Source organism: Thermobia domestica, chromosome 1 (assembly GCF_964235325.1).
Source record: "Thermobia domestica chromosome 1, izTheDome1.hap1.1, whole genome shotgun sequence".
Taxonomy (NCBI): domain Eukaryota; kingdom Metazoa; phylum Arthropoda; class Insecta; order Zygentoma; family Lepismatidae; genus Thermobia; species Thermobia domestica.
The window spans coordinates 362,076,852-362,365,209 of NC_137454.1; the positions used below are offsets into that span (position 1 = coordinate 362,076,852).

Here is a 288,358-nt window from a genome sequence, read left to right on the forward strand (position 1 = left end):
CATCAAAAACTATCTGAGAAAGTGATGGGATTTTTCGCGTCACTCTTACTGTTCCCGAGATATTGGACCAAAAAAGTTCGGATTTCGGGAGATTTAAGGAGCCATATGTCGGGAACTGTTAAGTCATAGAGAGATGATATTTTGTGAATTTTCAATTTTGAGTCCTCCATTCGATAGAGCATCAAAAACTATCTGAGAAAGTGATGGGATTTTTCGCGTCACTCTTACTGTTCCCGAGATATTGGACCAAAAAAGTTCGGATTTCGGGAGATTTAAGGAGCCATATGTCGGGAACTGTTAAGTCATAGAGAGATGATATTTTGTGAATTTTCAATTTTGAGTCCTCCATTTGATAGAGCATCAAAAACTATTTGAGAAAGTGATGGAATTTTTCGCGTCACTCTTACTGTTCCCGAGATATTGGACCAAAAAAGTTCGGATTTCGGGAGATTTAAGGAGCCATATGTCGGGAACTGTTAAGTCATAGAGAGATGATATTTTGTGAATTTTCAATTTTGAGTCCTCCATTCGATAGAGCATCAAAACTATCTGAGAAAGTGATGGGATTTTTCGCGTCACTCTTACTGTTCCCGAGATATTGGACCAAAAAAGTTCGGATTTCGGGAGATTTAAGGAGCCATATGTCGGGAACTGTTAAGTCATAGAGAGATGATATTTTGTGAATTTTCAATTTTGAGTCCTCCATTTGATAGAGCATCAAAAACTATTTGAGAAAGTGATGGAATTTTTCGCGTCACTCTTACTGTTCCCGAGATATTGGACCAAAAAAGTTCGGATTTCGGGAGATTTAAGGAGCCATATGTCGGGAACTGTTAAGTCATAGAGAGATGATATTTTGTGAATTTTCAATTTTGAGTCCTCCATTCGATAGAGCATCAAAAACTATCTGAGAAAGTGATGGGATTTTTCGCGTCACTCTTACTGTTCCCGAGATATTGGACCAAAAAAGTTCGGATTTCGGGAGATTTAAGGAGCCATATGTCGGGAACTGTTAAGTCATAGAGAGATGATATTTTGTGAATTTTCAATTTGAGTCCTCCATTTGATAGAGCATCAAAAACTATTTGAGAAAGTGATGGAATTTTTCGCGTCACTCTTACTGTTCCCGAGATATTGGACCAAAAAAGTTCGGATTTCGGGAGATTTAAGGAGCCATATGTCGGGAACTGTTAAGTCATAGAGAGATGATATTTTGTGAATTTTCAATTTTGAGTCCTCCATTCGATAGAGCATCAAAAACTATCTGAGAAAGTGATGGGATTTTTCGCGTCACTCTTACTGTTCCCGAGATATTGGACCAAAAAAGTTCGGATTTCGGGAGATTTAAGGAGCCATATGTCGGGAACTGTTAAGTCATAGAGAGATGATATTTTGTGAATTTTCAATTTTGAGTCCTCCATTTGATAGAGCATCAAAAACTATCTGAGAAAGTGATGGAATTTTTCGCGTCACTCTTACTGTTCCCGAGATATTGGACCAAAAAAGTTCGGATTTCGGGAGATTTAAGGAGCCATATGTCGGGAACTGTTAAGTCATAGAGAGATGATATTTTGTGAATTTTCAATTTTGAGTCCTCCATTCGATAGAGCATCAAAAACTATCTGAGAAAGTGATGGGATTTTTCGCGTCACTCTTACTGTTCCCGAGATATTGGACCAAAAAAGTTCGGATTTCGGGAGATTTAAGGAGCCATATGTCGGGAACTGTTAAGTCATAGAGAGATGATATTTTGTGAATTTTCAATTTTGAGTCCTCCATTCGATAGAGCATCAAAAACTATCTGAGAAAGTGATGGAATTTTTCGCGTCACTCTTACTGTTCCCGAGATATTGGACCAAAAAAGTTCGGATTTCGGGAGATTTAAGGAGCCATATGTCGGGAACTGTTAAGTCATAGAGAGATGATATTTTGTGAATTTTCAATTTTGAGTCCTCCATTTGATAGAGCATCAAAAACTATTTGAGAAAGTGATGGAATTTTTCGCGTCACTCTTACTGTTCCCGAGATATTGGACCAAAAAATTTCGGATTTCGGGAGATTTAAGGAGCCATATGTCGGGAACTGTTAAGTCATAGAGAGATGATATTTTGTGAATTTTCAATTTTGAGTCCTCCATTCGATAGAGCATCAAAAACTATCTGAGAAAGTGATGGAATTTTCGCGTCACTCTTACTGTTCCCGAGATATTGGACCAAAAAAGTTCGGATTTCGGGAGATTTAAGGAGCCATATGTCGGGAACTGTTAAGTCATAGAGAGATGATATTTTGTGAATTTTCAATTTTGAGTCCTCCATTCGATAGAGCATCAAAAACTATCTGAGAAAGTGATGGGATTTTTCGCGTCACTCTTACTGTTCCCGAGATATTGGACCAAAAAAGTTCGGATTTCGGGAGATTTAAGGAGCCATATGTCGGGAACTGTTAAGTCATAGAGAGATGATATTTTGTGAATTTTCAATTTTGAGTCCTCCATTGATAGAGCATCAAAAACTATTTGAGAAAGTGATGGAATTTTTCGCGTCACTCTTACTGTTCCCGAGATATTGGACCAAAAAAGTTCGGATTTCGGGAGATTTAAGGAGCCATATGTCGGGAACTGTTAAGTCATAGAGAGATGATATTTTGTGAATTTTCAATTTTGAGTCCTCCATTTGATAGAGCATCAAAAACTATTTGAGAAAGTGATGGAATTTTTCGCGTCACTCTTACTGTTCCCGAGATATTGGACCAAAAAAGTTCGGATTTCGGGAGATTTAAGGAGCCATATGTCGGGAACTGTTAAGTCATAGAGAGATGATATTTTGTGAATTTTCAATTTTGAGTCCTCCATTCGATAGAGCATCAAAAACTATCTGAGAAAGTGATGGGATTTTTCGCGTCACTCTTACTGTTCCCGAGATATTGGACCAAAAAAGTTCGGATTTCGGGAGATTTAAGGAGCCATATGTCGGGAACTGTTAAGTCATAGAGAGATGATATTTTGTGAATTTTCAATTTTGAGTCCTCCATTCGATAGAGCATCAAAAACTATCTGAGAAAGTGATGGGATTTTTCGCGTCACTCTTACTGTTCCCGAGATATTGGACCAAAAAAGTTCGGATTTCGGGAGATTTAAGGAGCCATATGTCGGGAACTGTTAAGTCATAGAGAGATGATATTTTGTGAATTTTCAATTTTGAGTCCTCCATTTGATAGAGCATCAAAAACTATTTGAGAAAGTGATGGAATTTTTCGCGTCACTCTTACTGTTCCCGAGATATTGGACCAAAAAAGTTCGGATTTCGGGAGATTTAAGGAGCCATATGTCGGGAACTGTTAAGTCATAGAGAGATGATATTTTGTGAATTTTCAATTTTGAGTCCTCCATTCGATAGAGCATCAAAAACTATCTGAGAAAGTGATGGGATTTTTCGCGTCACTCTTACTGTTCCCGAGATATTGGACCAAAAAAGTTCGGATTTCGGGAGATTTAAGGAGCCATATGTCGGGAACTGTTAAGTCATAGAGAGATGATATTTTGTGAATTTTCAATTTTGAGTCCTCCATTCGATAGAGCATCAAAAACTATTTGAGAAAGTGATGGAATTTTTCGCGTCACTCTTACTGTTCCCGAGATATTGGACCAAAAAAGTTCGGATTTCGGGAGATTTAAGGAGCCATATGTCGGGAACTGTTAAGTCATAGAGAGATGATATTTTGTGAATTTTCAATTTTGAGTCCTCCATTCGATAGAGCATCAAAAACTATCTGAGAAAGTGATGGGATTTTTCGCGTCACTCTTACTGTTCCCGAGATATTGGACCAAAAAAGTTCGGATTTCGGGAGATTTAAGGAGCCATATGTCGGGAACTGTTAAGTCATAGAGAGATGATATTTTGTGAATTTTCAATTTTGAGTCCTCCATTTGATAGAGCATCAAAAACTATTTGAGAAAGTGATGGAATTTTTCGCGTCACTCTTACTGTTCCCGAGATATTGGACCAAAAAAGTTCGGATTTCGGGAGATTTAAGGAGCCATATGTCGGGAACTGTTAAGTCATAGAGAGATGATATTTTGTGAATTTTCAATTTTGAGTCCTCCATTCGATAGAGCATCAAAAACTATCTGAGAAAGTGATGGGATTTTTCGCGTCACTCTTACTGTTCCCGAGATATTGGACCAAAAAAGTTCGGATTTCGGGAGATTTAAGGAGCCATATGTCGGGAACTGTTAAGTCATAGAGAGATGATATTTTGTGAATTTTCAATTTTGAGTCCTCCATTCGATAGAGCATAAAACTATCTGAGAAAGTGATGGGATTTTTCGCGTCACTCTTACTGTTCCCGAGATATTGGACCAAAAAAGTTCGGATTTCGGGAGATTTAAGGAGCCATATGTCGGGAACTGTTAAGTCATAGAGAGATGATATTTTGTGAATTTTCAATTTTGAGTCCTCCATTTGATAGAGCATCAAAAACTATTTGAGAAAGTGATGGAATTTTTCGCGTCACTCTTACTGTTCCCGAGATATTGGACCAAAAAAGTTCGGATTTCGGGAGATTTAAGGAGCCATATGTCGGGAACTGTTAAGTCATAGAGAGATGATATTTTGTGAATTTTCAATTTTGAGTCCTCCATTCGATAGAGCATCAAAAACTATCTGAGAAAGTGATGGGATTTTTCGCGTCACTCTTACTGTTCCCGAGATATTGGACCAAAAAAGTTCGGATTTCGGGAGATTTAAGGAGCCATATGTCGGGAACTGTTAAGTCATAGAGAGATGATATTTTGTGAATTTTCAATTTTGAGTCCTCTATTTGATAGAGCATCAAAAACTATTTGAGAAAGTGATGGAATTTTTCGCGTCACTCTTACTGTTCCCGAGATATTGGACCAAAAAAGTTCGGATTTCGGGAGATTTAAGGAGCCATATGTCGGGAACTGTTAAGTCATAGAGAGATGATATTTTGTGAATTTTCAATTTTGAGTCCTCCATTCGATAGAGCATCAAAAACTATCTGAGAAAGTGATTGGATTTTTCGCGTCACTCTTACTGTTCCCGAGATATTGGACCAAAAAAGTTCGGATTTCGGGAGATTTAAGGAGCCATATGTCGGGAACTGTTAAGTCATAGAGAGATGATATTTTGTGAATTTTCAATTTTGAGTCCTCCATTTGATAGAGCATCAAAAACTATTTGAGAAAGTGATGGAATTTTTCGCGTCACTCTTACTGTTCCCGAGATATTGGACCAAAAAAGTTCGGATTTCGGGAGATTTAAGGAGCCATATGTCGGGAACTGTTAAGTCATAGAGAGATGATATTTTGTGAATTTTCAATTTTGAGTCCTCCATTTGATAGAGCATCAAAAACTATTTGAGAAAGTGATGGAATTTTTCGCGTCACTCTTACTGTTCCCGAGATATTGGACCAAAAAAGTTCGGATTTCGGGAGATTTAAAAAGCCATATGTCGGGAACTGTTAAGTCATAGAGAGATGATATTTTGTGAATTTTCAATTTTGAGTCCTCCATTCGATAGAGCATCAAAAACTATCTGAGAAAGTGATGGGATTTTTCGCGTCACTCTTACTGTTCCCGAGATATTGGACCAAAAAAGTTCGGATTTCGGGAGATTTAAGGAGCCATATGTCGGGAACTGTTAAGTCATAGAGAGATGATATTTTGTGAATTTTCAATTTTGAGTCCTCCATTCGATAGAGCATCAAAAACTATCTGAGAAAGTGATGGGATTTTTCGCGTCACTCTTATTGTTCCCGAGATATTGGACCAAAAAAGTTCGGATTTCGGGAGATTTAAGGAGCCATATGTCGGGAACTGTTAAGTCATAGAGAGATGATATTTTGTGAATTTTCAATTTTGAGTCCTCCATTTGATAGAGCATCAAAAACTATTTGAGAAAGTGATGGAATTTTTCGCGTCACTCTTACTGTTCCCGAGATATTGGACCAAAAAAGTTCGGATTTCGGGAGATTTAAGGAGCCATATGTCGGGAACTGTTAAGTCATAGAGAGATGATATTTTGTGAATTTTCAATTTTGAGTCCTCCATTCGATAGAGCATCAAAAACTATCTGAGAAAGTGATGGGATTTTTCGCGTCACTCTTACTGTTCCCGAGATATTGGACCAAAAAAGTTCGGATTTCGGGAGATTTAAGGAGCCATATGTCGGGAACTGTTAAGTCATAGAGAGATGATATTTTGTGAATTTTCAATTTTGAGTCCTCCATTCGATAGAGCATCAAAAACTATCTGAGAAAGTGATGGGATTTTTCGCGTCACTCTTACTGTTCCCGAGATATTGGACCAAAAAAGTTCGGATTTCGGGAGATTTAAGGAGCCATATGTCGGGAACTGTTAAGTCATAGAGAGATGATATTTTGTGAATTTTCAATTTTGAGTCCTCCATTTGATAGAGCATCAAAAACTATTTGAGAAAGTGATGGAATTTTTCGCGTCACTCTTACTGTTCCCGAGATATTGGACCAAAAAATTTCGGATTTCGGGAGATTTAAGGAGCCATATGTCGGGAACTGTTAAGTCATAGAGAGATGATATTTTGTGAATTTTCAATTTTGAGTCCTCCATTCGATAGAGCATCAAAAACTATCTGAGAAAGTGATGGAATTTTTCGCGTCACTCTTACTGTTCCCGAGATATTGGACCAAAAAAGTTCGGATTTCGGGAGATTTAAGGAGCCATATGTCGGGAACTGTTAAGTCATAGAGAGATGATATTTTGTGAATTTTCAATTTTGAGTCCTCCATTCGATAGAGCATCAAAAACTATCTGAGAAAGTGATGGGATTTTTCGCGTCACTCTTACTGTTCCCGAGATATTGGACCAAAAAAGTTCGGATTTCGGGAGATTTAAGGAGCCATATGTCGGGAACTGTTAAGTCATAGAGAGATGATATTTTGTGAATTTTCAATTTTGAGTCCTCCATTTGATAGAGCATCAAAAACTATTTGAGAAAGTGATGGAATTTTTCGCGTCACTCTTACTGTTCCCGAGATATTGGACCAAAAAAGTTCGGATTTCGGGAGATTTAAGGAGCCATATGTCGGGAACTGTTAAGTCATAGAGAGATGATATTTTGTGAATTTTCAATTTTGAGTCCTCCATTTGATAGAGCATCAAAAACTATTTGAGAAAGTGATGGAATTTTTCGCGTCACTCTTACTGTTCCCGAGATATTGGACCAAAAAAGTTCGGATTTCGGGAGATTTAAGGAGCCATATGTCGGGAACTGTTAAGTCATAGAGAGATGATATTTTGTGAATTTTCAATTTTGAGTCCTCCATTCGATAGAGCATCAAAAACTATCTGAGAAAGTGATGGGATTTTTCGCGTCACTCTTACTGTTCCCGAGATATTGGACCAAAAAAGTTCGGATTTCGGGAGATTTAAGGAGCCATATGTCGGGAACTGTTAAGTCATAGAGAGATGATATTTTGTGAATTTTCAATTTTGAGTCCTCCATTCGATAGAGCATCAAAAACTATCTGAGAAAGTGATGGGATTTTTCGCGTCACTCTTACTGTTCCCGAGATATTGGACCAAAAAAGTTCGGATTTCGGGAGATTTAAGGAGCCATATGTCGGGAACTGTTAAGTCATAGAGAGATGATATTTTGTGAATTTTCAATTTTGAGTCCTCCATTTGATAGAGCATCAAAAACTATTTGAGAAAGTGATGGAATTTTTCGCGTCACTCTTACTGTTCCCGAGATATTGGACCAAAAAAGTTCGGATTTCGGGAGATTTAAGGAGCCATATGTCGGGAACTGTTAAGTCATAGAGAGATGATATTTTGTGAATTTTCAATTTTGAGTCCTCCATTCGATAGAGCATCAAAAACTATCTGAGAAAGTGATGGGATTTTTCGCGTCACTCTTACTGTTCCCGAGATATTGGACCAAAAAAGTTCGGATTTCGGGAGATTTAAGGAGCCATATGTCGGGAACTGTTAAGTCATAGAGAGATGATATTTTGTGAATTTTCAATTTTGAGTCCTCCATTCGATAGAGCATCAAAAACTATTTGAGAAAGTGATGGAATTTTTCGCGTCACTCTTACTGTTCCCGAGATATTGGACCAAAAAAGTTCGGATTTCGGGAGATTTAAGGAGCCATATGTCGGGAACTGTTAAGTCATAGAGAGATGATATTTTGTGAATTTTCAATTTTGAGTCCTCCATTCGATAGAGCATCAAAAACTATCTGAGAAAGTGATGGGATTTTTCGCGTCACTCTTACTGTTCCCGAGATATTGGACCAAAAAAGTTCGGATTTCGGGAGATTTAAGGAGCCATATGTCGGGAACTGTTAAGTCATAGAGAGATGATATTTTGTGAATTTTCAATTTTGAGTCCTCCATTTGATAGAGCATCAAAAACTATTTGAGAAAGTGATGGAATTTTTCGCGTCACTCTTACTGTTCCCGAGATATTGGACCAAAAAAGTTCGGATTTCGGGAGATTTAAGGAGCCATATGTCGGGAACTGTTAAGTCATAGAGAGATGATATTTTGTGAATTTTCAATTTTGAGTCCTCCATTCGATAGAGCATCAAAAACTATCTGAGAAAGTGATGGGATTTTTCGCGTCACTCTTACTGTTCCCGAGATATTGGACCAAAAAAGTTCGGATTTCGGGAGATTTAAGGAGCCATATGTCGGGAACTGTTAAGTCATAGAGAGATGATATTTTGTGAATTTTCAATTTTGAGTCCTCCATTCGATAGAGCATAAAAAACTATCTGAGAAAGTGATGGGATTTTTCGCGTCACTCTTACTGTTCCCGAGATATTGGACCAAAAAAGTTCGGATTTCGGGAGATTTAAGGAGCCATATGTCGGGAACTGTTAAGTCATAGAGAGATGATATTTTGTGAATTTTCAATTTTGAGTCCTCCATTTGATAGAGCATCAAAAACTATTTGAGAAAGTGATGGAATTTTTCGCGTCACTCTTACTGTTCCCGAGATATTGGACCAAAAAAGTTCGGATTTCGGGAGATTTAAGGAGCCATATGTCGGGAACTGTTAAGTCATAGAGAGATGATATTTTGTGAATTTTCAATTTTGAGTCCTCCATTCGATAGAGCATCAAAAACTATCTGAGAAAGTGATGGGATTTTTCGCGTCACTCTTACTGTTCCCGAGATATTGGACCAAAAAAGTTCGGATTTCGGGAGATTTAAGGAGCCATATGTCGGGAACTGTTAAGTCATAGAGAGATGATATTTTGTGAATTTTCAATTTTGAGTCCTCTATTTGATAGAGCATCAAAAACTATTTGAGAAAGTGATGGAATTTTTCGCGTCACTCTTACTGTTCCCGAGATATTGGACCAAAAAAGTTCGGATTTCGGGAGATTTAAGGAGCCATATGTCGGGAACTGTTAAGTCATAGAGAGATGATATTTTGTGAATTTTCAATTTTGAGTCCTCCATTCGATAGAGCATCAAAAACTATCTGAGAAAGTGATGGGATTTTTCGCGTCACTCTTACTGTTCCCGAGATATTGGACCAAAAAAGTTCGGATTTCGGGAGATTTAAGGAGCCATATGTCGGGAACTGTTAAGTCATAGAGAGATGATATTTTGTGAATTTTCAATTTTGAGTCCTCCATTTGATAGAGCATCAAAAACTATTTGAGAAAGTGATGGAATTTTTCGCGTCACTCTTACTGTTCCCGAGATATTGGACCAAAAAAGTTCGGATTTCGGGAGATTTAAGGAGCCATATGTCGGGAACTGTTAAGTCATAGAGAGATGATATTTTGTGAATTTTCAATTTTGAGTCCTCCATTTGATAGAGCATCAAAAACTATTTGAGAAAGTGATGGAATTTTTCGCGTCACTCTTACTGTTCCCGAGATATTGGACCAAAAAAGTTCGGATTTCGGGAGATTTAAGGAGCCATATGTCGGGAACTGTTAAGTCATAGAGAGATGATATTTTGTGAATTTTCAATTTTGAGTCCTCCATTCGATAGAGCATCAAAAACTATCTGAGAAAGTGATGGGATTTTTCGCGTCACTCTTACTGTTCCCGAGATATTGGACCAAAAAAGTTCGGATTTCGGGAGATTTAAGGAGCCATATGTCGGGAACTGTTAAGTCATAGAGAGATGATATTTTGTGAATTTTCAATTTTGAGTCCTCCATTCGATAGAGCATCAAAAACTATCTGAGAAAGTGATGGGATTTTTCGCGTCACTCTTATTGTTCCCGAGATATTGGACCAAAAAAGTTCGGATTTCGGGAGATTTAAGGAGCCATATGTCGGGAACTGTTAAGTCATAGAGAGATGATATTTTGTGAATTTTCAATTTTGAGTCCTCCATTTGATAGAGCATCAAAAACTATTTGAGAAAGTGATGGAATTTTTCGCGTCACTCTTACTGTTCCCGAGATATTGGACCAAAAAAGTTCGGATTTCGGGAGATTTAAGGAGCCATATGTCGGGAACTGTTAAGTCATAGAGAGATGATATTTTGTGAATTTTCAATTTTGAGTCCTCCATTCGATAGAGCATCAAAAACTATCTGAGAAAGTGATGGGATTTTTCGCGTCACTCTTACTGTTCCCGAGATATTGGACCAAAAAAGTTCGGATTTCGGGAGATTTAAGGAGCCATATGTCGGGAACTGTTAAGTCATAGAGAGATGATATTTTGTGAATTTTCAATTTTGAGTCCTCCATTTGATAGAGCATCAAAAACTATTTGAGAAAGTGATGGAATTTTTCGCGTCACTCTTACTGTTCCCGAGATATTGGACCAAAAAAGTTCGGATTTCGGGAGATTTAAGGAGCCATATGTCGGGAACTGTTAAGTCATAGAGAGATGATATTTTGTGAATTTTCAATTTTGAGTCCTCCATTCGATAGAGCATCAAAAACTATCTGAGAAAGTGATGGGATTTTTCGCGTCACTCTTACTGTTCCCGAGATATTGGACCAAAAAAGTTCGGATTTCGGGAGATTTAAGGAGCCATATGTCGGGAACTGTTAAGTCATAGAGAGATGATATTTTGTGAATTTTCAATTTTGAGTCCTCCATTTGATAGAGCATCAAAAACTATTTGAGAAAGTGATGGAATTTTTCGCGTCACTCTTACTGTTCCCGAGATATTGGACCAAAAAAGTTCGGATTTCGGGAGATTTAAGGAGCCATATGTCGGGAACTGTTAAGTCATAGAGAGATGATATTTTGTGAATTTTCAATTTTGAGTCCTCCATTCGATAGAGCATCAAAAACTATCTGAGAAAGTGATGGGATTTTTCGCGTCACTCTTACTGTTCCCGAGATATTGGACCAAAAAAGTTCGGATTTCGGGAGATTTAAGGAGCCATATGTCGGGAACTGTTAAGTCATAGAGAGATGATATTTTGTGAATTTTCAATTTTGAGTCCTCCATTTGATAGAGCATCAAAAACTATTTGAGAAAGTGATGGAATTTTTCGCGTCACTCTTACTGTTCCCGAGATATTGGACCAAAAAGTTCGGATTTCGGGAGATTTAAGGAGCCATATGTCGGGAACTGTTAAGTCATAGAGAGATGATATTTTGTGAATTTTCAATTTTGAGTCCTCCATTCGATAGAGCATCAAAAACTATCTGAGAAAGTGATGGGATTTTTCGCGTCACTCTTACTGTTCCCGAGATATTGGACCAAAAAAGTTCGGATTTCGGGAGATTTAAGGAGCCATATGTCGGGAACTGTTAAGTCATAGAGAGATGATATTTTGTGAATTTTCAATTTTGAGTCCTCCATTTGATAGAGCATCAAAAACTATTTGAGAAAGTGATGGAATTTTTCGCGTCACTTACTGTTCCCGAGATATTGGACCAAAAAAGTTCGGATTTCGGGAGATTTAAGGAGCCATATGTCGGGAACTGTTAAGTCATAGAGAGATGATATTTTGTGAATTTTCAATTTTGAGTCCTCCATTCGATAGAGCATCAAAAACTATCTGAGAAAGTGATGGGATTTTTCGCGTCACTCTTACTGTTCCCGAGATATTGGACCAAAAAGTTCGGATTTCGGGAGATTTAAGGAGCCATATGTCGGGAACTGTTAAGTCATAGAGAGATGATATTTTGTGAATTTTCAATTTTGAGTCCTCCATTTGATAGAGCATCAAAAACTATTTGAGAAAGTGATGGAATTTTTCGCGTCACTCTTACTGTTCCCGAGATATTGGACCAAAAAAGTTCGGATTTCGGGAGATTTAAGGAGCCATATGTAGGGAACTGTTAAGTCATAGAGAGATGATATTTTGTGAATTTTCAATTTTGAGTCCTCCATTTGATAGAGCATCAAAAACTATTTGAGAAAGTGATGGAATTTTTCGCGTCACTCTTACTGTTCCCGAGATATTGGACCAAAAAAGTTCGGATTTCGGGAGATTTAAGGAGCCATATGTCGGGAACTGTTAAGTCATAGAGAGATGATATTTTGTGAATTTTCAATTTTGAGTCCTCCATTCGATAGAGCATCAAAAACTATCTGAGAAAGTGATGGGATTTTTCGCGTCACTCTTACTGTTCCCGAGATATTGGACCAAAAAAGTTCGGATTTCGGGAGATTTAAGGAGCCATATGTCGGGAACTGTTAAGTCATAGAGAGATGATATTTTGTGAATTTTCAATTTTGAGTCCTCCATTTGATAGAGCATCAAAAACTATTTGAGAAAGTGATGGAATTTTTCGCGTCACTTACTGTTCCCGAGATATTGGACCAAAAAAGTTCGGATTTCGGGAGATTTAAGGAGCCATATGTCGGGAACTGTTAAGTCATAGAGAGATGATATTTTGTGAATTTTCAATTTTGAGTCCTCCATTCGATAGAGCATCAAAAACTATCTGAGAAAGTGATGGGATTTTTCGCGTCACTCTTACTGTTCCCGAGATATTGGACCAAAAAAGTTCGGATTTCGGGAGATTTAAGGAGCCATATGTCGGGAACTGTTAAGTCATAGAGAGATGATATTTTGTGAATTTTCAATTTTGAGTCCTCCATTCGATAGAGCATCAAAAACTATCTGAGAAAGTGATGGGATTTTTCGCGTCACTCTTACTGTTCCCGAGATATTGGACCAAAAAAGTTCGGATTTCGGGAGATTTAAGGAGCCATATGTCGGGAACTGTTAAGTCATAGAGAGATGATATTTTGTGAATTTTCAATTTTGAGTCCTCCATTTGATAGAGCATCAAAAACTATTTGAGAAAGTGATGGAATTTTTCGCGTCACTCTTACTGTTCCCGAGATATTGGACCAAAAAAGTTCGGATTTCGGGAGATTTAAGGAGCCATATGTCGGGAACTGTTAAGTCATAGAGAGATGATATTTTGTGAATTTTCAATTTTGAGTCCTCCATTCGATAGAGCATCAAAAACTATCTGAGAAAGTGATGGGATTTTTCGCGTCACTCTTACTGTTCCCGAGATATTGGACCAAAAAAGTTCGGATTTCGGGAGATTTAAGGAGCCATATGTCGGGAACTGTTAAGTCATAGAGAGATGATATTTTGTGAATTTTCAATTTTGAGTCCTCCATTTGATAGAGCATCAAAAACTATTTGAGAAAGTGATGGAATTTTTCGCGTCACTCTTACTGTTCCCGAGATATTGGACCAAAAAAGTTCGGATTTCGGGAGATTTAAGGAGCCATATGTCGGGAACTGTTAAGTCATAGAGAGATGATATTTTGTGAATTTTCAATTTTGAGTCCTCCATTCGATAGAGCATCAAAAACTATCTGAGAAAGTGATGGGATTTTTCGCGTCACTCTTACTGTTCCCGAGATATTGGACCAAAAAAGTTCGGATTTCGGGAGATTTAAGGAGCCATATGTCGGGAACTGTTAAGTCATAGAGAGATGATATTTTGTGAATTTTCAATTTTGAGTCCTCCATTTGATAGAGCATCAAAAACTATTTGAGAAAGTGATGGAATTTTTCGCGTCACTCTTACTGTTCCCGAGATATTGGACCAAAAAAATTCGGATTTCGGGAGATTTAAGGAGCCATATGTCGGGAACTGTTAAGTCATAGAGAGATGATATTTTGTGAATTTTCAATTTTGAGTCCTCCATTCGATAGAGCATCAAAAACTATCTGAGAAAGTGATGGGATTTTTCGCGTCACTCTTACTGTTCCCGAGATATTGGACCAAAAAAGTTCGGATTTCGGGAGATTTAAGGAGCCATATGTCGGGAACTGTTAAGTCATAGAGAGATGATATTTTGTGAATTTTCAATTTTGAGTCCTCCATTTGATAGAGCATCAAAAACTATTTGAGAAAGTGATGGAATTTTTCGCGTCACTTACTGTTCCCGAGATATTGGACCAAAAAAGTTCGGATTTCGGGAGATTTAAGGAGCCATATGTCGGGAACTGTTAAGTCATAGAGAGATGATATTTTGTGAATTTTCAATTTTGAGTCCTCCATTCGATAGAGCATCAAAAACTATCTGAGAAAGTGATGGGATTTTTCGCGTCACTCTTACTGTTCCCGAGATATTGGACCAAAAAAGTTCGGATTTCGGGAGATTTAAGGAGCCATATGTCGGGAACTGTTAAGTCATAGAGAGATGATATTTTGTGAATTTTCAATTTTGAGTCCTCCATTCGATAGAGCATCAAAAACTATTTGAGAAAGTGATGGAATTTTTCGCGTCACTCTTACTGTTCCCGAGATATTGGACCAAAAAAGTTCGGATTTCGGGAGATTTAAGGAGCCATATGTCGGGAACTGTTAAGTCATAGAGAGATGATATTTTGTGAATTTTCAATTTTGAGTCCTCCATTCGATAGAGCATCAAAAACTATCTGAGAAAGTGATGGGATTTTTCGCGTCACTCTTACTGTTCCCGAGATATTGGACCAAAAAAGTTCGGATTTCGGGAGATTTAAGGAGCCATATGTCGGGAACTGTTAAGTCATAGAGAGATGATATTTTGTGAATTTTCAATTTTGAGTCCTCCATTTGATAGAGCATCAAAAACTATTTGAGAAAGTGATGGAATTTTTCGCGTCACTCTTACTGTTCCCGAGATATTGGCCAAGAAAATTCCAATTTCGGGAGATTTAAAAGGCCAGATCTCAGGAACCATAAGTGATATAGAGATGACATTGGTATTGATTGATACCTAAGAGAATGGTAAACATTTTGGTACCAAATAGTAACCGGTGGCCACTGGCCAACTTGCCTCTGTTCCCCAGATATTGGCCAAAAAGGAATTTCCGGAAGTAGCCTATAAGGAGCCATATCTCGGGAACTGTAAGTCATAGAGAGATGATATTTTGCGAATTTCTCAATTTTGAGCATGTGTCTTCATAAAACGACATATTGTAGAATGTTTTAACAGAACCTTAAAACGAAACAAGTGGAAAAAATTGAGTACAGAAGGGAATTATAAATTGATAGATATATGTTCCGTAACTCAGTGAAATATAAAAACAAGCGAGCATGGCTAAACGTAATTGGCTCCTCTACTTTTTGTCATAATATTCGCTTAAAACATTAGGTTGTCTCACGAGTCTTGGAATAGAATATATAACACGTCTAATACTGAAAGTAACTTTAAATACTTCTTTGAAACTTCCTTATAGTACCTAGGTATTTCAATACACCTTTTCCAAACGTTACTCGAAAGACCGGATGTCACTTACTAAACCATGGTTAACTAAAGGTATTAACATTTCTAAAAGCAATCTCTATAGCTATAGCCTAATAAATTACTCAAAATAAATGCATAATTTCTTGACAGGGTTCGCTATTATACTTTCAGTACAAGAAAACATTCAGAAGAGTAACCCTTTCCGGATCCCGGCTTTTTGGGCTATTTTTTAGATTTCAGTCAAGCAGCTACTGCATCGTCACTATTTATCCTAGGATCATGGTTCAAACCTCATTCTCTTCAGAATAGAGCTGGCTTTCAAATGGTACCCCTTGCATGCTCATACCATATACCAGAAGCGGGGAAAATGATGTCAAATGGAAAATTTCGGAGGGAAAAATTTTTTCTCGCACTTTGGCCCCCCATGGACCCTTCTTGTGTGAACGTAGCCATCTAAAAAAATCTGAGAAATAGTACTTGGTATACTGAATGTGTGTGCCAAATTTCAAGTTTCTATCTTGAATACAAAGAGCGGGAGAAATTTTATCAGGAATTCCCACCATGCCCCAAATTACCACAACACACTATGACCTCAGGAAAAAAAAAATCTTGAGACATCCCTAATTACCCTAGGGCCATGTGTCGCCCATATTTTCTTCTGAATAGAACTGCCTTTCAGGCGGTACCATTCACATGTCTCCATCATGTATCTAAGGCGGGAAATATTTCCCTTTTTGGTCTAAATTTCCCTTTTTTCAACTTTTAGCCCCTCTGGACCCCCCTGTTTTAACGCAAAAATCTGAAAAAAATCTGTTAAATACTACTCGGTGGACTGAATGTTTGTGCCAAAAAAATTCAGATTTTCCCCCATATTACCCTATACAGAAGTACATTTTGGAAAAAATTCACTGAGACGTCCCTAATTGCCCTAGAATAATAATTCTACCGTCATTCTCTTCAGAATGGAACTGGCTTTCAGACGGTATGACTGTGAAAATCGTGAAAAACAGAATTTTTTTGGTCTAAAAATCCCTTTTATCAACCTTTTCCCCCCTCTAGACCCCTCCTGTTTTAATGCAGAGATCTGAAAAAAATCTGATAAATACTACTAGGCAAGCTGAATATTTTTGCACAATTTCAATCTTCTAGGTGCAAAAGTAAGCCCGGCAAAAAATATATATATATATATACCGATTATGTCCCATTTTCCCTATATAGAAGTATATTTTTTAAAAATTCCCTGAGACGTCCCTAATTACCCTAGGATAATGGTTCAACCCTCATTCTCTTCAGAATGGAACTGCCTTTTAGACGGTATGACTCACGTGTCCCCATCATGTATGTGAGGCGGGAAAATCCTGAAAAACGGGATTTTTGGGGTAAAAATATCCCTTTTTCAACCCTTTGCCCCTCTGGTTGCCCCCCTTGTTTCAATTTACAAATCTGAAAGAAAAATCTGGTAAATACTACTCGGTGGACTGAATGTTTGTGCAAAATTTCAATCTTCTACGTGCAAAAATAAGCCCGCCAAAAAATATTGAATATAGGCTTAGTAAATGAAAAAATAAATTTTTGACTTATGACGTCATCACCTCCTATGTCTGGATGCAGACGGTCTGAAACCATACGTAATGTCTTCTACAATGTCTCTGGACTTGAAAAACAAAAAAAAAAAAAAGAACCCGGACGAAAAAGCTCAAATAGAAGAGAAATAACGCAATGTACTATGAAAAACGCGTATGGTACAAAATGTACCATAGGATCCCCAAAGGGGTAACTAAAACAGCTAAATCGTTATCTAATAGTTTCACAATATTTAAATATACTAATAAAGCTAAAACTAAGCGGAAAATCTTAAATGGTGGAACAATTAAGAAAAAGAGCAATTTTGATAATGTTAATGCTAGGAACGAAATTATTAAAAACCCTAAATGGATTGCAGATGTTTTCAACAATTATTTCCTGTGCAGCGTCCAACACCACACAAGCGAGTCATGATGGCTCGATGGAACTCTCAATACGTTCATATATATACTTTCCTTTAAATCCCTGCGACAGTAGAGGAGTTATGGAAAATGCTGAGTAGGATGTCTAATTCGGAATCTTAAAGTTCTGATGAAGTTTAGTATTAAATATGGCAAAAGTAATTCCTGCCCAGTTTCAAATCTCTCCACGTTTTCAAAAATATTTGAAGTCACGACTCAGCAACATTTTGAAGTCGTGTAATTTTCTACCACTATCACAACATGGCTTCCAAAATAAGAAAAGTATTGAAACAGACTTGTTTGATTTTACGTCTAATGTGGTTCTTGAATTGAAAAAAAAAAAAAAAAACAATATGTATGTTGTTGGCATATTCATCGACCTATCCAAAGCTTTTGATACAATTGATCATGCTATTCTTTTGAGCAAATTGAATGTTTATGGTATTAGAGGTGTAGTTATAGTTGGTTTCTCTCTCTTATTTATCCAGCAGACAACAAGCGGTACAAATATCAAAATTAGATGCAGATGGAGTTCAAACAACTTGTTCATCTTTATCAAGTGTAATCAGAAGTATTCCCCAAGGTTTCATTTTGGGCCCTATTCTCTTCTTGATATATAGAAATGACTTGTTAGAATACATGCATCCAGAAAATGTGCTCTACACACTGATAATAACAGTATGATTATACAGTAAAACCTGTTTTTAGCGGAATCGAACGGAACTTGCAAAAATTTCCGTTAAAGATAGGTTTCCGGTCAATGAAGGTAAACGTATGCAAAAAAAAAAGAAAAAGAAAAAGAAAAAGAAAGAAAGAAAGAAAGAAAAGAAAAGAAAAAGAAAAAAGTCCAGGCATAAACTGAACATACTGAGGTCAAGTAAGCTGCTTTACCTATCTTAGTAAAGTTACAGTATTTGTTTCTACTACGAATTAATACACGCAATACTTACAATGAAGAAAAAAAAAGTATACACGCGTTAACTTCATTTTTCCAATAGTTAAGGTATGTGTTCTGTATACTTTGCTGTTTGTCTGCTCAAGGGGGATGTACACAGACTTTAGCCTGAGAAACTACAGTAAGCATATCAGTGTCATTTCGACGTAAGACAAATGTTGCTGCAGTTCATTTAAACTTTTGATAGAATCTTGATAAATCTTTAGCCTACACTCTTCTTCCAACTCAATGCCTTATTTCCACTAGTGCAAATCCCGGGGGGGGGACATGAAATGGTCATGTCCCCCTCCAATCTTGAAACTGGGGAAATGTCCCCTCTCAATAATCCGATTTGAAATGTTTTTTTTTGGGGGGGGGAATGTGATGATTTGTGTCCAATTGCCACAAAGGAAAGTGAGATGAAATTGATGTCCGTCCAGAATAAGCCTCCAATCTGCCTCACAATGTTGAAGACAACTCTGCTCCTCGGATCCTCCACAGGATTGTTTTTCAACTTCACAATTATTAACAAAATAATAATAATAATAATAATAATAATAATAATAATAATAATAATAATAATAATAATAAATAAAGGAAACGGTTTTACTTGTCACCCCCAATGTTGAAGACAGATTTCCGCCACTGTTCTTATTCCTCTATCTCTTCTTCTTCTTCTTTCAGACTTCCCGTATAATTCTCAAAGCATGTATATTCGTGGTATGCAAATCACTGTTTGTTTTGCTAAAAACATAGGATGTGTAAAAACTTTCTAAATGCTACAATCTCACACTTGAAATTTTCGTTAAAAAACTTATTTTGATTTCCGTTGTTCGCGTAATACACTTGTCGCTTAATGAAGGATTATCGCCAGTAAATTCATGGGATCGGGAAATATTTCCGTTCAACACAAGTTTCCGTTTAATAAAGGGTATGCTGAAGACAGCTTTTTTTTTTTTTTTTTTTTTTTTTTACTATATCATGAAAATCAGTAGAAGAAGTTGAGAGGAAATCTGACATTTTTACCCAAAAATTGGTAAAGTGGTTAACAGCAAACAGATTAATTATAAAGTATGATAAATCGACTATCATTTTCATTTACCAGAGAAAATCGCGGATATCGACTAGAGTAAGAATACCTTTTCTTCAGCACCGTAACTTATATTTTTTTCTGGGGAGCAAGCATTAATACTCGTATTCGGGCCCCCTAGAAAAGTTGTTTTTCTAATTCTTGTACCCCCTCTTTCCATCTTAATATTTATGGGCCCCCCGGAGCCTGTGGGCCCTTCCACACGGCAAGATCTGCGAGGCCGTTAGTTACGCGCCTGTGCCCGTTCCATACATGACAAATTAATTAAGGGGACAATATTGATAAACCTCAAAGCCATACGAATGAATATTATTTCTAGGGCCCCTAACAGTAGATATTTTTTTTTACTGAAATGGGCCAACGACTCATTTTTGTTTTATTTACTTTTTGTGTGCTGTTTTGTTTATGTAAGTAGTGAACCAGTGTGATGATTCATTTATAATTTCATGTTCGTATCGTATATGGAATAAAAAAAATGCCTTAAAATGGGTCCCCTCGAACGGTGGGCAGCTTCCCTGGGGGAGGGGCAGTTGCCCCCTTCTCCCCACAAGTTATGGTCCTGCTCCTCCTTCTCTCCAATATTCTTGCGCGATAAAGCATTTAGGTAATTTTTCATGGTTTGCTCACATCTCCACTTTAAACAAGAAGGTAAGTAGTGTATGTTTTGCCCCATACAAACTTCAGAGTACTGTGTCGAGAGAAGCACTTCTTAGCTTTTACTACGCCAAATATAATTGATTAATTTGCTTAGGAATAATACACTGGGGAATCGCTGAAAAATAGTTTAAGCAAAATCTGATTGCAAAAGAAAGCGATTAGATTAATTTTCGGATCGAAATCTTTGTTTTCAGTTTAACCTCCCAAGATAGCAGTGACGTAACTAAAGGCTTGGGGGCCTCCCCGCAACAGCGTGAAGTAGGGCCCCTTCACTACGTCCCAGATCACGATTTGGGGGGGCCCCTGATGGCTTGAGGCCGCTCGCAGTGCGGGGTCTGCGAGGTCCTTATTTACGCCCCTGTAAGATAGGCCCTTGAGGTTAAGAGAGACGATGATTAATGCAAGTGAATGATGATGAAGGAATTAGTAGAATGTGAATGTGCGAGGAAATGGGCGTACCCCGATAAAAAAAAACCACGGAAATAATGTTGTCTGGGCTTTTACAAACTTAATTGGTCGGAGACTGAACCAGGGACTCCACACATCAGAGGTAAGCGCGCTACAACTGAGGCATCGTGCCCCCCCCCCCCCCACAAAATCGACATGTAAAAAGGTGTTCATAGAAGCAAAAAATGTAACACTTCCAGCTTATAGGCCTACATTTATAAATTTATTCTTTTTACAGTGAAAAAGATACATTTTTTTAAAAACTTTAACTAAATTATTCAGAAACACAATATAAAATAAAGTAGACATATTTGTGATGCATCAAAAAATGCTAATATAAACATATGAATTGAGTTTGTTTGTATGATAAACTTCATATTTACATAAAGAATATGAATAATGTTACCGTTTTCCGTGATTAATTACTATCTTATTTTATGGTTCTGTATTTAACTAGAAAGATGTATAGGTACAATATTTTGTATGACTTCCTATTACATGATAATATTGTATGTATTTCATTGACAACCATAATGCTTACATGAGAATTTCACGCACTTTGTAAACTAATGAAACAGGCATATAAATGATGCTGCTTTTATTATTATTATTATTATTTAATTTAAACCTTTGCTTTAACGCTTAAAGATGGTTACATGTTTAGCTTACGGTCTTATGTTAGATTTATTTTGCCTTATGCAGTCATTCTGACGCGTGATTAATGCCATACTAAATAGTTCGACTAACATGTTTCCTGCAGTAGTAAAGTCTTTAGTATTACGCTAATTATACGTCAAAACGACTACACATGACTATTATCTTTAGTCGGGATCGAGCTCACCCTCCATAAATTCACCCACAAACGTTCGGAAACATGTATAGTCACTCTGAATTACATGCGTGTTTCAGCTCACTACCACCAATAGAGCTCAGTTTCAATAGTTTACTAAATTTTTCCAAGCTTTTAGGAGAGGCTCCACCAAAAGTGTATGGGCCTTATGGAGGTTCGTTTTGACGAATGATTAGTGTAATACTAATCGCTTGACTAGTGCAAGAAACATGTTAGTAGAATCCCTTATAAGGAACACTAACCACTTGAGCCCCTATAACTTCTATTCTTAACTCTTACTTTTGTGAAATCTATAAAGAATTCACATACAAAAACTATTTTCTGAACATCATTGACCTCATTTGGGTCCACACGTGCGCCGCGACCAGCGTTCTAAATATGCACAATATTTCATAGAAACTTACTCTGAGATATTAAGTAATTTTAAATCTGGCGCTAAGAAGTAACAAGTTAGCGTAAAAGTTACGAATAAACTTAAAAGAATGAGTAACATTTACTAACTGAGTAGCATTTGGGATACTTACCTCTCAAGAAAGTTTAAAAAAGTTGGAGTTCCCTAACAATGCAAGTGTGCTGCCATCTATTTTGCTGCTAAGAAGTATTTCCGGAGTCTCAAAGCAAGACATTTCTTGGCTTTTGAATTGTTTTATTCTGTAGTTCTGGGAAGAAGGGAAACAAATCCATACACACAACTTGCTGATCAACAGTGGCGGCGAAAGGCAAATTGGGGCCTGGAGCCAGCGAAGTAGATCGGGGCCCCTTCTCGAACAATCGTGATTTATACACTGCTATTTTTGACATTCATTTGCATAATTATTCTTCCTGTTTACTCCTCCTTCCTCTTTTCCCATTGGCGTGTGTAAACCATCTTAATTTGAGATATATTAAGTAAATGGGGGTGAAATTCAGCATTCCTGTATATTTTTATAATGTTCAGAATCGCCTTTAGGCTGGTATCTAAAAATAAAACCGGACCTAATTTTTAAACAAAGGACACGATAGAAAAAAAGATTAGAGATACAATTGTAACAGAAGCTACAACCCACGCCAGAAATAACATAATCTTAAGAACAAACAAAACGCAACAACAAAGAATCCCAGTTTAAACGTGTAATGTAACTAGATGGAATAGTGGAAGTAATCTCCTAATAGCCTAATACATTTAGAGACAAATTTACGCATAAAATTAACAATGAGCTGATATTATATATATATATATATATATATATATATATATATATATATATATATATATATACAGTGGCGTATTTACGATTTTGTTTCGGGAGGGGCTTTGCTAACTTTCGGGGGGGGCTTTGCCTGGAAATGTGAAAATTCTGCAAGATATTTCATTTACTTTACTATACTAAGCAAGATTTCGGGGGGGGCTTAAGCCCGGAAGCCACCCCCCTAAATACGCCACTGTATATATATATATATATATATATATATATATATATATATATATATATATATCGATGCGATTTCTAAATGAAAGCTTTAAGTTTTCTAGAATTTTCTGCTTCGGTTCTCGCCTGTGGTGTTTTTCCTGTTTAATTTCTCATATGGTTAAGTTTTATTCATGGTTTCTCATCTGTCTGAGTTTACGCCAAATGGGTTTTATTTGATTCGATTTTTCTCCCACAATTAGCCCCATTCACTTTAATATTCGGTTTATCTCCAGTGATCATACACGATACTTGAACACTTTTTTTCTTTTTTTTTTTTACCGAACTATTAGTAAATAGTGGTTAGAATACATTTCTCTCTTGCGTGTCTTTTTCATTTATCTTTTACTAGGTTTCTCTGCAGTGATAATATACGATCTATTTAGTCCCACTGCTTTAGCGGAAATATCAATAAACAGTTAAGCACTAGAATGTTCCTCTCCAGCTTGTCTTTTTGAATCAAAAGATTCGATATATTTCAACCAAAAATTTCCTTGTAAGCCTTATATCTGGCAAACTACATATAGTGTATCCTAACCCAAACTGTTACTTAAACTCAGTATGGTGTGCATGTTCCGTAATTAAAAAAAAAAAAAAAAAAAAAAAAAAAAAAAAAAACGAAAACCCAATTTAGATGCCGTTCAAAAATTTTGTGGCCCCTGATCTAAAACTAATTATTGTCCAAGATCTCAAATCTTTTGATGCATTGTTTGGATCATTCCTAAAATTCTTGTTTACTATTGTTTCCAGATTTCAACACTTGATTTATGATTACATTACTTTGTATTTAATAATTCAATCATATTTATATTCTGTCACTTACAACTGTTTCCATTACTACTTACTAACACACTTAGTATTAGAAAATATTATAACAAGAAAACATGAATATATTGAATAATTGTGGATATATCATAGATTAAATATGAGAGCTCAGAATTCTACTATGGGTAGAATCTACTACGTACTTTTCATTACCACCCATCAGCAGTCAGTTGACAGATTTTGACGGCTTTTTATTATTCTTTTGTCACTTTTGTAATTTTATTGTCTTAAGTTGAAACATGAAACTACTTTCGACGATAGTTCCACTATCTTATTAGCCTATTCCACCAGCATTCAGAATACTATCTTTCATACTTTGGTAGCTAATCCCAAGTAGATGCTATTTCATTTTCGATAGAAAGAATGGCCAGATTCGTGAGTCTTTCTTGATTCATTGTATCAGCTTCATTTTGCTGGAAGACCTTTCACGTGATGCGACAGATACGGGCAGTGTGATCAAAATCTGAAGAGCGGTTGCCAAACTTTTGTAAGCTTCAAGCCCCATTGAAGGCATATTTCAGTATGCCTTATGGGGAAAAAGTTAAGTTGTTCTTCAGCTTTCTGAGCACCTCTTAGTGAACGGATTATATCCTTACAATGCTGAAATAATTATACAGCATCCAGGTCATTTGGGTAGAACAAAGCCAAATAAGAACAACATGCTTTTAGCCTTTCCTCGCTCTCATCATCTAGCTGCTGCACCAAGTTGGCAAAGTAAAAGAATAATTCTATTTTATTTTCATCTAAATATAGAAGGAAGTAGTATAACATATAATTCACATAAATTATTTTTTCTTTTGAATATTTGAACATTTGTTTTCTTATTGAACACTTTCTTCACTTTAAATTTGTGGGCTGAAGTGTAAATTCATACGAAAAAAAAAAAAGCAAAGAAGGAGAAACCAGCTAAGGAAAAGGATTTCGCTCGCTGAAAATTAGACTTGTGAAGGACAAAAGAAACAAGACAGAAGTAAAACAAGTGAATCAGGACTATAGCGTCACCCTAATAAAGCATTCTGTACATTGATCACTTTTTTGTGTCCTTCCCTTGAACTAATAAACTAGGAATGCAATGGATGTACCCGATTGCAATGAAATGAGCTGAGCGAGCTTAAACTACGTAATCATTCCTGGCCATTATGCAATAATAAATGCCATTTTTAATTATTGACAAAAAAATCGCGTGAAAACTTTTTCCCCATGTTAAGTCTATGCAAGCGTTTTTCGGTGATTATTCCTCGATGGTACATCGGATTTTTGATTTCGACCTATGTTGTCACTCAACACGACATACTCTATCAGCGTGCTAAGTTTTCTTGAGATCGGCCAAACGGTCTAGGAGGAAGCGTTTTTCGGTCATTATTCCTCGATGGTACATCGGTTTTTTGATTTCGACCTATGTTGTCACTCAGCACGACATACTCTATCAGCGTGCTAAGTTTTCTTGAGATGGGCCAAACGGTCTAGGAGGAAGCGTTTTTCGGTGATTATTCCTCGATGGTACATCGGATTTTTGATTTCGACCTATGTTGTCACTCAACACGACATACTCTATCAGCGTGCTAAGTTTTCTTGAGATCGGCCAAACGGTCTAGGAGGAAGCGTTTTTCGGTCATTATTCCTCGATGGTACATCGGATTTTTGATTTCGACCTATGTTGTCACTCAGCACGACATACTCTATCAGCGTGCTAAGTTTGGTTGAGATCGGCCAAACGGTCTAGGAGGAGTTCGCGGACAACCAAACGGCTAACCCGAGTATAAGAGCTTCGCTTCGCTCAGCTCAATAAATAAATATATAAAAAGTGATATTTTACAAGCAGGCTAGCAAACGGGGCCCGTTACTTGTATCATAAGACCTTAGAATGAAAATAGCACAATATACATAGATTTTTCTTTTATTATATTTTAATCTATGCTCAGCTTTTTCCTTTAAATTTCTCTGAGGTTGTTGAACAGAGTGAAACTTTTACGTGTTTTCCTTTAAATTTCTTTGCGGCCCCAAGAGAGTAAAACTTTTATTTAATTTATTTTTCACCTACATTCAGGTTTTTTCTTTAATTTTTAGGGACCCCAAGAAAGTGAAACGTTATTATTTTTTCATCTACATTCAGCCTTTTCCTTTAAATTTCTTTGGGGCCTCCAAGATAATAAAATTTTTATTTTATTTATTTTAAATCTACATTCAGTTTTTTTTTAAATTTCTTTGCGGGTCCCCAAGAAAGTGAATCCTTAAGCTATAGCTTGTTTAGTTTATACGGAAATCCGGCACTGATTAGTTTTATTCGGCAGATACTTCTGTTATTTCATCTGTTATTTGGTGTAATATTGATTGACAATTAATTGCGTTTACTTTTAGGAAATATGTGGATTATAAACCTTGATGGCTCATGTAAGGCTCATGCTAACAAATTTCTTTAGTAATTATTTTTTTTACCTACCGTCCGGGGCCCCCACAAAGTGGGGCCCGGGGCGGTGGCACCGCTCGCCCCGTCCTTACGCCGCCACTGACCTCTGATACTGGGTTTGATTATTGAGCCTAGAATATCATAGGTAATGTTTTAATACTTTGATGTCTCATTAAGCGAATGTAGTGGCGGATCTTGAGGGGAGTCATATCCGTAAAAGAGTAGAACTTTATTGTTAGAGGCTAAGGAAACAAAACATCATACAGTTCCTGAAAACTGTATATAACCATTAGTAATCTGTCTTCCCTTAGTTGGTTTCACCACTGTGACCTTCTTCAAGGGTCACCACTACTCACGTAGATAATGTCGTGAACAATAAAATGGGATAGATAATATGATGAGGGAATAATAAATAGTGTTGTTATTTGAAAATTTAGTGCGTACAGTAAGTAAAGTTCAGAAAATAAATCTATAGTGAAACAAAGCTTTGGAAACTTTAATTTGAACCTGTCAGTGATAAAGCAGTCATGAATATCGCTACTTGTGACACGGAAGATCCTTAGGTAGTCGGGTATTGTGACCGGCACAGATCAACGACCCGGTCTGACACAAGTATTACGAAACTTCTTGTATACTAGAATTAGAATATTTTTGAAGTTTCTTTCTTTTAGTTTGTAGCGAACAAAATAAATAAATTTCACACTACTTTCCTTAAGTGACACAATTGATTTTAAATAGCACAATTTTCTCTTTTCGTTCTTTCTCACATTACAGCATTACACTGAAAGAAAACTCCAAGGTTATCAGTGTATAAGCCCATTCGAATCACACGAAAGTAAAAACTTCAGATTTTTTTTCATTGATGGGCATTCAAATCGAAGCGATCGAGCTTCTCGAACTGCCAGGAATATTTTAATAAAATGTTCCGTACACTGAAAAAAATTGTAATTAAATTGCCAAACATCAATGTAAAATCATTTACCGTTCATTTTGTAAGTTGATATACATTTCCTTATATTACATTACGAAATTTGCTGTTTCTTTTACAAATTTACAGGAAATTTATAAGGAAATATGATGTTTTTATTGATAAAAATGTAATTTTACAGCATTTCATATTAGTAATTTTACTTTATAGGTGTAAATCAATTTACACCTATAAAGTAAAATTACTAATATGAAATGCTGTAAAATTACATTATACAATCAATCAATTTATATAGAGGAGTGGTTAACAGATCGCCACCTCTTTTTGCAAATTTACCTATGAAATTTTTTACAATGTAGAATATCAGGGATGCCGCTGAGCCCAAACAAAATTTTGCTAAATTCTTATCTAGTATTAGATCAAAACCATTGAATTATTCCCACGTATGGAAAGATAAATGAACATAAAGCATAATTCAAGACATAATATCTTGACTAAGAAATAATGTCATATCCGGAAATGAACATGTGAATATTTGAGCTCGAGCAGTGAACAACTTATAATTCACTGCTGTAAAGTTCTATAATGAAAATTTGAACTCGAGTAGTCGGCATCATTAATTCACTGTAAAGTTCTGCAATGAATATTTGAGCTCGACTAGTGAACATTATTAATTCACTGTAAAGTTCTATAATGAATACTTGAGCTCGAGCAGTGAACATCAATAATTCACTGTAAAGTTTTATAATGAAAATTTGAGCTCGAGCAATGAACATAATTGATTCACTGTAAAGTTCTGCAATGAACATTTAAACACGAGCAATATGCATCATTAATTCACTGTAAAGCTCTATAATGAATACTTGAGCTCGAACAGTGAACATCATTAATTCACTGTAATGTTCTGCAATGAACATTTGAGCTCAAGCAGTGGGCATCATTAATTCACTGTAAAGTTCTGCAATGAAAATTTGAACTCGACTAGTGAACATTATTAATTCACTGTAAAGTTCTATAATGAACACTTGAGCTCGAGCAGTGAACATCAATAATTCACTGTAAAGTTTTATAATGAAAATTTGAGCTCGAGCAATGAACGTAATTGATTCACTGTAAAGTTCTGCAATGAACATTTAAACACGAGCAATAGGCATCATTAATTCACTGTAAAGCTCTATAATGAATACTTGAGCTCGAGCAGTGAACATCATTAATTCACTGTAAAGTTCTGCAATGAAAATTTGGGCTCGAACAGTGGGCATCATTAATTCACTGTAAAGTTCTGCAATGAATATTTGAGCTCGACTAGTGAACATTATTAATTCACTGTAAAGTTCTATAATGAATACTTGAGCTCGAGCAGTGAACATCAATAATTCACTGTAAAGTTTTATAATGAAAATTTGAGCTCGAGCAATGAACGTAATTGATTCACTGTAAAGTTCTGCAATGAACATTTAAACACGAGCAATAGGCATCATTAATTCACTGTAAAGCTCTATAATGAATACTTGAGCTCGAGCAGTGAACATCATTAATTCACTGTAAAGTTCTGCAATGAAAATTTGGGCTCGAACAGTGGGCATCATTAATTCACTGTAAAGTTCTGCAATGAATATTTGAGCTCGACTAGTGAACATTATTAATTCACTGTAAAGTTCTATAATGAATACTTGAGCTCGAGCAGTGAACATCAATAATTCACTGTAAAGTTCTGCAATGAATATTTGAGCTCGAGCAGTGTAAATCACAACTCACTGTAAATTTGTGCAATGAATATTTGAGCTCGAGTAGTGGAAATCATTAATTCACTGTAAAGTTCTGCAATGAATATTTGAGCTCTACTAGTGGACATTATTAATTCACTGTAAAGTTATACAATACTGTTGTGAAGCTAAATGATTTCGACTGGTTTTGAGTTGTGATGAAATTAGAAACCGTTTTTCAGTTTTCAGAGAAACCGATACTGGTTCGGTTTTATATCAAAAACTGGTTTTGTTTCTAAAACTCATTTGGTTTCTGTCAAAACTGATTATGGTTCAAAAACCAGTTCACTTTTATACTACAAAAAACGGCTTACGTTTTCTATCAAACAAACCGGATTGGAAGAAGACAGAAATGTTCGATTTTTAGATTTTGCTTCAAACCGGTATCTAGGTTTTATGTGTGAAGAAATATTTCTGTCCATCAATAGTTTTGAGTAATCAGTTCTGAGAAGCAAAACTCAAACAGTTTCCTTGGAGTAAAAAATGTATTCCAAGCTTTCAGTTCCTTCAAATATACTGGTTGACCAGTGCCGTAACTTGTGGGGGGAGCAGGGAGGCAACTGCCCCCCCCCAGAGAAGCTCCCCGCCGTTCGAGGGGGGTCCATTTTAAAACAAAATTTTCTTACTCCATATACGATGCGAATATGAAATTATAAGTGAAGCATCGATCAGGTTCATTATATTACATAAACAAGACAGCACACAAAAGGTAAATAAAATAAAAATGAGTCGTGGGCCCATTTCAGTAAAAAATGCCTACTGTTAGGTGCCCTAGAAATAATATTTATTGGTATGGCTTTGAGATTTGTCAATATCGTCCCCTTAATTTGTCATGTATGGAAGGAACGGGCCAGGTGTGTAACTAACGGCCCCGCAGCCCTTGTCATGCGAGAGGGCCGACAAGGTCCGGGAGGTACAAACACAGTAATAGAAAGATGGAAAGAGGGGGGCCCAAGAATTAAAAAGCAACTTTTTCTAGAGGGCCCAAATACGCGTATTAGTGCTTGCTCCCAGAAAAAAATCTAAGTTAAGGCGCTGTGGTTGATTTCTGTTCGTTTACTGATTTAGTACAGCAACATACTTCGCTGATGCTGTATCATGGATAACAAAAATAGATCCTGGGACACTTAAAATACATATATATGCAGAGAACAACTGCAGATTAAAATTAATCAATGGGTTTTAGCCTTTAAACGTCCATTGACGCAACTGCTGCGTCGGGGCTTTAAACCTCAATAACTCAGCCCCTAACTAAGCTAGGAAGATGACTTTGGAACCAATGGGCTTTATGCATAGTCGTTTTGACGTATAATTAGCGTCATACTAAAGGCCTGACTATTGCAGGAGACATACGCTAGTCGAACTCTTCAGTATGGCATTAATCACGCGTCACAATAACTCTGCATAAGGCTCAATATATTTTCTGAATGATGCGGCTTTCCGCTGTTGTGCATTTTATATAATGGGGGTACCTGGCGGTGAGAGAAGGGTAAAGGTCGTGTTTTTTTTCAACAGGTTTTTTGGGGAGCCATTTTCCCCTTGAAACTGTACTCTTAAAAATTGATATGTGAAGCAATGAAACAGGCCACTACACGGTAATATCCTGTATTTCTACTTCTTGCTTATATGGGGGAGTAGGAAGGGGGCCAAATTGGCCAATTTTTGGAGTTTCAGTTTTTTGACGTAAATTACATTTATTTTTACGACAAACGTCGAATAGCTTGGCCTCTAATTAAACTAGAAAGATCATTTAGTACCAATACAATTCTCAGCGATGAAAGTTTCCGCCAGTATGTATTTTATGTATGTGGTGGAGGTACCACTGTCGAGGGGGAGGGTGAAGTTTTATTTTTTCATCAGGTTTTGGGGAGCATTCCCCCCGGTTTGTGCTACATTCATAAAAAAATGGTATGTGAAGCAATGAAGTAGTTCCCTACATGATAATAACCTATATGTATACTTGTTCTCAGCGTAGGGTGACTACAAGGGTTGCCAGGGCCTTACAAAGTCATTTTTAAATATTTTTATTGATTTTTGTGTTTCTTCTTCCTCCTTCTCCTCCGCTTCTTCTTTTCCTACGAATTTGGTGGGAATTGCACGAATTTTACCTCGTTGGAATCCGTGCTCCATAAGCTTTCACCCAATGTTGTATTAATCATTACTCTGTGATAATTAGGGGGCATCAGAGCCCCCGATGTGAAAGTAGGGATTTTGTTAAAATCCGTGGCAGGCGTCTAAACGTTAAATCAGGTAATAATGATGCCTATTTCACAAAGAGATTTCTTCCAATTTGTCATTTCCGAAATACATCATCCAACAAACGGTGTACCATATATTGTAATTAAAAAAAAAGTAAATATCACAATTGATTTCAGAGTTTCTATAGGTTATTCAAAATATAAAAGTTTTTGAAAAATATCGTATTTCGTATAGTTGGAAATCCTTTTATTTGGGAACATTTTTTTTTTTTACCTTTTTGAACTTCTTTCTCCCGTTCCGTTGCTCGTTTCATTCCTTTTCGCCCCGTCCTTCTGGAACCGTTTATACAGTGTTTTGCCCTCAGGTTTTACGGAATTGAATAAGTTTCAAGTAGTTTAGATTTAATTTCAAAAAAAGAGATCAGGCAAGGCAAAGTAGTATATATATATATATATATATATATATATATATATATATATATATATATATATATATATATATATATATATATACATATATATACAAACTGCTGGGGGAGAAGTTGAAAGAAAAGTACAGCTGAAGATGGGAGAGAAAGCTACTGACTATCTGGCTGACTGACTGACGCGGTGATTGCTAAATTGAGCCTGGCATACAGTGGGGATGGCATTTCCCAGACACGCATGAATATAAGAGGGCAAAGGAATATATATATATACAACAAAAATATAGAAAGGGAAATGGGTGCAGAAACCTCGACCAAAACAGACGGAAAGAGGCATTCTATACTCTGCTTATAGTAGGAGTGAGATATGAAGAACTTCGCTATATTTTTTTATCACCCTCCGGCTTGAATCAGGAAAATGAGAACTTTTTTTTTTTTTTTTAAGCGTATTTTCATGAGTGAGGGGTAGGCGTGGGTGGTTGGTGGTAACTGCTCCTCCTCCTCCTACATGCTTGTCTGTAATAGACTACTTGCATGATTATTTAGTGCAAATGCAAGGAGGGGAAAATAGACAGCAAGCATTCCGAATACACTGGTATGTTTTGATGTTGTCAATTTCAATAACTGGAAGCGAGGGTAAAAGGAAAATCGTTGAACATATCCCAGTACAGCACTGCCTTTCCACTGCCTTTCCCTCTTCAGAAACCACAAAACTCAAACTTTTCCCTTGCTTTCTTAATTTTTTCCACCCTTTCTTCTTCTCAAATTTGTACAAATTCCCTTTCCTGTAGTACCACAAACACCATCCCTTATCTAACAACGTCTTTAGTTCACCAGTATTCGGTCCAGCCCCATTTTATATTAGCATAACACAATACACAGCAAATGAACGAAACTACAGGAAAATAGTACCTCAGGCACATGTTAAGACTCCGTTCCGTTCTTGCCTTCTTCCTCCGAGCCGCACCCCCACGGGGAAAATACAACAAAATGGTGGTGAGGGGAAAATTCTTGCATCAAAATGGCTGTGTAATTGGCGGAAAATTATGCTATTATGAAATTCATTCAAAGAAACTTGATGCGTGTAAAAAAAGTGGTTGCCTTGAATTAGTAACATTTGGGTTGTTTTTCCTGTAATCAGTTTTCTTACCCCCTCCTTTCTCGTACTCCCTTGGTTTCTTTTACTCCCTCAGGAACATCCGTGGGAAACTACAAAGAAAAGAATAGTCATGAGATTTATTAATTAGCTATTGTTTATCCTCCCTTCTTCTTTTTTTCCTTTCGTCTATTCGAAATAAATTAATCTCCCTCAGACAAAATCTATTTTCTCATCTGTCATAAACAGAAACTGCAAACTCTGTATAAATTACGAGCAATGTGTGTGTGTGTTACCATTAGGAGTATTATGTCACTGTTAGGAGTATTATGTCACCGTTAGGAGTATTATGTTACTGTTAGAATTATTATGTCACTGTTAGAACTATTACGTCACTGTTAGGAGTATTAGGTCAGTGTTAGGAGTATTATGTCAATGTTAGGAGTATTATGTCACTGTTAGGAGTATTATGTCACTGTTAGAAGTATTATGTCACTATTAGGAGTATCATGTCACTATTGGGAATATCATGTCACAGTTAGGGGTTTATGTCAGTGGTAGGAGTATGTGATTGTCTAACCTATGTCATTGTTAGAATGTCAGTGTTAGGAGTATTATGCCACTGTTAGGAATATTATGTCAGTGTTAGGAGTATTATGTCAGTGTCAAGAGTATTATGTTACTGTTAGGGGCATTGTGTCACCATTAGGGATGTTGTGTTACTGTTAGAAGTATTATGTCACTGTTAGGAGTATTATGTCACTATTGGGAATATCATGTCACAGTTAGGAGTGTTATGTCAGTGGTAGGAGTATGTGATTGTCTAACCTATGTCATTGTTAGAATGTTAGTGTTAGGAGTATTATGCCACTGTTAGGAATATTATGTCAGTGTTAGGAGTATTATGTCAGTGTCAAGAGTATTATGTTACTGTTAGGGGTATTGTGTCACCATTAGGGATGTTGTGTTACTGTTAGAAGTATTATGTCACAGTTAGGAGTATTGTGTCACAGTCAGTAGAAGAAAAGAATAATATGTATAATCTCCTATAATTTGTTATTGGAACTATTATTGGATTGGAAACATTTTGTAACATCATAAGATTACCTTTTTCTGTATTTTCTCAAAACTACGCATGAAAATTTACCTTTTAGCATCTCTTTTTGTTCAGCTTCTTGTGGTTAGTGGTGGAACAATAAAAAACGTTTTTTAAACCGTCAAGAGAAACCAGTTTTTCAAAGCCGGTTCGGTTTTCTGTTAAAAATCCCGGTTTTCAATTTTTTAAAACTGGTTTCAGTTTTCTATCAAACCGGTTTCGGTGGAAAACTGAAACACTTTCGGTGATAGACCGATGCAGTTTTGTGGAATCCGGTATTTTTCACCTGTAACTCTGATTTATCGATTAATGTTTGTCTTGTTTACGGACAGCATGATAGTGGAACTAACATTAAAATTCAAAAGTTAATGTTAATATTTCGGGCTTTATCTCATTAACCATACTATGTACTGTTGTCTTCCTAGTGATGTAACGAAAAGCATGGCATCAGTTTTATTTTTATAGGTGGGATCGTTTTCGTGTCGCCCATATCAACTTGATCAGCACATCAGGGGGCTACGGTAGCTCAGTGGAAGAGCGTGTACCCCTGATGTGTCGGGTCCATGGTTGGATCCCCGGTCAAGTAAATTTGTGGTGGACAACATCCTGTCCGTGGGATTTCTCGGAGCACTTCCGTATCCTTCCACATGCTCATTCCCTAAATTCTTCCATCATCATTCCAATCATCATCAATTCTTTCAATTTCACTTGCCTTAATCACCGTATCCTATTGATAATACTTTACAATGTTATTATTAACAAAATATGTCACGTAAATACTTCGCGATGCCATGTACGTTGACTAAGGTGTATCGTCAATCAGAGAAGGTTGGAAACCACTGCTTTAGTAGATAGTATGAATAATCTCTTTCTTTGTTTCAAAAAGAAATGTTTGACCCTACCATTCGAAGAAAAAAATCTTTATACATTTTTTCTTTACCCACACTAATATTTTTCCTCTCAAGAAGAAAAGAATGCTCCCAAAAACTGTTGATTCATATAAGTAGACAGTAAGGGAGAAGATTGTTCTTACATGAGCATGGTCGCACATATAAAAACTATTTTCTATTGCAGTACTGTTTATACATTGGTATAGTATTGCCTCAGTATTTATTAAAGTTTCCTTAATCCAAATTTAAGCTTGACTTTTTGGTAAAAGTATGATAAACTAAACACACATTTCTTTATTTTGCAATTTTGCATTTCACAATGTGTGCATTCAATTATTTTATTTTCTAGAATTTGTATGTTCACTTTCCAGAAATGTGTAAGTAAGCAAATAGTAGCTCTGTTTGAATTTGTGATCTCTGATTGTTCTTTAAATTTTATGTAATTGATCTTTTTGATAATTTTTGTATGGCACATTCCGTTAACGATTTGCCCTAACGCAACGCAAAATTTGCGATTTAGTTTACTTTAATTGGCATAGGAGTTATAATGACGTTTTGAAATTTTTTGCATTGCGTTCTTCTATGCTGAATTTTTTGAGGACAGTTCTCTTTTCATCTGTTTTTGTTCTGCTGAAACTTCGAGTAGTAAAACCTAGTGCTACTTCTACTTTCAATGTTAATTTCTATATCTATACTAAGATAGACCAAAAGAATATTTAAAGAAAACTGTAGGCGCGCATCTAGCAATTGTTGTTCGGTGAGGTTCATGCTTTGCGAAGAGGACCCAGTACTACAAGTACCTATGTCTATGTAGCAGAGATGACATGGGTCAGTGAAAACTTGTCCCGTGACCCACTGACCTAGCACACACTGTGATTCACGACTCGCTGGACCTACAACCCACCATGACCCACTCGGACTCACCATGCATGACCCACCACCCATCAAAACCCTTCATCAACTCTCACCCATGATCTACGTCCTCCTCTCCACTGACTAAAAACTTTACACCTGTAATAAAACAACGCTGTGAAATTACCACTAATTGGAGTTTGAATTTCTACGATCATTCACTTAACAGATTGATCGCCATGTATATCACAGGTGATACACACACCGTGTTCCACCTACGCCTCGTGTATCATTTCTGATACACAACGAACGTCCTTTTCACCGCCACGTGTATACGATCTGATACACAGGCTGGTATATTTAGCACATCTTACCTGTAGTCAGGGCGCTGGAAAATCATATTGGAGCAGTAATTCTGGCGCAGTTGAATACTTTTCTTTAAGTAGGTATCCCGCCTACACTTCGTGTATCATTTCTGATACACATCAACTTGGCGCTGACTGTAAAATTTACAAAAAATACTCTGGCGATCAATGTGTTAAGCACTGCTCTGTTATAATGTCGATAGATCTAACCTTCACAATATAAAATGGTAAAGTGATTGTCATGGGCCATGTTACGACGAATTTAATTATCACATATAATTATTTCTTTGTTGAATTACAGATACTTTTCAGTGAAAAAATGGGATGAAATTTGAAAAGTCTCAAATCAAGGTAAAGTAAGCCAACGTAAAGAAAAAAGTAAATTCGACTGCGTCTTGAAACCCAAGTAGTAAGTCCTATTGCTATTATTACAATTACAAATATCAATATCCAAAAGTGCTTGAGATATATTCATATCAGGTAAATATATAGAAACAAATTAAAAAGGAAGAGAAATGGACGCCTTCAAAGTCAAAGGTAGTCAAATTCACCAGTGTTCAGAAGATGCTCTCTACGATGCACTGAGTAGAGTGGGTCGTAGCAGGTTAATAGTCAGAGTGGGTCACTGTGGCTGGTGGGTCACGTCCTGTTGAAGCACAACACACTAACCCATTCACAAATATTGACCCACTATATTTTGAGAAAAAAATGATAGAAGTAGATTGTTTTTACGAGAGTAAACGTACAGATGAAGTGAAAGAATAAATTTTCACACTACATCATTCTTTTCCATATTAAACAAGTGTAGTGTCATTAAGAAAGGTACAAATGCATGTTGATTTAGGAAGTTTTTTTGGGGAGGTCCGGATCCGGTGGCCCCCCCTGTAGTTGCGCCCTGGTATGGACTTAGGGTCCAAAGAATAGGTTCCATCTACGATCATTACTTTCTATTGCAACCGGAAACTATAGATCTACTACTTCCGGAGTTTAGAAATCTACCGTATAGTTTCATGTATCTTTCTACCGTGCTATTTTTTTTTCACTCTTTTGCAAACCGGGGCCGATGACGTGGTCATGCTTCCTAGCTCTCTTGCAGGTGAAATAGTGTGATGTGGAATAGTGTGCATTGAAACCGTTGATCTGATACGATGCATCCTCAAAAAAGTACAGTAGTCAAGTCGCGGTCATGGTTGAAAAATCCACCTTAAACGGACGACCAACTATAAACAATTTTTCTTCGGACATGATTCGGAGTCCGCCTTAATAGTAGATATTGTTCTTCGTAACCTTGGTATTACACAAGAAAGCAAAATACTAAAACTCACCTGACTTCCCTTAGCAGTAAAAGTGCGCACCTCTGGTGCACGAAACAGTGTTCCTAGTTTGATTAAAATTTCTCTAACGTAGGGAAATTTCGCAGATAAATTTAGCAAAAAAGGGAAAAGGGAAATTTCTTCATAAAAACGTAAAAGTTCAGTGAAATTCTCTTGTTGACTAATTGACCATTATAAATGCTTAAACTTTTCTTTGTTCTTCAGAAATAAAAGAATACAAGAGCAATAATTTGTGTGTACAAAGTAGCATAATTTTCACCCATTGTTGACCGTGACCAGATGCATTTGTGTGTATTTTTTTGTAAAGGAAAAAAAGTAAAGTATGAAACTAAACGCAAACGAATAAAACAAATGTAGTTTGTACTTCCTTTGACATGGCTAAATTTATCTTATAATTTCGGTCATAGAAATTGGATACTTAACAAACAAGGGAAAATTTAATGAGAAAAGGAAAACAAATTATATGTCCTGGGAAATTTTTTGAAGGAAACTTACGAACCCTGGCATACAGCCCTAGAGTTAGATTCTCGAAGGGACAGTCTTGAAAAATTTAAGGATTTTTTTAACAGTGGTTTGGATTCTACTTTCAACTGTACAACCAGACTCATACATCCTTGGTGTTGGAAAAGGACACTAGATTTCAACAAAAGATAACAATCAAAACTCATATTCATCTCAAACTTTGGTCATTGAGGTACAGTGGCTCAGTACAGGGTGGTAGCCAGCCCAAAAATGTAGGGTGGGCCCTGCTGAAGTTAGGGGGGGGGGGCGCGGATAGTTCATCACCATATTATATTTCATTTGCAAGCCTACCGTAAAAATTTTAGGGGGGCAGCAAAAATTTAGGGGGCAGCCTCCCTAAAGCCCCCTGAATACGGGCCTGGCTCAAAAGTAGGGCGCTCAAATCTGGTTCGATCACAGGTCATGTAAGTTTACGGTGAACAACTTCTTGTTCGTGGTTTGTCCCGTTTTCTCCCGCATTATTTTCCCTCATTCCACTTATTCCTTCACAATCATAAGGAGAGCAGTCAGGGTCGGATCCAGGATTTTCTGAGGGGGATGCACCAATAACTACCAATCACACGAAACTCTTCAAAGTGACATGTGACAATATTCTTTACCCCAGACAACAGTGGTACATAGGACGGGGAGGGGGTATTTTAAAGAGGGTCACAAAGATATGCAGGAAAAAAATATGTTCACTCCTCCTGGCTTCTGTTTCTTCTATACTTGATAAATGTTATATTGATTTGCTTGGTAAATCCGTTTCCTTCATCCAGGGGCATGGCTTGGGGGGGGGCGAGCGGGGTGACGGCCCCGGGCGCCGAAGTAAGGGGGGCGAAAAATTCGGGAGAAAAAAGGAAAAAAGATAGGAAAAATTGCTTGGAATATATGTATGGAAGCGCCGTCGTATACTCTCACCCCTGGCGCTGATTTTCCACGCACGGCCCTGCCTTCATCCTTCAGAAAATCGTCTTAAATTATTGCTTTTGCAAAGCTCTGCTATTTTTTAAGCCCCAAACGAAACATCATGGCAGAAAGTTTCGGAAAGTCTTGCTATTTTCACTGCTAGCTTCTCATTTTAGATAGTGTATATTTACAAGGAAGGGGGATGCACGCGCACCCCCCTAAATCCGGCCCTGGCAGCAGTGGCTCAATGGTAGAGCGCAGGGGGTGGATCCAGGATGGACTTCTTGGGGGGCGGTAGGTTGTAGCTAATAGTGCTACTTAAGCTACTTTTAAGAGCTCCAAAATCTGGGATGGGCTTATATATATAAAATAAGAATATTTCCTCTTCTGGGGGGTCGATCGCCCCTCCCCCTGGTAGAGCGTTCACTTCTGGTGAGCACGGTCCTTCGTTCGATCCCAGCTCGTTCCAAATGGTGGACAAACGCCGGTGTCCGTTTTGTGGTGGACAAACGCCGTGTACGTGGGTTTCTTGTCGTTCTCCCGTTTCCTTCCACTTTATTCATTCCACCATTTCATTCATTTCTCATCACCGTCTCCTTTAGCCTACATATCATAACCGTGGGACGTGAAACTTAATGATTGATTTTCATTTTCTTTTAGCCTACAGGGCAATAACCTAGGACGTTAAACTAAAGAAAGGGTTGCACCGTGGCTCAGTGGTAGAGCACTTGCGTCTGGTTTCTGGTTTGACCTCCGCCCAAGTAACTTTTGTGGTAGATATCGTGCCCATGGATTTTCCCGTTTCCTCCCGTATTTTCATCCCACCAATTCTTCATCATTCGTCTCCATTAATTTTATTGCATAATTGTGGAACGTTAAACTGCAAGATTTCATCTCTCATTAATAATAATAATAATAATAATAATAATAATAATAATAATAATAATAATAATAATAATAATAATAATAATAATAATAATAATAATAAATTTAAACTAGTCACGATTACAAAGTTGTTTGTATTGTTGTGCAAGTTTTAAATAGAACGGTTAAATTACACTATATTTCATTGTAATTAAAAAAAACTGATCATATTGTTAGGATTAGCATATATCTTTTATTTCTGACAATTTACATATTTCTTAAACCATGTCCTGAATGAATTGGTTTTAAGTTTATTTTCCTCTTTCAAAAGATTAATTTCTGTTAACAGTACACTGATATATTGTTGTAACAATCCAGCTTTCATACACATTGTTTCATAATATGGTTTATAACTATTTAATACAAATATATGTGTACATCGTTAAAAGAAAAAAAAATGCTACAAATTTAGTTGTGCTCAAAAACTAAAATATAAAAATGTGCCAAAAAAGGTTATATAATAATTAGCATCACTCTTGGATTCAAAATTCCTATAAAATATTAAAATACGATTGATACATTTATTGAATATTCTACTATAATCTTTCAAAAGTTCTTTGTACGCCAAGCGTGATAAGCTGTCAACTTAGGAACGTGGCTTTTTTTCTATCGTACAGTACATACAGAATATAGTCCTCCATAAGATAGCGGGAATCGAACTCAAATAGTTTTTTTAGACCAAGGTATGAATATTATTATCTTATTGTTGTATTTTGAGTTGCTGGGGGGGGGTCATAGTGAAGACCGATTATTGTCCAAAGAATGCTATGAGGTACTGTAACTGTTAACTATTGACGACGACTGTACTTAAAATCTTGAAAGTATTGCCATCTTGTTTCAGTGATTAAAAATACGTCAATACACTTACAGTAAAACTTTTGAGTTACAATAAAGCATGATTAGTGAAGTTCTTTTTTTTTTAAAAAAATTATAAAGTGAACTAAACTTATTTTTTATCGAAGTTTAGAATTTTTTACATGGTGCTCCTAGTAATTTCTTTTTGGGACAGTGCTTCGGTGTGTGGGCGTAATCACCAGTTGATCTGCAGATGGGGCACACGAAGGCACGTAGAACAGGGCACTGGATACGACCCTCCGTATCTCGCAACAAATGAGGCTGTTTTGCCATCTCGTCACTGGAAGCAATATACTGACAGAAGACACAGCCTCTTTGGAGTAGTGAAGCCTTGGTCCCTGCTCCTTTTGGTTCTTGGATGTTGCTCCGGTCGACATTCTTAGCTGAAGAACTTGTTACTATCTCTTCTATCTGCCACTCAGCTTGGTTGAGAATGATCTTCCCACTGTTGGCCGCAATCAGAAGCTTTTTCTCAGCAGAAGTTTGAGTATCGACGTGTGTCCAGCTTGATTGGAACGAAGCGTACGATTGCCAGATAGGATAAGTAGAATTTGGACCCTTCTCCAATGCTAGAATCTCTTTGAACGTGATTGGTGATGAATGGAAGCCAGGACTCGATAGTTCGAAAAAATAGTCATCAAAATCACTATAGTCAGGTGGAATGTATTCACATTCGTTTGTGCCGTTCATTGTGAAATCCTTCCATACCTCGTCAAGATAAGGATTGTTCGATAGCAGAGGATTATTAAGGGGATATCGAACTAGTTGTAACGGGTTGTAATATTCTGGGAAAAACAACCTTACTATCTCTTCTTGCATGCCTGGGCTCAACGGATACAAATTCAACGCGATATCCATTCTGTCATCAACCTGACGCACAACTGTGATGTAAGCTCAACAAGAACTGATTCAAACTGCCACCAACTTGTCATTCCAAGTACTGTACTGTTTCAATACGGAATTTTTAACGTTAAGCTTTAAATAAATTCTTGATTTAACAGTACTTGCAGAAATCACTCCAGCACAGAGGCTAATATTAAAACTAATTGTCTTTGACAACAAATCTAGACTTTTGGTTTGCAGCTGAAGCAAAGTGTAAACTTTTGAGGAATATTCGTTTCGCCTGACATCTAATGTGAATTGATTTATAACGCTATTTTTACATGTATATTTTAAACTTAATGGTCTAATGATAATAATCCGATTATCTTGTCTCTGTCTGTTTAGATATCTTGCGGCTAGTTTGGATAGTGTTCAAACAAGAAGTTCATGTACGAAAAAGCCATGTAAATTCATATAAGATCACATTTAGAGCCGTAGTGTACTTTCTTCGCGATAGAGACGAACACAGGGGCTAAGTCCTGATGGGTCTGGAGCAAGGGCGCCGATTTCTTTTTAAATTTGGGGGGAGGGCATTCAGATGCAGAAGGCATAAATATGAGGATTTTAAGAAAAATTGCATTCAAATTATGCCAAATAATGTATATTCATAAATACAATGCGGAAGCCCACATGAGCTTTGGGGTGGCCCTCGGCCCCCCAGGATCGCCGCCCTTGATCTGGAGCCCTGTAAATTTAGTCTAATTCTAGAGATGATTTGACAAATTTTTATATAATTTATCCTCATATTGAATTTTGACCCCCCAAAAAAATATTTGGACCTATTTCGAAATCAATTACTGCGTACGTGCCTGCCTCGAGACAACATAGAGGATAGACTTATGTAAATGTAAATTCGTTATCGACATTTGTTTGGTATATTTACTTGAATATCCTGATTATTTTTTTAAGGGTTAACTTTACAATGCTCGCTCCAGTTGGTATCCTTACACACAGACTAGAAATTACACTACAATAATTTTAATAAAATTGGTCTAAACTTCCCTAAACCTAACCCTAAGCTAACTCTACCTCACTCTACTTTATCATGGACTCCTTCGTGGCTAAGCGGTTAGCGTATAAAACTGGAAAAAGGGGGGGCCGTTGCCACAGCAACCACTGTCGCCATAACAACGAATCCTGTCACTGCTTGTCAATCTAAAACTGTTTGAAGAAAAGAATAAGTCGTAAGTGGGAACCCTTCACCCCTGGTGGGGATGTTCATGAAGCTATCAGCTTATGTCTAATTACGTTGGAATATATTAGCCGTTTCTTAATTTTGAACATACTAGATTCGATCGAAACGAGAAAACTTTTTATCGGACTTCTAAAGAAAATAAAATCAAATAAATACATGACCGTGTTTATTACATATAGAATTCCCAGTCACGACCCCCCTTTCAGTTTTATTAAAAATAGAAGAAGAAGATGAAGAAAGGAAGAGGAAGATAGAAGAGGAAATAGGTAAAGTAAGAAGGTGATAAAGAGGAAACTGTTACTGGATATTTTGAGGAATATGGTAAAGGAAAGTGAATAATTATCTAATGGTGATCATTTCCAATAGCTATTGGGTAAATGTCTGGTATCAGGGTGATCAAAGGTAGACACATGTTAACCCATACATCCCCGATCTAGATCCATTTGACCCCAACTACCGAATTATCTCAATCTAGCTCGGAGATAGATGAGAAAGTTTAGTTTTACCGTTTATTTAATATTTCCAGAAGTTTTAGACTAATATTCAATATTTGAAAAATGAACGACGCAGTTGATGGCATGTTAGAAACGACCACAGTAAGAAAAAAAAAAATCAGAGTATCACATATGTGTCGAAAATTTTGACTTTCACAGTTCTCTCATGATGATCATTCGTTCAGGCTACTTCAGTCCTTTTTTACTTCCTTCATAGAGCCAACTTAAGTTAGTATTAACATTCAATGAGTTCAATTGATAACTACCAATAATTATAATAAATTACACATGTATGACAAGATAATTGGTGCACTTAATACTAAACCTACATTTCACTCACACACACATTCATACAGGACAATGTATACTTCGGGTTGTATTTGGTTGAATTAAACTAACCTAACTACATTGCTATAGACATTTATTACATTTCAATAGAAGAAGATTTAGTTTAACATAACAAAAAATTTAATACATGAAAAGAATGTTTCATAAACATGCACAGAAATTCGCTACTTGCAACAAGATCAAATAACACATTTCCCTTTTTATATATATATTAAAAGTTGAATTACATGAAAAAGAATTAAACCAAAGACGAAACAAGAAAAAAGAAGAAAAAAAGAAACTTCAAGGGTCAAGATATATTTAAAATTCAGTGCAATGAATACATATCGTTGCAGGCAGAAGAGAAAAAATAATTGGTTAATCATTCAAAAAAAAAAAACTTTAGTAATATTTTATTGAGTCTTTGTCTCAATAGGAGACATATCGACAGTTTTATGAGTCTTTGTTTTTACGTCGATAATAGCTCCTTTTTTTTTTTTCTTAACTCTCTTTACGCACTGTGGTTTGTGTCCATGAGAGTATTCAATTGGTTTTGTTTTAACTATAGACAACTAATTGCTTCATATCACATATATGTTTATATTTTTCATTTTGTCACTCGACACACTTGATCTAAAATTTCAAAGTTTGTTAATATTAGAGAAAAAATTATCAAATCCAGTCACAGATATTGGGAACATATTTCCATATTCCGGTATTCATATTAACTTATTAAACAGATTTCAGTTCGTTGAATTTAAGATCACTAATTTTTTTCCTAATATAGATCTTATAGTCAAAAGATTCTAAATATTGAATAGTTTGGTTTCCGATCGTAGGGGAAGGATTTGTTTCATGGTTCACTAATGGAAAGATTCGTTGGAGGGGCGCACTGTTTCGTAGGTTGCTAATTTCACTCGCAAAGTAAATTTGGGTAAGGATTAGGGTTATTCTTATTTATCTTACGACCCGCTACTTGTTTTATTCACATGCAGTAGTTAACATTATATTCCACTTTAATAGTTACAAAAATTAATAACAACTCAACAAAAAGTAATTTATGACAATTTACGCGGGAATACTATATATCACAAATAGTTAGTTAATACCGGGTGTCTAAAATCTATGGCAACCTAACAAGACCAGGGTAAATATCGAGCCCATTACATACATACTCGTATATATATATATGTATTCATATTAATCAATACAATAAATTTCACTTTAATATCTATCTTAATATTTCATCGACGTTTAAATTCTACATCACCGTTCATATTCGACAAGTATTCATATTTTATAAATATTTATATTTATTTGGCTCAAAGACAAAACAAAAACCCTGACTATCAACATTCACCTTTTTCCTTCATAAGGTTGCAACATTGTATTTCATATGAATAAACCCGATAATCAATAATCATTTTCAGTTTACTAAAGATCCGCGTATATATACAAAAAACAAAATAGCTGGTGTTATTTAATGAGTTGACATAAGAGGTGGAAAATGCAACAAATAGAGCAGGCACGTAACTTTTAACACTATGTAAATACATATATAGATGTATATACAGGAAAAAAAATCAATGTTATTCGAAACTAGTGGGCCCAAACTATTAATACATACACACTATATGACCAATCAATAGAAATAAAAACCAGAAATCAGTAATCAATTGATATAAGTTGTATGATCAATGAATAACGAAGGTTTCTAGGAATCCGAAAGCATAGTGTACCTTCTCGTCAATTTCTCCAGTGGTGGATTGAATATCGCGAAAATGGTCCTGAGTTGTGCTGCAATACCTCCACGAATTGCATCCCTCGATGTCTCAGTTAGTACATACGATCGAAATAAGTGAAATGAATATTGTATGTTTTATGAGTTTCAGAAACCGGGGGGGGGGGGAAGGTTGAAATTTAAAAAAAAAAAAATCTCGAAGTAATGAAGACAGAGAGAGATAGAGAAGAAGGAAGACGAAGAATAGTGGCGCCAAAGACTTAAGTGGGAAATAACTAACGCTACAAAGACAAAAGTCGAATTTCTATCTCAACAAATCCATAGCCAAAATATTCTTAACATGCCAAAAGGGTGGTCTACTCAAATACGTAGACTCAAGGAACGCCCTGCTGCCAAGGATGCAAGTTCTGTGTCCATCAGATCCCAATCCCACAAGAATTTGGTTGTAAGATTGAAATCCGATCCCCGTATCCGGCCCAAACCAGCAGGTTCCCGGAAATCGTCCGGAAGGTTAGAGAAGGCGCTAATTTAGAATTTCAAGAAAAAAAAAAAATCATCCGACCTCTTGGAAACTAGAAGATTCCAGAATAGGGATGAAATTAGAGTAATAGCTAAGGTATCCCTAATTAGTGATTTGCCAAAATTAAAAAAAAATTAAATAAATAAACTGAATTTTGGATCGGTGATTTCAATTACCGAAACATCACCGATGGCTACCCAGCGCAGACATGCCACCGTCTGGGACGTCGTTAATTTCCCTCATCTAATTAAACTAAGAAAAGACATGAAAAATACTTAAGGGGACTAGGGGTCGACGTCCGGGTACGCTATCTCATAAATATTAATTTAGTAGCAGTTGATTTAATCGGATAGTCCGAACTGAGTTATATGAACACTGCACAATAACTAAATAAGGTAAGCAAAAAAAAAAATCTCGGAGAGGCAATGAATGCTAAAGGTACAAATGACCGAAACCTGTACTTTTCGATGATCACAGGATATAGCAGTTGGTTTTCTTAATTATCATTTCTGTCAACCTTTAGAAGTAATTCCCACATGATGCTACTCTATCTATTGAAAGGCTTAAGATCTGGGGCTGTTGTTAGGAGGTACATAAATGCAAAGTAACACACAATTCCCAACTATAATTTACTATCCAAGTAGCAAACTCGGTTGGATGAATGCACTGGTGTGGAAGTCAAAACGCGAGAGATTTTTTTTTTCTTTCTTTCTTCGTAAACATATTCATATTTTCACTATATAAAATTCACTAGGCCTATCCATTTAAATATAGGGGTCATCATCTCATTCGTATTATATATCATATTATTAACATATCATTACATTCATTCATTATCTACTAATTTTCGCACGAAGTAATATTTTATAAACACCCTATTTCGTACATTTTACACGCAGGCCATACACATATTTACGTTACGCAGTAATAAATATATATATATATAACTATCACAATCTATCACGCTCAAACCACCACACGATCACATTCATCGAACCACGTACTCTTTATTTCGAAGCACCCAAATTGTATTTACCTTGCAGGTTTAAAAAAAAAAAAAATCATACATGTATTTACGGAAAGTTAAATTGTCAACGATTAATCTATTTCTGATTTGTTGATAAAACTGAAGCAACAATGGAATTTTCTACAGCTAAGGGAAAAGAGAATTTAATACTACATTTTCAAACAAACAGTAACAGCATATGGGTTTTACTTCTATTAAGAAAATAGGTGTTCTTTATTTCAACGGATTATTCATTAACTACTGGACCTAGCAAGCTGAAATTTTCAGTACAGTAAGATCTCATGCTATTTTATACGAAGGTATACTCATCCGAACCGAAAACCATGTCCACGGGAAGTAATTTGAGAATAACTGTCCAAAATCAAACAATCTAAATCACTAAGTTATGCGATGTCGTACTGTCAACAAACAATTGACTACCGAAAACTGACGCTATAGCGCTGTAGTGGAGGCATAATTTACCGTGTACTGAAATGTATACTTGTACTCATTAATCAGAAATTTAATATTTACTCTGGTTTATTTATGTTAGAAAAATGGGACTAAATTAAAGCATATTTATACACTGTCCAAATCGAAAATTCACACACTCACACAAAACTACTAACTACATACACCACTGTTAGTATTATACATAAAGACAACTAACTAAACTAAACATGCACCATTTAGTTACATGCATGTTGACGAAAATAACCTAACACATTAAATTTAAAATACATTACTCCCTCGTCGATATATACAGTCGGCTCTATTTAATTTAAAGGGGGTCAAAAATGAGAAAGGTAACACTAGGTCTAATTGACCTGACCAATTGTTTACATAATGATTGCCAAAAATTGATGCCCTGGGGGCACCTTAACGAGGTTTATGGAGGGACCCTTCCCCTGAAAGGGGAAAAGGCCCTAAAACGAACAATAACTAACCCATTCCCCCGCTAAAACTGGTTCAATTCAGAAAAGGGGATAGGAGCCCTTTTAAGCTAACTTAAGCTGCCATTATTATTATTCACTTTACAACCATCAAACCTACGTACATGCAATTACTGAATAAATAATAGAAAGTCACATTTACTTAATACACGAACAACATGCACCAAACAGGTCGTAATTTCCCTAATCCCTACTTGAGTTTGAAAAGATAAAAAAAAAATCACTTTCCTATACTGTCTATCCTATCTGGGCAGCAAACATGGCTTCCTGCAAACCGAAATCCTGAATCAGATATTTTCCCCTGATTTTACAGTTCTTTCAACAAAAATATGGATTTCCTGGCTTCTGATTGATCACACGACATTTATCTATGCAAATAAGTTAATGTTACCTGGATTTTCCTTAACATGTCAGCTTCTTCCCATCAAAATGTGTCAATCAACGTCACAAGCTACGCCTCTCATAGCGTCTTCGATTATTCTGATAATATTGCGCCGAAAAAGCCAGAGGTAGGAGAATTCCTCCAATCAGAACGAAAACGTTAGCCGCGGAAATTACAAAGCAAATAGAAATTTGGCAAATCCAGATATAACCGGATCTGAAAGCTACTATGGACTAGTGAGAGGGGGTGAGGGAAAGATTAGGTACCTGGCCAAAATCTACATTGGTCTGAAATTAAGGAAATTTATATCCAATAACGGAACTATGTTTCGGTATGACGTCAGAATGGTAAACCTTGTAACTATTCAAGTTATATATCCGAAAATGGGATTTACACTTAATCAAAATATAAATAAATATATTATACAGTGGGAATATGGTTACTAACGAAACCTTTGGGTTCATTATATTTAATTCGAAGTAGAGAGAGTAAATAAATTGTGTAACTAAACCGAAATTGAATAAAAAAAAAATTACTAGGTACAGGGTGCGTAAAAAAAATTGCCATTACTTTCAACTGTAATGGTATATTACAGTTTTCCCCGGCCCATTAACAAAATTTTGTTAGAATAACAAAATTTTGCTAATTGGGAATACTAACTAATGATGCTTGTTAAATTAACACACTCATTCATCCCATTCACACGTTACCAGTCACTCTAGGACAGTGTATTATATCTACTTGGGGTATTGCGCAAGTAATTCACTACGTTTATCTTCTGTACAATTGAAAATCTTTAAATTTCGAAAATTGTGAGTTCCGATACTTTTTTTTTTTTTTTTTTTCAGTAGTGTTCATATAGCAATAGAACGGACAGAAGTTCTAACTGAGAAATCGATAGAAACAATTCGTAAGGCTTCAGCCGTCGACTAGTATATCTGATGACATTAGGCCGCAGTTTCCCGTCTATCACTGCCATTCAATATTGTTCTAGGCTCACCGTTACCACGCACTTGCGAAGGGACTGAATTCTGGGGTCGATTTACATTATTGTTACTATTATTGCTATTATTATTGCCCTGACTATTACCGTTCTCCCTTCTTCCGTACGTCCTGTTAAAATTCCTCCTGGTGTTATCGCCCCTATCCGGGTTCGATGCCATGTTGGTACGGTCATAGGGACGATAACTCCGGCGATTGTTGAACATGGGCCGATTCCTAAACAGTCGCCGGCCATTATTGTTGTTTTCTGAGCCATACCCACTAGGATAACGAGATCCAGCTTGGGTATAACTCAGGAAATCTGTCTGGCAACTTGCCGTTACCTTCGTCTTCGTCGGTTTTAGAATCTTTGCCTGTCGGGCGAAGTATCGTTTTGGTGGACCACCAACTTCCTTACCGCACAAGGCAGCTAAACGTGAGGTGACTTCTCGCACCGTTTGGCACAAGTGGGACGCTATGGCCCGGGACTCATCGGGTGGAAGAGCGTTAACTATAATATCTACCAGTTCGGCCTGAGAGGGATGTTCAGCTATCTGATAATATAGTTCGATAATTTTCCAAGCATAGTCCAAGAGGGATCCATACTTGGAGCGATCATACCGGAGTGATTGTAAGTTTCTCTTTTGGAGCCGTTCGATGTGCTCATTACAATATTCTTCTTTAAAAAGAATCAAAAAATCACTAAACGTCCGGATTTGGTATTTAACTGAAGCAAACCATGCGCCCGAAGCGGCGATCAAACATTTTTCAACTATCTGTAGGCGTTCCCCATCTGTAAGTTTGTACATGTCTAAATATTGCTGCAGTCTCCGCAGGAAAACTCGAGGTAACCCGTTAGTAATGTTCCCATCGAAAGTGGGAAAACGTTCAATATCCCGGAGGGAAACTTTAGAGCTCATACTATGCGGGGCAGGAAAAGAATCCAGTGGAATCAACGCGTTATCCTGAGCAGTTGGGGTTGTCACCGGATTTGCCACCGACGGAGTGGTCACTGAACTGAACGCTCCCATATGACCAAGAGAGGTTTTATAATTAGTATTGACCATGTAAGGTTCGAATTTAGGACCCACCACTGCAGTAACTGACGGTCCGGCACATCTCCTTTCCCCTCCTGGCAGCACACTGTAAGATTGTACCATTCCAAAGGTAGAGTGAGCATTTACGCTAGTGACTGTTGTAGTCACAACACTCGACTGCATCGGTACATCGAAATTACTCAACCATGATTTCGAGGTTGGCTGATGCGGGGAGCAATACATTGCTGTGTCCCGTGCATCAGGCAACACTTGACTCTTACCCGGGAGGACATTACTTGTTTCTGGGAAAATTTTCCCTGGAGAATCGCCATCAGGAAAAGGATAGGAGATATCAGACTTGGCGATTTGCAATTTAGTAATATTCCCCTTAATACTGTCTACTTCGGTTTGAATTCGACTAATTCTTTGATCAACCGACTCTAGTTTAGTTTCTATTGATAGGTCGGATATTACAACATTCAATCTACTTATTTCAGTCTGCTGCTGTTCAACTTTTTGTTCGATGTCACCAAATCTTTTGTTCGTACTCTCAAACCTTACATCTATTTCGTTGAATTTCTCATTTGTTTCGTCTCTGAGCTGCTCGGTAGACTGTTGGGCCCGGTATCTAACCTGCTCCAATTCAGTAGACGTTTGCTCTTTCAGATTACTAATCGAAGAGGCAAAGTCTAAACAAATCTGGTCGAATTTATTGTTTAATACCTCGAATCGAGCGTCGGTCTCTCGTTTCGAGGTATCAAACTTCTCATTTATCTCACGCCTTAAGTTTTCACTATTCTGATCTATTTTCTGATTTATCTCACGCCTTAAGTTTTCACTATTCTGATCTATTTTCTGATTTATCTCATTTATCTCACGCCTCATATCTGCACTATTTTGTTCCATGTTAGAAAATTTTTCATGCATCATTTCCATCATCTGGCGAATTAATGCAGACGTGTCAGACCCTCCAGATGACATTCCTTCCTTCGGGTTTGCCGTCTGATCCCGAGAATCACTGTGATTTTCATTTTTTTCTTCATCGTCGAGGTCAGATATCTCCGCTGGAGATATTTGGCCTCGGTCCTTTTCACAGTCCTCACAATATTTTTCTATTTCGCCGGTTTGCACCTTTTCTGCATTTTCAGCAGTGTCATCTAAATTGGAACAAGCAAAGTGGATCCATTTTTGTCCACAACCGGTGCATCTAATTAATCTTCGCGGGGCGCGAGATCTTTTCTCTTTTTCATTTAATGTGCATTGAGTGCACGTGATTTCACACTCGCCCTGTGACACCACAACCTTTTTTGTTGCCATAGTTTCGAGACACTTTACACTTTACAAAAGACAAGATATATATAGCAAAAATACACATATACTATAAAATACTTATTTGCTATCCAGACAAGTATTATTCATGACTTAAAGGACTCCCATTCTCTTTCCTTCCTTGAAACCCTTCTAGCGTTTAATTCTAATTTTAGAAAAATTTGGACACTCCTTCTCTTTTTCCCCCTTAGAAAAGGAAACAAAAATGACAAAGTAGCCAACGACTTTACTTATTTCATTTGACTATAAAATTTCTCTTATTAATTTCAATGTTGTAATCAATTCAACATGCCTTCAACCTCACTCTTTGACATTCTTAAAAAAAATTTCAAATCTATCGGTCGCCATTTAAACTGAGATCCGTTGCCATGGAAACAAACGTTGCCATGACAACCATTCTTATCGCGATTCACCAATTCAAACTGATTGGCATGATAACTGGTATTATTCAATAAGCATTTTCAGATCCGTTACCACAGTAAACATGCGTTACCATGGCAACAGTCCTGTCACGTGTCGCCACTCTAAAACTGGCATAAAGAAAAGAATAAGTCGTAAGTGGGAACCCTTCACCCCTGGTGGGGATGTTCATGAAGCTATCAGCTTATGTCTAATTACGTTGGAATATATTAGCCGTTTCTTAATTTTGAACATACTAGATTCGATCGAAACGAGAAAACTTTTTATCGGACTTCTAAAGAAAATAAAATCAAATAAATACATGACCGTGTTTATTACATATAGAATTCCCAGTCACGACCCCCCTTTCAGTTTTATTAAAAATAGAAGAAGAAGATGAAGAAAGGAAGAGGAAGATAGAAGAGGAAATAGGTAAAGTAAGAAGGTGATAAAGAGGAAACTGTTACTGGATATTTTGAGGAATATGGTAAAGGAAAGTGAATAATTATCTAATGGTGATCATTTCCAATAGCTATTGGGTAAATGTCTGGTATCAGGGTGATCAAAGGTAGACACATGTTAACCCATACATCCCCGATCTAGATCCATTTGACCCCAACTACCGAATTATCTCAATCTAGCTCGGAGATAGATGAGAAAGTTTAGTTTTACCGTTTATTTAATATTTCCAGAAGTTTTAGACTAATATTCAATATTTGAAAAATGAACGACGCAGTTGATGGCATGTTAGAAACGACCACAGTAAGAAAAAAAAAAATCAGAGTATCACATATGTGTCGAAAATTTTGACTTTCACAGTTCTCTCATGATGATCATTCGTTCAGGCTACTTCAGTCCTTTTTTACTTCCTTCATAGAGCCAACTTAAGTTAGTATTAACATTCAATGAGTTCAATTGATAACTACCAATAATTATAATAAATTACACATGTATGACAAGATAATTGGTGCACTTAATACTAAACCTACATTTCACTCACACACACATTCATACAGGACAATGTATACTTCGGGTTGTATTTGGTTGAATTAAACTAACCTAACTACATTGCTATAGACATTTATTACATTTCAATAGAAGAAGATTTAGTTTAACATAACAAAAAATTTAATACATGAAAAGAATGTTTCATAAACATGCACAGAAATTCGCTACTTGCAACAAGATCAAATAACACATTTCCCTTTTTATATATATATTAAAAGTTGAATTACATGAAAAAGAATTAAACCAAAGACGAAACAAGAAAAAAGAAGAAAAAAAGAAACTTCAAGGGTCAAGATATATTTAAAATTCAGTGCAATGAATACATATCGTTGCAGGCAGAAGAGAAAAAATAATTGGTTAATCATTCAAAAAAAAAAAACTTTAGTAATATTTTATTGAGTCTTTGTCTCAATAGGAGACATATCGACAGTTTTATGAGTCTTTGTTTTTACGTCGATAATAGCTCCTTTTTTTTTTTTCTTAACTCTCTTTACGCACTGTGGTTTGTGTCCATGAGAGTATTCAATTGGTTTTGTTTTAACTATAGACAACTAATTGCTTCATATCACATATATGTTTATATTTTTCATTTTGTCACTCGACACACTTGATCTAAAATTTCAAAGTTTGTTAATATTAGAGAAAAAATTATCAAATCCAGTCACAGATATTGGGAACATATTTCCATATTCCGGTATTCATATTAACTTATTAAACAGATTTCAGTTCGTTGAATTTAAGATCACTAATTTTTTTCCTAATATAGATCTTATAGTCAAAAGATTCTAAATATTGAATAGTTTGGTTTCCGATCGTAGGGGAAGGATTTGTTTCATGGTTCACTAATGGAAAGATTCGTTGGAGGGGCGCACTGTTTCGTAGGTTGCTAATTTCACTCGCAAAGTAAATTTGGGTAAGGATTAGGGTTATTCTTATTTATCTTACGACCCGCTACTTGTTTTATTCACATGCAGTAGTTAACATTATATTCCACTTTAATAGTTACAAAAATTAATAACAACTCAACAAAAAGTAATTTATGACAATTTACGCGGGAATACTATATATCACAAATAGTTAGTTAATACCGGGTGTCTAAAATCTATGGCAACCTAACAAGACCAGGGTAAATATCGAGCCCATTACATACATACTCGTATATATATATATGTATTCATATTAATCAATACAATAAATTTCACTTTAATATCTATCTTAATATTTCATCGACGTTTAAATTCTACATCACCGTTCATATTCGACAAGTATTCATATTTTATAAATATTTATATTTATTTGGCTCAAAGACAAAACAAAAACCCTGACTATCAACATTCACCTTTTTCCTTCATAAGGTTGCAACATTGTATTTCATATGAATAAACCCGATAATCAATAATCATTTTCAGTTTACTAAAGATCCGCGTATATATACAAAAAACAAAATAGCTGGTGTTATTTAATGAGTTGACATAAGAGGTGGAAAATGCAACAAATAGAGCAGGCACGTAACTTTTAACACTATGTAAATACATATATAGATGTATATACAGGAAAAAAAATCAATGTTATTCGAAACTAGTGGGCCCAAACTATTAATACATACACACTATATGACCAATCAATAGAAATAAAAACCAGAAATCAGTAATCAATTGATATAAGTTGTATGATCAATGAATAACGAAGGTTTCTAGGAATCCGAAAGCATAGTGTACCTTCTCGTCAATTTCTCCAGTGGTGGATTGAATATCGCGAAAATGGTCCTGAGTTGTGCTGCAATACCTCCACGAATTGCATCCCTCGATGTCTCAGTTAGTACATACGATCGAAATAAGTGAAATGAATATTGTATGTTTTATGAGTTTCAGAAACCGGGGGGGGGGGGAAGGTTGAAATTTAAAAAAAAAAAAATCTCGAAGTAATGAAGACAGAGAGAGATAGAGAAGAAGGAAGACGAAGAATAGTGGCGCCAAAGACTTAAGTGGGAAATAACTAACGCTACAAAGACAAAAGTCGAATTTCTATCTCAACAAATCCATAGCCAAAATATTCTTAACATGCCAAAAGGGTGGTCTACTCAAATACGTAGACTCAAGGAACGCCCTGCTGCCAAGGATGCAAGTTCTGTGTCCATCAGATCCCAATCCCACAAGAATTTGGTTGTAAGATTGAAATCCGATCCCCGTATCCGGCCCAAACCAGCAGGTTCCCGGAAATCGTCCGGAAGGTTAGAGAAGGCGCTAATTTAGAATTTCAAGAAAAAAAAAAAATCATCCGACCTCTTGGAAACTAGAAGATTCCAGAATAGGGATGAAATTAGAGTAATAGCTAAGGTATCCCTAATTAGTGATTTGCCAAAATTAAAAAAAAATTAAATAAATAAACTGAATTTTGGATCGGTGATTTCAATTACCGAAACATCACCGATGGCTACCCAGCGCAGACATGCCACCGTCTGGGACGTCGTTAATTTCCCTCATCTAATTAAACTAAGAAAAGACATGAAAAATACTTAAGGGGACTAGGGGTCGACGTCCGGGTACGCTATCTCATAAATATTAATTTAGTAGCAGTTGATTTAATCGGATAGTCCGAACTGAGTTATATGAACACTGCACAATAACTAAATAAGGTAAGCAAAAAAAAAAAATCTCGGAGAGGCAATGAATGCTAAAGGTACAAATGACCGAAACCTGTACTTTTCGATGATCACAGGATATAGCAGTTGGTTTTCTTAATTATCATTTCTGTCAACCTTTAGAAGTAATTCCCACATGATGCTACTCTATCTATTGAAAGGCTTAAGATCTGGGGCTGTTGTTAGGAGGTACATAAATGCAAAGTAACACACAATTCCCAACTATAATTTACTATCCAAGTAGCAAACTCGGTTGGATGAATGCACTGGTGTGGAAGTCAAAACGCGAGAGATTTTTTTTTTCTTTCTTTCTTCGTAAACATATTCATATTTTCACTATATAAAATTCACTAGGCCTATCCATTTAAATATAGGGGTCATCATCTCATTCGTATTATATATCATATTATTAACATATCATTACATTCATTCATTATCTACTAATTTTCGCACGAAGTAATATTTTATAAACACCCTATTTCGTACATTTTACACGCAGGCCATACACATATTTACGTTACGCAGTAATAAATATATATATATATAACTATCACAATCTATCACGCTCAAACCACCACACGATCACATTCATCGAACCACGTACTCTTTATTTCGAAGCACCCAAATTGTATTTACCTTGCAGGTTTAAAAAAAAAAAAAAATCATACATGTATTTACGGAAAGTTAAATTGTCAACGATTAATCTATTTCTGATTTGTTGATAAAACTGAAGCAACAATGGAATTTTCTACAGCTAAGGGAAAAGAGAATTTAATACTACATTTTCAAACAAACAGTAACAGCATATGGGTTTTACTTCTATTAAGAAAATAGGTGTTCTTTATTTCAACGGATTATTCATTAACTACTGGACCTAGCAAGCTGAAATTTTCAGTACAGTAAGATCTCATGCTATTTTATACGAAGGTATACTCATCCGAACCGAAAACCATGTCCACGGGAAGTAATTTGAGAATAACTGTCCAAAATCAAACAATCTAAATCACTAAGTTATGCGATGTCGTACTGTCAACAAACAATTGACTACCGAAAACTGACGCTATAGCGCTGTAGTGGAGGCATAATTTACCGTGTACTGAAATGTATACTTGTACTCATTAATCAGAAATTTAATATTTACTCTGGTTTATTTATGTTAGAAAAATGGGACTAAATTAAAGCATATTTATACACTGTCCAAATCGAAAATTCACACACTCACACAAAACTACTAACTACATACACCACTGTTAGTATTATACATAAAGACAACTAACTAAACTAAACATGCACCATTTAGTTACATGCATGTTGACGAAAATAACCTAACACATTAAATTTAAAATACATTACTCCCTCGTCGATATATACAGTCGGCTCTATTTAATTTAAAGGGGGTCAAAAATGAGAAAGGTAACACTAGGTCTAATTGACCTGACCAATTGTTTACATAATGATTGCCAAAAATTGATGCCCTGGGGGCACCTTAACGAGGTTTATGGAGGGACCCTTCCCCTGAAAGGGGAAAAGGCCCTAAAACGAACAATAACTAACCCATTCCCCCGCTAAAACTGGTTCAATTCAGAAAAGGGGATAGGAGCCCTTTTAAGCTAACTTAAGCTGCCATTATTATTATTCACTTTACAACCATCAAACCTACGTACATGCAATTACTGAATAAATAATAGAAAGTCACATTTACTTAATACACGAACAACATGCACCAAACAGGTCGTAATTTCCCTAATCCCTACTTGAGTTTGAAAAGATAAAAAAAAAATCACTTTCCTATACTGTCTATCCTATCTGGGCAGCAAACATGGCTTCCTGCAAACCGAAATCCTGAATCAGATATTTTCCCCTGATTTTACAGTTCTTTCAACAAAAATATGGATTTCCTGGCTTCTGATTGATCACACGACATTTATCTATGCAAATAAGTTAATGTTACCTGGATTTTCCTTAACATGTCAGCTTCTTCCCATCAAAATGTGTCAATCAACGTCACAAGCTACGCCTCTCATAGCGTCTTCGATTATTCTGATAATATTGCGCCGAAAAAGCCAGAGGTAGGAGAATTCCTCCAATCAGAACGAAAACGTTAGCCGCGGAAATTACAAAGCAAATAGAAATTTGGCAAATCCAGATATAACCGGATCTGAAAGCTACTATGGACTAGTGAGAGGGGGTGAGGGAAAGATTAGGTACCTGGCCAAAATCTACATTGGTCTGAAATTAAGGAAATTTATATCCAATAACGGAACTATGTTTCGGTATGACGTCAGAATGGTAAACCTTGTAACTATTCAAGTTATATATCCGAAAATGGGATTTACACTTAATCAAAATATAAATAAATATATTATACAGTGGGAATATGGTTACTAACGAAACCTTTGGGTTCATTATATTTAATTCGAAGTAGAGAGAGTAAATAAATTGTGTAACTAAACCGAAATTGAATAAAAAAAAAATTACTAGGTACAGGGTGCGTAAAAAAAATTGCCATTACTTTCAACTGTAATGGTATATTACACGTATGCGCCTTTGATGTGGGAGACCCGCCTTCAATTCTCGGCTTGAGCTCATGTAGTTCGGTTTCCACTTTAATCAGTAGGTCAATGTCTCATATAGCCTCGCTGCTGAAAGGAACGTTGAACTCAATTCTAACATATCGTACCCTACTTTACTATATCCTTTTAAAGCGGTCTTACTTATCGATGCGCAGCTGAAGCGTGAATTGTAAAATTTACTCTTAAAAAGAAAAAAAAAAAACATTAAATTCAAACGGATTTGTTTTTTTTTTAGTCAATCGCTTTAGTGTACGAGGGAGGGTCAATAAGTTTTCGGCCTAGAGTAGAGAGAAAAGAGATACAGTCTTCATTATTTCTCTATTTCTCAACGTAGTCTCCCTGGACCTGAAAACACTTGACCAATCGATGTTCCAACATTTGCATACCCTTAAAAAAATCATCGAGATTATCAAAATACTCGTCTACTGCACACATGACATTGTTATCACTGTCAAATCTCTTTTCCAGCAGTTGCTCATTCAAATTCAGAAATAGGTAAAAAAAGAAACACTTGGGGCAAAATCTGGTGAATAGGATGGATACTCGATCAATTCGAAGCTAGCATCACGAATGGCTGCCATCGCTGCTGTTGACTTGAGGACCACAGCATTGTTGTGATGGAAAAACACTTTGCCTGACTACTTTCCTCTTCGCTCGGATTAAGTTGGTGTAATAGTCACTTGTGATAGTCTGTCCAAGTGAGAAATAGTCAATAAATAAAATTCCTTTAGCATCCCAGAAGACTGAAGCCACTATCTTTCCGGCGCGGAATTTACGGGTGCATATGGGGAACCATAGTGTTTCCACTCCATAGATTGCCGTTTTGTCTCCGGATCGAAATGATGGATCGAAGTTAGTACGAGGAGTCCTCGTATATTACCTTACATTTTCCACATCGATGACTAAGTCCAACTGCATAAAAGTCGGTGGAGTTTGTGCAAACTAGGCTTCTAACACACAAATAACCTTATCCTTAAAACGCTTACTCCGGAAATATTTCTTCATATTTGGCAAAAGGAAGTAATCACCTGGAACCAGATAGGATAAACATGATGGGTAGGACAAAGGTTTGTAGCCACAATGGCACACCAAAGTGAGTCTTTCTGCTGCAACTTGGTGTGCCGGCGCGTTCTTCGCTAGTAGTAAACACACTTTCGAGAGCAAATCCGATCACTTGCTTTGATAGCATAGCACTCTGTAACTTTTGCAGAGGTTCCTGTCGTATGTTCTTGTGATTGTAATTAATCAGTCAAAATTTCAATTTTATGATCCCAAAACACAAGCAGGATGATCCTGCTGGACTAATTTGCGATTTTGGGGTGGGGGACGAGATATGTTCCCATATTGAACTCTTTTCTTTAGTAGTTGGAAGGCCAATTAGATATCCTGGAGTTCTTCTATCACTCTTATCCTTGTCACGTATGTCTTAAATGATCTGTCAACATTTTGCACAGTAGCTATTTTTGAAAACGTGCCACAATCGGAGAAACCATCTTCTGCAATTTTGCTTATATACAGGGTTATTATAAATGATTGGAGCGATTTCACAGCTCTATAATAACTGAATATATTGCGGTAATTTTTTCACACCCATAGAAAAGCTCAAAAATTTTTTATTAACAATTACAAATGTTCAATATGTGCCCCCTTAGTAATTCGACAAACATCAAGCCAATAATCAAGTTCTTTCCACATTCGTCGCAGCATTTCCCTATAAAATGAGTTCAAAAGCATTGTTGATGCGGGCTCGCAGTTCGGGCAGGTTTGCTGGTAGAGGAGGTGTGAACACTGAATCTTTCTCATAAGCCCCCCCCCTCCACACAAAAGGTATACGCATGAGGTTAGGCCAGGAGAGCGTGGAGGCCATGACATGAACTGCTTTCTCAGCGCCTGTCGCCACCTTGCCTCACTGCTCACTGCTGCGCTCTCGTGAAAGGAATCTGAAGTATACCTGCAATAAACAAAACTTTTTTGAGTTTTTCTACGTTACTGTTGAGTTTTGTTACAATATCTCAATTACTAGAGCTACAGTGAATTTATGAAATCCTTTCAACTATTTATAATAACACTAATGTCATGTAATATGGTGTGAACAGACCCCGTACAAAGATTCTCCTTCCGAACTAAAGAATTAATAGTCACATGTCTATCTTCGAGCACAAGGTACTACACTTTCGCCACCACACTTAGATCCGTAGCCGCCGAGGGGACAAACTTCTCTTGGTTCGATCTTTCTTTCGCTGTCATAAGATTGGTGTTCCTCATTATATACAGAACTGCCATCCTTTCGTGTATATTTTTCTACCGATTTTCGTTGAAAGTGGAAAAAACTAACTAATTACAACTCGGTATTCGAATGCAGAAGAAACATTTAGAGAGCTTCGGTGTTGGAAGAAGATGGAGAAGATAAAAAGGACAGAAAGAGGGTAAATAAACGAAGATGCATGTTTTTAAACAGATAAGAGAGAAGAGGATGCTTTTTATCAATATCCTTCATAGAAAGGCCAATTGGATTGGACACATCTTGCGAAGAAATTGTCTTCTTCATATCGCCATAGGAGGAAAGATGGAAGGAAAGCAAGGAAGAGGAAGAAGAAGAACTCAACTGATCGATGATTTGAAAAATAGAAGAAAATATTGGGAGCTAAAAAAGGGAGCTGAAGATTGGTAAACGGGGAAGAAACATTTCCAGGTCCAAAACTAAAAAAAAAACTATTAATCCCAGGAGCTGCCAAAAGGCAGAATAGTAAATAATAATAATAATAATAATAATAATAATAATAATAATTTATTTATTTATTTATTTATTTATTTATTTATTTATTTATTTATTTATTGTAGATGATAAAGACCACAGCCGAGGCCAAAATGGCCATATATACAATAATATACAATAAAATATTACGGGAAAAATACAAAGAAAACAAGAAGAAATTAAAAATGCATCAAGTCATCAAAAAAAGTAAATAAAAATTTTACACTTAAGTTTGATACAAACTAAATTATAAAATAAAATTACAACATAACCTCGATTCAATAACTATTAAATTAAACAGGATGTATTATTAAAAACTTAAATATATTGAACGTAATTAGAAAAAGATTTATAATAATACACATGGACAAATATAAAAGAAAAACAATAAAAATTCAATAGACAATATACCAAACCATGGTGAATTTTGTATATTTATTAAATAAAACATTCCAAATATTGTTTTTTGAGTATTGTAAAATTTGGATCAAGGAAATCAATTTTAAGAGATTTTTTATTTATGTTGTCAACACTAGTAAATAGTGGAGAACCAACCAATTGATTATTACATAATATGGAATGGTAAACCCTAGACTTATACAGGGGAACTTTGATATATAAATATTCAATTAAATTCACTCTAGCATGTATTATATCTTATATATAAAAGAGAACGCACAAATCCTTTGTTCCCTCATCACGCTAATACGGCTGAACCAATTTCTTTCATTTTTGGGGGGTTATTAGGATTTGGACCCTAGATGGTTTTTATCATATCACTTTAATTTTCAATTACCAGTGTCTTGAGATAATTGACCATTCAAGTGTCCATAACGTACAAATCCTTTGTTAGTTCATCATAGGTAAAAATAAACGTATTTATATGCAACCCGCATGACCGTGTCACTCGGCGGGTTAACATAAATGACAGGCGATATAATGTTAACATTTACTGCAATCTACTATGGTTTTTATCATATCACTTGAAAGCTAAAAAGTAAAAATTATCTAAGTAACAAAGTTTATTGCGTTCCGGGGTGACCCCAGCGAAGCGGGGTGAACGCTGCTAGTCATGAATAAATTTGATTTGCCTTAAATTTCGCCGAACTTCAAGAACTAGTAAATCCAGTTTAGCAAGAATCTCCCTATTAGTCATATTGTATAATTTAAATTTATATTTTAACCAAGCCAAGAAAGAAATCTGGACTGACTCCAGAACTTGAGTGATACTAGTAAGATTGCGATTCCGGATTAAACTAGCAAATTCCAAATGGGATCGAACATATGCACAATATAAGATTTTGCATGTTGCAATGTCTTTAAAAATCTCTAGCAACCCATTTGATGAGTCCCAGATTCCTTCTAGCCTTGGAAACCATGGTAGAAACATGATGATCAAATAGTAACTTCGAATCCATCACCCAAGTGTTACACCCAAGTCTTTGTTGATTGAAACAGGTTGAGAATTGTATGCTGATTTATTGAGTATGAAAAATACGATATATTCGTTTTCCTAGAGAACGATATAATTTTTAATTTGTTTATGTTCAAGGGAAGTAAATTTTGTACGGACCATTGATAAACTGAGTTAATATCGGCTTGTAAAAATAATAATAATAATAATAATAATAATAATAATAATAATAATAATAATAATAATAATAATAATAATAATAATAATAATAATAATAATAATATTATTATTATTATTATTATTATTATTATTATTATTATTATTATTATTATTATTATTATTATTCGTCCAACCTGCTACCAACGCCTGGCTTTCTGGTTGTAAGATCAAATTTAACAGGGCCTGTAAAGACACAAATTAGCACTCATATTTGTTTGATGCCAAATTATGATTGTGGATTTCTTTTATATTACTAGCTCATTTTTATCATGGTGAGGGTAAGAACTTTCTGGTTCCTCCTATATTAATAATGCATTATGAGGTTATCATGGTTTTGGAGAAATCAGACCCTAAAAGTTATTTTTCTCTTAGATTTAAAATCAAAACTGTTCTATGTGAACGAAATTACTATGCTATTCAGAAGTGTATTTACAGATGACCCAACATGACTTAGGGCCAGGGCTAATTTTAGGAGCCGGCAAATTTTCTCGGTCCATTTTTTTCTCGTACTCTAATTTTGGACATTTCAGCAATTTATTATGCACACTCATTTAGATGTGTCCACGCACGCATCCAGATTTTTTTTTGGCGGGGGCAGAAGTTCAAGATTTGGGGGTTGGGGCGGGGGGAGGGGATCAATACTAGAAGCCACTACGTTTAAGTACTATTGATCTGCACCTGAAAAGACAATAAGTACAGTAGAGCGTCGATTATCCGACTTAATTGGGGGACATTGGTGCTCGGAAAACTGGTTTGTTCGGATAATTGAACTGTACATGTTTATTTGCCATGTGAGGAGCGGCACGCCTCAACTCTAAGCTGGCGCAGCTGTTGCTGTGAACAGCTTTGATACTGCCGCTACTTCTACAGCCAGTGCCAAACCGACAGAAGTGTGCTGATTGTTGAAACACAGCGACTGGCGGCTTGGCCGGTCAGCAGCGCCTTATGAAGGCCCCATTAGAAGCAATGTTCCGCCAGCGGTGGCTCAGTGCGGCGACTACTGTGGGAAACTTGGTTTGGGAGTGAGGGGGATGATGGACGGTAGGGTGGGAGAGTAACAGGTGCGAGCGAGTACACAGTTCGGTTAAGCGGTCGTTCGGTTGACCGACGTTCGGATAATCGACGCTCTACTGTAATTGCAAAATACTTGCTCCTATATTTTCAGAGAAAATGGTAGAACTAAATTGTTTTTATAAGAGAAAGACTACAGATGAAGTGTAAGATGAAATTTTCATGCTACATCAATCATTTTCCTGTTAAACAAATATAGTTTTATTGAGAAAAAGTTCAAATGTATGTTGAATTAGGAAATTTAGGGGGTCCAGATCTAGTTTAGTCCCCATGGGTGCGACCCTGTATGGAAATGTTACAATCGTCACTGCGCCTCGAAGAACCGCTATGTGTTAAAACTAGGGATGGGCAAAATCGGTTTTTATAAAAACCGAAAACCGGTTTCTATAAAAACCGAAACCCGAAAAACCGACATTTCGGTTTTCTCCAAAACCGGTTCGGTTTTTCACCGAAACCAGTTTCAGCGAAAACTTTTCGAAAACACATAAAACTATTTCTGTGGAAATGGATTCGGTTTCCGGAGAACAATGAAACACCATTCTGGTCAGAAATAGAACAAATTTAAAAAAAAACGGAATCGGTTTTGAAGAAAACCGAAACCGGATCAGGTGAAAAACCGAACAGGTTTTTCTCAAAAACCGAAAAACCTGTTTTTGTGCCCACCACTAGTTAAAACCACAACTTTTCAGGAGAAGCAAAAAACATTCCGAACTTTTAAAATGTTGCCACATATACACGGGAACACTGAAAAATATAATAAAATTGTTTCTGCGTATATTATGAACTAGACATTGTTGTAGCTTGATTCAACAATTTTATATTGTTATTTTTGTGTTTCCTTCAGTTGAGTTGATTTTAATTTAGCGTCCCTTTCAGCAGATTTTAATTTAGCGTCCCTTTCAGCAGCCAGGCTATATGAGACGTGGACCTACTGATTAACGTGGAATCCGAACCATTTAAGCTCCCGCCGGGAATGGAACCCGGGTCTCCCACGCCAAAGGCGCGTACGCTAACCGATAAGCCACGAGGGAGCTTATGTTTACGTAGCACCTTTTTGCTCCTTTCTATGCACATAGAGGATTTGTATACATTAATCAATTAGTATAACATGAGAACCTGACGCCTTTAATTTCAATCTATTATTTTTTCATTATTGTGGCGAAACAATTGAATATTAACTTATGACATTATAAGGGACGATGCCTGACAGCTTTTTGATTTATTTGCACTATATAACACATTTTCGACAAAAATGTCACATAGCGGTTCTTCGAGGCGCAGCGACGGTTTGTGTATATCCAATGAACAAAAATCTGGTTGGAACGAGGCGATTAATATTTGAGTTATGAATTAATATTCTTTATTCCTCTTCTTCTATTGTTGACTTATTATTTTATTATAAATTTTCAAAATCTTTGCATTGTTCATTAAGTTTTCAACCCAGTCGACAGCGCAAGAAATATAATAAGTTGTTTCATTGTTGTGATTAACTTCTATTATCTTTGAGCTTGGTAGTTTTAATATTTTAGTTCTTTAGTTGTTAGCTAAAAGAAGAAATATGCGATTGATAATTATCTCTTTATAAATAGTGCCGAAGATTATATTTATTGATATTGATCGGTTGCAAGAGCACCGATTCAGAGGGTGATGAGGGAACCATCCCCTTTCATAGCCTTCTGGATCTCCCTATATTTGTACTAAAATTCTTATTGATTTCTTGTAGACAATAGCTGACAATAAAACACATTTACCTGATAGGGTTCCCTAAAATTATATAGAAATTGGAGTCTTTGAGGGAAGTGTTTCTTATAATGGCCTGGGACGGAAAAATGTCAATGGCTGTATTTTAATGTCATTTTTTTTGAATATCTATCTATCTATCTATCTATCTATCTATCTATCTATCTATCTATCTATCTATCTATATATATATATATATATATATATATATATATATATATATATATATATATATATATGGTCAATGTTCCGTTAAGGGGGTCCAGTGTAGTTTTGGAACCCCTTAACGGAACATGGACCATATATATATATATATATATATATATATATATATATATATATATTAGAGACCTGTAGGGGCCGGGCTTGGGCGGGCCGACACTGATTTCTCTTCAGGTCGGGCCGGGATAGGGCCGATTAATTGCAATTCTTTAATAATTATTGACTTCCGTTAAACGATATAGAATAAAGGCAAACTTGAAGAAGTGTGCCCGTAAAAAATGTTACAAAATGAAACTTTTAAAATTTATCGGGCCCCGGGCCTGGCTCTGGCCAAGAATTTTAAAAAACTTATCGGGCCGGGTCGAAAATCTCCAAAACTTTACATTCGGGCAGGACCGAAAAATTCGGCAAGTGCAGTTCTCTAATATATATATATATCTTATCTTTGCTGCATGGAGTCCTTGGTTTGATCCCGGGCCGAGTAAGTTTGTGGTAGACAACACCGTGTCTGTGTTCTTTCTCGGGGTAATCCCGTTTCGTCCCACATTATCATTCTACCAAAGCTTCCATCATCATTCACTTGCGTTAAGCTTTCTACGCACCCCAGGAATTTGAATGAAATTGTATAGACTTTCACGTTTGGGGTCCTTGTAACCCCTCTAATCATTATGTGATGGAGTGAGTCATGATCGATACATTGCTGGAAAGCTTTGGAACACAGATTCGAACGAGGTAACATTTGTTTAATTCCTACCCTATCCGTAGAAGAAGAAGAAGAGACAAAAAAGTCCTACCCACCCAACCAGGTACATTCTAGGAACGTGCCATTTAAGTTCCATATGTACCGTTTACGTACCTGGTACTTGAAAAATGTACATTTCATATGCATAGCACGTGTCGCTAGGTACGTGCCTTTCGAGGAATTTCTGACACTTGAAAGGTACTTTTACATGCTTCACTGGAATGTGAGGAATGTGAATGGCACATACCCCATGTACCATGGCATGGTTGTGCGTAAGTTGCTTCGTATTGCGACTAGGGTTGCCAATTTAGCCACTTTGTGACGAGATCTGGCCATTTTGAGAACGTCGTTAGTCACATAATTTCCAAAGAGCCAATAGTGGCTTTTTAGCCATATGCTTTTCACTTCTATAGCCACTTTCTGAGTTTAGCCACATTGTAATATATTGTGTGTGTCATTTTGCAATTTTCTGACGTTTGATGCGTTCTCTAGGTTGTAACATTCTAAACCCCACTGTCAGAATTGTCCTCATAAAATTAGCATTGATGGTTATATTGTGACGTTACACAGCAGAGAATTAGTTCAAAACCTGTACGTTAAAACTAGACGTTAAATAAAATTTTCGGGAAGACGTAAGTTTTAGTATAAACTAACTCCTTAACGAAAGTCAGCCTGATAATATAGACATCCTTCAGGAAATGTCGCTTTTCAGTGGCAATAAGCTTGAAACCGGTGAAACATCTTTTACTGATTTAGCCTTTCTTTTCCATTATTATTTGGCTATGAAACAAATGCCGGAGACATATACAACCGCTATATACAACAGTGTGGTGTTGGAATGTGTAATGATTAGGATGTGATGTTTTATTTTATTTTTTTGAAAGTTCAACACTTCCAATGTACCCGTAAAAATGTACTAAAGAAACAGTGCCCATGTTTTTTAAATATTCAATTAGAACTGGACAATCTACATGAAATTTGCAATCGATCAGTAAAAACATCATCTTTCTAGAGCCTGTAGTTTCTGAGATCTCATTGTCGAGAAACATATATGTGTATTTTAAAAGAGCTCCAAAGATGGCAGCACAATTCATTTGCATGTATTTCGGAGAAGGATTACTAAAGGCAAAGGCCTTTGAACAATAATTTAAAAGGATAAACTTTGTGAAAAATATTTATTTCAGTAATTTATTTAAACTACACTCTTTTCAAAATATTTGTCTTTGTTATAAACGTGAAATCACAAATAACCGCAAATCAAAGATTTGAATGCTAAGATTATAGGTTAGAGCTCGGTCGCTCGTAAAAGAACTAAAACTAGAAGGTCATAATGTTATTAAATGCCTCAGGATCAAAAACGACCATGGTTTGACATACATGGTGCGGGTACTAACTAACTCTCAACAGACTATCGATGACTTACTAACTCGTGGCGCATACATATACAAACAACGTCATCGCGTTGAACCATCACGCACCTCTGCTCCTTTACCTCTTCGCTGCGAGCGGTGTCAGGTTTATGGCCAGCACTCTACTTCACAGTGCAAAAACCCGTTTAAATGCGGTTACTGCTCAGGACCACATCCTACACGCAGCTGTACAAATCTCAAACTACCTCCGACCTGCTCCACATGTCAAGATCACTCTCACCCAACATACAGTTATAAATGTCGTTCCAAGCCAGCTCCAGAGCCATCGAAACCGGAGACTGTGGCACCATTACGCATACCAGAACAAATCCAACCACCGACCAATCCTGCTTTACAACAACCTGTCACTGTTCATCAGTTACTGACGTTTCTAACTCTCTCGCTACAAAACATCCACCCCTTTCTACGAGATCACATCGCTCAACAAATTCAATCCGCGGCCAAGGCAATTTTCCATGCCAACATCTGTCCAACATATTCAGGCAATAGTGTATATTATCATTCAAATGTCCTTGAAACTGAAGTCTAATCGCTATCCAGTCACAATCAGTATTATTCTGCATTGCATTATGGCGCTCTCTTTCTTATTTCTAAACATCCGCTCTTTACCACAGCATAAGCCGCTTTTTGAAGCGCTTTTACTAGAAGAACACATAAATACCTTCATCCTTAATGAGACTCATCTCACCCATAGACTGCCCTGCCACATATCTCGCTTCCAATTGTTACGCCAAGATAGCACGCTGCCAGCTAGACGAGCCAATGGGGGAGTAGCGATTGGGTTTTCGCCCTCTATTCCATTTCGAAGCCATTCTCCAGTTCTTCCAAATCTTCCTGAATACCTTATTACATCTCTATATTATCAAGCACTGTACGTAACTGTGGCAACCATTTACGTTCGTCCGGGTCATGATATTCCATTCAGCTTCTTTCAATATATTTCCAACAACTTCCGTACTTACATAATCATGGCAGATGTAAATTTACATAGCCGGACAGTTACGCAGCGGGATTGTTTCCTCAATTACATTATCAGTCATACCACCGGAGTGATTTTGCCACTACCCAAACCGACTCGCCCCACGAGTCAGACTACTCCTGATATAGTCATTGTTTCGAGCAACCTATCACAACGTAGTTCTGTTAATGTTCTTGACCTCATTGGTAGTGATCATGCTCCAATCAAATTAGTTATTCAGACTCATAGCAATACCACTTCTCAAACGCCGCCGCCCCGTATTACCTACCGCTATGATAAAGCAGATTGGAATGCCTACCGATCATACCTTGAGAATCATCTTAATGATCTTTCTTCACCGACCACTGAATCCGACCTATCTCATGCTCTGGACTCTATCGTCACTGTTATGCAAAACGCCACAGAAAAATACATCCCCAAATCAACAGTTTCAAATTTTCGACCCTCATTACCTCCTCAATACTTACCGCTGATAAAACGATCCCGACAGTTTTATAGAGATTATGCTGCAACTGGCAATCTTGACTCTCTTCAGCATCACAGACAATTGCAACGAACAGTTCACAACTATCTTAAAGCTTACAAGTTGCGATGCTGGGTCAAAACATGCAATAATCTCGGCTCTCTTTCACATCCTACTCAGTATTGGAAACGTTTCCGGCAACTTACTGGTCTCAATACTCATACAACATATCCTCTCATCGACAACAATACTCCGCTTCATACTGATATAGATAAAGCCAATGCTTTCGCCAGGTATCTCCAGGACATCTTTACACCTCTCGCACCTGAATATCCCCATCGATCTCATCCAGTCGACAACCTCAATCTGGATTCGCCTCATCTGCAGGCTAATGTTCATCACACTTTACCCGAAAACAATCCTCTTACTGCACCGATCTCGATTTCTGAAATAACCTCAGTGGTAGCTCATAGACGTAACACAGCCCCTGGCATGGACTCTATTACATATCGACACATTAAAGAAAGTCCGTACGTAGTTTTATATCTTCTTTGTCTCATCTATACCTTTATTCTTAGAACTGGCTTTATACCTGCTGATTGGAAAACTTCAAAAACTCTAATGTTCCTAAAACCACATAAACCTGTTGCCTCTGTTAGCTCGTACCGCCCTATTCAACTAACGTCAACCTTTAGTAAAATACTGGAACGCATCATTGTTAAACGTCTTCATCCGTACCTGGCACTACACAACGTCATTCCACTCGAACAAGCTGGTTTCAGACCTTCTTTCAGCATAAATGATCAGCTGCTTCGCCTTTCCAATTCCATCTATAATCACTTTAACACAGGCAATCCATCATGTTTGGTCCTGTTTGACCTCGAAAAGGCATTCGACAAGGTCTGGCATCCCGCTCTCATTTATAAACTCAAACAGCTCCGATTGCCTATTGCTTACATCAGATTCATTTTTAATTTTCTCTCTTGTCGACTGGCATACGTCTGTATCAACTCCAGTTTTTCATTTCCCATTTTTCTCCATTCCGGAGTTCCCCAAGGATCGGCTTTGTCGCCGTTATTATATATTCTCTTTGTTTCCGACTTTCCACCTGTTCCAGCTACAGTTAAACTCTTCCAGTATGCCGATGACACTGCTTTCTTTGCGACAGGGAAAACCATTCACCAACTCAATCTCGCTCTACAGGATTCTATCAATGCCTTTGTTGATTGGTGCTCTCACTGGAGACTAAAAATAAACGCTGGAAAAACTCAAGCAATTCTCTTTCTTGCTCCGAAGCATCGTTCCCGTGTCCACAGAAATCCAAGACTTCTGCACCTCACAGTGCAAGATGTATTGCTCAACCCTACTCGCAGTGTCAAATATCTTGGAGTCACTTTCGATCAGCATCTAACCTGGACAGCACACCTAAAAGATATCTCCAAGAAGGCTTACTCTCGCCTCAATCTCCTGAAACGTCTTGCTGGAACTACTTGGGGACTCAATGCTCATACAATTCTCAACACATACAAGGTCTTTCTCCGTCCTATTCTCACGTACGGATTTACGGCTTGGATATCTGCTCCGATTCTCTACTATGAGAAATTACGCATCCTGGAACGTCATGCTTTGCGAATCGCTTTCCGTATCAAATTACCAAGTCCCACTCAAGATCTTTATGACAGACTTACGTTTCCACACATCTTGTATCATTTAGAAACACTCCGGACCAAATACATCACCCAGCGCCTGCACAGCAATCATCCACTTCTCCAGAAAACGTTTGAAGACCACGCCCGAAGCATCTCCCCTACCGCTGCTCTTTTCCCGCCGCTCTCATTACTGTTTACTCTATACCGTTACACTCTACCTCCAGACCACCCTGACACCGCTTATTACGAACCATACTCTACAGACGCTCATCTACCTCACATATGGCCATCATATGCACAGTAATACCTTCTGTACTAACAGGGCTCCTCTGTCTTCATTGATGCCTAGCGCCGCCCCTAGGCGAGAAGATAACCTGCATTTGTTCAACTAACAGAACCTATGTGTTGTAGTGAGTTTCGCACTTCATTTCATCTTCTCATCTCATATCATATTACAGTTATGCTTTTCCTTCACTGAAGCTTATGTATTTCCTTTACCTCATGATTATGGTTAAAGGCCATAATGACCATCACAATTGTACAATAAAGTTTATGTATCAACCCATATCCCAACCACGGCTTCCTGAACAGCACAATCTATTTTAAAAATCTCTTCCCCTACAGAGGGCGTAACCCTCTTCGGGTAGTAGCTAGCGTCGGCTAGCTGGCAAAAAAAAAAAAAAAAAACGCTCGTAAATGTTACTGTAGTATTTTAATAGATAGTTAAATTTCCACACAGATGCCGGAGGAGGGCATATATTTTCAGAGTTAGTTGCTTGGCTTTTTTTCAAAGTACAAGCTTCTAAATTCGAACGTAAAAATGAAGCGTTAAGGTTTTAGTATTTAAGTACTCGCACCCCCAGTTGCATAGCACTGCCCTAAGGAACATTACTGACATGCCTAGTACATTCCTGGCACATGCCAATGCCAAGTAAATGTGTCAAGTACATACACGGTACGTGATATACACATAATAGATACATTCCTCGGTATGTGTCATGCACGTACTTTTGGGCGGAAGTAACCTTATTCCTTACATGTGTATTTCACATGATTGCTCTATTCACGTACCTATCATGTACATTCCAATGTACCTCGAGGAACATTCTTTACACATGATCAGTATGTACTTGTGTTGGGTGGGTAATTAAGCTTGTAGACAAGAATGTAGGGGTGAAAATGATGTTAGTTACTCTTTTCCCCCTGCAAGAAATTATTGTGAGTGTGTGCGTGTCAAAGGAAATAGAATTATTGTTTCTTACTAAAAAGAATTCGTTTTATGTAGCAAATATTCTGAAAAAAAAAAATGTTATGCGTAGAAGAAAAATTCATTGAATTTGACACTCTCCCCGATCCCCCCTCCCCATGGTACCACGTTATATGCACATCAGTTTTGCTGCACAGATTATGTACAGCATCGAGAATTATGCTTTTAGACCAATTTATTGAAAATATATCTTGTCTTACATGGAACCTACCTAAAAATAAATGTAATTAACGTAAAAAGAGACAACACGCCCCATATTCTCCCCGACATAAGCAACAAGTACTCATACAGGGTATTGCCATGTAGTGGACTACTTCATTGCATCATATACCAATTTTTATTACTGTCACCCAAGGTTAGAATGCCTCCCCCCCCAAAAAAAAAAACTGATGCAAAAGGAAAGAAACAGGAACTCGCCGTGGTACCCCCCACATACATTAAATACAAATTTGCGAAAAGCTTCATTCTTCAGGAATATATTGATACCAAAATTATCTTCTGAGCTTAATTAGGGGCTGAGCTATTGTGGTTAATAGCCTTGACGCAGCAGTTGCGTCAATGGGATTTAAAGGTCCCTCATCCGTGTCCCTTAGCCTAACGGGCATAAACGTGGAACGTTAAACTAAAAGATTTAATTTAATTTCCCTCCCTATAGCAAAGAAGAGTACTATTTAGATTTTTTTTAGAAATATTGAAAGATTCAAAGAACTATCATTGTCCCATAATGTTCTCATTATCGGTGATCTCAATCTTGGGCTCTTAACAGAATATATGAATGGTAATTATTTCGTAACTTTGTCTAATTTAGAAACTAATGTTTTACACAAATTGAGCTTTTTGAATTTTTCGCAATTAAATACTGTTAGAAACGTAAACAATAGAATTTTAGATATAGTATTACCTAACATTCCTAATATTTAAGTGGCCAAATCAGACGTTTACTTTGTCCAAGAAGATAGACATCACCCGAGTTTGAGTATTAGTATTCAGTTTCTAAAACACTGTAAAACCTAAAACGAACTTGGTGACGCAGTTTATAGTTTTAACAAATGTGATTTTCTAAAGCTGTATTAGCTTCTTAAAGAAAAAATTGGGATTCCTTGTACGTAATCAATGATGTAGATGAAGGTGTTAATTATTTTTATTCTGAATTGTACAAGGTACTTGATGAGTGCGCACCGAAAAGGTTAAGAGTAAACGTTCCTACCCGCCTTGGTTCACTGTTGAAATAATAAAAAAAAATTAAAGAAAAAAGATCGCATTAGACGTAAATTTAAAACATCTAAGCGTTACTCTGATTACATGCACTATGTAGATATTAGGAAACAAATTAAGTGTAGTATTGAATTAGCTTTTCATAATTATAATTATCAGGTAGAAGCGAATATTGCTAATGAACCAAAGGAATTTGGGAATTACATAAATAATAGAAGATGCTCAAAAGTTAATATGAATCAATCTGTCCTTGAATATAACGATGAAAAAATTATTGATACTAAGTTAAAATGTAAAGCTTTTGCTACACACTTTCAATCTGTTTATAGTTGTGAACCATCTAATATAGATCTACATGAAATATGTTCTATTGAAATTCCTTCAACTGCAGATATAATGGTTTTAGACAAGATCCGCGAAGCTGAAGTTGGAGAAGCAATAGACAATGAAAAGTAAAAGATCGTTTGGCCATGATAGTATACCGTCCTATATTTTTAAGGGTTGTAAAGAATATTTTATTAAACCATTTACTTATTTTTTTTAACTTGTCTTTGACTCAATGTAAATTTCCGCGAAATTTAAAATATCAGCGGTTTGCCCGGTTCCTAAGGTTAATCCGGTAAGATTAATACAAGATCACAGACCAATAAATCTAATATCATCTCCTGCTAAAATATTCGAAGCAATCATTTATAAACATATGTTTAATCATGTATCTACGAATTTGTCGGATTCTCAATATGGCTTCAGACGCAATAGATCAACTATTTCAAATTTGCTGACTATAAATCAAGTAATTAATGATTCTTTTAATAAAAGGTCTCAAGTAGATGTAGTATATACAGATTTTAAACGTGCTTTTCATTTGGTTAATCATGGGGTACTTCTTAGTAAACTGAGAACGTTTGGTATATCGCAAGAACTGGTCAAATTGTTTCATTCATAATTAATGAATGTTATTTTTAATAATATTAAATCTAAGAAATTCACAGTGCATTCTGGGGTACCTCAAGGATCAAATTTGGGTCCTTTACTCTTCCTTATTATGATAAATGATCTACCCAAAATGTTTCAATATAGTTCATGCTTAATATTTGCAGATGATACCAAATTATACAAAGAAATCCGCACGGAAAGTGATTGTATTAAATTACAAACAGATGCTAATAGACTTAATGAGTGGTGTAGGAGAAATAAATTCCAGTTGAATATTTCAAAATGTTATGTAATTACTTTTACTCTTAATAAAGCACGCACAATATTTGAATATACTATTGGAAATCAGTCGTTAGGTGTTTGGTTTGATATTAATTTGAAATTTAAACATCATATAAATATAATAACTAACCAAGCTTTTAAAATGCTGGGTTTTAGTAAGAGGACAAGTCGTTATTTTGAAAAATCCAGGGACTATTTTATCGTTGTATAATGCATTTGTTCGATCGAAACTAGAATATGCATCTATTGTTTGGGATCCATTTTATCAGTGTAGGAAACAGCAAATAGAGAAAGTTCAAATAAGTTATTGAGATATACTGCGTATAAAATATATGGTATTCAAACTCGTTATATTCCTTATGGTGAACTTTTAAAAAAATTCAAATTATTGTCACTTGAAAATAGGAGATTTATACAGCGAGTACTATATCTTAAAAAATTAATCGGTAACAAGGAAGATAACGCGTTCCTATTAAGTAGATTACCTTTTTATTGTCCTCGGCAAAATCTGAGAGGTAGACAGGTTTTTTTATATGCCTGAAAACAGAATAAATGTGAACAGGAATTCACCACTGTGTAAATTATGTGATGCAGGTAACAAAATTGAGTCTATGGGATTGGATTTATTTCAGTACGAATTTAAGACTTTTAAGCGAAAGTGTTTTCAGTTACTAACTAATAAATTGTAGAATATTTTTGTACAGCATATGTAAAGAGAAAAAAAGATTTATAGTACTATTTTGTGTTACCAATGTTAGTTCCATATTTGGAGTTGGGTTGCATATCCCTCGATAATGATGTATAAACTTTGTACTTTGTAATTGCCTTTGAGTGTAAAGTACAAATAAGTTATTATTATTATTATTATTATTATTATTATTATTATTATTATTATTATTATTATTATTATTATTATTAACATCTTCACGGCTAACGGTGACTTTAAAGATTGCTATCCATATCCTATTAATTCATAAATGTACAGTCAGGGACAAAAGTTCTTTCCGTTTGGTAAAATTTATTTTGGTTGATAATGGTGGTATGGCTGCAACGTAAAGAAAATTACATTCTTTTGTAATTTACTGAAAACTGTATTCAAATTATCCTTCCATTCTGAAGTTATTTACGAAACTGATCGCATCAAACGTAATGAACTTTTGTTGCTGACCGTACATTTGCCGTGATCCTATTTACTGTCTTTAACAGAATATATTTTCATTAACAATTGAAAAAAGAAAGAACACTTTCTTCTGTTGTAACTTCTCTAGCACAAAATTTTGAAAATTTAGCTTTATCAAAACAATGAAAAGATAAATATCTCAAGTTGGCAGTCCTTGAAAAAAAAACTCTCTTTTTCGTTTGCACTTTTGCTCCTCGTATCGACTCCCATTTTTCTCGCTGTGTACGCTATAAGCTACTTCGTTTCCTAGCTGTTATGTATCTCGCTAACATGGTTGATGCCAGATATGTACTTGCAGAGAAAAACCCCCAACCCCTTTAACAGAAGCAGTTTTTCAGCCGTATTTTTTCTTTCAGAAGGGAAAAAGATTTAAAAAAAAAGTTGCTACATGGTATTTCCTCTTTTCTACCCTGAAGGTATACTCACACATACAGATCTATCACACATGCTCTCCCTCTCTCTCTCTCTTTCTCTCTCTCTTTTGCAAACATTTACTCCATACACGCACCAAACTTACATGTGAGTATAGCTACGTTACACCCTGAGGTCGTGCAAACTTTTTTTTTTTTTTTTGATCAAATAACTTTCCTGGTTTTCAGAGGGAGAAATGGTTAGAAAATAAACAAAAAAAAAAATAAATAAATAAATAAAAAAAACTTGCATGTAGTTTGTGTACATCCAACCATGCATCCATCCCTCATAGGATCAATTTTCTCCCGTTACTCATCTCAGCATCTCTTCTAGTTTGTGGTAAAAACGTTTGTATTTCAGGGCCACGGAAAATTGCTTGCTCTTTTGCCTCGCATTTAGGCAGAAACAAAAGCTCGAGTTTACCTTCGAAATATGGTAGTGGCTAAAAGTAACAGCGAGGGTCATATGACTGGCTGGTCAGAGAATATAAAGCATTTTATATAGTCAAGTGTAATCTTGTGTGAAAGAGCTAAGTTTTTGAAACTACGAGAAGATGCTTCAGTATATGTATTAGATTAATATTGATTGATTTATGTGAGTGCATATCTGAGAAATAAACTTGTGATTAGTCAGTGCTTATTTACAAGGATATCACTAATTGTAATTACTTATGTATTTCTTTCATCTAATCTTCAATAAATTAGGTCAGGAAAATATAGGATGTTAATGAACTATTCTGACTAACTTTAAGAAATGATTCCTCGCATCAAAATAAATAAAAAAAAAAGGAATTCAGTGAACATGTGGAGAAAACGCATAGTTTCGGTGCTAGGGCCGTCTTAAGCGTGAAAAAAAAAATACTTCGCAGCATGCGTTATTCTGAACATGTAAAATCACGGATGTAGTACTCCTTAACACATTCGATTTCCTCCCGATGCATTGCGTGTTCACTTCTGTCAAAACTTAGTTTTTTTTTCACCTACTTTGGATTCACCTTTAAATTCGTGCATATCTGGGAATTCTGTTGGACGAATGTCTGGGGATTATGCCCTATCAGGAATCCCTTGCACACCCATTGTACGTTCTGAAATGGATGGTGTATGTGTGACTTCTTTTATATCGATATGAATCGCCTTTCGCTTCCAAAATGTTTATTCACTTTGATTAGAAATACTCATAGGCTTGGAAACTACTATTAACATAATATTTTATATGGAGAAAATAAAATCACTCATAAAGACTTTAGTCATTTTCTGATACTTTCACTTTAATTACGTTATCTATTGTAGTAAACCATCATTTTCATTAATATGGGGGGAGGCACGGTGGTTCAGAGGTATAGTGTTCACTTCTGGTGTGTGGGGTCCCTGGTTCGTCACTTTCAGTGGCGAGACCGAATTATATAAGCTCCCGACGGGAATCGAACCCGCGTCTCCTAAGCCAAAGGCGCCTACGCTACTCCCTTAGCTACGAAGGAGCTGCTTCTTAGAATTAAACCCGGGACCACATACACAGGAACCGCACGCGTTAGGAGTACCATATATTGGTCAAAGGACAGCCAAGCTGAGGTAGAGGGTGGTAGGAGAGGGTGCGGAGAGAGAGAGAGACTTGAGTTCATTGGCCATGTGTGTAAATCACAACGTTGGAAATGCCTTTGGCTAGCACGTGATGGAGTGCATATGCGATATGAAGTCTTGTTGCAATGCTCACAGCTCGGGTCAGCTGTATTGTTCTCTGGTCAATAGCCGGTTAACCTTAGATGTTCCTTTGGAAGATCAACTAGCCGTATCTCAGTTTCCTGAGTACCTAAATTATATTACTAAAGGATTTTATCCGTATTTAATTGGACAGGAAGATGAACAACTACACATCGAGGATTGTTAAAACATCCATACCCTTTAGTTAGATTCAAACCGATAGTAAGTTTCGTCGTACAATCATTAACCACATGCTTCAGACCGCCTTTAAAAAAAATTTCTGGCTTCTATTGTCTTTTTTTATCCACTGCTCAGGCACCGGACTTGACAGAGATACGAACACAGGAACATTGAGGACAGTTGAAAGTCCACTCATACTACCCATGCACGGAGAGACTCGAACCCCAAGCTGGTTTCGGCTCACTATCGTCAGCCTAACAACTCATACGGGAAGATCTTACAAGTTGTCTCTAAAATTTGATTGCCACATAGCATATCTGATAGAGCATCATGAGAAATGAAAATTAGAATACAACAGTACAACAATGAAAAGTACAACAAAAACATATCCGAGGCGGAATTGGAACGGGCAATCCCTAATATGACGGTTGTTCAGCCTTCTAGACCACATGGGTATCAGGAACGACTAGAAACGAAATGAGGTAGTAATAAAATAATTATGGTAATATTACAATGTACAAAACATTCGTATGCTATGTAGAAGAGGAAGTAAAAGAATATGCCACTTAACACGGAAGACAAAAACCAAGAAAGTACTCTTACAAATGTTGATAAAATAATCTGGAGAACCAGTTTACAGAATTAGAAACACGTGTTTGTTTCCTCGAGTGTTTCATTTTGTTTTGTCGAGTTGTCTGCTTATTTGCAGGGCCTACAGAAGTAAAATGCAAAACCTCTAATACATTCCTCTATTACCCTTTGTTGCCACGTATCAGACGTCTCCATTGTACATTTTCAGCACACGTAGCTCCAACAGTGTGCAAAACTGTACCACTACACTTCACTGTTATGTTTAGTGATAATAGTGCATTTTAAATCTGTGCACACTTTATATGGTGCTTTTTCAAACAAAATATTTTTATGCTGAGTTGGCAACACTGCTTCTCCTATGGCAACGTTGTTTGTGGTTTTCGATAGGGCATTTTGTTCTCATTATATTGTGCAACTTTTGTTTTGATTCTTTTAACGGTTTTCAAGATATTTTCATACTTTAAACGTACATAATTCCATGATATAATTTTTTGGGTATTCAAATTTTGAAGCCCCGTAGCTCCTATTCTTCTGGACCATAGCACCTTATTTTTTTCTGATTTTCATTTCTCATGATGCTTTATCAGCTGTGCTATGTGGAAGTCAGATTTTAGCGACAACTTGTAGGACCTTCCTATGTCAGACCGCTCCGGTATACCACTCCGTCATCACTCGTCCACAAGTGGCCGCAGAAAATGATAAGAAATTTTAAGAAACCGTACAAGGATAGTGATATCAAGGATAATGATAACAAGAAATTCTAAGAAATCGTACAAGGATAGTGATAACAGGAATAATGATAACAAGAAATGTTTAAAAAACCGTACAAGGAAAGTGATAACAAAAATTTTTAAAAAGTACAAGGATAGTGATAACAGAAATATTGATAACAAGAAAATGATACAAGAAATTTTAAGAAACCATACAAGAATAATTAAAACAACGATAATGATAACAAGAAGTTCTAAGAAATCGTACAAGGATAGTGATAACAAGGATAATGATAACAAGAAAATTATAACAAGAAATGTTAAGAGACCGTACTAGAATAGTGATAACAAGAAATTTTAAAACCGTACAAGGATAGTGATAAAAAAGATAGTGATAACAAGAAAATGATACAAGAAAGTTTAAGAAACGATACATGGATAATTATAACAAGGATAATGATAACAAGAAGTTCTAAGAAATCGTACAAGGATAGTGATAACAAGGATAATGATAACAAGAAAATTATAACAAGAAATGTTAAGAAACCGTACTAGAATAGTGATAACAAGAAATTTTAAAAACCGTACAAGGATACTGATAACAATAATAATGGTAACAAGAAATTTTATAGTCTAGGCTCTGTCCATAAGAGCTGTAGAAAAATCGGGGATGACAGCAGATCTCTTCAGAACCTGTTAGAGGGTGATCAATTAATGAAAAAAATCGAAGGTAACACTTCCGCAACCGGGGCCTTCATTGTGAAATTTAATATTCAAAATGGCGCCCGCGCGCAAGTACCAAATTATATTTGAACTGATATATCTTCTCACAGAAACAAGTTAGAAACTTCGTTTTTGTACCAAATTAAAGATAATTGATAGTAGAAGTAGGAAAGCTAAGTATATTGTTTACATGTTGCCGCCATATTTGAAAATAACGGTCATTTGGGCCAAAAATTAGTTTTTCTCGTTTCTCTTTTTCCATTTCATGACAAATAACTATGAAGTTATTAAAAATATGAAAACGCAGCCCAAACTAATTAAAGGAGCATAATCTTGGCTTTCTATCGTTACCAATATCTTTAGTAGATTTTAAAAAAGGACGGAGCTATTTAAATTTAAGTGGCGCAGGGTGTAGCGTTTTTTGGACTGTTTAATCGGAAAAACACTCACTACGCGGGGGCTATTACTTTTTAACAAATTAAAATAGTCCATTCATTTTATCGATAAATTAAAGGTAATAGGTTGTTGTGTCGTAGGAAGTGAAATAATAATCTTATTGCATTTGTCAAATATTATTATTAACATGTTTGTTCATATAATATGTAGCTAATGTTGCAGACTCTAATGTGGACAGTGGAATAACTAAAATCCATAGTTGGCACCAATATCCTAGACAATGACTATAGAAAACCTGTTTGGCATCTTCCTATCCCGAGACACCTCTTTCTCTGCATCCGTATTATACGTAAATGCCTACATCATTTGCCAGAATCGTGACGTATCTTCAGGTAAAACAATGTCGTCTTTCCGAGGGAGAGAAGATGTTATACCTGCGGCTGAAATTCGCAAGGATGGTGTTCTGAAAAGACTTAAAGATTTTCAGCGAGGTGTAGAATTTGTATATCATTGTAATGAGGCATTCTATATGCTATATTCAAATAAGAATATGTTGTTACGGAAGAAAAAGAAAAGAGTCGTAGTGAAACTGAGGAGCTGGATTAACGTTCAATAATTCTCAATCTGAGTCAATGGCAAAGAAAATGAGAGTAGATATTCCAGTTCGACAATCACCATCTTCAAACAAGAAAGCAAGAAATGTTTTATGTGTAGTATGTGGGAAAGAGAAACACAACGGAATTAAACAAAAGTACAGAATATGTGAATCAAATCGTGCAACTACATTTTCATCCGCAACTATGTTCTTTAAAGATGACGGATTTACGAGAACTTGTGACTTGGAGAATGAATTACCTGTTTTCGGTGCAGATCTCTATTATCATAAGGCCTGTCTTGAGCACTATCTTCTGAAGTTCAATAAATATTCTCAGAAATCAGTTAGCACAACTACCGAGTCGAAGAAAACTAATAAAAATGGAGTGCTTAATACAGTGGCGCCAATTATCGAGAAACTATTGGATGAGAGTGTGGATTGACATTGTCGTAAATTCGAGACTTCATTAATGGAAACGGTAAACTGATTTTCAATAACAACGAAGTTAAACTTTGGAGAAAAAGTAAGGTTTTCGAAGCCTTCGAAAATAAATAAACCGATTCTAGGTTTGAACTCATTATTTAATGCCGAAGAAGTAGCTGACAAACTAAGATCGATTAACATACTTACGAGTGCAGCGAAAGAAGTACGAACAGCTCTTCTTCAGGTTTCGGTATTGAAGGAGAATTTGGGGATAGTCAACAACTTCATAAGTCCTGGCCAACAACTAGAATTCCTCAACCTCTTTTGGATTTCCTAGCAGAAGTGCTACAAGTGGTCAAGCTGAACATCATATCTGGGACGCAAGCGAAGATCTACATATCACTGACGAAGACAGTGAAAACGATCTTGTAGAATTTTCCGACCAACAAAATCTAAATTTTCAGAATCTATTGAAGTCAATCTTCCAGACTTTATTCTATAATATATATCGTAGTAGAAAAGCAACTCCCATGCATTTGATGGTGGCACATTCAATTCATGAGAAATGCAAAATCAGACAATTGATCTCAACTATGAATAAATTAGGTGTGTCAGTTGGCTATAAAGATATCATGCAAGCACGAAGCAACCTTGCACAATATACACTAAAGACTTGTTTCTCCATCTTGTCTTTTTCAAGCCACTTTCAGGAGAATAGTTTCACGGTAGGAGCTGTGGGCAATTTCGACCGTGAAGAAGCCACTCTGTCAGGAATCCGTGATAGCCAAGATACAATCATGGTGCTTTTCCGGGAAGGGCCAACAAAAGTCCCATCGAAACCGAAATTGTCGAAGTCAGTATTAGCAAGACCTGTAGCCATCTTCGATCCTTCCTTCCATCTCAGCAACTGAAGAAATAAGAAAGGAAGGTACAACCTATATCGATTCAAAACACGCTGACAATTTTCCCGAACTGTATGATTTGGACATCGATAATCTGCGTCAGAAGGAGTTTACTCAAGACATAATGCATGCTGCATACGAGCTAGAAACTAAAGAATCCACTCTAACGCGGGGTACTGTGAATGCGATAATAACGGATTCAGATGTTTCCAAGAAACAAGTTGGCTTTCTTCCAGTACTGCCGTATCCAGTAACGGAATATAATAGTGTATACACAGCAATGAAAAAAAAAACTTCCAGAGCCTCCTTATACACTTAAACCAATCTTCAATGCCTGTAGTACGTGACGAAGAGGTGTATCACATTGCTGCCGAAATTCAACTTAGGAGCAATGAATTTTCAAACACTGTCCTCATGCTAGGATCATTCCACATGACCTTCTTGTCTGCACAGGAAAGTACATTCTGCTAGTGGGTTGGAGTCTCTTTTCATAGAAAATTTTTGGGTCCAAAGTAACCGAGAGTATTCTAAAGGGAACTATCTACGTTAGGGCAGTGAGAGGGCAGGGCAGGTGAATATTATACGTCTGTCATCCAGCAGTTCGTTGACACTATGACTATTATGAAAGAAAGTCAAGCTTAACATTCTCTTGTCAGTTCATAGAGTTGGGCATTAATTCAGATGAAATATCCAAGCTTTGCAGAACTTTTCAGAGAAACTCAGCTCAATCTCAGGGCAGTGCCGCTGCCTTGAACAGTTTTTACATATTTTATTTCTGTTAAAAAGCCTTATAAGAGCTGACCGAGAAGGATACTGGCCGCTGCATCTGTGTATAGTACAGCAGTTGCTTCCGGTATTCATGACATTCAATCGAATCAATTTCCTGTGGTGCGCGTCCCTCTATCTTGAACAAATTAGAAATTTGGAGACTCAACACCCGGAAATAGATGCCCAGTTCATGAATGGTCATTTCGTAGTCAGAAGAGCGAACAATGTATTTAGCGCAGTTGGTGCTGATATGATACTTGAACAGACTATAAATAGATCTAAGAAATCATCGGAAGAAATTATGGGTCAGACGCAACTATGAATTATATTACGGAGTGGGAACTGTCGTAGCACGGAGTTCATTTGACATGCCGAATCTTCAGTCAGATTCTTGGTATATCCCAAACAGACCATGAGTTCCTTGGTAATGCACTTGAAGTTCGTAACTCTGTTAAGAGAATGGTAGAATTTTATGGAGTGCAGGGAAAACCCGTACAAAGTTCACAGTCCTGTGAAGTTGTACCATTTCATGCCGCATGAAGTTGTACCAGATTCTAATGCAGAAGAAATCCTGAATTATCTGACACGTAGCCATGAAGCTTATGTGGCATTCCGAAACGAGCGATTTTTGTACAAAACAACTCCATTGTCGAAGACCATTCACAGACGAAACTTCCACTCTTTCGTCAAGCAAATAAAGTAATCTACTTTGTCTACTTTGCAAAAGTTGTTGGGACCGTCTGAGTACGTCTTCAAAGGAAATTCATCAATGAATACGGCAACTATTGCTGATGTTATGAACCAACTTTGTAAAACTCGAGTGAAAGGTTTACAAGCATTTGCTGATCTGTTTGATGTATTCTTCAGGAGGTGCAGCAATGTTTAAACACGCACCCGCAGGGATTTTATGTGTCTAATCACCTCGGTCAAAAATGTGCAAAGACAGAAAAGGGTAACCGCCTCACCTATATTACTAACTAATCTGTTATGTACACATTCCTACCGGTGCAAATGGAGAGATATTTGGCTTTCTCGGAAAACAAAATTGAAATCCAAGATGTCTTAAAAGACTACTTCTGCACAAAAGCAAAGTTTATAGTCTTTGAAATGTATCTGAGTGAATTACTGCTTGAAAATGGTGCAACTCCTGCTATATCTGTCACTACCTCTTAAATTGTTCCAAAAATTACATGAGTGTTTCATGCTGAGTGTCAGTAATTTTATATTATGCTCTGAAAAGAAATATGTAAATATTCTCTAAAGCACAGCTAAAGTCATGTATTCGTAAGAATTTTGAAACTGTAGAAAACCTTAGTTAAAAATTACTAGCTCTCACAAGCACACATGATATTACCATCAAATTAAGTAAATTCTCATGACATCATAGTCTTCAAAATTAAAAATTATAATAATTACATTAGCTACATATTATATGAACAAACATGTTAATAATAATATTTGACAAATGCAATAAGATTATTATTTCACTTCCTACGACACAACAACCTATTACCTTTAATTTATCGATAAAATGAATGGACTATTTTAATTTGTTAAAAAGTAATAGCCCCCGCGTAGTGAGTGTTTTTCCGATTAAACAGTCCAAAGAACGCTACACCCTGCGCCACTTAAATTTAAATAGTTTCGTCATTTTTTAAGATCTACTAAAGATACTGATAACGATAGATAGCCAAGATTATGCTCCTTTAATTAGTTTGGGCTGCGTTTTCATATTTTTAATAACTTCATAGTTATTTGTCATGAAATGAAAAAAGAGAAACGAGAAAAACTAATTTTTGGCTCAAATGACCGTTATTTTTAAATATGGCGGCAACATGTAAACAATATACTTAGCTTTCCTACTTCTACTATCAATTATCTTTAATTTGGTACAAAAACGAAGTTTCTAACTTGTTTCTGTGAGAAGATATATCAGTTCAAATATAATTTGGTACTTGCGCGCGGGCGCCATTTTGAATATTAAATTTCACAATGAAGGCCCCGGCTGCGGAAGTGTTACCTTCGATTTTTTTCATTAATTGATCACCCTCTAACAGGTCCTGAAGAGATCTGCTGTCATCCCCGATTTTTCTACAGCTCTTATGGACAGAGCCTGGATTATTAAGAAACATACAAGGATAGCGATAATCGCATCAAATGAAAAATAAAGCAGAAAATGCTAAAAATTGAATTCAAAGTCACTGACGTGATACAAATACAAGGAAAGAGGAATCAATAACAAAAAGATAGTAAGGGATGATGTGATGGGGGAAAACCAGGACAAAATCCATTTTTCCTGGAATGTGATGTGATCTAGGGAAAAGGGACAGAGACAAACGGTTTGAGTAAGGGGTGCTTTGTTACACCATTTATTCTCTCGTCACTTTTCTGGGATTCTTACCCCATCTAGTTCGAAGCAACAAAGGAAAACAGTATCAAACTAGGACGTCCTGGTGTGTCTTACAAATAAAATAAACCAGAAGTGCTTTGTTATTAGTTTATTAAATGAAAAATAAAGTAATACTTTTTTAATGTATTTAGGACGACAAGACTTTTTATTTTCCAATAAATATATCTTCATTTAATTGTAATATTTCAATAGTAAATTACAAACTTCTCACTTTCATTCTCACTTTTACTTTCAAGCACATTCCAAGGTTGGAAGCCTCGACATAAAACGCCCTCACTGTTCCTGGAAATCGAGGAACTTTCAAAGTTCAAGGAATGATTATGTATACCAGTTATTTTGACTAGCTAATGTTGGACAACTTCTTCTCTTACTAAGAATGTAAAGCAGACATTCCTAAGTGGATGATTTGTGATATCACAGTTTGGTGTATACCAGTTATTTTGACTGGCTAATGTTGGACCACTTCTTCTTTCACTAAGAATGTAAGACAGGCATTCATAACTGGATGATCTGTAATATCACATTCTGTTGTACATTATTTACTTCGAGTGGCTAATGTTGGACCATTCCTTCTCTCACTAAGAATGTAAAGCAGACATTCCTAAGTGGATGATTTGTGATATCACAGTTTGGTGTATACCAGTTACTTTGACTGGTTAATGTTGGACCACTCCTTCTCTCATTAAGAATGTAAGACAGACATTCATAACTGGATGATCTGTGATATCACAGTTTGTTGTATATTACTTACTTTGAGTGGCTAATGTTGGACCACTCCTTCTCTCACTAAGAATGTAAAGCAGACATTCCTAAGTGGATGATTTGTGATATCACAGTTTGGTGTATAACATTATTTCGACTGGATAATGTTAGATCACTCCTTCTCATACGAAGAATGTGACAGATATTACTAACTGGATGATCTGTGATGTCACAGTTTGTTAATCTCATTTTCAATAAACTAGACGGAGAGGAAAACGAGTAGACAGGTACTTAGCGTTGACAAAAGACAGAAGTAACAGGCAGCAAATTGTAAAGTTGCTAGTTTTGAAGATACAGTACTTGGATATTCATGACTAATCAAACGTTGCCAACACTTAATGTATTCTATTTTCATTACGTCGTCGGTTCCTATTCGTCGCTGAACCAGTTCTATCTTTTCATAAAAGCACACTTCTACGTCATACATCGAGCAGCTTTTAATGGCGAAGTATACCTACAAAAAGAAATCAATTCCATTATCAATGATTTTATTTTTCCACTGCCAACACTGATTCTACAATTTCAAATGGTTGTTGCGGATTTTGCATGTCTGTCTTCCGTGCTACTAATAGTAGTACGTACGAGACGAGCAGTATATTTTCAAATACGAGACGAGACATTCTCATCTTGCTTTCAAGACGAGACGAGACGAAAAATTTCATGAGCCCCGTGAACAACAACACTAGTTCACCCAAGTCTTAGAACTCAAGCACGGTTTTATTGTTACAAGATTCATAGTATTACCACGAGCAAAAGTCCATCCACGCGTCCAAGTTTTCACATCCTGAACTGTTAGACAACCAACAATATCGTTAAGGTTGGTTAGTTGAGAACTTAAGTAAGGCGTTCGACAAGTGCTTTGTTTTGTTGAAAGATGTCAGTGTAGCAAATGTCAAGAGATTGAAAAATATCCATACCTCTGCAACGAATAAAAAATTGGGTAGAAGACATCATTTAGTATCTACGATTAGGTAGAAAACACCATTTAAAGCGATTGATATCACGAGAATATCACAAAGAAATCTTATTTAACCCTTTTAGGATTTCCATTTTTTGAGGTAAATTTTAGGCTTTCATTCAGTTACTTTTTCCTTATTATTTATCGTAGGATCACGACTTATACATCGTTTTCTTCAGGATAAAGCATACTTTCCAACCGCATAATTGTCCGTATTATACACCAGAAACAGGAAAATTAAAAAACTGGGAGATTTTTCGAAAAAAATTCGACAGTTTGCTCCCTCTGGCCCGGACCTGGTATCACATAGGGATCTGACTTTTTTTTTTTTTTTAAAAATACCTTGTTGTGTACATAATAAGTGTGCAAAATTTCAATCTTGTATTTGGGAACTAAAGTCGGGAGAAATTTTTGAAAGTCTGAAGGTGACCCTCTTTTTCATATACAAGATGTTAATGAACTATACCGACAAACTCTAAGAGATGATTCCTTACATCAAAACAAGGGAAAAGTTCATGTGGACCTGTGGGGAAAGTGCATAGTTTCAGAGCTAGGGCTGTCCAAAGTTGTAAAAAAGCCAAATTTCAAGTGGCCCTATTTCGAATTCAAGAGTCTGGGGATGGTGGTCCTTATCAGCTTAAAGGAAGTCATGCATACGCAATCCAAAAATGCATATTTCATTAATGTTCAATTGGTCCATATGAACTTTTTCTCTTATTTTGATGTTAGGAATCACCTCTCACAGTTTTTCGGCATAGTTCATTAACACCCTATATATATACTTCAAAATGTACTACGTCATTATCTCCAACGATACCAATCACATGTCCGTATCATGCACCTGAACCGGAAAATTCAGAAAAATCCCGGAATTGTTTTTTTTTTTTTTTTTTTTTTGAAATTCCGCTAAAACACTTTGCCCCTATGGCCCGGGCCTGGGTTCACGTAGGAATCTGATCCTTTTTATAAGGATATGTTGTTACGTATATAATACGTGTGCAAAATTTCAATCTTGTATTTTCAAAACAAAGGGCGGACTGAATTTAGGCAATATATAGACATATACGGTATACACATACACTATAAAAAATTACTGCGTCATTACTATTTAGCATACAGTCATGGATCAAACACCATTATCTTTAGTATAACAACCTCTTTCTATCGGTATTACTCACATGTCCGTATCGTACATATAAACTGAAAAACTCGGAAAAAATCGGAAATTTTTCTGAAAATTACCCCTTCGGAACACTTGCGCCTCTCGGGTCCGGTCCCGGTTTCACGTAGGGATCTCAAAAAAATGGGAAATACTCAAAGGTACACACATACTGAAAACTAAAGGTGTAAAAGTTTTTGAAATGTTCCTTATGAAAGAAGAAAAAAGTCACACCCTTACGCCCCCACTTGACCCCGTCAAGTTAACCATCCGGTTCCAAAACACATCTGGAGTGTTCTTTGGTCCATCCTTGACTTGACCAATAAAAAACCGACTTAAATACCTGTTATATAATCTAAATAAGCGGTCAAGGACGATACTACGTCATGGTATAAAAATATACCATAAATTCTAAAAGGGTTAACCTTAGACGTACCAAGAAAAAATCAATTTTGGTCAAAAAAATTAATATTATTTCGCAGGTTGTAGTATTTTGTAAAATCTCTGAATGTTTTACACTATTCATTTCAACGTTACCTTCACTTTTCTTAGTTTTCAGTTTTAATATATCTACTGAAACTTTATGAAAGACATATCATGACGTGCGGGATGATTTCTCTCATGAAACCATCATAGTTTCCATTAAAAAAAAAAGTATTTTATAATGTGACATTTACATATTAAAGCCAACCAATATATGTTCCGTTGTTCGTTTCCAGTGTGTTTGGAAAACGCAATCGAAAAAAGGACAATCCCCTTTTAAAAAGTTGAGGTATCACTAGCCACCGTGCCTCTCAATAGTTGGAAGTAACTCTTGATCATTTATTGATTTTACCATAACTTAAATTCATTGTTAGCAGCGTTTCAAAAGACTCAAAGTACTATACAGCTCACAGATAACGAGAAGAACCCTAAAACAGGGGTAGCAGGGAAAGGTCAACGACACGGTCAAGTCCATTTTCGGTTTTTGAGGTGTGGTCTATACTTAGATGTCGTCTGTTACTCCGGGTAGTTATCTGTGTGCTATTCCGTGGTGCCATTTGAAACCCCCGTGCGAAAAGTGGGCGAGCCCATACCTACGTCACACTGCTTCTGCTAGGGTTCTTCTCGTGATCTGTGAGCTGTAGTTAGTCGAGTGTTTTTGTTCCGAAAATTAAACCCGGAATTTCGTGTGTCAAAGGCACTCGCTTCACTAGATCAGCGAAGATACCTCGAAGTGACTCTTGTGTACAAACTGTTACTTAAAGCTACTTCTACTTACTAATTCCAATAGTTATGAAATTAAGTTTTGATAAATAATTTATTTATTGCTCTCAAATCTCTTTCTATTTTTAATAACCGGCATCGTGCGCAAAGAAAAGAGGCCTATGGAGCTGATATAGAAGTACTGGACGTAACATCAGAGTGTAAAGCCATTCAGATATAGGTTATACTAATGGTTTTCGGTCTTTTTTCCGTTTTATTATATTAGCATTGATATTTGTCCTTTTCAATAGTATTATTAAATATTTCTCCCAATTTTATTACCACAACACAGTCTACTTTGGTTGAGTGCACCCGCAACGCACTAACGCATGTGTTAAAAACACTGCGGCAAATTCTCGTTCATGACTAGTGTCCATTCTTGGATATCTCCGGCATATAAATATTTATAAGTCTTTACAGTATTTCTTTAGCGCCGAAGGAACTTTTCCTAACTAAACAGCATTAGGGAGCTTGAACAGTTAGAACATCATTAGTTCATCTGTTAAAGCGTTACTCAAAATAATGAAATTAGTGGAGTGTAGCTGGTGGAGTGTAGCTGGGTATGTGGAGTGTAGCTGGGTATGTAGCTCTTTTGGAAGCAAAATAATGTGATGGAAAACGGGAAAACGGCTTGTACTATGATTGTTGATCTTACATGACGGTCTGTGGACCCGGCAAGTGCACTGGGTTCAAGCCCCGGTTGTTGTTCGCAACCCATTGAACAGTAGGTCGACAACACCCCAGATTCGTATACGGGTCACGGTAGCTCAGTGGTAGATACCTTATCTCTGGTACGTGGAATCTCTGGTTCGATTCCAGGCCAAGTAAGTTTATTGTGGACAACATCGTATTCGTGGGTTTTCTCGGGGTACTCCCGTTTCCTTCCACTTTCTCATTCCACCAACTATTCCATCGTCATTCACTTACTTTAATCATCGTTTCTCTTAGTCTAACGGCCATAATCGTCGATCGTTAAACTAAAAGACTTCACATTCATGCGATGGAATTGTTAAGACTGTAGTTGGATAACGTCAAGGGCGCCGATCCTGGGGGGCCCGGGCCACTCCACAGCTCATGTGGGCCCTCCTAATGTATTTATGAATATACAATATTTGGCATAATTTGAATGCAATTTGTTGTAACATCCTCATATATATATATATATATATATATATATATATATATATATATATATATATATATATATATATATATCTTTTGCATCTCAGTATCCCCCCCCCCAAATTACGGAGAAATCGGCGCCCTTAGATAAAGTATCGCTAAGGCAGAAAGATGAAGTTCAACATTACACAAAGTGGAGATAATGATTTTTTGATTGTGATCAAAGATTTTGATTGTGCTCAAAGATAAACGATGTTTCTATGGTTGTAAACAATGCGATATTTACTAAACATCTAAGGACCATAGACAAGTTGTACAACACGTGGCTCCACGTAGCGTAGTCGCCAACGCCCTCGCCTTTGGTTCGATTCCCGGTGGAGTCATTCGGTCGAAAAAGTGTGAAAAGCTTTCTCAGGTCAGCCACCCTGAATGAGGTTTTCCTGGGTTTTCCTCATTCACATCAAGCAAATGCCAGGGTGGCACCTAACTTATAGGTCCCAGACCGCTTCCTTCCTTCCCCAATCCTTTCTTCCTTCTCTTTCCTCGGAACATCATCTCTCATACATGACTTGCTAAATTGCCATAGATGTCGAAAGCCCAGAAATCTAAAATCCTAAAAAAAAAAAAAAGTCCTAAGTTATACAACGCCCAATAAATTCTCTAATAAAATCATGTTCACAGAAGGTGCACTAAGAAAACTCTGTTATCCGGGCAGCGGTATATTGTACAAATATACGGAAAATCTTATGTTTACTGAAGAAATGTGTACACAGCATACGCTATCCATATGCTACAGAAATACTGCACTTTTCCCGCTTAAATGTTACATCATGCTGCAGCAGGATGTCTGACATCTAACAGTCTTCCGTATATTACTTACGTATACGTATGTTACACACGTCAGGTATAGGTTGTATACGTCCATCTGTATGTGAGATTATAACCGCCTATATACAGTTCTTTCTTCCGTTTGGAAAGTACGTTTATTCGGAAAACTTATACGGAAAGTAAATATAAAACATGCGTTTTCATTTATACATTTCCTGTAAGATGTTACAGAGGATGTTAAATCAAAAACTGCAGGATTTACGCATGTAACCTACGTTTTTACGTGCGCCACTTACGTATTTTTTTCTCAGTGTGCTGTTTCAATTCCAAGGATCACAAGAAACTCATTAACTGGAAAACATCAACGAATTTTCAGTGCAACAAACTCTTACACTAGTAAAATAGCTTATCAATGTTACTAAACTCTAATATGAAAACACTGTGTGTGTCACTAAATATTGATAACTGATAGACAAAAAATAAATAAACAACAAGTGTTTACCTTTCTGGCAAAGTGGATAACACGCTTGCATTCTGTGTGAATGATCCGGTTTGGCAGCTTTACTCAAATTCAAAGCCCTGCTATAAGAATAGCAGGATCGGTTTATCACCTAATTTTAGGCTGAACCCTAGGGTGGTATGCATTTTAGGGGCAGCATATTTGGTTCCTTATTCCAGACCTTTTATATTACAGAATAAATTAATTTATTGTGTTAGCAACATAATATACGGGCATTGATGTATTATGTATTGTAATATGCTTTTCTCTTTTAAGGTTACCTTACCATATGAACGTGTATTGAACAAGAGACTTAGTGTAGCCACTATTTTACACTAAACCAGGCGTTCACCCATAAATTCTTGGGAGGTGTCCGAAGTTTGGGGGGTTCCAATACAACAAGACACTACGTAGTGTTATTCGAAAGTACTACTACATCTGAAAGTGTACTGTCACCTGTATTCTCAGAAAAAATGAAAGAACTAGATTGTTTTTATAAGAAAGAGTATAGGTTAAGTCTAAGATCAAATCTTTATGTTAAATCAATTAATTCTCTGTTGAAGATGTATAGTTTTATTAAGAAAGCATACAAAAGTATTTCAAGTTATCAAGTGTTTTTAAGGGGGTGGGGTTCGGTCGGACCCCGTGGATCCCCACGTGGGTGTGTCCCTTCTCTGGAAATGCATGGAGGGACGAAAGTATAGCCTAGGACTTTAGAGGGCGAAATTTCAGGCCTGAGAAATAGGCCAATTGTCATATAGGTATACTGTTGATGCTTAAGATATACGCTAACTCAAAACGAAATTCAATATATCTTATAAAGAAGGTAGGACTGTGCTATAATGCTTATCTCACAATATTGATAATAATGTGGGAAATTTTAAAAAATAGTGAAAATGATATAATTGTGAAATCTTTCTTTTTCTCCATATCCAAATAATTCAAATTTCTCTACTATGAAGTTTTAGGAAAACAAGAGCACAAAAACACTTTAATTGAATTTAAATTCTTGTTTCCTGTGTTGCAATGATGCATTTTTGATTGGGTAACATAGGCAGAATATATTAAATATCACCGCCATCTCAATAGCATATTATTAATATCAAAGGTTCAAATCAAAAGTAAAGGGATAATATAGTTCTTAAACTCCATAGGCTGAGCTAGTGGAGGGCCAGATCCTCAAGAGCAATCCTGGGCAAACCCAGAATTTTTTACTAAATGAAAATAATGTAAGTTTAGGCTAATTTACTCAAAACCCTTTTAGAGGTATTTCCAATCGACATATTCCATAGTTACTCTACCAGTGGCGGAGCTAGCCTGGAGCCGAGGGGACCTAAGCCCCCAGTTTTTTTAATAACAAAAATAATTGAAGTTAGTATTTATATATTTTTAGAAGTTTATAGTAAACTCATGATATACCTATCATAATCAGTTTTTACCTTCTAAATCCGACCCTGGACTCTATTCTGTCCACCTAACGATTTTTGATTTCTTAAAATATGGACTTGGTGCCTGGATGTATTAAAAGTCGCTAAAACCACTATGATAGGTTTAATACAGCGGTCTCTCAGCTCGTGCTACATAACGTTCTTCAATTGAACAACTTCATTAATACACACTATTTTTTTATTGTTTCAATTATTTAACATTTTGACGAAATATTATTTATATACAGGGTGTTTCAAAACAACACCGGCAACAATTGTGCTCGCTTCGATAATAGTTGCATTTAGTTTGAAATAAACATAGTAATTTTAACATAAGTTACTAAAACTAAATAGTAATGAGAGACAGACAGAAAGAGCTTGAAAATACATTTTTATAGCTCCTGTGTATTTTAAATAGCTAAGGAGTAATAATAATGAATAGTGATATTTACATATTACATGTAACATGCGGAATTTTTCTTTGTTCCCAATTGTGAATTGGTAATATTATAAAAACGATGCTCAGGATTTATTTACGAAACTTACGGGAAGAAGTCAGATTTACTTGAAATAAATGTTGAATTGGAGTTTAGCATCGCTTTCAGCAACGAAGCTGTATGAGACATGGATCTACAGGTTAATGTGGGATCCACGTAACCTACTCCTGAGCTTACACTGTGAATCGAACCCACGATCCCTGCTCGAAAGACGTCAAATGAATGTTGTTTCGACGGACTTGTATCGGAGAGCTCACTCAAACTGAATACAAAGCCAACATTGGTGACCACTCTTCGGTACTTTTTTTTGTACCTTTAATGAGATTTTGGTCCCAAGGATGCTATAAAATAGTGGATCTGCCCATACGTGTCTTCATCCTATGAACTCAATGAAGCCAAGAAACAACCGAACATCGTCTAAGCTGACACGTCTGATTGGCTACTCTCCTTTCCGCCATGGTAGTTGGCTCGAAACATTGCGATCTTAGTGGTGCGAAGCGGGCACAGTGAGAGTGGCAAAACTCTGACGTATGGCTTCACGATTTTCTAATATGGGCAGATCCTCTATTTTATAACATCCTTGGTTTGTCCAGTGTACCGCCATTAATTATGTCTAAAAGTACTACTCGGAGGTTCAATTTAGCAAAGACGCTGTTGCAGATTCTTATGCTAAAATTGTTGCTTTAATTTCGGTGTATGTACACTTAACAAGAAAGACTAGAAAGAACTCGGTATTTCGGAAAAGTAGGAGAAAGTGAAAAGTTTATAATAAATCCTGATGATTCAAGTAGAGAAATTTTTGCAGTAAATGACTTCTGAGCCCAAATCAAGCCCATGAAGAATCAGTTTTTAAAGTAATAATGAAACAATTTACTAAAAATATGTCTATTACCAGCAGGGGCGGATCCAGGACGGGCTTCTGGGGGGAGGGCGGAGGGTTGTAATACTGCTACTTAGGGCTACTTTTAAGAGCTCCAAACTCTGGGATGAGTTTTATTTATATATAAAATTTTTAAAAAAATATCTCCTGGTGGGCATTGCCCCGATCGCCCCTCTGGATCCGCCACTGACTAGCAGAGACTGTATGAGGTTCAGAACTTTCGGGAAAAAGTTCTCAAAAGTTTACTCAGAGGCCCATAAAATCCAAAATGTTCTTTAAAAAACGAGAGTTAAGCTAGTACGATAGCCACTTAGTAATGCAATTGCCACAAGCGACTTAAGAATATTACGTTTGTATTTGGAAGAATAAGTTTGGAGTTTTACTGAACAATCTGGATTTTAGATTTCGGAAACCACCCTCGCTTAATGCAATTAATTTAGAGAGTTGTTGTTTCTAACTTAATCAAATCTTAAATGACTTTTACATAAATTTATAAAGTAAAAAAAAAAAAAAAATGAATATTTCCATTTTGTCAGAGTCTTAATATTTTAGCATCATTATTGGAAATATTGTGTATTAGGCAGTGTTCGAAGTGGGAAAAAAGCAGAGGTGGCATGTTTTATTACGATTTTAATTGGACATACCGGCTATCTAAGTGTTGAAATACAGTGAGGGTATGTTGCTCAAAAGATTGCGTTTCTATTTACATAATGACTAAGATCAACTGGAGAGATTCTCTTTAGTTACTGGGGGCGGGGCATGGAGAGACATTGATCGTTCGACAACAACTTTCTAAAAAAAAGTATTATAGAGAATTATACACGAAAATGCTCAAAATCCGAGTTTTTATATTAACAATTTCCTGCGAGAAAGCTCGACTGGGGTATTCAAAGCCCCCGGAAGAATTGCCCCCACAGGAAACAATCCTTAAATAAGGCTTATGCTCAAAACGCGACACTTATATGAATTAAAACAAGAAGACACTCAGGTACATAAGAAAGAAACAATTCAATATGGTACATCAAGGTATAAACTAGATGAACTTCTTTGAAGACACCGCATTTTAGAAACAAAAAGGTAGGAAAAGGACAACAACAAGAATTTTAGGAATGATCCAAAAAATGGATCAAACGATTGCGATCTTGACCAATAATTAGTTATTTTGATCAGGGACCAAAAAATGTTTGACCGGTCCATAAATCGAGTTTTCGTATTTTCTACGGAATAACCACATTATATACTGAGTTAAGTGACAGTTTGGGTTTGACTGTACTGTATGTAGTTCTCCAGATATAAGGCGTACAAGAAACTTTTTGATTGGATCTTTTGATCCAAAAATGTCGCTGTTGTCAATTCAGAAATAATTTCTACCTAAGAAATGAAGTCTTTTTACGTGCAAAGGTATTCGTCAATTACTGTGAATAAAAATGGATTTATTAAAGGTATTGAGCATCTGCAGACCCGTGACGGTATGTCTTGATCACTAAAAAACCAGAGGTGGTATGCCTTCATCAATGAAAAACCAGAGGCGGTATGCCTTCATCAATGAAAAACCAGAGGTGGTATGCCTTCATCAATGAAAAACCAGAGGTGGTATGCCTTCATCAATGAAAAGCCAGAGGTGGTATGCCTTCATCAATGAAAAGCCAGAGGTGGTATGCCTTCATCAATGAAAAACCAGAGGCGGTATGCCTTCATCAATGAAAAACCAGAGGTGGTATGCCTTCATCAATGAAAAACCAGAGGTGGTATGCCTTCATCAATGAAAAACCAGAGGCGGTATGCCTTCATCAATGAAAAACCAGAGGCGGTATGCCTTCATCAATGAAAAACCAGAGGCGGTATGCCTTCATCAATGAAAAACCAGAGGTGGTATGCCTTCATAAACCAGAGGCGGTATGGCATACCACTGCATACCGTCTCACTTCGACCACTGTGTATAGGTCTATTACTTTTTAGTTTTGGAAGATTCTTGAAGTTTTTGTTTTGGTATTTCAGTTTCATAAAATCACAGTCTGTGAATGTTGTTAAATGTTGTAAGTTGTGTGAAAGCATTTTGTAATTGTACATGTTTTGATGTTAACAAAAACACATTGCATTGGACAGCGTAATATAAGTTATGTAGAATTCTAAGTGTTGACATGATGTTGAATCTGTAAGAAGTATTGGTTAACAAAGATCTCTTTAAGAAATCTCATACGTACGTGTAATGATTTGGTTCCGAAGTTTGGGAGCCAGAAGCTGCAGTGTAAGCACATTTTGCTGTATCAATGCTTCAATTTATTTCATCAGAGTGACGTCAGAATCGGAGTGAGGATTATTGCTGTTTTAGTAGTTGTTGAAGAGACATTGTGCTAATATCGCAGAGTTAAATTTTCAAATCGAAAATCAAGTATTCAACAATGTTATCTAACATTTGGTATAATAAAGGCAGCTGCACTCACTCGTGGACTTCCTGATTTTGGTCAACATCATCAACTACGTCAGGTATGATCCAGTTAACCTCTTCTCTTTTTGTCTGAGAATTTTCAAACTCATTTGAGTAACATAACAGACATTTCGCAACACGAAGAGTCATTTTACACATTAAGAATAAGACGAAATATGTTAAACATTACTTTAAATTGTGTTTCCCATTTACACATACACACACACACACACAGGTTCTGTTTTGTCGACTCAAAATAGTGGTGGAAATACCCGAAGTACCTCTTGGCACAATATAGGTACATTCATTCAACATTAGTAATATAGGTAATGTAGGATGTACCTTGAGCTAATGCTTCCAATCTGGGTGTACTCGAAGAGCTCCGTTCTAAAGAATTTTCCATTCCAAAGTAAATTTTAAAGGAGTAATAACCTAGTTGACAATATTGATATAGTTTCGAGATTGTAGTTTTGGCACACTACAATATGAATTATTTTTGCAATCTTCTTAGAATAAGAGCCAGCGAGCAACTTGGCTAGTTGTCACCACGGGCAAGAACTCGCCTTGGCGCCTTCCCCCCCGTCGCCAAACCAAAACGCTCCCCAACAACACCTGATATTGGAATCACACAGTAATTCTCCCATTCCATTTTTTTCTTCAAGTGGTAAAGCTTCATTTCAAAATTCCAGTACATAATTTAATTTTTAAGGTGGATCACTAGGTGTTGTCGGTGCTATGCTAAACACTGCTTGAATAGTGCGGCGTTGTAAGCTAGTGTCGAGTGTTTACTGATGCCAGATTATAAAAGAAGTAATCATGGAATTCTGCTTGGATACTTACTGGAGAAATTGGTTTTCGACCCTTACCGCAATTCACAGCTAAGTTCCGCTTCTGGAACTGCACGCTAGAATCCAGATATTAAACGTACAAATTTGGCAACAGCGCATTATGGCATTCTGCGCAAGTTTCTTCTCAAAATCTATCTCCTTAAATGTAAATTAATATTTAAATAAAATGTGAAACATTAACACGAAAAACGGTCAAACGATATACCTTTTTTGTAATAAGATAGTTACTTTAAAGTACTTTATACATTCAAATAAACATTTCATGAAATTGTGCACTTCTAGTAAGATCTAACAGCAAGTGCCATCTTGTGTGTTCATTGCAAAACGAAACTAATATTTTCTTTTATTTGTTACCTATTCGATATCAGAAGACACAACCAAATGAAGCAGCGTCTTGTGTTGTAGCTGAAACATAACTTTATCATATAGTACAATATTTATAATATGTAACGTTTCATTGCGCAATAGTAAGGAAATGAGCTAAAATATGTACCGACTTCCGGGTGGTGATCCACCTTAATACAAGATAAACCACAAAACGAATTTGTATTTGATTGCCAAATAATCTGAGAGTAACATGCTTGACATATTCTTATAGTCTCATCGTAATAACTGCAATTAACAATATATTTTTTTTTTTTTGTAATTATATCGAGATGTGCATATGTGTAGAATGAATCAACAGTCTGTTGCTTTAGAATAGAATATGCAATTATGACAAACAGTTAAGCTGTTGTCTCTAGTGTTATAATAAGACATTTTACAAATCTCTTAAATCGATGTAAGTTAAATGAAAACACAAACCACTGGAACTAAAATTTAACTTTGCAGGCTCTTTTGGCTTCAAAGGTTTTTACAAAGTCATCAAAAGATAGCTTTGATTCTAACTTATGCTCTATGAATGTGATCCTATGTTTAGTGAGCCGTTGTTCTCCTGTTAAGGTTCTGAGGTAATTTTTATTATCTTTAGTTTGCTAAAACTCCTTTCCCTTGTCTTGTAATGAAAATAAATGTTTACTCAGTTTTGCGCCCCCCAATCCGGCGCCCGTTTGTCCCCCCTAGTTGCGTTACTGATAGGGGCATATCTTGCTTTAGAAATAGAAATACTTCCGTACAAATCATATTGTACGTATTTTTGTACCTGACTATACTTAGAGAAAGAAGCAGATGTACTTTATCAATATATTCACACACATTCATCTTCACAACGACCAGATATTCCCATTCTCGTCCCGTAGTATTTATGGTATGTCAGAATAGTGACAAGGAAGAGGAGGGGGAGAAGAAGGAAAGAGCCTGAAGAACGGTTATTCTTGTTATGTAGATGTGTGTCTCTGTCGGTGTGCGTGCCCACGTGATTTAAATATGAATAGATTTCCATTTGATTTTTTTTATTCCTTTCCCTTTTCGTGTAGAACACTAGAAACGTATCCATCGACATCTCGATGCGTACGAACAACGAAAAAAAGCATTTCCACCTGTCTTTTGTCCTCTTCCTTTATCTCTCTCTCTTCTAGAATATAACACATATATTCGTATAGTGTGTTCCAAAATGTATGTTATAATGCTTCAGAAGTGATATTATTCATAAAAACAAGCTAAATAAAACTGAACTTATTCCATTCCATTAAAAAAAATCGTCATCCTGCTGATATTACTGAAACATTTACAAATTTCGGGCAAATACCCAGAAATTTTTCTTCGGAGGGGTTGGGAAATAGGTATAATACTTTCGACAAAGTGGATAGTTTCCAAATATCTAAGATCAATATTAATAGACCAAAATCACGAAATTCTGTCGAGGAATTTGAATCTTAAAATATATAATAATATGGTACTTGTACCGATTATGGCCCGGGTCCCTAATATGGCCCACCCACCATATCTCTGCAGATTTACGTGCTACTAAATGACAATATAAACGATGTCCTCTGGGCCGCGCAAATATGTTTACACTTATCATGATGACATAGTTTATATTGTCATCTAGTAGTAGACTACCAACGTAAATCTGCAGAGATATGGTGGGTGGGCCATATTAGGGATCCTAGCCATAATAGGTACAAGTACCATATTAAAATGGATCACGTAGAACTACATATGAGTATAAAGTAGAAACTGGATGCAGTTGACTAAGAATATAAGTCAATTGCAGAGCTTTTGTGAATGCGGCATTTAACCTCGAGGTTCACTAGACCATAGAGTTAATTAGTCGTGGCCCAAAAGTAGGTATACAGTACCATACTGATCAGCTCATTGCATTTTATATCATTTCTTATTGTTATCCATAGTTTCTTTATTATTTGTTCTTAATATCCATTTACTTATATCTTAAGCTCGGAACAGCCGAAGCAGTAAACCATAAAGCAGAATGTTATACCTGATGAATGCAGGGGTGTATACCTACTTTTGGGCCACCCTATATGAGAATCAAAATATTTTGAATAGACAATTAATTAGTTTAGCATTTTCAGCATAATAGCCGATGTTGCTGTGTTAATGATTTTTATACAAACTTACTAAACATTGCTTAAATACTATAACATGGATGTAAGGCAGAAAGTATGTTTTAATAATTATGTACCGCATGTTTCATTTCACTTACGGAATTAAAATACTAATACATTTTCGAGGTACACTTGTAACAAAATAAGGCAAAATGATACTTAATTTATATAGTATGAGTAGCAGAATACCTGTTCTTCGCACGGGTAGAATATTTTCTTTGGACATAAAGGATTGAATTTGGATTCAAACTCCATCGGAAATGTCACAGTTCATCTCAGCGACTCCCAAAACTATGGATTCGACACTAATATCGGTAATTTTAAATCATATCTCCTCCTCCCTCTCCCCTAAGTTATACTGTCAAAAGAAACCATTTCAGGCCTAAACCTCATCTATGTTGAAAATATGACCGAGATCGTTCGAGTGATTCAAGAAGTAGAGGTCACAAGCATAGTGACTTCCATTTTTATATAATATATAATAATATGTTATATGAATATAATTTTTTATATATTAGGTATAAATATAAATATCAAATTTAAATTTGTATATATTATGTAGATTAAAAACACACTCAGAGTGTTTTAAAAAGCTCTGTCTCTCTCTCTCTTTTCTCGGTGGCGCGGTGGCTCAGTGGTAGAGCGTTCACCTCCGATGCTTGGGGTCGCTGGTTCGATACCAGCTCGCGCTATATGGAGTTTGTGTTGAACAAACATTGTGCTCGTGGGTTTTCTCGGAATTCTCCCGTTTCCTCCCACTTTCTTCATTTCATTCATTTCTCATCATCACTGTCTCCTTTAGCCTAATTGTGGGACGTAATACTCAAAGACTTCATTTCATTTTTTTTCTCTCTTTTCTCGTGAAGGTGACTTGAATTTAGGTGTATGCACTACCATCGCAATCATATTTATTTATTTCTGTAAAGTTGTTTGTCAATTATTCATTCTTACTTTTCCCCCCACTTTCTATCAGTCCCCGCAAAGAATTTAGAAGTTGAGTCAGACGCCCGAAACCAGTAGCAGTCTCGAAACCAGCCACAGAGTTTTTTTAAGGGGGAGGGGGCATGAATATGTTAGGGGAGCCAAGTCATCAAAAATTCTCTTACAAATATCTAAATTGTGTTTTTCTGTTGAGGTCTGGAGGGGCCACGAAAAGTTTGGGGGCGCCAGGCATCCCCCTCTAGTTACAGGCCTGCTAAGTAGAGAAATTCCTAATTATTATGGAAGTACACTGTTGGTGGTTATCAAGTGACTGGACTTACTTGTGGACAAGACGAGAAGATAGGAGCGATACCGATATAAAATGTGCTTCTCCAAGTTCGGAAATGGAAATCTGTACCATATGTTCAATGTTACTGGGTGGGGTTGCAGCATTCATGCAACCTCAAACGTTAACCACTATTTTCCTTCCACCTTTTAAAAATGCAAATTTTTGAGAAATGTATCAATATTGTCTTGTGCCGAACAACAAAATTTTATTTTTAAACTGAAATACCATTCTAACAGTTCAAAAACATTCCTTCAGGCAAGGGCGCCCATGTTGTGGTTTCCAAGGGGGGCAAGTATAAGCGACGTTTCAAAACTAGTTTCAAATTTAGCTGTAACTAATGTAAAAATTCTATTAGATTTTCTATATTCTAAAGTACAATTTTCTCTAGGGGGCGAGGGCCCCACCTTGCCCATCCTGATGGGCGCCCTTGCCTTCAGGTTAAAAAGGAATACCCAGCCACACAACTACCTTGCAGCAGCGCCTCATAGACACTTTAACAAAAGAAAAGTATAATGCGATTAGTGCTAAATTAATTAGATTTATACACCACACTACAATCTAGCACAATACAAGTTTCATGAACATGTACAAATAGAAGTGGTTACAAAAGTTTCTTAAACATAGCCGAAGAAGCAAGACCTATTACTGTAAAAAGTCTTTCAGATCTTTGTCAGTGCACATGACAAAGGGTGCCATGCGTTTCAAATTTGTCACAAAGCACGTAGGAGGAACTGTTTTCGAACTCACACCTTCACAGACGTTGAACCTCAGTGACATTTTGAAGCTTGAAGTACCATTTTGAAATGAACTTACGATCCTCAAATGAAGAACTTGTTTCCAAATGGTACTATATCTATTTTTTTTTTTCAAAATTTGAAATTTTATTGGGAACAGAAAGGTTATGGTATTGTTACATAAATATGATGATGATTTGTGCCAGAACGCTCTGAAACCATGATAAAAGAGGAAATGTAGAAACACATTTGTTCCAATATGTACTACGTCCAGCAATTATTTGTTTCGAAACATACTATGTCCTTTCTTCATTCCATAATGTACTAGCCTATATCCAGTATTGCTTTAATACATATGTCTTCCTTTTCATAGCAAAATGTACTATATCTAACTAAAACAGCCAACCAGTTCTTTTAGGCTCCTTTCTAAGTATTCTGAGTGGGAAATATGATATTTTTTTTTTTCATTTGTATGTCACTGCCTGCACCTGCCATTTTGTTTCACTATTACACGTCATAGATGTTACGTGTTACAGTAATGATCGCACCGACACCTGATGAGAAAACATCATACTACACATTATAACGACAATTAAATTGAAAAAAAATAGTCATATACAATTTATTAATTTAAGTATAAATTATTTGACAGACTTTTTACAGCAGAATAATAATGAAAAAATATAGTGTGGTCAGAGCAATGAAAAACAAATTAGGAAAAAAGAAGAGCGGCGCCAAGCAGATATGAAGTTATTCATGCATCATATGAAGGTCCTTTTCTCAAAGACAAAGGAATGTCCCGAGTCAAGATAAAAAAAGGAAATATTAAATTGAAAGTAAAGATCGCATTAGACAGGGTAGCTTGGGTTTTTATTGCTTTTACATTCATTTCATTTCCCATCCTTTTTCTTCCATTTTCGGTCTTTGTAGAACAGAAAGGGAAAGGAGGGAGAAAATCTTGCGTGGAGATGACATGTTTTCATCACAGCATCGCTTCCTTTCTTCTCGTCAAAAAAAAAAAAAAAAATCTTAATCCATTCTTACCTCGCTTTGTTCCTTATCCGAAGGCTATTCCATAATTATTTTTCCGTTTTAATTTTTTTTTAAATCTTATTTAACAAGTTTGTTTCTTTGACAACGTAATTTTTTGTATGATATTTATGAGAATTTTGAGAGAAATCTTTGAAGAAAATAATACAAATGTCAATTACAACATTAATTATAATGAAGTTGTTGTATTTAAGATTAGTCATCGTGTCGGGAGCATCTAATATTTAGAAAAGTTACCAATCATTCAAGCATTGCTTAAGCATAATAATAAGAACGCAGTAACTATTGGTTTTCTAAAGGGAAAAGGAAATAGCTTGACATCTGCACTAAGCAAATACTAATTGATTACGTAAAATTCTTTGAACACTTAGGAATAAGAATCTGGTTAACAAGATTTGAAAACTTCACCGACAAAATGTATTAATCAAAATTTAAGAACCGTACTATTGTGGTGACTTGTTAAATTATCAATCAGATTTATTATTTCTTGATCTCACAATTGGACTGCTTAGATGCCAAGTGGCCTAACTACAAACAACGAAAAACTGGACTAATGCTTTCATTCGCTTTTATAAATGGGTACCTTTCCTAAAATATTTTTGTAAATAGTAAATTATAAAACTACAAACTCCAAAGTTATGGCCAGCCCACATAACAGAAATATTAATTGGTCTTGATATGTTGAACTTCATACTTCACTTCTGGAAAATTTGTGCTTTGGATGTGTGCCGCTTGGCATCCAAGCGGCCCTATTGTTGTAAAAACATTTCATCTCATTTCGATTTAGGAAGGTAGACATATATCTTATTGCCTGAGAATATAACATGTAAGTTGTACGATTTCCGTATATGTAAAGTGTGTTGCATTATGATTAAGTGCTAACAAATCCAATTCTTACGTAATGAGCCCAGTTTCGTAAATATTGAGTGGATACATTTTTTCGCTCTTCACAAAATTGTCGTAAATGAAAATTGTTGAAAATTTGAGGTCGTACTTGTGGCTTATGTCAATTTCTGAGTTCACTGCTCGACAAATTCAACAAAATCTCGAAGTATAAAAATTACATCAGCTCCCAAAATGGGGTTTATAGTAACTTCTTTCTTAAGGTCAGTTATGGTCAGTCAGGCATGATCAGTTATTTCAAAGCTCAGTATTTAGTTGATCAGTACTAATTACTTGGTCATAATGTCTTGACTAGTTAGTCAGAAGTCATGAGATGTAGACCCCGTCGGTTAAAGTTGTTCATTATCAATAATATGTACGTATGAACTAGCACGTTAAAGCAGCGAAATTCGTTCTAGTTCTATCAACATGGAACTTTAGAGAATAATAATGTTGAATCTCTAAGCCATCGTTATTTAAACTTGATATAATATAGCCTACATTAAGAGTCTTCATCCCGGCAAAATTAAAATACCGCTAATTGTACAGTAATTATGTGATATCTTCAAATAGATACAAGATAATTGAAATGTGGAACAAGAGCGCCCTAGACAATATCATTTTGCGTGAGGTACCGTTATCACAAGTCACCTAGTGGCTTTATGTTTTCAGCTGTTTAGAAACGCGAAAATAAATGCCGATTTTCAAAATGGCTCGAAATCGAAAGCAGATAAGTGAGTCGTGATAACGGTTTCTCATGTGAAATGATATTGTCTAGGGCGCTCTTGTTCCACATTTTGATTATCTTTTATCTATTTGAAGATATCACATAATTACTGTAAAATTAGCGGTATTTTAATTTCGCCGGGACGAAGAGTCTTAAATTAACGAAAACATAGTTTCGAGTCGACCTCGTACTAGAGGAGAATAGTAATATGTCGAACCAGGGACTTACAGATGAGTCGTAACCAGTTAGCCTTGAGGACATTTTCTACAAATGTGAACCAAGTTAGTGATGAAAGTATAATAAACGTCAGAGATGGTTATTTTTTTCTAATCCTCGCTCATACTTACCCTTAATTAATTCCTTCACACTCACACTCACTCGTCCTCACACTCAAATATTATTCGTCCCCTCGTCCTCACTCACAGTAACCTCAATCGACTCCCTCACATTCACTCTCACTCGCCCTTATACTCATCTACCAAAACGAAGGTGAGGAAGGGTGAGGGCGGCCCTCTTGAGGACAGAAATCAGTGAGGGTATCCCTGTCTGGTCCACATAACTGTGTACGTACACATAAACAAACATATATTACTTTGTAATCATTAAAACTACACTGTAATAAGCTTGTATTTCATTTTCGTTTCTCTGTTGAATCTAAGATGAATAAGATCAACACCTGGTTGTCAGATTCATTTCTTTCGCTGTTATAACTTCACGTATACCAAGAGTTACATCCAAAACAAACTATTACTAAGAAGGTGGACGACATAATTTATGCAGACACTATATCTCTAACTAAAATAAGGAAGTAGAAATTCAATTAAAGCTTTACTACAATGCAATAGTCGGTAACACATACTTTTATACTCAGCATACACATCCTTATATCTAGAGATGAAACTTTTTCGTTAATGAGATATGTGCGCAACGTTAAAAAAAAATGCGTATATGTTTCAGAAAACCTCAAAATGTTCATTTCAGAGCCAGAAATCATGTTTATATTATCGCGAATTTTTGCGAAATTCGGCATTACTTGCGATAAATGCGACTGAAAATAGAAAAGTGGAATTCTTGTTAATTATTGCTAATAATAACTAAAAACGCATTTCCCATATTATTTTAACTTAAAAAAAACGTTGTATTTACGGAAAAGCTCTGCGAGTTATTTGATCCAGAAACTGTTTCACTTCATAAAGATGTAGGCATCAACAATACTGAACTGTTGTTTAAATCCTTGACTGTGTTTTGTCGTGAAAATGTTCATGATCTGTTGGTTGCTTACAGTGAGTGTAACAGTAAGGTCACTGAAGCTCTCAGCAATGAGGATAAGGAAGTTGACATTGTATCATTGTTAAACAGTTTAAAAGTCAACCACAAGTCATTTGCTGTGAACTCGTTATGTTCAATATGGTTGCCAGTCTCGAGTGTTAATGCCGAGAGATTTTTTTTTTCAAGTATAATATAATTGATACTGGCAGGATAACAAACATAAGAATAAGTAATGTCTTGCTGCATGCTATCCTTTAACTAAGGATGATGTTACAGAAAGTGTTTATTTTTCTTCATTTATTTCTATATTTTAGTGAATACATTAGCTAAAATGTGCACTTAATCAAGGTATATCCTAATTTTTGTATTAGATATACACCTTACTACCAAAGATATACTGTTTACAAGTACCATATTAAAAATACCTTGTGCTACATTTAAAAAAAATGCGAGATAAATGCGAAAAAAATGTGATAATTAATGCTACAAAATATCAAAATTGTTGCGAGAAAGGTTCGTCTCTACTTATATCATATGTAGAATTCGTCAAAGTATTTTACACTACAGTATAATAGGCTAAGTTTTGATCCAATGTTCCTGAGTTCCAATGTCCAAGCTCAAGTAAAACGCGCCCCTGCGTTTGTGATTTCCTAATTTTCTCAGTTATTCGCCTGCTTAGCTGCATCTCTCACACTAAACTCTTTCCAGCCTTAGAACAAAGTAGACATAAACAAAGCGAAATGTATTACTCCGCGGCTCACACGTGCTTCGGCAGCCAGAGACGTGAACAGCTTACTGTCGTCGCATAATTTCCACAATGTTAAAGCTATAGTTGGTTGGTAAATAATTAACGTAATAACACTATATTGGAAATATGTATTTTCTTTAATCCTTATATAAACGAGCTTACCGCTGTTCCTGTGTCCTCTTTTGTGTTTTATAACACGAGACGAAAATGGATTATTCACATATCGTCACCACGAAACTCTGCATTCTGCTATAAGTTTAAATGAGTGGGGTAGGCGCGCATACGCATACGCATGCGCAATAAATACTATATGTCCAAATACGCGTGAGGTTGAAATAAAGCTACATCTCTTGTTATATATTATATATATAGCGTTTATTATCACAAAATACAGGATAAATTCAGATATCTTTATTTGAAATTATTATTTTAGTAGGGATTATATTGTGGTAGGATACTAGTGCAGTGTGTCCAACAACCAATCACTGGTCATCGTCCCACTGGTAGTCAGGTGGGTTTGTTTACATCTACTTTTTTCTAAGGCTGGAAAGAGTATACAGTGTGTCCGGATGGAAATATACCAATAAGAAATTTGAATGACTTAAGAACCAGCAGTAACAGAATCCTCCAGTTTTGTTTTCCGGAAAGAGGAAAGAATAGAATTTTATACCGAGCAGACAATGGAATGTAGCAGGATTTCAGACATGCGTGAGCAAAATGGCGTCCTTTCTGTTCGTTAAAAAGTGGAGTGCTGCTTTTGGTTTGCAGAATTCAAGACCCTTGTAATAATATAGAGAAGATTTAGACAATAATAGGACAGTCATTAAAAAGTGGAGTGCTGCTTTTGGTTTGTAGAATTCAAGACTCCTGTAACCATATGAGAAGGTTTAGACAACAATAAGATAAGAACCCAAACCGTCATTGCATTGGTAGATGATGGAAACAATTGCTGGAAACTGACTCATTATTGAAGAAGAAAATCAGTGGGGAAAAGAGAACGAGAGTGGAGAAGCGGAGACAATAGACTTCTTTCTTTGAGGGTACATGAGGACTTTTATATACCAGATCCGAGATCAAGATTTGGATGATCGATGACAAATGACACCTCAAATGTTACGCAGTACCTGGAGGGAGGTTAAGTACGCCTTGATGTTCGCCGAGCAATAGAAAGGGCACACGTAGAGTTGTATTTTCTATGTTTCTGAAATAAAATCGGACGAATATATCACTATTGGTTCTCGAGTTATTCAAATTTCTTATTAAAATATTTTGGTACGGACACACTCTACTAGTGGAACAATTACTGTCTTGCAAGCGTATCTAGCAAAAGTGGAAAGTCACCAATCCTTGTTCTATCATTTTGTATGCCGATAGGATTATGCGGAACTCAATACTGTTTTTCTTCATTTATCTACTTTTTGTTCTTACTTTTTCTTTATTTTTCGTTAACTGTTGTGATAACTTCAATTCCTTTCTCCGCTTAAATTATTTAAATTTCAATGTTACATACATTCATCTATTTTATCCATTTGGAAAACCCAAAATTATGTTGAAAATTAATAAGGTTATGATACTTTAAATCAATTTTTTTTCACGTTCGTGTTCACTACATCCGAACTGGTGAAACGGCACTTTTCAAATGACTGTCTGACCGCAAGGAGTAACAAAAGGACGAATGTTTTAACGAAATTGAATATTTCACATATTCTACTATACGACCCAAGACCTATAAGTTCTTAAATAGAAAATTTGGTTTTTGACTTTTGACGCGTTTCGCGATATCAGCCCATTGTGAGACGGGATTAAGCTTTGGGAACACCTTCTAAAATGAGACAGGACCAAATTTTGTCTTTTAGCCAATACCAATCGAGGCCTATTACTAAGAACGGATTCCAAAACACGACAATAGCTTGAATCTCACGCAATTGAGCGTTTTATAGCATACTATTTGCCTTCAAGACACCTTAGGTACAAATCCATGTGTATTAGAAATTAGGATTAGGTAAGGGCGCACTCATGCGCATATATTTTTTACGCGCTACCCTAGCCAACTATTTTAAGGTTGGTGTAAAGGGACAAGCTTTGCTGGTAGAAGTCACTATAGTCTTCGTATCTCTCTCATGTATTTTTTACCTTTCACGAAATTCACGATTTCTCTTACAAATTTCAACCTAGAGACTTCAAATTTTTCGAGAAGAAACTCCATAACCTATCGAAGACAACAATCCGTGCCGATTTTTTATTTAGAATTTTCTTCATATTTGAAACAGTTATATTGTTAAGGATTTGGATATCCATTTCAACAATGAAGCCATTTAAACAATTAAGAAAATTTTAAATACAAAATCGAGACAAATTGTTACCTTCGATAGGTTATGAAGTTCCTTCTCTAAAAATTTGAAGTCTCTAGGTTGAAATTTGTAAGAGATATCTGAATTTTCGTGAAAGGTAAAAAATACATGAGAGAGATGCGAACAGTGTAGTGACATCTATCGGCAAAACTTGTCCCTTTAAACCGACCTTAAAGTTGGTCACAAGAAGCGAATATGAGGGTAGATTTACATCGAATTTGCACCACCCGAGTGTAACGTAATAGTCATGTATTACAATGGGGCAAAGGTGTAATAAAACGAGTCTTGCAGGGCTTCTAATCCTCTTCGCTCGCTCAGCTATGTTTCGTAACGCAAGTACATAACTTTGTTTTTATTAACGACATCCTAAGGAAGGTAAGAAAGCATATGCCTACCTTTCCCCCTCCTTGTGACTTCGGCACCTTCTTCCCCTCTAACTCCCCACTACCATCTTCAATCCCTTGGTTCTCGAGGGCCTCCTCACTTCTTACTCTACTGTCGGTTTATAACGTCATTGTTTATAAGTTCTATCAAAAATCTCTAGACAAATGGTAGAAAAAGCACAATTTATACATTATATATATTACGTACAAGGGCAAGTGGGGGTTATTATTTTCATCTTATTTTAATAATAAAGGTGTTATGAATATCACGCCGTAAAGCGATTTTCAGTGCTTCCTAGCTCTCTAGCATGCTCGGCTACGAGGACTGACACCAACTACCGGTGCCCAAACTTCGTAATTCGGTATACATTTATATACTTTCTTTAACAAAATGTATTTGTTTGGCAGAGAAAAGACTGACGTAGCCTAAAGACTTTATCTCTTACTTTATTTTTACCCTTGGGGGCCGCGGTGACTCAGTGGTAGAGCGTTCGTCTCTGGTGCTTGGGGTCTCGGGTTCGATCCCAGTCCCCGCCATGTGAACTTTGTGGTGGTGGACAAACACCATGTGCGAGGGTTTCCTTGCGGTTCTCCGGTTTCCTCCCACTTTCTTCATTCCACCATTTCATTCATTACTCATCATCACCGTCTCCTTTAGCCTAACCGGCATAAGTGTGGGACGTAAAACTCAAAGATTTCATTTTATTTATTTATTTTTAATCTTTACCCTTCCTTTCCTTACAAAAGCATTCTAGTTATATTATATGAGAGTACAAATGACAGTAATTAACAATTACTGATCGTCTTTTCAGATAATTAACACTGGTTCAATGCTACATAGACATAGTGACTTATAGTATTGAACTCTTCAAACCTTGTACCCCCCCAACAAATTTTTGGGTGTGCACCTGGGCAAGGGCGCTGATTCTGGGACCCCGGTCCCCCTAAGGTTGCCATATTTTAAAATTAGTAAAGCGGGGAATTCTAAACCGTATGTACTGATGTAGACCTACAAATACTGACCTGGGATTCTTCGGCTACTTTTTTCTTTCTTTTTAGTGATTTCTTTTTTAACTCACACTTCCAATGTACTTTTCGAACGAAACGAAAGTAAAGTAAATTTCGTTTTTACCTTTAATGTTTTATTAAGTTCAACAAGTGTGAGACTCGAATTGTAAAGTAAGTATTACGGTAAGATACCTGGAATGTAAGGAAATCCGTAAGGGAAATTAAAAAAAAAAAGCCATATATGACAGATATTGTTCATACGGTTTTCTCTCTAAGAGACACAAAATAATTTCCAAACTTTATCATAAGAAACGTAAAACATATTTAGTAGTCTTGGTCCATCTCATAAAATTTCTAATCATTTTTAAAGATTGCTACTTGAAATCATACTAACATACAAAATTACCACGGTTTCACAATATATGAAATAGAGCATAAAAGCTTTTTGAAGGAAAAAAATATTAATAATGAATCTAATCTAAAGAAAATGCTAAGGTTACCGTAATTCTCAATCGCGATTGAAATTGACATAAAGATGTAGTGGTTTACGTTGAATATAACAACACTTTATAAACAAAGTCGTCTTAGATTTTTTCTCCAAACCAAAAAAAAGCGGATGGGTTTTCGTGATTAAGAGATGATTAAGCGGGCGAAGAATATTGGACCTAAAAATCGGGTGGTACACGCTAAAATCGGTTAATATGGCATCCCTAGGTATCGGGTAACATGGCATCCCATTTATGAATATACAATATTTGGCGTAATTTGTATGCAATTTGTCTTAAAGTTCTCACATACACCTTCTACACCTGAATGTCCCCCTCCTAAATTTACAGAGAAATCGGCGCAGTGGCACCTGGGATTAGGAATCTCACTAAGTAACTATGGCTTCATTATACTGTATAGATACTTAGTTGTACAGTCATCCACATAAGTACCTGCACCCCTGACTGTTATAATTCCATTACTTGGGCTTCAGATACCTATGTGGTTGACTGTACATGCTAATTATTACTTTTCTTTCATACGAAAATAATTTAATTATGAAATACAGTCGAAATCGGTTATAACGACTCCGAAAGGACCGCAAATTTACGATCGTTCTAGCCGATAGTCGTAAAAACTGGGTTTTGCTTTTCTTGGTCAAAATTTCGTACCTAAGTTTTAGATTGTATATTTACATGATTAATGAACAGAATAAAGATAAAACTTAAAAAAAGAACTGAAACAGAACGTACAATACAATGTTTGTGGAGGAGACTCAGGAGGATTTTTTCTTCTAATGTTTAGAAAAAATATACAGTATGTACAGCGATGCTGACATTTGTGTCTCCTTTTCTAATCGCCATATTATTCATGACTTTACTTCAATGTTAAACATTTTCCTTTTCTGTTGTGACATCTTGAGTGAAGGTTGCCTTGACTATTTAACAGACATACTGATTTGATATCTTTAACCCTTTCCGTCCGAACCCGCACAGTAGCTTTTCTGTATTACACAAGCGAGAATTTTTTCATTTTTCACGTTCACTACGGATTCAAAACACTCACAATTATGCGGGTTCACTTTCTCAGGACCTACGATGGACCCACGCATAATTTTAATAAAAATGTTCTATACATGTTTCATGTAGTATGGAAAAACCGGTTTCATGAAAATAATCTAAGAATTTCTACTCCCGTGCGGGAAGGGATAATACGTACACTGAAAACAAGAGTTTGAAAATAAACCTTACATTGTTGTCAGCAATCTTCAAATACGTAACAAACAAAAAAAATCAACATTGAACATTAGAGCCGATACATTTTTCCGATAATGTGATAAGAAAAAAGTTGTTTTATACGATGTGTCGTGATAAGCGATTTTTAAAATACAAAAATGAAAATGAAATGAAATATTTAGTTTTACGTCCCACATTTATGCCGGTTAGGCTAAAGGAGACGGTGATTATGAGAAATGAATGAAGTGGTGGAATGAAGAAAGTAGGAGAAAACGGGAGAACCCAGAAAAAATCCACGAGCACGGTGTTTGTCCACCACAAAGTCCACACGACGCGAGCTGGGATCACCAGCACCGGAGGTGAACGCTGTACCACTGAGCCACCGCGCCCCCTTTTAAAATACAGTTTTATATAGTGTTTAGAGCGGACTGTTAGATTTCGCCGTTATACCCAATACGTCGTTAAAGGTGATGTTGTTATGACCGGTCTCTACTGTGCTAATTATTAAAGTGTTTAATTAAATCAAGAGAAATTAATCACAAACGTTAGAAAATATGAATGGGAAGAAAGTTACAGAATATTTGAGAAAAGCTTTTTTCGTTATCTTCAGCTAAACATAGTTATTTTCTTTCTGTACGGAAAGAAAAGTTACAGAAAAAAAAGTATATATAAATGAGTGAAGATGGCAGCACTTAAGATTATTGAGTTGATTCTCTTTAGGGGGTTCCCCAATCAACAAATATTACTTCTGTTTGACGCAATCAAAGGAACACAGTTGTTCATTTTCCACTGATGGAACGTGAGTTTTGAAAGAAAACACTAACCCGCACGCACACACAAAACTCCCTGCGCAATAACATATAAAAGAGATGCTCGCCCAAAAAGCTCAGGTTATATTGCGGGAATGAATGAAACTAAAGAAAAAAAAGAATGAAATAAAAGGCAGAGTCAGAACTGGGATCCAGCGGGGGGGGGGGGGGTTGGAAGTAGAAAGTGGAAAGAGAGACTGGGGTCTGAGGAGAATGGGATGAGTTGAACAAGATTGAGTGTATCGAATTGACAGATCCATTTCAACGTGAAATTTCTTTCTCCCACACTGGGCATGTGCATGCGTGGGTTTGATGGGAAGAAACAAGAACTCCTCCCCTACCTAGAACTCTTAATGTGTTTGTATAAGGAAAACTGCATAGATGGCTGTAGTTACAAACCAAACTTTAACACGATTTGAAACAAAGCAAATTACATATTTTCGCATCTTTGTTCAAAAAATATAAACTATATTGGAATCAGACATTTCAACCGTATAGCTTACAAAGACTTGACTTACTGTTTGTAAATATTAAATTTGTTAACATTCTTATTATATTGTAATGTAGAAAATTCTACACACATCTGTACTCCGTCGTGCACTCACCTTTGAGCTTAAGCACATTATTTAAATGTTTTAAGTTCGTTAGTGTGCAATAATAATCAGAATTCTACCATGTAACACCGATTACTCCATTAGATCAACCTGGTAAGATCACGTGTAGATTTATAATACTCTGTCAAATTAAAAAAAAATTCTTCAATTTTCTTGCTTGAAATGAATCCCAAACACATTCTATACTGGCATTTTCTTGGCGCATAATCACATTTTACAACTGCTTGTAATATGTGTAAAAATTAGCATGCATGAAAGGAATTGTTCATGAAAAATACCCAAAAACATATACTACGGTTTCAGTTCTTTAGGCTTTAAATGATTCTCTAAGACTTTCCAAACAATTATTTTCTTGGTATCTGCGCAAATACTCGCATACAATTTAGTCTATATGTGCAAACTAATGTGTCATGAAATCATTATTCATGCAAAAAAAAAAAAAAAAAAAAAAAAACGCACGTACGCAATGCTACATTACTAGACCGGATTTTAGCATATTTACATGTTTTTATCCTGATGTGATATTGTTGTGCTCTTTAAATAGAAATTTGTCTCAGCTGTTTCGGAGTAAAATAGCAGAGTTTTGTAGTGCATATATATGTATATTTTGGAGGTAAGTGCATGCTTATGTCATTAGTGCATATAAATGCATATTTCATGGGATGATCAAAATTAATAATTTTTAACGTCCAACAACTTTCCTATAACTGGAATTTCAAGTTTCTAATAGACTCAAGACCTTGAAATGGTTTATTGTTGTCAGTTTAGAATGTTCTGAGGTCATGTGAAGGGAGAATAAGAAAGGCGTGAATGATTCATCCTCCCTGCAATGATGCATGACTGTTATCTGTTTGGAAGAAGACATAAATAATGGTGTCAAATCATCTACAACAATATTTCCACGTCACCGATATCTGAAGTTGCTTCAGTTTTGTGTGTGTGGATTTGAAATTGTGTGGTCCTGTAGCAGTACAACAATGCTGAAAGAAAAATCTTCTAGAAGTTATCTTCTGGAACCAATGGATTGAGGACATTGATACGTTAACAATTCAAAGAGAAAAAATATTTTACAAAGTGTGTGCTAAACAAGTAAATAATATTTTCAAAGTAAGTACGCTTATTTTCAGAAGAGGATATTTCCATTTTCTTCGACAGAAAAATTCAAACTTCAGCAGCGCCCTGTTTTCTGGCCTTCCTATATTTCCATAGCAGCTTCAAGTCTGGTATGGAGTTTATATAACTACAAAACAATCTAGCGTTTTTGGGATACTCTGACAGAGTTCATCCCAAAGAAAAAGTTGAAAAATATATTTCAGGAAGAAATGAACAACGCTTTTGAAAATAAGCTCTTCAGTCAATCAATATTTGCTTTACAAAATCTACATCCTAAACATTGTTCTAAATTGAATCAGTCACTGCGAAAAGGCCATATGTCCATCCCCACTACATTTTCATTTTAGTGCAAAGTCGAGAGGTACACGAAGAAATGTGCATCCCCTGTGAAAAGACTAATTGTCTGGTCACAGTATGTTACATATCCTACACTATTGTCTCAATATCATCGATGCCATTGCACACGTCGAGTTTGCAATCCAAAGTTTTTTCTTTCTCCTCAACAATTTACTCTGGTGGATATATGGCCTTTTCGAAGTGATTGATTCAATTACAATATATATATATATATATAATAGATAGATGTGTTTAAATTTCAAATACTGACTGTTTGAACCACGAAGAATCAAAATGTATTGAAGAAGCTCTGGACGCTTGCGGAGCTGAAAACATTAAAGGCGAACTTGCATTTATCAATGCTCATTCCAGTTCAATTCCAAATATCATAACGAGGTTAGAAGAGCGGGGATTAGGACTTTCTAGTACATTCTAACTGGTTCCAGATTTATTGGCATTTAACGCTGCTTCTTTGAAATACTGCCCCTTAATAATCTTTAACATGGAAGGAACATTTTCGATGTTCAGAAATGTTTTTACTCACAAAAGCAGAAGGTTTTCGCCAGAAAATACCGAAAACTACATAGTTGTGTATTGTAACATGAATACATTATAGTTATACAGCAAGTATTTGTAGTTCAAGTAACACAACATTTTTTTTGCCCTTAAGATATAATAAAATTTCCTATGTAACTTAGCTTTTGATTGGTGCGTATTTTCCCTTTTTAATGCATAATAGCATATTCTTACTGCATGTTTTCGTGATTTTAGTGCATATTTACATGCTTATTATGCTGTTTTTAGTGCATATCGATCCGAAGTCTATACATTACATTAGAGTGCAATAAAATAGAGTAAGATAGAGTGGGTTAGGGGTAATTTAATTTAGCTTAATAGGGTAGGTTAGGCTAGTAGAGTAGCTTCACTTATTACGTTAGGTTAGTGGGTATGTTTAGCTAAAGAATAGATTAGATCACTAGATTAAGTTAATTTAGGTTAGTAGGTTCTTTTTTGTTTTAGTTAGGATAGGTTAGTTGGGCCGGTTAGAGCTTACTTGTTGCATTTAGAAGTATCTAACGTAGGTTTTGCGGTAATAGAGTTCTTGTAGCAATTGTATTTATTTCACAGTAGTAATGCTATACTTTTAAACATAAAATACAGCTTTGTACAGTCACCAGAAAAAGCAATTTACCCGTGAGTGTTATAACTCTATTAAGATGGGTACAACACTATTGTTTACTCTCACAATGAATAGAAAAATGCGACCCTACTTACACCTATTATTTCAAAAAGCCGACGACAGTTGGAAAACCTGTAGAGCGCTGAAGCGGGCTTTTGGTTTGCAATCTATACACGAAAAATTTCTCCATTTTGAGATTAAGCTCTATTGTCTGGAGCGTGTTGTCCAATGAGTGCCATATATCAACGACATTATAACTCGCTGTGTGTGTGTAGCGAGGCACGGTGGCTCAGTGGCAGAATGTTCACCTCTGGTGCATAGGGTCCTTGGTTCGATCTTAGAGCTCGCGTCAAGTGAGTTTTGCGGTAGACAGACACCGTGTGTGTGGGTTCTCCCGTTTCCTCCCATTTTCTTGATTTCGCCATTTCATTCATTTCTAATCACCACCGTCTTCTTTAGCCTAGCTGGCATAATCGTGGGACGTAGAACTTAAAGATTTCATTTTTCGTTTTGTGTATGATGTATTATTTCGCTACCTAGTGTATGCGAAAAGAAAGAAAGAAAAACGTGATCATACATGAGTTAAAAGGTGCTTGAACGTAGCTGAAAATATCAAATTTGGCTCAATTCAAGAAGTAAATTTTAAAATCTTTCTCTATATTCATGGTCCTACTTCAATTCACTTCCTCTCTCGTCATTTAAACATGTATTTCGACACAAAAAATGGTGAAGTAACAATTTATATACGGAGATCACTTAACTTACTTGATCTTCCACAAAAACTGTTAGGTAATTGAAACCCTTTCAAGTAACACTAGTCCAGATATTGAAGCCTGTTTGAAGAAACTATCATTAGTTGAGTTAGACCCTACTCATCATTTCGTTCGTCAAATCAGAAGTAGGTCAATGCGGAAAATATCTTTTCTATTGACGGAAACGAAATAGGTAATTCGATGTGATTCGGAGGAGAATCAAAATATAGTTTGATTTCATCATCTGCAAACATCGTTAGCTCAAAATCATTAAATACTGCAACTGATCTTGGGCAACTATGAAAACTCGAGGCATTGTTATACAATCTGTCTGTAAATTCGCTTCCACTTCAATATTAGTTTCGATTCCAAAGCCGGAACCGATTCTTTTACAGAATAAATTTTAGTTTTCGGGCCGGTACTTGTTTATCAGAGATTCTTTTCCGTGCTCGGAATCTTTTCCCTTCCTTTTGGGAAAATCAGTTTGATTCATGGAACCGAAACCCATTGGAACTCATTTGCGCCTTTCGATTCTGATACCGTTACTAATCCTGGTAGGAAGTTCCAATAACATAGTGTTCCTAAAAATGAAGTGTAGTGTCTCACCCTCTCATTCAAAAATTTTATATTTACAGACAGAAATGATTTTTTTTTCTCTTTGTTGCCTTGCACTTTCTGCAACCAAATTAACACTTGTGTTGTTTGGGTTGCCTATGGACGAGACATTCGTCAGACACCGCGCGTTTCAAGAATCGCTATTTCTTCTATTGGAATAATTTTGTTCTTGTAGTCAAAATGATGATCCAATGTCTTTCGTACGCGTGGTCTCGGGTTCGGTTCGAGATGGATGCACGTAATATTTTGTGTAAGTCTGCAGTTGGGGGACATTCTATAATTACAAATTAGCTAATCCTTTGTGGAAAGTCGGAAGAAAACGCGATGGAAGAATGAAATCACTCAAAGAGAAAGTCTGAAAGGCAAAAACCTCTCGGGAGAATGTAACACAAGGGAGTTCGTTATGATTATATATATGTGAGTATATGTAGGTACAAATCCAAAATCTGGTAACGATTGTCTATACACATCTATATTTACTTTGTCCATTCCAAACTATGGTTAACTTTCATAAGGAACCGTGCACATATTACGTAACGCTATTTCTGTCCAATGTTTACCCCCTGCCTCCCTTTATCACAGTTTGTAATGCGAAGCCGAACCCATCCTCCTTAGTCACGTAACCTTTTTGATTTTTGTTTTTTCACCAATTTTGCTTATTTTGGGGTTATTACAATAAAAAAACTCATTTCAGTGGCAGAACTTTTTTATCACAAAAAAACTTGTATTCTGAATAAATTTGTAGTACCTTTTGCCAACAAGTGACTATGGTATTAGAAAATGATTATACCATAATAATATTTTAACCCCATCAAGTTCTTTAATTAAATAGTCTTGATTCTTCGATATTATATATTGTCGATTTCCCAAGGAGATCGCACCCATTCTTTTAGGTCACCGATGATTTGCAGAGGAAATACTTCTGGAAGATGCAGGTGAAACAGGATGTAAAGAACTGATATTGAGCTTTTCTTTCGGAATCCATAATGCTTCCTGTATTTGAAGTTCGCCAGTGCTGACAATGTAAAGCAGTTATCTTCTTCGTCTGCCATAGATTCAAAGTGCCTGCACACGTGAAGGAGCAAGGGTATCTCGTTTATGAACAAGCTTTCGAGCATCTCCTTTCAACTTTGGACTTCAGTTCATTTCTTTTCAAATTCTAAATCAGTATCAGAATGCGAATAAAATCAATTTCTCCAGGAAAATTCAAATCTAAAGGACAAAAAATCCAGCATTAAATGAATAAATGATAAATTCGGTTGAGTATTTGACAAAATGAAGCATTTCTGGTTTTAACGCTGATTGGTGCAGAGTGAAAATGGTAGCAGATAGCAAGAAACGAGTTTTTATCAATTATTCGCCCCAAAAATATATTCCGTTTCAGTAGTAATTGAGAAAATATTACGTCTTATAAACCAAACTTTTTCACTTAGTGTACACTTGACAAAACTACTAGTTATCAGTTATAATTGTGAACATCGACAAGTAGCTATAGGCCCTTGGATCCACCTTTGTTTTATGTGTATGTATTATTTGTGAATTTATTTCTAAACGTTGAACATAAACAACTTAAGTAAGTTAAGAATTTGCGTTCAATAGACTTATCATAAACTAAGGAGTGAAACGAATAAATGACGTCATCTAAATTCAACATAGCGAACACTAAGCCTCATTTTATTAAAATCCAAAAACCAAAGCAAGGTTTGGAACATCTGCAAGATATAGGCCTACACGCAAGGCCGTGCCGTGGAATATCAGCGCCCGGGGCGAGAGTATACGACGGCGCTTCCATACATATACTCCAAGCAATTTTTCCAATCTTTTTTTCCTTTTTTCTCCCGAATTTTTCGCCCCACTTACTTCGGGTCACTCCATATCTGACTTATTTGCTTCACTGCACTGTAGCCATCCTGGTTTCCAAGACACAAACACACGTTTGTAAAACTTTCGAGGTTAATCATTACGCTACGTTTCCGCACAAGTAATATGATTGTTGTTATTTCGAAACTGTTTCAAGGGGCATAGTGGTTCAGTGATAGAGTGCTTAACTCTGGTGCGTGAAGTCCCTGGTTCGATCCCCGGCCATGTGTTTGTGGTGGACAATATCGTATCTGTGGATTTTCTCAGGGTACTTCCGTTTCCTCCCACATTATCATCAGTTTTCCATCATTAGTCACTTGCATTAATCATTGGCTCCCTTAGCATAAAGGGCATGGTCATAGGACCATAAAACTGAAAGATTAAATTTCGTTTTCATTTCATAAATTTTTGCAAGTAAACTTTTCTCTTTTCCTTTTATGTGTAAATATTGACTTTTATAATAAACTATAAAAGATATTGAACCATAACACGAAATAATTTAATACTATCTAAATAAAGAACAAATTAGGATTTAGGATTTAGATTTCTGGGCTTTCGGCACCTAAGGCCATTTAGCCCTTCACGTTTTGAGGGATGACATCCCTCGGCGAGCACACAATCCGGGGAAAGGGAAGGAAGAAAGGATGGGGCAAGGAAGGAAGCGGTCTGGGACCTATAAGTTAGGCATCACCCCGGCATTTGCCTGGTGTGAGTGAGGAAAACTCAGGAAAACCTCATTCAGGGTGGCTGGACTGAAAAAGCGTTTTACACTTTTTCGACCGAGTGACCCCACCGGGAAAAGAACAAATTAATAACGGTCAATCAGTAAAAGGGAATAATGAATTCAAAAATCAAATTAGAGAGTGAAATTAAACGAGTGGTAATTGTAATCTCTTATTGTCATAAATGACAATATTTTATTAATAAACGAATTGGCTTACAGCGGTAGTATAGTAACAATCTAATTATTCATCTGTGAACATTCAAGAGTATTGAGTTCAAAACCAGATATAGTATGTTAGCTTAACTGTATAACAGATAAATTTTTAGATTCACTCAATTCTAGGCCAACTATTAACAGAAATAAGCTGAATATTTATATATTCAAATTTTTGCCTGTTACTTTCAGAGACCTAATATAAGTGTCACATGCAAATAGGCAGTTAAAGTTCTCTGGAGTCATACTTTACCTTATTGCCGATCCTGCTTAGGTTTGACCATACAGTGGTCTCTTTCTATATTTGTGATTTATTAAAGAATTTTCCATTTCGATGCTTGATGCAGGATCCAGAATGCAGAATCCAGAATGATCTTTTAGTTGCAAACTTTGTCATTTTATACGGACTAATGTCCTTGTTTGCCTTAATTATTTTTTTTCTTTTTACTTTGCCGAAATCCAATATAAAAATTTACAAAATCTTAGGAAAGTCCTAATTACATTTTCTGAAAAATATTGTTGTTGTCTAATGATGTAAAAATAAGTATTTTTGAACTTTAATTTACCCCGAGGTTTGCTTTCATCTTTTTTGTGATGTTATCCGAATTGTTAACTACTACTGAAAAACATTGTTATTTAAGTACAGGTGATTCTTGACTATTTTGCTTCTGCCTCTAATGATTTCTTGATTGGAAATACTGTTTTTGCGGCTTTTAAAAATAATATTATGCACGTATCCAAAAGTTAAGATATAACAACAAACTTTGTTCCATTTTCATCTACCGAATTGCGATTATAATTTTTATGAATAAAAATAATGATTTTTTAAAAATTCTTAGTTCGTGGTTTTATTAAAATATACATGTTTTCACTGCGTTTACAATTAGTTTTATTACGACGCCCTAATCTTTTTTCCTTCCCAAAAAGAGTTAAAGAAAAAACATTTGTAGATCTAAGACAAAATATTAACACAAGCTGCATATCTTTTTAAAAAGAACAAAACTTTAAAATAACAAGTAACAGAGTCACGTGTACACCACGTCAAGGAGTTTGGTTTGTTTCACGTCACAACTAATTACAAAAACCGGAAGTAAAATAATTTCTACTATTTCCCTTTTAGTAGAACGATTAAAGCGGGGATAGAATGTATTCGTAAGATGCTTGGTTGCAAGAAACCATTTCTACTACTGTTCCTACTCTATAGCGATTAATGTTAAAACCGGAAGTGGTTGTTTCCAGCCATTTGTGGTTTGAATAGAAGGGTAACAGAGAAGATGGCATTTATTCTTAGAATACTAAATCGATTCAAAACAAATCGCTTCTTGCTATTTTTTAAAAATCATTTTTGCTCTCTACATAGATCTGTAATGAAACCGGAATTTGTAGTGGATTTCAATCACTTCCGGTTTCAGTTTGACACTCAGGAATAGAAGTGAAATGTACTCCTGAGAGATTAAAAGAAACCGCTTCTCGCTGTTTATTACCGTTTTCACTCTACTGTGATCAGTATCAAAATGTGAAATAGCTGATTTAAGTCAACTTCCGGAGAAAGAATCACTTCCGTCATCGAACTCAATTCCAAGCTTTTGAACCTGTACACTCTGGTCAAAAAAATGGTGATCCATCCACTAGATCTTGAGTAATATTTTGTTTATCTACCAGATGGACACATGGACAGACAGAGTAAATAAATAAACTAGTTTTGATAAAGTAACATCCTTAAAATCAATTTAAACGAATTTTTCTGACCATTTTTTTTAAAAAAATGCAAAAAATCATGGTATTTTGAAGTCCTCCCGGAAACTGATTATATATACACTATATATACCGGGTGCGTCATTTATAATGTCAAACCTTGATGACGGAGAAACCAAAAGAGAGAGAGAAGCGAAACTTTGCACGAAGCAACTATACAAAGGGGCACATTGGTAGACATATTATTTGACATCACCGGATGAACAGTGTTGCCAACCCAATATAAAGTTATGATTTTTTAAATGCAACGATCTAAATTGTATTTCATAATTGAATTCAACATTAAAAAGGAAGACGAAAGATATGCCACCCGCAGGTCAGTGTTGCAAACTTCTCGAGAAATAACGTTAAATATGTGTCACATTTAAACGCCTTTTGCACACACAGGGAGTGAGGTACACACTAGTTTTGCACAATAATTTAAATATTGGCCAGAACGGTTTAAATTGACACCAAGTTTAGATGGGTCCGTTAAACAGTGTTGACATAACAGAAAAGACAAAAGTCGAGTTTGGATATTGTGCAATAACTCGAAAAAGGCCATAAGTACATTACGGTTTAAAATTTATAGAACAATTTGTTATGTCATAATAAGCATTATCACGTTTATTTGAAGTCGATAAGTCAAGTACTTACCGAGATATTCGGAATTTTGTGAAAGCTGAGAATTTTGCGCTGTAGAAGTTGGTAACGCTGTCTCAAATTCCCACTTTTTCCCTCAACGTTGAGGAATTCGTAAAGAAGTGATCGAAATAAAGTATAAACATTAATAAACACACACACGATGAAAATGAAACTTTTTCAGTACTTGAAATGACTAATTAAGCGTAATTTACTGGATATGAAAAAAAACGTAAGGAATTTATAGGACTTTATATGACAAGATAATGGGTGATTCTGAAATTAAGGGGAATTTTCAGTCCTTCTGATTTTTCAGTCTCTAGATATGCAATATTAAAGTAACAAAGTTATTATTAAATCAAAAATAATTAGTACTTTGTTTTCCCAGATTTTATTTTAACATTTATTTTATTTTTCTGCTTTTAAAAAAGCGAAAAATATGTGAAATGTAACCTCCGTGGAGTGTCCCCACCAGCATTTTTCAACATTAACAGAAGAGAAACCTATGTTTACACTAGAAAAGTCATGAAAAATCCGCATAAGTTACTACTGTAAGACAAATAATGAAACTACTTAGCAAGAAATTAAATTTTAAGGTCATTTTCATGGCCTATTTAATGCGAAAATATTGTCCCTGGGTTGTGAGGTAACCTCCATGGAGTACTTTTAAAATTACCAGAAACTCTACTAGGAAGCAACACTGTCCAGTCTCTAGATCTGAAAGTGAAGTTCAGAGCAGCTATTTTGTGAGTGATATGTTGATAAGTGTGTGTGCAGTATTGTGTTCGTGAAAAATCTTCATATCTTGTGGAAAATAGGTGCGTACTCTTTGATCTTGTAACCTCCATGTCTTTGCTAGTTTTATTATTAAAAATGTTGAAAATCTTTTTTCAATTGATTATTGTTAAAATAGCAGTTTTCCTACTAAAACTGAAGCCATTGCATATATAGTCTTCTAGCTTTGAGTATCAGGCTGTCTGAAGTGCACTTTTGTAACCTCCATGGAAGTAACCTCCATGGCTTCTATCTGCCATGGAGGTTACACATGATCCATGGAGGCTACCATAATGAGCATTTCATGACATTATTATAAAAAATAGTTATATATTTGAGTTGCTATGAGCTTCTTATTGAAATGGTACCTATTGGAGCTACCCGGAGGAAAAAATCCAAAAATTCCATCATATGTTTGCTAAACATGCTACTATAATATAAATTACATGTTGTTTTCAATAATATATGATTTGGTTGATGAATATTGAATTAAAATTTAATTAAATATTATACATGAGTAAAATTTCGAAATAGAATATCTGTACCATTGTTGCTTATCTCTTTGAAAAAAAGCACTAAATGTTTGAAGTTAGGTGTTAGGATGTGTACTTTGTAGAGTCCAAGCTAATAAAAACAGGGTTTGTTGCTGATTAAACCGGGATTATTAAAATTATTGATTTACTTTTTTATTTTATAGAGAGAATGGCACCAAGAAAAAAGGAATGGTAGTGAAAAGGTAACGATGGAATCAAATAAAAGCGTTAATTGTGGAGAGAAAAAGCCAAGTAAGGTATCATAAATAGAAAAATGAAGAGAATCAGAAAGACGAAGAGAAAGGATAAAAGCAGATCCTGTATTATACGAAGAATTCAAAATAAAAGAGAGAGATGGATACAAAGCCAGAACTACAAGCGGAATTATTTTTAAAAATAGCAGACATGAGTAAACGAGAGAAAAGAGCCCAAAGAAAAAAATACGTGAAAAAGTTAGAAGGCTTAAAGAAAAGAAGAAACGAAGAAAAGAATGAAGCAGTAAATAAAATGCTGGAAGAGGCAACTCCTCATGACAGCGATAATGGTGGTAACAATCGAAATGGTCGTAAGGAATGATATTGCTGGACCTAATTTTGAACGGGTAGAAACCAACCGAAAGAAAAGTGGTAAGAAAATTGCAAAACGAAATAAAACTAACAAGGAGAAAGCAGACTTTGGTAAATGAGCTTCGGGGTCATTTTTCGCGAAGTGTTAGTGCATATTTAAAGTGTTAATATTACAAACTGGGAGAGCGCAACAGCCAAAAATAACGGAGAAAAAGCGTCTTGAAGTTTCCGACTGGCCGCATATATCGTACGACGCATGAAGTTATCAAGTGACGGCGTGTCAGATTGAGGAATATCTACGACTCACGTGCAAAGGGTGTGGGATTCGGTTTCCGCCCGAGTCAACTTTACTTTTTTTGCTTCAACCAATAAAGTAGCCATTTGTAGCTACAAGTAAACTATTAATTCTCCATATGCTTATAATGAATAAAACAATAGATATGTTGAAAACAGTTGTAAAATCCTTCAATGTTCCATGTTAACTATCAACAAAATGTAATCTATTCCGTAAATATATTGGTATCACGAGTTATATTATGGTTGCCGCAGTCATTGTGTAAAAAATGTTCTTCACGCATCGTGTTTACATCTGTTGACAGTGTGCGAATTATAACTGAAATGAGGGGGGCAATCTCCTTTGGTTATAGCTACCAAAGGGGATTGAAGTGCCGTCAAGTGACATAGGGAAGAAACACATTGGCATTAAATATGCGCGGACTAAGCTGCTTTCAATGTAATCCTGACACTAAATGCAGTCATTTTATGAGGGACAATACAACTCTGTACCTGCTGCACAGAGAAAAATCCGTTCTCCGGACAGCGGTAACAAATATACGGTATCCTCTTGCTTACTATAGAAATCAGTACGGAGCATACGTTATCCGCATGCTACATAGGCACTGCCCTTAGATTTTACATCATGCCGTTGCAGGATGTCTGACATCTAACAGTTTTCCGTATATAGCATGCATATACTTCTGTTACCTTTGTCAGCTATATGTTATATACGTCCATTTGTATGTGAGATCCTGACCGCCAACATTGTTTCATACGGAAAGTACGTATAGATGGAACACTTACACAGAAAGTATTATAAAACACGCGTTTTCAGTTACACGTCTGCAGTACGTTAAGTCCAAAAACTACAGGAATTACGCATGTAACCTATCTTTTTAAGTACGCCACCTACAATTTTTTTCTCAGTGTGTTTCAACCATACAGTGTATTCTTTTATTTAGCAGCATTTATGAACTGCTACAACTTGTTTTCAGCTCTTCGTACTCTTACTCTAACCTAACGATGTTTAGAAGTTTCATTATAGTTACGTGTTAAAAGTTCCGTATTTTTACTTAACTAGTGCACCCAGTACCAAATAAATCTGAACAAACGTTGTGTTATCAAGATGTGTAATCCGCCAGTGACAACGAAAACGATGCCAATTTTTGGGGGATATCAACAGAATTTACACAGCAAACTCTTTTGTTATGTTGAAATTATGTATTCCAGAAACACCATCAGACATTACGTGGCCTTAAAATGCCTATTAACATCTCCGAATAAAGTCGAGTTTTTTACAGAATAGAGGCAGAACTCATAATTGTGTTTCCCTCAAAAGCAAATAGAGCCACTGTGGATGCTAAAGACATTGTTGCGAGATTGGAACAGCTTTTCTTGGAAAATAGAACATTCCGGTTTACGTTTACTGCAATTTTAGCTGTGTGCACAAATCTATATTAAGCATTCAATTCAAAATATTACATTGTCTTACATTTTACCAGTGAATAAAACTTAAATATATCTTCACTGAGTATGTTTTGTAACCTCCGTGGATATTAATGTAACCACCGTGTTTGTCAAAATAATAAATTACCATTTTTTTAAAAAAATATATTTTCTTGACCTCATCCACTGTAATGATTGTATTTGTTTAGCCCTTAGGTGTGTAAAAAATAAATTATACATTATTTCTCCGATTTTTAATTTTAAGATTTTTCCAATGCGAAAATTCCCCTTAATTTCAGAATCATCCTAATACAAAGACGTAGAAGACATGTAGGTACCTAGTATCTACTTTCGCACGATGAAAATATTTATCCTCTTATAAGTTTGGGACACCAAAATCAAAACAATCCAATACTCGCACCCTAAACGATACGACAGGTCAAGCTGCTTTACTATGACAAATCTGGAATTGAGCTACGAAGGTATGTATCATATGTTTGAAAGATTTGCACATACTGATATGTAGGGTTACCAGACGTGTTCTTTTATGAGTACATGTACTGTTTTTCAAGGTATTCACTTTTCTACCCTCTCATTTTGAAGTAGAATATTCTTTTGTACTTTTTTTTTTTTTTTAATAATGTGTGACTCCTGACATGCTGAATACTTTTTCCATGTATCTGTTAACAGGAATTGGTAACATGCTGGTAATGTACACAGTGAGTATTGGATTGTTTTGATATTGGTGTCCCAAACTTATAAGAGGATAAATATTTTCATCGTGCGAAAGTAGCTACTAGGTACCTACATGTCTTCTACGTCTTTGTATTATCTTGTCATATGAAGTCCTATTACTTCCTTACGTTTTTTTTCATATCCAGTAAATTACGCTTAATTAGTCATTTCAAGTACTGAAAAAGTTCCTTTTTCATCGTATGTGTGTTTATCAATGTTTATATTTTCTTTCAACCACTTCTTTACGAATTCCTCAACGTTGAGGGAAAAGTGGGAATTTGAGACAGCGTTACCAACTTCTACAGCGCAAAATTCTCAGCTTTTACAAAATTCCGAATATCTCGGTAAGTACTTGACTTATCGACTTCAAATAAACGTGAGAATGCTTATTATGACATAACAAATTGTCCTATAAATTTTAAACCGTAATGTACTTATGGCCTTTTTCGAGTTATTGCACAATATCCAAACTCGACTTTTGTCTTTTCTGTTATGTCAACACTGTTTAACGAACTCATCTAAACTTGGTGTCAATTTAAACCGTTCTGGCCAATATTTAAATTATTGTGCAAAACTAGTGTGTACCTCACTCCCTGTGTGTGCAAAAGGCGTTTAAATGTGACACATATTTAACGTTATTTCTCGAGAAGTTTGCAACACTGACCTGCGGGTGGCATATCTTTCGTCTTCCTTTTTAATGTTGAATTCAATTATGAAATACAATTTAGATCGTTGCATTTAAAAAATCATAACTTTATATTGGGTTGGCAACACTGTTCATCCGGTGATGTCAAATAATATGTCTACCAATGTGCCCCTTTGTATAGTTGCTTCGTGCAAAGTTTCGCTTCTCTCTCTCTTTTGGTTTCTCTGTCATCAAGGTTTGACATTATAAATGACGCACCCGGTATATATAGTGTATATATTTATATATATACACAGTGGAATCTAACTAATCCGAACTAATTGGGACCAAACTCTGTTCGGATTACGTGATTGTCTGGATTAGCTGGAATAACAGTAAAATTGCGGTTTGAAACGGGTGAACGAATCTACTGTGTTGTAATACAGCGTATAGTATTTCAAAACCCGTTTTCTGACTACAGCATATGTACTGTACTGGAAAAATGTTTAAAATGTTGGTAATGGCTTTATTCTATTTCAAACTTTGTGTGTTGTAATATGGTTTAATGCCTAACTACAGGCATTAAAGAAAAAAAAAACTGTATTTAAGGAAAGTTTGCTATGTTTTCTGCGAAAACATGCACCAATTTTTATCCTTTTAGTAATTAATTTTCTAAAACTGCGTATTTTTGCCACAAAAATTCCTCCCAGACCTGTTCGGATTTCCGGGACTCCACTATATATATATATATATATATATATATATATATATATATATATATATATAATGACCAAACATGACCGACAGTTGTGCCGAATCCGAAAAACAATGACACTTCCAATGCAGTTTAAATCCAAATCCAGTCCTGCAAGTTATGTGAGGAGGAGGGGGAAATATTTAAATATGATAGAAAAATACCGATATTAGTGTCGAATTCATACTTTTAGAGATCATTGAGATAAATAGTAACACTTCTGGTGCCGTTTAAATCCAAATTCAATCCTTTATGAATAAAATGAAACGTATTCTTCACGTGCGAAGAACAGGTATTTCTGTTTGTTACTATATATTACAGGTATAAAAGTGCAAATTACGATATTACGTTCATTTTGTTTTCTTAAAAAGGTAGAGGCGTGATTTAAGATTTGAAGAAAGAAACACAAATACACAAATAACAGGCACATTTTCTTTCCGTAATTCCGCAGAGAACAAACACATCAACATACACATTTTCAGCAAATGACACATTCTGCAGGGTTAATAAATATATAACATTTGCTTTCGGAATTTAAAGCAAGAGGGCTTTACAGCATGCGTTGGAAAGTAATGCTTGGAACGCGCTGGATGTTAAAAATTCGGTGCGTTAACACTTGCAGGCGGGGGTGTAGAAAACGACCCAGGCGCCACCGTGTGTCACATGTCGAAACATAGAGGCTATTATTGATACCTGCGTGTGTTGTGGGGGGGGGGAGTGAAGACAGCTGAAGAAATCAACCGGAAAGGGGGAACAAACAAAGAATTCGAAATAAGGTCTTTACCCGCGAAATCTCATTTCAATATCGTTCCTAACCCCCGTCGTGGATTCTTCTATCTCTTGCTTTTAAAAAAAATGTGTGGGGTGACCCCACGCATTTTTCTTCTAACTCTCACCATCCTATGCAATGCGTCTTCCTTATTTGAAAACAGCGCGTGAGGGGAATAGCGTCACTGGAAAAGCTACGGTGTGAACGCATCTTATTGCCCAATTTATTAACTTATGTCCCACAAGGCGTACACACACACACACGCACGTGCGTCTGTAATAATGGCTCGTTCTGTTCCTTACCTTCTTTTACCCTTTCTCCTAATAAATTATTCAATTGATTTACCACTCTGAAGGAGAACATTCCAAAGGACCTCGATTATAGGATGTACCTATAGCCACCTCAATGCTACAGTATTTAATATTAACCACGTATCTCAATTAGAAAACATTTACCACTAATTAATAGATCTTAGCATGAACTAGCGTTAATTACCCGTTCCGCTGGGTTAAAAATGAAAGTTTTAATTTTTACGTCCCACGGTTATGCCGATTAGGCTGAAGGAGACGGTGATGATGAGAGATGAGTTAAATGGTGGAATGAAGAAAGTGGGAGGAAACGGGAGAACCGCGAGAAAACTCGCGAGCACGGTGTTTGTCCACCACGAAGTCCACACGGTGCGAGCTGGGATCGAACCAGGAACCCCCAAGCACCCACTGAGCCCCCGCGCCCCCCGCCCGGTGGGTTAAAATAAGAAACAAATATAGTAATATGTTCCGTTAGTCCGTTACTTTTTACTATTACTAAAGAACTCCCTGATATTTATATATATATCTTCCCTTACCACAAGTTGCGGGGCTGAATTTGAATTTTAATGGCATCGGAAGTGTCACTATTCATCTCAGCAACCCCGAAAACTATGGATTCGACACTAATATCGATCATTTTCGATCATTTTTATTTAACTCACCCTCCTCCTGCTCCCCTAAGTTTCCCCGTCAAAGTGAAATGATTAAAAAAAAACATCCCAAGCCTAAGCTTAATCTATATTTAAAATTTCATTGACATTGGTCGGGTTGTTCAAGAGGCATAATGTCAAAAACATAATCACTTTGATATTTATATAGTAGAGAAATACATAGAAGTTAAGAAAATTTTGAAATTACGAAAAAATAAAATAGAATAAATTCGAAGTTTTACTAGATTTAAACCCACAATGACGTGTTCATACCAAACCGTTATTTGTGAATACTCACACTTTTGTTCACTGTCTCGTCTCTATCTACAGATGCAGTAACGTGGACAGAATTTCATCAAAGGGGGGAGTAGGAATTCAAGGTTCCAACTTCATATCATTTTAATGTGATTTTTGTACACACATCTTACTATAATAATTGTTCATTTTATTCGCACTTGTTCAATGGGAGCTTTAAGTTTTGGAAATTCTATTTTATATACCGCACTGTACAAGATAGACGCTACTTTTTTTTTTTTTTTTAAAAAAAAAGCGCAGTTCCATTCCCATCAAGAGATGAGCGGGTCACAGGAGGTAACACCTTCACTTGGGCCAGTGACATCAATTTAAATGGGTACGAAGGTATTAGGCGTGGGTATCAGGATTTTTTTTATTTATTGATTTATTGTCATTAAAAATAACAATGCGGTGAAAGATAAGGTGGAGTGCTATTCACGTAATATGAGGTCACATGATATTAGCTGAGACGAAGGTGTTAATCTTCTGCTCTGGGGCTACTCAGGGTAGGTTGAGACAGTGGGAGCCCTGTTAGTGAGAACAAAGGAGTGGAAATATGCACCATAGGTGTACGGATGGTGATGGTAAATGGGCTACATTTAGTGAGCCTAGAACAAATATTAAAGCTTGTGGGTGATTTCCAGTGGAGTTTTACCAAAAATCACAGTGGTTTACCAATAGTTACAAATAACTGAATAAATTATGCTTATTAATATAAGATAACACGAACACGACACATATAGCATTCCACTACCAAGTTGGCTTTGCATGCGAGGGTAAAAGTGAGGGGGTAACGTTGGGAACGCCGACCCCACTTCTAGAAAATATGTAGCGTTCCCCACTTTCTAAAAAAAAATTACAATGGGCAAAGTTAGGCACGGGAACAGCGTGACGTCATGCGTTCTCACTACCTTTTCAGATCCACTTTTACCACTGCTTCCATGTACCACTTTATAGAGGGCACCTGCGTGGTTTACGTAGTTGCAATTTATGTTCCCGGCGAAATTAAATACCGCTAATTTTACAGTAATTATGTGATATCTTCAAATAGATAAAAGATAATCGAAATATGGAACAAGAGCGCCCTAGACAATATTATTTTGCGTGACGTACCGTTATCACAAGTCATCTAGTGGCTTTCCGTTTTCTGCTGTTTAGAAACGCAAAAATAAATGCCGATTTTCAAAATGGCTCGAAATCGAAAGCAGATAAGTGAGTCGTGATAACGGTTTCTTATGTAAAATAATATTGTCTAGAGCGCTCTTGTTCCACATTTCGATTATCTTTTATCTATTTGAAGATATCACATAATTACTGTAAAATTAGCGGTATTTTAATTTCGCCGAGATGAAGACTCTTAAGTTAGAAATGACGTGACATCAACATAATAACATTGTATGTCATAGTGTCTCGAGGTTTCGAAATAAAAGCCTATCTCCGGGATATAAGTATATAAGGATTTATGCATTTTCGACTTGCGTTGCTTTGCGTAGTTATATTGTAGATTTAGCACTTTGTGTACAAAATACGATTTCAACAACCATGAAAACAAAATAGTTTCTGGTGGACAGCAACGTATCCATGAGTTTTCTCGGAATGTTCGCGTTTCCTCCCACTTTCTCATTCCAGTAATTCGTCAATCATTATTCACGTGCATTAATCAACGTTTTCCTTAGCCTAAAGGACATAATTGCAGGCCGTTAAACAAATATTTATTTTATTTCTATTATTAAGTATTTTAAGTTAATAATAAATATTGAAAAGAACACAGCAACGATCGTAAAACTCTTCGCAAATTCTTCCCCTGTAGGAAATTACATTTTGAATCAAATAACATTTTGTGATATTGTACATATGGTGTCTTCCTGTTCTGCCTAATTCCTGTTGTGCCTAATGACCCTCCAGCACTTTGTAACGCATTTTTTTATGTAATCTTATCTTTAGGCAGAACAGGAATTCCTGTTGTTCCTAATTCCTGTTCTGCCTAATTTACGGAAACAAGGGATATTTAGATTTAAGGGAAATTTAATACTAACTATTTTCCCGATAATTCCAGTTGCTTTCAGGACGTCTTGATTTTCTTAGATTGTTTCAGCTTCTCTGAAATTAAATCAGCAATCATAGACAACCATTATTTTACTACGAGTATATCTACGCGATATCTGTTGGACGTCTACAACTTCACCGAGGAGATCTGGACCTGGTCAGCGAGCGTGCAGCTAACTGAACAGTAACATAGTTAAAGATATATAACTCTCCTACGAAAATGTGGATTCTTATGACATGGAATTTTTTTTAAATAATAATAGGAAAATTTTTATTTTTAAAAAAGTGACTTTTGATAATATAACTCAGTCAACATATTTCCTCGTACAGAAGCTGAAATATCAAGAATAATAGTAACATAAATATGTAAATTGAACAATAAGATCTAACAGATTAGGTTGGATATTATATAAGTAATTATAGACAACTATTCTTTTACTGTATGGTTAAATTACCGATCTCTGTCGGATAAAAACTCTTCAGTTGTGAGGAATTTAAGTGTTTTAATATATAGTATTTTATCAATGGTAAAAGGAATTATCCATCTGAAAAAATGTAAACAAATGCTTGTTTGTGATTGGTCAAAATTAGAAAACGTAAACTTATGTTTATACCTGATTATTGGAACGCCTGTTCACGATATTTATGTTTTTATCCTTAGACATTTACCGGACAGTGTTTATTAGAGAAGGAAAGAAGAGAGCACATGCTCAAGTTATTTACATGGTAAACAACACAAAGAAGGGGTGAGAAAAAACATGTAAATAGCATACTTCACTGTCTGTAATTTTTCTAACTTAAAAACTGGGTGTGAGTTTAATTTGTTATATTTTTGTAGTTTGGTGGAAAAGTTTGGTTCGTGGGATATAGTATGATGATCTCGGTCAGTTTCATCTTCTGCTGGTCGTCGTCTTTTTCCGGGTTTTGGTTTCTCACCTGTGTTTGGTTTCTCTCTCTCTGTGTGTGTTGTGGTTTCTCACCTGTGAGGTTTCTTCCTGTGTGAGTTTAGCTTGCTGGCTCTGAACAGAGCGAGTTTCTTCTTCTTCTTCGGAGCTTTCGACGTCTTTTTGGTTGCCGAACGTCGTGCCTAGACCAAACTCTTCCTCCTCGAAGATATGTAGAAATATATATCTCGAGCTGCTTGAGTCGGAAAAGCTATCATGTATATTCATTTTCTGAGATGTATAACTTCCATCTCCTTACCCGTTCTAAATCTAGAGCCTACACGATACATCACTACAGGTAGCGGTTGCAGTTCACTCTGCTCGGTTCCTGGGGTTAGTTGTGAGGCATTTATCTGCTTCTGGATACTGCTGATCTTGGCTTGTGAGTTCCTTCTCCATGATAGGGTTTTTCTTCTCTCCCTTCTTCTTGGTTGGTTTCTTCTGTTTCGACATCTTGAACGGATTTTTGTCTTTTGTTGAGGATTTGGCTCTAAAAAGGGCCGAAGTACTAAAGTAGGGTTTTGGTTTTAAAAAGGATAGCGTTTCCTCTAATTTTCTGTGTTTTTGCCTCTATTGCACTCCAAGAGAAATGTATTGCACCCACGTCAGTCAAATGTCGGCAAAACCGGTACAACCTATATCACCAATGCGATTCTTGGTCTACAATAGGGGGACAGACCGACGCAATGTAATACTATTTTTCCCGGTTATTCTTGTGTGTGTAAGATACCGTCGTTTTTGAAGTTCTCTTTATTATTAAGGAAACCTATCTCAAAAGACTGATTCCTTTGTTTGTGTATGCTTTTGACAGCACCTCATTTAACACCGCAAGGTTTACTAGTGCGACACAATCTCTTCATTCTGCCACTGCTGCTGCTGAAACTTCATTCGGCCGGTGATATCTTTTCTGCCACTGAAATCTTCTATCTGCCGCAGGTAATACGATTTTTTAGCTCTTGTCTGCACGTCTTGTCTATATGAAGTTTCTTTCCTCAAACATGAACTCGCGGTTCAATAATGGCATATCCATCTATTTGTATTTCTGCCTAATGTACTTAAAAAAAAAAAAAACTCTGATTGGAGGAGAGGCAGCGCTTCCAACCAACCACAGACCACCATTTGTTTACTTTTTCGGAAAGTGATCTTACCAATGGAAAAAAGTGGAATTTCTATGACACAGTTTAAAATGAAATTATGTTTTATGTGTGAAGTTAGGGTGAAACTTTAAAATGCAATCAAAGTTCTGAGGGTGTACTATTTGAATATTAGTGCCGACAGTGTAAAGTAGGGATGGGCACGAGTCGAGCTAAAACTCGACTCGACTCGAAACTCGAAGAGAATTCGAGTCGAGTCAAAGGTAATTTTGTCCAGTCGAGTTCCGAGACGAGTAACGGTTTTGAGGTCGAGTTTCGAGTCGAGTCGAGTTTGATAACTGGCTCGCTCGTTTTAACTCGTTTTGAAATCATTACCTGATTAGACTGGAAAGCGAAAGCTAAGAGAAATGTATGCAGTAATGTGCACTATTTTTAGTCTTGCTCACGGAATGGTACACTGCTTGCATCTCGTCTCGTCTCGATTAACAAGATGACAATTGATTTTTATAACTGGACAGTCTCAAGTGTCGTGAGCACCGGCATAAGTATATACAGTAGTTCTTACCATCAAAACTGAGACCTGCACGGTCGAAGTTTTGAACCGAAGCAGGATCCCAGCCCAGGCAGAGTCTCAGCTCGGTTCAACTGAGCGAACATCTCGAGCCGGCTCGGTTGGGGTTTATTTCGGATCGGTTGGGTAAGCTGTTCACTGGATAGTAAATTAGCTCGAGCCGTTGAGAACCCTAAACCCGGGCCGAGCAGTTTCGAACATGTTTGGCCGGTGCCCTCTAACTTGGTTCGATCCTGGATACTTGCTCCTCTCGAACACAAACCCAGAACCTCGTGAACAATGTTCTTGCCTCCTAGACTCCACGATTACCGAGACCAGCAGTCAACTAGTTTTTAGTATTCAGATACAAATAGCCTATCTTTCATGTTTATACACGATAGAGGTCTGCACGGGCCGGAATTTTTAGCCCGGGCCCAGCCCGTGAATTTCTAATGTAGTTCGAAATGTGTTTTAGCATTTAGGCCCCAGGTCGTGTGATAATCAAATGAGTCCGAAATAAGCCTGAATTAGAGAAACTTAATAATGAACGCAAAATTACATTTCTATTTACAGCAATTAGAAGTTTGATTTTGAAGTTGTGCTTAAAATTTCTCCAGAAATAACGGTCCAATAAATATTCTTGTATAATTTATTTACAAAGTTAGGCTCGAGAAGGCCCAATAAATATGGTTTATATTTTAAAATTTACGGCCCAAGCCCGGCCCGGGCCCAAAGTGATATATCTTTAGTAGGCCGGAGTCCACCCCGCTAGCAGGGCCGCGGTGGCTTAGTGGTAGAGCGTTAACCTTTGGTGCTTTGGGGTCCTTGGTTCGATCCTAGCTCTCGCCAAGTCAACTTCGTAATGAACAAATATCGTGTACGTGGGTTTCCTCGGGGTTCTCCCGTTTCCTCCTACTTTCTTCATTCCATAATTTCATTAATTTCTGATCATCACCGTCTCCTTTAGCCTAGCCGGCATAATCGTGGAACGTAAAACTTAAAGATTTCATTTTTTCCATCCCGCGAGTCGGGTCGAGCTTGATCCCTGCAGACCTCTAATACACGGTAGTGTTATAATAATAATAATAATAATAATAATAATAATAATAATAATAATAATAATAATAATAATAATAATAATAATAATAATTTGTAGTAGTAGTAAGTATCATTGATAATAATTATATTGTCTAAGTAGGATACTTGAAGAAAGTACTTAAAACTACACACAGCATTTGGCTCGTTTTGGCTCGACTCGACTCGAAACTCGAGTCAATTTCGAATCGAGTTTCGAGTCGAGTTGGAGGGAATCTTTCGAGCTGAGTTCTCGAGTCGAGTCCAAAGATGTCTGTTTCGAGTCGAGTAGAATACTTGCTCGAACTCGCTCGTGCCCATCCCTAGTGTAAAGTCAGAATGGCAGTATTTGTGAATTGAAAGTATGATGGAAAAATGTTATGTTCGGAAGGGCATTTATACCGTATTAATATTTTCCTACTATATAGACGCTGTAGTAGCTTATTGTTTAGATTTATAACAATGAAGATCGTGTGTGGGTTTAGTATGTGCTTATAATAAGTATGATTTTTAAACTTTCGAAGTTTTGTTCTTTCGAATTGACAAGATATATATATGACTTTGAGAAGTTAAAACTGTATTTCCTTTCCGATATTTTAATTTGTTATTGTAGAGCAAACTTTGTTCTTCTAAAGTTTCCTTTGTAGATATTTGGACGTATTTATATCTAATAAATTGTGTAATCATTTTAGTGAACGTAACTGTTGTGTTTTGCTTTTTACATTATACCGGACACTTTCACTATATTTGTTATACTACAAATGATTTTTAGAGGTATTTGGTCACATGAAACATTTCGCTCCACTCGCGTGTTCAATCTAACTAACCTTCATTCGTACATTAAAATTTTATTTAAAGAATTCTGGAATGATATTTGAAAATCAAGGGGAAATAGGTACTAATAAATTTCCCTCAAATTTAAATATCCCTTTTGCGTGAATTAGGCAGAACAGGAATTAGGCACAATAGGAATTCCTGTTCTGCCTAAAGATAAGATTAGATAAAAAATGCGTTACAAAGTGCTGGAGGGTCATAAGGCACAACAGGAATTAGGCAGAACAGGAAGGGAACACACAGTTCTATCAAATCATGAAATATTTAAATTATTTTACAATAGTTGAAACTGAACGCTTATAATATATAGAGTAACGGGAGTCATACTTTCCGTAGACTTCCGTAGTAGTCTGACCAGGGAAGGGCCCGAATGGGGTACTCAAGTTGCCGAACGACATGTATCAGATATGAAAGAGAGTGTGAAACTATGTACATATTCAAATTTATAGCGGCTGAGGGCAACATGGAGAAGCAGGAAAGTCGGAAGAAATATGGCCGACCATAGGGCTCAACAACACAGAAAACAAAAGAATTACTCGATACGCGCGTGAATGGCCACAGAAATGAAGGTCAAATGTTCAGTGGTAGATGTGTGATAAAATCTACTATACATTGGGGAGCATGAATGTCATGGCCACCGTATTGAAAGTGGCCATTTTAAATTTGGATTCACAACGTAAAAGAAAAAGTAGGTCATGTGGCATATCAAATAGCACTTTAATTTTACCATAAGTTCATTGATGTTAACCATTCTGTGGTAACTCTATTGTGAGTTGAGAAGTAACATGCAAGAAAGTTGTGAGGGGATATTTGCGCAAGCGTCAAAATAACCTGGTGCATTGGCAATATACAAGACAAATGACCAGCAATATCTACATGCAAAAAGCGACAAGTGCTAGTATGTTCTAATGAGCGTGTGGAAAATCGTATATGCTTTAAACCATCTGCAGCATGTTGGCACGGGATGTGCATCTAGAAAAAGAGTACAAAAAGTATTTGCATGTGCAAAGAGCTGGTAATTTTGCAATGTTAAAACACCCGAAACAAATTAGGGCTGGGGATTATAAGTACAATTACGATGTGGTTCTTCATATATCATCACATATGCAAGTGTACTCATAAAGGTGCATACCAATCTATGAAGAACAGTTGATGTGAAGAGTATCTATAATATATGTGATGAAAACACAAGAACTGTTCACAGTGTCCATGCTTGAAAAAACAGGGACTATTGCCTGACGGCAATCCGATGATATTTCATAACCAAAACAAAAGGACATTGAAGTGTGGAATTTTACTGGATGCTCTTCAAGATATCCAACCATATTGAAGGCATGTTTGAAACTGGTGACCGAGGAGTACTAAACTGGAAGTACGTAAATGCTTGGAGACGGAGTTAGTTGTTATGATGCCATACATGAAACCCATCAGTATGTAACGCAGCATCCGTGATAAACCTCACATATTGTTTGTTTATGCTAAAGAATCCAACGTCGAGAGGTTGAATACGTCCAATGCATTTAGGGGTCAGGCCCATAGTAAGGCCAAAAATGTACGGGGCTGACGATCTAACCATATTATAGTTCATTTGCAAGCTTACCATGAAACTTTTAAAGGGGTCAGTAAAAAATTTGGTGGAGCCTGTCCCCCGTGCCCCCCCCGCGGATACGAGCCTGGGGGTATCAGTTTCTTGTGAAACTCAATATTGTTCGGAACAGTGGAATGTATCAGTTTATCATCTTCGTTACAAGACAACGAATCAACCAGCAGCAAGATGCGATTCTCGTGCACATGTAGCCAAATACTTTTTGAAAAAAAAAAAAAAAAAACTTCAAATCATCCTTGCACATATTTGCTGATTTTCTAAAAAGTGTCTTGATATTCGAAGGGATGTCAGGCATCTTTGCAGGGAATTGACGATCTTTCCTTCCTCTCAAATATTCTGCACGTAAACACACTTTTCCTTTGGTCTGTATGCAAACCAGAGTTCTCCAAGATCTAGTTTTTGCGTCATTCTAGTGAGACTCACAGAGTTTCTATGCGTGCTTTTTGCATGCCACTTCTCAACTCACAATAGAGTTACTACAGAATTGTTAACACTAGTGAACTCTTGATAAAAATTTTAGTGCTATTTGATACGCCACATAATCCACTTTCTCTTTTACATTGTGAATCCAAATTGAAGATGGCCGTTTTCAATATGGCGACCATGATGTTCATATTCCCCAACATATAGCATATCTTATCATGCATCTATTACTAAACATTTGACCTTTATTTCTGTGACCATTCAGTAATTCCTAAGCTTTCTGTGTTGTTGGGCCCTACGGTCAGCCATATTTGTTCCGGCTCTCCTGCTTCTCCTTGTTGACCTTAGTCGGTATAAATTTGTATATGTACATAGTTACACGCTCTCTTTCATATCTGATACGTGTCGTTGGGCAACTCGAGTACCCCATTCGAACCCTTCCCTGGTGAGATTAGATACCTCTTTCGATAGTTTATGGATAAGTATTTACGAAAGATTGATAACCAGAGGATAGTTATCATACAAACTCAAACAATGTACTTTCCTCCCAGCTGGTTTTAAGTAGCTAGAGGGCACGGTGGCTCTGTGCTACAGCAGTTACCTCTTGTGCGTGGAGTCCGTGATTTCATCCCCGGCCAAATAAGTTTGAGGTGGACAACATTGTATATGTGGGTTTTCTTCGGGTACACCCGCTTCCTCCCATATTTTCATTTCACCATTTTTTCCATCATCATTCACTTACCATAATCATCCGTCTCTCTTAGTCTATAGGGCATAATAATCGGAAGTTAAACTAAAAGATTTCATCTTCAAGTGGCCAGAGCGCGCCTTTTGTGCGGTTGAACCTGAGTTCAATTTCCAACGGGAAAGTATTGAGGTATGAACGGAATGTGGTAGTTTAATTTCCTATGATAAACTTTTGGTGTTCGAAAGGGCCACGTTCAACTTCACATCCCAAGCCAGGGGCGTATTCAGGACGGATTTCTGGGGGGCGGTGGATTGTAATACTGCTACTTAGAGCTACCTTTAAGAGCTCCAAACTCTTGGATGGGTTTTATTGATATATAAAATAAGAAAGTTTCCTCTTCGCCCCGATCGCCCCCTTGATCCGCCCCTGTCCCAAGCTTGTTGATTTTGCTCCGTTTTTACCCTTTCAATGATACAGCCATGCTTAATGAAGTCTAGATGCCTTCTTTGTGCATTCTCTATGTTACCTATAATACATGTGCATATAATTCTCTATGTATATTGCTTCACCTACATTACAATATAACATGTCTGGGGGGCAGTTTTGGTGGTGGTGGTAGGGGACGTACGATGCCACCGATGGCGTCTGTCTCTCTTGGCCTCCTCTAGCGTCATCCCTGTGCACTACCAACCTGGATTTGCATGCAATATCTGCCGCTGATTAATCTCCAACATTAATCACCCTGATGAGCTTGTACCTGTACTTCATTTATAGATAACTATTGTGTTGAAATTAACTATGAAGTTTTGGCCACACAATTATGCCCTATAGACTAACAGAAACGAATGATTATAGAATTTTCGATAGAATGATAATATGGGAGGAAACGGAAGAATTCCGAGAAATCCCACAGACAGGATATTGTTCACCGCAAACTCTCATAGAATACAGTCGAAGTAGAAACTCTTCGTATTAGGAGCGACCACCTAATTACTGTATACGTATAATTTCAAAACACTTATTAAATTTATGGCAAGTTGTTATAGAGTCGTTTGTAATAATAAGCAAAAAAGTTACACAAGGCAAGTTGTTATAGAGTCGTTTGTAATAATAAGCAAAAAAAGTTACACATGGCAAGTTGTTATAGAGTCGTTTGTAATAATAAGCAAAAAAGTTACACATGGCAAGTTGTTATAGAGTCGTTTGTAATAATAAGCAAAAAAAGTTACACATGGCAAGTTGTTATAGAGTCGTTTGTAATAATAAGCAAAAAAAGTTACACATGGCAAGTTGTTATAGAGTCGTTTGTAATAATAAGCAAAAAAGTTACACATATTGTTCCATTTTAATGGATATTCAAACTACAATGTTTTCCACCCTCAGATCTTCAATCATATATACACTCGAAATAAAATATTCTAACTTCACCATTAGATGTCAGGCAATCAGTAATTTCTCGTTAAAGTGTGTGTAGCCTTAATCTGATACTTTACGACAGCAATATCGAGCAGTTTGCTTAAATTCTGTGGGGGTATGAACAACGCGTGTTTGATTTTATCCATTAGCCATTACAGAGAACTAGTATTTCATTCTCCAATCACAACTAGAAGTCAGCTTTTGTTCGAACCTTTTACAAATTCCTAACTGAGGAATAGAAGCTAATAAATGGAAAATTCCTGCAATTTTTGTTTACGGCTACGGAATAGTCAAGTTTTATACTTGAGCACAACTATGATCGTTTCCAAACAGTGTTGCCACAGTCCTGGCTCTGGAGCGGGCTGAAAAATAGTACCAAATTGAAACGAAAAGGGCTGAATTCATTATTTTATACCAGTGTAATACATGGCTCTATTACATGAAACTAAGAGAGGGTAAGTTCGAAAACATTCCCTCCCGTCTGCTGAATTCAAATCAAGAAAGTGCTCTTTTAAAAATTACTTTTTAAAAACATCCAAATAGGAGGACCCCGGACAACTGTGGAAGTAGATGAAACTTTTCTCGCACGAAGGGAATATAACAAAGGCCGCAAATTAAAAGGGAAAACAGTTATCATCGCCGGTATGTATTGTAAGGAAACCAAACGCGCCTTTATTTCACTGGCCAATAAACCAAAACAATATTATGTCCAAATATGAAAAAAATATATAAAACGAGGAGCAAATCAATCATCTCGGAGTTCGTGTGTAAACAGTACGTTACACTAAAATATTAAAATATAAATTATTGCATTTTATTCACGCTTATTTCACGACCGAAGGAGGATATCTAATAACTGTAAGAAGAATATTGTGCTACTTTTTGTTTTCAAGATTTCAAGCTAAAATTTCCACCACACTGCTTCTTCCTCGTCTCCTTCATGTGCGGCGCGGATACGCCCATGTAGCGTAATTTGTTTCTTGACATAGTTCGAATTACGAATTATCCACACAAAGTTTGTAGCGTTATGCAGTTTAATGCCGCAGAATGAATATTCAACAGGGTTTTTTAAGAGTCCAACACACAGTATGACTAGCGTGAGATGTAAGAAAAGTCTTACTAACACTTTCAAAGTATTTATTAAATGGGGCTGAATTGGATAGAATTATACCAACTTTTTCATAAAAGGGGCTGAAAATGGCAGCGTGGTACCAACGGGCCGATGAGTGACAAAAAAGGGCTGAATTTGGTACAATTGTACCAAGTGTGGCAACACTGTTTCCAAATAAAATAAAATAAAATAAATAAAATGAAAAAGAAAATACAAAAAATAAATATCTCATTTGGGAGTAAAGATACCCGCAAGCAAAGTTAACACTGCTGAAATAATATTTTTCTGGTATCACCCTTCGCGAGTAATGCATTTAAGTTGAAAATTGCTATCTGTAACCAGACAAAATAGTAGACTACTTTTTTAAATTATATTTTACTGACTACCCTTTGACTATCTGGGAGATCCGCCACTGTAAAATAGGTTAGACTAAATTAGATTAGGTTATGTTACAATCACCTTCTTAATTTGCAACTATTCGCCTCAGCTGACTTTCACTTACATTCCTACCACGGGCGGATCCAAGGCCGACTTCTGGGTGGGGGTGGGGTGTTTTGTCATACTGCTACTTAGAACTACTTTTAACAGTTTCAAACTCTGAGAGAGTTTTATTTATATATATAAAATAAAAAAGTTTCCTCTTCTGGGGGGGAGAAGGGGGCGATCGCCCCGATCGCCATCCCTGAATCCGCAACTGCTTCCTACCAAACCAAAATACATTCTCCATGCGAACGGTAAGTTTGCTAAAATTGATCCGGTGATACAGCAGTATAAGATTGAATTAAGAATAGGCGTTAAACAAACTTTGGTTGACAGAAAAAAAAGAACACACATGAGAAGTTTCAATTTCATTCGGTAGATGTCAGTCATTAGAGGATATTTGCTGCCATCTAACGGCGCGATATGTAAGTAATGGTACCTTTGTTTCAATAACAGAAAGTATGAGATGGTTAACTACCGTTAAAGTCAGTGTTACTCATTAAGATGCTAACAAATGGCCTGTATTAACGGATGTTAACGGATTATCTGCTTTAACGGATATTAACAGATCGTGTGCATTAACTGATATTAACGGATTGTCCACATTAATGGATATTAACGGATTGTCTACATTAATGGATATTAACGCATTCTCTGCATTAACAAATGTTAACGGATTGCCTGCATTAACGGACGTTAACAGATTGTTTACATTGAAAGATGTTAACATATTACATTAAGGACTGTTAACAGATTGACTGTATTAACGGATGTTAACGGATTGTTTGTAATAACGGATGTTAACGGATTGTTTGTAATAACGGATGTTAATGGATCGCCTGCATTAATGGATGTTAACGATTGCCTACATTAATAGATGTTAACGGATTGCCTGTATTAATGGAAGTTAATGGATTTCCTGCATTAATGGATGCTAACAGATTACCTGCATTAACAGATGTTACGGATTGCCTGCATTAACTTAGGTTAACGGACTGAATGCATTAACGAACTGAGCCGAAATATTCACTCTACTGTAGCTATCTATTGAAAAAAAGAAATTCAAAATTTTACTTTCATTCAAGAGTTATCGTGAAGATTAACGGACGTACTAATATTACAAGGTTATAAATATCACTTGTGTGATTATTTAAAAAAAAAAAACTTTTAGAAACAAATTTTTTATAAAATACAGGTAAAAGGAAAAATTGTCATTTTTGACGGTGTAAAATATGACTAAATTTTATTTTAGGACTAATACTAAAAGCATTGGCTGCGATTTAGCGTTGGCTTAACTGTTACACTAACCATAGATTTATTTACATTATATTCATTAATTAACATTATAAGTCTTTCGATATGAATATATAATAAACACATCTCATCAAGAATGTAACCTAGTGATTATAACGGACTGTAACAAAAAACCTTCTCTAATATTCATAAAGCCTTAAACATCAATATTACAAAGGGCTTCCAATGTTTCAAGTTTTAGTTCCATGTTGGTGCAGATTTACGACAATCCGTCATCAAACTTATAATTTTTAGCGTTAATATAAATGGCTGTATTCAAAAGAGAACTATGCAATATATTTTATTCACAGGCGTGGTATTTCTATCGAACATTGATAACGTGTATCATACGCACGAAATAAACATGATACTTTCAAAATTTTAACTAGAAATTCCATCGGAAAGCGACCATTAGGAGTTGAGTTGATTTTAGTTTAGCGTCCCTTTTAGCAGCGAATCTAAATGAGACGCGGGCCTACTGATTAACGTGGAATCCGAGCCACGTGAGCTCCCTCCGGGAATCGAACCCGGGTCTCCCAGCGACCATTAGGAAGACCTAGGAGCAGATGGGAGAACAACATTAAATTGGATCTAAGAGAAATAGAAGCACAAGGAAGTTACATTGAAAGTGCCGCTATTCACAGCAGTCCAACGCAGGCTATAATCAACATATTACATTGAAATTTGGTAAATATGCTAATGAGACCATGGGCAAGAGAGTTACACAGAGAAAAATATTAGTTTCACTTCCCACCACCAGGGGAAAATGTGGCGCTTAACAGGTAATACGCACGTGGAAATGGTCCTAACGTATGGACAAGACGATTATCTAGGTCGATGAGGTAAAATATGTGAGATAAAGGTAATGCAACCAAGGTCAAGGGCAGGATTGTAACACATGGTGCAAAGGGAACAACTTTAGGAACAATGTGATGGTAACAAAAGCTGAAACTTCATTTCCATGTAATGAAAACAAAAGATGCAGGATGACTTCATTAACATTTGCGATTATAGTGATCAATTTACATAATATGCTCTACATCACAACCAGACACATTGACATGTTGCGTACGCTAAATGGGGTGCGCAACAGTTACTCGCAGCAGTTCCGGCGGAATTGTTACAACATGTCGCCATACCCTGTCCTTCAGCTGCGGCAGCGACTGGACATTTCCCTGGTAGACTCGAGGTCACACGGATTTAGATCGGGGAATCTTTCTGACCATGGGGGGGCGCGGTGGCTCAGTGGTAGAGCGTTCACCTCTGGTGCTTGGGGTCCCGGGTTCGATCCCAGCCCCCGCCAAGTGAACTTTGTGGTGGACAAACACCGTGCTCGTGGGTTTTCTCGGGGTTCTCCCGTTTCCTCCCACTTTCTTCATTCCACCATTTCACTCATCTCTCATCATCACCGTCTCCTTTAGCCTAACCGGCATAACCGTGGGACGTAAACCTCAAAGATTTCATTTCATTTTTTTCTTTCTGACCATGCATCTGGAAAACCTCGGGAGATGATGCGATCAACAATGAAGGTTTCACGATGCAGATCTTTCACGTGGCGACCGATGTGCGATGTTGTCCCGTCTTAGGTGAAAGTAGTCGTCTCCAAACAGGTGGCTTTTAACGCAGAAATCACATGTCGCACTAAAAGGTTCCTTTACGTGACAATGTCACAGTACTCCTTGGGATGTCATCCGCTCAAAGAAAAACGAGCCAATAATGAACGTTCACGTGAATCCACATCACACAATCACGTATGCAGAGTATAATGGCTGTTCCTGCACAACATTCCTTGCAGACAACGATATTCCCTCAATGTTGCATTGTCATTGCTCCTGTTCTGATAGACCAATTTTACTAACGGTCTTCGGTCTCTCTTATCAATAACCACGCTGCTCCCCATGAGATCGTGTGTACGAGGTGTCAGTTCTCGTATGTTACGGCCTGAATAGCGCCACATTTTCCCTGGTGGCGGATAGTAGAAGTAATGTTTTTGCATCATAACTCACTTCCGCATGGTCTCTTTAGCATACTTACCAAATTTCAATGTAATACATTGATTATTACAGTCCACGATGGACCGTCGTAAATAGCGACACTTTAATTATAACCACCCTGTACAAAGTAGAAACTGGATCCAGTTGGCTAAGGACAAAAGCCAATGAAAAGCTTTTGAAACGCGGTATTGAATCTCCGGGTTTCTTAGGCCATAGAGTTAGTTAGTTGTAATAAGTCAAATTCACATTACAATGAACACAAAAAGAACCCCGAACATCAACACACGAATATCAACAACAAACCATTTCAGTGAGTTAAACAACTAAAAACTCAAATGAAACGGAATTACACCAGAAGCAATATGTTGAAGCAAGAAGACTCCAGAGGCAGAGTTGCAAAGACCATTTGAACCAAGATTCGACAGAAGACCACCAAAATGTTTCTTGAACCACTGTCAGGAAAGTTAACTTTATATACCTTCATAATAGTGAGTACAGTGATTTGTTGAGTTTCATAGGTAATGCTGGAAGAAAATTGATTTCACAATGATAATCATATTTTTACATCTATCTTAACGCATAACGCACAAAGTATTTATAAATTAACAATTTCTCGTATAGAACTTATCATCAAAGAAATACTTTCTAAAACATTTTCCTACTAACTCTTACACAAGACATTTCTCACGTGTGAGGTACAGGCATTGCTTTTTTTAGATCTGGTGTATTATATTTTAGTACTTTTGCCCCCGAAAATTAAATAAACATAGACGTGTCAAAGCTAAATATTCAAGCAATTTCCTTATTTATTGACAGGTATGTAAAGTCGATTCCTATCATATAGCATACAGTTTTGCACCGTATGTGTACACATAACAATATTGTAATATCTGTAAGGTAGTATAGATGAAGTGGGCAGTGACATCTTTATACTTCTGTAGAGGAGACTTAATGCCACGTATAAATAATTTAAGTATAATGGCAGGTTAGACTGACCAACAGCTAAAAACGGGACAACTAAAAAAAAAAAGTTGTAGTAGACCAATGTGTACATATATTCTGGAAACAGATACATTCATATATATAGGGTATATATATATATATATATATATATATATATATATATATATATATATATATATATATATATATATATATATATATATATATATATATATATATGCAAACATATTTAGTGGAAATGAAATTTTTCACTAAATTCGGAATGTAAACGAACACAACAGTAAAACCATAAATCATATTTGTCTGCAAGATTTCCAGCCAGCAAAAACTCAAAACTAGTTATACCAGATAAGAATAAAACTATATAATAAACTACCAAAATCTGAAACAAATACCAAATTTGAAGTTTAAAAAATTTATTTTAAATTATTGCAACATAATCACCTATTGTGTTGCATAGAGGAATATATTAATCAGACTTTTTATAAAAGACAAAAATTAGAATTTACTTTCTGTCTCGATCAAATATATGTTACGTACAGTCCGCAGCAAAAAACCTGCAACATGAGCATGTAAATTTATTGTGAAACTAGGCCTAACAGCGCAGGGAATCAACATAACGTCTAAGTGGCACGAATCATGCCGTGAGAAACCTCGGCGTCCTCCCTTGCACACTTATTTTGGAGCAAAAGTCTTCGTCGTTTCACAATAAACTTACATGCTTATGTTGCAGTTTTTTTTGCTGCGGACTGTACAAACAGCAGTTATTGAAACGATCTGGATCGCCTAACTAAGGTATGAACTCAAGAATTCCTAAGACGGATAGTTAATTGAATACATAAATTACTCCAATCGTACTTGCTTGAAGCTTCTATTGCATTCAGTAAGTTAGGTTTATTAACAGGGGAGGTCCAATATTGCTATCTCATCAAGGTGCTCATTATGGGTGGGGGAAGGATGAGCCAATTAATTCCGAGTATACTAAGCATAAATTATTTAGCAGAGTGCAGGAATAGTCACAGCTAAAGGTTACAAATTTTAAAATATCCGTGTGTTGCCCTTCGTCCACACATCTGGAAACAAATAGATGGATTCCTGTTTCCGTACTTAAATTGCACAACAAACTGCTCGGGACGTACACCATCCTCAGAAGGAATACCCTTCTGTAGGCAACAACACCTCCTTGCGTTTTTACTGACTTTTCCAGTGTTGTCCACCGTTGTAAAAAGGGACGTATGGTCGTCCTATGACAGGTACAAAAATGTTATTTATTCAGATACGATAACAGAGAATTGAAATGCTTCCTTCCTGGTTTAGTGAAAAGTGTAATTCTGTTATTATAAATCTATCAAAGCTTAAGATACAAATTTTCATCTTAAAAGCTTCACATTGTATCTTTAAAAATGTTACGTTGGTATAATTTATATTTACAAGTCCTACAATTCAACAGAGGCATTTTAGTTCGCAGATGGCATTCGCGATCAAATTCGGTTCTACTGAAGGCAGAGGCTATATTTTGTTTGTTTAGGAACAATGTTTGCAGTCATTCTTTCAACTAAACACAAGGACAAGAATCTACTATAATACAAAACACAAAGCAAGCAGATGCGTTATAAACATTCAGGGCTCATTTGGAGAGCTCAAAAAGTGGAAAACATATTGAAATTACTGCATTGAATACATAAATTCTCATTGTTGTCAGATCTCAAATACACGATGGAAATGGATTACAGTTCCTTAGTCGTTGTACATTCTATTTTTGGGGTTATGCTGAACGCCGGATTACAGGTACAGTACCGGTACTGTACTTTATCAATATCTTCATTGACTAAAAAGTGGAGGCACGGTGGTTCAGTTGTATATTGGTCATTTCTGATGAGAATTTCCTGGTAAATACAGACCCTGTCTGTAATGGACAACACCGAATCCATGAATTTTATTGAGGCTATTCGGACTAGTGGCGGAACTAGTCCGGGGCTGGGGGACCTAGGCCCTCCAGTGTTTTAGTGCCAAATATAATTGAAGGTATTATTTATATATTTTTGAAAGTTTATAGTAAACTAACACTGTTAAAAATACTCTTTTTTAAAATCTGAGAAACCGTTTCTTATCTGTCCACCGAGAATATATTTTTGTTACTTTTTTTTTAAAAAAAACAAGAGTTTGAAACTCTCATTAATGAGAAATAAAGGAAAGTAGACGAGGTTATATAGAGCGAAACGAGAAAATATATGTTACTTTCCTTGTGAATGAGAATTATCAAATCTCATTTGTAAGAAAATATTGTCTCGGTGTACAGATAAAAAAAAAATTTCTCAAATTTAAGAAATTATTTGTAACAGTGAATGATGTACCTCTCATAGTCTAGATTTTAGTTGCCACCCCACAGTTTTTACCTTTTAGAACCGCCACTGCTTCGGACTCATCTCATTTTCTCACTCCCCGAATTCTTTAAATAATAATAATCCACTTTAATTAATTAAACATTTGTCTTCTTTGGATTCTAAAGTTTAAGCATGGCTGCGTAAATTAGGTCTGCATCAAACCGAATAGCTTCGATGCAAAATGTACGAGGGCTGTCTAAAAAGTATCCGATCTTTGGCCAGAAAAATAATTGCGAATACCTGACAGATTTGGGACCCTAATCCCCTTCAAAGTAGGCCCCTTGTGCTTCCGCACACTTAGCCCACCGATCCTTCCACTGCTGGAAACACCGCTGGAAGTCTTCTTTTGGAATGTTGTTAAGCTCCGTCGTCGTGTTCCGCATTATGTCTTCTCTACTCTCAAAACGGGATCCCTTCAGAGGCGTCTTCAATTTTGGAAACAACCAGAAGTCACAAGGAGCCAGGTCTGGAGAGTAGGGAGGTTGGCGAACGGTTGTAATTCCATATTTGGCTAAGAACGTGTGGATCAATTGGGATGAATGTGCTGGGGCGTTGTCATGATGGACGTGCCAGTTCTTCGCTGTCCACATGTCTGGTCTTTTGCGCCGGACTGCGTCACGGAGTCGCCTGAGAACATCTTGATAGTACTCCTTTGTCACTGTTTGTCCTTTCGGTGCGTACTCGTGATGCACAATTCCACGGGCATCGAAGAAAATAGTCAGCAACACCTTGATTTTGCTTCGCACCTGCCGCGCTTTCTTCGGCCTTGGAGAATCGGGATGCTTCCATTGAGACGATTGTTGTTTTGTTTCTGGGTCGTACCCGTACACCCATGACTCATCTCCAGTTATCACGGAATTCAGATACCCAGGATCAGTGTTGGTGGTGTCCAGAAGTCCTGTGCAACGTCAAAACGGGTGTCTTTTTGTTCCTGAGACAACAACTTGGGTACAAATTTAGCAGCCACTCGTTTCATGTTCAAATCGTCACGCAAAATTGCATGTGTAGAATCTTTACTCACTCCAACATCTTCTGCAATCTCCTGCACTGTCAAACGGCGATCTGCCATCACCAAATTTCGCACCCGCTCAACAACAGCTGCATTCCGAGCAGTTTGGGGCCTGCCGCTACGCTGCTCACTGTCGACTGATGTGCGGCCATCTTTGAATCGGTTGAACCATTGTTTAATTTGTGTTACACCCATCGCATCTTCTCCAAACACCTGCTAAATCTTACGAATTGTTTGGCTTTGAGAATCACCCAGCCTTTGACAGAATTTGATGCAGTATCTTTGCTCAATTCGTTCAGTCATCTTGCGAGAAACACTAAATCCGACGAACACTACCAACAGCACCTCACTTCGCGACCACCAGCTCACGACTGGCACACGCGAACGCGGTGAAAAAATTCAAGCATGCGCATTAAGGTTCCTCCTTCCACCGTGCACGGTAGCGCCGCCTGAGAATCACTACTTTGCGTGGAAAAAATTAAGGTCGGATACTTTTTAGACAGGCCTCGTATTTGGGTTTCTAAAGTTGTGATCAAAAAAATAATAAATAAATAAATAAGTAAATACAAATATATTCTGGGAAAGTTGTGAGAAATTATTCCACTGATTCCAGGCGCACATGGATGAGAGACCAAGCTGTTATCTTTTATGCTTGTTTCTACATTCGAATATTTTGTATGAAATGTCTGTTTTCTTTTCCCTTTCAAAGTAGGCCCTAATCGTTTTGCCTTCTTTTTCTGTACGAAAATTTTGAAAACCCTCTGCTACTGCTTCTACGTAACAAACGAGGATGAAAGCAGGTGAGTTACATAATCCAATATGTCTTTTTCATTCTTTCTTTTCATTTCTTTTATCACACACACACAAACAACACACACATTTTCTTTCGTTTTTTGTGCATATACATCTTTTTCTTCATTTTATCTCAAAAGAGAGGAAAAAAGACGATTTTCTTTTAAAAAAATGATAGAAAGAAACATAGAATTGAAAATAGAAAATGAATTATAACTAGGTCTTGTATAATGTATTCAAATTGTTTTTTTTTTTCATTTTGCGATTCCATTATGTCTCTTGAGTACTCAAATACTTCGACACGCGTACAAATAGAATTTCTAGTTTAACGCCCCGAAATGAAATGAAATCGTTCAGTTTAATGTCCGACCATTATACCCTTTAGGCTAAAGAAGACGATGATTAAGGCAAGTGAATGATAATGGAAGAATCGGTGGAATAGGGATGGAATAGGAGCGAGTTCCAGCGACTTTTCTTTGAAACTTGACTTGACTCGAAACAGACATCTTTGAGCTCGACTCGAGAACCAGATTCGAAAAATTTCCTCCAACTCGACTCGATTTCGGGTCGAGTTTCAAGTCGAGTTGGGCCAAAACGAGCCAAATCCTTTGTGTAGTTTCATGTAATCTCTTCAAGTATCCTACTCACGGTGGCTCAGTGGTAGAGCTTTCACCTCCGGGGCTTGGGGTCCCTGGTTCGATCCCAGCTCGCGCCGTGTGGACTTTGTGGTGGACAAACATTGTATTCGTGGGTTTTCTCGGGGTTCTCCCGTTTCCTCACACTTTCTTTTTTCCAACATTTCACCCATCTCTCATCATAACCGTCTCCTTTAGCCTAACCGGCATAACTGTGGGACGTAAAACTTAAAGATTTCATTTCATTTTCAAGTATCCTACATAAACAATATAATTATTATCAATGATAGTACTACAAACTATTATTATTATTATTATTATTATTATTATTATTATTATTATTATTATTATTATTATTATTATTATTATTATTATTATTATTAATAATAATAATAATAATAATAATAATAATAATAATAATAATAATAACGTGTATAAACGTGAAAAATAGGCGGTTTGTATCTGAGTACTAAATGCTAGTCGACTGCCGACCTCGGTAGTCGTGAAGTCTAGGAGGCAAGGACACAATCACAAGGTTCTAGGTTTAGGTTGAGGATCTGGATTGAGTGTTCGGGTTCGAGCAGCTCGGATCACAGCTCATTCACTATTGAGCCGAACCGAGAAGTGATCCGAGCGAATATGAGCCGTCTCGAACCGCTGGCACACCCTAAGCGAGCAACTTCGAGCCACCGAGCCGAACTAAGCAATCAGTATCCCCTATCGTGAACAATACTAAAAATACTCCACATTATTGCTTAAATTTCTCATAGCTTTCTATTTCCAGTCTAATCAAGCCATGATTTCAAAACGATTTAAAACGAACGAAAGGACAGAGCCGTTTATCAAACTCGACTCGACTCGAAACTCGACCTCAAAAACAGTGACTCGGCCTGGAACTCGACTCGAGGGAATTTCATTTCGACTCGACTCGTGCCCATCCCTATGGTGGAAGAGAATGTGGGAGGAAACTGGAGTACCCCGAGAAAATCCACGGACATGTTGCTCACCACAAACTTACTCAACTGGGATGGAACCAGAGACCCCATGCACCAGAGGTAAGTGCACTACCATTAAGCCACCGTGTCCCCTTTAACGCCCCGAGTTGAGCTACTATAAAGTAACTAGTGGAATATAAGTATGGTAGGAAACGTAAGAAACGCGAGAAAACACACATTTATGTCCACCACAAATTCGCAGACCCGGGATAGAACCTGACTCCTCGCACCAGAGGTGAGCACTCTAAAAGCAATAGACAAATTTAGAGATAAAGTAAAAATGTACCGTATCATTCTGAATTGAAGACGACTCCGAATACAAGACGATCTCTAATTTTTTAAACACAGGTCTAAGTATAGGAATCATCCGCAGCACATACTGGTACTGGATATATTCTCCGAACTCACTATAAAACTACAGTAAAAATCAAATCATGTACACTCCTGTCCAAAATTATTGTCGCATGTCTATAAATATGTTGTTGTAGGAATATAATTTGATAACGAATTCGCCTGGTATTTCTTAGTGTTAGTATGTGTATAATCGGCAAAGACATGTACGTATGTGGCAACGTCAAAAGAGCAGTAAATAAGAACAATAAAAGGAAAATAAAACTTTTTTCCTGTCCATTTAGAGACATTTTGTTTTACGCTTTCTAATTTTCATATTTATAGTTCTTTTCCTATGAAATTTACCACAAATATACATTTCCCGATTATACACATAGTATCAGTATTAAAAGTACCCTGCAAAATCATTATCAAATTATATTCATACAAGAAGACAGTTATAGATATGCGATAATCATTTTGGACATGAGTGTACATACCACTCTTAGTCTTCCTTACTGGAAGGGTCCACTGACGCTGCGAACGTTCAAAGCTGAAGTGCTAGTCGAAAACAAGGGCGAAGTTCGACCTTAAGAGAAGCAGGTAACACTGTTCAACAACGAAAATGTAAATTGAACAAAATCAGCTAATTCTTATTGATTTTGTGATGCTGATCACGAATTTGAAAGTTATTTTCGAAAATTAGCTCTACTTTTCGTTTTACAGGCATGTCTAATAATAACGCTTTAAAAATAAAAATATTCGCTTCGTTTGGGGTAAAATGTTACACTGATCCGGCAACACTGGAGAAACTATATGAACGCTTGGTTTCATTGTGTTCCTTATCTCAGTAGTGTTCTGCTATTGTTAGAAAAGACAGGTTTAGTGCAGTTGTCAGCGTTTTGGGTGTGACGTTTGTGTAGTGCAGGACATAAAAATACAACTACAAGTACGCAAAAATACTGGTATTTCGAATGTATATTTTTAAATAGTTGTCGGAACTATTTCAAGTGACATTTTGAGGATTTCAATAAACAAAAATGCCGCGAAATTGTGTAAACAGTGCGGATAGCTTCTGCTACGTGTGTGGGGAAGTGACATTTTCCTCACAAGAGCAGACTATAACACCACTAATAAGAAAAGCCTATCAATATTACTTTGGTTGTAAAATTGGAGACCAAGATACATCTTGGGCACCCCACATTGTGTGTAACACTTGTGCCAGCAATCTAAGAAATTGGATTAATGGGAAGGGGCGCTCAATGCCTTTTACAGTGCCCATGATTTGGAGGGAGCCAAGCGACCACATCAGAGACTGTTATTTTTGTATGGTTCCTTCCGTCAAGAAGGGAATTTCCACGAAGAGGAAGCGGGCCTTGATCTATCCTAACATTCCTTCTGCAATGCGCCCTGTTCCACATGGAGAAGGACTACCTGTTCCTGACCCACCTAAAGAATACGATCTTTTTCTTCTGATGATGATCAAGAAGTTGAAGCTCCTGAATCAAGTACTTCGAAGGACCCTACGTTTGTTGTAGAAGAACCTCCATGTGAACCACATAGACTTACTCAAGAGGAACTAAGTGATCTAATCAGAGACTTGGACCTCTCGAAAAGCAAAGCCGAAATTTTATCGTCACGCTTAAAGCAATGGAATTTATTGCAGGAAAAAGTAAATATTTCAGTGTATCGGAATAGGGAGAAGATGTTCACTTCATATTTTACTATGGAAGACACACTTGTGGCATGTACAGATGTAAATGGTCTCATGAGGGCACTTAAAATTAATTACGAACCTACTGAGTGGAGGCTCTTTGTAGATTCGTCCAAGGTGAGTTTCAAGGCAGTGCTTTTACATATTGGAAATGAACTTCCTTCAATTCCTGTAGGTTACGCAGTTCATATGAAGGAATCTTATGAAAACTTGAAACGTTTACTTCAAGCCATTAAATATTACGATTTTCAGTGGCTCATTTGTGGTGACCTTAAAGTATACGATCTTTAAGGTCACCGCACTGTTGCTAGGTATACAAAGTATTGTTGCTTTATATGTGAATGGGACAGTAGGGTGCATCGAATTTCCACTTTTTTTGAAATCAGCTTATCCTTAGCAAAATTTTTTTGCGAAATGGTCTCTATATGTCATATAGAAAATCGCAGGCCGATTAGTTAATTTCTTTAGGTGCCACTAACGACCTAAAGTTTCAAAAATTTGTTAAGAAATACATTTTCCAAAAACCAAATTATACATATTTACTTTTACGAAAACATTTTACCCTTAGTAGTGATTTTCGGCAGAAATGTACATATTTTACGTGAAATAATTTCAGCTTGATCAGTCAAGTCCTTCAGGTGCTACCGGCTTCTTAAAATTTGGACACCCCCCCCCCCAATATATTTTATTCAGTGTTTTGTAAAAAAATCGAGTTTTCGTCTCTTATAAACAGCTAATTAGGTAAAAAAAATGGAGCAATCAAGGTAAAAAAAAAACAGACTTTACAGTAGATTGAATGTTATCAAATAAGACACATGCCGGTAGTTGTCCAGCTTATGTTCATAGCGCGAAAAAAAAAAAACAAGTAATTATTTTTGTAGAAAGACTTCTTTCGATAATACACCTGCAATGCATAGAATGAAATCGCCCAAAAGCTAGTTTGTCGTAAAATTAAAAGTGGAGTAGCATCGAGAGAAAAGAAAAAAAGGTGATTCCTTGTTAGTATGTCTTTATATGAGATTAGGAGTAATTTTGCGTTGCTTTCTAGATAGAAAAAATGGTGTTTGATGTGGAAACTGTTTACGTTGCTGATTGTGTTTAAGTGAAAATAAGTGTGCATTTGTGTGCGTTTTTGAAGGATTGCGTCCTACTTGTGCTTGTCGGCAGTCATTGAATGTGTCAGTTCGTCATTCCAATGGTGCGGCAAGTTTGTTGAGGTCTTGCGTTGACAAAAGTGTCTAACTGTTCAAAATTGTTTTCGGTGAATAAACTATCAAGTGTCCGTAAAGATGTCACCTAAAAAGAAATTACGTTTGAATGTAAGGAACTTTGTCCATAATGTCATTGGATCCCCTGTGGAATTCACTTTTAATCAGCTTCCAACGATCGCTGGTGTTCTTAAGCAATTCTTGTGAGAAAGAGAGAATACGAAATGGGATACAGCATCTCAGAAGGACCACTCTGCTAAGGTGCAAGCTCATTCAGTGGCAAGGAAAGTAATTCAAATTTGGGAAAATGCATCGGTGCAGCTATTTTGAGTGAGCAACGGGTTATAGCGTTGATTTTACATTATCAAAAAAGGTCCGTCAGCTGCAAAAGTTCAAGGACAAACCCGTTTTTTTTTTTTTTTTTTTTGCTTCCAAAGTTGCAGAATTCCAGGAGTTCGCCAGCAAAACTTTGTTTGATATCGCTTCTTGCAAATACATCGATCCGGTTGCTTGCACTTCTGCGAGAGAGAAGAAAGTGCCTAAATTGAAGGTTTAATTTTTAATTGACCAGAGAACCACCCGACAGATGGGTATGGCAGGACGTTATAGAAAGGAGACACAGAAACGTGTCAAACATTTATTGCGAAAAAATCAAGGTCAGAAAAATCAACCAAAGCCCAATGAAATTAGTATTTCCAGAAGACAAAACGATAGTGTCCCTTTACAAAATGAATTGTGAGAAGAGTCAGTTTTCACTGTCGAGTTTCTTCCTGCGCTTAAAAGAAAGAAGACTAGCCCTTCTAAACAAATGATAGTTAGATTGCCGACATTCTCCAATGCAGTATATAGATGTAATATATTATACCGCAATTATCACTTCGTCGCTGCTGGCAGATATCGGACTGGTTACGCCAGTTCATAAGCAGAAGGTGATCGACAAAAGCAAGATTCGGAGAGAGAAGAAATTCTTAGGAAACGCCATCGTTGAAGAGGCGAGTGCATCGCTTGAATCGACCAAAGTAAAAGCGTTATACTTCGACTGAAGAAAGAATCAGACTCTCATCCTTGAGACTAAAGACGGCATCAACCACCGAATAATGAAAAAAGATCACTACGTACTGCTACAGGAGCCAGGATCGAACTATCTTGGCCACGTCTCTCCTTCATCTGGAAGAGGAGAGAGCATACGGGCTGCCATCACAAAGTTCTTTGTTCATCAAAATATCCCCCTGTCCGATCTGTTTTTTGGGTTGCGACGGTACTGCTACCGACACTGGTCGGAAGAATGGTGCGATGGCATATATTTAAGTCTTCCTGAACAAACCCCTTCAGAGAATCGTCTGTATGATACACACGAATGAGCTCCCATTTTGACATTTGATTGAATTTATAGACGGCAAGTCTACTGGATCAAATACATTTAGAGAACCAATAGGATCAGCGCTTCCAACCTGCGAAGAGTTGCCACTCCAGAATTTTCAGCCCGTTCCAGTAGACTGCGACCTCAACTTCACTGAGGATGCATTAAGCACGGATCAAAAATATTTGCTGAATATCTGCCAAGCGGTTTCTTCAGGAGAATGCCCCGTTGGGTTAGCTCACATGAAGCCTGGTAAAATTCATCAAGCCAGATGGCTAACTACAGCAAATAGAGTCTTACGTTTGTACGTAGGAACAAAAGAACCCACTAATGAACTTAAAACCATCGTCCAGTACATCATGATGGTCTACGCGCCACTTTGGTTTGCTGTGATCTGTAATCCATCGTGTGCAGAAGGAGCTCGTCATTTGTGGCACCTTATCACGACTTCTCGCCACCTGGAAGCGAAATACAGGAAAATTCATCCAGTGATCCGTAGAAATGCGTGGTACGGCCATCCTGAGAACCTACTTCTATCAATGTTGACTGACCAAGATGCTAAAGTACGAGAACTTGGCTGGAGGAGAGTCCTAAAAGCAAGACAAACGACCCAATCTGGTGATCGAGTACCGGTACGAGAATTCGTCGTCCCTGAAATCAACTTAGAAGCGACTAACTATGTTGATATGATTAATTGGTCAACATGCATGCGGATGGAGCCACCACTGACAAAACACTTGAGCCTGCAGAAAATGTAAATACGGCTCCAATGGCTGATTAATCTCTTACATCCTTACCCTATCACACTCGCGCTGTAGAAAGAATGGTGAAGTTGATGGCAGAAGCGGTATCAGCGGTATGTGGGCAAGAAGCACGACATAGATTTGTCTTAGCAACACTACAATCAAGAAAAAAACATACCAGAATTTAATACAAAAACAATTTGAGGTAAAAGAGTAACGATATGAACTTGCACTATCATATGCAACATTAGTATATGCAGGTGGGTGGACCTCAAACTGCAGCTACCTCCTCGTGGTGAGTTTTGGATTATTTCCAACATTAATGTTTGGAAATAAGCAAAGAGCTGCAGATGTAAAACAAAATATTTCTTATCTAATTAACGATCCAGATGAATCACAAACGATGCAACTTAATTTTTAAGAAATGAAAAAGTAGGCACATATTTGTCCATATTTTAAGCCACTGGTGGCACCTGAATGACTTGACTCATCAAGCTGAATTTTTTTCACGTAAAATATAGACTTTTTACAAAAACAAAACCACATAGGATAACCATATTTTATAAAAGTACATATTTTACAATTTTAAAAATAACATTTATTTTTTAACAAAATTAAAAAAAATTCGGCCATTGGTGGCACCTAATGATATTGACCAATCGACTTGCAATTTTTTACATGTTATATGGAGCCCATTTCGCAAAAAAATATCACTAAGGGTAAGCTGATTTCAAAAAAAGTGGAAATTCGATGCACCCTATGGGACAGTAGAGATCGTGGATCTCATTACCGCAAAAGTGATTGGAGTACCAGAGAAACTCTTCAGCCGGGAGTGAAAAATGTGCAGCATGAACCACTGGTAGATCGTAACCGAATTTTGCTTCCCCCGCTACATATTAAATTAGGTCTTATGAAAAGTTTTGTTAAGAGCATGAACCAAGAGGATGAGGCCTATTAGTACCTAAGAGGACAATTCCCTCTATTAAGTGATGCCAAAGTTAAAGAGGGTGTTTTCATAGGGCCACAGATTAGGCAACTATTCAAAGATCACAAGTTCGACGAAATTCTCCAAGGTGAGGAGAAAGCTGCGTGGGAAAGCTTGAAGAGTGTTTGTTCACAGTTCTTGGGAAGACACCGAGCAACAAATTACAAACAACTGGTAGCAAAGTTGTTATTGTGCTACGAAAATCTTGGTTGCAATATGTCTCTGAAACTCCACTTTCTTCATTCACATCTAGACTTCTTTCCCGAAGATTGTGGAGCAGTAGGTGACGAACATGGTGAGCGTTTCCATCAAGATATTGCAGCCATGGAGAAGAGATATGAGGGAAAGTGGAGTTCTAACATATTGGCCGACTACTGTTGGACTATTGCAAGGGATGCTCCAGGTGTAACCTACAAAAGGCAAGCCAAGCGAAGACGCTCAAAATAAAATAAACATAATCCTGTACAAGGGATCACTTGAAACTTTTGTCTACATTGCAGTGTAGTTCTTGCACTAAAAGGTATTTGTACATATTTTTCATGTTTTGATGTTAATACTGATTTTTATTACGGAATTGTTAATGTTTAACTTGACCACGGTTACTTTATATTCTGTATCGCTGTGAAACTGATACTTGCGCAATTTTGAAAAAGGAAGTACAAGGATATAGAAAGCTATAGGTTAGGGTACTTCTTAACTCCCCAGCTTATCACATCACAGTGAAATAGATAAAAAAGTGAAATGTAGGTTTTTACAAGAATTTTGCTTAAATGTTCTATAAATATTAATACATTTGTATATATACAGCTACTGTTGTACAAGGGCGTTTTTTTACAACTTGAGCTAAGAAAATTCTTCTATTATCATTTCCATTCATATTATGCTTAAATGAATGTAAAAATCGCAATTTCAAAGAATTTACATACTTTCGATCAAAATTTGTTGAACAGTGTAATTCTGTACAATAAAGAAAAATCGTATCGAGAAAGCAAGACGATCACATTTTTTTAGCACAAAATTGAGGCAATAAAAACTGCCTTCGAAAAAATAAAATAAAGTGAAATCTTTCAGTTTAACGTCCCACGATTATGCCCTTTAGGCTAAAGGAGACGGATGACTAAGGCAAGTGAATGATGATAGAAGAATTGGTGGAATGAGAAAGTGGGAGGAAACGGGAATACGCCGAGAAAACACATGGATAGAATGTAATCAACCACAAATTTGCTTGGTCAGGAATCGAACCAAAGACTCCACGCAGCAGAGAAGCGCTCTACCACTGAGCCACTGTGGCCTCCAGCCTTGTCTTGGATTTGGGAAAATACGGTAATATATAAATTACGGGTTAACGTTTAAGTTTACACTTGCTGAACTGTAGAAGCAAGCCTAGCAGGTTTACATCGCTCAATTGAACTGGCATATATATATATATATATATATATATATATATATATATATATATATGTGTGTGTGTGTGTGTGTGCGTGTGTCTGCTTTCTGCGACGAAATAACTCTCGTAAAACACATCCGATTTTGATGCAACACAGTATGTAACTTTGTCCAAACTTCGAAGTGGTTGTAATCTAATATTAATAAAAGTAAACGTGGATAAACAGGGGCATACTGTATGTAAGTTTACACATACAAAAAAAAAAAAAAATAAAAAAAAATTGCTGTATATGCTAAGTAAAAATTATTCAATTTTGACGAAATATAATGTATAAATAATTTTGGGGCACTCCGATTATCCCAGTTAGTTGGGGATGGAATTGCCCTAGTAGCAAGAAAACTTTCGGTCAGTTGGCGTGTGCTTGGCTTTTAGCTTTCTACGTTTGCACTTGAAACCCGTGTTTTCATACAACCTACCTTTTGTTGTACTTGTAAGCCATGTTTTAGACCCTTCGCAGAGCGTCATACATCACTGGCCCTTCATTGGCTATTGACTTGACTTGACTTGTAAAACACTTGCGTCAAACTTGAATTTAACACTGAGTGCAAGGTTACCCATTATCTAACTTCGTTACTAGAATCCGGACGTAAAAATATTGAAAATTACATATTAGTATCGAATTCATAGTTTTTGGAGTCTCTAAGTTGATTGGTGAGAGTTTTGGTGCACTTTATGTCCAAAATGAAACGTATGCTCCCTGCTAGTTGATTATACTTCATTTAGTGGCAATGTGGAGTGTGCTATTACATTACTTACTACTTAGGTTCTAGTAGTTGCGTGTGCAAAACAATTTGTGCATTGAGTTAAGTACTTCTAAATAGAATAAAACTGTACATTGTGTTTTTTGAACTTGGTGTTTAAAATAATGCAGTTCACGAAAACCTCTCCTCGATTTAGAAAATATGTTCCTGGATAGCTTTGCGAAAAAAATATTCGATGTACATAGAATATGATGAGTGTAAATGTTGTATGTGACTTTCAACATTCCCTACCGCTTGGGGGTTGAAGTCAATAAATAACGAGAGACTCTTATTTAGAAAAATACGTTCCGCAAAAATGTCCTAAAATATCTCCAATTGGGTTCACTCGAACAGACAGTTCTACCAAAAAGAAAATTTATAGGTAAAATACGATATGAAACATTTTTCGTAAAGGAATGAGAGTGTAATTAGGAAGTAATTAATCTCAGTGCACAAAATGTTGAAATGAATTTTTTAGTGATAGAGCAAGTACTGTATGTGTAAGTGTGCTGTTAAACCATCCTCGTTTATGCGTAAACTCCCTATCGCTGACGCATCTGCTCTCTACGGACGCGGTTGCCGCTCGATCCCCCTTGCTGCTCTCCTGCCATGACTCGGTTAGATAGCATTCATGGTTTTAAGTAGTCATCTAGCACAATTTGGTTCGTGTTTTATGCTCTGTAGTGTTTATGCCATGTGTTCACACTGTGTTTGTAATTAGCTCTCCTGAACTCAATCTGAAAATAGTAATGAAGCTCCTCATTTAGTGCATGATCTGTCAAAGGAAATACAAAACTTTAATCTAACCTGAAAATATAAGAAATGTGTCAAAATTTGGTAGAACGGCCTGCACGAATAATGCCCTTCGATTTCTATCAAACACTGTGAAATTGGTTTTAAAAAATCCATGAAAGAAAGCGAGAATTTTTCGCTTGCTTTTACACCTGTAATGCACATTGCACATTATCGCTAATAATTTGCTTTCGATAGGTGACATAGTTGTAAATCTGTTCCGAACAGAAACACACATTTCTATCGTCACAAGATTTTCCAAAATTTCATCGCTTGTTTTACATGTAGAAATATTTTTTTGCTCTACATTTGTAAGCATAAAAACCTGTACGTAACAACCAATTTTTAAAATTTACTAATGTACTGTAGTACAGGTATGACTCGTAAGTTAATGTGTGACATACTCATTATTTATTGTAAACATCACTTCCATAATTTATGCACAATACTGTAGTGGTGGAAGCATGCTCGTATCCAAGGGGGCTCTAGGGGCCGGGCCCCCTAAAATTTTCATGGTATGCTTTCAAATGAACTATAATATGGTGATAAATAAGGCCCGGATTTTTATGTAGTACAAAGTACCGAAATATTTACATAAATATGTAACAAAAATCAATGAAATATGTAAGAAATATGTTAAAAATATGAAAATATGTAAAAATATTTTTTCGTGTTTATTTTGTGTCTGTGCTATTTTCTTAGCTAATAAATATACTGTAACATCTTTCTGTAATAACTTCCTTAAGATACGTACAAATTTTCAAGAGAAACAAGTGAAAATATGTATCAAGAAAGTAAAAAATCACATTATTGAACATAAAAAATATTGATTTTTTTTCTAGCTTCTCGCTAACATTTGCAATCCACCCGAAATTACTTGCAATGTACGCTAGTGAACATTGAACAACAGGATTTTTGAACGCACTTTGAAAATCACGTACTGCTGCACTGGACTCTGCAGAAAATGTGGTGACAACTGACTTTACAGCATCAAAATTTTCATTGTAGAAGTTAACAGCCTGTATCCAGGTGCCCCACCGTGTCAGTACAGGCTGCGGTGGTAGGGACATATTTGGTAGCATATTGTTGTAGCATTGCACACGACCAGGAGCTTTCACAAAAACTTTCTTAGTAGAAGACACAAGCTCATTGACTTCAGACAATTTTACCGTCTGTGGTATAAGCGTCATCCATAGCTATCCACGATTCCAATTTTGACGCTAAAGAGGAAGCCATATTGAAAACAAGAAACAAACTGACTCGGTCACAAGCTGCACACTAACAAACCGGTCGCGAAACTGAATCTTTTTTCCCTTTGTTTGAAAGAAGAAGTGGTCAAGTAGCCATCGAGTCATACAAAAGCGATTTTTTATTCGATTTAAGAAACAAGTGATAAAGCCTAGCCGCTCCAATCACCTCCCTCTCACCGCCACCCCCACCCCACCCGTAGAGGTTGCACATACAAGAAAAAAAGTGAGAGAGCCAGTCAACTGTGTGCGTTTTAGTTTGTTTTGTCGGCACACATCCGAGTGGCGTCTGCTTGCAAAGGCGATAAGCACAAAAATCCTTATATTGTTTTCTTTCTTTATATATAAAAAACAGATTTTTTTCATGATTGGAAGCGATAACTGACGACGTTTCTTTGCATATTGTAGAGTGTATGATTTGTTTTAACCCAGCTTTCCCGCAATGCAAATCGGTTGAACAAAGTGAGAGGGAAAAAATACAGATAATTAAATAAAGTACTTTCCGAGTTATTGTTCCATATATAGGCCTATTTTCATTTGCGTATTATTTAAAGAAAATTAGCGAAAAGGAGCAAGGAAACTGAATTTATGTAAAAATATGTACAGTAGACGGAAAATATGTAACAGACTTCAAAATATGTAAAAATATGTAACGTGATTTTGTTTTATATGGCTCTTTACTTCGTAATTTGCGAACATTTCATATTTTCACCAGCGTACATACAAAGGAAAAAATATGTAAGAACATAAAAATCCGGGCCTTAGTGATAAACTATAAGATTTTAGGATCGTCTCCCTACATTTTTCGGCTGGCTACCGGCCTGGATGGAAGGCCACTTACTGATTTTAGTTTATTTTAGTTTATTTGTCTTATAACTAAAGACCGGCATTTGCGGCCATATTATGTCATTTATTTATTTAATCATTGGCCATATTTTTCATTTTATGGTTGTTTCTTAAGCTTTGTTTTTCTTCACGACAGGACAATTATTAAAAGTCACATTGTTTGCAATTATCGTGGAATACTGGTTACCTGTAAGATATGGAAATTAAACGCTTCTTAGAAGAGAAGATAAATCTTTTTTGACCAACCAGGTTCGTGGAAATCACGGTTGATGTTGCTATGAATTCCAAGGTTTAGATGTGCTTCAAATATGATTCTGTTACATCGGTAAATGATAAAAAAAAATGATTTCTAGGCGTAACACGCATCGTAACGAATACGCGGCATAACTTACGTATGGACACCCTAAAAGAAATGCTTATGATATTGTGCAATCAGAAGTGAATTATATTGTGTATGACAAGACTATTTCGCCGTGTCAAGTTGGGGTTTATCTCATACGATTTTTCGATGTTTATTTCCATTTCATATAGTTTACCAGTGTCAACTAGATTTGTAAATTATCTCCTGTGGTTCTTTTGGGTTCTACTTATAATAACCGCATCATCTACATATCTCATATTGTTAATGATCTGCCCTCCAATCTTGAAATCCCCAATTCCTATTAATGCTTCCTTCATTAAACACTGTATATAAATATAAATCTAATCTAATATAAATCAAATAGTTTGTTTGTCTTTGAGTATGTCTGTATGCGACCTGGGGACCAGACCAGTAGACCGAAAGTTACCAAATTTTGTTCACGGATACCTTGGTCCAGGCCCCAGACCAAGTCAAAGCGATCTTTTCATTATTCGAACCAGGGTCTCAGGGGGGCGTTTATCGGGACATGTAAAAGTAGTAGAAAATAACCGATATTACTACCGAATTCATAGTTTTCGCTGTTGCTGACATCAATGGTGACACTTCCATTAGCGATGACTTTTAAATTTAGCTATCATTATATGCATGCCGGGGGTCGTCTGCGGGAAGTTACCGAAACATTTAAAAGTAATCCAAAATGACCGATATTAGTGTCAAATCCATAGATTTCGCGGTCGCTGAGATCAAAGGTGAAACTCTGATCGCATTAACATCCAAATTCATCTCATTCACCTGCGGGCCGGGGATCACCGGGGGATACCGAGACAGGTAAAAAAATAATCAAAAATAATTGATATTAGTGTCAAATCCATAGTTTACGCGGTCGCTTTTGTCAATGATGACACTTCCATTAGCGATGACTTTCAAATTCAGCTACCATTGTGTGCAGGCCGGGGGTCACCTGCGGGGGAAGTTACTGAGACATATAAAAATAACTCAGAATGACCGATATTAGTGTCAAATCTATAGTTTTTGCGGTAGCTGAGAAGAACGATGATACTCCTTCCATAGGCATTGACTTCCAAATACAGCCCCCATCGACTCTGGGCCAGAGTTTTTTTTTAAAATTCGAACCAGGGGGTCTCAGGGGTCGTTTACCGGGATATGTAAAAATAGTAGAAAAGGACCTATATTTTTTCCTGTCGTTGTTCAGTTTGTTTACATAGATATTTTATCTGACCCATTCGAAGAATGGGTATTTCAGCTAGTGGTATTAAATATAAATTCATATATAAATTTTTATAAACACATGAAGAAAGTGTAACTTACTAAATTGTTGGACCACCTTTTACTTTCAGAACAGATCTGATGCAGCATAGAAATGAGTCATAGAAGTCGTGAATAATAGTAACTGAAATATTACACCATTCCGCGTACGGTGATTCATTTAGTTCCATGAGAGAGAATAGAGACAAAACTCTTCACCGGATTTGTATATCTAAAACGGATCACAGATTTTCAATTATGTTCAAGTCTTTGAATTGAGCGAGTCAGCTTCATCCCGGTATTCCTCATTTAGCTCCCATATAGCTAAGCGGTTAGAGTACGTGCCTTTGGCCTGAGAGACCTGAATTCGATTTCCGGAGGGAGCTCATGTGGTTCGGATACCACTTTAAGCTGAGTTCTACGTCTCATATAGCCTCACTGTTGAAGAGATTGCTAAACCTAAAATCAAATCAAAATCAATGTTCCTCAAATCATACGATGCAAAAGATTCTGCTTGAATGAGAACTATATCATCTCTCGTTGTTCAGAAACAACATCTGAACCATAGAATGCACATGATCTAAATTCGTGACATGATCCCGGTCAGTAACACGACCGGTAAGCGTTTGCACACGATCCAATGAAAATCAAGGTATTGCTAGGAAGCCGAAGAATTTGATAAGGATGTGCCGGTACGAAGACAATTCGGGACTGGGACAGTTTGGTACAGAAACAAAATTTTTTAGCTGGTTCATACCATCGATGACTGTATCAAATCATCAAAGCTTTTCAAAACACAGGTAATCATTGGGAAAGCATGATGATTTTATTACCGCATCATACAAAATGAATGACCAGCTGCCCTTTTATTTGTAATAATTGAACAATAGGTAGGCTAGAATGTCTTGTTATTTATTTGAAGAAGAATTATTCACGTACAATTCTCGTGGTGGTAAGAAGTTGGTACACAAAGCTACATGCAGGTTTTAGAAACAGTACACCGATAAGAGTTACTGTCACTGTACTTTAAAGGATCAGTGTAATAGAAGAGCACACACACTATTGAATCTGTTGTGACCAATATATACATACACGCGTCATCAAAGCGTATATTTCTTACGCTGACAAGAGAAAAAATGTTCATCGCAGGAGACCAAAGACCAAATAATCAATGTACCGTAAAGAACGTAACTTTTAAAATGCCCGCCATTTCTGTTTTGGTAAATTTGCAGCACTGAACGTTACACGATTTTCATTTGTTGTCTTTCTTAGAAGCCTGCGAAGAAAGAGAGAAGAAGCACGCAAGCAACCAGCATCGCATTCATATTTCGCAAAATTAGAAATTCCAGTAGTATCGACATCGACTAGCTCCCCTTCCTGTGTGGCGAGTTATAGATGTGCTTCGCTGTAAGGTCGCACTGAAGAAAGCTCGGTACGAACAGGTGAACTGCGGTACAAGCGAAATGGCACAAGAAGAGCAAATCATGTGATGGCTGTTTGAAAAGGCTGTTTGAGGACTCCAACATCTGTAGCGTTATTTCTTCCGTTACAATCCCTGATTCTAAATATATATTGAATATTTATATACTACGTAAGATTATGATAAAATCACACCTCGAGTATACACTTCAAAATATATATTTCCTACTATATATCGAATTTGTTTCATTGAAAAAATGAACAACCACATTCCTACAAGATGGTTCCTCGTTCTATCCTTTATTAGTTACCATATCAACTAAATAAACAGGTTGTCATAGTAACGAAAATCAAGAAATATATCAATATAATACAAAACATTTAAAATTATTACTTTATATCTTTTTCTTCTTCTTCTTCTTAACAGCTTGTGCTCTTTTAAATAGCACTTTTCCCCGTAAATAGAAACAATATTTAGAAGTACATACAAAATACCGGTATTCATTATCGTGGTATGTATGGCTCACGAACTATAGGACTTCTTAAATTGATTACAATTGAAGAAAGAATCCTGAACCATTAAACATTGCATATATCTGTTACCTTACTTTTTGAATAGCCTTTGTATATATATATAAATTACAATTCATGAAATAATATATTACTTTCATCTTATCTCAATATGATTCTTATATTTGTCCAATAATCAATTTTATTTTAATTTTATAAAATTATTGATGAGAAAGACATATTCAAAATGTGATGTTTTTTTGATTATTTAAGTCCTAAATAGATTCTTAAATTCAATGCCATTTATGCTTGTTAACAATAAAGTTGATGTAAACTAAAATACAACATAACCTATTTAATTTATTCGGGCATAGTTAGCATAACTTTGATAAACAATATTTGTATTAATGTATAGATGTGATTGCATAGAATGTGAACGAAGTAAAAATTACAATGAAATCATAACAATATTCAAAGTGAAACAAAAAAAAAAAAAAAACTAATTGATATCACAAAAAATAATCACACAATAAAGAAATGATTACACTGAGAATTAATCTGAAACTTCAATATTATCTATATTGATAAACCTGTAGGATCTAACTTTTCAACTAATTGCATCCATTTACTTTTGGTATACTTTGACGGACGCCATAACTTTAGCTCAGGTTACATTACTAAAAGATTCAATTATGTTGCATTGAATGACACAATTTTGAGTACAATCCAGTATGTTATTTACTTCACCAGTTCTTTGATTTCTATTTTGAAAATTTCTGCTACCTATGTAATTACTACGAAATCTGGGAGTACGTGGAAAATTAGATCGATTGCTTACATTATTCCTAAAAGCTGTACGATTATTATTTCTGTTTCTTCTAAAATAAGGTTCGGTCGTATTGCTATTACGAGAAAATCCAACATTATCTCTTGTATTATAATTGCAATCATCTTCTCTAACTTTGATGTTTCACATGGGAATATAATTAGCTTGATTTCTGTTAATATTACCTTGCAATCTAGACTGACTCTCATAATTTTGAACTATCATTATTAAGTGATTAAAATTAATACATTGCGAAGAGATCAATACTTGCTGTAGCCTAAACGGCAATAATATTCTTATTGATGCAATAATGCGTGATTCCTGTTGATATGGGTTGATCTGTTTGAAGTCATTATATGCTGAAATTACAACATCTGCAAGACTTTTGTCCAATTTAAGATCAAAACGTCGGTTTCTAATCTCTGCATCCCAGTCTGCTAACATAAAATCATTTTCAAAATTTGCTATCAACGCATTTTTAAAATCTGAGTAATTACGCAGACTACCTCTGATCGCTTTATACCATACCGAACAAGATGGTAACAAAATATGTGGCAATATTTTGAGGAAATTAGCCTTATCTATACCAATTAGTTCACATTCTTCTTCAAATTGTTGTAAAATGGTACTCGCTGGGATGCCCTCAGATCTACCGCTGAGTTTAGTTAAGGATCTTATTTCACTAAATTTCACACGAGTATTAGTACTAAAATACCTTAGATGTTTAGGTTTTACGTGTGTATGGTTCCTTCGACGTGGTCTTCTTTCTTCGTCCTGGATATTAGAGATGGTATCCTCCCTTTCACAATAGCCTTCTGATGTGTTGCTGTCTTCTTCACAGGCTCTTGATTCAGTTCTCCTATGTTCCTCATACACTACGTTGAGGGCAGGATCAGAATTACACTTTGTTGTATAGATTTTCTCTTTGATGATCTGTACCTCATCTTGCAATCTCCGAATTTGGTTTGTATGTTCATTGACTTGCATTGTTACTACATCATCGGTACTTCTTACTAATGCAAAAGTATGCATAATTTGCTCTATCCTATTGTCGGTTATTTCGAGTTTGGTATTTATCTGCTGCGTTACTTGCACCAATTTGGAATCCATCTGCTGTCCTATTTGTTGTGACACTTGCTCCAATCTGGAATCCAAATTTTGTGTTACTTATTCCAATCTGGAATCCAATTTGGAATCCATCTTCTGTCTTATTTGTTGTGTCACTTGCTCCAATTTGGAATCCAAATTTTGTGTTACTTGTTCCAATTTGCAATCCATCTGTTGTGTCATGGAATTCATCTGCTGTCCTCTCTGTCGTAAAAGATCAATCACATCCGTTGAAGTCTTAGTTGCTGGAATATTGACATCTTCAACTCCTGTACTGGTATTCATTTTAGTTCTTCGATATATTTTTCTTTCATTACGTAGTGAAATGTAATCCGTGACGTTGAGATAGTTTACTGAAACTTCTAACTAATCTCAAGGTTCCCACGGTTCCGGCACCATCTAAATATGTAACGTTATTTCTTCCGTTACAATCCCTGATTTCGAATATATTTTGAATATTTATATACTACCTAAGATTATGATAAAATCATACCTCGAGTATACACTTCAGACTATATATTTCCTACTATATATCGAATTTGTCACATTGGAAAAATGAACAACCACATTCCTACAAGATGGTTCCTCGTTCTATCCTTTTTTTAGTTACCATATTAATTAAATAAACAGGTTGTCATAGTAACTAAAAACAAGAAATATATCGATATAATACAAAATATTTAAAATTATTTCTTTACATCTTTTTCTTCTTCTTCTTCTTCTTCTTAACAGCTTGTGCTCTTTTAAATAGCACTTTTCCCCGTAAATAGAAACAATATTTAGAAGTACATACAAAATATACATTATCGTTGTACATCTTTCAGTTTAACGTCGCACAATTATGACCGTTAGACTAAGGAAGACGGATGATTATGAGAAATGGATGATGATGGAAGATTGGGTGGAATGAGCACGTGGGAGGAGACGGGAGTACCCTGAGAAAGACCATGGACATTATGTTGTCCACCACAAATTTATTTGGCCGGGTATCGAACCACTGAGGACTGCAGGAACAGGGATATAATCAGTGCCGTGCCGTGGAAAATTAGCGTCCGGGACTAGAGTGTACGATGCCACCCCACTTCTGTGCATATGAGTGAGGTCAACAGACCAGCCGCGAGACGCCACCATGGTTGGCGCGAAACGTAAGAAAATTTTCAAAAATAAACCCTGCTTTTCCTTGACTTTGAGAACTTTTTATTACTTTTCCCCCCATTATATACACGTTTTTTCCTCCCGAATTTTGCGCCCCCACTTCACGGTACTGGATTTAATATCGTATCTAATAGGGATGGCCAATCATAGTATGCAGGGGTTGGGTCTGGGGGTCCGGTTCCCCAGACCCAAATTTCGACTTTCGTGTAAATTTAGTCTAATTTTAGGGGCAATTTAAGGAATTTTAATATAAAATACCTTCATATTGAGTTTGGACCCCTTCTGGAATAAATTCCTGCGTACGCTACTGATAGTACGCTTTGATAATTGCTTTCTGTGATATTAATTATAGCACTTCTATGTTTTGGATAATGTACTTGTGACTAATGATCGCATACCTACTATACAATTAATATAAATAAAAGTATTACTTGTCTTTCATTTTCTGAAGTGCTGTAATTAGATCATTATACTTTCTGAATGATTAAGTATGATTTAAAATTCCTTGATCGTATGTCACAGTTACTGATGGTATAAACCAGCTGAAAAATTTCTTCCCGCACTAAACTGTCCCAGAATCAAAATGTCCATACCGAATTGTCCTAGCTTCATATTGCGGCCCACAGTATCACAGAGAAAATACCATGTTTCACTGTAGGCAGGAGACACTGGATACCATACTTTTCTTTCGGTGTTCGGCACCGAAAGGTATAAAATGAAGTGAAAGATGACTCATTCGATCATATCACAAGTTTCCAACTACTAGTGCTCCATGTTGCTTGTTAGTAGCACTATTAGTGTTGTATTAAAGTGTTATGGTCTCTTAACAAAGGCCAGCCTTGTATGTAACTCGTGGGGGCTGAGGAAAATTCCGCTCCAGCTCCTCCATCACTTCCAGTGCAATCGCACGGCAGTTCTGAATGATGATCTGTTTTAATGATTAATGGGAACTGCCACTGTGAGTTTTCTTCAGACCATTATTCCTCTTAGCTGATATTATTTAACAGTTAAGTTTTATGTGCTACTAGCAGCGTTCACCCCGCTTCGCTGCGGTCACCCCGGAACGCAATAAACGTTGTTACTTAGATAATTTTTACTTTTTCGCTTTCAAGTGATATGATAAAAACCATAGAAGATTGCAGTAAATGTTAACATTATATCGCCTGTCATTTATGTTAACCCGCCCCGCTTCGCTGCGGTCACCCCGGAACGCAATAAACTTTGTTACTTAGATAATTTTTACTTTTTCGCTTTCAAATTGCAGTAAATGTTCGCCTTATTATAGCGCCTGTCATTTATGTTAACCCGCCGAGTCACATGGTCATGCGGGTTGCATATAAATACGTTTATTTTTACCTATGATGAACTAATAACAAAGGATTTGTACGTATGGACACTTGAATGGTCAATTATCTCAAGACACTGGTAATTAAAAATTAAAGTGATATGATAAAAACCATCTAGGGTCCAAATCCTAACAACCCCCCAAAAATGAAAGAAATTGGTTCAGCCGTATTAGCGTGATGAGTTCACAAAGGATTTGTGCGTTCTCTTTTATATACAGGGTGGGCCATTTTAATTAATCCACGGAAATATCTGAAAAATGATAAAACATAGAAGAAAGGTTTCAAGTACACGTTATATATTGCTAAGGGGGAAACCCAATTTCGCCAAACGTACCCCTCCCCGCCCCCCCTAAATGGGGGTAACGGGGGGTAACTTTGAAATGTCAAATGGGAACATGGGTCGAGTGATACCTCGTTCGAAAGGTCTTGGAAAACTAAGTAACGCTGTACCAAAATATGTTTCATATTGTGCACCGGTTTCAAAATGGCCGCCATAATATGGTTCGGAAACTCCAGTACCCGTAGTGTGAAAACCATGGAAGGTAAATGAATGGAACAAAATTGAAATACGTAAATATCATAAGGCATATCAAACGGTGTGGTCCCCGTGATCCCAGTGGCCTCCCTAAAGGGGTCTTGGGGGCTAACTTCAAAATTGCAAATAGTAACATGAGTCGAGTGGTACCTCGTTCGATAAATCTTGCAAAATCTAACATATTGCAGGAGAAAACGATTGATGTGAAATGGCAGTGTTCTCAAAAGGCCGCCGAAACATAGTATCCGTGTAAGAGAAAAGGTTTAGTACCCGTAGTATGAAAGCGATTGGAGATAAATCAACAAAAGAAAAACTGGAGTAGCTAACTGACGTAAGGCACATCCAGAGGTGTTGTCGGGGTGACTCCAAGGGCCAACTGAAAGGTATCCGGGGCCAACTTGAAAATTTCAAATAGCAGCTTGAAGCGAGTAACATCACGTTACATAGACAAATTTATATCAAACAGCTTCTGTAAGAAAATTTTCGACATGAGACACCGTTTTCAAAATGATCGCAAAGACATGGTGACTGTGTCTAAGAAAACGTTTAGTGTCCATAGTATGAATACGGTTAGACATAAATGAAAATAACGAAAATTAAATAGGAAAACCACGGAGGCGTTCCAAGGCTCGAGAATAATACAACAGAGATAAAAATATTAGAGTAAATTGCCATAATGTATAGAGAGAAATCCAAGTCCTGCAAAATAATCTCTCCCTGCGCTCTGTATGTGAGTGGGGTGGAAAGTAAAGTGAAAGTTCAAACGAGAACTCTACTTTAATTCGTAAATTAAGGCTAACCTTACAAATAGGTATGGTATGGTTGAAACATTTGTTTGTAAGGATGACGCTGTAGTGACTAGAAAAAGAGAAACTTTTATGCAATGCGTGCTGGTTATTCAGAAAGCATTTCGGGGATATACGTACACACCGTTTCGTCCCTCAAGCTCACAATATGACATGGATGCTAATAGTTAATCAAAATGTAACTGTGGCCATCCGCGTTAACTTAGTGCACCAATTCTCTATGCATGAAGTCTGCCTTCCAAACAGCATTGGGTAGGTCAAGCGTACGCCCGAACCGTTGTCCGGTCGGACATTGAAATTTTGAAGTTAGCCCACAAGACCTCTTCAGGGAGGCCACTGGGATCACAGGGATTATATCATTCGATATGCCCTATGATATTTACGTATTTCAATTTTGTTCCATTCATTTACCTTCCATGGTTTTCATACTACGGGTACTGGAGTTTCTGAACCATATCATGGCGGCCATTTTGAAACTGGTGCACAATATGAAACAACTTTTGGTACAGCGTTACTTAGTTTTCCAAGACCTTTCGAACGAGGTATTACTCGACCCATGTTCCCATTTGACATTTCAAAGTTACCCCCCGTTACCCCCATTTAGGGGGAGCGGGGAGGGGTACTTTTGGCGGGATTGGTTTTCCCCCTTAGCGATATATAACGTGTACTTCAAAAATTTCTTCTATGTTTTATCATTTTTCAGATATTTCCGTGGATTAATTAAAATGGCCCACCCTGTATATAGATTTTCACCTTTGGACACTATCCTTCGCGTCACACCTAGCACATTCGTAATTCTCGTACCATATAACAGAACGCCAACGATTTACCGTGTTTGGAAATCAGATAGGACATTCATTCTATGCTATCGCCGTCTGTTCAGTTCGTTCACATTGCCTTTATATTCTTCTCACGTAGTACTCAGTTTGCCCTAACACACCACAACTAACAACTCTCCATTACGGTAGCCGCCTGACTGTTGCCAACCAAGACGTCTGACATGTTTCCCACTTCAGATGTTTTCATGATTCTGACAACCATATGTATATTTATCTAATACCCAAGTTAATATCACCACCTCTCATTTTTGAAATATATATAAGTTGCAGCCTTAGATTGTACTTCCATAATGTATCTGATGAAGGCAACAATGTGTTGCGAAACTACAAATCAGATTAGTAATATTAAGTTCTCTTTGACCAGATTTTATTTTTACTTAACGTAAGTATTGTTTAAATATTGAAATTCTATATATTGGTGCAGGCATTGCAATTATGTTGTACAACTTATTACGTCTTCTAGTATTAAGTAAATAAACAATGCATGTCTGGACTAGGATTGCCAACCGTCCAGTATTTAACCGGACAGTTCGGTTTTAACCGGACAGTTCGGTTTCGGTCCTATGTCCAGTATGACCATAAAACTGGACGTTAAATGCCCGGTAATTTTCCTCTTGCTAGTGTCATTCTCTGTTCTATTCAGATTGTTTTGGAGTGACGAAAGGAATCGTTTCTCGATGAACACGTTTAAAGCAGATGTTATAATTCGCTCTGATAACGACTTGTCGTGCGTGGAATTTGCTGAAGAGTTGAAGGCAGGAAAATTTACTGAACTTATCAAAACTGCTAAAGGTCAACAAAAATACATTTTCAAGGGTGCTGCTAGCACTGGTTCATCTTCAGCTACATCTTCCAGCTACACCCAAATCCAGTAAAAGTACGGACATTATGAGATATTGCAAGTAAGACTTATTTTTCAAGTACATTTTGTGCCATAATTGTATTGTCAATTATGTATATTTGCTTTTCTGTTTTAGGATTAGGATTAGGATTTAGATTTCTGGGCTTTCAGCATGTAAGGCCATTTAGCCCTTCACGTTTTGAGGGATGACGTCCTTCGGCGAGTACACTATCCGGGGAAAGGGAAGGAAGGAAGCGCCCTGGGACCTGTAAGTTAGGTACCACTCCGGCATTTGCCTGGTGGAAATGAGGAAAACCCAGGAAAACCTCATTCAGAGTGGCTGGCCTGAAAAAGCGTGTTGCACTTGTTCGACCGAGTTACCCCACCGGGAATCGAACCCGGGACCGCTTGCACCGAAGGCGAGAGCGTTAGCGACTACGCTACGAGGGGCCACCTTTTCTATATTATTGAAGGTAGATTACAAAAAAAAAAAAAAAAAAAATGCTGACTCAACCAAAACTGGAATAAGTAAGATTAATAAATGCTTCATTAATTAAAGTTATTAAATTCGAACTCCAAATCGCTCACTTTTATGTGAAGTAACCACTTTCAGGTTGCACACATTTTTGATGTCACAATCTTAAGAGTATAGGTCTACGTACTCCAGGAGGCAGGCCCGTATCCACGGGGGGCTGGGGTGGGCCGGCTCCCCCCTAAATTTTCACTGGACTCCTTAAAATTTTCACGGAAGGTTTGCAAATGAACTATAATATAGTTGGGTCGGGCCCCCCTAACTCCTACCGGCCCCCCTTACATTACATTTTGGGGCTGGCTACCGGCCAGCCAGGAGGGTGTCTAGTATTTCCATATTTAAAAGTTGGCAACCCTGGTCAGAAGTAACAGAAGATTTGGCTCACTCTGTAGCACAATAAAGTGAAAATTAGAATGCCTGGAGGAAATCTTCCGATATAACATTTTCTCACAATAAAGCCAACAAAGGTGTTGAAAAAGCATACAAAATCAGTTTTTATTCCTAGTGTTGTTTGTACTTAACGCTATGTAACTCCCTTTTGTCCTGCTAACATGTAAATTGTGTTGTTTTGTTTTTGTATGTTTTCGTACATCTGACTGACACTGACCTAACATTAGCTTTATTTCTTTGTTTTATGTTTTCACACAAACAAAAGAAGAAAGAAAAAAAAACAAAGAATGGGAGGAAGTCCGTTATTTTCTCTTAGTCCAGGTTTTTGTAACTACTACCCTTGATCCCTGGAGCCATATGAGATATCCCTGAGGCACGGGCAGATCGTGCTCTATGCTTTTGTCACTCTAATGGGGTTTACAAAGACTACCTACGTTCTTTCCTTCCCTATCGTTATATATATATATATATATATATATATATATATATATATATATATATATATATATATATATATATATATATATATATATGTGTGTGTGTGTAATAATGTGTATGTATGTGCTTCTTTGTGAAGTTAGTCCGCAAGAGAGGAGGCAAAAGGAAATATGTCCGAGTAATACAGTGGATGATTGTTACACGTTCCCTCTGACCTACCCATTTTCCTGCACCATAATATGAAGTACTTGGTGGAACATTTATGTGATTCGCTTGTGGTTAAGAATAAAATTTCTGTCGCGCGTTATATATGTTTCTTCATGACTTAATTCAGTATTTCTCTAACTGTGGTTCAAAGACGATAAGTGGTCCTCCAAGTCTGCCCATGCGGTCCTCTTAGATTAATTTAGGATTTAGAGTTCTGGTCTTTCGGCATTTATGACCGTTTAGCCCATCAGGTATGAGGGTATGATGACGTCCCTCGGCGAGCACACTATCCGGGGAAAAGGAGGCAAGAAAGAATTGGGAAAGGAAGGAAGCGGTCTGGGACCTATGAGTTAGGTACCACCCCGGCATTTGCCTGGTGTGAATGAGGAAAACCTAGAAAACCCCATTCAGAATGTCTGTTCTGAAAAAGCTTTTGAAACTTTTTTCGACCGAGTGCCCCCACTGGGAATCGAACCCGGGATTATTCGCACCGAAGGCGAGAGCGTTAGCGGCTACGCTACGCGGGGCCACAGCTCTTAGATTGAATATTCATCTAATCCCATTATTCGCACAATTATGAGTCCACTGCTCTTTGACCCATGAACATCATATAGCACTGACATTATAATTAATTGTGTGTGTAATGTATTTGCTTATTACATATTATAATATTAATTTTGTAAGCCTATTGTAATTGGGAAAAACTCCTGTAATAGGCAGCAATAATAAATAAATAAATACTGTATGCAAGGAGAAAGAAAACACTGATCATACATGCATTAGAAACTCGAACCACAAGTAGGCTCAAATCTTGCAAAGGTGTGAGATATTGGAAATATAATCGAAAAAAAATCTCTCCTTTATGATACCCCTTGCCGATTTTTATCAAGACGTTTTTCACTTCTGTCTGTAAAGGAACATGTACATATGTTGTGAGGAATGACAAGGACATTCATACTCATATGTAAATGATGCGCCGTGTAGGGAGCGCAGGTTCAGCTCGTCTTAACAAAACAATAAAGAAGAAAAGATAAAGAGAACTAAACGATGAGCATACGTTTTCACCTTTATTGCGGGCCACAGGTTAAAAAAATGCTGAAAATATAGTTAAATAAATTCAATAACACTTCTATTGTCGCGTAAAACGAGTTCCCTGGAAGAAAATTTGTCTGTTAAAATTTTGTGATGTATTTTTGTCATTGCACATATATATTAAAAGTGAGGAAATGTACTTTGTTAAGGAAAGCAGAAGAAGAAAAGATGTAAAGAAGAAAAAACTTGTCCGCACGTTGAACGAACAAGGGTGGAAAAAGGAAATGAAAAGATAAACAGAAGCGAAGTGAAATGGTGAAAAGGGCTAGGGGAAAAAGGGAAAGAAAAGAGAGGGGAAAAAAAAGTATTCAGTTCGTTGATGGTAAATTTGGTGGTTAAAAAGGCTTAGTTCCATTTCTAAACTGGCTCCGAAATGAAAAGAAAAGAAAGTAAGCTTGCCTACCCGCATAGAAGTTAAGAAACACGAACTCATCCAAAAATTTGTACACGCTACTCAAGCGCACGGTCCTTTTAACATCAAAAGCCACAAAATGTGATGTTTCAGACGAGATTCTTCTTCTTCTTTTTTATTTCATATACGTACGCGTATATAAAAGAAAATCTTCGCAGAAAACCAGTTCCAGAGAGGAATATTGCTCCAGGGACATTAAGTTCGTATGAAAGAACCTTCATGTACTGCGTGCCACTACTACGATAAGTATTACTATTACACACAAAAGTTTTTCCCCCCTTGAATTTTCTCCCTCCCGCCTTTTCGAAAGTATTTACCAGAGTTTTTACACTCCTTGCTATCCAATCTAACAATTTCTGCTGAATAACACACGAAATGTGAAATTTTCTGGTCGAATTCAGACTTTCCCCTCACTTTCTATTTAGTTGGTTTTCAAAGAAAGTTTACACCAGAGTCTAGTTGAAATTAACACACTAAACTGTACGTATATTTTATGTTGGACAGTACAATTTTCTCTTCAAAAAGGGACCGTGGAAAATACATTTTTTGACCATTTCCCACTCTCTCTCTCGAAATAAAATATACTTAAGGGTCAGGAGAAAAGAAGTCCATTTTCCTGTCTTTTTCCACGCTTCCATAAATTATTTAACTAAGAAAGCAAGACCGCCCTGAATAAAAATTTATTTGAATTATTAATAGTAGGATAATTTGTGTAAAGACGCAGAGACGCAACTAGGCTTGTTATCACCCAGGAAAGAACTTGCCTTAGCGCCTCCCTTGACCAGCCAAACCAAAACGTTCCCCGACTTAAGAGTCTTCATCCCGGCGAAATTAAAATACCGCTAATTTTACAGTAATTATGTGATATCTTCAAATAGATAAAAGATAATTGAAATGTGGAACAAGAGCGTCCTAGACAATATTATTTTACATGAGAAACCGTTATCACGACTCACTTATCTGCTTTCGATTTCGAGCCATTTTGAAAATCGGCATTTATTTTCGCGTTTCTAAACAGCTGAAAACGGAAAGCCACTAGGTGACTTGTGATAACGGTACCTTACGCAAAATGATATTGTCTAAGGCGCTCTTATTCCACATTTCAATTATCTTTTATCTATTTGAAGATATCACATGATTACTGTAAAATTAGCGGTATTTTAATTTCGCCGGGATGAAGATTCTTATCTTGATATTGACATCACACGTTAATTCTCCTATTCCATTTCTCCTTCAAGTGCTAAAATTTGATTTTAAAATTAATTGCAGTACATAATTTAATTTTTAGTACAAGATAAAACACCAAACTAATTGGTATTTGATTGCCAAATAATCTGAGAGTAGCATGCTTGACACATTCTTATAGTCTTATCATATTAACTGCAAATCACAATGTTTTTGGAATTATATCGGGATATGCATATGTGTAGAATAAATCAATAGTCTGTTGCTTTAGAATAGAATGTTTAATTATGATAAACAGCAAGCTGTTGTCTCGAGTATTATAGTTGAACTATTTGCAAATTCTTAAATCGACGTAAGTTATATGAAAACACAAAAAATTGGGAACTAAAATTTAACTTTGCGGGCTCTTTTGGCTGCAAAAGTTTTTACAATGTCTTCAAAAGATAGCTTTGAAGCTAATCTATGCTCTATGGATATCCTAAGCTTTGTGAGTAGTTGTTGTCCTGTTAAGTTTCTGAGGTAAAGTTTACGATTTTTAGTTTGCTAAAACTCCTTTGCTCGCCTTATAGTGAAGATAAATATTTGCTCAGTCTGATCCGTCGCCTGGGGCACAAGCCCCTTTTATCCCACCCTCATTAGTTACTTCACTGCAAAGACAGCCTGTTGTACGAATTGGCACACTGAACTCACCCACACGATTAACATTCCCGCCAGTAGACGCTTTTACAATCACAACCAGAAGACTCTGTACAAATGAGGTAACCATGTTCAGAGAAGACAAGGGAAGATACCGGTATATGGGGACAATATCAAAGATAAGTGTTATTTTCAGCGGCAGAAAACAATACTCATGCAAAATCAGAGGAAGTCAAATTCCAAAATGAAACAAAGCGATATTTCTGGCACATATGTGATGCCCGTAGATTTTGGTGGATGTATGTCTGCATCAGTAACAATAATTTGCAAGGATGTAATGGGGAGACCAGCTACTGTCATAAGATGACCTATTGAATAGAAACATGAAGGGACGAGAGCGCCCTCTTTCTATAAGCACAATAGAGGTCTGCACGGCTCGAGCCTACAAAGCATATGTCACTACAGGCACGGGCCGGGCTTGGGTCGTAAATTTTTAAATATACAAGCATATTTCTCGGGAAATTTCGGGCCTAACTTTGTTAATATGCTGTAGAACAATATTTATTGGACAGTTCTTTCTGGAGAACTTTTAAAGCACAACTACATAATTAAATATCTAATTGCTGTAAATAAAAATACAATTTTGAGTTAATTATTAAGTTTCTGTAAGTCGGGGTTATTTGAGACTCGAGTCGGGTCTCACATAAATTTAAGGTCGGGCCGGGCCCTGGGTAAATATTCCGGCCCGTACAGACCTCTTAAACACAAACACTAGAGTTGCTGATATATTTTTTAGTGAAAGTGAAATAGCTAGTAATGGGAATAAGAAAGTAATTACGCTGTTAGGCGATCTTTTAACAATACTTTAATGTATGTAGAGAAAAAAATATGCTATAGTTACAATTATTAGGAAGTTTATTCTGGTTTTATTGTTTATTTCAGCGTTTCGCAACCTTTTTGAAGTTGCGGCACACTACAGGTGTAACTTGAATTCTCGCGGCACACCCATATAATTATTACTATTATTATCTGTAAATATAAAATACTGTGGTATTTTTAGGTGATTACTGATCTTACAGAGAAAAAAGCTCGATCACTCATTTTGCCCCGTGGTAAATCATTATGCTTATTTTTCATTCTAATTTTAAAATATAAAACAATTGCAATGAAATATAAAACTCGGGTTTTTAAAAATCCACTTTCTCTTTTGAAAACTGTATATAACCTTTCACTAAAAGGGAAGATCAGTAAATAAGGAACAAATAAACAAATCTTCTATACTTTTAAAACGCAAATGTAGGTAATTTGTATGCATCTTTGCTTTGTTAAATTTCTTGAATGTTATGTTAAAATTTCAAGTTACGAAATAGTCTGCAACGTTAAAGAAGCAATAATGGTCATGACAATAATAAATACGTTTTCCAACATTAAAAATGTACAGAAAAGTAAAGCAGTATCAAACTTAAAATTGTAGATTTATAGTTTAGTAGAGGTTCATAGTAATGTGAAATACAAATATACATTTTCCCCTATATCTTGGAATTTGGTTCCTATAGAATTAATAATTTGTTTCGAATTTCTCGCGGCACACCAGCGGCCCATTCGCGGCACACCAGTGTGCCGCGGCACAGCGGTTGGGGAACGCTGGTTTATTTACTAACTACCGGGAAACAAACCAAAGAAGACAAAACAGTCATGGGGCAGGAATAATAATAATAATAATAATAATAATAATAATAATAATAATAATAATAATAATAATAATAATAATAATAAACATTCTCTCGAATTCTATCTCAAAAATTTTTCATTTCTGTCAGCCGCATAGCCACGTAGACTAATGACCTAGTCCGTATTAGTTCCAAGCAATGTCCAAGTAGTTTATTTTGTGTTAACATTGCATTGAGTTTATTTAAAGAGATTGTAAACACAAACTTTACCTTGAATAATTTCAGAAACCACCATCACATCAACGAAACAGAGGTTCTTCGCATGAAGATAATATGAACTGTGATCTGGCTAATGAGATAAGAACGAAAGCAGCTGTTCTACGATTTGGTGTTCCTTACAAAACTTCAACAAACAATTAAGAAACTAAAGTCAGAGATGTTGGCAACACCTATAACATAGAAAAAACACCAAGCTCAAGTTTAGATCCTGAAGGTATACCGATCTAATAAGACCCAGGCACTTCACATGAAGAAGAATTCAGTTAACTTTCTCACTACAGATTTATTTCTTCCCTTTCAATGCATGATTCAACGTGGTTACATATAACTACTTGTGTTGTGGTTATAATTTTCTCTGAATCAAAAACAAGAGTCTCGATCCCTTCAAGTTTTTTTATTATTATTTTCAACCTAATGACCGTTTCTTATTTCGGTCAAGTTTACTTATGCGATCTTACAAGGGAACATCTTATATTGATAGTAGCGTTGCCCAATCAAACAATGTGCAATCGATAGAGGGGCGAAGAAAAGTGAGAAATCCAAAGTTTTCCGTGCCGATACTCAGAAACACAGGAGATACAGAGGAAAGAAGGATTTAGAATCATGTGAAGATAACAATGCAAAAGGAACACTGATACAGAAAGAACTTCAAAATGATTAAAGTAATCAAATTGCATTTACACAACAGTATAGTAAATAAACACTGTACCTATAGATATACTCAATAACCTCACATGTAATGCAGTGTTGCCAACTGAGCACAAAATGAAGTTTTGTTAAATGGCACAAATTATAACATGTAGAAAAACTAATTATGAGTAGAATCATACCTAAATCATGGTGTACAGCGTTGCCAATATTTGAAGATAGGCCTATATGAAATCATACATGAATCTCGGATGTAGAACAGTACATATAGTACGAACAGACTGCGGAACGCTTTATCAACAGCAACACTGAAAAATTGACTACCAATAATGTGTCAGGTGGTACAATATTACGTGCATCAGAAAAGTGAGCCTGCTAATCAATCCAAGAGCACGCATAGTTTCAGTTTTGTGTGTTGTATTTGATACTATTCTGATTTTCCACTTCGGCAAAGCTGCTTCGACACTGTGTTTCGTCCCTTATTTTTGTACTTCAGTGATTATGTTCTTGTTTGTGGTCTCATATTTTGGTTTTAACTAGTTTGAATCGTGTACTGTATGTTCTTTTCTACATCCGAGATTCATATAGGCCTATCTATAAATGTTGGCAACACTGTACATAATGACTTCACAGGTATGGTTCTACTGATAATTAGATTTTCTATATGTTATAATTTGTGTTCCGTGCCATTTAACAAAACTCCATTTTGTGCTCAGTTGGCAACACTTCATTACATATGATATTATTGAGCATGTCTGTAGGTGCAATGTTTGTTAGTTATACTGTTGTGTAAATGTCGTTTTGATTACTTTAATCATGTTGAAGTTCTTTCTGTGCCAGTGTATCTTTTGCACTGCTATCTTTACATGATTATAGATCCTTCTTTCATCTCTATCTCCTGTGTTTCTGGGTGTCGGCCCGTAAAACTTTCGATTGCCCATTGTTTGATTGGGCAACGCTACTACCAATATAAGATGTTCCCTTGTTAGTTTCCACTCTAATTACACTAAAGGAATAATAAATGCTTCGTTCCATTAGTAATTAGATATGGTTTAGCAGCTCAAGTCAATATTATGTTTGGTAGTATTTCGAGTGTCTAAACAAATATTTATTATGTGGTTTGGTTTCTAGTATAAACAGATGTGGTATACGTATCTTTGTTAATAACGAAAAGAGAATATCTTAAATTAGTACATGGGTTTAACATCATATCGTGATATGTATTGAAAGCGGAAACATCCATTTCTGTGTAGGGAATAGATAAAATTTAATTATTACGGAAGTTATAGAGAAGAAATATTTAGAGAGCTTCGAAATGTGGTGCTGGAGGAAGATGGAGAAGATAAAATGGACAGAAAGAGTAAGAAATGAAGATATTATAAAAACGGATAGGAAAGAAGAGAACGCTTCTAGCCATCATCCTTCATGGAAAGGCCAATTGGATTGGACACATCTTGCGAAGAAATTGTCTTCTTCGTACTGTCATAGAAGGAAAGATGGAAGGGAAGCGAGGAATAGGGAGAAGACGAGCACAAGTGATCGATGATTTGAAAGATAGGAGAAAAAAATATTGAGAGTTAAAAGGGGAAGCTGAAAATAGAAAAAAATATTGAGAGTTAAAAGGGGAAGCTGAAAATCGAGAAACGTGGAAGAAACATGTTCCGTGCGACAATTGAGCCAATTTTTTTTTTTTAATTCTTTTCAATAGATCCATTAAATACTTGAAGCGGACGTATTTGTCTTCCATACTATACTACCAACACAAATCATAGCAGTAAAGAAATATTCTTTCAAATTATATCGCATGTCTTAGTTGAGCTATAAACAATAAACAACGATAGTTGCTGTAGAGAAGTTTGTGGCGCCAGAAGCATTGTGACATCAACAGAAACACTTGTCTAGATGTAATTTTTTATTTTTTATTATATATATATATATATATATATATATATATATATATATATATTGTAGCATGTTGTAAGATTAAAATTCTTGTGAAAAAAATCATTTAATACTAGCGCCACTTCGAATGTGTGGTAAGAGTAGGAACTAGTGTTGTTCTGGAGGTAGTTAACCGAAGACCTTGTGGTCATTGGAAAATTGAATACAGACGAAGAGCACATGCTCTTGTTAAGCGTCGAAATGGTGCAATTTTCAGATAAACTATAGGATTTTGTCTTCAACATCTTTATAATTGGTGATTTGTAATATATTCGACATAATCCGCCTTATGCAGAGTCGTTTTGACGTATGATTAACGTCATACTAAAGGCCTGACTACTACGGGAACCTTATGTCAGTCGAATTCTTTAGTATGGCACTAATCACATGTCAAAATGACTCTGCATACGGCCCATTATTGATAAGTATTCATAGTATTTTCTGAAAAGTGACTAGTGAAATTAATTGAAGTTGAATAGGAGTTCTATCTGAATAGTCTTTCGAGGCATTTTGTGTTATAAAACTACGAGTGTAGTTCGCAATTTCAATTCCTATTTTGATGACTATGTAATAATCCTAGTAATTATAAAGAATTCTCCTAAATACCATAAGTGTGATCTGAATGAACTTTTAGCATTAAGAAATTGTGTGGAAACAGATATGGCAACTTGTGATCCAAGGGAACATTTAACACTAATTATCATGATTCATCGATGGATTATAAAATCAGATTTTGGTGTAAGTGATATAACCATATTTAATACTCTAGTAAAATTTTGAACAAAATCATTATAAGTTTCAGTGTACTAGTGGAATTAGTGAAAGTTGTGCAAAATACATTAAAATTTTGATATCTCTATCGTAACCACGTTTTTCGTATTTCTAAAGCACTCACCCAAATTCCATTATAATGCCTACTTTTTAATAATTTTGTGTGGGTCTTTTTTACCCTGCACCACGGCGTCTAAATAGATAAAAGGCGTCGTCACAATATATAATTATATTTACAATGCATGCTCAACGCATGCTAGCCCCTTACAAAGGTTACGCCCTTTTCTCGGGAAGAAAAGGAATAGTAATAAGGAAAGGAGGCAGCAGGGATGGTCTAAGTGATTTAATAATTTATATAAACTTTATTGATCATAAATTATATAGCATTGAAGTACCATAGCAGACATTATGGCCTCTAGCCATAATCATTAGGATGGGTGATGAGATAGAGATGAGGGTGAGGTGCACAGAACGCCACAACACAGTAAAAGGAAGGGTTAGTTAGACGAATGCATGTTATCTTCCGATCCTGGAGCTGCTCAGGATCATGATGGGAGACACAACGAGCCCTGTTAGAAGAGATGGATTATTGTGCTTATGATGGGAAGATGTAGTGCGAATCTGAATGAATGGCAAAAGCAGCTGCGATGTCTTGATCTGGATGATTTGGTGGGAGTGAATAGCGGTATAAAGTAAAGAGGAGGGAGAGTGGCGGGTGCCGAACAGGATGTTGTGGAGCATAATCAATATCACTATGTAGAATATCAAGGAAAAGGGGATGCTTCTGTGCCAGTCTATTGGTGATGTAGGAAAGTCGAAGTTTTTCGATGTGGTAAAGGATGTGAGGAAAGGAGATGCGATCATACAGATCTTGTGTAGGGTGGGTAGCTTGATACGATATGCAATACGCAGGGCGTGTCGTTCTAGAATCTTGAGCTTGATGTACAGGATGGATGCATGTACAGGTTGGATGTGCAGCAACCCAAGCTGTAAACTCATAGGTGAGGACGGGCCGTAGGAACACCTTATATGTTGTGAGAATGGTATCTGCTTGTAGTGCCCAGGTTGTGCCTGTGAGTCGGCGAAGAAGATTCAGTCTATTGTAGGCTTTAGTGATAATCTGAGCTCAGTGAGGACAGCATGTGAGGATAGTATCGAATGTAACACTCTAGATGTGATTTTTTTAATGCTAGCCCTTGGGTTAGCTACCCTGTAGAAGGCTACACCCTCTTTTAGGAAAGGGATGGAATGGAATGAAGGAATTGAAGGTTATTATCATTGGCCTAAGAGATATTTCTTTATTTGTTACTTTATATGTTGGGTCATTACAGTTTTTGCTACTATAATCATTTTCTAGATGAGATAATTAACAAACTTATATATAGTTACAAGTACAATAATTATGATTAGAATAATACAAAACAAGTTTGTGGAAATAATTCAAATCTGTATAAATGAATATGAGATAGAGGTGCGATGCACGCCTTAACACATAGGGACTGTTAATAAAGACAAATGCGGGTTATCTTCTGCCTAGGGGCGACGTTAGATCAATGTAGATAGAGGAGGCCCTGTTAGATGACAGAGGGGTTCCTGTGCTTGATATGACGGGTAGATATGCGGTAGATGGACATGAAGGCGGTGATCTTGTACAAGTTCGAAGACTGGATGATTAGGCGGTAAGGTATAGCAATACAGTGTGAAGAGTAAATTAAGAGAGAGATGTAATAACGTGGCCGAACAGATGATAGAGCGAGGTAATGCATGATTTCGAAAAGCAATGGTTGTTCTTGATGGAAGCGAATAGTGATGAAGTTTCGGGGAGAGATTCAATGTGATAAAGGAATGTAGGAAAGGTTATGAGAGAATACAAGCAGCGAGTCGTACTGGGAAGAAAAATACGATGAGCGACACGAAAGGCATGGCGCTCGAAGGTTGACAGAGAGAGAGAGAGAGAGAGAGAGAGAGAGAGAGAGAGAGAAGTGATGGATTTCTATGAATTCTGGAGCGTTTGCGTGATGGAAGAAATACGATGGCCTGTGCTTTTGAAGCATTTATACCGAGCTTCCATTTTCGACATCACTGAGAGAAACGATCAATTGATTCTTGTAATATTAGGTTGATGTGTCTGATGGTACGGCCGAGAGCGAGGAAGGCAGTATCATCGGCATATTGAACGGTATGTACGTCTGCGGGCAGAGTCGGAAGGTCAGAAACGAATAGCAAGTACAGCAAGGGGGACAGCTGATCCTTGAGGGACGCCAAAATGTAAAAATATTGGATGAGATAAATGATTGTTAATATGAACATAAGCAATGCGATAAACCAAAAAGTAATAGATAAAACGGATATATGGTGATGGAAATTAAGTTTGATGAGTTTGAAGATGAGGGCGAGATGCCAGACTTTATCAAATGCTTTTTCTAGGTCAAAAAGCACAAGACAGGATGATCGCACAGGCGTTGGAGCTGATCATTGATGGAGTATGAGGGGCAGAAACCGGCTTGAAAAGATGAGATGAGACTGCGTGCACAGAGATGAGGATGGAGCTTACTGAGAAGAATGCGTTCAAGTACTTTGCTAAAAGTTGAAGTGAGTTTCATAGGGCGATAGGAAGATACGGCGCTGGGTGGTTTATTCGGTTTTGGGAACATGAGCATTTTAGATATCTTCCATTCGGCAGGAAAAAAGGCCTGTTCGAAGGATGAAAGTGAAGATAGAGGCTAATAAAAGGAGGAGTGAGGGCGGACTTTCGTTGATATGGCGATATGTAATTGAATCAAAACCTGGAGCAGAGTTTCGTTTAGTCTGGACAATTGAAGTGATATTGGCAACAGTGATGGGAGAAGTGAGTTCATTAGGCGGCAATGTATGACTGGCACTAGGTTGGAAGAGAGGACTCGCTGTGTTGATTTTATCGACTGGATGAGAAAAAATATGATCAGAATGTTGAGGAGTGAAGATGTCCTGGAGGTAGTCGGCAAAAGCATTGGCCTTGCCTTGATCAGAAGCAGCTTAACTGTTTTTGATGATGAGTGGGTAAGAGGTTTTGCTGAATTTACTACAAAGCGCATTGAAATGTTTCCAGTAACGTGATGGATGTGCTGTGTCGGCGAGAGTGTTACAAGTTGTAATTCATTGGCACTTTTGTACGCTTCAAGATAGCTTTTTTACGGAACGTTGGAGCTGATTGTGAAGGCGTAGAGCTTCAGTATTTCGTATCCGAACGTAGTCACGATATGCTTGGCGGGGGCGTTTGATCTTAGCAAGGTAGTGCGGAGGCAATTCTAGATGTGAATTTATTGCTGGCATTTGAATAACGTTACAACCATCTTGCTTACTGCGAGTGACTGACTAGTAAGTTAAAATATAAATACTAAGATACGGAAACAAACAAATAAAACCAACACGAGTTCCTCACTTAACTCTTTCGCTGCCACCTTGATTTCAGTATCCCAATCCAATATGCCACCTACAGTTTTGCAACATATAACCTTTTGCAACAAATTAGCAACATCTAGTGAAAAAAAGCACACTACAGAAAATGGCAAGGCCAACACTGTGTGCCATCAGAGTATAAAAGATCTATACCAGCAAGAGGTCTGCACGGTCCGGAATTTTTAGCAAGGCCCCGGCCCGGTGAATTTATAATGTGAGGACCGACCCGAGTCCTAAATATGTTTAGCGTTTGGATCCGAGTCCGGCCTGAGCTTGTGTGATAATCAAATGAGCCCGGAAAAAGCCCGAATTACAGAAACGTAATCATTAACGCAAAATTGTATTTTTATTTACACCAATTACAAGCTTAATTTTGCACTTGTGTTTTAAAAGTTCTCCAGAAAGAACGGTCCAATAAAGATTGTTGTATGGTATTACAAATTTAGGCCAGAGGAATATGGTTGTATATTTAAAAATTTACTGCTCGAGCCCGGCCCGGACCAGAAGTGATATATGCTTTGTAGCCCGAGTCCGGCCCGCGGGCCAGGACCCAGCCCGTGCAGACCTCTAATACCGGCGTACCATTTTACAGAGTATGTCTAGTATGAGAACTACCTCGTGTGGTGCTGTGTGCCGAATGGTGTCAACAGCACACAGCAATAGGCTTGAATGACGCCATATGGCGCCAAGTGGTAGCGAACGAGTTAATATATAAATTATATTAAACCTAGTGTCTGGGATTTAACCGTTATCGGAATTGTCTTTATGCACTACTGAAAACTCCAATGTTAGCCAATAGCTCTAAAAGAGTAATTCTTATTAAATTAACTAATTTAAGAATACATTGTAATCATAAAACGGAAACTTCTCACAAGTTAGCAATCTTTCTCAATAATCCGGGATCAGGGAAATGGTCATATGTTTACCTAAGTAGATAGAGGGAATCAGGATAGAGGAAATCAAGGTAGAATCTGTCTAGCAGACAATATAGGATTGGAAGCAGGAAGCCTGTAAACAGGTCATAAAGTCAGAAAAGAGAAGGGTACAGGTCCATGTGGTCAGGGCACAGAAAGTCAAGATACGTGCGTTCCGCTAATGTATGTCAGTGCAAATGTGCATCTGTGCATTCGAAAATTCCTTTTTATGATCATCTCTTTGCTTACTTCTATCATGCTCTCCGCTAGATCGTTTCGCTTCTCTCTTTCACTCACTTACTCTTTATGTATGAATGTTTGTCCTCACCTCTCTCTCCCACTCCCGTTTGAACTGTAGAACACTACTCTTACGTCGTTTCAACTACTACCTCTACTATCTCCCACTTCCTCATATGCGCAGGGGGCCGAGCCATGAGCAGTGAGTCTATCTGTCAGTTGCCGTTAAGATATCATCGGGTGAACATCATGCTGGCTTTCAGCAATGCGAGGTGAGTTTGTCGGTTCGAAAGAAAGAGGGGTTGCAAATATTCAGCAACATGACAATGTCCTGTTTCCAGTTTTTTGTAAACTGCATGAAGTACATTGTACAAAAAATATTCAGTGATAGTGTGAATAAATCGATAAGTAATTTTACTTTGCGTTTGGTACGTCATTAACAAATAAACATGTTACAAGTAAAACGTAAGGTTGAATGAACGTTGTTCTTCTTCTACCTGCTCATTTCCGCTTTTAAATCGCTCATACCACTTCTAAACAGTTTTCAGAGTTTCAGCATTATTGTCATACAAAAATTTCTACAATTGATGAGTTTTTTGGCACTTGTTTGCAACTTGAAACAGAATTTAATGTTCAAGCGTTATTGATGCATGACAGACACGATAAACACAACCTCACTCTATCGGCTCTGTACGCCGACTGAGAAGCTATATTTAAGGCTATAAGCATTTTATAGATTTGTATGGCTGAATGCCTCTCCAAAAAGGCTATATTTAGCCAAAAATAAGCTAAATTGGCATCACTGGACGCTACGTGTCAGGCTAACCGACAAATTACATCAAATGTTGTAGCGCTGGAAGCTACTGCTAAAAATCATTCACCGCGTTTTTTGCCCAGTTGTTTGTTTGTAGACTGCCCTTACGTACACGTTCTCTAAGAAATAGGAGTGGTCTGACGAAAACGGATGTTTGTGTTCGTGAACGTGTATGAAGTGGTTTGTTGGATTAACTTGTTGGTAATAGTTATAACACGTGCCGAGGTTGTAAGCAATCCATAAGCCGCCGTATGACTACTCCTAGCTCCCACAGTATTATTCGAAAGTGAAAGACCAAAAATGATATTCTTTTTATCCTAAGACATGATTCTAATGTGTTCTTGTAGTCTTCTATGTTTGTTTGTCAAGTTCTGGCAGAGTGATACTGCTCTACTCATGACTTTCTGCTTGGAAACCAGTCCCTAGTCCGGTCGGATTCACTTATAACTCGTCCAATAGACAGATAAATAATGACCCATTTGTCTGCTTGTTTGGATGTTGGGCTTTTTGATTTATAATCTATTTCACATAATCTGATAGGAAAAAGAAGAAGTTTCCCCCCCACCACGCTCAAATAGAGATGAATGTTGGTGTTTCGTCTTCCACTCGGGATTGATAGCCAAAAGGAATAGTAGTGCTTCCTCAACATCTGGTGCGAGCGAATTGACGTACGAATTTAGAGTTTACATGATTCTGTTTATTAGAAAAGCTTCCCTCCCTGTGAAGGTCAACGACTTGCTTTTCCCTTCTGCAGTGGTAAGTGGTGGGAGGTAGGGGAGTTTACTATCACGTTGCCTGAAACAGACTTTAGTTCTGGTTAAGTTAGGTTACGTTTTGTTTAATTGTAATGAATCACTTGTTTCTATATTTGCTTTGTAAATGTCTCTGACTCATCTGTTCTGCTTTTATATTGTTTACAGGTGAAACAATCGATCTGAAGGATATAATTTCCGCTCTGGTGAACAAGTAGAACGGCCAATGAATAGACGGGAGATGGGAATATTCAATCAAATTGTGTCGTTTCTATGAGAAGACAAAAGAGATAAAAACAATGGGATTTATGGGTGATTGTGAAGGCAGTGATGATGAAGTAGATTTCGGAAATGTGGAAATGGCTTTAGTTTCACAGAATTTGCAAGCCGCACAAATATTACAAGTTTCTTCATCCGGATCTGCCTGGGCTCTGTCCATAAAGAGAAAGAAAGTTGTTCTGGACTACGAGTATAAACAGATATCGTTCCTTCGCTGGAATACCAAATCAAGTGATAAGATCCTCGAAAAGAAGAAACTGGAAGATTGTTATGAACGAGTTCAAGTTGATTAAAACCATAATAATTAGAAGATCTGTGAGTATGAGTAAGAGAAGATCTTTAATGAGTCAAAGCCAAGGCAATAAACGAGGCAATACTAAAGAAATTTGAGGAAGTTGTTGAAAAAGGCGCTGTAATTCATGATCGTACCCTGTGATTATGGGCCTTGTAAACGAAAGCAATCTTCGATTCGCAAGATAGCCTGAATTTTAGAGATCGCAATTCTAGGTTCTCCGACTCAAGCATCGTGATAGGATCATCAGTCATATCTCACCGCGTGGACAAACAGTAACCATCAAAAGGGACAGGCTTGGGGAAAACGGGCAAGGAATTCTTAATGTTGATTTGTGGGAGGATGTTAAATGAAGAACTGCAACCAGAGAGTGTGTTGAGTGCATATCAAAGCGGCTTTGAAGAAGAGCTACATCTTACCGATCTCTTCGCCGTTGAGGCACAATTGCTATCCAAGTTTCTGCTGGATCCATCAGCTCAACTATGTACTCATGTATCATCTTCCCTGTCATTCAGTGACTGGAGAGATTATGAGACCCATTCGGTATCGGAATTCTTCGGGTTCTTCCCAGCATTTAAATCTGACGATCCCCCAAAGACCAAATCCTTCGCCGAGAAGTCGGGAAATATGAACAAAGTAAACTTATTAAGATGATAACCACTGTCTGCAGCCACATCTTTTGGTTCTATGGCGATAAACGTTGAAATCGGAAATGGTTAATCTGAACCACTACTGGCTTGAATGGAGAGTTAACGAAGATGGAACATATTCTTGGGGCAATGACTTAATTGCTACCCCCTCCAAAAAAACTGCATCTGAATATCTTTTACAATTTTTGCTCTGTGAAAGTAATTATACACATATAACACTTCTGGTTTTGGTAGACTGTTGCAGATAGTCTCGAATGTTGCTTTGAGAAGCTGAATTGACTGGAAAAAAAAGTTTTTCTGTATCTGTTACTGTTTTTGTCCTTTGGTGATCAACGTTGAAACCGGAAATGGCTAATACTAACCACTTCCGGTTTGAATAGAGGGCTAACGTAAGAGTTGGAACCTATTCTTGGGACGCTGAATTGACTGCAAAAATCCGCGTGTCGCTTTCTCTTACCGTTCTTGGTGCGAAAGTGGACGCAGTGGCTCAGTGGTAGAGCGTTCATCTATGATGAATGGGGTCCTTGGTTCGATCCTAGTGAACGTTGTGGTGGACAAACACCGTGTGCGTAGGTTTTCTCGGGGTTCTCCCGTTTTCTCCCACTTTCTTCATTCCACCATTTTATTCATTTCTTATCATCACTGTCTTCTTTAACCTAGTCGGGATAGCCGTACGCCATAAAACTTAAAGATTTCGTTTCATTTCGTTCTTGCTGCATGGATATGAGGGTTGAAACTCGAAGAAATAATAAATTTGAATCACTTTCAGTTTCAGTAGAGTGTTGCTAATATTTCCGGCATGTTGCCTTGAGACATTGAGTAGTTTGCTTAATACCACATTACCATCTATTATCGTCTTTCCTTCTACAGCGATAAACGTTGAAACCAGAAATAACTAATATGAACCACTTCTGGATTGAATAGAGAGTTAACGGAGGAGATGGAACCTATTCGTAGGACGCCGAATCTGTTACAAAAGCTTGTTTCTCCATTTCTATTACTGTTTTTTGCTCTGATAACTGTGGTAGATGGGTTGAGTTGGTTTTGAGTTTAACGGTCCGTTCACCAGCGAGGCTATATGAGACATGGACCTACTGTTTAACGTGGAATCCGAACCACATGAGCTCCCACTGAGAATCGAACCCACTGTGGACAGACGGACAAATCCGTTCTCTAAGACTTCCGTCACTTATGCATGACATAGCTTGAATTTCTAAAAGGTAAACAAAAGCTCTCATTTCTCTTCGTACTAAGTCATGCATAAAATGTGTTCCTGCCTAAACGGCTTTTCTCTCGGAAACTAATGTGGCAACATCATAGTGTGATCTGGGATCTAGTGAAAAAACTTGAAATAAAATGATGTAAGATCCCTCTCTTAATTGCAATTTAAAAAACTATATCGCTTCAATTTAAATATTTCAAAAGAGGACAAGATCATTTTGATTTGAAGATTAACAATTATATATTGTGATGAGTTAATTGTAACTTAAACTGTGATGTTTCAATTTAATTGATTCAAAATGAATAATGATTATTCTGAACATGAACATATTTTGCTGCTTATGATAGAATCTGAAAAGAAAATCAATAAAATGTTAGAAAAAATGAGAAAGGGCTTTGAAGAATATGTGATGAAAATAAAGGTTAGAAAGACAAAAGCCATGGTGATTGGAACGAAGGGATCTGTGTCAAATATTAAAGTAGGAGGGGAGAAAATAGAACAAGTGAATAGTTTTCGATACCTGGGTAGTATTCTTAGTAATGGCATTAAGTGCGGACGTGAAATAAAAGCAAGGATAGGAATGGCGAAAGAAGCCTTTAGGAGGAAGAAAAGTCTGTTTCGTGGGGCCTTGAATAAAGAGTTGAGGAAAAGACTCATAAAATGCTTCATGTGGAGTGTTGTACTGTATGGAGCGGAAACGTAGACATTACGTAAAGGTAACGAAAACCGACTGGAAGCCTTCGAAATGTTTGTGTGGAGAAGAATGGAAAGAATTAGTTTGGTCGAGCGGAAAACGAATGAGAGAGTGTTAGAAATGGTGGGTGAGAAAAGAACACTTTTAGATATTATTAGGAAGAGGAAGAGAAACTGGTTGGGGCATTGCCTAAGAAGAGATTGTATCATGAGGGACGTCCTAGAAGGTATGGTAGCGGGAAAGAGAGGGGGGGGCGAAGGAGACTAAAATTAATGGATGATATTAAAACAGAAAGATCATACGTGAAGACGAAGAAGTTAGCGGAGGACCGTGGAGCATGGAAGCTTCTCAGCTGCGGCAAATTACCTGCCAATAAAGGCAGAATACCTATGATGATGATGATGATGATGATATGACAATCGTTGTAACCAAATTTGATATTAATATTTGAGTAACCACGTTTAAACTAATAATAATAATAATAATAATAATAATAATAATAATAATAATAATAAAGTTTGGTAAATGAAAGGATTAAAGCATTTTTTATTATGGTCTACTTTATCCTATAGTGAACATCAGGTCGAAACTTTCAGAACAACAATTCGGAAAAAAATCTCCGTTTGCGCATGTACGAGAAATGGTCGGGAAGATTGACGTCAGTCCTGTGGCGCTGTAGGGTGCAGTAGTTCAGTAGACAGTGAGCAGTAAACGGAGAAGGTTGTGTTGCAGTTCACTGGTCCGTTATAACAATTGAAAATCAACGCTCCAATAGAAAAACCCGCCAAATGTGAAGTACGTCCGGTAATACGATTTCTGAGTGCGAAAAAAATAACTTTTGGCAGCTATGATTCGTAGCGGTAATGTTCACAGACCAAACGTAATGAACGAAGGTGTGGTACATGAATGATGTCGCATGTCTAAAGATGGACGAACTGACGTGCACGATGCGGCTATGAAGTGGGCGCCCATCTGTAGTCAACAATGAACCCATGCAAGAAATTGACAGAACTGTCTATTTGGCGCCAAGCGACTACGACCTCTTCACACGTGTGAAAGAGTGGCTTGCGTCGCACAGCTTCAACAATGACAACGCGCTTCACAATGCTGTCAGCGGGTGACTTCATTCCCAGGCGGATGATTTATTTTTATTTATTTATTTATTTTTTTTTTGGGGGGGGAAGGAATTTCAAACCTTGTAAAACATTATGACAAGTGCCTCAATTTGAATGGCTGACATCTTGAAAAGTAATGTAATGTTGGATTTTTCTAATGTATATAATACAAATTCTATACCTGCGAGTGTATGTCATTGGTAACCAATCGGCGCTTCTATTTTTCGAATTGCCCTCGTACATCACAAGTAGCAGTTGAGTATTAATCTACTTTTCGTCTATTTAAAAAAAATCAAAATTTATATTTTCTGCGTTGCCTAATATCTAGGATAGCATTAGTTCTTTTTTTAAAAAAAACAGTAAAAGGTAATAAGAAACCATTTTGAGTCTATATGTTTATGTATATAAATTAGATGTTAAACGTTCTGAGATCTTTTTTTCGGAGAATATAGAAGCAAAAGGGCTAAGCACTGTGAGAAAAGAGAAAGAGAGAGAGAGAGAGAGAGTCTGGGATGTAAATTGAAGTTCCAAAGCAACACGTAATTGGATAACAAGAAAACAATTTCCGGCGTTGGTGCACTTGATTGGCTTAGTAATTGGGGAGGCGACTTTGGAAGGAAGAAGAGCGTCAACGGCTTGGCTTTCTTTTCGAAAAGAAGAAAGAAGAAAAAAAGAAGGAACACACATCTGTGAGAGGAAATGAAATACCCTTCATGAATTTACACGAAGGAGAAGCCTGCTTTGCTTTTCCTAGTTTGTTTCCTCTACACTCTCCTTTTTTTTTTGTTTTTGTTTTTCAGTCAACTCAATAGATTACGAAATTGCAATTGTCCAGGGATTTCTGTATTGATTAATTAGATCCATAATTTATCTCCTATCTAGCGAACAACAAGAAATGTTATCTTGTTTAGCTCTTCTCGCTCTGTTTCTATTTCATCAATTTTCTTTGATAATAAGATGGATGATCCAACACTCTTGTTTTGTTAATTATTTAGGAGGCTTACACTTTCTACAAAGTGAAATTTAAGATACAGCTTATTTACATTATAATAAATAAGGTGTTAACATGTCTTCTTTAATTTCAACATCTTTTTAAAATGTTATTCAAAACGTATAGTGAAATATATTTGTTGGAAGTTGGTAATTTATCATGGAGCATATTTTTAAGATCGGGTAAATTTTCTATTTATTTTATATAGACTACAGCTACCAATCCCAAGCAATGAGAATAATTAGAAGATCTTGAAGAAAATACGCGCCATATTTCTTAGAAATCACACAACCTTTTTTTATGAAATTGTATGGAGGAATAGATATTATTTCTTCATTGTGTTATGTGTGTATTAGTGATGGGAAATTCCTAAATAACTCATTTCAATAAAACAAATCAGTCAGTCGAATGAAAAAAAAAAAAATGGAATCTCTGAAAGAGAAATGAATTGACTTTGGAAGAATCAAACAACGATTTCATTCTGGGGAATTAAAAGATGGACTCACTCTGGGGAATAAAAAGATCGATTTACTCTGATGAAGAAAAAAAGGGGTCGATTCATTCTGGGGAGTAAAAATGTGCACTTGCTTTGAGGAATCAAAAGACGGTTTCAAACTCTGGGGAATCAAAATATGGATTCACTCTGGGGAATCAAAATATGCATTCACTCTGGGGAATCAAAAGACGGATTTACTCTGGAATATGGATTCACTCTGGAATATGGATTTACTCTGGAATATGGATTCACTCTGGAATATGGTTTCACTCTGGAATATGGATTCACTCTGCGGAATCAATAGATTGTTTGACTCTGTGGAATCAAAAGACGGATGTCTTGAAACATGGAAATTTCTCTTTGTAAATTTCTATTTATTACTCCCTCTTCCACCAAAACTAACATTACAATAGTTTTTTTCTTTTTCTTTTTTCTTTTTCTTTCTTTCTTTTTTCTTTTTCTTTCTTTTTTTTGCATTTGACAAAAGTAGCTATATAAATTTGCCTGAAAGGAGGAATCATATTGAACTATATGGGAACTTGAAATTGCTCAATTGCCGAAACCAAAGGATTCGATCCTGAGAAACTTCGAATGAGGATCCGGACACTAGCGGATCCAGAAGAATCGTTTTGGGACGAGAGCGGTTCGCTTCGTGGAAGATGAGCGTAGCCTCAAAGTGACCAGAATTTTACTTTCCAAGAATCGGACGCACATGAATGCGGAACTGGAGGGGGGGGGGGTGTAAACCTGATTCCCATATCCCATTTTGGGACCCGAATTTGTAAGTTTTTTTTAAAAAAATGAAATTATATTCTTTCTGTGGATTTAAAATAAATACGCACTTCGTTTCGGATGCGTGGCGTTGTCATGATTCACTACACACATAGTCACCGTGATATATCAGATAAGCTTTCTTGCACAGTACTTGCACAAAAGAAAATACTGTATTGAGGATGGCATTAATTTTAACGAAAGAGTGTACAATTTGCCTTAATCATTTACAGTAGAGCGTCGATTATCCGAAGTAATTGGGGGACATGGGTGTTCGGAAAACTGGTTTGTTCGGATAATCGAACTGTACATGTTTATTTGCCATGCGCGGAGCGGCACGCCTCAACTCTAAGCTGGCGCAGCTGTTGCTGTGAACAGCTTTGATACTGCCGCTACTTCTACAGCCAGTGCCAAACCGACAGAAGTGTGCTGATTGTTGAAACACAGCGATTGGCGGCTTGGCCGGTCAGCAGCGCCTTATGAAGGCCCCATTAGAAGCAATGTTTCGCCAGGGGTGGCTCAGTGCGGCGACTACTGTCGGAAACTTGGTTTGGGAGTGAGGGGGATGATGGACGGTAGGGTGGGAGAGTAACAGGTGCGAGCGAGTACACAGTTCGGTTAAGCGGTCGTTCGGTTGACCGACGTTCGGATAATCGACGCTCTACTGTATATTTTGAATAACAATTGCGGAACAACAGTTGAAAAAAAACGACAGACTCGGTCTACGCAAAAATAGATAACAAAAGTAAACATGCATAAAGAATAATACAAAATATCAACAAATTACAAAAGACATTATGATATTTCTATGTATATTTCTTCTTAGCTTAAAAATAATAGAATAATTAATTATAAAGTGATGTTTAATAGTATATGGCACACGATGTTCCAAATGGGCCAAAATATAGGGAAGCAATCTTTATGTATTGCTTTCATTTCTGTTTATATCAGATATAATTCAGTAAATTGAAAACTGAAGAGAGAAAAAATATAATATTCAAACTGAACAAGCATGTTTAGTGACTCCGGACTTGGTACGAAATGTTTAAAACGTTGCCAAAATTCAAAATCTCTTTCATAGTGCACAAAAATGGGTATGCTGCGGTCTTTTTTAACTCACTGATTACGAATTTAATACCAAAATTGAAAATTTCAAAATAGCGGATCTAATATGGTGGATCAATTTTTTTTTAAATTGGAGTAAAGTAAAAAAATGTATACTGGGGTTTTTCACCTCATTGATTACAAATTTGATATCAAAATGGAAAAAATTGGATTTGGTGGATCCAATATAGTGGATCAAATTGATATTATTTAAAAACGATGGGTACAATTTAAAACCTCTTGCCAGTGCCCTGTTTCTCAACGTCTGATATTTTCTTCTTTATATTCCCATATCAAGAAACAGTGCAAGCGCTTCATCATTGGTATAGGTGTTGTGTGTGAAGACATTGATGTCACAGCTTTCATACACTTCTCTGCTCTCGATGGACTTCAAGATAAAACGTCTTTGACAACTTTTGAAGCACTCAATTTTTCGGAAGAGCGAAGACTCATTTGCGTAGCGTATTGCAATGTATTAAGGTTACCATTATTGCGAATTTCTTCAGTTTTTTTTCTCTTTGAACTTTTGCTTAAAGTTAAAATTTTCGAAGAAGGACTCGACCTCTTTGTTTCCTTGGAGTATTCGCAGTATTACCAGGTAAACGAAACGATAACACTTAGCCATTTATTATTCTTGCAAAAAATGTCGGTCATGCTTTATATTTGCCTCTCGGTAATTGTTCCTCATCTTATAAAATAAAGATGCAATGTGTCTTCATATCATTATTATAGTGTAACACAACGACCCCTCCTGGAAGATAGGCGATTTTCCAAATTTTCAACTATTATTTGTAGATCGCTTTCCAAATAGTCTTACATAAAGCAAATATCTCTTTTCTCGATGATTTGATGATTTCATATTTTGACTTGAAATTAGTATAATTAATATAATTAATATGATCAAATAATCACTTCTTGTATTAATAAACTATTTAATTTTATTTAATTCAATTTATTGTGTATGTATTTCATATGAATTATAAAATAAAGGAAACTAAAATATATATGCATGGACTGTCCTTTCCTATGTTATATTGAAGTATTCTTTCTCTTTCTTTACGTGTTGGTCTTCACTATCTTATTTGTATGTACCTTATAAACACAATTTTCACTTATTTTATAATAATTTTAGCTTTATTTTTTAGTTTTTGTTCAACATTAATAAAATGCTTAAATATTTATTAACCGCAATTTTTTATTCATTCGTAACGTACAAGAAAAGCGCAGCTATTTTTATCACATTCTTGTAGTAATCGATCATAGATTATGTACCAATACAAAATTTAATGGAATGGAGCGTCATATATAACTTTTGAGTTCAGTTTTTAATCCACTTTGTAATAATTTCAACATTTTTTAATATAAACATTAGTGAAAATAAATGTATGGTAAATAATGTATTATGAATAATATATGATGAAATACATGGAAGTGCGTCGGGACCGTAATACGGCAAATTGTGGAGGCGTTAAAATATTAAATAATACTTTTGATAAAGTGGATACTTTCAAATATTTAGGATCAATATTAACAGATGAAAATCATATTCACGAAGAAATTAAATGTCGACTAAAAGCAGGGAATTCGTGTTACTATTCGGTTCAAAATTTCTTGTCGTCGCGAATTCTGTCGAGGAATTTGAAGCTTAAAATATATAAAACGATAATCATGCCTGTTGTTCTGTATGGTTGCGAAACATGGTCGCTTACTCTGAGGGAAGAACATAGACTGAAAGTATTTGAGAACAGGATCCTGAGAAAAATATTCGGACCCAAGAGGAACGAGAGTGGGGAATGGCGGAAGCTTCATAACGAGAAACTACATAGTTTATACGGTTTACCCAACATTGTTAGGGTCGTCAAGTCTAGGAGGCTTAGGTGGGCAGGTCATGTAGCTAGAATGGAAGAAAGTAGAAACGCTTTCAAAGTCTTGACTGGTAGACCCATAGGAAAACGACCATTAGGAAGACCTAGGCGCAGATGGGAGGATAATATTAAGATGGATCTCGCAGAGATAGGAATACAAAGTAGAAACTGGATCCAATTAGCTAAGGATAGAAGTCAGTGGAGAGCTTTTGTGAACGCGGCACTGAACCTCCGGGTTCCATAGGCCATAGAGTTAGTTAGTTAGTTAGTTATATGATGTTAAAATACTTCACATACCTCCCGGAACAACGTCCATTTTGACTTTAAAAGATCGGAAGAGTATACAATGAAATATTTTATATGAAATTCAAGCTATATTTCACGCGCGCATCAGATGTTACGAGACGTAACCCTACAAAAGTAGGTTCATTATGACTTCCAACACTAGCTCTGGTATAAACAATGGGCCGTTAACATGGGTAAAGTTTAGGAGACCAACTCTCACGGTAGCCAACCTGATATTTAAGAATAACAAAATAGGAACTTTCTCATTTTTACTTTTGACCACGTTTTAGGAATTTCATACCACTGTGCTCCGTGATTATTCCCCATGGTAGTGATTGCCCGAACATGAATTTCGTGGTTTTCTCCCGAAATATGAATGTTCAGGTCCTTAAAAGAACTGGACTGCTCACTCAAGGGCACAGATCAAGTACAGGAGAATAAAATGGATATAATTTCTAATACGTAACACTAATTCTCACTTATTTTAAACCTTGTACTGCACAACTAAAAGTAACCCAGAGCGACGGACGGTTTAAACTACAGCAGTAACATATAAAAAAATAAATTGTGAATATAAAACCTATATAAATATAATATATTGCAGTACTCCTTAAGAGTCTTCATCCCGGCGAAATTAAAATGCCGCTAATTTTACAGTAATTATGTGATATTTTCAAATAGATAAAAAAGATAATCGAAATATGGAACAAGAGCGCCTTAGACAATATTATTTTGCGTGAGGTACCGTTATCACAAGTCACCTAATGGCTTTCCGTTTTCAGCTGTTTAGAAACGCGAAAATAAATGCCGATTTTCAAAATGGCTCGAAATCGAAAGCAGATAAGTGAGTCGTCATAACGGTTTCTTATGTAGAATAATATTGTTTAGGGCGCTCTTGTTCCACATTTCGATTATCTTTTATCTATTTGAAGATATCACATAATTACTGTAAAATTAGCGGTATTTTAATTTCGCCGGGATGAAGACTCTTAACCATATAAATCGCTAATAAGGTAAATGCATAATTTATTCAATAAAATAGTGCAAATAATGTAATAACAAAAATATCAATACTAAACTTTCTCCTACACAAACTCAACAGAAATTTTGTCAGATCTAGTACGAAATATGTACAAATTTTACATGAATTAAAATTATATAGAATCACAATATAAGACGTTATAATGCATAAATAAAAAAATGAAAAACTGTGGAAGATAAAGCAAAGCGTACAATAAAATGAACGAAAGATCAGAAATGTAAAACCAGAGTTCCGTAATATTTCCGTTCATTACTGCACACAAACTATATTTCCTAAAACATACCAACTGGCGATATTATTTGACAATATCAGGTATTTGAAAAAAAACGCAAATTAAAATTTAATTTTAAAAAATTTTCACCTTTAAACGAAATTACCAATGTAGAATAAAGTACTATAACTTGTTTTTCTTTCATCTCATATATAATATGGATCCCGTTTGGTCTAATCGCTAACAAGCTTGTCGTTGGTGCGAGTGTTTCCGGGTTCGATTCCCGGTAAGGGTACAGTTGAACGAAAAAATGGTTCGGATTCTACTATAATCAGTAGATCCACGTCTCCTTTACCCGTCCTGGCATAATCGTGGGACGTTAAACAAACAGATATCATATGTACGATATATAACTGTTTTTTTTTAAATATATAGCCTAGATACCGGTACACATTTTTTACGATTGTAGTTGTGCCCTTTTGTTTCAGTTAAAGATTTAAAAGAGCAATTAAAGAAAAGCTTTTTTGAGTTTGTTCATCTTTCTTGATTTCGTTTGCGATTTAGGTACATCGAAGGAATTCAACTTTAGACTCAGACCCATGAAGTTTGGGGAATACGCACGAGTTCAAAATAATTACTGGCAAAAACCACGATGGGCGGAAACCACACAACAGCCTTAGTCACCTTGCAGTCCATCTCTGTGAAAGTTACAACACAAACTCAAATCTACGTCCTTTCTTGTTCCTGGCAAATCTGTCGATGACACGATCGTAATCTACGTTTGTCTCGGTGCGTATATAGTAGTGCCAGGTCGCTAAGTCGATCTGCACCCATTCGGGATCGTAGCCATGTCTTCAACCTTTCTAGTGTTGAAAATGTTCTTTCGGCTGATGCTCTGTATAGGGTATTTTGTCCAAATACACCGCTTTTGCAGTGGTATAATTGAGTATGTAAAGAATTACAAAGCATTAAATCAGACTAGGAATAGGGGGTTGGAAATTGGCTCTATTAGGTCATTTCTTAAATGCAGTTTTTAGAAACATGGTATAATTATAGATCCTTACAACAACAATAACATTATATTATACTAGCCTTCGCCTAGGTAGGCCTTAGCCCCCAGACTCCCAATTTGCTCTGCATATGGCCTCGCACGATATAGCAAATGCTCCTACGTGCAATTGTGTCACAATAATTTGCGATCTTCCTTCTCTCTTTTATATAGGATTGGATTGAACTAAAACTCTGTTACGAAATTCAAACACCTTGAAAGGCATCTTATAATAATAATAATAATAATAATAATAATAATAATAATAATAATAATAATAATAATAATAATAATAATAATAATAATAATATTTCCATCCCTTTTCTTTCCTTCTAGGTAGAGATGCAAAAAAGCCGGCTTTTTTGAATCGATGGTTTTTTTCACATAAAAAGCCGGCTTTTTTGGGAAAAAAAACGAGAATTTTGGAAATTTTGGCTTTTTTCAACTTCATGATTTTTCTATCTAAATAGCTTTCTTATAGTATATTCTATAGTTAGATAAGAATTCCATGACCTGAATGTGATACTTCGCTCTGAAATTCACCATCAAGATGGATGGAGCACATGTTTTACGAATTAAAGCTAACATGAAGAATGTAGTATTTGAGGGTAATTTTAGAGGCTATTTAACTTTATTTTAACTTTTGAGTTATCGACATCTTTTTTCTTCTCTAGTTTGTCATCCGTGTTTCATTTCTAAGGGCTTTTAGTACTCTAGCTTCTAGTGCAAAAGTTAAACTTGCCCGTTTTTCTACTTATCCGTCAAAGTGTACGTTTTTCAATATATCCGTCAAACCGTACTTCCACATTTCTGTTATACTGTAGCTGTGAAGTGATTTAGCAATAATTTTCCGGACACAACCTTCAATACCAATTTATACAAATAATCAGTAGCGGATTTAGAAAAGTACTTTAGGAGGGGTTTTTCTGATTGTTTCGTTTCCTAAAAAGTCCTAATTTTATTTGGGAAGTGCTTGAAGTTTATGAGTACAGGCATAACTAATATTTCGTTTCGTTTATATGTTTAGCAATAATCTTCCGGATACAACTTTAAAAATCATTTTATACTGAGAATCAGTGGCGGATTTAGAAAAGTATTTTGGGAAGGGTTTCTTACTAATGTTTAGTTTTTTCAAACATTCGTAATTTTTATTTGACGGGAGCTTAAAGTTTATGAGTAAAGGCATAAATAATAGATATTTCGTTTGTTGCAGACATTCCGTAACTTTGGGGAACGGGCTTCAGTCCAAAAGACCGCCCCCCTAACCTTCGCAAAACCGTCACTGCTGGTAATTAGTAATTATAACGATTTAAAAATAATAAAAAAGGAAGTCGCCCAACTCACAGTACACGCACTATTTCTACATTCACAGATGGAATGAAGAAAAGCTTTGTCAGAATGGTCGAATGCTGGTTGAATCCCGGACTTCCCGATAGAAGCGCAAAAGCTAATCACTCAGTTATGTTTGTTGTGCAGTTGTATTTAGCTTAACTTAAATATATTCCGTAGAAGTGTTTACTTTTAGGGTTGGCTGGTTTACACCAATTTTTTTTTAATAACTGGTTTAAACCACAAAAATAATAAGAATGAAAAATGCGAATCGTGTGAACTTCATGGTAACGTTTCCAGATATCAAACCACCTGCAATAGTTTTATTTCCCTTTCACCTTTTAATCAAGGTGTCCCAAGTTCAATTCTCGGTCGAACCACAAACCTTCTTTCATGCGTAACCCAAGTAGCGGTTCGGATGTCAGTTTAAGCGAAAGTCTTCTCCTTGATAACCTCGGTATTTCGTAAGGATGTTAAGCCTAAATATACGAAACAAACCAAATTGTATATTTCTGCATGCCTAAATGCGTGTTGTTTTATAAAGAAGCCAATATTGCTTAAACATATTGATAGAAATTGGCAAAATTTATCGATTGCCTACGTAGCTTCCAACATTAGCTTGGATTGGACTTTCAATGATATCTACGTACCGGTACTAAATTTGTAATTTAATACCTCAGTTTTAGCGTACTGATTATGGTACGTTGACCTTTAAATTTTACATGCAAAGCAATAACAGGATTTTCCCGTTATTGTCTTACATTTCAAGTAATGACGGGGTTTTCCCAATGACTAGGGCGGGAGATTCTCAACTTAAGAAATTTACTGACCGCACTTCTTTAAGCTTATGGGAGTTCTTCCGGCATAACCCCCCTGTTGCATAATAACATCAAGGCGAAACAAACTTATTTCTGTGAATATGTAATATAAATACATAAAGCAAAAAATCTAAGTCAAAAAAGCCTGGTTTAAACCAAAAAAGCCTGGTTTAAACATCCCCCCAAAAACGGGTTTTTGGCATTTTCTAAAACAACCACGGTTCTTGCCAACTCTGCTTACTTTTGTATATAGGAAGTTAAAAAATTCTTATTATATACATTGGTTAATCCTGTGGAATTCATAATGTAAATATGTTGAAGAAAAATTTTTGAAATATTTTTTCGAAATTCATAGTTTATTTTCGATGTTTTATATTATTATCAGCATCAACCGCTAATTAAATTATTTTTTGTGTTATAGAGAAGCGATACAAAGTCTGTTTTATCAATTTAAAGCAGTATTTTGAAAAAAGCCCAAAATTTCCGAAGCAAAAAAGCAAAGCAGAAAAAACCGAGTTTTTTTCCAAAAAAGCCGGTTTTTTTCCGAGCCCTTGCATCTCTACTTCTAGGTAAAATATCAAAATTGCTAAAATATGTATTGAATTATTTTAAGTGAGAAATCCATACACCAAATTTCATGCTTCTAATCTTCAAAGATTCTTAGATATTGATCTTATTATAATAATTGCAATCCCCACCCCCTTTTCTTTCCACCTTTTCCCCCCATTTTAGTAAAGTATCAAAAAATCGTTGAAACGCGTGTCAACTTATTTAAAATGTGAAATATCAAATTTCAAGTCTCCATCCTTAAGAGATTCGGAGAGATGGCCACCCCTTGCTTTGTTCGGATTTCCAAGAAATCCTTCCTTAGTGATACCCTACGTCATAAATCGTATATACTGTTCAAATTCCAAGTTTCTAGCTTGAGCGGTTTGGCCTGTGCGATCAGTTATTTACTCAGGACTTTGTCTTTTATATATGTGTTATGTCCCAAGAAAAGATGAAATGCCATTAAAAGTCACAATAAATCCCTGGTCCCTTCCTAATGTTTCCGTGTTTAATCCCAAAAATCACGGCTCTCTTTGTTGATCTAGTAGCTAGCGAACGAATCTTTGATGCATGAGGTTCTGTGGTTTGATTCTCGGTGAGTGAGCATCGAACGCACTACAGTGGTTCAGATCCAACTTTAAACTTTAGTTTTCTTTCTGTAAAGCATCGTATTTGACAAATGACGTAAATACATATCACTCAATCAACCAACTGAAAAGTCTCAGATTCAGAGAGCTTTTCGGTAAGGATCGCTTAAGATTCTATATTTCTCTTTATCCACGGTAAAGGTATTTGAAGTTTCAGGACCCGAATTCCATTTCCGTTTCCTTTTTCTAGGACATAAGTTTGAAATATACCTTTTTAGTTCAAAGAGTGAGCCGTCTTACCCTCCTTCCTACAGCTGTTCGTTCAACGAATGAATCACATTCTCGCTCCTTTGGGGGTTATAGTGATCGCCTCAAGGAACTAGGGACGGAAGTACTCACACTTCCTAAGTATGTCTGTATTAAGTACTATAAAGTTCCACACATTTTGATTAGACTCTGCTAAGGCTTATCACACAGATTGAATCGGTCAGAAAAAGACCATATTTGTATTTTCCAACGATAAATGCTGGAAGTAAAAACTATACCTTTTGGGGGCGGGGCGGTTGCCCCCTCCTGCCCCTGGATCCGGAGGAAGATTATTTATGGTTGAAGAACATTGACAAAAACACTAGTAATACTGGTTGTAATGGACTAAATTATGAGACATTGTAGAAAATATCGTGGTTGGCGTGAAGAAAATAAAGGTATCGTTTAAAAATATGAGGGAATATCAATATTCTTAGAAGTAATAACGAGGAATCTATGTTGCATCCCAGAAACACACTCCACCCATCTAATCTTTCTTATCTTAAAGAATGGACAACAACCTACACGGGAAGAGTGATCATCTCCACCTTCAGAGTTCATCACAATGAGCAACGACACTCTATCTACAGACATCTTGTTTCAACATCACCAGGTAATCCCATCAACGGCGCCGACTTTCCAAAATTTATGTGGGTGCATATCAATGGCAGGACGTGCTAGCTTGTATGTTTTCAGGGAAGTTTCGATATTTGATTGATTTCTTTTTTTATTATTATTAACTGTCATAAAGGACTGTGGTGTGGTAAGTAAAATATACCGGTACTATAAGGATAAGTTGGAGCTGCCCTAACTTGGTAACATGGCTGACTTAAATGCAAGAGAAACGGGTCCAAACCCGAGTCCAAACTAAAAATCTTGTGGGTGCACCGCACCCACAAGATCATTTGTGTGGTTGCCGGAGCCCCGGAGCACACACGTAATCGGCGCGCATGAATCCCAGTGGTATCCTCTATCTTCTGGATCTTTATGATAACTTGTTTCCCGCTTTTCATTAAATATCGTCAGAAACCACGAACTAAACGGCGTGAACCTAGAGGTACTTCTTGTTGTAAATAAAGTTATTTAAGCAGCAGCAGCAGCAAAATTTACCATGGAACATATTTTTAAGATGAGATAAATTCTTCTTCTTGTTCACCCGTTTGATTGTATCCCGAATAAAGAAGGATGACAAAGAAAAATGCCTAAAAAATTGTATCAAAACTGAATTGCATTTCTTTAAAATGAAGGTTATCATGAAAAATTGTAAAATTTGAACAATTTGTATTAGCATAAACTCAACACTTGGTGATGATCTTGTTAGTGCCTTTTACTATTTATTCTTGCACATATTTGAAGCACAGGTAAGTTGCACATTTTGTAAATATCAAAGAATGGATTTGATTTCTGATTTTAAATATTTCCAAAGTTATAATGGGACAGACAGATGCACATATACATACACACAGGCATACACATACGCAGAAAAAAAAAAAAGAGAGAGAGAGAGAGAGAGAGAGAGAGAGAGAGAAATACTTATTTAGTTGAATGATTGAAACGTGTTTATGCTTCCTTGAATTAAAATGGTCAATTTAAGTAGTAAATACATATTATCCCTTTTATACTTTATAATTATTTCGGGACTGATAGTAAAGCGAGGACTTAGCATAGGTATAACTGCAAGGAGTAGTCTTTTAGATCAATGCTTCTCCCACCACTAGGATACTTTTGGAACACAGGTTGAACCTGAAAAATTCTTTTCAACTTCTAGAAGTAAGGGGCCATGGCCACTAATAATAAAATATTCTAGTCACGCCAATAGTATTCAGTCGTAAAATTACATGAAAGAATACCACAAGGATGTACAATTAGCACTGGAATTGCAAACAGTATTGTAGTTACAAAAGTTAACTAGAAAAGTGTTACATTCCTATGATTCAATACAAAGGTTAGGACATTTACTGGACGTAATATCTAAACAAATTTCATGTCAAAGAAATCGTGATAACCAAAAATATCATTGTAAAAAAACATTAGTTTCTAGCGTTTTATGGGCATTACTTCTTTGTACATGAAATACATTTCCTCGCTATCTGCTTCTGACACATACATCAACTACCACAGCAAAAGTCTGTAGACAAATAGCAAGAACCATGCATTGAAGATAAAACAGATATCAAAGAAGACAAAATAACAAAGAAGAACACAGCTATAAACTCAGAATAAAAATAACACAACATGCAAAGAATACAAAGTAATAAACAAGAACATAAATCACAAAGAACACAATAAGACCATAACAGATAATACACCCTCCATTCCAAAAGAAACCGAACTTTTTAAAAAAACAAAAAAGCAATGTACATTTTGGAACAAATCATTTTTATTAATCAATGTATTCCCCTTCTGCATCGATACACATATTTGCACGCTCCAACAAGTTGTCAAACGACTTCTCCATGTCCTTTATTGGAATGGTCTTTAGGACGGCGGTCGTCGCCTTCTCAATGGCATCAATCGATGCGTGCCACTTTCCTTTCATCGCCAAATGCAGTTTCGGGAACAGATAGAAATCGCACGGAGCAAGATCTGGTGAATAGGGCGGATGATGTAACCGAATAATGTGATTTTTGACCAAAAATTCAGTTACAAGTCGCGAACGATGTGATGGTGCATTATCGTCCAAAAGAGTCCAACTGCCGATTTCGCGATATTCGGGCCGAATACGACGAATTCTTGCCAGCAAACGCTTCATGACGCCCAAGTAAAACTCTCCAGTGACTGTCTGTGACGATTTTTTGTTATGTTTGATGATTTCACGCACTTTTTCGATGTTTTCTTCCGATAATCCGGTTCTGGGACGGCCTGATCTTTCGTTATCATCCAGCGTCTCTCTACCCGATTTGAATCGCCTGAACCACTCGTAAACTTGCGTACGGGATAGACACTCATCACCATATGCATTTCGTAGCATTTGGTGCGTTTCACTAAAAGTTTTACCCAGTTTAACACAAAACTCAATTGCAGCTCGTTGTTTGAAACTCATTTTCCGACCGATGTACACAACTCACTGACAGTTGAAACGCAATAACTTTGTTGCCGTGCATCCAAATGTCATGACATTTATACCAGTTGTCAATGAGGGACTACGCCATCTACCGGTAAAATATTACAACAGATGGCACTAGTGGTACTATTTGTTTTCAAAAGTTCGGTTTCTTTCGGAATGGAGGGTGTAAAACATAGAAAGACGGGCCGCTGTGGCTCAGTGGTAGTGCTTTCACTTCTGGTACTTGGGGTCCTTGGTTCGATCTCAGTTCGTGCCCAGTGAATTGTGGCGGACAAATACCATGTGCGTGGGTTTCCTCGGAGTTCTCCCGTTTCCTCCCACTTTCTTCATTCCACCATTTCACTCATTATGCATGACCATCGTCTCCTTTAGCCTAACCGGCATAAACATGGGACGTAAAACTCAAAGTTTTCATTTCATTTTTCAAAGCATAGAAAGAAGACAAAATAACAAAGAACACAAATTATAAAGAAGAACGCAGTTAATAAGATCATAACAAATAATAATATAACATACAAAGAACACAATATAACAAAGAAGAGCACCACCCATAAAGAAGAACACACTTAAGATCACAGCAGATAACACAACATACAAGGAAGACAAAATAACAAAGAACGCAAATCATAAAGAACACAAGATAGATAATAACAGATAATTACAGTACATACAAAGAACACAATATAACAAAGAAGAACACAAACCATAAAGAAGAACACATTTAATAAGATCATAACAGATAATAGCACAATATCAAAGAAGAACACATTTAATACGATCATGACAGATAATAACACAATATACAAAGAACATAATGTAACAAAGAACAACACAAACCATAAAGATTACATTTAATAAGTTCATAGCAGATAATACGAGGGCAAGTCAAGAAAGACTTGGACTAATTTTTTTCCCGGCAGTTCTGTTAACGCTGGAGCTTCATAGTTTGGCATACAAGTAGGATATGTCTTGCTGTGCATATATATAAAATGTAGTTAAGGAATCATTGCATGTTTGGTAACCACGACTTTTTATTGCAGGTGATGTTCTGCGCCGCCTCTAGAAGTCGCCTGTAGAAGAAATGGAGTCATTACGAGATGAACAATTTGCAGCTATACGGTTCTGCTATCGCCTGGGGAAAAGTGCAACAGAAACTCTAGGAATGTTGAGAGCAGCCTACAAAGATGACGCTCTGCCACGAAGTACCGTGTTCTGGTGGTTCAAAGAGTTTAAAGAGGGCCGAATGACAATCACGAAAGCTGGTGGACCAGGTGTATCAGCGTCAGCTGTTACTGAGGTGAACATTAACACGGCAGCAGTCATTGTTAGAGAAGATCGCCGCATCAGTATCGACGATCTGGCAGCCGCACTACGCATATCTCATGGCAGTGCCTTCAAAATTTTGCATGACCACCTCCACATGAGCCGAGTGTGTGCGCGATGGATTCCGCGACTCCTGACACCAGAGCAGAAGGCCGTTCGAGTGGAGACTTGCAGGGAGCTGTTGCAAAGGTTTGAGGATGGTGAAGACGCCTACCGCACCGTGCGACTTTTTTCTATTCCCTGCCCTAAAATCCAGACTGCGTGGACACCGCTTCTCCGATAATTCCGAGATTCTGAAGGCATCGGAGGCGGTTTTGAAGGACCTCTCAAAGAATGGCCTGCGACACGTGTTTGAGAACTGGAAGAGTCGAATGAAAAAGTGCATTCAAATGGGCGGGGACTACTTTGAAAAGGTTCATGTGCCAGTTGCTGAGTAATAATAAATTGCCTAGAAAAAAAATCAGTCCAAGTCTTTCTTGACTAGCCCTCGTAGCACAATATCAAAGAAGAACACATTTAATACGATTATAACAGATAATAACACAATATACAAAAAACATAATGTAACAAAGAACAACACAAACCATAAAGATTACATTTAATAAGTTCATAGCAGATAATAGCACAATATCAAAGAACACATTTAATACGATCATGACAGATAATAACACAATATACCAAAAAAAAAAAAAAACATAATGTAACAAAGAACAACACAAACCATAAAGATTACTTTTAATAAGTTCATAGCAGATAATAGCACACCATACAAAGAAGACAAAATAACAAAGAAGAACATAAACTTCAAGAGAAACATGCTAAATATATACAAAAATATCAAATGTTAGAATTAACATAAGCTGCCATGTTTTGCAACCATACAGGACAACAGGTATTATTATCGTTTTACATATTTTAAGCTTCAAATTCCTCGACAGAATTCACGACGACAAAAGATTTTGAAGTGATTAATAACACGAATTCCCTGCTTTTAGTCGATATTTAATTTTTTCGTGAACATGGCTTTGGTTTGTTATATTGATCCTAAATATTTGAAAATATCCACTTTGTCGAAAGTTTCATTTGATATTTTGACGCATCCATAATTTGCAGTATTACGATCCCAAAAAACTTCCATATATTTATTTTTCTCTGCATTTATTTCTAAAACAATATAATGCAAGCGTTTAAAAGGGCTTCTGCATTTCTTTCTATTGTTTTCCTAGCATTCATTAGTATATCTACATCATCATGTATAAGTGTACATTTGAATCACTCAAATTGTGATTAATGTATATTAATGTATTGTGTATATTAATGTAAAAGTGAAATTCTTCTTGGATTGGATAGTCTTGATCCCACCCACGTAGATTATTTTGAATTTTCCACAGTACAATTGTAATTGTCGAATAATTTGTATTCAATGAAAACGTCTTCATTTCAAAACCTATATTGTACTTTATAAACATTCAACAGCTCTGATGAGTAGATGAAACTCCTGTGTTTGAATACATTAGATCTCCTCTAGAATAAGATCTAATTACATACAAAAGTATACGAATACAATTGGTAAGAGAAAAAAAAAATCCTTCCGAAAAGGAATGAAGAAACCAGCTTCACTTGAAAAGTGCATCACTTCATTTTATGAAAGTGCCGAGAATCAAACAAAAAAAATAATAATTTTACGGCGAGAAAAAAAGCTTCTAAGAGCATGGAAGGAAAGAAATGAAGTGGATTGGAAGGGGGGAGAATTGGTGAGCGGGGAGAAGGGAATTGGACGTAATTGCTTTCCAGATCATTAATAACTCTCTCCCTTCCCCTTGCCTTTCTTCTTTGCCAGAGGTGAAGGAATGCTATGACAGTGACCTTCCTAAGAGAAAGGAGGAAAAAGAGTAAAGGAGGGGCTTAAAAAGAACAGGGTGCCACAGAAAGTACTGAAAAAGAAGGGGACCCCTAAGACACTTCTCCGAAATCCATTAATTTTTGACGTTTTGACAGAGCTTTTGTTCATCGATGAAATAAGGACACAGACTTCAAACAGTATCATGGTTCAACGTACAGTAATATATTTTACCGAAGCAATTTCATCATACAGTATTTTAAAGAGCTGTCCTTACAATTTATTTGTTACTGCATTTATAAGGGAAAAAAACGTAAAATATTGTTAGCCGTTGACGACAGAAAAAATCTAAGATGGAGACATGTACCAAGTGACAGTAATCAAACTAAACAAAATAATATGGATGAGTGTTTCCTCATGAGTAATTTTCGAGAAAATCGATTATTTAATAAACATAAAATAAGCACATTACCTGTCAAGAAGAACCTGATACTAATTATATCCTCACTAAGTTTCTCATTATGAAACTAGGAAGAGGGCAATGAATAATATAGATAATAAAATATAGCCTAAAATTTCAATTAACACTTACACTTCAACTGCTTAATTATAACATTCTTCAAAGATGAAACATATTAATCGATAGATGTCACTGAGATGAACAACATGATATGGTTACGGTTACATTCTTAGTAGCTTTTGAGAAAATCAAAAAATAACTGGTTTTTGTGGCGTTACATAATAGGTTTAACAGCGACGTACATTCTGCTAATAGCGACCCACATTTTCCTAACAGTGTCATACATAATCCTAATAGCGACATCATAGGTTTAACAGCGACGTACATTCTACTAATAGCCACCCACATTCTTCTAACAGCGTCACACGTACTTCTAATAGCGACATCCTAGTTTTAACAGCTACGTACGTTCTTCTAATAGCGACTCACATTCTCCTAAAAGTGTCACACATACTCCTAATAGCGACATTATAGTTTTAACAGCTTCGTACATTCTTGTAATAGCGACCTACGTTCTAACAGTGTCACACATACTCCTAATAGCGATATCATAGTTTTAACAGCGACGTACATTCTGCTAATAGCGACGCATATTCTCCTAACAGTGTCACACATACTCCTAATAGCTACATAATAGTTCTAATAGCGACGTACATACTCCTAATAGCGACTCATGTCCCTCAGGGTACAGTTCCTCCTTAACCAATGTCCTAACCAGTTTCTCTTTCTCTTCTTAATAATATCTAAAAGTGTTCTTGCCTCCTTCACCATTTCTAACACTCTCTCATTTGTTTCTCGCACGGCCCAGTTAATTCTTTCCATTTTTCTACACAACCATATTTCAAAAGCTTCCAGTCGTTTTTCGTCACTTTTGCATAGTGTCCATGTTTCTGACCCATACAGCACAATATTCCACACGAAGCATTTTATAAGTCTTTTTCTTAACTTTTTATTCAAGTTCCCAAAGAATATTTTCTTCCTCCTAAAGGCTTCTTTCGCCATTACTATCTTTGCTTTTATTTCACGTTCACACTTCAAATCATCACTAATGATACTAGCCAGGTATCGAAAACTAGTCACCTGTTCTGTTTTTCCTTTCTACTTCTATATTTGACACCAACCCCTTCGTTCCAATCACCATGGCTTTTGTTTTTCTAACATTTATTTTCATCCCATATTCTTCATAGCCCTTCCTCAGGTTTTCTAACACCTGTGATTTTCTATTCATTGTTTATAGTTATTCAACAATATTTTTGGCAACGCACACGTCATAATTACGCCTGATTATAGTCGCATACTTCAAAGTACATTCTGTGAATCGAGAACAAATACATTATTCATTCTTGAGCATTTCAAAACTACACACATCTGAGATTATTTTCCACTTTACATATTTACATGTCTTTAAAAACTAAGGAATTCGAACCATTACATCATCTCTGAGAGGGACATCATCTTTGATCTCTGGCGCTATGCGAATAACATTTCCTGAGAGCAAGGTGTTGAATTTCCGTTACGTTTCGTTTTTCACCATGATTTCAGTTTGTCAACATTGTTGACATTTTCTTAAGTGCGCGTTAAGATTGCGGCTATATAAATCGTATCAAAATCTTCTGATGTATCAAAGGTGAAGAAAACATTTCTATGATTGGTATAGAACCCAGGATTCACGAGGAGTTGGGGAGTCACTGACTGATAAACTTTGACACCCATGGAATTGTTCATTTCTCAAGCAAAGCTCCCAACTGTACTCAATTGATGTATTTAAAGAAGAATGTGTAAGGAATTCAATTTCTGGTACATCCAGGAATTTTTCACTTAAACAGAAGAGAGCAAGAAGACAAATATAGGACATTATTACAAAAGTATAGACCTCTGTATATAGGGTATTTTGATTTGTTGCTTGAGTTTAACGTTCCACGGTAATGACATGACGGCTAAAGAAGACGTGCACTTACTGATTATAGTGGAATTCGAACCACCTTTTTCGTTATAATTACCCTTACCGGGAATCGAACCCGGCACTATGAGCACCGTATAGGGTATTTTGTCCGAATGCTCCGCTTTTGCAGTGGTATAATTGAGTATGTAAAGAAAAAAACGTATTAGACCAGATTAGGAACAGGGGGTTGGAAATTGGCTCTATTAGGTAATTTCTTAAAAAAAACAGCATTTAGAAACATGTATAATTAGTCATGCTTACAACAACAATAAAAGTATATTATAGTAGCCTTCGCTTAGATGGGATTTCGCTCCCAGACCCCCCCAATTTGTTCGGAATACGGCTTCGCACAATGTAGCAAATGCTTCTACGTGGTACTGTGACACAATATTTCGCGTTCTCCCTTCTGTGACTTTCATATAGAATTGGATTGAGCTAAAACGCTGTCACGATATTCAAACACCTCACAAACATTTTAGTGAACCCTCACCTCTGTTTTTGCCCTTCTACGTTGTGGCAAAAAAAATGCTCAAATCCATGTTTCATTATTTTAAATGAATAATTATACTAGCAACTTTCATATATCTAGTGATCCTGAGTGATCCTGAGTGTAAGTGATCCTGAGATATAGGCATCTTATAATAATAATAATAATAATAATAATAATAATAATAATAATAATAATAATAATAATAAGAAGAAGAAGAAGAAGAAGAAGAAGAAGAGAAGAATACAAAAACGCTGAAATATGTATTGAATTGTTTTAAGTGAGAAGTCCATATACCAAATTCCATGTTTCTAACCTTCAAAGATTCTTAGATATCTTATTATAATAATTGCAATCCCCGTCCCCTTTTCTTTCCACCTATTTTCCCCTTTTTACTAAAGTATCAAAAAATGTTGAATTCGATTACTTTAAATGAGAAATCCAAATCCAAATTTCAAGTCTCTAACCTTAAGAGATTTCGAGAGATGACCATCTTATTAAAATAATTTCCACCCTTTTCCCCCTTCCTTTCTTCGAATTTCCCAAAAATCCTTCCTTAGTGGTATTCTAGATCACTAATCCTATCTACTATCCGAATTTCAAGTTTCTACCTTAAGTGATTTGGCCTGTGCGAAGATCAGGACCACAACAGCTTGTAGCTTGTATTATTTCCCGAAAAAAGATGAAATGCCATTAAAAGTCACAATGAATATTTCCGTGTTGAATCTCAAAAGTCACAGTTCTTTGTTGATGTAGTATCTAGCGAGAGTACCTTTGATCTTTGATGTATGAGGTTCTGTGGTTTGATACCCGGTGAGTGAACATCGAACGCACTCCAACTTTAAACTCTGGTTCTCGTTCTGTAAAGCATCACTTTTGACGAACGACGTAAATACATATCAATCAATCAACCAAACTAAAAGTCTCATCTCAGATTTAGAGAGCTTTACAGTAAGGAGCGCTGAATATTCTATATTTTTCTTTATTCAAGGTAAAGGTAATTGAAGTTTCAGGTTTTGAATTCCATCCCCACATTTTTTTTCTAGGACACAATTTTAAAATATAATTTTTAGTTCACAGAGTGAGCTGTCTTTCCTTCTTTTTACAGCTGTTCGTTCACCGTATGAATCATTCTCTCTGGTTTGCGGCTTATGGTAACCGTTCCAAGGAACTAGGGACAGAAGTATTCACAATTCAAATATGTCTGTATTAAGTACCATTAAGTACCACACATTTTGATTAGACTCTACTAGGCTTGTTACACAGATTGGATCGGCCGGGAAAAGACAATATTTGTATTTCCGAACGATACATGCTGGAAATAGAAAACCTTTGGGAAGGGGGCGGTCGCCACCTCCGCCCCCCACGTGGATCCGCCAGTGCCTGTTGTCTATCTACTCCTAGGGCAACCTTTTACGTGTTGTCAGGGAGCTACATTATTATTGGGTTGTGTGTCATGTAAAACGAACAGCGACGTTAATTTTTGAGAGAGTATTTTGTGATCAATCAAAAATAAATCTTAATTTAATAATATATGTAATGTGGATACTGGTAACATTATATCCTATTCATCATTCACAAAGTCCGTCAGAAAAATGTATATAGTCTTTGTTATTCTATATTAGGATACTGACATTGGCAATTGTTCTGAAATTTAAGTTGTAATCAGGACCGTAACTTGTGGAGGGGGGGGGCAGAGGGGGCAACTACTCCTCCAGGGAAATTCCCTACCGGTCGAGGGGGGCCCATTTTAAGACAAAATTTTCTTACTCTATATATGATAAGAACATGAAATTATAAATAATGCATCAAACAGGTTTACTACACTGAGAAAAAAATGTAGGTGGCGTACTTAAAAAGAGGTAGGTTGGTTACATGCGTAATTCCTGTAGTTTTTGGACTTAACATACAGCACACGTATAACTGAAAACGCATGGTTTATAATACTTTCTGTATAAGTGTTCCATCTATACGTACTTTCCATATGAAACAATGTAGGTGGTCAGGATCTCATATACAAATGGACGTATATAACATATAACTGACGAAGGTAACATAAGTATATGCATGTGATATACGGAAAACTGTTAGATGTCAGGCATCCTGCAACGGCATGATGTAACATCTAAGGGCAGTGCATATGTAGCATACGGATAACGAATGCTCCGTACTGATTTCTTTAGTAAGCAAGAGGATACCGTATATTTGTACAATATACCGCTGTCCGGGGAACGGATTTTTCTCTGTGTACATTACATAAACAAAAAAGCACACAAAAGGTAAATAAACAAAAATGAATAGTGGGCCCATTTCAGTAAAAAATGTCTAGCATTAGGGGCCCTAGAAATAATGTTTATTCGTATGGCTTTGAGATTTGTCAATATTGTCTCCTTAATTAATTTGTCATGTTTGGAGCAGGCCAAGAGGCATAACTAACGGCCCTGCAAACCTTGCCGTGCGAGAGGGCCCACAGGCTCCGGGGGCCCATAAAGAGTAAGAGAAGGATGGAAGGAGGGGGCCCAAGAATTAGAAAAACAACCTTTTCCAGGGGGTCCAAATACGCGTAATAATGCTTGCTCCCCCCAGAAGAAAATTCTAAGTTACGGCGCTGGTTGTAGCTGGCTGTTACGGCTGGCTGTTTCGCCCAACAGATGGTAGCATTGTCAACTGTTTTCAGTGAAAATTGTTGTAGTACGGTTTTTTGCTCAACAGATGTCGGTACTGTCAGCACGGTTAGTGAGATAAGAAAATGGCAAGAGCATGCTTGACATTCGAGCAGCGTTAAGTACGTTTAGAAGTGTTTTTTTTTTTTAATCAGTTTTGGGAATGCCATCGAAGTGCAGTGTCAGTGGAGAGGGGAGTTTGGAACTAAACCACCAACCCACCTAACAATCAAAGGCATTATTGACAAGTTTGAGGTACATGGAACGACGAGCGGTCACTGCAGCTCTTAAACCTCCTCGATGATTTCCATACTCATTTTCATCACCCATTCATAACTCCACATCTACTGCACAGTGATTCTCCTCTCACTAATATGGGCTCCCCCCTGTCCACATCGTAGCCTAGAGCCGCCCCTAGGCAAGAAGATACTCTCATTTGTCTAATTAACATTTCCTATGTGTTGTGGCGTGTTTTGCAACTCATCTCATCTCTCACCCCCATCGTCATACAAATCGCTACTATTTTGGTCTAGTGTTTAAATTATTGCCTTCTGCATCTGACTAATAACTCTCATTATCTCTTAACCATCGCTTCTTGATTTATCATCCTGTTTTTATGTGTTTTACATTTTTCTTCTCATACTACGTACATTATATGTTATGTATATTATATGTTATCTTAGTATTATTTTGTATATCTACCAACCCAAATGTTAAGGCTGCAAAAGCCTTAAGTCCTGTGTTTATTTATAGATTAATAAATAAAGATAAATTGATATCTACCTTCCCATAGACCATCCTTCATACATCCAGTACCCATTCTCCATAAAATTCCTTTCCCTAAAAGAGGGCCTAACCCTCTAACAGGGTGCTAGCCGCCGGCTAGCTAAAAAAAAAAAAAAAAAACACTGCAGCTACAGTGGTCATTGTATCAATGGAGATATCTCTGTATCTTCTGGTGAAGGTTCTCGAGCGTCCCAAGCAACTTCCAACATTTTCAACATTTAATGTAAACATATGCTTTCTTAAAGGTTTGGAATACATGTTCGAACAATAATTAAATGTAATTAAGAAATAAAATATATAAGTTTTTTTCTTTTTAAACAATGTATATATTTTTTTTCTGGCAGACTCTGTATGTGAAAATCTGCTTTTCTTTCTTTCATTTTCTGTTTATTTCATTTGTCACTGCTATGAAAACTCTGGTGATAAAGACTTGATATGAAATAACTTGCCATTTCTAAATATCACACATATTTTCGACATCAATTTTAATTTTTCTTGCACAACGCAAAGAAGTGCGTGCCATATATATATATATATATATATATATATATATATATATATATATATATATATATATATATATACTTTTTTTCAAATCCAGCTTTTTTTTTTTTTTTTTTTTTTTTAGTTGAGATTTGAAAATGTAATGTGGACAGGTAGAATGCATCTTTCTGTCAGTTGAACTATTGAGAAAAAAAAAAAACATTCCAATTCCTACGTTTTTCCTCCGCTTTTTTCATCCTCTTTTGATGTGGTGTTTCAAAGAGGTAGAGATAATGCGAGGGTTCCCGCTGTGGAACAACGTTTGCAATATTTCACGCCTTTTCACTTTTATTTCTGTCTAAAAAGGAACCAACTCGGATGGAAGAAGAATGGAGGTAAAGGAAAAGAGGAAACAACTAAAAAGCCCGAATGACTGATGAAGGATGAATTGAGATTTATTTATGATTTCAGTGACATATTTCTACATTTTTATGGAGGGTTGTTACTTCTATTACAGTTATGTATTAGTGGAGAGTGTTCCACATCACATTTTACATATTATTTATATCAGAAATATAATCATAATCTTTAATATTCTAAATCATTTAGTTGAGAAACTTAATCTCAATTTCAATTATTCTAGATCATTATGATCACAAATATAATCGTAACTAATTTGCTGATTACTTGGAGTTTAATAGAGACATCAGGCAGTGAGGGTATTGATAATCACAATTAATCTAATAATTTAGATCAGGAACACAGTCGTAATGATTATAGATCAATTAGGTAATAAACATAGTCATAATTGTGATAGATCATTTAAATCAGAAACATAGTCATAATTATTATAAATCATTTAGAACAGAAACATAATTATAATTTTTCCAGATCATATTGTTAAGAAACACAATCATAAGTATTCTCGATACTTTAGATCGGTAACACAACTTAAAGTACAATTTAGATCAGAAAAATAATCATAATTATAATCATAAGTATTCTAGATTATGTACATCAGAAATATTCTAGATAATTCAGATCAGAAACGTAACTTAAGCACTCTATACGATTTAGATCTGAAAAATAATTATAATTATAAGTAATCTATATTATGTACATCAGAAATGTTCTAGATAATTTAGATCAGAAACATAATCATATTATACGTGTTCTAGATCATTTAGATCAGAAACATAATCATAACTATAAGTATTCTCAATCAGTTAGATTAAAAACAATTTTAATTATAAATATTCTAGAACGCTTAGATCAGAAACATACTGTAATCGTAAGTGTTCTGGATATTGTAGATTAAAATCATATTTAAAAAATTCTAGATCGCTTAGATCAGTAACATAATTGTAATCATAAGCATTGTCACGTCTGAAAGATCACTTGGCCATTAATATGAACTGTGTCAGGATGTTTATTGAAGAAAGGTCAATATTCTGGGAAATGAAATTCCTTTTGGGTCATTAAAAAAAGTGGTCCTTCATTGAATTTTAAACAATTCTATTAAAATTGTCCACACCCCACATTTGATGGTTCATAAATTGGAAACCAAAATCTGCACACCGTAATATTTTGTGAGCTTATATAGCAAATCAAGGCCTACAACAATGCCAAATTTGATCCATATCGGATGAGTTCGGTTAAATTTCTATGATATATATAGATGAGATGTAGCTATAAAAAAGACGGATTGATTTTGTTATTCGAGCAGCAAGTACGTGAAGATCAAAATATGCTAGGGTGTATACCACGACACTTTACTTATCGAATGAGTGATTGCCCAGGGTGGAAGCAGCTCAGCTCTGCTATGGCCTTTGGACGAAATGGACCGTGCGTTTGTACTCTGACGGAAAATATTAGTTTTAACATGGAATTGAGTTGATTTTGGGTTTAACGTCCCTTTCATCAGCGAGGCTATACGAGAGGTGAAACTACTGATTAACGTAGAATACGAACTCCATGAGCTCCTGCCGGGTTATCGAACCCGAGTCTCCCACGCCAACCGCTTAGCCACGAAGGAACTCTAGTGTTAAAATGGAACTGATCTTTTAAATAAATTAATACTTTTGTTACCAGAGTATATACTTATTTTAATTTTAATATATAAGTATATATTCTGGTAAGATAAGTATTAAATATTTAAGTAAAAGTTCCGGAGTCAAGATGGATAAAGGACTTCACGAATATATGCATATATGTCATTATGGAACAGGAAGAGAACACAATATGATCAATGATCTGAAGAATAGAAGAAAATATTGGCAGTTGAAAGAGAAAGCAGAAGATCGAGAAATATTGAAGAAATATTTCCTGGCCCAAACTTAAACAACAACAACAAAAAAAAAAAAAAAAAAAAAGCGCCAGGACATGCGAAACAAATAATAATGCCATTATTGAAATGTGAATGGGTGAACAAAATTTGAAACTCGAATAATTAATATGAAAAGTACTTATCAATTTGTTTCATATTGTTTTCGAAGTTAGACCTATTTGCTCTTATGGAATAAATACAATGTTTATTCGAGGTACAAAGCCGAAATTACTCAGCAAATTTTGACATTTTTTTTTTTTTTACCATTAGATTTTATGATTTTTCCCTTGAACTCAACATAACTAACATGAATTGTGCAACACTTTACTGTGTTTGCCCTAATAATTATTTAGGTGGCGGGCAGAGATCGGTAGATTAATTATACAATAAAAGAATAGCTGTCCGTGATTTATTATGTTAATGAGGAATGTCATCTGTTAGATCCTTTTATTCTAATTTGTATAATTATGCTACTATTATTCTCAATATCTCAACTTTCGTTCGTGGAAGTGTGGAGATAATCGTCTTAATGTCATGTTTTTTTTTTCTTTTTTTACAAGATACTGATTATCTTATTTTTCTTTTGTATTTTTCCACTTCAGGAGTTCACCCACGATAACGCGGGGGCCCATTTTAATCCTACCACGGAAGTATCTCGAAAACGGTTGAACATAAATGAACCAAACAAAAACTCAAATAGGAAATACAATGGGGCAAATCGAACGGTGATGTCGCGGTGCCACCCAGAGCCGCTTTTCATGGGGACCCGTTGCCCAACTTTAAAATTGTCAATGGATACATGGAGCGAGTGCTACATCGTTCGATATATCTTTAAAAACTAAAAAGCGATGTGGCAAAAGATTTTTCATATCGGTCACCGTATTCAAAATAGCCGCAAAGATATGTTACCTGTATCACATAAATGTCCAGTACCAATAATATGAAAACGGTTGAACATAAATGAACCAAACAAAAACTCAAATAGGAAATGTCATGGGGCAAATCGAATACTGTTCTCGCGGTGCCCCCCAGGGCTGCCCTTCATGGGGCCCAGGGCCCAACCTTAAAATTGTAAGTGGAAATATGGGGTGAGTGATGCCTCGTTCGACATATCTTTAACTAAAGAGCGCTATATCAAAAGATTTTTTTCATATGGGTCACTGTTTTCAAAATGGCCACCAAGACATGGTATCTGTCTCAGATAAAATGTCCAGAACCATTAATATGAAAACGGTTAAAGATAAATGAACAGAACAAAAATTCGAATAGGAAATTACAGAGAGTATTTATCATTCCACGGCTCGAGAATAATGCAACGGCGTAAAAGATAATTAAAATATAATTGACATAATGCAAAAGATGAAATGTAATTCTCAGAAAATTATCTTTCCGATCTCCCTCCGTAAGTGGGTGAAGCGGGAAGGAACGGTGAAATTGCAAATGAGAACCTTAGTTTTTGCAAATTGTATATACAAAATAAAGTTATCTGAAATATGTTTTTATACGAGATAGATGTCTCTGTAATGAGATAAAGTATGTGAAATTCTTGTTAAATGGTACGTTCCATTTTGATTGCAAGCAATGATTTGATGCAAAAATGAATCAACTGAAATGCAAAACACATTTGTCGAACAATGTATACAATCGTTGATTTTATTCCACAGTCGTCTGCACGATATTGGTTCGATTTGTTTCCTTCTATCTCTTCTTGCATATGCTAGAATATGAGCTTCATTGAAAAGTTGTTCACAATTACATTCCGAAAAACTTTCAGCGGTAATCTTAGTTGTAACCCTCAGTAACGAAACGGTACATGCAGGTGCAGATGCCTCCTAAACATCTTGCACGCATTGCTTTAAATTATCAGGGGCGAAGGGACGGGAAAATGTTTGCAAGTTTCAAAATTTTATTATTAAAACCTCTGCTTCTCATTTCAGTTGCTTCTTTTCTCCCATCCCATCACACTTGGCAATGCAAATGGGTGTTAAACTTGAATTTCATCTTATTTCACCTTATTTTTTATTTATTACAGTACCAGTCACTTGTACACACAAGTGTTTCATACAAACTATACCTATTGCAAGCAGATAAAAGTGGGGTTCTCATTTGAGATTTTACCATTCATTCCCGCTTCACCCATTTTTACGGAGGGAGATCGAAAAGATAATTTTCTAAGAATTACATTTCTTCTTTTGCATTATGTCAATTATACTTTAATAATCTTTTTCTCCGTTCCATTATTTTCGAGCCGTGGAATGATAAATACCCTCTGTGATTTCCTATACGAGTTTTATTCTCTTCATTTACCTCCAACTGTTTTCATATTAGTGGTACTGGACGTTTTATCTGATACAGGCACCATGTCTTGGCGGCCATTTTGAAAATAGTGACCCATATGAAAAATATTTTGCCATAACGGTGCTTAGTGTTTGAAGGTCTATCGAACGAGTTATCATTAGACCCATATTTCCGTTTAAAATGTCTAAGTTGGTCCCTGGGCCCCCATGAAAGGCGGCCCTGGACGCACCGCGAGAACATTATTCGACGTACCCTATGCCATTTTTCTGTTTCACTTTTTGACTGTTCATTTATCTCCAACATTTTCATATTAGTGGCACTGGACGCTTTATCTGATACAGGCACCATGTTTTGGCGGGCCATCTTGAATACGGTGACTGATGTGAAAATTCTTTTACCACAACGCTTTTTAGTTTTTAAATATCTATCGAACGATGTATCACTGGCCGCATGTTTTCGTCCAGTTGGGCCCTGGACCCCCATGAAGGGCGGCCCTGGGAGGCACCGCGACAACTCTATTCGGTGTGCCCCATGGCATTTCCTATTTTAGTTTTTGTTCGGTTGATTTATGTTCAATAGTTTTCGAGATATTTCCGTGGAAAAAATAAAATGGGCCACCTTGTATGTTCTCAACTGATGTTACTGGTTAGTCAGTTTCACGCTCTCAATTACAAGGATAAGATCCTCTCCAAAAATTCCAGAACCTCCTAACCTATGAAGTATTACTATTTATTGGAAATTTTTGCACTTTGTTGAATATAGCTTTTCCGACAAAGAGTTTATGGGAGAAAATTTATGAAAATATAGATATGCTTACAAGGGATGTATGCGAATCGTGGCAGCTAGATATTTATGAAAATTGCTACCTCCAACTAATTGTGAATCGCTAATCATCGTGGTGATAGTCACTCAGTGCGGAAATGCCTTGTTTACCCGCTACGTATAATACATATACCATGCAGTGACCGGCTGAGCCTGTGCCGAGTTATACCCTAAAAATGCCGGGAAAAGGCAGAAAATGAAAAATGTGTGCAGGTAACCTGATACCTATGGTAGGGGGACACATGACGAAGAACACGGCAGTAGTATCACACAAGCAATGTTGCCACCCCAACACAAACTTATAATTTCTCAAATAGAACGTATATAATTTTATGGCATTGAACGTGAAAGAAATTAAGCAAACGGCGGGTTATCAGTATTGCCAAATAAGGGAGATATGAGGCTCTAAAGCTGAGAAATTATGGGGCCAGTACAAAGAAAAGAACAAATGTACAACAACAACAAGACTACGGAAGGAACTAATGTACGGTAGGGAGTAAACCATAGCATGCAGCATCCAGTGAAGAACGGGCTTGATGTTTCATATCGAGTGTGGGGCTAGGGAGAGAAATGTACATATTTTGCCATACTATCTATAGTTTTCTGTTGTGTGTATTGGTGTATTATGTAAAAATATTTAGCGCCTGTATATTACTGTTAACCTGAATACAGTGTGTTTTGTATTCATTGTTGTCTCACATGTTAACGTTTCCTATACTCTTGACTGACACCTATCATAGGTCATTAATCTTTGCGAATCGATTGTGACGTATTTTTGTCACAGGTTTCTTATCTTTCGTGCCACAGTTTTTTTCTGTAACCTTTTCAGGCGCTGCGCCGTCGTTTCTGTGGTTTGGAAGGCATTCAGGATTTTATGCAGTGTTGCAATCCCTAAACAGTTCATTTTATAGCTCTCGTAAACGGCTCGAGATATTGATTCCTCCCACACACCATTGTTGGGTTGTCGGCTTCCTGTTTACATTTCCATCTTATGCTACATTGGACTTCTTCTTTCTGCGGCTATTCTAACTTCTACCTGTTTTTTTGGGGGTTGGGGAGAGTCCTGTATCAAGCCTGTTAGTCACAGGATGCTGTGCATGCTGTGGTTTACTCCCTACTGTACGTTTTTCCCTCCTGCAGTCTTCTTGTTGTTGCACATTTGTTCGTTTCTCTGTACGGGCCCCTCAATTTCTCAGCTTTAGAGCCTCGTATCTTCCTTATTTGCCAACACTGATAACCCACCGTTTGCGTATTTTCTTTCACGTTCAATGCCAATTATGTATTTTAATGCCATAAAATGATATACGTTCTATTTGAGAAATTATAAGTTTGTGTCGGGGTGGCAACATTGCTTGTGTGACACTACTGCCGTGTTCTTCGTCATGTGTCTCCCTACCATAAATATCAGGTTACCTGCACACATTTTTCATTTTCTGTCTTTTTCCGGCGTTTTTAAGGTATAACTCGGCACAGCCTCAACCAGTCACTGCGTGGTATATGTTTTATACATAGCGGGTGAACAAGGCATTTCCGCACTGAGTGACTATCACCACAATGATTAGAGATCCACAATTCGTCAGGGTACTAATTTTCATGAATATCCAGCTGTCACGATTCGCATACGTCCCTTATTAGTATAGTACCTTGTATGCGATAGTTGAAGAGAAAAGACTAGAAATTGTATTCACTATATGAAGCCAGAAATCCATTATATATCTTCAGTACGTAATGCCTTGGAAAGATGCACAATATGGCAACAAAACCAAATGAAGTAACTTCCAAACCAGCTAACCAAATTGAGTAAATTTTATTAATGAAAACAGATAATAGGAGAGATATTATATACTGTTTTTGTAGGTAGAGGTTCTATGAACATTGTGTATTATCTACGGATAAAATAAAATAGTTTAATGTTCCATCGCAGCAGGTTGACGCTATCATCTACAGTTGGTATTTATTTGTTTACACTACTACATTACGTTTATATTTTCATCTTAACTGGTGGCAGGGTGGTTCAATTGTGCGGAGAATCCTTCTTCCAATCCCGGGCCAAGTAAGTTTATGGTGGACAACATCGTGTCCGTGAGTTTTCTCGTGGGTATTCCCGTTTCCTCCCACTTTCTCATTCCTCCAATTCCTATACCATCATTCAGTTATCTTAGTCATAGTCTCCCTTAGTCTAAAGAGCAGAATCGTGGGACGTTAAAATGAAAGATTTCGTTTCCATTTCCTATTAATATCTTAACTATTAATATTTTTCTTAATATTCGTATGAGTAAGTGATGTAGCATTTATATTTGCACGCTTCTCAACTAATAGGGAAATAAAATTTAATAATGCTGTTGTCATGTAAAATATTTCTGATAAGAAAACATTACAGGTAGTAAGATGTTCTTTAAAATTTAAAATAATGATAATAACTAGCTAAACCTGCGCTGTCCATTCAGCGCATCGTTCTGTTATGATTATGAATCTCCTTCCCACTGTGCATGTCTATTTATTAACACAAGTAAAGGATAGGAGGCTCACAAAGGAAGTGAAATACTATGTACAGATGTTGGAGTTAATTTGTAGAAAATTTATAGAAGTTACACGATATCAATTGGAAATATTTTTTTTAATAAATCCATGTCCGTCCGAGTATGGCTCATTGCGTCTCTTGAGGCCATAGAAGTTGCCAGCATGGAATAGGTTTTGACATTCAGATTTCAGCAAAGCGCCTGCAATATCAGTCAACCCGCCATACGAAACTTCTTTACTGGTTGCCTAACACCGTAGTTTCGGTCTGCAACAATGTTAATCTTTTGGGCTCAAAACGGCTCCTAAAATGTTGAATAGACAATAACGACACGGTTTTTGACAATTTGAATGAGAATTGGACAAATATACAAAATTTGGAATCGATCAGTGAAAGCGGCATGTTTCTAGCACTTGTGGTTTTTGAGATCTCGTTGTCGAAAGGATTGGAGACAATCGTATAAACTTTTCTTTGGAGACAAAGATACAAACCTAGCATTTTAATATACAAGCTAGCTGAATCTGCGCTCTCTACACAGCGCATCATTCGCATATGAGTATAAATCTCCTTCTCATTCCTCACAACATCTGTACATATTCCTTTACAGGCACAAGTGAAAGACGTCTTGATAAAAAATAATGGCAAGGAATATCACAAAGGGGAGATTTTTTGGATTATTTTTTCTCAATATCTTTCACCGTTTGCAAAATTTAAGCCTACTTCCGGTTGGAGTTTCTAAGTCATGTATGACCAGTGTTTTCTTTCTTCTTGCATGCAGTATGTAATAAGCAAATACGTTAAATATATAATTAATTATAATGTCAGTTATATATGGTGTTCATTGGGCAAAACACTCCAAAAAATAAAGATTCATTTTAGACTGGAGAAATGGTTATCCTTCCTTTTTCAGTATTATTTGGCCAGGAAACAAACGCCTGAGACATATTCAACCCCTATATACAACAATGTGGTGTTGAAATGTATAATGCGTAGGATGTGATGCCTTTTTTAAATTTCAACACTTCCAGTGTATCCGTAAAAATGTAATAAAGATATAATAGCCATGTCTTTTTAAATACTCAATTAGAATTGGACAATTTATGCAAAATTTGCAATCGATCATTGAAAACGACATCTTTCTAGAGCCTGTAGTTTCCGAGATCTCATTGTCGAAGGGATTGGCTACATATAGACGTCCACAAACATATAATTAAAAAAAAAAACTCCAAAGATGACAGCACAATTCATTTACGTTGATTTTGGAGAAGGCTTATTAAAATACAAAGGCTTTGAACAATAATTTAAAAAAGGATAAACTTTATATAAAAAAACGGATCTATTTAAATTATTTATCTAAAGTATACATACTTTAAAATTTTTGTCTTTATTAAAAGTGAAATTACAAATAACCGTAAATCAAAGGTTTGAAATCCAAAGTTATTAGTTGGAGCTCAGGTGACTTTGTTGCTATTGTAGCATTGTAATAGATAGATAATTAAACTGTATTGTTTAATCTTTTGTACTACCTAGACCACTTTATCCATATACATTACTTGTATTTATAATTTGTATTCATAAATCTGTTAAATTTATCCCAGTTAACACAGGAAACTACAATTAAGCACAAACACTGAAGTTTAGTATACGGCGAACAAACATCGGTGAAGAAGAAGGCCAGTCAGACGTTGCATTAATATGAGTTGAGTTGATTTTGAGTTTAACGCCCCGTTCAGCAGCGAGGCTATATGAGACGTGGACCTACTGATTAACGTGGAATCAGAACCACGTGAGCTCCCGCCGGGAATCGAACCCGGGCCTCCCACGCCAAAGGCGCGAACGCTAAGTTGCATTAATAGACTCGTAGTAAACTAATAATGGTAAATGATTGTTAATTGAATTTCAGGAACGATGAAGGTGAAACGATAGACGAAAATCAAGAGTCCTAGAAAGCAACTGCAATTGTTGGAAAAATAATTATTAAATTTCCCTATAATCTTTTTTTTTTTTTTTTTTTTTTTTTTTTTTTTTTTTGAGATTAGGCAAACAGGAAGACACCAAATTAGATACTCTAAACTAACTCCTACTTCAAGTATAACTTCCACTTAAGCTTCATCACCACATTCTTTAAGCCAGATAGTGTTTGTAAAGTGTGATTTCAGTATGTGTTATTTTCCACATATGGCAAAGTTCGTAAGTTGGAAATGAATTGGATTTCAATTTATCTTTACAAGCTAAATAGGAGTTTTGGAACATTTTAAGTATATAAGTGTTGAATATTTCACGAAATATTTTTTTTTTTTTAAAAAAAGCAATGCGAAAAAGCAAAAGCAAAGCATTAAAGCTTACTATGAGTATATTTTCTATTTTTTTAATGTTTGTTGCAAATTCTGACCCGCCCCCCCCCCCCTGTTGGTCGCCATGCATATACATCTCTGTAATCCAATAACGCTTTTCAATCTAATCTGACTTGAGCCCCTACACCGAATACCGTAACTTCGTCCCCCCCACCTATCAGACAATCCCGGGGTGACGCTTCGTCCTCGCAGTGGGTGGAAATACGTGTTCCATCCACTGATCACGTACTTGGATGAAATCGGAAACAATTCTTCTTACTTACACTCTACCCATATATATATATATATATATATATATATATATATAGTGGAACATGATACCTGCATTATCAACCGTGAGTGTTCTCTATCCACTACTCGAAATTTGCATTACTCGATCATATTCGTTTGAACATCAATTCTCTTGTTTATTTTTTTTTTTAATTTTTAGAGAGGGAAGAGGTGGAGGGCAACTTGTGCACAAGAATTAGAGAAATATGTAATGTTACACAAGAGATAACTTTAGGTGAACATGGACAAAAAACTACGCAACAAATAAATAGAGAAACAACAGTTAGTACAACAGAACAATTCGGCTGCATCATCAAGTGCAGGATTATGTTGCAGTAGTCACACACATGTACTTCTGGTTTCCCATGCTTTTTCCCCCTATACGTAAAGAAGAAAAAGTCCCCTTCTGTATATTGAACGCTGATATGTATTTTCAGGCTGGTTTTATCGCTGATCGATGGATGCTAATAGCAAAATCAGTAATGCAATTGCGGTGTTTGTAGTACGTGATGACGGCTATTTTCGGTTATTAACTGAACGTTTAATTCTGTTATGTTACCTATTACTTCCCATTCTGGTTGTATATTTTTCTTCATTGACATTCTAGTATCAACACGTTTTGAATTTCTCTTTCTGCAGTCGTGGTTGGGTTTCCCCCTCTCTTTCCTCCCTTATGTTGTAAAACTAACCCCTTTTCACCATTACTACCCTCTGGTTGCGTTGTGTTGTGTGTGGAAACCCAAATGGAAATGGGATGGAAAGTAAACAACACATACAGCCTATGAAAATATGATCTGTTATACACAATGCATTTTCATGAAAGAGATGTGAACATAGTTTCTATATTGTGGAGTCCAACCAATTTTCTGTTTCACTGAAAACTACACAAATTAGGGATGTGGTCAACGTACTGAAAATTGTAGCATTCATAATTGTGTACTGTTAGCGTTTTCAATTGAAAAAAAAAATGTTTGAAGAAGAGTGATATATTCAGGGGCGGATTCAGGACGGACTTCTGGGGCGGACGTTGAAGATGTATCGGTGAAAGTGTGTCAGTTTTGTCTCTCACTGGACTTCTGTCGCACTGTTACACTGTAAAAAATATCGGGAAGGTTTCTCATCTTCGGGGAAAGATTTTGCATAGAAAAGTCTAGGTTTCCGGACAAATCAACAGAACGTTACTCCATTTTAACGAAAATAAGACACTTTCCGTAAGAAATCGGGAAGGATTCGGTGTGTTCAGAAATATATAGAATCCTTTCATCATCGGAAACAAGTTTTCTTTATTTTAAAGGAATTTTCGCATACATTTCCCATAATTTGATGTTACTTTTACTTTATTTTACGGTAAACTAGCTTTACCTGGCTATTGGGAAACGTTTTACTGATGCATCATGGGAAATAAATGAAAAACTATATTTAGTTTAAATATGATTTAATGTCCGATGAAAAAAAAAATAAAAGTTGAAAGTAAGTAGAAAAGTGTATTACATTTTTTATTATTTTCATTATTTGACATAATATAATTTAGGGTTCACTAGAGCAGACAGTCTTACCGAAAAGAAAATTTATAGATAAAATACGATGTAAAACACTTCGTAAATGAAGGGTGTGAATATAAGTGATTTCGTAATTACGCGTGCAGACGATTCTACCAAATTTTCACATATTTCTTACATTTCCAGGTTAGGGTACAGGTTAGTATTTCTTTTAATAGATAGTGCATTAAATTAGAAGCTTCATTACTACTTTCAGAATGACTTCAGGTTTCAGTGTCAATACAGCATACACATATGGCAAACAAACTATGGCATATTTTTGGAAATACGGAGGGGGGGGGGGCAGAAATTTTGCTTAAATTTTGTATTTTCTTGCTATAGTTTCAGTATTTGTTTATGGTTTAGGTAGGTTAGTTTGGGTTAGTTTAGGATATTTCGGGCATTACTCGAACAGACGGTTGTATCAAATTTTCACACAATTAATGCATTTTTGCAGAACATGCACTAAATGAGGAGCTAGTGCATAAACCACGAACCAACTTGTAGGTGGCCACTAAAAAGCACGAATGTTATCTAACCGAGTCAAAGCAGGAGAGCAGCAGGGGGGCTTGTGCGGAGCGAGAGGGTGCGTCCTTAGAGAGCAGGCGCGTCAGTGACGGGGGGCATACGCATAAACGAGGATGGTGGAAAATACATAAAATATCCGCAATAATTTTTACATGGTGATTTTAAATGATTTTGGCCCAGTTCCAAAAATTATCTGAAAACTATAATAGGGTTCACTCGAGCAGACAGTCGTACCGAAAAGAATATTTATGTAAAACACTTTTTATGAGAGTGTGAATATAAGTAATTTCGGTATTACTCGTGGAGACGATTCTACCAAACTTTCACATATTTCTTACATTTCCAGGTTAGTGTACAGGTTAGTATTTCTTTTAACAGAGCATGCACTAAATGAGAGGCTTCATTACTACTTTCACAATGACTTCAACAAGTCTCAGTGTCAATACAGTGTACACATATGACATATTTTTGGAACTGGGGGCCAGATTATTTTGCTTAAATTTTGTACTTCTTGCTATAGTTTCTGTATTTTTTTTTATGGTTTAGGTAGGTTAGGTTAGTTTGGGTTACTTTAGGATATTTGGGGCATTACTCGAGCAGACGGTTCTACCAAATTTTCACACATTTATTGCATTTTTCCAGAACATGCAGTAAATGAGGAGCTAGTACATAAACCACAAACCAACTTGCAGGTTGCCACTAAAAAAACACGAATGCTATCTAACCGAGTCAGGGCAGGAGCGCAGCAAGGGGGCTCGAGCGGAGCGAGGGGGTGCGTCAGTAGACTTTCTTGCTATATTTTCGGTACTTTTTTATTGTTTAGGTAGGTTAGGTTACTTTGGCTTAGTTCTCTCAGGTTAGGTTAAGATATTTGGGGCAGTACTTGAGCAGACGGTCCTACCAAATTTTCACACATTGCATTTTTTACAACATGCACTAAATGAGGAACTAGTGTATAAACCACGAACCAACTTGTAGGTGGTCACTAAAAAGTACGAATGCTATCTAACCAAATCAAAGCAGGAGCGCAGCAGGTGGTCTAGAACGACAGCGAGGTGGTGTGTCCGTAAAAACCAGGCGCGTCAACGACGAGGATATACGCATAAACGAGGATAATGGAAGAGCACACCTACACATGCTATACTTTCACTATGACTCAAATTTCATTTCAGTATGTTGTGCACTGACAGTAATTAGTTATATTCAGAATCTTATTTTTTTCAGGAAATATATTTCACATCGTATTTGCCTCTGTTTTGAATTTTAACTTCATTTCCACACTTTGCACAGTTATGCTCGGTTGCACAAACTGATAATTATGATCGGATAGGATAAACCGTTGATTATTTTTATCTTTGGGTAGGAATCTTACATCGTTGCACCAACAGTTTGTGAGAAAGAATTAACTTATCCACGAATAATCAGACGTTGTATAAAATGCTGTATGAGGTTTACAACATGTCATGCAATATCATACATTTGATTGGCTAAAACGGTGCAGTAACAACTGAAAAAATAAAAGTTAGAAAAAACTGATACGCATAGAATGTGGTAGCATTTGATACTAGATACTGGAAGAAAGCGGGCTAAGTTGACTCTTCGGGATGGCAAATGTGTTTTAATGCTTCTGGACAGACATATCTTTAAGAAAAAAAAAAGATATGAAATACTGAATCTGATATTTCAAAATATATATAGGAGCGTTTTTTTTTTTGGGGGGGGCGACGATAAGCGGGATGGCGTTGGAGATCCGCCGGCAGTAGCTCAGGTAGTTCGGATCTTACATTAAGCCTCTATGCTGAAAGGGATGCTAAACTCCAAACCTAACCAAATATGGATATCTAGGGCCCAAATATTAAAGAAAAAAAAGCTGTGCTCTAACAGATCACACTTCTTTATTCACCTGTTAAGCGACATTTTCAAGTAAAGGTAGATAGTCCCTTTTTCTTAAATAATGTTTGGCTATAAACTACGCTAAGCTTCACAGAAATAGTGTCTTTTCTTAAATTCAACGTTCGGTTTATGCTCTCAAGTGTAGGGTATGATAAGAAGAGTAGAGAATATTAGGGTAGAGTAGTGTAGATTAAGTTAAATTACGTTAGCTCAATGCTTTGCCGTTATTTTCAAATGTAGGTTAGGGTAGAGTATGTTAGGTTTCGTTAGCTCAGTGTTTAACCATTATTTTCACAAGTAGGGTAGAAAAATGAAATGAAATAGTTCGGTTTAACGTCCCAAGATTATTCCCCTTTAGACTAAGAGAGACGATGATTGAAAAAAGTGAATGATGATGGTGAATTGGTGGAATTAGAATGTGGGAGGGAAGGTGTACCCTGAGAAAAAACACGGACACGATGATGTCTAAAACAAATTTACGTGGCCGGCAATCGAACCACGGATCCCGCGCCCCAGAGAAATGTAGGATGAAGTAGGTAAGGTTAGATTTAACATAGATTTACATTTGCATCGCCGTGCCAGTTACAACGGTTGAAGTTTACATTTGCGTTAGCAATTGGTTATGCTTTATTCCAGAAAATACCGTAGCATTGCTCTACGTAAATATGTAAAGTTTATGTTTGTAAATCACTGTCGTGTTTGCATAATGGTAGCAACTGGCGATGCGGTGCAGATTTATGTACGGATACAAGCACAAAATTCTTCGATATATAGGCCCTAGGCCTATTTCTTTTTCAGCAAATGTAGTTTTGTATGTTAAATAATCGTTCTTGGGGTGTTCCTTAGAATTTAAGTATTAACAGTAATGAAAATATTCTAAAGATACATTTGAATACTAAGGAAGTATTTTAAGTATCAGAGAGGTTCCCTAAAAGCTGCTGTCTCATTGAAATGAAACATGACAGAACGGAAGTGAAAAATCTACATGCTGTGTTAAAAGATAAACACGTCACTATTATCAGACGAAGGTAGTCCTACCACAACATGAAAGTTATACTACTTCTCATGTGGTCTTGACAGCCGAATATCGACAACACGAGAAAAGGTTGTGTGCTTGTATTCATTCCCACTGGTCTAACGGTAGCGCGTGCACGTTTGCGTACGTGATCCCGGGTTTGATTCCCGGTGGGAGAGCCTTTGGAATTTTAAGTGTCCTGGATATATTTGTGTTCGTGTTTCTGTCTACTTTGGTAAGGGTTAAAAAAATTTGTGTGCTCAGGAAAATGAGGAATGATCAGTTGATTTTTAAAAAATCTGGAAGGTGGATCGACTGATGCCGTATTTGGAAAGTCAGTCCAGAGGTCACGGGTTAGATTTCTGGTGTACTCACGTAATTTTCACTCTTCAAATTTATGTTTTACTAAATTAGTAAAAATAATTGCATTCGTTCTCATAGAACTCGTTGAGTAAGGAAAACTTTTTTTCTTTTTTTAATGGTTCGCACATGAAAAATATGGTATTTAGAAACTATCAGAAAAATTCCAGTTGAAATTAGTTCTTAAAATATAACTGAATACATATGGATTCATACAATATATCTGCACGAAAAAAAAAAAAAACTGAGAAAGACTTTAGTGTACATACAGAATTCTTAAATCTAATATATTCACCTTTAAGGATGTGACGTACAATCATCATTGGTGACTAGTCTTTATAGTTATTGCACTCTTCTACGTCATATGGATATTTTAAAAAGATATAGGCCTTTTTGAATGAAGGTAATATATATATATATACTGTGCTTGAATGATGGTAAATATATGCTATGGTTTTGGTCTTAAAGTTTTACAACGAAACTTCATTTTTCTTTTTCAAGAATATAAGGCCACATTAAAAAGAACACTGATTTTGGAACAAATAAATTATTTAAGTTCTATCCTCTACTTTTCACTTTCCTGCGATATTTGACCCGTTTTCGCTCACCATATTTTCTTATGGAGTGATGCCTGATTTCACATTTTATGCAGCACGGAGTCCTGAATTTTGTTATCCATCAAAGATGCAAGAAGCACGTATGGCCGACAGCTTCTATTTTGTTTTTTTAATTAGCGTAAAAGTTTCAATGTTGTTCTAAGGGAAACATATAAGTTTGATTTGCAGAATCGGAGACAATCAAAATAAAAAAGAGAAGGAAGAAAAAAGATTATATACATTGTACTAGCATCTTTGATGAATCATTTTATTCAGAAGGTCTCCATGTCGTATAAAATTTGAAATCATGCGTCACTCCGTAAGGAAAATATTTTTTACGATGTTTCCGAAAGAAATCGAAAAGGTTTTACTATGAAACCTTTCCTGAAAAATGCGGGCAGCTCCGGAGGCAGAGACATTTCCGAACAATTTAGAAAAACTGCAATTTTGCAACTCACTAAAAAACACGTTTGTTTCCGAAAACTCTCGGGAAGATGCTCGGAAACTTTTCCGACTCAAGCCAGAAAACTTTTCCAATCGTTTTCGGAAACCTACAGGTTTCTTAGAGAGTCGGAAAAATACATTTTCCGAAATTCCTCGGAAACGTCTCTGCCTCCGGAGCTGCCCGCATTTTTCCGGAAACCTCGAAAAAAAATTTTACAGTGTACCTGTGCTGCTGGGAAGAAAGAAGGGGGGGGGATAACTACCCATCATCACCCCTCGATCCGTCTATGGATGTATCAATCGAGAGATCTTATTAACCCTTGCACTACCTAGATATTTTTTGTAACTCAGACTCCTAAGGGAGGCCATTTTGTACCCACCTGTTAAGAGTCTTCATTCTGGCGAAATTAAAATACCGCTGATTTTACAGTAATTATGTGATATCTTCAAATAGATAAAAGATAATCGAAATGTGGAACAAGAGCGCCCTAGACAATATTATTTTACATGAGAAACCGTTATCACGACTCACTTATCTGATTTCGATTTCGAGCCGTTTTGAAAATCGGCATTTATTTTCGCGTTTCTAAACAACTGAAAACATAAAGCCACTAGGTGACTTGTGATAACGGTACCTCACGCAAAATAATATTGTCTAGGGCGCTCTTGTTCCATATTTCTATTATCTTTTTTATCTATTTGAAGATATCACATAATGACTGTAAAATTAGCGGTATTTTAATTTCGCCGGGATGAAGACTCTTAAGACTAAATATATGTCGCAAAAGAAACAAATTAGAAATTCTCACAAAAATCCACAGTGACTGAAGTGGACAGTACATGGGATAAGACTAACAGATATTTATTATGCTGCCATCTAGGAGTGACATTTCTAAATGTCAGTCACATCTCCTACCAACAGGGGATCCTTTGTGCCCACCAACTTAAAATAGCAAATTTTATGAGACATATTAACGTTCAATTTGTACCACCTTAAGGTATATGCTTTATCTAAAAATTTGAGCAAAAACTTTTTTTTTTTTACAAATTAAAAGAAATGATTAGAAGAGTAATTAGGAAGGTGGTGTGTTGTTTGCCACGGTGTCATTTGCCACTACTCGATTTTGGTATTGTTTGCCACGATTTTGCCACAATATTTGCATTGTGATTTTATCAGATCCCATTATCGAGAAAATTCACAGATACCTGGAGTAAAAAGGAAGGGTTGCCAGGCTCCTGAGGTCTTATTACACTCGTTGCTGAAAGAAAATATTAAGCTTCAAACAAATGAACACAAAACATAGTTAGGGGAGAGGAAGGGAATGGCGATCAGCCCACTTTGCCCTCTTGCGTGACCCGACGAGAAGTCAAACTAGTGCTGTTATCTGCCTCTTGTAGCAAGGATTCTCGTGTATTGTCGAGGAAGTTGTCAGAGAAGACTTAAGTCTACAGCGTGCTGAAACTTGTTTTTGTTGATTTTCTTATAAGGATCTGAATATTTCAACCCAAGATACGTACAATTTTAAGTTGTAAGATCTTGAAGTTACTAAGATTCATAAAAAGTTATATTTCCGTCTAATATACGACACATAGTTATATTTCAAATAAACTATGTTTTACAGTATAACCAGCTCAATTTTCAAAATGGCGCAATGTTGGGAATGCCGATCAACGTGGTCGGTTTACAATCGCCATTCCTAACAAACATTTGGAATACTTCTCCAGCCAAAAATTATAAAAGAGGCTAGACGTAAGATACGCCTACTTGAGTCAAACACTGAAACTTTGGTATCAGAGTAATCTTTGTAGATCGTGGGTGCATGCTGACTGTACTGTTCTGGACTCACCACATGGATATATCTGTGACGTGTCTCTGAAAAAACGTCAATAAAATATTCAGTTGACGTTTCTCAGTCTTTCGAAGGCGCAGTGTAGAAAAAAAAAAAAAAAACTTGAACTGCCTATGAAACTATGTGTGTTAATTAAGCTTGTACTGTGATCGCCATTACCAACATGTGATGGGAATGGCGACCAAAGTAGCAATTTGAGTTTTTTCCATCGTGTTCCCGAACTGAAAGAATGATCCTCTTTTTATTTTACACACTTATTGTAGAAGGATTGGAGTACGTATTTACAAATTTGTTTCAATATATTTTGCTAATGAAACTACGTAATAACCCATTTTTCTTAGGTGATCGCCATTGCCCACCTCTCCCCTAATATCACAATAATTTTGTAAACTGATACATATAATTGCATTTTCTCTTTTAACTCAGTTCTTAATATCACCTCTTGCTACATAATGTTCTTTTTTCGCTATGGTATGCGACTGAAGAACTGGAGTTCATAATACTTAAGAAAAATGAAATAAAATATTTTATTTTTACGTCCCACGATTGTGCCGTGTAAGCTAAAGAATATGATGATGATGAGAATGAATGAAAAATAGTGTAATTAAGAAAGTGGGAGGAAACAGAAGAATTCCGAGAAAACTTATGTCGTTGGATTAAAAAAAAACAGCTTGATTGCCGAAGCAAACAATTCTTGGCTTCTAATTGGCGGAACATTAACACGGAGAAAAGTCATTGGTAGAAAAGTTCCAGACTGTTACAAGGGATCCTTATATATAGACCCATAGCTACTGCAAGCTGAACATTTTGAACAACAGTACAAGCAAAATTGAATCTTCTATTTTTGCAGCTTATAAAATTTTTAGTTACCTGAAGGAAATTCATTTAGAGGCAAGTTCATACTCTGTTGATAACAGTGTTAGGTGAATTGGTTTCTCTTGTCCCAAAGAACAAACGTTAATGCCCCTAGTAAAAATACCCGCACTTGGATAAATGTCCAATTGCGCTTTGAAAATTTATTAGAGGACGCTGAATTGAATGAAAATATTTCTAAATATATCCATGCATGAGATCACGGGAAAAATTATTTTTAAAATTGAACTCTTTGATATCAAATGGTTTGTGATTTACCGATTACTCTCATCTGAAGTAATAGTCACTAGAAGGGCATGGGAAATTCTGAGTAAAGTTCAGGAAAAACATAGTGATCTGGCAACCCTCAGCATATGAGTCGATTTTGTATAAATCTCCACAATTATGATGTCAGATAAATCAGATAGATCAATAGCGTGGCAAACAATACCAAAATCGATCGTAGCAAACGACACCGTGGGAAACAATACGGAATCATTTCAAAAACCTACTGTGATGGGCACAAAGACCTTCTCCATTGGTAGTGCGAGGTTAAATTTAACGAAATTCTATTAGGAACTGTAAATCTTTATGCATATCTCTCGAGAAAATTGAGAAAAACTATTTTCTTTATCGTAACCTTAACAATTGACGCTGATCACATCAATTAACCAGCCCATCCATTAAGATGAAACAAATATTTAAAGCCCTTATCAACCATTTCATTAAGGTATTAGCAAGAGAACAAAACACAGCATGATTAATTTAGATATAACTCAAAACAATGATTGGTTCTCAACATTAATAACTATCATATTGTTAAACTTCTATAGTGACGAAAATACTACTTCAAATCAACTAATTAGGCAATTCTCCAACTTATTGAAAACTATAATACTGTATACTAATGGACAAATTGGTCATACGACCAACTTGTTGAAAATTGTGCTACAAGTTACTAACGAGCAAAATGTGCATGTAGCCAATTTATTGAAATTTCTACGTAATGTAAGGTGTATTCAAATGAAGTCTGTCAGTGCTAACCTGCGTACTCTACTGAGCGTTGAAGAGAGCTCCCAACAGTTAGTAATAGACGTGCATGCATATCAGACCAACTATTAGTACGTTGTGTTTGTCTGTGGTGGCACGGAGAATGATTGACGGTGATTGCTAATCCATCCTGTGTCACCAAAGGAATGTCAGCTCAGTGAAATTCGCAAGAGAATGAATGAGATTTATAGGGAGAAGTGTGTATTGAAGAAAAATTTAAATAAATAAATAAATAAATAAAAATTGGCACGAATGTACCGGGAAGGTAAGAACTTTAGATTGGCTTTATGGGGAACTGAATAATCTTTCTCATGTTATTTATATGAGACGTTTTCTACACCCCAAAATGTTTAGGCACTTCCGGTAGGATTAGAATGATGAAATTTGGCGTGATGTAGCCTTCCGGGACTAACCTACAGAAAAATTGCCAAAAGTGAATATTTTTAATTTTTAAGTGGTCTAAAGAGGGATGAAGAAATTCCCATGTTATTTGAATAGGCGTTTTCTTGGAATACAAAATCTTATCTTTTAGATAGTTGAAATAGGAAAAGAAACTTGAAATTCGGTAGAATTGTATATTTAAGACTTGCAGGCCGTAGGACGAACAAAGGCGGGGAATGAGAACGAAGCCCCCATCTGGGGAAATTCAGGAAATATGAAGAGCAAATGCACGAAATTCACCGTTGATGCAAAGGGTGATACGTAAGAGATGCGCAGTCCGTAAGCCGAGCAAACGCGGGGGCCTGGGGGCGCCCCAGCTAGCCAGAGGCTGCTTCGTTCATAAAAAAGATACTTTGAAAGAATGTAAATGAAAAAAGTATTTACGGAAAATACATAAATTCGCATATATCGTATTCTGTGTCGTCATTTTGAACATTTAACTGGTGAATTACTTTAAAGTGATTATTTAGTAAATAAAAAGAAAAAGAACTTCGGGTATATACGAGAGACGTTCCGAAATTAATGCCTCCTATTTTTTTTTGTGTTGACTTTGTATGTCCGTGCCATACTATCTTTGGTATAGTGCTAATGCTTGAAGCTTCTTTTATTTGCAGCTGGTTCTGTTGTGCTGTGGTAGTTGGCGCTAGCATAGAAATGTTCCAAAATGAATGCTGATGGGGAGGTGCGTTTAAAATAACGATGTGTGATTGAATTGCTCACTACTGAAGGAATTACGCCGATTGAAATCCATCGACGCTGGGTAAAGGTTTATGGAGACGATACAATAGACGTGAGCAATGTGAGACGATGGGTACAGCATTTTCAAGGTAGTGATAAGGGTGATCATGACAAACGACGGCCCGGTCGACCCTGCACAGCTGTCATTTCTCGCAATGAAGAGCCTCTTGATCAACTCATTCGTGCTGATCACCGGACAACGACCAGAGAATTGTGTACAAAGCTGAATGTGGCGAACATTTTCAAGACTCAGAAGCTGTTGTCAAAGCTGTAAGGAAGTGGTTAGCCTAAGCTGGTTTCGATTTTTTACAAACGCGACATGCAGGCTTTGGTTCATCGTTGGTAAAATTGCATAACGAATGGTGGGAACTGTGTGGAAAAATGACAGTCTGTAGCTGAAATATTGCTCTGTTTATCTGTGCTGTTGTTATTTATGTATCTCCATTAGTTTCCATGAAAAAAATATGATGCATTACTTTCGGAACGACCATCGTATATAAAGGAGTGTGAATGCAAATAAACGTTATAAGCTACATGAGAGGTGGATCTACAGCTTAATGTGGAATGCGAACTACATGAGCTCCTCGGGAATTAAATCCGGGTCTCAAACGCTAACCGCTTAGCCACGTACCTTTTAAATAAGACATACATTTTAAGTTAAAATTCAAGCAGTATTTGGGGTTTTGTCTCTGGGAATCGAAGCTAGGACAACGCGCACAGAAAGCGTGGAGGTTAGCTATTTTAGAATGAAGGAGCAGCAAACCGAACTATCACTGAACTACTTTGAGAGACTCCATCATTGTGAAATTAAAATACCGCTAATTTTGCAGTAATTATGTGGTATCTTCAAATAGATAAAAAAAAAAAAAAAAAAATAATCGAAATGTGGAACAAGAGTTCCCTTGACGATATTATTTTACATGAGATAACTATATTACGACTCACTTATCTGCTTTCGATTTCCAGCCATTTAGAAAATCGGCATTTATTTTCGCGTTTATAAATGGCTGCAAAGGGAAAGCTACTAGCTGGCTCATGATAAAACGCTAACTCATACACAATAATATTGTCTAGCGCTCTCTTGTTCCAGATTTCGATTATCTTTTATCTATTTGAAGATATCACATAATTACTGTAAAATTAGCGGTATTTTAATTTCGCGGTGATTAGGCCTCTTAAAGTGAAATCTTTCAGTTTAAATTTTCACGATTATGTCCTTTAGGCTAAAGGAGACGGGTAACTAAGGCAGGTGACTGATGATGGAAGAATTGGTAGAGTGAGAATGGGAGTACCACGAGAAAACCCACGGACACAATATTGTCCAACACAAGCTAACTTGGTCGGGGATCGAACCAGGGACCCCTTAGACAAGAAATAAGCGCTTTACCACTGAGCCACCGTGCCCCGCCCCCTTGAACTTCACGTAATAGTTTTAGCATTGAGAACATGTAAAGGGCACATTGTGGGTTGGAGGAGAAAGATCTGACGAATAAGAGTGAGAGAATGTGCTTATATCCGAAGAAGAGTCCGAGAAAGAGAGAGACACAAAGACTTGGAAAACAGCTCGTGTCTCTAAACAACAAAACTAGATGATAAAGAGATTAATTAAATCCTGAAACTGTAAGTAACTTAGAACGTAAATCAGTCAATAATTACCCTTCCAGCCCCTACTCTGTCTCCGTTTCCCCGACCCATATCTTTTTTTTTACAGTAGATATTGAGAAGGAACGACACAATACCGTGTAGTAGAAGCTTTAAGCTCAGCTGGTTTTCAAATTTAATCGTCATAATTAAACGAGAATACTAATTAAATGAATGAACCATTAAACAGTAAAAAGACTGCTCATAATGTGGCCTAATTATTTTAGTCGACTGTAAAATGCTGCCTCCAAATAGGTTTTGAATGTCATTGTCCTCTGTTTTAAGTCCATTTTGTATGCACTGATATATATAAAACCATTTAATACTCACAAAGGAAATGTGTTGAAAGAGACTATACAGAGCTTGGTCAAATAGTAAGTAAGTACCACATATAAGCCTATCTGCCTATGTACAGTATTTCTGTATGTTATGTATACATGTATATATGTGAGTGTGTGTATCTGCATGTATATACAACGTATATAATTCCCTCCCACAGAATTCATTGTATGCGGCCATAGTGGAACTGTTTAACGAACCGCAGTTAAATAATGAACAGAGAATTCTTGTATAACTTGAATCCCTCTATTGCTTTAAAATTCTATGGTTTAATTGACGTTGTTAACAATATATAATATTTTCTCGTCCTGTTTTTGTTGTTGATTTTGTTTTTATTTTTATTTATTTTTGGTTGTTTGGTTTGTTTTTGTTTTCATGATAATAGCAGATTAGTTTGAATCAGGTAACCAAAAAAAGTATTGGCTAATGCATTTTGAATGAGCAAAAATTGAGTTTCAATTGTCATCCATTAATTTTAGTTAGTTAAGTGGAAAATTGAAAACAATGTAAATTTTACTGAAATTGCTAATTTGTTTCGAATGAATAAATTTTTATGTTGGTAATACAATAAATAGAATATAAATCAGTTGTAATTTCCCCTTTTTTTAATTGGAGCTACACATAGTACAAACATAATGAATAAAGTTTGTATTACACTGTGCAACAGTGAATTTTTTTTACAGAAATGTAAATGGTCATCCTTTATTGATTTTTCGACGCTGAACACGAAACTGTCAATAAAAATGTGCTCGTGGCTAAGATTTACTTGTAATTACACAATTCACATGTTACATACATAACGCTATAATAATGAAATTGTAAGGGTAAAAGTCACAAAACATTAAAATGATATTAGTATCAAGTTGGCCCCACCACTTTGGGACGGAGAAAAATAAATAATGCCATTCATTTGTGCTACGTTAGTGCTGCTTAGTGCCCAAATTTGAGCGTTAGTGCTATTCAAATAACGCCGGTATAACGAAATTAATTAGCTTCAAGTTGCCCCGCTTTTTTTCCCTAATTGAGATAGAATAGATTTTCTAATGCCAAACGTTTGTGCTACGTTAGTGCTGGTTAGTGACCAAATTTGAGCGTTACTGCTGTTCAAATAATGCCGGTATAATGAAATTAATTAGCGTCAATTTGGCCCTGCTTTTTTCCCTAGTTACGGTGATCGTGTAATGTAGCGTCCATGCTGAAAAGGTCACTGAACTTTAAGCAAAGAAACAACTACTCGTATATACTGCAGAACTGTTTACGAGAGTAATCTCAAAAGTAAAGTGTCCAAAGCACTGGAGACATAGAGAAGTCGTTTGTGCAGCTGTTGGCAACACCGTTCTCTTTCTTGTTTCTACCACTTCATTGAAACCTGCGCGCACCTCTTTCGGATACTCAGTCTTGGCTTAGTAGCCGTTTGAAATAGCGCCAAGTGTGAAGTTAGCGCACTTATTCGGTTCTTGAACGGAAATGACTTTAAACAAGCAGCGTGTGATTACAGATTTTTCTTCGGGGGGAGGAAGGGAGGGACAATACCCTAGATGTTAGTAGATTTTCAGGTTTTTTATTGGTATATTATCACGAGAGTAGTCCCAAAAGTACATGATCTAACAAAGAAAACACACAGAAGAAAGAAATGAAAAACTACCTTTATTTCTCAACATAATCTTCTTTTAGCTCGATACTCTTTTCACAAGGATGTTCAATAACTTTGATATCCTGATTGTAGTGTGAATCCTCAAAATAGCCACTAACCGCAGACTTGACCTCTGCATGATTGGAAAATCTTTTACCACCGAGCCATTTTTTTTTCAAGTTTAGAAAGAGAAAATAATCCATGAGAGCTAAATTTGGTGAATAGAGTGCATCAGGAAGCAATTCGAAGTTTAACTCATTGAGTTTGGTCATCACTATAATGGATGTGTGAACTGGTGGATTGTGTTCGTGAAATAACACTTTCATTTTCGCCAAATGCTCCTGTCATCATTTAATCATTCAAATGCTGCAATAAGTTTGCATAATGCTGCTCGTCGATTGTTTTTCCTTTCCGAAAATAATCAATGAAAATTATCCCACACGCATAAAAAAAAAGCTGACTCTATGACTCTGTCAGCAGTCTGCCTTCGTCTTTTTTGTAACCTATTCTCCCTTTCAGTTCCTTCGTCTTAGGTGTGAAGTGGTGGACCCATGTTTCATCCATGGTTATAAATCGACGCAAAAAAATCGGCTTTATTGCTGTGAAACCTACTCACGACGCTATTTTTGTTCCATTGTAAGCAAACGCGGCACCTATCTCGCACACAGCTTTTACATATCCAAATTTTCAGTCAATATGCGATGTACAATACCTTTTGAAATGTCTACCACTTCCGATAGCTCGCGCATTTTCAGCTGACGGTCATCCAACACCATTTTGTGGATTTTCTTTACCATATTTGCCGTGGTCACCTTATTTCGTCGACCACTGTGATGTTCACATTCGCAGTTCATGTGGCCTCGTTTAAACTCTGCCAGCCAATATTTTACTGTTGTAAACAAAGAAGCAGACTCCTCCAGAGTAGAATCTAGCTCAGTTTTGATATTGACTGGACTGAGACAATTCAAATGAAAACATTTTATCAAATAAGGTTGAAACGTTTTATCCTTGTTAATACCTAGTTATATCATAAACACTGTCACAAGTTTGAATGTTAATAACACAGAGAATATTTACACAAAGGCAATGTATTTTGGTTATGTTTTACATTGATATGTTGTACACCTCGAAATGTGCCCCCTTAGCCTTGATGCAGGCACGAAGTCTGTCCGGCCACTGGCCAATGGCATTACGCACTACGTCCATGGGAGAATTGTTCACTGCTCGGGTCAAGGATAGTTTCAGACTGTCGGCAGATGGATGCCGTTTATGGCAGAACTTTGCCTGAAGGACTGCCCAAAGTTTGTAGTCCGACGGGTTAAGGTCCGGGCTGCTAGAAGGCCAATCAGCGGAAGGAATGAAGTTTGGGATGTTCCGTGCCAGTCAGTCCTGAGTTGTTTTCGCTTTGTGGCCTGGAATATCCATGTATCTTACAAGTACAATTAAAATGTACAGAAATGTCAAGCTCAGGAGGGGACAATTGAATGCCTTGGAGCCCTAAATGGCGGCTCTGCGTTATAAACTCATTCAAGGAAGAGTATGACGAGTTGTGCATGAAGTCGAAAGCGTCCGCAAGTGATGTAGGAAGTTGGCAGTTGGTTGTATTGAAATTCACAACAAAGAAAGGAACGGGAGGCCTTCAATTTCCATTGAGAGTCGCGAAGGTTGAACAAAATCAGTGACTAGCTCCTGTTTGCTAAATTGAAAGATAGGTTAGTCACAAATATGCTTCAGTAACGACGCAGAGGTGAAAGATGAGATTCAATGCTTTTTCAAACAAATGGTGGCGAGCTGGTGTAACACGGCCATACAAATACTAACATAGCGCTTACCAAAATGCATCGACTTAAATTACAGTTGTGTAGGAAAATAGATAAATATACAAGCTTTAAAATTGTGTGGACATTATTGGCAAGGACGCCCATGTTGTGGTTTCCAGGGGGAGCAAGTATAAGCGACATTTCAAATGTAGTCTCAAATTTTACGATAACTGTTCTAAAAAAATCTATTGGGTTTTCGACCTTCCGAAGTACAATTTCCTCTAGAGGGAGGGGAGCGCCCCACCTTGCCCCCTGATGGTAGCGATATGCTTGAAAACACTTTATGCCACTTTTGTTGGAAGAGGATAATCAATATTGGCAACAAGATGGGGCACCGCGGCATTATGGTCTTAATGTAATCAATCGTTCAATGAACACTTTGCCAGTTGTTGGGTAGGTCGGCATGGACCACTTGAGTGGCCAGCAATGTCCCCTGACCTACCTCTGTTGGATTTCTATCTTTGGGGGCACTTAAAGCTATTGTCTACCAGTGTAAAATTATTGACATTGGCTACCTAAAAAGGAGAATTATTACTCTCTGTAAACAAATATCACCAACTATGCTTCGCAGAGTGCACAAGCGCTGGATCTCACGGTTAAGGATATGTATAGAACAGAACGGTGGGCATGCTGAACATGTCATGTGAGTTTAATTGTCTCATGTGTCTTTTCCTGGTTATTAAAGAATACGAAATGTGAGATGTTGCAAAGCTTGCTTTTTGCTTTATCTTTATCCTTCAATTCGAAACTTCGCACAGCACATTTCACAGCATTTCACATATAACATATCCTAAATCTATTCACAACTTCAAAACAGTTGTAGGTTTTGGAAAAATAACCTTATCATTGCTTTTTTCTTCGAACGAGGATGTTGTTTAATATGTCACACGACCATGTTGCCATTTAAAATAAAGAAGTTAATTCCAAGATGGCGGAGGACAACCTTAAACACGTCATAATGTTTCCCCCTTGCACCACCATTGATCCCAATTGGCTTCTGATCGATTGCATTTACAGTTTCTCAAATATTTAGCCCGGTCCAGATTTTGTGTTTCACTTAAGAAAATATTACGTTTCAATTATTTCGGACATTTGTACATTTTCCAATATGACGAACGAAGAAGTTGTGGGATTTTAGTATGTCATTTAAATAATCTTTATCAACATCTATGTCAAATTTTAACTTGTTAATAATTACATCCTAAGTTCAATAACATTTTAAATCAGTTTGACGATAGTTTTCGGAATTTTAGAATTTAGAGCTAAATATTTCTAAAAGTATACGTTTTGTGAAAAATTGTTTTTCTTTAAAAAATATTGTGTTATTTATGTTCTATAAAAAGACACTAAGTTTATCTCTTTATGTTCAACCATAACGAAGATATTGCTATTTTTATCTGGGTATTGTTCATTTGACACTTCAGGCGGCCATTTTCCAATATGGCGGCGAAGGTCATCTGGAATTTCAGGAGACTTTTAGTATGTTGTTTAGAACATTATTTTCAACATCTGTACCAATTTTCAGCTTTTTACTAATTTGTTCCTTACTTTTAGCTAATTTGACTGCACCATTTAAAGAATCCTTCCAGTTTACGAGATGTCACGATATATACATAAAACATTAAATCACATTTACATATGGTGATTTGTATATCTTTAAATGTTGATACATTTTCTTCATAATGTTTGTATACTCACTTTTATCAATTTTATAGTTTGTATACGACAAACCAACTAACAGCAAAGTAGTGTTTGAGATCTAGGACTTCAGTGAACTATCGTTTCCCACGAGTCATGAAATTTTTTGTCTCTTTCCCTCAGAATTATTTTTTTTTAAAAAAGATACTTCTCGTCTCGACTAATTTTTGAGACGAGACGAACTTTTTCTTGTCATTTGGGCAACGCTATCCATAAACATGAGACGTTCACGGAGATGAACATTGTTTAGAAGAAACATTCGTAAATTATGGCTACAGGCAGTTTTCCTAGCGCTGCTCCAGCCATGACAGGAGAATCACAATCTGTGTTCTGGTGCTAATTTTCTGTTCTATGCTGAACCCAGATTTTCTAAAATAGTGCATACGTAGTCCTTCTCTTTGTAGGTATTCTTCATACAGATTTTCTAGATGTTATTACGTTCTCAATTCTTTTTCCCGTAAATTACGAAGTGATTTTCTAGATGTTGCTACGTTCTCAATTCTTTCTCCGTAGGTTACGTACAGATTTTCTAGATGCTTCTACATTCTCAAGGATTTTTCCCTGTATGTTACGTACAGATTTTCTAGATGCTGCTACGCTCTCAATCCTTTTCTCCGTAGGTTACGTACAGATTTTCTAGATGCTGCTAAGTTCTCAATTCTTTTCTCCGTAGGTTACGTACAGATTTTCTAGATGCTTCTACATTCTCAATGTTTGTCTCCTGTAGGTTACGTACAGATTTTCTAGATGCTGCTAAGTTCTCAATTCTTTTCCCCGTAGGTTACATACAGATTTTCTAGATGCTTCTACATTCTCAATGTTTTTTCCTGTAGGTTACGTACAGATTTTCTAGATGCTGCTACGCTCTCAATTCTTTTCTCCGTATGTTACGTACAGATTTTCTAGATGCTGCTAAGTTCTCAATTCTTTTCTCCGTAGGTTACGTACAGATTTTCTAGATGCTGCTAAGTTCTCACTTCTTTTCTCCGTATGTTACGTACAGATTTTCTAGATGCTGCTAAGTTCTCAAGTCTTTTCTCCGTAGCTTACGTACAGGTTTTGTGGACGAATTTTATGATATTCGGGATTTAGTTTGTGATTTAAGGACTATATATAAATGAAAGAAACTATCTAGGTCCGAACTATGGTCCGTCCACAACCGTGAATAACGTTTATCAAAAGTACATAACGATGATGTTCTGTATCCTACGCCGACGGGGTACTCACACGATTTCCGACACTTTGCGCCTGTTCAGATTGGTCCTGCTTAAGGAACAAACCTGTAACGTAGTCTGAAAATCTTGTGTTTGGTACAGATTTATGCTTTACCTAGCCTCTCCGGCTTTCTCAGCCAAGCTTTTTCTGTCTGCGTGACTTGGTTTTGTTTGAATCTGTAATTATTACATCTGTTTGAGATTTGTATAAGTTAGTAATAAAAATAATAAGTAGAAGAACTTGTAGAATAGGGGAAAGGTGAAAGTGCGAGAAAAATGTGCACAATTTTACTCAATACAAGTTCACATACTGGGATCCAGGCTCGCACTCAAAATTCTTTGTTGGAAGGGGGTCCAAACTTTTGGTGGGGATCGAACACTACAAGCCACTATGCCCATGTAGTATTAAACGGGTATTATTCTGCAGTCGAAATGATGACAAGTAATTGTTAAGTACTTCCACCCATATTTTCAGAAAAAAAATGATAGAACTAGAATAATTTTTAAGAGGAAGAAAAAATGAAATGAAATCTTTGAGTTTAACATCCCACCATTATGCCATTTAGGTTAAAGGAGACGGTGATTAAAGCAAGTCAATGATGATGGAAGAATGAGGATGGAATCGGTAGAATGAGGAAATAGGAGGAAATTGGAGTACCGCGAGAAAACTCACGGACACCACGTTGTCCACCACAATTTTACTTGGCCGGGGTTCGAACCAGGGATCCCACGCACCAGAGGTATATGCTCTACCATTGCGCCATCGTGCCCCTTATATGAGAAAGAGTATAAATGAAGAGTAACATCAAATTTTCATGCTAGATCAATCATTTTCCTGTTAAACAAGTATATTGCTATTGAGATATTGTACAAATGTATATTTAATTAGGAAATGTTTTTTGGGGGGGCAGGGGGAGGTCCGGACCCGGTGGATTTCCGTAGGCGCACCCCTGCTGGGTTCGAATCAAAATCTGGTCGCATCAAACTTGAATGTTATACCACTAAAACACAGTGCACAAATTAAACAAATAGATTCTTTTCTATTTTTCTAAAAGTAGAAAAGAAAAAAAAAGAAAAGGAAAGAAATGTTTAAAATGGCTGCAAGAAATATTGAATGTTGTAAACGGTCAAGAGAATGTAACAACGCGGTGTGAGGAATTGTGGGAAAAGAGCCAAAAAAAAAAAAAAAGGGACCGGAAACACTTAAAAACAAATCAGGCAGCGGTGAACCACAAACAAAGTGAACGTGTCAAGCGATGAAATGAGTGCCATGGCTCTTTGGTTTGAACTCGACTCTTGGTAATTGGAACAAAATGTCCTTGGGATACGTGACGTATATGGATATAAATTACAACACTCGAATACGCCCACATGAAGACTAGAAAACGTGTGATGAATGATTCTCGCTGGAGATTTTATTCATGAAATGTGTGCTGTTTTCCTCAGCCTCCCAATTTCACTCCTATATCGTGACCGGTTTTGTATTGAATCATTATTTTATTTTAGTTCTACCTTATGGTCATATATAAATATATTTAATATTACTCATATAACAGCATCAATGTATTTTTAAGTCGGTTTTGTTATATACTATCAAACTACAGTAGATTACCATATTACAGGGACTCAATACTAAAACTGGGAGCAGTTCATGAATTATTTCCAGTTTTAACAGAGAAATAAAGCCCAAGCTTAAACTTCTTGGGATAATGAACTACAATGGCAGATCTAGAAGGTTAAAACTGGGGGGAGGGCTGCCAGAACCCAGACTATGGTAGGTAATCATGGGTTTACTATAAACTTTCAAAAAAAATATAAATAATAGCTTAAATTATTTTTGTTACTCAAAAAACTGCGGGCCCTAGGCCCTCTGCCCCGGGCTAGATCCACCACTGATGAATTCACATCAAAAAAAGTTTCTCGCTCTCTTCTTCCTCTATTGAGATCCATATTCAAAACCGGAAATTATTGTGAATTTCTACCAATTCCGGTTTCAATGTAAGATAACTGAAATGGAATTTGTTCTTAAGATCTTGAGTGTATATTAGGGGCCGGGGTGGCTCAGTGGTAGAGTGTTCACTTGTGGTGCACGGGGTCTTTGGTTAGATCCCAGCTGGCGCCAAGTGAACTTTGTGGTGGACAAACACTGTGTGGGTAGTTTTTCTCGGGGTTCTCCCGTTGCCTTCCACTTTGTTCACTGCATCATTTCATTCATTCCTCATCATCATCTTGCGTCTAGCTGGCATACTTTTGACGTAAAACTTAAAGATTTCATTTTTTGTCGAGATCCATAGTGAAAATGAAAATTAAAGCGAATTTCTACTAATTCTTCCTATAAAATGTTTAGACAATAATTTCCAACAATTATTCCTAATGTATACAAATAAACTCACCAATTTAATATATACTGGCATAGACAAAATTCACTAAATACAATTTTAAAACACACTAATGAACTATTCGTGCTTTCATATTTCAATTTAACACAGTATAGAATCCTATTCAAGCACAGAATTTTAAGTTGTTATAGACCATTTTATTTCTGGCCAGTTGAATTCTGTTAAGTTGGAAAACATTACAGTACTACACATGTCTACCAAGCTGGTCATGTCGAGCATTTATGACTATTTCCAACAACGTGTTCATACAATTTCACATTATCCTTAAATTCTGTACATGATTGTGTATACACATGATATATTGTGTATCAGAGATGGACTGAGTCAGTGGGTCATGGGTCAATTGGGGCAAGTTTTGAGTGGGTCAACAGGACGTGACCAATCTGCCCAACTACCCACTATGGCCCATTCTGACCCGCCGAATATAAAGTTATGCAGGGCCCCGTGTGTATATGCAATCTTTTACGCGATTTATCGTTGACGAAATATTCTCTGAATAAATACATACATACTCACAGACGTAAATACGTAAATGATCGGTCTTCACCCAAATCTGGTCGTACCTGGATTAACATTAGGCATTTTGACCGTAATAGAATACTTCCTTGTTATAGTATAACATGAAAGTAAGAACAATCACTCACAGAAATGTAATAAGATTATGACACCAATGTTGTAAAGAATTTGTTTATACCTACAGTCAGCACGATTTTATTTCGGGGGCTTTGCTAACTTTATTTCTGAAAATGTGAAAATTCTGCAAAATATTTTATTTACTTTAAGATAGTAAATAAAATTTTGGGAGGGGGCTTAAGCGCGGAAGCCCCCTTCTTAAATACTCCACTGCCTAAAGTATTTTCCAGTTAAAAATTGTTTTCATTTGTCAACATCGTAACCGTAACTGATACGTATTACTCTGCAATTTCTATTCACGAAGTGCTTGAGGGGATTTAATATGCAATATCTTCCAAACGAAATAAGCTACAGTAAAATTAACTACACCAGTGGATTTCCGAGAAAATTGTACATGAATGATATATATCACTTGCACCTATTCCCATTTCAAAAAGCGAAAGCTTAATCCAACGTGGCGGATCCAAGATGGCGGACGGGTTGAGAAACATGTGTCAGAGAAGCCGTACTTGATCCAATTTGTTTTGCATATACCCACATTCACGTCCATTTACATCTAAGGAAACTAAAAGCAATTTGTGTCCGAGCGTTATAGTAATATGTATGAATTCCAGATATATGAAGGCCCATAAGTATTAAATATGTAAATTACTCGTATGGGCCGCTAAAATTAGTACAATACACGTTGGGCCACTGAGAACTTTGGATTTAAATCAATTTCACACGAATCCCGAGGGGACACTTCGCGAATGTACCTTGTAAATGGAAAAAGAATTTCAGACACTTTTGGATATTGATATTTGTACTTGTAATAATAGCAATAGGACCTATTACTTGGCTTTCGAGACACAACCTGTGCGTTTTTTGAGCAGCTGACTACTGGAATTTTTTTGAATCACTTCTAATATATGAATTATTATTAAAAAAATGAACGTATCTATGTGTGCATGTTCATCACGGCCAAATGTCAAAGCCAAATGAAATGACTTTTGGTATATAGTAAGGCCCCAACCTCAACTGGGATGTTATCATATGATTTTCATTATAATATATATTCTAAGGGGGGAAATGCGGGTCCGAATTTTTGCGAAAAATTGAGTATCTCATAAGTGGGTCATGGTGTGTTAGGGTCTTTGGTGGGTCAGTGGGTCGTGGGTCAAGTTTTCAATGACCCACGCCATCTCTGTTATGTATATATTAAATCAGCACTACCAGTTGGTCTAGAGCTAGTGCGTGTACCAGTGGTGCGTGGGTTCGGAGTTCAATTCCCAGTGGAAGAGCATTGAACGGATTACAGTGAACTATATAGGTGCAAGTCTCATATGGTCTTGGTACTGAAAAGGAATGCTAAACTTCAGTAAAGAAAGAAACATACAAAACGTATATACCATATGAAATGGGTTGATAAACATTGTAGTTTTATAGCAGTTTTCTGTATTTATGGACATCATATTTTGGAAACCATCTTAGAGATGCCTTTTGTAACAGTTTTAGATGTAACAACTTTCGTAAATAATAATAATAATAATAATAATAATAATAATAATAATAATAATAATAATAATAATAATAATAATAATAATATACCTGTCAACGTCAGCACACTACACATTATTTTTCAGAATTTCTACCATAGTATTCAAACATTCTGCTCAATTGGAAATCAAAATATGATTTGCATTCTTGATGAATAGAACAATCCACATTATGCTTTTTTGTTTAATTATGCTTTATTTTTAATTTCAATCATTGATTTACATTACTTGTATATAATGTGTAATATTTAATATACATTAAATATTATCATCTTTCATATTTAATGAATTTTCTACTTAATGCACTGTAAAGAGATATTTTTACTTTTTTTGTCACTTGTGTGCGTCTTAGAGGTGCATATATACAGAAAGGGAAAGTAAATGATGCCACCAAAGAGTACTGAAAGCGTTTAAGTTCAAGAGGTACACATAACAATATAGTGTGAAGTTCTTGTGCACTTTTTGTACATTTCGTATCTACACTTCTCTAATTCAGGGCGCGTACTAACTATAAAATCTTTGAACAAGGGCGCCCATTAGGGGGAACAAGGTGGGGCGTTCGCACCCCCTTAGAGGAAATTGTACTCCGGAATATCGAAAACCCTAGAGAATTTTTAGAATAGTTACAGCGAAATTTGAAATTATATTTGAAATGACTGATGTTTTCAATTTTTTTTTTTTTTTTTTTTTTTACTGAAGCTTAGTATGCCTGTCCAATTAAACTATATGAGAAAAGAATACCCGAACCGCCGTAAGGCATTCAATACTCTATGAAGTGAATCGTGCCCGGGGACCCGTGTACTAAAAGCACGAACGCTAACCGCTAAGTAGTGATTAGAACTTTTCCTCTTTTCTGATATCTGATGCCGGAGAGACGGGTGGACATATTTGTTCTACAGGATTTATAATCGTATAGCATAGCTTGAAATTTGAAACGAGAAGTCTGTTGGAAATCTTTGTTGGATGGCAAATTTTCGAACAAGGGAAGCGTAAAATAAAACCAAACCGAAGAGAACCGAACTCAGAGGTTTTCAGCATGCAAAACTGTGAAACACATCCTCTGTAGGCGAGTCGAGCCTGTCACTAGCTAAGACCGGTGCCATGGCCCCCCAGATCGCCAGATCTCACGCCATGTGATTTCTTAAGGACAAAGTTTATGCACTTCCAATGCCAACAAAGCTGTAAGAATTGCAGGAATGCATCACAGCTGCTGTGACGCACATCGACGACTACATGCTAGTAAATATATGGACGGAACTGGATTACCGTTTGAATGTGTGCCTCGTAACCAAGGGCGCACACATTGGGCATTTGTAGAATGTACCACAAGTTGGGTTAGTGTATGTATCTTTTCACGTGTCACCCGTCTTTGCACGTCCTATATTTGTAAACAAATAGTGCTTTGAAACCCAGTGAATCGTTTAGGCTACCCTACCACAAACAAGCCGAATCGAGTCTGTATCTGGCCTCAAAATATAACGATCTTATACGCTACTTACCCACTCAACTAGGTTTAGATTTGGCCGGTAGTTACCGAGAAATAAAATGCCACATTTACACAAACAACAAAAATGAAACTGTAAGCTCCCAAATGCTTACGTCGGGAAATATAGTGTCATATTTAAAAAACAACCGAAATGAAACTTTAAGCTTCCATATACTTACGTCGAGAAATAAAGTACTGCATTTACACAAACAACCAAAATGAAACTATAAGCTTCCATATACTTACGTCGAAAGTGCCACATTTACACAAACAACCGAAATTAAACTATAATTTTCCATATGCTTACGTTGAGAAAAAAAGTGCCACATTTGCACAAGCAAAGAAAATGAAACTATTAGCTTCCATTTGCTTACATTCAGAAATAAATACCACATTCATACAAACAACCGAAATGAAATTATAAGCTTCTTTATGCTTACGTCGAGAAGTAAAGTTCCACATTTACACAAACAATCGACATAAAAATATAAGCTCGCATACGTTTAAGTCGTGAAATAAAGTGCCACATTTGGACGAGACTATAAATTTCCATATGCTTACGTCGTGAAATAAAGTGCCACATTTACACAAACAACAGAAATGAAATTATAAGCTCCCATGTGCTTATGTCGAGAAATAAAGTGCCACATATACGCAAACAACCGAAATGAAACTAAGCTCCCATATCTTACGTTGAGAAATCAAGTGTCACATTTACATTAGCAATCGAAATGAAACTATAAGCTCCCATGTGCCTACGTCACGGACTAACAAATAAGTCATACATTTTCAGGTTCTTAGATTTGACATCGGATCAATTTGTTACGTAGTTTGAAAGGCACGAACTGCGGTCTTAAACCACACTTATCCTTTATACATTTAAAGTTTTTATTCGTCCTGCTCGTACGCATGGACATATAGCCTGGTTATCGGGTCTAGAGCAGTTTTATGATAAACTACAGGTTTTGGAACGCCATGCTTTAGACATTGGATTACTCACCACCACAGACGCCAATAAAAGAGATCTACCGTCGCACATCTCTACCGATACTCTTATCACATCTGTACAGTCTTCGCTGTCCTTACATTCAACGCCGTATAGGAGACGCTCGTCCGATTCTCCTTGAACTCTTAGACCAGACTCCAGCTCAACCACGTTACGCATATTCACGGTTAGATCAGCTTCTTGCTATCCATGAACATGATCAGGTCACTGCTCACTGTAACCCCCTTTGTCATATTTATATTGTCACCATTCATTCATCCATTGTACACGATTTCATTAATAAACTTCTTTGTTTTCTAACTAACAGGGCTTCAAGTGTTTAAACCCGCTCTGAGTAGCCCCGTGTTTGACCCGTGAATATTAACACCGTGTTTGATACAACTTGTCCCATCTGACAGTTTTTTTCCTCTGTTTTCTCCTTCCTGCACGTGGTCACAACAATCAGGCAAGAAGAACTGTTTCTATGGCAACAGCACGTTCAGCCAATTGTTGTGACTCATTTCTCTTGCTCTGCAATGGTAAACATTCTACCCTTTCCGCACGTTGCCAGTTTGAATATAAACAAATGCACATTGTTTTGGTCGAATTTCATCTTGAGTAGTGGACCTGCTGGTTATTGAGAAAATTGTCATTTAATTTTATAAAACGGAGATTTACTTGCAATAAATAATTTCATGTTTCAACACCAGACGCAAAAGCCGGCAACACAGCATTGAGGATCACGTGCGCGCAGCGAGCTGTCAGAAGGGACAAGTAGTAGCAATTACAGTATAATATCATAGGATATATCCTTATGTACTGTTACGGCACTTCGTTTTATCATATAAATTATATACCATGCTCAGGTCACATTCTGTATGCCTAACCAGATAAATATATCAATCAATGAATAACTAAATCCTGATACCCATATCCCAATGAAACTACCAATAAATGAATGCTCATGGCCTCAGAGAAGGCGTTACCTTCTGGCAATGAAATTACAAGTTAAAAAAAAAACTCTTAGAATATGCTTCGAATGTAAAATGCAATTTAAAATCCCGTATTAGAAATTTCTATAAAGTAATAATTGTAAATTCATACTACCATTAGAAATACCTTTTGTTTTTCGCCTGTTCTGTACCTAAAAATATTTCAGTTTGCTTTCTGCTCTCGTTTACCAATAAAAACTCATGAACTAAAACTGAGAAAATAGTCTTTTAAGAATATGAAGAACAAATAAAAAATAAGTTTTTATTTCTTGTTTGCATATGCAAAATAAAAAAAAATAAAAAGAAGTACAGTTTAATAAAGTTTGTTGCTTAAAGAGTATATTATTGGAAAGATATTTAACAAAAGACGGCCAGGTTCTTTCTTTTTAAGGTTCTTTCAATTTGAATATGTAATTCTATATGTGTATTTTGTATGCTCGGCGTGTATGGTAATAAAGCCAAATAAATTTGATAATAAGCAAGTATGGGGTAGTAAGAGTTTGGAATTGTAAAAGGAAGAAGGATGCAGGGAATATGAGAAGGGGAAGGCATAGTAATATTAATAATAATAATAATAATAATAAAAATAACAAAAACGTAGGAACTGCAATCAGCGAGGCATTGTCTCTTGAAGCCAGTTAGATTTTAAATGCGGGGAGCAGTAGTGTTTCCTAAGTTCAAGCAGAAGGGAGAAGTGGAGGGTGGTGGTACACGAACAGTACTTTGTCGTTTTTCCATGAAAATGCGAGCATTTCTTCATCCACCACGAATTTAATACTTCTGCCAAATCTAATAAAAACCCGGGTGCTTCATAAAGGGGGCCATCACTTTTTTTCACCACTCCCTCCCGATCCCTTTGCCCAAAAGGACCACCCGCACATCATTTCTTTTTTTTATAAAAAAAAAGAAAAACTTTTTTTGCAGCCATCTTTCTTATTTTCCTTTCGTTGTGACACCGTTAAAAAGGATTGAGAAAGAGAAGGGGGCAAATCGGGGTAGTAAAAGGGGTAGAGTGGGTGTATGAAGTAGAATGGTATAGTGAAAACGAAAAGAAAGATTTTTGAAAAAATGAAAAAAGAAAGAAAGAATGGACTGGAAAAGGTTCAGGGAAGATTGCCAGATTCTTCATTAATATGTAAGTCGAATATTTTGCCGAACCTCTGATTTTTCCCTTCCTTCTTTCTTCTTTTTTTCTCTTCAAATACGCTGTCTTTCTTTTAATTATCTCTACCAGAAGGCACTGATGGGCTTTTGTTTTAAGTGAGCATTTGCAAGAGTTTTTAATGCAGTAATGAAGAGGTTCTGGGATTTCTTTAAATATTATCTCGAATTCTTCAAACCATTATTGGTGCCAATACATTAATACTTACTACTACTACCACCACCGTTATTATTATTATTATTATTATTATTATTATTATTATTATTATTATTATTATTATTATTATTATTATTATTATTTTATACTTTTAAACTATTTTTGGGGGGAACTACATATGATTCTATCTTTCTGCCGATCTTCAACTGATTCTTAAATCCTTAGTATTGCATTTAAGGTAAACAAAAGGACGGAACCTAATATTAGCATTGGATAGTGGTTGCTTATTTCTTCAATACTGGGTAAACCAAACTGCTGTGTACAAATCTTTATTTACATTTGCTGTGTACCCTATATATCGCAACTTTGAGGTTATGTTTTTGGTGTGACCACTTAGTTGGATATGATTAACGGTAGATTGATGGGATTTTACATTTTTAAATTAGTATAAGAGGCACGGTGGCCCAGTGGTTGAGAGGTGGTTAACTCTGGTGCATGGGGTCCGTGGTTCGATCAAGGGCCAAGTAAGTTTGTGGTGGTCTACATCGTGTTCATTGGTTTTCTTGGGTTACTTCCGTTTTCTCCCACTTTCTCATTCCACCAATTTTTCCATCATCATTTACTTGCCTTAAAAATCGTCTCTCTTAGCCTAAAAGGGTATAATCGTGGGCCGTTAATCAAGTATTTCATTTCATTTCATTTCAAATATTTGAAACTAGTATAGAATAAGTGCAGAGAAATTTATGCAATTGTGGGCACTTTTTACCTTTGACATGGGCGGCAGATAAAATATATTCTTAGTTTATTTCAGAGCCGCGATGACAAGGGCTGTGAGGAGTCTAGTTTCAAATCAGATGAGCCGGGTTCGATTCCAGGTGAAGTGCCGTTTTATTCTTTCGTTCTACCCTCGTACAATTTTTAGTGGTCCGGTTCGATTCCCGGCGGGAGCTCATGTGGTGCGGATTCCACATTAATCAGTAAGTCCACGTCTCATATAGTCTCGCTGCTGAACGGGACGTTAAACTCAAAATCAACTCAACTCAATTTTTAGTGTTACCCATGAGACAACACCAGACGAAGAATAAAGGTTTTCTAGACTCATCTCGTCTCGATTCTCGAAGGAAAACACCATCTTTCATCTCGTCTTGAAAATTTATGTTCAAAATTTATGTCCTGATTCTTTCTTTATTTCATCTAGAAGTTAGGCTACGAGAATCCTCACGAAAGATTTGATATAACAATGTTGACAGCATATTTAATATTGAAGTATGTTATGTAAAGATTTAGGTATTTTTTTAAATATAAAAACTTTGATGAATGCTCTTCAATGTGTTCGCACCATTACTTTCTTAATTTATAGTTTTTATAACATGAATAATGTAACAGTAAAACTTTCAAGACCTACAACTTCGTTGTATTCAGTGGCGGATTTAGAAAGTAAGTACTGAGGCAAGGGCGCTGATTTCTCTGTAAATTGGGGGTGGTGGTGGTGGTGGTACTCAGACGCAGAAGGTATATACAGATCAGAAAAATGGAAACACCTGTAGTTGGCAACACGTCAGATGTATGGGTTGACAGTGGTGTCGTGGGGCCCGCAGCGCCGGACCGCTGGTGGTGGTGTGTTAGGTCGGTCTCCATACTACGTCAGGCGCAGTGGAACAGCAGTATCCAGTGGCTGGAACAGACGGAGGTAGTGTAAAATGGGAGACCTCTCAGATTTTCAAAGAGGGCAAATTGTTGGTGCGCGGTTATGTGGAGTGAGTGTGACGGCAGTGACTACTGTGTTAGATGTGTCGTGTGGGACAGTGTCGAAGGTGATGATGGCCTACACAACACACGGAAAAACCACATCGGGGAAGCGGAACAGTGGGCGGAAGAAAATCATGAGTGACAGGTCACGCCGGGTATTAAAGCTCATTGTCATGCAGAACCGTCGTGCCACTGCGGAGCAAGTGACGGAGGAACTTAATCAGCACCTCCCCCACCCTGTTTCGACAATCACAGTCCGCCGCGAATTACATGACATGAACTTATGGGGTCGTGTTGCACGGGCCAAACCGCTCATCAGGGACCATAACGCTTTCGCATGCCGCAATTGGTGCCGCGACCATGCAACTTGGACCGTTGAGGACTGGAAACGTGTGATATGGTCGGATGAGTCATCCTTCACCCTATTCCCAACCACGGACCGTGTTTATGTGTGGAGAACGCCCAAAGAAGCTTATGATCTGCAGTGTCTCCACCCAACTGTGAAACATGGCGGCGGCTTGGTGATGCTGTGGGCCGCCATATCATGGTTTTCATTGGGCCCTGTGGTCACACTTAGCGGACGAATCACTGCCAACGATTATGTCGCAATTTTAGGAGACCACTTGCATCCTATGGTCCGGATGTTGTTCCCGGACAATGAAGCCATCTTTCAGGATGATAATGCACCCATTCACACAGCTGGTGTTGTTGCAGCGTGGTTTGAGGAACATCGGGATGAAGTTCAACACCTCCCCTGGCCCTCCCAATCCCCAGATCTCAACATAATTGAACATCTGTGGTCCGTATTGGAAACACGACTCCGGCGACGATTTCCACCTCCATCCTCTCTCACAGAACTGGCCGATGCCCTGCACGAGGAATGGTGTAAAATTCCACTTGCTACCATTCACGACCTCTATACCTCCATCCCACGTCGCATCAAGGCTGTTCTGAAGGCAAAAGATAGCCCGACATCATATTGTGGCAGGACTCGTTTTTCGAGTTAATAATTATGTATATTTTCAATTTTATTTTTAATTAATGTTTATGTTACAAGGATTGTATATTAAGGTTAAGGTGATTGAATGTTATGAATGAGATATAATGCAAGCTGCAGAATGTTATTATTCAAGAGTCAGCATAATGTTGTAAATAGAATGTTAATAAAACGTCTTCGTTGAGAGTCTGGCAATGCAGGAAGGTAATGCAGACAATGCGTCAATTCGTGCATTGGCCAGATTCTGTGCATTGTAAAAAGAGAAACTGTAAGCTTTCACACATTTCACAAAATCACGGATATGCGGAAATTGCTTAGAATCGAGAAATCAGAGTGTGTCGAGAATTGCAGTTTTTGAGTCTTGACACATGGAAGGAATTTGTTTTCCATGTGAAAAGAGGTCGCACGTGCCGACAAGCAGACGACAGAAGTTGGACCAGGTTCAACAAAACTGGAGGACGAGAGAGGTTCAGGATCAGTCTGGAAGGATCAGTTGGAAGGGGGTCGAAGGAGCAGTTTGAGAGATCAGTCTTCGAGAAGCTTTGAAATAGTTTTTAAAACAACGAGAATTAGTTCGTAGTGATCTCCATGATCAAGTCTTAGAGAATTTAGTTAACGATCGCCGGACAGTCAGATGACAGTCAAAGGAAAGTCATCATAAACTACATTATTCGATCAACGTAGAACGTCTAGTCCACAGAAGCATTTGAGAGAATTCCATGCCTCAATGCTCGTCCGCACCGTCCAGTAATTAGGAGCATCATCGTAGAGGAACCACGTCCGACACCAGGTCATCTTTGGAGCAACACCAGAACCATCAGGTATGTGTTACACCTACTCAGGGCTCAAAGGCTCAATACTCGATCATAGCAATACTCGTCTGGCAAATTTTCCAATTATCCGTTATTAACGCATCACGAATACTTGCAGTCAAACTTACTTATGAGAAATATAATCTTTATCAGTTTAATGAAGTTAATGTTTTCTTATTTGTTTTTATCCCCATTTGGTAAACCTCTCGCATATGAATATTAGATCATTCCCACTCATTCTAGATGGTGAGTGGAAGGCACTCAGTTTCACTCTAAATTGCATCCCCAAACTAGGCACAGAGTGGCTGGGTTGTCAATATTAATCTGGTAAGTTGCAATTTCGTTCAGGTGTTTCATTTTTCTGATCACCATCTGTATATATATGAGGATGTTAAGACAAATTGCATTCAAATTATGCCAAATATTGTATATTCACAAATACACTAGGGGGGCACATGAGCTTTGGGGAACCCGGGCCCCCTGGCCCCCCAGGATCGGCTCCCTTGTACTGAGGGGAGGGACAACCAGAAGCCAAATTATAATATGAGTTTACCCAAATAATTTTAATTTGAAATCCGTTGAACAAGAACTAGTAATATCTAATCTAATATTTGTAAAATTTTTTAATAAAGAATAAAAATCAACCTTACTATAAACTTTCAAACAGGTATAAAAAATACTTCAATTATTTAAATTATTCACTTAAATTATTCACTCAAAAAATGGGGGGGGGAGGAACAGATCTCCCTGTCTCGGGCTAGATCTTCTACTGGTTGTACTAGTATTGTCCACACAACCCGTGAAACTTCTTGTCTTGTCTCCAAAACGAGATGATCATTGTCATCTTTCTCATGATGTCTCACCTCGAATTTAAAAATCTACTTTTCGCCTGATGCACGGATATGCAAGTTAGACTAAAGGAGGCGGTGATGATGAGAAACGAATGAAGTGCTGTAATGAAGAAAGTGGGAGGAAACGAGAGAACCCCGAGGAAACCCATACACACGGTGTTTGTTCACTTAGCACAGGTTGGGATCGAACCAGGTACTCCATGCACCAGAGGTGAACGCTCTATTGTTGAGCTTCCCCTCGATTCATGAGAAACACTATTCAATTCTACTCTCACCCAGTCACAGTCGAATGAGTACCTGAAGAAACGTGACGAATAAGAGAAGCATGGTTCTTCTGACTACATCACCTCTAAGCGCCGAATTCTAAGCATGTGATATGGTTCCGTAGCCTAGCCACGAGCGTAGTTTGCTTAGAGCAGGAACGAGCAGTTGCCCCCCCTGAGTTTGAGAAACGTATGCTTTTAATAAATGTATAATAAAAATAAACAAAATGTTAAACTGTTATGTAGCTGAGAAAATCTTGCCGCCCAACCTCCTCTTTGTAGCAAATCTGAAATAACTCCAGCTCTTTCGAAGGTGAGATTGTGGATTGGATTCAAGACTTGGGCGCATATATTTAGAAAAAAAATGATAGAACCAGATTATTATTATAAGAAAAGGAAGAGTATAGATGATGCATAAAATCAAATCTCAAGCCTATATAAATAATTTCACTGTTCAACAAGTGTAATTCTCTTAAGAAAATCAACAAAATGTTAATTAAGTTATGATATGTTAGGGGAGTCCAGACCCGGTAGACCCGCCGTGCGTGACCTTCTGGTCCTGTTCTCCATAACCTAGGTTTTATCTAGGAACAAGCCGGTAGCCAGCCCCAAAATGTAGAGGGGCCCGATCCAACCATATTATTGTTCATTTGCAAGACTACTGTAAAAAATTTAGGGGGCAGTAAAAATTTAGGGGGCCCGGCCCCTAGACCCCCGTGGATACAGGCCTGCCTAGGAAAGATAAAAACTTAAAAACTCAAATTTTAGGTGTCGAGGTAAAGGAAGCATTCTAGTCGCTCTGAATTCGTGACAGCTTTTACATAGTATAAAGTCCCATAAATTCGCCTACTAGAAGAAAAGAGGTGATGATAAATGCTAAATTAATGATGATGAAAAAAATTTATGAAATATAATATAACAAGTGAAAAGAAACAGATAACCTTTATAAAATCAGGAAAGCAATCTTTTGTATAGTACAGTACGTTACTGTAAACAGAGAATTATTTAAATGTAGATGCCTAGCGTAAACAATAAAGTCACGCTAAAAAGGAAAAAAGCTTCAACTGAAATGAAATAATAATAAAAAGAAGAAAAAGAAGAAGAATTGCACGGCCACTTAACTATAAATCTAATGTGACAATGTTGTCCATTAGTTGCGAGATTATCTTTCATTGTTAACAACAAAAAACAAACACTTACCAAAGGGAAAAATTAAATTTTTTGGCGAGAAAACGAAAATGGAATGTTGAATTCTCCGCTGCCATTTGGACTATGAAACTCAAGCATTTGCCTTTTAATCACATTTACTTTGACAGTTTATCGTTTGTTTGCGCTGTTGATAGTTTACGTTTAGCAGCATTTCTTTTTTGTCTTTCTTTTATTCGTATTCCCCTTCCCGCTTTTTTTCCTGGAGTTTATATCCATTTTCTTTCCTCGCAAGTTTCGGTGGAAAGTAACGATCGCTGTACACGGTCCGTTAACTTTGTCGTACAACATAACGGATGCAAACCATAGATAACAACCGCTATCTTTTATTTTGTTTTTCTCTCAGTCATTCTTTATTTTTCTTTCGAAGGAAAATGCCCTCTGTATTTGGAAGTTGCCCAGCAGAACTGCCATCTACATAAGTATTCACAGTAAATACTGATAAAAGGTATTCACCATTTTCTGTACTCCATTTTTGTCTATTTTGTTTTCCTTTTTCAAATACAATATCGTGTTTACTCGGGGTAATAGTCGCACTTTTTGTATTAATTTTTTAATGCGAAAATCCAACGGCGACTATTATGCGAGGAAACTGCCATTCAATTATTGTTATGATCAAAACAATTTGGAATTTCGATACATACAGCATTGTGTCAACATAAAATGGAGAGTGGAACTAGGTAGCTTGATCTATGTTGACAGATGAGTCACGATGTTACGTGTCAGTAAACAAGAAAAGTTCTTTTGCTCGGATTCGCGCAAGATAAACAATTTCGAAGAAAGTCTCGTACACAAAGACAAAAATCGCAGAGACTACGACCTCTATGCGGGGAAATTTTGTGGCGAACGTTTTTACTTCAAAGTTAAGGTGCGACTATTACGCGAGTAAACACGATATAATAGTTTTGGATGGTAGCTAGTTTCAACAAATTTTGGTGCAGATTAGAACATGTAAAGTAGTCCTACTTAAAATAAAAAATAATGACAGTAACAAGTTAGGATTTATTCTATTATGGATGGCGGTAACAGGAGCACACCAAAGGGCCGAGCAAGCCAGGCGACTTCCCGGAGCGCCACTATCAAGGGGCGCCAAAATGAGTCTCAAAAAGTAAATTTTATGAAGTGTTTTCTACTGACCTTTTGGTTTATATTTGTAGAATATGGAAGCAGGGCACTAAGTGCTTAAAAATTAGATACTGGCTGTTACGGTAGTTAAGAGATATAGTATGTGAAAATAGAGTTAGATTATGAAGGAAGTTAGAATATAATGGAAGTTATAACATAATAGGAGTCAGATTGTATTGGAAGTCAGAGTATAATGATATAGATTGATGTGTAAGAAAATTAATGTACTTGTGAAGTAAGATTGATATAGATAGCTGTGTTATATAACGGCACATATTAAAAGTAAAGATACAGAAGAATTAAGTGTGTATCTTCGTAGATTTTAGTTAACTAACAATATTATTGTAAAGTAGCGTTAATTACATAATCTTTTATCATTCCACCATGGAAGAAAAGTTTCATAGTACTGGGGGGTTTGTATCGACAAATGGAGACATGACATGCAGAAGAAAGAGTGGAGGAGAGTTGGTATTGTTTCTTGCGGGCCATGTTTTTTGTGGACTTTTCTCAAGCAAGTTCTAAATATACCTATATCATGTATTTGAATACTAATTTTCTTTTTGAAAACTGAATTTAAAATAATAAAATCACTGCAATAAAATGTAAAATATAGGCTAGAACTAGGCGGGCTTCAAAAAGTCATTTTCCCCGTGTGAAAATTTTGCCTTGGTCCGCCCATGGGTGGTAATGTTTGTGCAAGTGCATTTCCGAGGGGCGCCAAAATCTGTCAACTATATTCGTAAAAACTAAGCTGACTTTGTATTTGAAAATTACATTCATAAATCATGATTAGGTCTCGTCGCACTAGTTTAAGGTTACACGGACAGTGCTTAAAGCAAATGGTCAAACAAATCTCAGCATAAATTGGTTGATTGTTGTCAAATACAAGAACTCAATTCTCGAACAGTATCGAAAACCTGTTCCATTTAGTCAATTATCACAATTTTGATATGAAGACTAGTTCTGTCTTTGTCACAAATATTCTGTCCTTGTCATTGAAAGTGGAAACAAGTTTCTTTCTTTAAATTTTTAACAGACGTAGAAGGAAACTCAATAAATAAGGATAAAAGAGCTAGTTGCACTGAGTTGCAAACTGATACATTGAGATTGAAGCTCGATATTGAATTATATAAAAAGGATTACCATGTTTGCTCTGCAGGTGTGTTTGCTTTATTTTTCACGAACATAATAGATTACTATTTAAAGAAAAAAAAGACACAACGAGATTGTATTTGTAGTGTTTAGGCCTTTCTGAGTGCGAGTGTCCTTTCCCTCCCTTTCGTTGTTCATGATGAGATAATTACTTAAAATCGTGGAGAAAAGAGGGCTTCAATTGAGACCATTGCTCGAGGCGGAAAATTGCCTAGGGTCGGTCCTGAGGTTAATGTGAAAATTTTAAAGGTAAAAGCTACGATTCAAAATTCTTATTAATTCAAAAAGGAAGAGTAATATTTGAGGAATTTATCCGTGTAAGTGTAAAACATATAAGTTGACACATGTAAGAACATAGATACATTATTGAAAGTTCCACTCCATTACCATGCTATTATACTCCAAGAAGAATAAAGAAATAAATGGTAGATAAGTTTTAATGAATGTGAAAGCATATTCACTTTAACTAGTGCTCCTATTTCCTACATACTCACCTGATTTCCTATTTTACCACTAGCTTCGCACTGCACTAATCCGGAATAGACGCAAAGCTTGCTTGTAGTGACCACCTTGCACATGCTAGAGCGTGATTTTTTTTAAAACATGAATACTAGTTTTATGACTTATCAGTTCGGAGATAGCTATATTGTAAATCTATGTTCAATTATTGAGCTTCCATTAAGAAATAATGGGCAAATGCCAAACCACGTAATGCATTAGGATATTATTTACATCAAGAAAAGTGACGTGAAAACAATTTATAAAGTGGCTCCAATATTCTTAACCCCTAATCCTGAATTTTTCATCGTAAATTGTATGAAATAGCATTACCAACATTGTCATATCTACCGAGCTACACGTGCATGGGCTCCTCTTTTACAAATACCTTCCTAACTCCTACTGTAGAGACCAAGCTGGTTTGAGAGTCGTAAAAAAAAACCTTCAGTTTTATCTCCCACGATTATGCCAGCTAGGCTAAAGGAAACAGTGATGATGAGAAGTGAAGGCAATGGTGAAATTAAGAAACTTGGATGAAATGGGAAAATCCCGAGAAAACCCACGCACGCTGTTTTTGGCCATCACAAAATTTATTTGGCTCGAGCAGGGATTGAACCAGGGACCCCGCCCACCAGAGGTGAACTCTCTACCACCGAGTCATCGCGGCCCCGGTTTGAGAGTCGTGTCTGCCGCTTGTGTTACACTTGTGCTGAACGTCAATTCGTAATTTTCACGAAGGTTTAGTAATTACGTGATTTTTTTTAGCAACTCTTTAGAAGTTTACTTTGGCTCATTTTTATGATTTGTAACCTCAGTCAGCGGTTTCAGATTAGCTTTAGACTATTTTATATTGCAAATAATAGTTTCATAATACTTTCATTAATGCTTGTCTCTGCTGTTGGGGAAAATATGGGGGATTGAGAGGGTAGAACGTGAAAATGAACGAATAAGACGATTGTTAGACGAAGTAACTTCTGATGATGAAGATAGAACAATATTTGGTGAAAGAAGTGATGAAGAAGAAGACGAACCGAAGACGATTATGTAGAAGATACGAAAGATCCAGATTTTGAAATAGTAAGTTCCAGTAGTAAAACGGAAACAGCTGGATGATACATTTCAACTTCGTTTTAAGTTTATATGCACAATGTTATGTCTGTTGATTGTTTTGTTCTTATTATTTTTAACTATACAGTCGTAATATCAATAGAACAATTTGTCACATATGCATTTTTTTTTGCCTTATGACATCATTTTTCTAATTCAGGTATACTATTAGGAAGTAATACACGGATTTTCATATGCATTTTCTAAGTAAAGTGTTTTAAAGATATATAATCTTGTCTATGAAATTCTATAAACAAACACATTTTCAGATAAAAGAAATAATAATATAAACCCTAATACCAAAATAAATAAACTTCAGTAGTAAAAGTTACGAATGTTTAGTAATCACGTTGAAACAACAAAAAAAAAGGTTTAATAATCTGTAGAGGGTTAATCTGCAGAGTTTTTTTTAAAAAAATAATTATGTCCTTAAACTGAAAATAGTTGAATGGAATTCATAGCAACACAAAAATATTTATTAGCGGAGTATATTGATATAATGTGTTTAAATACGAATAGTAGTTCGATTGCTGTATACTTTCTTCAGTGTTGCGCAAATTTCATGACACAATTGGGGAACCGCTAAGAAATAGCGATAGCAATATAGGCTGTAAGACTCAAGATGTAATGACCACACATTTCCAAGCTAAATCGTCGTCTGAAAGCCTTAACACATGGTAAGCTTTGTGACAAAGATTTGTCGTTTTCACTAGCATATATGATAGAGCCAGGATACTCAAAAAGGCTTACAATTTTAATATACTAATTACTCATAGCAGAATGCGTAATAAAATGCTATACTACTTCTTATGATAAATACAAAGGTTTAGCATTTAGTCCATATCCATCGTTAGGTATATTTATGCTACTGTTTAAGCTTGTTAATATAATTTAATAATAATAATAATATGTTCATTAAACGCATAACTAATAATAAGTCTATACAATATTATATATATCTCTTTACTTGTCTAAGTTCTTCCATATTTTTAAACATTTCTCTTTTAAAACAAAATATTCATCCGTATACCTTTCGATAGTACATATTGGTGCAGTGAATGCATTATGCAGAAGACACGAAGGACTATCATACTTGCGAAGCATTTATCTTCCCATAGAATGGTTAGTTGTTTCTTCTTCTTGGGGCCACTGTGGCTCAGTGGTAGAGCGTTCACCTCTGGTGCTTGGGATTCCCGGGTTCGATCCCAGCCCCCGCCAAGTGAACTTTGTGGTAGACAAACACGGTGTGCGTGGGTTTTCTCGGGGTTCTCCCGTTTCCTCCCACTTTCTTCATTCCACATTTCAGTCATCATCACCGTCTCCTTTAGCCTAATCGGCATAACCGTGGGACGTTAAACTCAAATATTTCACTTCATTTTTCTTCTTCTTCTTCTTCTTTATTATTATTATTATTATTATTATTATTATTATTATTATTATTATTATTATTATTATTATTATTATTATTATTATTATTATTATTATTATTATTATTATTCACTTTCGTCACCAATGTGCTTGAATACTTAAGACATTGCATGCATGACAGTGTGACTTTAGCAAAGGTATAAAAACAGAGTAGTTGGTGAGGCCTTTAAGGAACTTGGCTTTGTGATGAGATTAGGAAGTGATTTTTCTAACACGAATGTCCCCAAAACATTGTACACTGCCTATGTACGATCTAAGGTGGAATATGCAGCGATAATATGGGGTTCTAATAGTAAGAAATATATAAACAAAATCGAAAACATTCAAAATAAATTTGTGCGCTTTTTGACATATGAAGAAACAGGGATATATCCAAATTTGAGAACTACGAAGGTCTTCGAAACAAATATTCATTACAATCTCTTGAAAGCAGGAGAAGTTATTTCATTTTATTTTTCTAACATAAAATAATTCATGGTGCCATAGATTCAGACAGAATATTTGTTATCAGAAATCAAAATTCGCGTCCCACATAGAGCAACGAGACCCCATAATGACATATTCCATCTCTCAGCGCAAAGGACTTATGCATTAGATGTATCACCTGTCAGAATAATGTGTATATTGTATAATAAGATGTCACAAGAACACCCAGATATAGATTTTTTTTAGTTACAAACAAAATTTTCATTCTACATAAATTTGCTGTATCCTGTATATCGTGCTATTTGTATTTTAACGTGTATTTTGCTTTGATATTATTATTTTATTATATATGTATTTTAGAGTATTACGATACAATTGAGATTATATTATTATGTTATTATATGTGTATTTTAAAGTATACAATAAGGGAAAACTGTAATTAGGCATTTGCCTATTGTTTTTCCGAAATAAATAAATAAATAAATAAAAAATCTCGAATACATAAGACAATGCGTGGTAATCCCTATCTTTGGTCTCTAGAATGAAATCTAAACGGCTAACAGTTCACTTTACTCACAATTGGTTGGCAACACTGACAGCAGTTGTAGATTTTTGCCCGACTGCCCAATGCCATATACTCATTTGCCCAGCTGAACAAAATATTGGATCCTGTTTGTCGACCTCTGATATAGTGGCTTTAATATGAATTAAATTGTCCCATTTTCCTTTTATCAATTATATAAATATGATTCGTTCTTCACTAGGAACACACTTTTATTACATTAGTATGAAAAAAATGACCGCTGGTATATTTCTCTCCCTCTCCCCCTCTTTAGTTACACGAAGTTTCCCTACTTTTTACTTAGTAGAGATGGCAACCCTAGTCCGATCAAAGGCTCAAAGGTAACAAAGTACATTGAACAGAGAATCCATTTCCAAATACTGTTTATGCTACCACACAATGGAACAAGTGCCTGGTGGTTCGTTTTTTTTTTTTTTTTGTCACCTCCATTTTCTTTGTGTATTTACAAAATATTTCAATTCAGCAAACTGAAAACATCACATAACTTTCTGACTTACTATAAAAAGCACCATTTTGCGTAAACAAAAGTAAATCAGATGTGCTCATCATGTGAAGAGAGAACCTGGCACGATCTCACTTCGTGTACAGACCCCCTTCTTCGAAACTTACTAACTGAACACAATAAAATTGTACTTGTTTAAAAGGGAAATGATTGATGTAGCATGAAAATTTGATCTTTCTAGATACATTTCATTTGTACTCTTTCCCTTGTAAAACCAATCTAGTTCTATCACTTTTTTTCCCTGAAAATATAGGTGAATGTATTTTACAATTGAATGGCTCCGCCGAACAACGTTGCAAGTGACAATAATCCAACTTTACAGAAATCGAAAAGACAAACAACATGTTAATATGATCTTGAAGCTTTGCTGGCGTCTACTATTAATCCAATGTTCTCGGGATTGCTGCCAGACTGAGTGTTGCTGTGCTGAGCTTTCGTTACCATACAGTGGCAACATCTTCTGAGCTATGAAACCATTCAATTGTAAAGATGTTGCCGCTGTATGGTAACGAAAGCTCAGCATAGCAACACCCACTCTGGCAGCAATCCCGAGAACATTGGATTAAACAACATGTTGATTATGTATACGCTTTAAATTTACTTTTTCAGTTTCAAACTATGCCTTTCTATCAAAAAGCTGTAACCCACGTGATGGGCATGCCGTTTGCCATGTTGTTTTGTTAAAATCTCAATGTGACAGAAATTGACGCTTGCAACGTTGTACGGCTGAGCTATTGAATTACGTATCGTTTTTTTCGAGTGAAGAATAATCCCCGTTTAATACTACCTAGACGTAGTGTCTTGTAGTCAGTGGCGTATTTAGGGGGGTGTCCGGGCTTAAGCTCCCCCCCGAAATCTTACTTACTATAGTAAAGTATACGAAGTATTTTGCAGAATTTTCACATTTTCAGGCAAAGCCCCCCCGAAAGTTAGCAAAGTCCCCCCGAAACAAAATCGTAAATACGCCACTGCTTGTAGTAGTGGACCGCACGCAAAGCTTGGACCTCTCCCAACAAAAATTTCTGGGTGCGAGGCTAAAAACTAAATTAAGAAATAAAGTTATCTTCGTTTATGTTTACAAACTGTCCTGGTATTTAGTGTTTCTCTCAAGGAAATGACCAGGGGTATTACTTCTAAAGGCATTGATATTTAAACCCAAGAAAAAGATTTAAAAAAAGGTTTTTAAAAAACACACACACAGTCCTACGAATATGAAAATCCTAGTAAGGATTTTCTCAAAGGCATCATGCTGATATTTTCACCTGATGCGGCAGTAAGTGTTAAGAGGAACCCGGTAACATCATTATTGCTCCATCAGCAATAAAATCGGAGATAGCACAACGAAATACAGGAGCACTTGTTACTGCAGTATTCGCTTCTTTGCTATGTTCTTTGGAAATAATACTACTGCAAAAAACGGTTTATTATAATAACGGTCGTAGATTGCAAGGAGTTTTTGAAGCACTCATTCTTAAACTAGTCAATGACAAAGTAAGATGTTGTTGATAGAATTCCGAACCAGTTTTAAAATCGGAACCGGTTTTGATGGGAAACCGGAAAAGCAGGTTTTATGCTGCTCAATACTAATTTCATCCTAGTCAAAGTTTCACCAAAAACCACTAGTAGCAATTTAATTCTTACAGCAGATTAAGAGAAGAATTGGCTGAAATACATGGAACAAACCTGCTAAACATTTAGTGAACGCAGTGTGTATTAGTAATTAAAATTTTGCTATAATCAACGAAGGGCATTTTTTTTCTTTTAATCGCGAAACTTATAAGTTGTTTATTTCTTCTTATAGATAATGTTCTTTGTACTTTGATAGATGGAAACCCTGGGAAATCGAGGGAATCCATGCATTTCTAAAAAAGAGGGAGAGACATGTAAATTTATTTCTATTTGTTTCTGGAAATAAGTTAGTAATATTTTCAACTCTACTGTATTGTTTCATTATTTTCTTTTATTATTTTGGGGCGTTCCTATGTGCATTTCTGAGATCTTTGCTTCCAAGAACGAGGTTTATCATGTTCTCTCTTTTCCTATATTGACCATTCATCTTGATAAGACATACTTCATTCAGTTTTCAGTAACACAGTAATATATTTGGCGTTTGCACTTCGTGTATACATGCGAATTGTTTCAAAAAGTAAAATATTGCTATAGAAATCATTTTTCCTGCAATGCGGAGGTCCATTTGCTTTTGTGCTAAAGATTAGATATTTGTCTCTCATATAGAACTGAAATTTTCGGATACTAATCTTTTGAAGAATGACATGATTGACGTAAGAATTACTTCGTAACCTGGGATCATTTCTTTTCTTTCTTTCTTTCTCCCCCCCCTTTTTTTTTTGTGTGTGTGTAATTAGTTGAAACCCTGCTTGGTAATCAGGATCGTACACGTGTGGGTTTGAGGGTACAGGTTTTTCTGTGACATAATTTCTCATTGAATTTGGTACAATCAAACTTAAGAATGGAAGTTTTATTTTGGGAGAAGGCAGAACGTAATTTTAAGGGGGTTGAGCTCAAACCCTTGGGAGGGATGAATACTTTCTGTTTCAAGTGAATTCTGAAGTCCTCCAGGTTACATGCCTGGGAAAGGAATTCATTTGGTTTGACTATTTGTACACAGAATTGTAAATTTGTCGAATTAATTCATAGGCATAGATCATTATACAACCATAAATAATATTTTACAATAAATAACAATAATAATAATAATAATACAATAATAGCATAACCTCTTGACCATAGACAAATAGAAAATTAAAAAAAAGTGTTTTAAAGAAAACACAATTTTCTTTGAAAAACTAACAAACACAATTCTCAAGAAACAAATCCGAAAATTACTGTGAACAGTAGTTAATACTACCAACCATAATTTATGTAATTTTAGACTTAGAAACTATGCTATGTACAAGTATTAGAAGTCTTATAAAGTACCAATGTCCGTCTGTCTGTCTGTCGATAGTTATCAGAGGAAAAACGATAGAGAGGAAGTTTCCTGGAATCAACTCAGCATCTCAAGAATACGATCCATCCAGGGATGTTATAAAATAGATGATCTACCCATACGTACTTCATCATATGAACTTAATGAAGCCAAAAAAAAAAAAAAAAAAACCGAGCATCATCTAAACCCGCACGTCTGATTGGCTACTCTCGCTTCCGCCATGATTGTTGGCTCGAAACATTGCGATCTTAGTGGCGCGGAGTGGGCAGAGTAGGTGTGGCGAAGCTGTGACGTGTGGCTTCACGATTTTGTTGTATGGGAGATCCTCAATTTTATAACATCCTTGGTTCCCTCTCCCAACAAGCCAGAAAAGGAACAGATTGACCTTTTCCGGTTTCAATGTTTATCACCATAAAGCAATAATGGTAATAGATTGCGAAAAGTATTCTTTTTTTTTTAAATCGGTTCAACGCCCCAAGAATAGATTCCATTCCCCACTGTTATGTCTCTACTAAAACCGGAAGTGATAGAAATGCACTACCACTTCCGGTTTCAATATTGGTCTACTTAGAGCGGAAACGGTAAGAATTAACGAGAAATGGTTTCTTTTTGATACGGATTCATCGCCAGAAGATTAAATTTAGTCTATTTCTCTTATTCTTTTACTGACACCGGAAATAAAATCAAGTATGATTTCCGGTTTCATTATTTATTCGTATACAGAATGGTCTGGAAGCAAACCGACAAACTTCGCACACATGTTTCTCATATCAAAAAAAAAAAAAAAAAAAAGTTTATTCCCTGTTCAGCATAAGCTCTAAACTCCGATAAACAAAATATTTGTATTCTTCCGCTTGTCACAAATACGATTGGCTAGTGATGTACCACTCCTACTCCCCACGGGGAGGAGGAAATTATACACGTGCATCTTAACAATACTGTCTCTTGTTGTCCAGATACTTACAGCAGCAGCAGAAAAGAAAGAAAAAAAAAACTCGAAAGATTAAAAAAACTATGTTTGAATTTCGCTGGTAAACAATTGTTGCTTAGTGAGTAAAAGTTTACCTTGTTGATGTTTCACCACAACATTCGCTGAACCGGGATTCATGTCAGCCATCTTTCAGACTTAAAAGCAAAACACGCCTTCACAGTTGAATTGGCGCCATAATTACTGCACATGCTTAGTGTTTATTTGTATTGTTTCATTAACCACACTCGATTGCAGTATTATTAGATAAACCATATTATATTTTTGTCATTTATAATAATGTAGTAGTTTTATATGGAGCTCCATAGTGAAAGTAATAATCAAATCAAGAACTATTTTGCGGAGGAGTAGAAGCGTCGGTAGGCCAACAGCAAATCAGCGAGATTTAGTTTCACACGGTTTTGTTTGCTGCAGTTTAGAGCTTAGGTCGAACAGGATTTAGTTTGCACTTTGCTGAAAAATGTCTAATTTAGGAGATACAAGCAGGTTTAGGCAAGTTTAGTAATTATGACGCCAGATTTGCTACACTGTGAACATTAGACAAACAAATTCATTCATCGTGATCCTTACTTCAAAACAAGAAAAAAAGTTTATTTTCTACTCTGTTGCAGTAAATAGGACGACATTTTCTTGTTTCAGTGTAAGGAACTCGTTGACTAAGCTTGTTTGTTGACGTTCACCAGTGTAGCCAATTTGTGTATCATTATCACTAAATTATTTAAAACCGGCTGTATCTCCGAAACTAAGCACTTGTCAGCAAAGTGCGAAATAAACTTTTGTTTTGTTTTGATGTGAGGAACATGCGTACGAAATTTGTCGGGTTCTTTCTGGAACACCTTGTATAGTAATAAAATTGAGAGACTGAAATACTATTTTTGACATGGATTCAACACCCGGAGAATAGCATTGTTGACCTTATCCCTCCATTGTAATCGGATATTATAGACCTGCTGCTTCCGGTTTTAGTATTGAAATTCTTACTACTATTATAGTTTTACATTGGAAAATGATACTTACTTATTATTTACTTTATTTATTTATTTTTTTTACAATTTTTCAATACACAATATTTTTCAATTGCTACCTCTGATCATATTGCTTCTGGCCTCTGTAACACCACCAAAAAAAGAAGAGAAAAAGAAGAAAAATGGTGTTTCTGAGGGGAGCGGCACAAACGGAAAAACAAGTGAGTATTGCCGAGCGTCGATTTGTCTGTTGAAGCGGTGAGCATCGTCACGACACCAATGCCATCTGTCAGATGTAGCTCTGTGGAGAGATTAATGTCCAAAGTGTGGCTTTAGGAGGCACAGGGGAGGCATTTAGTAGCCGCCGTTCGCTACTGATTATTCCTCTCCAGAGGCTATGGTTCCTCCCCCTCTCTCCTCATCCTTTACAAAACATCATTCCCCCCCCCCCCCCGTCGTCTTTTTTTTTCATCCCTCAATGCCCCTTTCCTGAGATACAACTTCCTGTGGTGCTTACCCCTATCCATCGGGTTTCCCGATGAGTTTCGATTCTTTTTTTTAAAAAAATATAATCAAAAATAGTTTTCAAGGGTTAACAGCATTTCGAAATATAGTTCTGTGCTTTGGTCAGTCATGTACAGAATTTGTTTCTTTTCCAGTTTGTAAACTCTATTTTTTTTTAAAAAAGTAACAACCTGAATTTGGTGAATGGAAATGTGAAAGCATGCGTATTTGAAATTTAGTGAATGATTTAAAAAAAAAAGAAGACAAGAATGTACTATGCTATACTATTAGTTTACTACTATATATCTAAAACAACAATTCTAAACCTCTCAACAATCTTCCTATGTGTGACATTGGCAGGTTGAAGCACAAAGGAGCCCACTGAAGAACAGTTGCTACAGGATATGTAGCCAAGGGCACCCATCAGGGGGGCAAGGTGGGGCGCTCTCACCCCTAAGAGAAAATCGTACTTGGAAATATCGAAAGCCCAATAGAATTTTTACATTAGTTATAGCAAAATTTGAAACTATATTTAAAACCTTATATTTGCCCCCCTTCCTTGGAAACCACAACATGGGCGCCCTTGTATGTAGCGCATAATTGTCCAGGATTGCTTGGTAGGCATTGGTCAGAAGCGCACACACGCAGGGGGTTCACCGGGTCCGGACATCTCCAAAACTCCATAACTCGACTAACTTTTATACACTTCCTTAATATAACTATATTTTTTACCAGAGAAATTATTGAAGTAGCCTAGGTTTCAGTTTACACTTCATCTGTACTCTTTATATATATATCTATTATTTGAGAATATGGGTGGTAGTAATTAATAATAATTGCTTGTTTTTTCGAGTGCAGAATAACACAAGTTCAATAGTACATAGACATATTGAACCCCCCCCCCCAAAATAACTTTGGATCCCTCCCGACAAGAATTTCTGGGCTCGCGCCTGGCATTGACACTCATTTTCCAGTCCAAAGTCAGAAACAGTCCCACATCATGATTTTTTCATAGTATGAGTAAAATAGTCACAACATGCCTCCAAATTTCGTAGTATCAACAATGCACTCCAGTAAGTATCGTTGCTACCACAAGTAGCGTGCTTCATTACTCTACATGAAGCTCGTGCACTACCGCACTGGTCAATCATGTCATGTTTTGCGGCACTCTAATTGGCAGACCTCGTTCACTTGTGTGATCTTGGCTTACGGACAGCAGGTCGCCCATTGAACCCCAGTTCTAACACGCGGTGAGAATAGTACGTGTAGTAACATCACTTCGGAAACTCTGTGATTACATGTCCAACGACTTTTGGCTGGTGTTCTTTTACTACATGAAAAAAATGAAATGAAATGAAATCTTTAAGTCCCACGATTATGCCGGTTAGGCTAATGGAGACGGTGATGATGAGAGATGAGTGAAATGGTGGAATGAAGAAAGTGGGAGGAAACGGGAGAACTCCGTGAAAACCCACGAGCACGGTGTTTGTCCACCACAAAGTCTACACGGCGCGAGCTGAGATCGAACCAGGGACCCCAAGCACCGGAGGTGAACGCTCTACCACTGAGCCACCGCGCCCCCTCTTTTACTACATGTCTCAGCCATACTTGGTCTCTATGAGACAACACAAATGGTCAGAGTTGCAGTTCTATCCCTTCCTCTCTTTCCCATTTCATCTCTAGGTTACACATTATAGCACGTCAGATCTGAAATATTGCATCTTGAATGACCGAATCAGTGGATTCCAAAGACCATGTCCATTTTATCTGCAATTACCATGTCCTTCGAAAGACCATGTCCGTCCACTCACTTCGACTGAAAGAGATTGTATGATGTTCTCCCATGCATTCATTTCCCCTCTATCGCCATGCGTGATGCATACTCCTTGTCTCTCGGGGATATCCGGTCATTAATTAACAGTGAAGTGTATTATAATTAGTATTATTATTAGGTTTACCGAACTCTTCTATATCTAAGCATACATGAAGAAATGCGGATGATATCAGTCTAATAGAAGATGAGATGAAAATGGAGATATATGTAAAGATTTTATTAAACGCCTATAAAAACATGCGTTTAGAAATAAACGCAGAAAAAAACTAAACACATGCAAAATTTGCCGTGACTAGTACTGTAAACTACGGATACGTTAAAACATTAATCAATACTCTTTCCGAAGTGAACACTTTCAAATACCTAGGGTCGACATTAACCAATTAAAACCACGCCACGAAGACGCTAGATGTCGATTGAAATTTAGGAATTCATCTTATTATTTAGTCCTAACTCTTTTGTCTTGGAGAATTCTGTCCAGGAGTTTGGAGCTTAAAATATGCAAAGTACGTGTCAAAGTTACGTGCTGTTCTTCCATAACTCCAACAGTTTTTAATTTTGGAGTTATGGCAGTTTTCAGCTAAACTTCCGTCCACTTCTACAAACTTTTGCACTCTTTTATCTCATTTTCAAAAGCGTCTGAAAACCCTTTTTGTTGGGAATGCCTTATAGATACTACAAAATGTCAATTCCGAGAGCACTTTTGACATGTCTGCCTCGCAATGAGTCCTTCAATTTTGGGAACTGATACAGGTCTGTGGTGGATAGTTTTTGGGAGCAGTGGGGATAAGGGACCTCTTCGGTGTCCTTATCCTGTAAAAGGCCTTCTTCTTTTATATATTTTCTTCAACATATGAGTAAACTATCCTTAAAGTTCGATCTTCTACGTTTGTCAAGTTGTTGATGGAAACTATTTTTCTTAATTAAAAGAGGCAGTTGAAAATGTTAGCGTAAACAAGTATGTTTTGTCGTCAGGATTTACATAATTCCTTTGTGTTATCATATTGTAATGAACGTAAGTTAAAGGCCTGCACGGGCCGGGCCTGGACCGAGATCCGAAGCCCGGCCCGACTCTATTATTTCTTTAGGCCGGGCCGGGCTTGGGCGGGCCGACACTGATTTCTCTTCAGGTCGGGCCGGGCTGGGGGCGATTAATTGCAATTCTTTCATAATTATTGACATTCGTTAAACGATAATTAGAATGAAGGCAAACGTTGAAGAAGTGTGCCCGTGAAAAATGTTACAAAATGAAACTTCGAAAATTTATCGGGCCTGGGCCGGGCTTGGGCCAAGAATTTTAAAAAACTTATCGGGCCGGGCTCGGGCCGAAAATCTCCAAAACTTTTCAGGCCCGGGCTGGGCCGGGCCTACGTACATTCTGACTGGATTGGGCTCGGCCCGTGCAGGTCTCTAACGTAAGTGTACTAGAGGAACTTTGTTCTCCTTTCGTTTTGTGTAGTACGTTTTCGAAGTTTGCTCTTCCTCATTTTGCAGTTCACTTTTTCTGTTTATTACCCAGGTATATTCTTTGTATTTAAAAAGTACCAAAGGACAATTTACATTTCTTGGATCTTTTTTTCTTTTTTCTTTTTTTTTAAAGAAACACATGATACTTCTGCACTAGCACATATTTTCCTGGAACAGAATTTTGACAGTTAACACCGATTTAAAGATTATTGAGAATTCATTGGTCTACTTTCCGTCCATAGATAATTTTGTTTATGTCGATCAAAAATCCTATATTTACTGCTGATTGCGACGAAAATTCCCTTTATCCTTTTTTCAAGAAATCAATATTTAATAAAACACACAAAATGGGATTTTCCCCACGGGACGGTATCATTGGCTGCCAAAACTGGAATAGAGATTAGGAACTATGTTACTAAATTACGATAAAAGGTTTCTGTTAGATTCTGCTATTATCTATATATATAAATCATAAAACAGGTAAGTTAATATACGCATTCTTTTAGCTGCCACCGAAAATTAGAATCTTTATGTAAATATAAAATGAGGGAAAATAATATTTAATTTCTTTCCTTTTGGATCGAATTTATTTATGATAAAAAGTTATCTTTCTTGGCTCTTGTCAAAGAAAACAGATTTCAAATAGATTTTTAAGTTTGCCTCATCTAAGGGACTGAAATAACATTTTCGTTACGAACACAGACATCACTACGTCGTAGTTTATATATGGCGGGACCTGAGGGGGGATTGAGCATGCATGGAAAGCCTAACGCAATTTTATTTCTGATTATTGTTATAAGCACCATAGTGATCGTCAAAACCGATGTCGTCGCACCCCAGCGTGGTCGACAACTTGAGGGAGGGAGGGGAAGGGGTGGGGTGCAGAAAATCAAAGATCTTCACGTTGGCGGTCCAAGTATCCCTTCTAATTGTCACAGGGACATGAACCATACCTCGTTGGAAAGCTTATAGAACACAAATTCCGACGAGGTAACTTTTGTGCCCCAAGTGCCCAACACGCAAAAGAATAATAATAAGAAGAAAAAAACAAAAATGGTAGAAAAAGTAATTTTTGTAAAATTTGTGGGACGCTGGCAACATTGTTGTTTGTTTTACGCAGGAAAAAAAATCTTACATGTACGCCATACATAGGTAACAATCATATAAGAAAATGAAGGACGTAGATAGTATATCTACTAGATACAATAGCAAGAGAGAGAAAATTTCGGAACTTCCTACCTCCAATGGTCACTCTGTACATATTTTTCGATTAACGTCGTCACGTTGGTAGCCCTAACGACGCCCCTAATTGTCACAGGAACATGAACTATATCTCTTTGGAAAGCATAAGGGACACAAATTTCAGGGAGGTTACTTTTGTGTTCCCCTGCGTAAGACAAACAACAGTGTTGCCAGAGCTCCACAAACTTAAAATTGTGTTTTCAATTTTTTAAAATTTTCTTCTTCTTCTTGTTTTACAAGCTGGGCATAGGGACACAAAAGTTACCTAGTTGGAATCTATGTTCTATAAGCTTTCCAGCGAGATATTGTTCATGGCCTTGTGACTAATAGGGGCGTCGCTAGGGCTGCCAGACAACGTGAAAGTAGATGACAAATATACAAGGGGAGTGGAGAGTGGTACTAGCTTCTGAATTTTTATCTCCCTTGCTATTGCACCTACGTCCTTCATTGTTTTTATGCGACTGTTTTCAATATCTAGCGCACATGTGAGATTTTTTCCTGTGTACGACAAATAACAATGTTGCCAGCGTTCCTCAAAATTCAAATATGTGGCTTTTTTTTATATATGAAAATATACACTGGAGAAATGGGCAAATTCAATACCCCCTCATTTACCCCTCGTAAGCCCAATTACCAAATATAGGGTATCAATAGTTATAATATTGATTTTTTTTAATTGATATCAAATTTTTATGCTTGTAGCTCCTTTGGGACAAGTTTAGAGACAATTTGAGTTTGGTATGGATAACATTTTTTGAAATGCATCTTTAGTTGTAAAGCCATTATCATATTGTTAATACATGTAACTGAAATAAAAATATATTAGTATTACAACAACTTTATTTGTTGAACCTTTGTGTTCCTGATGTCAATCCAGCCAATTTGCAGTGTCTGGTAGTTTTGGAAACGAAAACGACAGTGACCTAAAACATGAAGATCAATTAATAAGAACGTATGAAAACCTGAAAACTAACCAGCATGAAGCAGACACAAGAATTTTTCTTCATGTGTTTGATTCAGTTAGAAACGAACTAAGTGTAACCCTAATAATTCACAGCCCAGACACGGTTGTGTTTGTGTTAGTCATATCATACTGGCATGATTTGAAAGACATCGGTTGCCAGAGTGTGTGGTTAGTAGCTGGTATTGGAGAAAGGAAAAGAGGTTTAGGATGTCATATAGCTTCAGAAACACTTGGAATAAAATTCTCCAAAAGTTTACCAGCTCTTTACAGGCCGTGACTCGACGAGCAGAGTAGGAAGCAAACAGTATGCTTTCAGTTTAGAAGAAAATCGGATTCTGTTTTACATGTGCTACAGTTGTTACAGTAACAAGACCTGAATGATACTCAACTTCACCAACTAGAGCTTGTCTATTTAAAGATTGTTAAGAAAAACGGAAACTCTTGTGATGAAAGTAGATACATTCACTTCCTGAATCCTCATCAGCAGTTGATGACTTTGTTTGTGTACCGTTCACCTCTAACTCTTTCTGGCAACATGTACTGAGATGCACAGCTCAACTCTACTGTTGGAATAACTCCACCATTGCAGAGTCTTTAGATTTAACTAAGTTCGTTTTTTTCTTAAATGACAATGAAACCATATGTCCACTTCTGATGACACAGCCTGCCATACTAGATATCTTAATTCCACCTTGCACATGCAAAACCAACCTGCAAAACGCTGTCTTGCAGATGTTTTGTAAGTCATCTTGCTGCAGTTATTGTGTTTGTAAGGACAATCGCAAAAATCCTGTGACAAAATATTACTGCGAAGAAACCGATAGTGACTAAGTAAATTATACCCAACTGCAATAATTAAGAACAAACCATTAGTATTAGATTTATTATGCAAACTTTAACGCAACAGTTACCATACGTTAAACCTCAAGTGATTCATGTTTAGTTAAAAAAAGGAGGAAATTTGGAAAATCAAGAACAGTTCGTTTGTGGAATGAAGAAGTGTTATTAAACAACACGTGAAGATGGCGTTATTTGTCATTAGAAATTGGCTGAATTAACATCAGGAACACAAATGTTCAACAAATGAAAGTAAGTGCAAATAAAGTTGTCGTAATACTAATATTATATTTTTATTTCAGTTACATTTAATAACAATATGATAATGGTTTTACAACTAAAGAGGCATTTCAAAAAATGTTATCCATAATACCAAACTCAAATTGTTCTTAAACTTATTTCAAAGGAACTACAAGCATAAAAATTGGTATCAGTATAAATAAATGAATATATGCATGAGGTAACCAAGAAAGTTCTGTGCTTTTTTCATCCACCACCTTCGAACATCGATATGTCACCTAAGACGTACCTGGAAGATCAAAAATAGTCCCCATCACCATCGACGACCTTCTGCCAACGTTCTGGAAGGTTACGGATTCCATCACGGTAGAACATAGTGGGCTGTGAAGCGAAGAAGGTATCAAGTGAGTTTTCCACCTCTATTAAGTATTTGAACTGGAGTCCGCTAAGGTAATTGTCAAGGAAATGGAACAGATGAAATCGGACGGTGCAATATTCAGTGAATATGGCGGATGTAATAGTGTTTCCCATCCAGGGTGCAGAATGGTGTCCGGGTCATCCTAGCCATGTATGATTTAGCGATGTCTTGTAACAGGAGGACCCCTTTACGATTCAGAAGTGCTGGCTTCAGAGTTTTGAGTTTTTCTTAAACACGGCTCCACTACTGACAGTACACAGTAGCATTGATGTTCTGACCAGCTAGTAGCAGTTCCCGATGCACGATGCCGCGAGTAGTCCACCAAACACACGAGAACTTTCTTTTTGTGCAGTGCTGGTATCGACTGTTTTGGAACCGGTTCATGGGATGCTAACCAATAATGACTGTACCGTGGAGTTTCGTGCAGTACCCATTTCTAATCCATGTCAACACCCTTTCTAGAAATGGCTACTTCCACAGACGAGAAAGCAAACAAACACAGGTGTCTACTCGCGTTGCCTTCTGGCCCGGAATCAAATTATGTTGTACCCATAGACCCAAGTTATAGTGCTTCCAAAGTTGATGGAGGTACTGCCGAATGGTTTCTCCTCTCACACTGAATTGTAGTCCATGCTTCTCGTATGTCTGGCCACTGTTCGCCTCGATTGCTGCATGAAGATCTTCATTTTGTGCATATGTTGGTCTTCCGGCATGTGGTGCGTCTTCGAGTGTTTCATCACCGTCCTTAAACTTCTTAAACCACCGCTGCACTGTCTGAGTAGTCATGACACTGTCACCAACGGCCTGGTATGTCTTTCGCCCCGCTGCAGCGGCGTTTGACCCCAGTTAGAACTCTACAGAATACTGTCCTTATGACACTCTGTGGAGGTCCCATGTTCACTCTGTCCTTACGCAAGTTCACGGCGTAACTGAACTGCCACAACCAGGTAGTATGTTGGATGTGCCGATACCAAAACTGATCATCGCCTTATCTCCATTAGGTTCAACTTATAGTGTGAGGTCCAATGGAACACAGACCTCCGCAACAAGTGACAGAACTTTCTTGGTTACCTTTATACTAAGTAGTGTATAACGTCTTAAAAGGTCCTCAGTTTGTATTATTTATATATAACTAAGTCTACTGATTTATCAAAAATCCATTTTACACACTGCGTTATGACACTACCTTTTATTGTAGTGCGAAACAAGTTAATCGTTTACACTCTTTAAAAATTGTACATATAGTCTTCACAAGATGGATCCTCTATTATTATATTATTTATTTTTCGTTGCTATAACAACTAAACTCACATTGTCGCATCACTATTATAACAAAATATCACCGCATAAAAACCGAAAAGTAATTACATCTATTTCTCTTTTTATATTCTTCTTCTTCTTCCTTTTTAGAACAGCTTGTGCGTAATTTTAAAGTAGATTTTGCCCATAAATACAAATAAAGAGGTTAAAAGTACAAGTATCGTTGTAAGTGATAGCCTAATTTGTTCTTTTGGCATTCGAAGGGTAAACGGTGATATTGAATTTGTCCATTTCTCCTGTGTATATTTTCATATAAAAGAAAGAAACCTATTTGAATTTCGAGGAATGCTGGGAATATTGTTACTTGTCGTACGCAGGAAAAAATAGCACATGTAGGCCACATATTGGGAATGGGAACAGTCGCATAAAAACAATGAAGGACGTTGGTGCAATAGCAAGGGAGATAAAAATTCGGAAACTCGTACCATTCTCCACTTCCCTTGTATATTTGTCGTCTGCTTTCACGTTATCTGGCAGCCCTAGCGACGCCTCTATTAGTCACAGGACCATGTACAATACCTCACTGGAAAGCTTATAGAACATAGATTCCAACTAGCTCATTTTTGTGTCCCTATGCCCAACCTGTAAAAGAAGAAGAAGAAGAATTATTTTTTAAAAATTTAAAAAACAATTTGAAGTTTATGAAACTCTGGGAAGACTGTTATATGTCTTACGTAGGTGGCCACGAAAGTTACCTCTCTGAAATCTGTGTCCCTTATGCTTTCCAAAGAGGCATAGTTCATGTTCCTGTGACAATTAGAGGCGTCGCTAGGGCTACCAACGTGAAGACAGTTAATCGAAAAATATGTACAGAGTGACTATCAGAGGGTAGGAAGTTCCGAAATTTTATCTCTCTTGCTATTGTATCTACGTCCTTCATTTTATTATATGATTGTTACCTATGTATGGCGTGCATGTGAGATTATCTTTTCCTGCGTACGACAAACAACAATGTTGCCAGCGTCCAACAAATTTTACAAAAATTAGTTTTTCTTCCAATTATTTTATTTTCTTCTTCTTTTGCGTGTTGGGCACGGAGGTCACAAAAGTTACCTCGTCGGAATTTGTGTTCTATAAGGTTTCCAACGAGGTATGGTTCATGTCCCTGTTACAATTAGAATGGGATACTTGGACCGCCAGCGTGAAGGTCTACGATTTTCTGCGCCCCACCCCTTTTCCGCCCTCCCCCAAGTTGTCGACCACGCTGGGGGGCGACGACATCTATTTTCACGATCACTATGGTGGCTGTAACAATAGTCATAAATAAAATTGCGTTAGACTTTCCATGCATGCTCAATCCCCCTTAGATCTTCCACTAATATGGTAATAGTTATTTTCAAAATAAAGATATTACCTGTTCAAGCTGACAGTGGTATGATACAAGTTTGTCAGAGAATTTGAGATTTTGAATCAAAATAAAATAAAATTTGTAGTTTAGCGTGATAATGAACCAAATAGTGGAATGAAGATAGTGGAGAAAATTTTAGAAACCAACACACATTTGTGCTTGTTCACCACAAAGTTTACTTTAGCATGAGTTGGGATCGAACCAGGGACCTCATGCATTAGAGATGAAC

The 288,358-nt window shown here is 36.6% G+C and overlaps 1 protein-coding gene across 1 annotated transcript; it reads right to left on the reverse strand.

Annotated features, from left to right (window-relative positions):
- Window positions 1-40,492: 40,492 nt before the first annotated feature.
- Window positions 40,493-41,309, reverse strand: LOC145668223 (uncharacterized). The gene has a single exon (XM_081735879.1). The coding sequence runs from the start codon at window positions 41,285-41,287 to the stop codon at window positions 40,538-40,540; it is 750 nt and encodes a 249-aa protein (XP_081592005.1). The 5' UTR covers window positions 41,288-41,309; the 3' UTR covers window positions 40,493-40,537.
- Window positions 41,310-288,358: the final 247,049 nt, after the last annotated feature.

Coding starts and splice junctions, on each gene's coding strand:
- LOC145668223 (XM_081735879.1), bottom strand. CDS start 41,287: ATGGATATCGCGTTGAATTTGTATCCGTTGAGCCCAGGCATGCAAGAA.